This window comes from Papio anubis, chromosome 3 (assembly GCF_008728515.1).
Source record: "Papio anubis isolate 15944 chromosome 3, Panubis1.0, whole genome shotgun sequence".
Lineage (NCBI taxonomy): Eukaryota > Metazoa > Chordata > Mammalia > Primates > Cercopithecidae > Papio > Papio anubis.
The window spans coordinates 179515574-179789135 of NC_044978.1; the positions used below are offsets into that span (position 1 = coordinate 179515574).

The window sequence follows — 273562 nt, forward strand, 5'->3', positions numbered from 1 at the left end:
GACAGGTGTCTCCAAACCCTCCCCTATTCTGGGGGAGCCACGGTGAGAGGGTCTGGCTCTCCATTAAAAAAAATGGTATGGGCCAGGCATGGTGGCTCACACCTATAATTCCAGGACTTTGGGAGACGGAGGTAGGAGGATTGCTTGAGCCTAGGAGTTTGAGACCAGCTTGGGCAACATAGTGAGATCCCGTCTCTAAAAAAAAAAAAAAATATGTAGCTGGGCATGGTGGCATGCACCTGTGGTCCCAGCTACTTGGGAGGCTGAGGTGGGAGGATCACCTGAGCCTGGAGGTTGAGGCTGCAGTGAGCCGTGATGGCACCACTGCACTCCAGCCTGGACAACAGAAAAAAAAACGCTGTGACAAAGGGTGGGAGGCAGGGTAGACCGGTGTGTGTTGACCACTCTTTCTGGAAGCTTGACCGTGTGGGGTTGGAGAGAAGTGGGCGCAGCTGGCAGGCCACTAGGAATAAGCCCTGGAGGGGTTTTCTCCTCCTGGCAGGGGCGGCTGAGTCTGATTCTAGGCTGAAGGCAGGTGCTGGTGATGAGGAGAGGCCTGAGCTTCGGGGGCGGAAGCTGGACGCTGGGCTGGCCGTGAGTGTGAGGAGCCTGCCGTTCCCTCGGCCTCCAGGGAAGGGGCTGGGTGGACCCTGAGGGAGGAGGCGAGGTGAGAGGCGAGGTGAGTGGCTCCTTCTTTCCCTGCCCTGAACCCCAGCCCCACCGTGTTTCCCACCCCAGGCCCACCTGTTCTGGGTTTCCACCTTGCCGGGAGGATGATTCTGCGTTTGCTGGGTGAAGCTGGGATCTTCCAGGAGGGCCAGGCCCCCGGGACTGGGAATGTCTATGGGAGTGTCTGGAGATGAGATCCTGTAACCTGGACCCACCAGCCTCCACCTGTCCTGCGCTCCTTTGTGCCAGGGTGGGCTCACAGTCTAATGGGGGACGCAGAGGGACAGACAGTGCTAGAGGCCATGGAGTGGGACTGGGGGAGGCGAATGTCTAGGGGAGGCGAATCTCTAAGGGCTAGGAGAGGGACACTCTTGGAAAAGTCTGGCGACCGCAGGGCCAGGCCCCGGCCCCACCCACACCTCCAGACAGCACCCTTCATGGTGTGCTCCTTGGCAAATCTCTTGGCCTGTTTTGGAGTTCAAAGGCAGTCCCACCCGCTCCCTGTGGTGTGGGAGGAGGAGGACTGGTCATTCAGCAAACATTTCCTACTGAGACCTTTCCCTGGCCGTGCTGCGCAGGGCTGGGAGCCCCGAACTCTGCTGCTGCCTCCAGCTGCAGAGGAGTCTGGAAACTCTCGAGGGGCCTTGGAGGACCCTCTGGAGGGAGTGGCCGGCTGTGCCAGGCATGGGCAGTCAGGGGAAGGGTGGGGAGGTATGTGGTGGGGGCACGGTCGTTGTGATGGCTGGAGAAGGTAGGAGGAAGGTCCAGGCGGGGGAGCAGGACAGGGGAAGCTTGGACCGGCGCATCCACGACTGATGTGCTTGGAAACTGCACATCCGACGGAGTGAGAGAGTGAAGGATGGGGTTGCAAGGTTACACTGGAGTCAGATTTGGGAGGAGGTACAGGAAGGATCGGGGCTGATGGCCCCACAGAACATCCTGGTGGCCTTGGTGGGTGGAAATGAAGTGGCATTGGAGGTGGATGTGTTTCCATCCACTGTGTTGCCCCAGCCTGCCCCAGAAATACGAGGTCCCTCCTCCTGGGACACTGGGTGGCCCCTGCCTTGCTCCTGTCTGGCCAACTCACCCTCACCCTTCCAGGCCCGTCTTGGGAATTCCCTCCCCTTCACATCCCCTCCCACCACCATTAAAACAAGAACAGATCCTACCCTCCAACCACTCTGTGCATAATGCCTGGCACGGGGGAGGCTTAGAACATCTGTGGGCACATGGGCAGCTGCGGGGGGCGTCTGCTGGCAGGTGATTGTGGCCGAGAAGGAGGTCCCCAGGACTGGGGCTCCAGTGAAGCCCCTGGGGCGGGGATGAGGAAGCTGAGGCTGCTCCTGCCCTGAAGAGGAAGGGCAGCGGCTCTGGAGGGAGACAGGCAAGAAGGCACCCAAGAGTGTTTCCGTGGGCTCTGAGAACAGCCAGCTGCAGTGGGGAGGAAGGACAGGCCGCCGTGGGGTTGCGGGCAGGGAGGTTTCCCTGTGTGAGCCTAAGTGTCCCTTCTGCCCCTCGGGTGGGTATGACGGTGAAGAGGGCTGACGCACGCAGCATGCAGGGCTCAGCAAGGCTTTGCTGCCGCTCCATCCTGTGGGGGCCCTGGGCTGCGTGCCAGGGTCCAGGAACATGAAGGCATTCAAGAACGCGGGGAGGGGCTGCGGGAGCCCCGGGCAGCCAGGGAGTGGGGAGGCAGGTGAGGGTCAGGAATGATTTCCCAAGGGTCAGAGCACCTGGGGGAACCGGCCAAGCACCGAAGGAAGTAGGGGTGAGAGGGGGATGGGGGTCGTGGTGGGGCTGCAGGTCAGGGCACAGCGGGTGCAAATGCAGGGATTCCAGAGAGTTCCAGGAACTTCTGGGGATCCCCGGGTGGTTCTGTGGGCCTGGAGAGACCTCAGGCCTGGTGACAAAGGGCCTCACGTGTGGCGGGGGAGTCCCCTCAGAGGACCAGCAGGAGTGGGAAGGAGCTGGGCCTGCATCCCCTGCCCGCCTCTTCTCTTCAACCCCCACGCAGCTCCACGTGAGCCCTGACTCCTGCCTGCTTCTAAATCGGGCTTTGCTTTGTGATGGTGGCGGCAGCAGGCAACTGGGTGATGCCTTTAAAAATAAGGCTATTTGGAAAATTCCACTTTGGTGTGCTGTCACATGGAGCCCCGTTCCCAAGCGCTTTCTGTTTTCTTAGCACCTAGAGCCTCATGGCCTCCAGCACTGGGTGCCTCTTAGGAATCACTAAGCCATGGCTTCAGGGGATCCCCCAAGTCTCCTCCCCCAACCTCAGGCCATGGGCTGCAGTCTTTGCAGGACCCATTGTTTCATTAAAACTTCTTTCTGGGCCAGCTCGGTGGCTCACGCCTGTAATCCCAGCACTTTGGGAGGCCAAGGCGGGCGGATTACGAGGTCAGGAGATCGAAACCATCCTGGCGAACACGGTGAAACCCGATCTCTACTAAAAATACAGAAAATTAGCCAGGCATGGTGGCAGGCGCCTGTAGTCCCAGCTACTGTGGAGGCTAAGGCAGGAGAATGGTGTGAACCCGGAAGGCAGAGCTTGCAGTGAGCCGAGATCGCGCCACTGCACTCCAGCCTGGGCGACAGTGCGAGACTCCATTTCAGAAACAAACCCAAACAAACAAACAAAAAAACTTCTTTCTAGCCAGGCAGGTGCAGTGGCTCATACCTGTAATCCCAGCACTTTGGGAGGCCGAGGTGGGCGGATCACCTGGAGTCGGGAGTTTGAGACCAGCCTGACCAACGTGGAGAAACCCCGTCTCTACTAAAAGTACAAAATTAGCTGGGCATGGTGGCGCATGCCTGTAATCCCAGCTACTCAGGAGGCTGAGGCAGGAGAATCCCTTGAACCTGGGAGGTAGAGGTTGCGGTGAGCCAAGATTGCGCCATTGCACTCTAGCCCGCACAACAAGAGCGAAACTCTGTCTCATAAAAAACAAAACAAAACAAAAACAAACTGATTTCTTCTAATCAATTACTTGGGGTGCTCTGGGAATGAGTGACCTTAGGTTTTGAGCCAGATCTACCTGGATTCAAGCACCCCCAGTACAATGGAGGCGTCGGGGCTGAGATGCTGCGGAAGAGGGCAGGTCACACAGCCCAGCAGACGCACAGCTGTACTGTCCTCGCTCCCAGTAACGGTGAGGGTTGTTTGGCCCGGTATTGATTCCTTAACCTCCTGGAGCTTGAGTGTTCCCATTCATAAAATGGAAGCAGTACTTGTCTTGCTTCTCTCAGCCTTGGGGAGACGGCTGGGAACCCTTGTCTGATGGCCCCAGGTTCCTGTGCTTCTCTAGGCCTGCTGGTTACCCATCAGTGAGCATAGCATATAGCATAAATACAGCATATGTTTGTTGGGAGCAAATTTAAAAGTAAAAAAATATAAGCAGGCTGGGCACGGTAACTATTGCCTGTAATCCTAGCACTTTGGGAGGCCAAGGTGGGTGGATCACTTAAGTTCAGGAGTTTGAAATTACTCTGAGTAACGCAGCAAAACCCTGTCTCTACAAAAAAAACAAAAACAAAAAATAGGCCGGGTGCGGTGGCTCACGCTTGTAATCCGAATACTTTGGGAGGCTGAAGCAGGTGGATCACCTGAGGTCAGGAGTTCAAGACCAACCTGGTCAACATGATGAAACCCTGTCTCTACTAAAAATATAAAAATTAGCCAGGTGTGGTGGTGCACATCTGTAACCCCACCTACTTGGGAGGCTGAGGCAGGAGAATTGCCTGAACCTGGAGCCAGAGGTTGCAGGGAGCTGAGATCGCACCATTGCACGCCAGCCTGGGTGACAAAGCAAGACTCCATCTGAAACAAAAATAATAACAATAATTAGCCAGGTGTGGCGGGGCACATCTGTAGTCCCAGCTACTTGGGAGGCTGAGGTGGGAGGATCACTTGAGCCTGGGAGGCAGAGGTTGCAGTGAGCACTGCACTCCAGCCTAGGCGACAGAGCAAGACCCTGTCTCAAAAACAACAACAAAAATGGCAAATTCAGCTGTGTCCAAAAAAGAAACTACATTGTACTTGTAACACTGCTTTCTAGAGGTAACCACTGAAATATGGGTACACTTCCCTTCAGCCATTGTTTTCCACGTTACGCACATCATGAGTTGGAGCTTTGGAGCTTCCTGATCTGCGGCTGCTGAGTGGTGCAGCAACCTCTCTGCGCTTCAGTTTTCTCATCTCTGAAAAGGAGCTTAGAAAACATTCCCTAGGCCAGGCACGGTGGCTCATGCCTGCAATCCCAGCACTCTGGGAGGCCGAGGTAGGAGAATGGCTTTAGCTCGGGAGTTTGAGACCAGCCTGGGCAACAAAGGCAGGCCTGATCTTTACAAAAAATAAAACATTAACTAGGCATGGTGGTGTGCCTCTACATGTAGTCTCACCTACTGGCGAGGCTGAGGTGGGAGGATTGTGTGAGCCCCGGAGTTCAAGGCTGCAATGAGCTGTGATTGTGCCACTGCACTCCAGCCTGGGTGACAGAGCCAGACCCTGTCTCAAACACAACAACGGAAAAAGCCCGCAGGCAGCAGATACTTGCCTGAGCTGCGATGCCCATGTTGGTGTTTCTTCTCATCTTATTTGATTGCTGTGAATGGAGTGCATTCATATACTTTGATTACACTCGAGGGTGACTCTTTTAGCTTCTGCATTTCCGCATTTCCTCAGTGTTGTCAATTCCTTTTTTTTTTTTTTTTTTTTGAGATGGAGTCTCACTTTGTTGCCAGGCGCGATCTCGGCTCACTGCAACCTCCGCCTCCCGGTTTCAAGGGATTCTCCTGCCTCAGCCTCCCGAGTAGCTGGGATTACAGGCGCCCACCACCACACCTGGCTAATTTTTGTATTTTTAGTAGAGATAGGGTTTCACCATGTTGGCCAGGTTGGTCTTGAACTCCTGACCTCGTGATCCACCCGCCTCGGCCTCCCAAAGTGCTGGGATTACAAGCATGAGCCACCACGCCCAGCCCAATTCTTTAAAGATTTTTCTGATGGCTCCTTTTGAGTTACTCCATTCCCTTCCCTCATTGCTGGACATGTACATTATGTCCATGTTACTTTTGTAACATGAGACTGCTCCCATTTTATGAATGGTAAAACTGTGGTGAACATTTTTTGACGACAGTCTGCCTCAGTTTGGGGATAATTTTATATAAGGATGGCTCCCTTCAGTTCTGTTATGAGACCGAAGGAATTCTGTGTGTTAGAATGTTTTGTTCGTGCCTCCTTTTGTGGTACCCATGCCTTTGCCCTGTGGTGAATGTGTGGCTACTAGGAGTTCCGGCTCCCTGAATTTGCTGCTCAGAATGGACTGCAAGCTAGGACACAGGTAACTGCCTTTGTTAACTGTGAGACACCAGCGGCTGGGCTCTGGTGTGCGGGCCTGAGTGCTGCTGCTTGCCACCAAGTGCAGAGGTTCTCCGCAGCTCCCCTGCTTACTTGGCACTTTGCCATTTCTGTGGCTCTTGCTGTCTTCTGTGTGCCTGAGGTTGCTGATCTCTAGCCATCTGGGCTATTCCTGCCTTTGCTTTTTTTTCTCATACTGCTCAATTTCCAGAACCAACAAGAGAAACCTTAATTCCAGGCATTGTGTCCTAAAAATGAGAAGTCCTGTCTCCATGGTGAAGGAGATGACACTCCAAGTTATGGAGGCAGAAAGGATCTGCTTCTTCATGGACTCCTGAGAGCCCTTGGGCCAAAGGGAAGCTCTTTGGAAAGAAATTAATGCTTCTCAATCTGCCCCTGCCCCATAGGGATGGGCCCATTGCCCAGTTGAGCTCCTTGTGTGGCATCACAGCTGCTGTTACTTTCATTCATGCTGTCGCCCTTGGTGACTCTGAACAGGAGCCGGGGCAAGGGGATTGGGAAGGAGGATGGAGACTGGGCAGCAGCTTCTGGACGTGGGGGTCGAGCTGGGAGCTCTGGGCTAAATGACCTCACCGCCTGGGGCCTGTTTCCTTGCCTGGAAAAGGAGAATCCAGGTGCCAGCTTGGCAGCTTGTGTGGATCAACTGTGATAACAGAGGTGAATCAGCCAGCACAGCCCAGGGCACCTGGGATGACTCCAGGTGGAGACACAGGTACCAGCAAGAGTCACGCACCCATTCCACAATGGAGCGCACATCTAGGGGCTGAGGAAAAGCTGGGACAAAAATGTGTGTTGGGGAAACCAGATGGATCCCCGGTATCTCATGAGACGCAGGCGGGCTCGGCAGGGCAGGAAGCCTCTGGCCTTATTGTGTGCACACTTCCCACCGCCCCTGAGCTTGGGCCATTCCGCACACCTCTCTGTGGGCCTCAGTTCTCCCTCTGAATAGTCAGAGGGGACCTGATGTTCTCTAAGGGTCCTGCCAGCTCTCACACCTGGTGACGACTTTCCTGAGACATGCCTCTGGTCAGATAACCATTTTCCTTGCAAGGGGACAAGGCTGCATTTTTCTTTTCTTTTTTTTTTTTTTGAGACAGGGTCTCGCTCTGTCACCCAAGCTGGAGTGCAGGTGTGATCTTGGCTCCCTGCAACCTCCGCCTCCTCAGCTCAAGCGATCCTCCTGCCTCAGTCTCCCAAGTAGCTGGGACTACAGGTGTGTGCCACCAAGGCCAGCTAATTTTTTTATTTTTTATTTTTATTTTTTGGCAGATGGGGGGTTTTGCCATGTCACCCAGGCTGGTCTTGAACCCCTGGACTCAAGACATCTGCCCACCCTGGCCTCCCAAAGTGCTGGGATTATAGGCATGAGCCACAGTGCTGGGCCAAGGCTGCATTTTCAAGATGCCACCTCTGTCTGTCCTGGAAGCCCTAAAACAGCAGGAGTTGTGGGCTGTGGGTCACCCTGGTGTCCCTAGCACCCAGCACGAGCAGACACCGAGTGGGTGCTCAGGACTGTCTTCCATGGACACTGAACACCCTGGGAAAGGCATTCCCCTCCCCAACTCCAAGGTGAGCCGGCCCCTCCTGCCTAGCAAGCTTCGGGAGGCTCCGAGGTCAGGCTGGAAAAGGTCCCTCAATGCGGTGTCTGAGGAGAGGGGGGGCGTGCTAAGAGTTCTCCAAACATGCTAGATACTGTCATTTAATTTAGACTTGTTTAAACCTCACTACAACTCAACTTGGGAGGTGGAGACGCCATGTTTCTTGTACATATGGGAGGGTTGGGGTGGAGCAGGGAAGGCTTCCTGGAGACTTGAGGAGTTAGCCAGCCTGGGGGCTCCCATGCGTAGGTCATTTGCCTGGAACGCATGAGGGGGTGCTAAGAGGCCTGGCTTTTGTCCACACTAAGCCATGGCTTTACTTGGGGGAGATAATCCTTCTGGAAACCTCAGGTAGAGTCTGCATGGGGAATGAGATGGCTTCATAGCCAGTTATGATGGGGGTCGACGTCCAAGGACCAGTTTAGCAGCCAGCAGAGCTGAGATCCAGGGCTTACTGCCCTGATCCCGGGATTACCTGCACATCAGAGATGAAGGTGAGGGAGGTGCTAAGAGGTGAAGTGGCCACCCACAGCCACATGGCTAAATCCTGTTCGCCGTGTTCTTAATTTTGTCAGACTCAAGTTGCAATGAAGATGTGTCTAGAGCATGTCTGGGTGCTGAGGGCAACAGGTAAGGCGTGGGTCAAATCACGCTGCGGGTGCAGGTGATGACAGGCTCCGGGAGAGAAGGGGTGGGCACAGCAGGATGGCCAGTGAGGAAAAGGCAGGCAGAGGGCGCCAGGTGCAAATCTGCAGGACCACAGACTTTGGTTCTGGATACAGAACAATGGTTCCTTGTCATTGTAGGGCTTTAGACCCTAAGACTCAGAATTAGGGCTGGAAGGGATTTGGGAGCCCCAAGTAGATCTATTAATCCAACGCATTAAATTGCTAATTAAGTCACGACTGAAGCAGTCTGTACTTTTCCACTAGGGTTTACTTAGAAAAAGCTGGGGAGGCCTTGTTTTAAGAGGTATGAAGGAGGCCTCGTATTATTTTTACTTAAAACCCCCAGAAATTTAAGCATTTATTAAGCTTCTATGATGCAGCACTGCGAGGGATGTTAATGTTTGCTTTCAAGAGATGGACTTTAAAAATCCCTCTTGCTTCTGCGTCATATCTCATAGATGGTGAGGTTTTTTACAGCCACGAGCTAGAGGGGAGACCCAAGTTCGGGGTTCCCTAGCCCATCCCTAAAGACCGCAGCAGAGACAAATCTTCCATTTCATGCTTCCAGATGCTTCCTGTAATGGGAAAACTCCTCCTGCCCCTGACCTTTCTGAGTGGCTGAGTCTTCCGTTAGATTGGGCTGTAGTCAGTCTCTCCCGGGTTTCCTCTCTGGTAATTTATCTGCCAATGACAACCCTCAGGGCTCCCGGTTGGCAGGAGCCAAAGCCAAGTGGAAATCCAGGCCTTCTGGCTCCCAGCGCTGGGTCTCTCCTCTTGCCCTCAAGTCCCCAGAATCTAAGGACAACCCAATAAACAGTCAAATACCTACTATTTGCCACGTCCAGGGAAAATAGCAGTAAACAAGATAATCCCGGCTTTCCTCATGGAACCCACAGTCTAGAAGGGGAATGAAGACCCAGTGCCCGTCAACAGGGGCTTCTGTCTACCAAGTTGTGGAGGGCCCTGGGGCAGGGAACCCGGTTTCTGCCCCTCTCAGCTACTGACCCACCCGGGTCCTTGGGCGGAGGGCTTCATCTCTGAGTTCGTTTCCCGCTTTGTACAACGGCTCTGATCATAGATCCCGTCTCTGGAGTTTGTGCAATGTTGAGGCCAACTAAGCAGATAACGCCAGGCCAGTGGCTTCCAAATCCGCGTGCACATTACATAGCTTCCCAAACTGATGATGCTTCCATCTCATCTTCAGAGACTGTGACTTAATCGGCCTGGGCTTCGGAATATTAAGAGCTCTGCAGGCAATGCTAAAGTGCAGACCAGTTTGGGAACTACAGCGCCAGGCACCGTGTCACAGCGGGATAAGAGAGAACGTTCGGAAAAGCCCTTTATAGATTGAGACTGAGGCCGGCTGGGAGGACGCCACGGCGCCGCTCCCAAGACCACCGCGGCGGGGCCTGAGCCCCGGTGTCACGCAGACCTTCCCTTCCGCGGCGGGGCCTGGGCCGTCTCCCGCACACCGGCCGGGACAGGGGCGCCCCATCGATGCGCTCCGCCGCTCGGCTCCCTACGCCTGAGCCCTGCCCGCTCGAGCCCCTTCCCCCTCCCAGCCGCTTCCCACTTCCAAGATGGCTGCGGGTGCAGCCGACCAGGTAAGGGGGACCCTGTCGGATGTCCGCAGGGGCTCTGCGGGCACAAAGGCCCGCTCAACGCAGTCCCTCGCCACTCCGGTTGGTTCTCGGGAGAAAAAAGGGCTGGCGACGCCGCTCCGGAGGCCCGCGGCGGGCGGCCCCCGGAAGAGGGACAGTCGGGCGAGCGCCGAGCTCTAGACGCGGCGGCACGGGCGGAAGAGCGGGCGCGGGCCGGCAGGGGCGGGGCGCAAGTGCGTGGGGGCGTGTCCAGGGGCGGGCGAGGGGCGGGGCGAAGCGAGGGTGCGCGCCGCTGTTCGCCGCGGGCTGCTCGCGCGCACCTGCCGGCCGGACCCGCTGCCTACCGCGCGCCCGGCGTCTTCGCAGCGCGAGTTGCGGGTCCTGCGGGGCCTGGGCTGCGGGCCCGCGGGTCCCGGGGATGGCGTCGGAGCCGCGCTAACTCCGGTACTGAGAGCCTCCCGCGGGGGACGGGCCGCGGGCCGCGGGCCGCGAGGGAGGGCAGGGCGCGCGGGGCCGCCACCTGCTGCAGCGCCGGCCGAGGCGGGGAGCGGCCGGGGCGAGGCGGGTAGCCGGGTGCGGGTCCTGCTGGGTGTCCCTCGCCGCGCGGCCGCGGCTCCTGCACGCCGGGGCAGCGCGTGCGTGGCGCCCGGGGTGCCGTCGCGGGGCCTCCGGGCTTGGGGCGACACTCGGGACTCGGCGGCCCTCGCGGAGGCGCGCGCTGTGTCCCGCTCCTTTCCCGGAACTTGACGAAAAGTTTTCCTCCTCCGACGCGAGGCTCCCGGCCTGAGGGGAGGCGGCTGGGTGCGCCAGACCCCGACCCCGGAGTCCCCTTCCACCTCGGACGCTCAGCCCCCAGGGCAGCGGACCCTCCTCCTTGGAGCCCCTGACCCCCCTTTCATCTCGGACGCCTCTCCCCCTGGAGTCCCTGATCCGCGGAATCCCCTTTCATCTCGGAGCCCAGACCTCCTTGGACCTCCACCCCACGCGAACCCTATGTCCCTGGGCTAGGGAATCCCCCTGCCTCCGCCTCGGAGACTCCCATTCCCGGGCGGCTGAGACCCTGGCCTGGGGACCCTCTCGGGGCCGGGGTAGCTGCCTTGAGGAGTGAGTCCAGGGACTCCTGGCCCCCTCCCGCCAGGAGTCTCTCTAGGCTGTGGGGCCCGGCCCTGATGGGAACGGCTGGTCAGGAGGATAGGGGAATGACCCTGCGGGTCCCGGAGTGACCGCGCCTGACCAGGCCACGTGAGGTCGTTTCTGTCTTAAAGTTGCATAGGACGCCGTTTTCCCCAGCGTGGAATTGGAAGTTTTGCTTGGAAAGTTTTTATGGGCACCGGTGCATTTTGACCCTACTGGAGGCCCCTGGGCATCACCTTGGTTATTTCACGCAGTGAGGCTAGCTGAGGAGGGTAGTCGTGGTGGGGTCTTGGGGACAAAATGCTCACTGTCTTGCCCCCAGTATTGTAGGATGTTAGCACCTAGTTACTGTCTTGTCTGGCTTTTATAGAGGTGGGTTGCCTGTTGGAAACTGGTAGTCGCTTTGCCTGGACTGGGCTAGTCCTTAGAGCAGTCTTAGAACACTTCCTGTTGCCCAGTTTATCTGGCCAGTACCAAGCCATATCTCAGTTTGGGTATGGCTTCCCCTCTCCGACCAACCCTCTTACTGCTTCTTTGCTGTGTGTTTGACCCCTTGAGATTGTGGGCTCCACAATCCTAATGAGATCTCCAGTCCTACTGAGAACCTGGCATGAACTTGGTGCTCAGGGTCATTGGGTGAAAACACCTTTTGGGAAACATCAAGGGTGTCAGCCGAGACTAAGGGAGACAGAGTAACTGGCTTGGAGCCACCCAGATGGGGAGAGGCAGAGATGGGATTCAAAGTGAGGCAGGCTACTGGGCCAGGCTCTGCTCACCTCGGTGTCCTCCGCTGTCCCAGCGCTTTGCACTGAGCTGGGCTTGGTTCCTGTTTGTACAACTGAGTTTTCACCGTCTGCCCCCAGCCTACCCTCTCACATTCAGCCTGGGCTCTGCCTGGCCTGGCTTCTGCTGTTCCCCTGTATTCCTTTAGCCCCTGCAGTTCCTCAGCATTGGGTGTGCTGTCTCCACCCCACTCCCCGTTTAGTGAGTGAACTCCTGTCTTTCGTGCCTCCACCTTCCCTCCTCTACTCTGGGTTGATTCCTTAGCTGGTGCACTGTAGAAGGCCTCTCTCAGAGTCAGAGCAGCTTGTTTGAATCTCTCTCCCACATTGGTCAGAGCTTCTAACCTTGAGTCCTAGCCTCAGCACAGGATGCCTGCCCTGCAGGTCGGCGGTGGCTTGGGGAGTCTTTGAGACCTTGGAAAAGATTTGTTGTCAGTATAAACATTAATACATAGAGAATACAAGAGGATTTTAGGAAAGTGAGTATGTGTTTGTTAACTTAAAAAAAATTTTTTTTAGAGATGGGGTCATGCTACGTTGTCCAGACTGGATCTGAACTCCTGGGCTCAAGCGATTCTCCTGAGTAGCTGTGGTTACAGGAACACACCACCATGACCAGCTGAACGTGTGTTTTAGGACTGTGTATAAATAAAGTTTTGGCCGGGCGCAGTGGCTAATGCCTGTAATCCCAGCACTTTGGGAGGCTGAGGTGGGTGGATCACAAGGTCAGGAGATTGAGACCATCCTGGCCAACATGGTGAAACCCCGTCTATACTAAAAATACAAAAATTAGCTGGGTGTGGTGGCAATGCGTGCCTGTAATCCTAGCTACTCGGGAGGCTGAGGCAGGAGAATTACTTAAACCCAGGAGATGGAGGTTGCAGTGAGCCAAGATCGTACCACTGCACTCCAGCCTAGTGACAGAACTAGACTCCATCTCAAAAAAAAAGAAAGAAAGTTTCTTGGGCCCGGGTGGTTTAGAATTATTGATTGTCCATCTGGAAGGCTCACAGGGACTGGTCTGCTTGACTAGTCAGTTGAGTTTAAAGATAGGGAAGTTGAGGCCCAGAGCCCCGTCAGTATCACACAGCAGGTGTGAGGAGAGAGACTGGTGACAGGAAGAAGCTGTACTTTGTGGCCTTGTAGACACAGACTGGCTGTGTCTGGCCTTGCTTATGCAAATGGTTGCTAAAATAGTGGGGCTGAGTTGGCTGGCCCTATCCGTGTCCAGGAAAGAATAACACCAGCCAACATTTTCTAAGGCTTACCCTGTGCCAGGCACGATTTTAAGGACTTTATGTGGATTTCTTCCCCTAATCCTGTCAACTGCCTAACCCAATAGGGTCTCTTATTGTCTTCATTTTACTGCAAGGAAAGAAACCAAGGTGCAGGGAAGTTAAGACATGAGTCCACGCTCACACAGCTAGTGAGCAAAGGAGCTGGGACTTGAACCCAGGCAGCCTGCTGCTGGAACCTGCATTATTTTTTCCCTCCTGTTTATTTTGTTTCTTTTTTTATTTTGTTTTGTTCTGTTCTATTCTATTCTATTCTATTTTTTGAGACGGCATTTCGCTCTTGTCAACCAGGCTGTAGTGCAATGGCGTGATCTCAGCTCACTGCAACCTTTGCCTCCCAGGTTCAAGTGATTCTCCTGCCTCAGCCTCTAGAGTAGCTGGGATTACAGGCATGTGCCACCAGGCCTGGCTAATTTTGTATTTTTAGTGGAGATTCGCCATAGTGGGGCTTTGCCGTATTGGCGAGGCTGGTTTTGAACCTCTGACTTCAGGTGATCCACCTGCTTCGGCCTCCCAAAGTGCTAGGATTACAGGCGTGAGCCACTGCGCCTGGCCTATTTTATTTTTAAAACTTCATATGAAGCCTAACATACATACACGGAAGTGTAAGAATGGTTAAGTGTTCAGCTTATGAATGATCAGGGTTATTGGGTGAATACACCTTTTGGCAACATTAAAGGAGCTGAGAGGAAGGGGGATAAAGTTTAGGGACTGTATTCATAAGTATGCCAGCAGGCCATGTATGAACTTTGATGTCCGATCTGGTTTGAACTCAGTTTCTGTTGCTGTGTGACCTTGGGTGCGTAACTTAGCCTCTCTGAATCTCACAGTTTCTTCAGTGCCCTTGGCAGGCTTGTGATTATTAGAGCATGTGATGGCTCCCCGCGTGTTTGGTACATGCTAAATGCTCAGTAAATGATTTCTCTTATTAATAATTAAGATTATAAACTATAGGCCGGGCGCGGTGGCTCAAGCCTGTAATCCCAGCACTTTGGGAGGCCGAGACGGGCGGATCACGAGGTCAGGCGATCGAGACCATCCTGGCTAACACGATGAAACCCCGTCTCTACTAAAAAATACAAAAAACTAGCCGGGCGTGGTGGCGGGCACCTGTAGTCCCAGCTACTCGGGAGGCTGAGGCAGGAGAATGGCGTGAACCCGGGAGGCGGAGCTTGCAGTGAGCCGAGATCCGGCCACTGCAATCCAGCCTGGGCGACAGAGCGAGACTCCGTCTCAAAAAAAAAAAAAAAAAAAAAAAAAGATTATAAACTATACCGGCTTTAAGTAGTCTAAATATCTTCCTAATGTATTATTTGCCTCCCAGTCACTTCACAAGTACTTAGGAAAATTAGTTAATTAGTAATTTACCAAATCACTAAGTGAAGCTGAAACATTTTGCATTGAATGTCTAATTTAAAATGTCTCTGCCAGGCGCCCCTGGCTCATGCCCCTAATCCCAGCAGTTTGGGAGGTTGAGGGGGGTGGATCACTTGAGCTCAGGAGTTCAAGACCAGCCTGGGCAACATGGTGAAACCGTACAAAAAAAAAAAAAAACCAAACAAAAAATTAGTTGGGTGGGTGTGGTGGCATGCGCCTTGTGGTCCCAGCCACTCGGGATGCTGAGGTGGGAGGCTCGCTTGAGCCTGGGAGGCAGAGGTTGCAGTGAACCAAGATCAGACAACTGCACTCCAGCCTGAGTGACAGAGACCCCATCTCAAAAAAAAAAAAAGTTCCACCTGTGCCTTTAATCATAACCAGTGGTCATTGTAAGTTAAGAGCTCCTTAGGGTTGTGAAGGAGCCTTTGAGGACCCTGAACAATAACCCCAGTTTCTGCCTGGTTTGCTGAAACATACGTGGGCTGAAACTTAAACAGCGTTGTGTTAAGTGCCAAGTGTCTGAAAGTTGCCACTCACCCTCTGGAGGAATATGTGAGCTTCTAGGAAATTTTTTTCAGGACTACTTTTATTCTAAAGAATCACCCGTTTAAAAGCCAAACTACTTTTATAATGGCCTTTTCCATTTTACATAATGCAAATCAATCCATTGTTTTAGGCTGTGTGTGTGTGTGTAGCAGTGCAAAGAGTAAGTGCCCCAGCTACCCAGGCTAGCCCAGCACAGCTCTGTTATTACGTAGCACCCTTTAGACCTCAGTCTTCTGTCAGCTCTTTGGATGGTTGTGGAGGTGACAGAACTAGTGGATATAGACGTGGAACGCAGTGCCCGATGTGTCGTCTGCGCTTGGGGAGCGGAGGCAGCTGCTCATGTTCGTGAGCCTGGAGCGTCCAGTCCTTTCTGCCAGAGCCAGGACTTGAATTAAAACAGAGAAAGAGGCCAGGCTCAATGGTTCACATCTGTAATCCCAGCACTTTGGGAGGCTGAGGTGGGTGGATCACTTGAGGTCGAGTTTGAGACCAGCCTGGCCAACATGGTGAAACCCTGGCTCTACTAAAAATACCAAAATTAGCCGGGTGTGATGGCGGGCGCCTGTAATCCCAGGACTCTGGGAGGCCGAGGTGGGCGGATCACTTGAAGTCAGGAGTTCGAAACCAGTCTGGCCAACATGGTGAAACCCCATCTCTACTAAAAAAAATAAAAATGCAAAAAATTAGCCAGGTGTGGTGGTGGGCACCCGTAATCCCAGCTACTCGGGAGGCTAAAGCAGGAGAATTGCATGAACCCGGGTGGCAGAGGTTGCAGTGAGCCGAGATTGTGTCACTGCACTCCAGCCTGGGCAACAAGAGTGAAGCTCCATCTCAGGAAAATAATAATAATAATAATAATATAATCCAGAAGTCGCCAGGCGCAGTGGCTCACGCCTGTAATCCCAGCACTTTGGGAGGCCGAGACGGGCGGATCACGAGGTCAGGAGATCGAGACCATCCTGGCTAACATGGTGAAGCCCTGTCTCTACTAAAAAATACAAAAAAAACAAAAAAAATTAGCCGGCCGTGGTGGTGGGCCCCTGTAGTCCCAGCTACTTGGGAGGCTGAGGCAGGAGAATGGTATAAAGCTGGGAGGCGGAGCTTGCAGTGAGCCGAGATTGCGCCACTGCACTCCAGCCTGGGCGACAGAGTGAGACTCTGTCTCAAAAAAAAAAAAAAAGAAAAAAAAAGAATCCAGTAGTCAGTGGCCAGAGCTGGGATGATGGCAGGCTTGGCAGTAAAGGTGAACACACCGCCCTTTGAGGATCAGATAGGACAGTGCCCCCTTGCCACTGGGGTTTGAAGAGGCAGCTGTCCTGTGGAGCGTCCAGAGAGGAGCCGGGACAGGGAGAGCTTCGTGCTCTATCCCTGGGAAGAGGCTGCCCGTGGATGTCTACACAGACGGCAGCATGACTTCTCCCTGAAGCCACTAAGTGGATGTTTTTACCCCGTGGGAACACACCTAGATCGTTTGGTTTGGCCTTTGTAAACAGTTGCTTTTATTTATGAAGACTTGGGTCAAGACCGTTCCCACTGCTTTTTAAGGAGGAGAAAATCAAGCAGTTGCTTCTAGATGGGATTGTTTTCCAAAGTCCCATGCAGAGTCACTGGCAGAGCTACCCTACGCTTTCTGACTTGTACTGAAGTGAGGATTGTGGCTCTGGTGGAGTGACAGTTGATTGAATCCCTCAGGGGCAGCTGTCCTCTTTGCTTCCTGCGGAACTGAGTCTTGTGACAGGTAAATACAATTCAGATGGCCTTGTTGCATGGAATGGAAACGGTCTTTCTCTTATCCATACTTCATATCTTTCTGTTGGCCGGAAAGTGATGACTCATCACCATTTGACTTGGGTTCAGTGTCTTCCATGGCAGGGTGCTGGGCCAGGCGCTGGGTCCGTTCCTCCTGTGCCTACGTAGGGGTGCGTACTGCAGTGGTCACTGTTGCAGTGGGATGCTGTCACTAGGACGTTAGTGATTGGGACTTTGGAAAACATCTGTCAAGGGAGGAATTTTCACTTTCCTGACCATCATGTGTTGACAGCGTTCCTCACCATCTGGTCTAGCCTCTAACCAGTGTGTAGGCTGGTCACTGCTCAGCTGCTGGTGTGCACTGTCCGGGAACTTGGTGGCAGGGGATTTCTTCCTCGTAGTCTTACCTCCAGCTCTCACCAAGTTCTTGGAACATAATCCAGCTCTCAGCAGATGTTTCTTGGATGGGACTGTCCCTGAAATCTGCCCACTTAAGACCTCAGTTGTTAGTAGTAATTAATTCAGCAAGTAGATTTTTGAAACCTTAATCCATGCCAGGCATTTAACCAGAGAATAGTTCCCAGAAATGATTAGCGCTGTGCCTGCCCGAAGCGTAGAATCCAGTGGGGAGAGCGACCTGAGAACAGCCGTAAGATAGCTGTTTCAGGCAGGGTGTGGCCAAAAGGAGCCTAGGAGGAAGGAGGCCTGGCAGCTTTCTGGGAGAGGCAGGGAAGGCTTTTCAGAGGAGGTGGCTTTTGAAAACACCAATTGAGTGTCTCCTTGTGCCACACCCTACCAGGGCTCTGAGGCCCCTGATGGCCTACCTGAGGAGGGCACCCCAGGTGGTGGTGAGTAGGGCTGAGTGGGCTGGTGGTGGGGGCAGGTAGGTGGCCGGGTGCAAGTGCACAAGGCTAGAGAGGCAGGCAGAGACGGATCAGGAGGGCCCTGTGTGCTGGCTTGGGGAAGTCAGGCTTAGTTTGTCTTCTATAAACGTGGACTTGGAGGCAGGCCATCTGCAGTTGGTCTCCTGGCCAGCGTCCACAGTCCACCCATTAGCCTTGTCTCAGAAGCACACACCTTGTTTGTACAACTTCCCCTATGAAGGGTACTATCAGGTGGCAGGTGGCCTGGAGTGCAGCTTCTGCCCTAGTGGCACCAGGCGGAAGTGCTTGAGGACAGGTGGCCTTGGCCCTTGCAGAGTTTGGTTTTAAAGTGTGTTGCAAGCGGAAGTACATTTTCCCTTTTAGGCTTATTTCCCTGAAGACTGACGCCCTGTTCTGAGGTTTAAGAAACTTAACTGGACTTGGGACCAACAAAGACCTCAAAGTTGGCTCAACTTCTCCATAGGAGAGGCCCTCGGGCTGCTGTCCCTGGCCCCCCGACGGCAGAGGCGAGGAGTAGAGAAAGGTTTTCTTTCTCGACTTAAAGCCAGATGGCTTTGGGCTCTGCCAGACCTTCCTTCCTTCTTCCTGTGCTTTCTTCTTGGTGGCAATTCAGGGAAGGGTCCTTGGATTGCCATGAATGAAATCCTATAGTTTCACCAAAATGGTTTCCAATTCCAGACGTGAGTGATGCCTTCTGTTTACCCAGGCACTGATTTTCCTAGGAAGGATATACTTTTTTGTGTTCCTGTCTACTCTATCATCAGAATTTGCATTCTAACCTGCATCTCTGTTGTGGCTTACATTTGTGTTTTGCTGTACTAGGAAATAAAGGGAAGCGGCACGTTCACTGGGCACCTACTGTGTGTCAGTTAGGGGTTGGGTTTGCCGGTGGCTTCACCAGACCTTTTCATTTCGTTTGTCCTCAGACCAGCCTGTGAGCTATAGGGTATTGTCCCATTTTACTGCCGAGAAAGAGGGAAGTTGAGGCTCAGAAGGGTTAAGCACCTCATTTGAGGTCGCCTTACCTGGCAAGTGGCAGAGCCAGAATTTCAGTGGGGCCTGCGAGAGGCCCTCAGCTCTGTTTAGCATGAGGATTTCCTCTTACATGTGTGGCTTTTTGCCAGTTTGATCTGTTAGAGTGTTGATGGTGTTTTGATAATTCGAATGACCTTGACATGGTCAAAGATGAGCTCTTAGCTGTGTGCTGAAAATGTTTCTTACTCTATTTTCCTTTTAATTAAAGTGTATGTAGAACTTCTAAATTGGTATACATTTGAATCAACCTGGATTATATCTTACTTTTGTGAATTCTGTTGTTTCCTAACATAGAAACTTGAGGGATTCTTCCCGAGCAGGGGACACACAGAGGGTCTGCAGTGGCCCTGCCTTGGAGGGCTCATGGCTCTGGGGAAGAGCAGGGACGGCTGTGAAACACTGAAAACGTGTTCACGTGTGGGGAGGTGATGTCCGGATTCTTTCAGATCATGCCCTGAGTTTTTGCTCTATAGGTTGGAGAAACATTTTATTTTTTGCAGCACCTGGATAATTTCACCTTTTTTTTTTTTTTTTAGACGGAGTTTCGCTCTTGTTGCACAGGCTGGAGTGCAGTGGCATGATTTCAGCTCACTGCAACCTCCACCTTTCAGGTTCGAGCTATTCTCCTGCCTCAGCTTCCCAAGTAGCTAGGATTACAGGCATGCACCACCATGCCTGGCTAATTTTGTATTTTTAGTAGAGATGGGGTTTCACCATGTTGGTCAGGCTGGTCTCGAACTCCTGACCTCAGGTGATCCGCCCGCCTCAACCTCCCAAAGTGCTGGGATTACAGGCATGAGCCACCATGCTGGCCTATAATTTCACTTTTGTATTAAACTCTACTTTTGTCTGTATTTTGGCCTTAGTGTAGTACAGTGTGGTTCTAATTTCTAAGAAAAGTTGATTATCAATTACTGTAACACTGTGATTAAATAATCCTCCCTTACTCACTGGGTCGTATTTCAAGTTTTTATTTTTTATATTTATTTATTTTGAGATGGAGTCTCGCTCTGTCACCCAGGCTGGAGTGCAGTGGTGCTATCTTGGCTCACTGCAACCTCTGCCTCCCGGGTTCAAGCGATTCTCCTGCCTCAGCCTCCTGAGTAGCTGGGATTACAGGTGTGTGCCACCACGCCCAGCTAATTTTGTATTTTTAGTAGGGGGGGGGGTTTCACCATGTTGGTCAGGCTGGTGTCGAACTCCTGACCTCGTGATCTGCCCGCCTTGGCCTCCCAAAGTACTGGGATTACAGGCATGAGCCACCGCACCTGGCCTATTTATTTATTTTGAAACAGGGTCTTGTTGTGTTGCCCAGGCTGGAGTGCCATGGTGCTGTCATAGCTTACTACAGTCTTGAACTCCTGGACTCAAGAGATCTTCCTGCCTCAGCCTTCTCAGTAGCTGAGACTACAGTTGTGCACTACCATGCTTGGCTAATTTTTACTTTTGGTAGAGATGGGGGGTCTCACTGTGTTGCCCAGGCTGAATCAGATATTTATATGTAGTTGAGTCTATTTCTGAATTCTGCATTTCATTTCATTCCTTCACATTTCTATTTTTGCCTCAGCGCTGCACTCTTACTGGCTCCTTCAGTTTCTGGGAAGGAGGGAGATTACTCCCCTCCCTGTCTCTCCTTTGTTTTTCTGGAGACAGGATTGTGCCCTGTTGCCCAGGCTGGAGTGCGATGGTGATCATAGCTCATTGCAGCCTTGAACTCCTGGGCTCCAAGTGGTTCTCCTGCCCCAGCCTCCTGAGTAACTAGGACTACAGACATGAGCCACTGCACCTAGCTCCCCTTTTTCTTCTTTTAATTAATTTGCTTTTGCTGTGTTGACACTGAGAGGCAGGCCAGGCTTCCTAATTAGGAGCATGTAGGCTCCTTACAAAAGCTGACACCCAAGCAGGAGTGGTTATCATTCTTTCTTCTGTGCTTGAAAACCTTCAGCTCCTCTCTGTTTGACGATAGCAGCTACCAACAAAGTGCCTGTTGGGGGCCAGGTGACTATTAAATGCTTTTCTTGTGGTACTTAATTCTCCCAAGGCAATATAGAGCCCAGGAACGTCTGAGTCCAAAGCCCTGTTCTTCATGTTGTTCTCTTGTATGGACCAGATTGAAACGCACCACCTGATTTCTTTTTTACTTTGAGACGGAGTTTTGCTCTTGTTGCCCAGGCTGGAGTGCAGTGGCGCGATCTCTGCTCACTGCAACTCTACCTCCCGAGTTCAAGCAATTCTCCTCCTGAGTAACTGGGATTACAGGCATCTGCCACCACGCGCAGCTAATTTTTTGTATTTTTAGTAGAGACGGGGTTTCACCATGTTGGCCAGGCTAGTCTGGAACTCCTGATCTCAGGTGTTCCACCTGCCTCGGCCTCCCAAAGCGCTGGGATTTCAGGCATGAGCCACTGCCCCTGGCCATTTTAAAGAAAAACAAAGGTAGCCGTTGATGCCAGGGTTCTCATTGTGCTGGGACTGTGCTCTCCAGGCTAGTGTGCCGCATACCCTTCCTTCCTCATTTGTCTTAGGCCAGAGAACTTGATTATTTATTTATTTATTTTTGAGACAGGGTCTCATTCTGTCGTTCAGGCTGGAGTGCAGTGGTGTTATCAGGGTTCACTGCAGTCTTGACCTCTTGGGCGGGCTCAAGTGATCCTCCCACCTCAGCCTTTCAAGTAGCTAGGACCACAGACATGTGCCACCACACTCAGCTAATTTGTAAATTTTTTTAAAGACAAAGTCTCCCATTGTTGCCCAGGCTTGCTCTTGAGTTCCTAGGCCCAAGTGATCCTCCTGCCTTTACCTCCCAAAGTGCTGGGATCACAGGCATGAGCCGCCATGCCTGGTTAGGCCAGAGAACTTTATTTTTTATTTTTTTATTTTTTGAAATGGAACCTCGCCCTGTCGCCCAGGCTGGAGTGCAGTGACATGATCTTGGCCCACTGCAACCTCCACCTCCTGGGTTCAAGTGATTTTCCTGCCTCAGCCTCCCTGAGTAGCTGGGATTATAGGCATGTACCACCACACCTGGCTAATTTTTTTTTTTTTTTTTTTTTTTTGAGACAGAGGCTTGCTCTGTTGCCCGGGCTGGAGTGCAGTGGCATAATCTTGGCTCACTGCAACCTCCGCCTCCTGGGTTCAAGCAATTCTCCTGCCTCAGCCTCCTAGTAGCTGAGATTACAGGCACATGCCAGCAAGCCTGGCTAATTTTTGTATTTTTAGTAGAGATGGGGTTTCGCCATGTTGGCCAGGCTGCTCTCGAACTCCTGACCTCAAGTGATCTGCCCGCCTCAGCCTCCCAAAGTGTTGTGATTACAGGTGTGAGCCACCACGCCTGGCCATGCCAGAGAACTTTAGACATGGCCTTAGATGTGTGCGTGTGATTAACAGATTTTGTTTATTTTAGAGATAGGGTCTTTCTCTGTTACCCAGGCCAGAGTGCAGTGGTGTAATCATGGCTCACCGCAGCCTAAAACTTCCCAGGCTGAAGTGATCCTCTGACCTCAGTCTCCAGAGTAGCTTGCACTACAGGCATGTGCCACCACCCTCAGCTGATTTTTTTTAGTGTTTTGTAGAGACATGGTCTTGTTATGTTGCCCAGGCTGCACTGACGGTTTTGACTCTACTCATTCAAACCTCGGAGGTTGTGGTCTTGACTCTCTTTTATTAATTATCTTCACTGAGCTGGCCTTCTGACCTGGGTTTGTGTAATCCTAAACCAAGCCTTTCTAACCTACGTGTGGTCTCCTTTGGGGTCCTGTAGATCCCAGCTCTGCGGTTAAACAGCAGGGTGATCTTAGACCCGTTTCTTAGTCTGGCCAAGCCTCGGTTTCTTCCGTGGTAAAGGGGATACTGTGCCCAGCCTTGTAGATGCATGTAAGCGTGACTGAAACATTTGTGGAGAGGCCTGGCTGCTGCAGATGGCATGCATAATTTATTTTGTTGTTGTTTTCCATCTTAATGAAGACATCTTAGGATTTTAATGCTGTCTCAGAACAAGTAGATCTTTGACATATGTATGGGTTATGGATTCACACCCCCGTCCCCCAAGTCCAGTTCTCACGCTCCCCGTGCTGTCCTGGGGATGAAGATGTGACTGGTAGGGGCAGTGATGATTATTTTTACCTCGGGTACATCCTTTGTTTGGGTTATCTTCCCGCTGTGTTATATCATGACAATGTATGTTAAAACTCTAGCTTCTGGGCCAGGCGTGGTGGCTCATGCCCATAATCTCAGCACTTTGGGAGGCCGAGGTGGGCAGATTGCTTGAGGTCAGGAGTTTGAGACCAGCCTGGCCAACATAGGGAAACCCTGTCTCTACTAAAAATACAAACATGAGCTGGGCTTGGTAGCGCACGCCTGTAATCCCAGCTACTTGGGAGGCTGAGGCACAAGAATTGCTTGAACCTGGGAGGCAGAGGTTTGCAGTGAGCTGAGATGGCGCCACTGCACTCCAACCTGGGCGACAGAGTGAGACTGTGTCAAAAAACAAAACCAAAAACCACCTCTAGCTTCTGGACTTGAATCAAAACTTGGGTACGTGGAACCTTTTCAAGGCTTTCTCCTTTAAGTGGGAGATGAGACCATTTCAGCTGTGTGTCAGAGGTGTGGCATCTTTGAATTTTATATCCACTTTAATTTCCAGGTTTGTGTTTTTTCTAGTTTCTCCTTGGACCAAGATGACTGATGGAAAACTCTCCACCTCTACAAATGGTGTAGCCTTGATGGGCATTCTGGATGGTCGACCAGGAAACCCCCTTCAGAACCTGCAACACGTCAATCTCAAGGCGCCCCGACTCCTCTCAGCGCCTGAGTACGGGCCCAAGCTGAAACTCAGGGCTTTAGAAGACCGGCACAGCCTCCAGTCCGTGGACTCGGGGATTCCTACCCTGGAGATCGGGAACCCGGAGCCTGTGCCCTGCAGCGCGGTCCACGTGAGGAGGAAGCAGTCCGACTCCGACCTCATCCCCGAGCGGGCCTTCCAGAGCGCCTGCGCACTGCCGTCCTGTGCGCCACCAGCTCCTAGCAGCGCCGAGCGGGAACAGAGCGTGCGCAAATCCTCCACGTTTCCCAGGACAGGCTATGACTCGGTAAAGCTCTACAGCCCGACCTCCAAAGCCCTGACCCGCAGCGATGATGTCTCTGTCTGCAGTGTGTCCAGTCTTGGGACAGAGCTGTCCACCACACTGTCTGTCAGCAATGAGGACATCTTGGACCTTGTGGTCACGAGCAGCTCCAGTGCCATTGTGACCCTGGAGAATGACGATGACCCACAGTTTACCAACGTCACCTTGAGCTCTGTCAAGGAAACCAGTGGCTTACACCAGCAGGACTGTATTCATGAAGCTGAGGAGGGGAGTAAATTGAAAATATTGGGGCCGTTTAGTAGCTTCTTCGCAAGGTAATGCCATCTTTGCCCTCTAGAAGAGCGTGGTGGTTGAGTCCAGACCAGTCTCCTTGTTCCTGTCTCACATGTGTTGTGTGTTCTCTGTGGTGTTAGGCAGGCACTGTCTCACACAGATAACTGGGACTTTTCCCGGAAGCCCGGAGTCCTCTGGGATTGTAAGGACTGGTCTGTTGGAGATTCTGCTCTTCACTGTCCCTGGCTCCTTTGCAGTCTGTTGTCACTTCTCTGCCTCTGACCTGCTGTGGCTGTCTCACAGGTGGCCAGCATTACCAAATCGGCAGCCTGAGCCTCTGCGGGGCCCTGTGCATTCATATGAACGTTTCTTGGGCCAAGCAGACGGCAGTGGTGAGGGTGACGCCTGTGAGTAACTCCCATTTCTAGTGCCAGCCCCCACTGGCGTAGTGCAGTGCTGTCATGCCGGGTGTCCTGGCTGTGTCCCCGTGCTCCTGGATGTCTGTGCTCTTGTGTGCGTGCCCTGGCCCTGGCCCTGCTGTGGAGGTGTGTGCTCCGCTGCACTGCAGCCCCGTGCATTCCCACCGTGCTGAACCCGGCCATGCACCCCGTCCCCGTGGGGCCTTGTCACCCGGGTGCTGGAGTTCCTGTGTCTCCCTGAAGCCCTGTGGGGCCTGCGCCTTCAGCTTCTGCCTCTCATTTGTGCTCTCAGGCTTTTGTTCAACAAGTGCCTATTTCCTAGTCCCTGTTCTAGGCTGGTCATGTGGGGTAATATGGTGAGAGAAACGATGCTGGGTAATGACTTAGGGTGGGCTTATGGCCTGGGGGTGGTGGGAGTGGACGCCTTCGTCACACAAGCATATGTGAACTCCTGAACTGTGGCGTGCTGGGAGGAAGGGCACGGGGGCTGTGGAGAATATGTGGAGAATCGAGATCTGTGGCCAGGTGCGGTGGGACACTCCTGTAATCTCAACACTTTGGGAGGCTGAGGTGAGTGGAACACCTGAGGTCAGGAGTTCAAGACCAGTCTGGCCAACATGGCAAAACCTGGTCTCTATTAAAAATACAAAAATTAGCCAGGCATGGTGGCGCACACCTGTAATCCCAGCTACTGGGGAGGTTGAGGCAGAGGTTGCGGTGAGCCGAGATCGCACCACTGCACTCCAGCCTGGGTGACAGAACAAGACTCCATCTCAAAAGAACAAACAAAAAAAAGAATTGTGATGTGCACCATAGCTGCTTTTTGGAGGGCTCTGGGGCCAGGGCTTGACAGGTGGGAACATTTCTGCAGTTGACCCTGACTGCCCGTGTGTGTGCGTCTCTAGCAGAACCCACGTCAGACACTGCAGTACTGGGTGTCCCTTTGAGATGGTATGGTGTGCCAGCTGGAGTCAGCTGGAGACTCTGACTGTGGCCAACACATTAACTTATCACTGCCTCAGTTGCTTCATCAACTAAAGAGGATCATCTCAGACAAGCCTAAGCCCAGTTCTGAGTGAGATGGTCTGTGGTGTGGCCTGTGGTTTTGTCGGGAAACCTTCTTCTCGAATGTGCTGACAGATAGGTATCTTGGTACCATGAGCACAGTTCCTGGTTTCAGAACACAGTAACTAAGCGATTGCCCTCAGTGGGAGGAACCCGGGAACTTTGGGGAGATCTTGTCACTATCCCTTCTGAGGCTGTAGCCGTATCACGGTGTTGCTGTGGTTAGATTTGTGTGGCGGAACTTCCCTGTGCTCAGACGAGTGTGTTCAACTGTCCCCGCTTATGAACAACACCTGGTACCTGTTCCACGCGGTCCTCACGATCCATCCAGAACATACAGAATCAGAAGCTCAGCGAGAAGGGCCTGAGGATGGGTTTTCAGAATCACCTGGGCTTCTTGGCAAATCTGGGAAACCTGGCTCGAAATGGGGTTGGCCGGGAAACAGCATGGTGGAAGGAGTGTGGCTTTGGAATTCAACTGACCTGCACCGTGTCCAGCTCTGTGGCCTTGGGCAAGTTCCTTCACCTCCCAGTCAGTTTTCTCACTCCTAAAACTGTGAGTGGAGGAGCGTGGCACGTGTGCCCATTATGCTGCGACGAACGCCACACGCTCACCTTTGTCCTCGCGTGTTCTGTCTCCTCTGCCTCACCTAAGAAGTGGGGATAATGAACCCTTCCTTCCGTGGCAGTGGGGATTACATGGGTTAGCATGTGAGAAATTTAACGCAGATCAGACACGTAGTAAACTTTTAAGTGTCAGTTGCTTGTGGCGATCATGGCCACGTTGCTGTGTCTGCCGCTGTTGTGATTCAGCTGACTGAGCTGTGTGTGTTGGATCCTCTTCCCCTTTGAAAGGAAGCATCGTTGGTTATGCAATTTCTAGATCATTTCTAAAGCTACTGTTTCTTGAAAATCATACTCAGCTTTGCGCTGCAGGAAACAAGTGTCTCTTCTTTTATTCCTTGGTTCCTGTCTCCTTATCCTTGTTGTGATGGCTGTGACATTGTTATTGTGAGCCTCTCTGAACTACCTTTGGGAAGATAATGGAATATAATGAAAAATAACTCAAAACAAGTGATGACATGGACAGAGTCTAGGGTTTTTTTTTTGTCCTAGAGTCTTAAAAATGTTAGAGAAGAGTTTCCATCTAGAGTTCCTTTGCGGGGAAAGGGTTTCTGTTCCAGAATCTTTAGAGCTCGCTAAACATTTTATAGGTGAGTAAATGGAGTTACAGCCAATGTTCATCCACTCAGCCCAGGGCCTGGCCCCCAGCAGGTACCCAGAGGACTGTGGTCATTGTGAGTCTTTGTGGAGGGCAGGGCTGGGGCTAGAGCTGGTCCTCTGGGGTTCCCAGCCCTGGCTTCTGAGCCATCCTGTTACCCCACTTTGTCCCCTCACTGTCTTGCTTTCTGGTTTCCTTGTCCTCAGTGAATCAGTCTCTGGGTTAGGGAAGGACATGTGGACAGTGTAGTCTAGGAGAACATGCTCAGAGGGAAGGGTAGAGACAGGCAGGGATGATGACCTTGGCTGCTTGATGAGGTGGCCCGGGTGAGATGGGAGGAGGGGAGTGACAGGAGGGCTGGCCAGGCCTGACCACAGCCTCCCAGAAGCTGCAGGCCCGGCTTGCTTTTGTCCTTCACCCACACTAATGAGCACCTGTGTCCCAGACTCCAGCCTGAGCTTTAGAGAGAGTCGCTGCCTTTATGGAGCTCACAATCTGATGAGGTAGACACACAAGGCATTTCACAGGCTATGGGGGCGGGCACAAGTGCTATTACTTTGGGTGGGGAGGGGGCGGCACTGCAGCCACGAGTGCTGGTTCAGGAGTTCATGCCGCCTGGCTTCATCGTGAGCCCTCCTGTTGAATCGCTGTGGGCCTTGTGCAAGTTACCTCTCTGAGCCTTAAGTAGGGGATAAAACTGCTGTATAAGGTTAGAGATCAAATAGGGCATTTAACTTCTTGGCACTCCGGAAGTAGTAGCTTTCTGTGGTTCTAACAGAAATATTCTCATTTCTAAAAAATAAGTTTTTTTAAAGCTTTCTCTAGTTCTCCCGTATTGTGCTGAATTGTGTCAACCTGTTGCTGAAGAAGTCAGAGCAGGGCCTCTCCCGCTGGCCGATGTTTTGGGGTAGATGCGTCTTTGTTGTGGGCGGCTGTCCTGTGCATTGGAGATGCCTTGCAGTTTCCCTGGCCTCCACCCACGAGATGCCAGCGGCACTCCCCCAGTTGTGACAGCTAAAAATGTCTCCAGACATTGCCAGATACCCCAGGGAGGGGCTGGCAGACTCACCCAGCCTTTGAGAATAAGTGCTGGGATTTGCTTCTTTGAAGGAAATTTACTAAAGTAATTTGAGGACGATTTTCATTTGTATAGAAGAGTGGGACCGTGTTAAGGGATCATATGAGTCCAGTGTAGATTAGGAGTATTTATCTAGAAACCCGGACAGCAAGTGTAAGAGAAAGTCAGTAACATGCTTGGGACGGGTTTATTTTCCACAGGAGATAGGGTTGGGCTCTGTGAAGCCAGGGATTTAATCTCCTAATCCACATTGGTCTGGAAGTTGAGAATTAGCTTTGACCAAGTACATCGTCTCTTGTGTAGCCCCTTTATGGAGCTCCCAGATGATCTGAGTGCCCATTGCTGAGGAGAGGCGTCTGAACTGCATTGAAGGATCAGGAGCTTGCCCAGTGAAGGTGTGGGGCAGAGGGAACAGCTTGTGGCAGGCTGGGAGGTGGGGGCACCTGGCTGTGTTTAAAGAACTGGAATGATGGATTTTTCCAGACCGCTTCCCGACCTGGCTGGGAGCTCCTTGGGGGCCAAGCCTGTGTCTGGTTCACCCTGGCACCAAGGGTAATTCACAGGCAGACAAGAATATTGGTGGTTGAGAGCGGGGGCTACTGTGGCCCAAGTTTGAACCACAGCTCTGCCATTTTTGTACTGTGTGATCTTGAGAAAGTCACTTAGCCTCTGCGATTGCCAGTGTGTACTTGAGTGACATGGGGTTAATGGCACCTCTTGTAAAGAGTTAATGTGAGGGGGCCGAGTGCGGTGACTTACGCCTGTAATCCCAGCACTTCGGGAGGCCGAGGCGGGTGGATCACCTGAAGTCAGGACTTTGAGACCACTCTGGCCAACATGGTGAAACCTCGTTTCTACTAAAAATACAAAAATTAGCCGAGTTTCTGTATCCTGCACCGAAAGCTGACTAATTCAAGTAAGTACCGTGAATTTTCATTTACATGTGAGGAAACTGAGGCAAGGGGTGGTTAAGTGGTTTGCCCAAGGATACAGGGAAACAGGAATAAGTTTATGCTTCTAAGGGTTGTTGGGATTAAATGGGAGGGAGTGTACATAGATGTGACACGCTGGGCACATTGCAGGCACATTAATGTCTAGTCTGTGTTTTTATGTTGCCTGACTGTAATTTATTCCTGATTTGGCTGTCTTAGAATTAGCTCTAGTGAACTGAGATGGAACATTGTAACTATGCCTTTTCTGTGCAAACAGTTTGTTAATATGGCTGGTGACTTTGCCGTGGCATTATGGATATACAGATGGCACCTGCTGTGTGCCTGTGTTGCTGCTGGTGTGTATCAGCTTGTGTGTTGCTGTGATCCTGGGAGGGTGTGCTGGGTGCTGGTCTCTTGATGTCACTGTTTGCTGGTGTGTGGTCTTGGGTAAGGCAGGTAATCAGTCTCTCTGGGGCTCAGTGTCCTTGTTTGCAAAACGAGCTGAGGGGTACGTACTTTACATTAGAGTTGCCACAATGAAAGGACCATTCTGATCAAGGTGTTGGGCTGCAAGTGCCAGGCAGTAGGGAAGCAAGAAGATTCGAAGATGGGCAGACTAGTGCTGGAGGCCACTGGGTCAGTCCCTCTACTGTGTGATGAGGATCTGGAGAGAGATGTGAACAAAGCAGCAAAACCCGTTGACAGCCCAGAAAGAAAGAACAGGGCTGAGATGTCGGCCGGCCTTCGAAAGTGCTGTCCACCCGCATGAGGGTGGAGATGGTGAGGGATCAGCTCGTGCAAAGTCATGGGAGCAGGAGAGAGCCCAGCCTTTCTGGGAAGGTGCCGTAGCATGAGGTGCTCAGGAGGGGCAGGGGTAGGAGAGGAGCCCAGAGAGATGGTGGACGCCCAGATGGGGCAGGACTTTGAGGACGACATTTAGTCTCAAGACTCAAAGCCTGTCACAGCCAGACGGGGTAAGATGAAAGTCTGCACAGGAGCTGATGGGCTGCCTTGATGAGAATGAGTTTAACTGTTAGCTTGATAGGGTCGAGATGAGCAGCTGCCTTTGGAGGAGGCAGTTGCCCTGTTCTGAGCTCAGCTTCTGGGCCAGCCTCTTCAGTCGCTTTCTAAAGCATTTCACAGCTCACTGGAGACAGGCTCAGAAAGGCTAACTGCACAGACTGCAGAGCTGCGATTTGAACATTCACTTGTTGACTCCAAAGTCCGTGCTGTTTCTATAAAAGACACCATCCCGTCTCTTGTAACATGTGTAACATGATCAGAAAGGGGGACACGTGGGGCTGGGAGAGCAAAAGGAGATGAACGGGAAATCAGAGGTTCTGTGGCGATTTTGCAGGGCAGTGATGGAACTGTGATCCTCTGCGAAAGACAGGAAGTGAGCAGAGCTGTAAGCCGGGTCAGGGAGGCTAGCTGGGTGGCATCTGTCAGGGCACTGAAGCTCCTCACTGGGAAGACGGTTGGAGAATTGCTTCTTGAGCCATCGCGGGCCAGCAGGATGAGAATGCCTCTTCCTCCTCCAGTTACTCCAGGCATTTGAAAGTGTGGGAGTGAGGCTGGAGTCAGCTGTTTGTCACGAGGCCTGCTGCTGGGTTGGTGGCCTTTGTGGGCTGGCCATCGACAGGGGAGGGAGATACAGCAGAATCACTGCAGGTGCTTCCTGGAGGCCTTGAGCCCGAGAGAAGCAGAAAGGATTTTAGCAAGCAAGGAACTCGTAGGATGGTTCCGATTATTCCTCACTAAAAATCTGTGAGGGGGCCAGGCGCGGTGGCTCACACCTGTAATCCCAGCGCTTTGGGAGGCTGAGGTGGGCAGATCACTTGAGGTCAGGAGTTGGGTAGACCAGCCAGCCTGGATAACATGACGAAACTCCATCTTTACTAAAAATACAAAAATTAGCTGGGCATCATGGTGGGAGGCTGAGGCAGGAGAATGGCGTGAATCTGAGAGGTGCAGGTTGCAGTGAGCTGAGATAGTGCTACTGCACGCCAGCTTGGGTGACAGAGCGAGATTCCATCTCAAAAAAACAAAAAATAAACAAAAACTGTGAGGGGTCTCAGTGATTTCGGAAACTGGCCTTTAAGTGTTTGCACAGGCACACACTTACTTGGGTCTTCTTTTTTATTTATTTATTTTTAAAATGTTTTTGAGATGGAATCTTGCTCTGTCGCCTAGGCTAGAATGCAGTGGTGTGATCTCGGCTCACTGCAACCTCTGCCTCCCGGGTTCAAGCGATTCTCCTGCCTCAGCCTCCTGAGTAGCTGGGATTACAGCTGCGCACTACCACACCCGGCTAAGTTTTGTATTTTGAGTAGGCACAGGGTTTCACTATGTTAGCCAGGCTGGTCTCGAACTTCTGACCTCGTGATCTGCCCGCCTCAGCCTCCCAAAGTGCTGGGATTACAGGCGTGAGCCACGGCGCCCGGCCTTACTCTGGGTCTTCTGACACTGTTTGGATTCCCCCATCCCAAGGGTTTAAGTTCCCTGGTTGTGCGTTCTTGTACCAGGTGGACGTTCAGCAGCTCGACTACCTCTCGATTGCAGAACGTCTGCACTTCTTTTCCAGCCACTGGTTTACATAGCTGGTTTCTTACCAAGCATTGATTCAGCACCTGGGAGGTCACTGGTAACCTTGACCCGAGACGTTTCTTTAAATCTGGGTGAGCTTCAGTTTGAGGTTGCGGTTCGTGTCTGGAGACGTGCAGCTGATGGTGCCACTGCACACATGGCTGAAAGGAGCCATAGGACGCCATCTGTGTGTTTGTGTGCTGGACACACACAGGAGGTTGTCTGGTTACTGCTGCAGATGCTGTTTGCAGACCTGCCAGTGGTCCAGCCACCTTCAGAAAGAACAGCTGGGCCTGTAAGGGTGTGCCACTTCGCTGTGCTTTGCTGGGCTTTGTTTTCTCTTGGCAGCAAATCACAACCATAACGATCATTTTTTTGCGTGGCTGCTATGTACCAAGCACTGTGCTAGATTCTTAAATATGTTTGTCATTATATATTCTGTAAAAAAAATATCGCCTAAGCACCTGCCATATGCCAAGGCACTGTTCTAGGTGCTTGGGGTTCATTTGTGAACAAAACGAAGCCCCTGTCCTTGCAGAGCTTATGTGTAGCAGAGGGCACTGATGGTAAACACAGTGAGTGGATGGAGGGTATGTGCTGGCAGACTTAAGAGCAACGGAGAAAGCCAGCAAGCAGAGGTGGTACAAGGTCCTGGGAGGAACGGAGAAGGCAGGTTACACAATGAATAGGCTGGTCAGGATAGGCCTGAAGGAGAAGGAGAGATTGAAGCAAAGCCTTGGCCAGGTGGGCGGCTCACACCTGTCTGTAATCCCAGCACTTTGGGAGACCAAGGTGGGCAGATCACCTGACGTTGGGAGTTCAAGACCAGCCTGGCCAACAGGGTGTGAAACCCTGTTTCTACTAAAAATACAAAAATTAGCTGGGCGTGGTGGCGTGCGCCTGTAAACCCAACTACCAGGAAGGCTGAGGTAGCAGAATTGCTTGAATCATTCGGGCTTGAACCATGGCGGAGGTTGCAGCGAGCTGAGGTCGTGCCACTGCACTCTGGCCTGGGCGACAGAGCAAGACTCTGTCTGGAAAGAAAGAAAGAAAAAAACGTGAAGATGTCAGTCACGAAGTTAACCAAGCGCGTGCCTGGGAGGAGAGTGATCCAGCAAGGGAGAAGGATGCAGGCAGGCCTGATGCATTTGAGCACAGAGGCCCTGGCGGGGACTGAGAGAAGGAAGGGCTAGGGTCAGTGGGACCAGATTCCGTATGGGCACACAGGCCATTGTATGGTGGTGGGTTTGACTTAGAGTCAATGGGGAGCCACTGAAGAATTTTTGTCTTTTTGAGATGGGGTCTTGCTGCATTGGCCAGCCAGGAGTGCAGTGGCCATTCACAGGTGCAGCCATAGTGCAATGTGGCCTTGAACTCCTGGGCTCAAACGGTCATCCTGCCTCAGCTTCAGAATAGCTGGGCCTACCATGCCACTGGGCCTGACTCCTCTGCAGAATTTTGAGCGGAGGAGTTGTCCTGGTTTTTTGCTGCTGCCTAACAGCAAATCGCCTAGGCTGGATTTCACTGGTGCCATCATAGCTCACTGCAGCCTCGAATTCCTGGGCTCAAGCCATCCTTGCACCACACATTTGGTGGCTGGAAACAACACGGCTGTCTGTCATGGTGTGGCTGGGTTCCACTCGGGCGCTTATCAGGATGAAACAGCATGTTGGCGGCTGCATCCGTGTCCCAGGCTTGGCTAAGGAATTGTCTGCTTCCAGGCTTACTCAGGCTGTTGCCAGAGCTCATTGTGGCTATAAACTGAGCTCCTCATTTCCCTGATTGCTGTCAGCTGAGGGTCACTTGTAGCTCCTAGAAGTCACCCAAATTCTTTGCTGTGTGGCCCCTCCATATTGAAAACTAGCACGAAGGATTCTCTTTTGTCTCACACTCCACATCTCTTCCCAGAGAGAACACTGATTGCTTTTAAGGGCTCCCTGAAATTGTGTAAGGCTCATTGAGAATCCCCTCCCCTCCCCACCCCTCCCCACCCCTTCCTTCCCCTCCCCACCCCTTCCTTCCCCTCCCCTTTTCTTTTTCTAGAGACAGAGTCTCACTTTGTTCCCCCAGGCTGGATTTCACTGGTGCCATCATAGCTCACTGCAGCCTCAAACTCCCAGGCTCAAGCCATCCTTGCACCTCAGCCTCCAGAACAACTAGGATCACAGACATGCGCCATCACACACAGCTAATGTTTAAAATTTTTTGTAGAAACGTGGTCTCACTTTGTTGCCCAGGCTGGTCTCGAACTCCTAGCCTCAAGGGATCCTCCTGCCTTGGCTTCCCCAAGTGTTGGGATTGAGCCACCATGACCTGCTGTGTTTGGCCTACCTCTCTTTCTTAAAGTCATCTGTGCCGTTTGATGTAACCTGATCACAGATTGACCGTCCCATCATATTCATAGTTTACGCCCATGTTCAAAGGGAGGGATTTTACAGGGTATGAACATCAGGGAAAGGGAATCTCAGAAGTCTGCCTGCCATAGGAGTAGCGATTTCATTGAGTCCTAAACAGAATGCCCTGAGGTGCTGTACCGAGAGAGGCTTCTGGGAAGGGGAAGGGCAGAGCAGGGAGTCCGAGGAGGCTGTTGCAGGAGTCCGGACAAGAAGTGATGATGGCTTCGCCTGGGTGGCAGCTGTGGGGAGGGTGCGATTTGAAGAATGGATGTGGGTGTGGAGAAAAGAAAGGAGTCAAAGATGACTCTAAGACTTTTGGCCTCAGCCAGTGGAAAATAGAACTGCCAAGATGGAGAGAAGATGAGAGGTGGAGTTTGAGACATCTTAGACATTTACAGAAAGGAGGTGGAGTAGGTGACTAGAGAGGATCCTGGCAGGAGTGGGGCTGGATGGGAGGTATACATTGACTTGTTGGCATTGGAGGTGGTTTGAAACCAGGTGAGGTCTCCTTGGAAACCAGCGGACAGAGAAGAGGACCAAGGAGTGACCCTGAGGCCTGCGAGCACCACGAGATCTGGGAGGAGAAGAAGCAGCAGCAAGTGCGAGAAGGCAGGGCTGGTGAGCTGGGAGGGCACGAGTGTGGGGTCTGGAAGCTGGGTCTGGGCCCAGTGAGCATGGGCGTCAACGAGGGGAGGGGCAACTGGGCAGAGGTTGCTGAGAGGGCAGGGCAGATGAGGACTCAGAATTGACTGTTTAAGCACTTAGGGAGGCCGAGGCAAGTCAGGAGTTCGAGACCAGCCTGGCCAACGTGGCAAAACCACGTCTCTACTAAAAATACAAAAATTATTTGGGTGTGGTGGCGGGCGCCTGTAATACCAGCTACTTGGGAGGCTGAGGCTTGAGAATCACAATCACTTGAACCTGGGAGGTGGAGCTTGCAGTGAGCCGAGATTGCGCCATTGCACTCCAGCGTGGACGACAGAGCGAGACTCTGTCTCAAAAAAAAGAAAAAAAAAAAAAAAGGAAAAATGAAAAGAATTGACTGTTTAGTAATGAGGAGGCCATCAGTGACCTTTGACCAGAGCGGTTTTAGTGAAGTGGTGCAAGCAAAAGCGAAACTGGAGTAAATATTTAAGAGAATGGGGCCAGCATGGTGGCCTCACACCTATAATCCCAGCACTTTGGGAGGCCAGGGTGGGTGGATCACTTTAAACTGGGAGTTTGAGATTAGCCTGGGCAAAATGGTGAGACCCCATCTCTACAAAAAATAGAAAACATCATCCAGGTGTGGTGATGTGCACCTGTAATCCCAGCTACTTGGGAGGCTGAGGTGGGAGGATCACTTGACCCAGGAGGTCGAGGCTGCAGTGAGCTGCACATGGTATCACCAGGAGTCTGCTGCATTGGTCCACTGCAGTGATGGTGCCACTGCATTCCAGCCTGGGTGGCAGAGTGAGACCCAAAGAGACTGGGAGAAGAGAAGCTGGAAGCAGTGAGCAGATGATTCTTTTGGTAGGTTTGCCCCAGAGGGGAGCAGAGAAGATAGGGCGATAGCTGGAGGCAGAGTGGTGTGATTTATTTTTCCTTTTTTAAGATTGGAGAAATACAGGGGTTTTTTGTTTGTTTGTTTGTTTTACTTTGAAAACAACCTAGTAGAAGAATAAGAGGTGAACATACCTGGGAGAGGAGAGAATCACTGGAGCATTGTCCCTGAGTTGCATCTGAAGGAGCGGGATCTAGAGTTCAACAGAGAAGTGGCTTCAGCTGGGGAGAGTCCAGCATAGCAGGCGCCTGGGAGAGGATGGGGCACAGGTAGATGGGGAGGAGGGGTCTGGGGGAGGGAGCTTGCTCGCAGGTGCTCTCTCTCGTGTGCTGTCTCCCTCTCCTTCCCTCTCTCTCCCCCTCTCTCCCTTTTCCTCTCCCTCTCTCCCTCTTCCATGCTTGTAGTCTACTTTTGTTTGTAGTGTTGCTTCATTGTTTGTGTGCGAATGTATTTTTTTTTTTTTTGAGATGGAGTCTCATTCTATTGCCCAGGCTGGAGTGCAGTGGTGTGATCTCGGCTCACTGCAATTTCTACCTCCTGGGTTCAAGCGATTCTCCTGCCTCAGCCTCCTGAGTAGCTGGGATTATAGGCACGTGCCGCCACACCCAGCTAATTTTTGTAGTTTTTGTAAAGATGAGGTTTCACCGTGTTGGGCAAGGCTGGTCTTGAATTCATGACCTCAAGTGATCCGCCCGCCTCGGCCTCCCGAAGTGCTGGGATTACAGGCATGAGCCACCGTGCCTGGCCTGAATATAGATTTTTAATTTCAACATATTTACTTTTTAAAAAAATAGACTTTATTTTTTAGAGCAGTTGTAGGTTTACAGCAAAATTAAGCAGAGAGGATAGAATTCCATGTATCTCCTTTTTACCCTCATGTGCACAGCCTCCCCTCTCATCAGCAGCTCACACTGGGGAAGTCCATTTTTTCCATCAATGAGCCCACACTGACTGATACATCATTATCACCAGGAGTCCAGAGTCTACATCAGGGGCCACCCTGGGTGCTGTGCACTCTGTGGGTTTGGATAGATGTATAATGACGTGTATCTACCATGCCCGTATTACACTGAGGAGTTTCACTGCCCCCAAATCCTCTGTGATCCACCTATCCGTCTCTCTTTTTCTCCTAACTCCTGGAAACTGCTGATCTTTTTACTGTCTCCATAGTTTTGCCTTTTCCAGAATGCCATACAGGTGGAAATCATTTTCAGATTGACTTCTTTCCTTAGTAGTGTGAATCTGAGTCTCTTCATGTCTCGATAGCTCATCTCTTTGTAGCACTCAGTGGTACTGCACTGTGTGTATGCACCATGGTTGATCCATTCACTGCTGAAGGACATCTTGGTTGCTTCCAAGTGTTGGCAATTGTGAATGAAACTGCCATAATCATCTGTGTGCAGATTTTTGTGTGGACATAAGTTTTCAGCTCCTTTGGGTAAATATCAAGATGCGCCGTGGCTAGATTATACGGTAAGAGTATGTTTAGTTTTGTGAGAAACCAGCAAACTGTCTTCCAAAGGGTTGGTACCATGCGACTCCCCCCAACAATGAATGAGAGTTTCTGTTGCTCCACATCCTTCCTCCCCCAGCATTTGCTGTTGTTAGTAGAAGTTCCTGTTCGATTGCTCTGGGTTTGTGTTGTGTTTCGTTTTGTTTTTGGTGAAGTAGGAAGCAAGGTCCCGAGGATGGGTGTCTTAGCCCGTTTGAGCTTTTTTTTTTTTTTACTTATTTATTTATTTTTTGAGCCAGAGTTTTGCTCTTGTTGCCCAGGCAAGAGTGCAATGGCGCAATCTCGGCTCGCCGCAACCTCTGCCTTCTGGGTTCAGGCGATTCTCCTGCCTCAGCCTCCCTAGTAGCTGGGATTACAGGCATGTGCCACCACGCCTGGCTAATTTTGTGTTTTTAGTAGAGATGGGGTTTCTCTATATTGGTCGGGCTGGTCTCAAACTCCTGACCTCAGGTGATCTGCCTGCCTGAGCCTCCCAGAGTATTGGGATTACAGGTGTGAGCCACCACACCGGGCCTTCTTAAAATTTTTAAACATAATATTGTAGACGAGGTGGCTTATAAACAACAGAAATTTGTTTCCCACAGTTCTGGAGACTGGGAGGCATAAGATCAAGGTGCCAGCAGGTTCAGTGTCTGGTGAGCTGTTGAACATGTCTTTTATAAGGGCACTAATCCCACTGGGGAGGGCTCCACCCTCATGATCTAGTGACCTCCCAAAGGCTTCACTTCCTAATACTGTCAAACTGAGGGTTAGGATTTCAACATGTGAATTGAGTGGGGGCACAAACCCTGGGGCTATAGCAGTGGGGATGGTGTGCTGGGTTGGAAGCAGTATGAAAGCCATCAAGGTGTGTGGGAGAATGGATGGAGAGGGAAGGAAGCGTTGCCGGGGGGACAGCAAGGGCACTGCCAGGAGATCAAGGATCAGTCAGTGTGCAGCGTGTCTTTCTCCAGCCATGTTTTTTGCACAGGTACACGTGCAGGGCAGGCTTGTCTTTGAGCTAAGTGTGTACAGGGAAGAGAGAGAGAGGCAGGGCTCAGGGACGTGTGAGGGTGATTACAGTGGGGCGTGGATTCTCCAGGCGGTGGAAGGAGGGTGGATTAGAGGAGCGGGATGGAGACCCTGAAGTCTGGAGAGTAGTGGGGTCTTCATCATGTGGGCGGGGAGGCTCCAGTCACACAGCTGGCTGGGAGTGCAGCCTGCAGGGTCAGTGTACACCCCGTTTGACGTAGGCTCCCCCTGGGGCCATCGCATTGCTGTTTGAGCTGCATCTGGTGAGCCTGGCCCAGGAGTGTTGGAGAAAGGAAGTGGAGGTCTTCATTCGACTCCTCCCGTGTGCTGGGTCAGGAGAGGGAGGCAGCAGTGCCGTCCCGGGCGTTGTGGTGGTGGGCGCTGCTTTGCTGGACTGGCCTTGCCGAGACAGAGCTTCTTCCCATGGTATAAGAGCCTCCCCATTTGTGAACAGCACCCCGTCCTCAGGGTAAGCTTGTCTGGGGGAGGACTGTGGGGATCAGCCCTGAATGTTGGCTGCGCAGATCCCTCTTCTGGGGGCTGCCTGGTGGCCCCATTGCTAGGAGCTGCATGAGACAGTGGTGCCATGCTTGGCCACCCTACCCTTGGGTGGACGTAACCTCACATGCTCCTGTGGAGAGGGCCAGGCCAGGATAGCAAGGGGGGAAGTCAATGCCAAGAGGAAACGTCTGGGAGGAACACGGACCGTGGTCATGTGAGCGTGAGGTGCCACTTCCTCTTCTTCAGTCCTTGGCCCTCTCCAGGGGACCCCAGCCTCACTCGCAGCTGGCTGCCCACAGCAGGTGTCCCCTTGGCCTTCCCACCAAGCACCAGCCCGGCAGCTCCCCCTCCCCTGGACCAGGTCTGCAGAGAGGTGGGGCTCGCTCACTCAGGGACACCTTCTCCCTGCTTCTCTGAGGATCCGCATCCCTAGATCATTTCTGCAGATGCTTAGCCACTGCCGGAAAGCCCTCTCCAGCCTCCGTGCAAGGACCAGCCTCGCGTCGAGGACCAGCCTCGCCTCGCAGGCCTTCTGTGTGCCCCGTGGATCCCATATTCCCCGGGGGCCTCAGGAGAGATGCCGGGGCGAGCCTGCATGTCACCACAGCTGTGCAGGGGCTGTGGCCCGGGCTGGCCTCCTGGGGGCCCCATGTTCCATTGTTTCAGGTCTCTGGGTTCCTCCCCTGCAGCCGCACTCTGAAGAGTGTCCATCCTGGCTGCGGGAGTGGAGACCTGATTGTGCAGTAGTGCAGCAGCTGCACCATCGCCTGGGCTCTGTGGGCTGGCCTGAGTGCTGCATGGGAAAGCGCCGTGGACACCACAGGGAAGAGATGCTAGTGAAACCCTCGCCGGCTCAGCCGGTGGCCTCTTCCTCATCAGCAGTGGACGGCGTCCTGGCTCTGCCACCCACTCCCTCTGCATCTGGGGCGAGTCGCTTTGCAGACACAGCTTTCCCACGTGTGAAATGCAGAGTTGCGTCAGGCGGTCTCGGCATCTTCCAGCAGGAAGAACCTTCTGGAATCAGCAGTAGCCCCTGCTGCCCTCCTGCAGGCCTGGAGACCCCTCCTGGAATGGCTTTCCTGCCTGCCTCTTCCTGCTGCGTAAATGAGAAGAACCCACAGGAGCCCCCCAGGAAGAGTGGCCCCCTGTGCTGCGTGTCAGCTCCCAGCTCTGGCCGGGGCGCCTCTCATGCGCAGTGCCACGCGACCCGGTCCCCCCAGCAGCCTGCACACCCCTCGAGGGACTGCCTCTTGCTCATTTTATGCTGGTGCCTGGTTAGAACTCAGTAAGTGCTTGCCACATGGTTGAATTCAGACGTCATCCCTTTCCTTAGAGATTATCTCCCCAAGGACCCAGTCCTGGGGATGTGGTGGTCAGCATACCCGCTTCAGTCCTGGGGATGTAACGGTCAACACACCCACTTCTCCCAAATCAAAGCACCCAGTGGCACGGTAGTCAGCTGAGACCACCACACTGCAGAGACGGGTAAGGGATGCTGTGTGCCAGGCTGTGAGGCCTGTGGTGGAGTTCCTGAGGAGAGGGGTGGGTTGGGGTGTGGGGGGTGGAGGTGGTGTGGGAAAGCTGGGAGAGGCTCCACTTTCCACAGGGCAGTCAGGGAGGACCTTGCTGGGAAAGCAGCGTTTGATCAAAGATTTGAGTGGTGTGTGGGTGAAGCGTGTTCTTCCAAAGGACACAGTGGAGACGAAGGCCCTGAGGCCAGCAGGGACTGGCCTTGCTTTTCAGGCCTCACGGCCTACACGAAGCTTCTTGAGAAATGGGCACCAGCGGCCCGTGCCCCTGGCTTCCACAGCACCTCATGCATGCTCAGCAAAGTCATCCCTTGTGGCTGCCTGGAGTCGTATATTGGGGCACAGTTGGTGCTTTAGTTACTAGAATATCACACTGCCGTCCAACGTGTTAGCCACTAGCCCCATGTAGCTATTTCAGTTGAGTTAAAATTACCTGAAATGGAAAATTCAGTTTCTTAGTCACTCTGGCCAGTCAGGCACTCAGTAGCCACGTGTGGCTTGTGGCCTCCCTGTTGGGCGGCTCAGATTAGTACATTTCCACCATGCAGGAAGTTCTGTTGTTCAGCCCTGGTCTGTGGGTCAATCTGTGACTTGGACCTTTGTTGTTCTCCTTGATGTGTAACAGCAGCACACAGTGGGTGTGAAACGAGCACATCCGCAAATCCATAATGGAGTGTATGTAGCCCAGAGAGGTCTGCAGAGAGAACCACCCTCAGGGCTCCGGGGGAGGGGAAGGAAACCGAGGCCAGGTGGTAGGTGGGGTGCTGGTCAGACAGGTATAGCGGGGAGGGCCCTGCCTGGAGTCAGCCTTGTTGGGGTTGAGGTTCTCGCCTGAGGGCGTGTTTGACCCTTCCCGTGAACTCTCGTGCACATTTAAATATGGGAGATGACAGGGTGGTGGGGGAGGAGCCTACACCCCTCAGAGGCGTATTCTGAAGGTGCCTGTTGTGCCCTCCAGTGAGGGGACAAAGAACCTGGTGGAGATTCAGAGAGTGCAGTCATAGAGCCAAAGATCTGAAGGTCTGCTCTGCCCTGCTGGCTGTGCGGCTGGACATGGTGCTCTATGTTCCTGTGCCTTACCTGTCGCCTTACCTGCCTCCGAGCTGGCGGCCAGGAGGCCGTGCTTGGGAAGTGCCTGTTACAGCAGTCAGTGCAGCACTTAGTAACAAGTGTTAGGGATCGCCACATCCCGGCTTATCGCATGAATGAACGAATGAATGAATGAATGAATGGTAGTGCGGACTAGCCTAAGGGAGGCACTGCAGGAAAGAGAAAATGGAGAAAAAAGATTGAGTCAGTTCTGGAGGGTAAACATGAGCGATTTATCTTGACTATTAATGACCTGATGAAAGCAGGTTGGCTATTCCGTGACCCACCAGTGCTGGAGATGTTTGTTCTGAATCCCACCTGGGTTTGGTGGTCTGTTTCCTTCTGTTGGTGGACTGGGAAACTTGCCTATATCTGAGGAAAGCAGCTTTTCTTTCTTTCTTTCTTTCTTTTTTTTTTTTTTTTGATGCAGTCTCGCTCTGTCGCCCAGGTTGCAGTGCAGTGGCGCAATCTTGACTCACTGCAAGCTCCACCTCTCGGGTTCACGCCATTCTCCTGCCTCAGCCTCCTGGGTAGCTGGGACTACAGGCGCCTGCCACCACGCTCAGCTAATTTTTGCATTTTTAGTAAATACAGGGTTTCACCATGTTAGCCAGGCTGGTCTCAAACTCTGGACCTCAGGTGATCCGCTCTCTTGGCCTCCCAAAGTGCTGGGATTCCTGGCATGAGCCCCTGTGCCCGGCTGAAAACCGCTTTTTAAGTTCTTACCGTTTTATGTTGCTACTGACATCGTCTCCCCGTGGGGAAGGCAGACACTTGCTGTGGAGCTGTGGAGTGTCAGTAACATTCAGGAATGGCATGAACTGAACCAAAAAAGACCTTCCTCAACTTGCGCATCTGTTCCTGTGACTTGTCCCATAGCCAAGGCGGTGTTTCCGCCCCAGTTTCTGGAAGGCGTTGATATCCTTAGAAACTGCACAGAGGGCAAGGTGGTTTTGTGGGCTGGGGGAAAAGGAGAATGAATTTGCTGCAGATACGTCAGACCTCCTGTGTTCATGGAACTCTCTCAGGCTCGCTGGCAGCCTCAGGAAACAGTACGGCCGTCTTCCTGGAGGCTCCACGTGTGTGTTTAGGTCTCTTGCCAGCCCACCTTGCTTCTGCCCTAGGTGAAGTTAGGTTCAGCCTGGGAGGTGGCGATTCAGTATGAAATGCAGGAGAACTGGTGTGGGACCACAGGAATACACAGGCTTTGAGAAACCCATGGGCAGGCCCATTCCTGCAAAGCAGTTCTTCAGCCATCAGCCACTTTCTACTCATAAATTAACTTCCCGTTGCCCAGATGGGTATAGAATCTGTTCTGCTTTTCAGATGTTAGTGGATAGTATCATAGAATAATGCAGTAATTAAACACTTTCCTCCTATTTCCTATCTTAGATAGGAGATTATTTAAAATATTTACACATCTTTTTTATTGTATTCAGTACAAGTGACACTGAATTATTTCATGCCTTCTGTATTTTTCATGCGCACACATCTTACTCGATTGCCACATCAAATCAGTTCCTGTTTATGTTGAGTGAGCTGGGTTTGTAAGTGCGAGCTGTTTCGGCTCTAGTTTTGCTGATTCTTTGTTGTGAATAGCTGTGGTTTATCTCAAGATTCCTGTAAGATTCTATATATGGAAGAATGGTGAGTCATCCAGAGTTGCAGAATAGCCCCTTTGGGCCTCACAGCAGTCCAGTTTTCCTGTTCATTCCCCCTTGCCTCTAGCAAGAGGCTTTTACAACCCAGGCTCTGTGTACCAAGTGTTACAGGTACATGTTTATAGGCGTTTGAAAGTTAGAGGTTAGCTTTAAGTTCTAACATCCTTTTAGGTTTCAGATCTGGGTGTTAAACACATTTTCTATGGGGGGAGGAGTGAGAGGGGAAGGCGGATCAAAAGGAGTGGGCTCTCCTGTCCCCACCCCCACATCCATGCATGAGGAAGAAGGAAAGTGAGGGGCCAGTGGGTGGGATGAGGAACCTTGTCTTCTGGGTCACCCTTGCCCTAATACCTGGCTGTTCATTCACTGTAAGTTTTTGCCTGGAATGGGCCGATTTTATCCCTTTTAGAGGTTCGTTTGAGAGCAGTTATTTTTAAAGCAGAAGAAATTGAGTGGCAGGCAAAATTCCTGGGACAAACACATTAATATCTAGTTAGGTGGATAAATGTTCGCTGCTGTAACAAACTTGAAATACATATAAAGCTTCAAACACAACGGACGTTGATTTCCAGGCCATGCTCCCCCAGGTTCCTTCTGTCCTGTGGCCCCATCATTTTCAGCACAAGCTTGCTGGGTTCTTGGTATCAAAGCAGGGGAGAGCGTGTGTAGGGACCAGTGTGGGAGTTCTGAGGGCCAGCCGTGCCTGAAGCAGCACACACCACTCCACTCAGAGTTAATTGGCTGGAATGCCCCTACCTGTGAGGGAAGCCAGGAAAGAGGACTGCGCCCAGGACAACGAGGAAATGGGTTTGGCGAATAACTGGGAGCTTCAGCTATGATGTCTTTTCCTTCCTCCCTCTGCCCCTCTCCCTTCTTCATGAGAATTAAATGCCTGAAGCCGATTAGTTGAATGCCCCTGTCATTCTCTTGCCCAAGTGGTGGTTCCCACCACCTGGAGGATGAATTCCAGACCACTTGGTGTGGCCTATGGGGCATGCAGGATCTGGCCGCTGCCTACATCTCTGGCCAGCAGTGGTGCCAGTGCTTGGAGTCAGTGACACCCTGCCTCTGCACCTTGCATGTTCCACTGCCTCTCCCGGGCAAATTCCTTTTTTTTTTTTTTTTTTTTTTTTTTTGAGACGGAGTCTCGCTCTGTCTCCCAGGCTGGAGTGCAATGGCTGGATCTCAGCTCACTGCAAGCTCCACTTCCCGTGTTCACGCCATTTTCCTGCCTCCGCCTCCCAAGTAGCTGGGATTACAGGTGCCCGCCACCTCGCCTGGCTAATTTTTTTGTATTTTTAGTAGAGACGGGGTTTCACCATGTTAGCCAGGATGGTCTCTATCTCCTGACCTCGTGATCCGCCCGTCTCGGCCTCCCAAAGTGCTGGGATTGCAGGCTTGAGCCACCGCGCCCGGCCCTCCCGGGCAAATTCTTGTTTGTCCTTTAGGATTCAGCTTAAGTGAAATTCTTGTTTGTCCTTTAGGATTCAGTTGAAGTGGCGCCTCCTCTAGGAAGCCTTCTTTGATCACCTCAACCCCTCCCAGACCTGTCATGTGGATCCCGCAGTCCCTGGACTTCTTTGAAACCGCACTAGCCCGCTCCCCGCCCCCTCCTGGAACCTTGAGCTTCCGGAGAGCCGGGGCCACGCCGTCCTCCTGTGGTTTTCCAAGCTGGTGCAGGTGGTCAGCAGATAACCTTGAGTGAATATTAATCTAAAAAAAGTAATAAAGAGATCTGGCACCCTTAACCTTTAAATCTAAATATGTTTCTTTTAAATTCTATGATTGTTCTGGGTCTTGAGAGCAGACTTCCCCAACAATTCAGTCTCCCATATGGGGTCGCAGCCGCTTGAGTTTCAGATCGCGAGCGCAGCACCCATCTGCAGTGTCTGTGAAGCTGGCGCGTTCGGCTGGGGGTTTGGTGGTTTTTTTTCTTTTTTTTTTTTGGTGATAGATCTTTTTAGCTCAGATATGTTTCTTAAAGCTTCTCTTTGTTTAAAAATACGCAGGAAAACTTTGGCGTCGTTCTATTTTTTGTCCTTTTTAACACCTACCCCTGATTTTTCCTTCTTTTTTTATTTCCTTGCAGACTTTGAATTTTAAACAGATAAAAATGGGTGCTGTTTCTGTCGTTTGGTGTCCTGCTTTTTTACTTAGAGGAAACATTTCTCAGCATAATTAAAACATGTTCGTACACTTATTAATGTCTTTGTAGGATTTCATCCTGTGAATCATTTACTTGCCCAGCAATAAGGAAATGACTTTTTGCGTCTTGTGTTTTGATGATGGAATTCCCTGTGTGCTTCAGAGTGCGGTGCCCGCCTTTCAGATGATTTCCTTAGGACTGAATCCCTGGGGCTTGCTGCTTCATGACCAGCCTCTTGGGCCCCTGTCAGTTCTGGCCTGTCCTCCCTAGGGTGATGGCCCTGCCGGGAGCCCTCTGTCCTTGGCGGATGGAGTTCACTGGTAGTGAGAGCTCAGCCTCTGTTTTACAAACGAGCATGCTCCAAGCAGTGACTGATGGGCGGTTGGAATTCACCGTGGCTCTGGCCTCTGGTTCCTGTAAATTGAGGCATGGGAGGATTCGTCCTCCTCGGGTCCTCTGGTTTATAGAATGCGGGAATGTCCAGGTTTCTCCTGTCCTCCTCATCCCTGCACTGGTTCCATGGGACTGGCTGGGCACAGCATCACTGGTTCCCAGCACAGCTGACACCCTTCTAGGAACCTTCTCACTGTCCCTGGGGCAGAGGTGGCCTTCAGGGCGTGCGTGCTCTCCTGTCTCCTCGGCAGCCTCCTTTTAGTCCAGTGGTGTTTCAGGTGTCTTGCTCTTACTGGAGCTCCTTAAGGACAGGGCCTGGGTCTCAGTCATCCCCAATCCCCAGCTAACCCGAGCTCATGTTCCTGATTGGCCCTGGGACACTAGCAGAATGTGACTTGGTTCTGTCCACTAGTGCCATGTAGAGTCAGGTTCCTGGAGCTGGTGTGAGAGTGGGAGGTTTGAATCCTCATGGGCAGGGGCTACGTTGTGTCAGGCTCTGGGCTTGGCATTTTCCATGTGAAAGGAGACAAGGGTTCCAGGAGAAATGGCCTAGATTTGCTGGGGCGTGGGGCGGGGCACACGCCTCTGAGCTTGAGAAGCCTCCTGGGTTAGGAATCAGCACGCAGCCTGGATCAATGAAAACACAAGAGACGAGAAGATACTAGGAAGGTTTGTGCTGTAAGGCAGGTGTTTATGGCTTGATTTTTCTTGAGTGAGTAGAAATGTTGGAGTAACTCGAAACAAAATCTGAAGTAATTCACTGTTCGTGGAAACTGCTGGAAAGGAGTTATCTTAAATTCCACATAGATTAAAGAAAGCATTAATTAATGAAATGAGATAAGCATGGTAAGGGAAAGACTCATTAAGGCACAAAGTTCTCAGTCCTCGCTGCACAATAGGATTATCTGGGAAACTTAAGAAAAATTAATATGCGCATTCTACGCTCAGAGGTTGATTCTCATTGGTTTGGGGTGAAACCTGGGCCTCAGGAGGCTTTAAAACTCCCTGGGTGACTCTAGCACGCAGCAGGGTTCAGAGCCACCAGTAGGAAGAATGTACTTTCGATTCAGACTTCAGCCCAAATGTAGGCACTTTACTGCATGACCTTAGGCAAGGTTCTGTCTCTGAATTTTCTCTTCTTCAAGACAAGCCCCATTGAGGATGGGGACCTCCGTTTCCGGTCATCAGGGACTATATTCCCAGTACTCGGCATAGTACTTAGAACATAGTTGGTTCTCAGTATGTGTGTGTTGAATGAAAAAAATGACATGGATGAATATGGTTAGGGTTAAATGAGAGGAGATGCTTGGCCCTAAATAATTAACAGACTGCCCTTAGTGTTATTTATTTATTTATTTTTATTATTATTTTTGAGACGGAGTCTCGCTCTGTCTCCCAGGCTGGAGTGTAGTGGTGCAATCTTGGCTTACTGCAACCTCCGCCTCCTGGGTTCAGGCAATTCTCCTGAGTAGCTGAGATTATAGGCACGCGCCACCAGGCCCAGCTAATTTTTGTATTTTTTTTTAGTAGAGATGGGGTTTCACCATGGGATTCCAGGCGTGAGCCACTGTGTCTAGCCCCTTAGTGTTATTTATTTGTAAGCACAGTTAACAGACATAAACCTTGATGGTAACTGACCGATGATATCTCCATTTTACAGATGGAAAAACTGAGGCTAGAGAAGTTCATTTCTTGCCTAAAGTCAGGCAGCTTGTTACGAAGCTGGGATTTGAGCTCCTGACCTGCATGAGTCTAAATCCCACGTACACCCCTCCCACCTTAGGTCAGATCTTACTCCTTAAGATCTCTAATATGGAAGGAACACAGTAATGTCATTCCTTCCCTGAAATGCAATCCCTAGACCCCTCATAATTTGTGATACTTACAGACTTATTGTTAACCCTTCCTTTCCGCTTTTCCTTACTATTCAGGTGGAGATTAAGAATAAATTAGTATTTTTCTTAGTACTGTTTTGTATTAAGTTACATGGGCATTTCTGTTCGGCTGTCTCTCTCTCCTTGTAAAAATCTAAGCTACGCTGGTGCAGTGGTTCACACCTGTAATCCCAGCACTTTGGGAGGCCGAAGCGGGCGGATCACTTGAGTTCAGGAGTTCAAGACCAGCCTGGCCAACAAGGTGAAACCCTGTCGCTACTAAAAATAAAAAAATTAGCTGGGCCTGGTGGTGGTTGCCTGTAATCCTAGCTACTTGGGAGGCTGAGGCAGGAGAATTGCTTGAACCCAGGAGGCAGAAGTTGTAGTGAACCGAGATCGTGCCACTGTGCTCCCGCCTGAGTGACAGAATGAGACTCCGTCTCAAAAAAAAAAAAAAAAAAAAAAAAAGAAGCTGATGTTAGAGAGTGGATCCCTGTTTAGTTTTCCCCTCCTGTGTTTAAATATTAGAGAGTGTTTGAAAGAGATTTCAAGGAGAGTATGACTTCAAGGAGTAAACACTAGGTCTTGCAGTGGGTTCAGTGACTTATCAGTGGAGATGTCTGTGGCGGAGTCATTTCAGGGTTAGTTAATGAATACCTTTTAATGCAGTACTATATCTGGCAGGTTTAATGCCAGACCTTGGGGATACAAAGACCAAGTAGGAAGCCCGCCCGCCTTCAGAATGCAGTGGGAGGTGAGGTGCAAATAACAAAGATTCAGTACTCCCAGCTCTCTGTCAGAGATGAACGTGGATGTGCTTTGGGAGCCCAGAGGAGGGACTGCGTGGGGAGGGGACATGTGAGCCCAGGAAGGCTGCACGGGAGAGTGGTTTGAGCTGAGTTAGCATGTATTGAAATTTTATGTAAAGGAGAGCAAAGCGTGCAGATCTTAAGTGCACGAAGTGAACACACTCGCGTGTCTGCCAGCTCGATCAGTACAGAGACTGTGACTAGAACCCCCAGAAGTCTCCTTCGGGTTCCTTCCCTGTCAGCACCTCGCTCCCCCCGGGTAACCACTGTTCTGCCTCTGTCACTGCACATGAGCTCTGCCTTCTTTTGAACTTTAGATAAATGGACTCATCCATTCTGCATTCTTGTTCCGGCTCTCTTTGCTCAACATTGGCAGGCTGACCCTGGGAGGTTTTGCATAGCAGTAGCATCCATTTCGTGCCGTCTGGTTTTCGGTTGTATGGGTATCCCACTCTCTGTTCTCCTGTATGTGGAGGCTGGATTTGTTCAGGGTCCGATGGTTACAGGTAATGCTCATCACGGTGTTCTCACGGATGTCACTGGCGTGCGTGCACCTGGGGTGGGACAGGCGGGTCTCCTGTGGGTCCCATTCGTGGTGTGTGCTGACGCCGGCTGCTCTTGATCCTTCCAAAAGGTGGTATTGTCCGTTTATTTTTCTTTTTGTTATTCCGGTGACAAGGTAGGGGGTATCTTGGTTTTAATTTGCATCTCCTGGCCGGGCGTGGTGGCTCACACCTGTAATCCCTGCACTCTTGGAGGCCAAGGCGAGTGGATCACCTGGCCAACATGGTGAAACCCCGTCTCTACTAAAAATACAAAAAATTAGCCGGGTGTGGTGGCGCATGCCTGTAATCCAAGCTACTCGGGAGGCTGAGGCAGGAAAATTGCTTGAACCTGGGAGGTGGTGGTTGCGGTGAGCTGAGATCTTGCCACAGCACTCCAGCCAGGGCAACAGAGAGAGACTGTGTCTCAAAAAAAAAAAAATTGCATCTCCCTGATGACTAATGAGATGACGAACCTCTTCATATCTTGTGCATTTGGAATCATCTTTTGTGAAGTGCCTATTTGGGGTTGTCTTACTGATTTGTAGGTGTATTTTACATATTTGGGATAAGAGTCTTTTGTCAGGCATGTGTACTGCAAATATCTTCTGCTTACCCTTCATTCTCTTCATGCTTTTTGTTTGTTTTGTTTTCCGAATGAACAGAATTTCTTAATCTTTTTTATGGTTAGCACTTCTTTGTGTCCTGCTTAAGAAGTACTATGTAACCTTTTAGAAGTTTTATTGTTTTGCCATTACCAACTAGAGCGTTGATTCACCTGGAATGAATCTCACGTATGGTGTGAGGGAGCAGTTAAGGTTTATTTATTGTAAAGGCCATCCTTGCCACCGAACCTCTGAACTACGGCACGTGACCATAGGTATTGCATTGTTCTGTGTACCTACTTACTAATTTCACCCACATTCTTTTAATTATTAGAGCTATGGGGTAGGTCTTGGCGGCTTGAGTAAGCCCTTGTATTTTGTTCTGGAAGATTGTCTTGGTTAGTCATGGTCTTTTTCATTTCCATATAGATTTAAGAATCAGTTTGGCACACTGTACAAAGAAGGGTTTGGTTTGGGATTGCATTGAATTTATAGATCAATGTTTATTACATGAAGACTTCTAATTCTTGGCCAGGCACGGTGGCTCACGCCTATAATCCCAGCACTTTGGGAAGCCGAGGCGGGCGTATCACCTGAGGTCAAGAGTTGGAGACGAGCCTGGCCAACATGGCGAAACCGTCTCTATTAAAAATACAAAAATTACGGCCCGGTAGCGATTGGCTTTCAAGCCTGTAATCCCAGCACTTTGGGGAGGCCGAGGCAGATTGGATCAGAAGGTCAGGAGATCAAGACCATCCCTGGCTAACATGGGTGGAAACCAGTCTGCAAAAATACAAAAAACTAGCGGGGCCGAGGTGCCCGAGGCGTCTGTAGTCAGCTACTTGGGAGGCTGAGACAGGAGAATGGTAAACCGGAGTAGGAGCTTGCAGTGAGCTGAGATCCGGCCACTGCATTCCAACCTGAAGCGACAGAGCAGACTCCGTCTCAAAAAAAAAAAAAAAAAACAAAAAACAAAAAACAAAAATTAGCTGGGCGTGGTATCAGGCGCCTGTAATCCCAGCTACTTGGGAGGCTGAGGCAGGAGAATCACTTGAACCCATGAGGCGGAGCTTGCAGTGAGCTGAGATCATGCTACTGCACTCCAACCTGGGTGACAGAGCAAGTCTCAGAAAAAAAAAAGAAAAAAATTTGAATTCTTGATTATAGTATGTTCTTCCCTCTATGTAGGTTTTCTTTCATTTCTCCACATTTCATAGTTTTTTCTTTTTTTTAATGTAAAGGTCTTATGTTTCTTTCATTAAATTTATTCCTATATACTGTTATTTCGGGATGGTTTTACGAAATGTAGATTTAACTGGTTGGGTAGTGTTTGTTGTAAATGCAGTGAATTTTTTATTTTTTATTTTACTTTAAGTTCTAGGATACATGTGCAGAACATGCAGGTTTGTTAACATAGGTGTGCATGTGCCATGGATGTTTGCTGCACGTATCAACCTGTTATCTAGATTTCAAGCCCCACATGCATTAGGCATTTGTCCTAATGCTCCCTCTCCCCGTGCTCCCCCACTCTAACAGGCCCTGTTGTGTGATGTTCCCCTCCCTGTGTCTATGTGTTTTCATTGTTCAACTCCCCCTTATGAGTGAGAACATGAGGTGTTTGGTTTTCTGTTCCTGCGTTGGTTTGCTGAGAATGATGGATTCCAGCTTCATCCATGTCCCTGCAAAGGACGTGAACTCATTATTTTTTATGGCTAATGCAGTGAATTTTTGTGTATAGGCCTTGCTAACTTCAGTTACTAATTCTAATAGCTTATCTATAGTTCATTTGGATCCTCTCTGTAGAAAATCGTCTTGCCTGTGAACGAGTTTCTTTCTTTCAACTCTTACACCTTTCATTTTGTTTTCTTGTCTTATTGTATGGCCAGGCTCTCCCATTTAGTGCTGAATTGAAGTGGGGCTGGCAGAAATCCTAGTCTGGGTCTTGGTCTCTGGGAAAGCTTTCATTATTTCCTCGTTAAGTGTGATGTTTGCCGTAGGATACCTTTTATTGGATACCGTACTCTTTATTAGATACCTTTATTAGATTAAGGAAGTTTCCTTTTAGTCCTAGTAAAGGTGTTTTAAAAAAATTATGACTGTTGTGTTTTATTAAATGCTTTTTTCTTGCATCTATTGATAGTTATATGTTTTCTCCTTTACATGGTAAATAATGTGTTTTTCTAATGTAAAATTAACTTTGCATTCTTAGAATAATCCCAACTTGTTCATAATATATTATACTTTACATTTATCATTGATTTAATTTGCATATTTTGCTTGGGACTTTATAAGGGTATAGGCTGTAATTTTCCTTTTGATTTTGATATCAAAATTATGCTGGCCTTATAAAACGGGTTGGGAGAGTTCTACTTTCTGTTTTCTCAGACAGTTGCTATGCGATTTTTCTCTGGTGATTATGTGAACCTACCAATGTGTTAAAACTCGTAGAACTGACCGGGCGCAGTGGCTCATGCCTGTAATCCCAGCACTTTGGGAGACCGATGCGGGCAGATCAGCTGAGGTCTGGAGTTTGAGAGCAGCCTGGCCAACGTGGTGCAACACCCCATCTCTACTAAAAATACAAAAATTAGCGGGGCGTAGTGGCAGGCGCCTGTAATCCCAGCTACCCAGGAGGCTGAGGCAGGAGGATCACTTGAACCCAAGAGATGGAGATTGCAGTGAGCCGGGATCATACCATTGCACTCCAGCCTGGGTGGCAGAGCAAGACTCCATCTCAAAAAAAAAAAAAAGCAACAGCAACAACAACAACAAACCTCATAGAACTGTACACAAAAAAGTCCATTTTATTGTATATGAACTGAAACATAATAATAGCTGGTTGTGGTGGCCTGCAATCCCAGCTATTCCGGAGGCTGATGGGGGAGGATTTTTTGAGCCCAGGAGTTGGAGTCCAGCCTGGGCAATGTAGTGAGACCTCATTTTCATTAACAACAACAACAACAACAAAATTAAAAAGATAATAAAACACTTTCACAAGGGAATTTTAAAAAATGTGTTCATGTACTCACTTACATCCCCTCCCTCACAAACTTTATGTCACATGATCCTCAGAGGTACATCAGAAAGTCCTTGTTGAATAAGTCTGTTTCTGAGTAAATGATGCCAATAAATATATTTGTTGAATGATCTAATACATTTCCCCAGAGGGTGGAATAGTGGGGAGAGGGCTAGTGAAAGGTCTGTTCTCTGAGTGTGTGTATTTCTTCCTTAATGTTTGGAAGACTTCACCAGTAAGGCCATGTGGGACCTGGAAGGACTTGTTTGTTTTTTTTTTGAGTTGGAGTCTCAGCTGTAAGCCCAGGCTGGAGTGCAGTGACGTGATCTCGGCTAACTGCAGCTCTGCCTCTACAGGTTCACGCCATTCTCCTGCATGGCCTCCCGAGTAGCTGGGACCACAGGCCGCCGCCATGCCAGCTGGTGCAACATCTTTGGTAGAGACAGGGTTTCACTGTGTTAACCAGGCTGGTCTCGATCTCTGAGCCTCGTGATCCATGACCCTCCCTTGGCCTCCCAAAAGTGCACAGGATTACAGGCGTGAGCCACAGCCCGGCCACCAACCTGGAGTTTTCTTTGTGCGTTTCTAAATTATTGACTTAATTTTGTTGTTGTTGTTGTTGTTGAGGTATAATATATAAAATGTGACTGCTGAGGGTTGAGGAAGAATTTGGAGAGGCATGGGAACACGAGGCTGCAGGGTCTGTATTTGGGAAGGAGACTGGTGATGAGGCAGCAGGGCTGGGAGGAAGGCTTCGGCTGATAGGCTGTCATTGTGGTTATGTCCCTTTGTGGAGTGACTGCTCTGGGCCCCACCCATAGCTGATGTGCTAGACCAGATGTGGTTTGAAACTCCCTGGGTAGTGGGAACTGATGAGAAGTGTTAAGTAGGACAGCAGGAATCACCTTTCTGAGTGCATGCGGCCATTCAGAACAGTGGTTCTCAGATCCAAGTGGGCATTGGAGCCACTGCAGGGCTGGTTGAACCAGAGATTGCTGGGCCCCACCCGGGGTTTATGGTTCCGTAGGTCTGGGTGGGGCTCAATAGTTTGTATTTCTAGCCCGTGGCCAGGCGATGCCGCTGCTGGTCCAGATTCCCCACTTGAGAACCACAGGGTTTGATTGTATTCATTAATTGGCCCCCTCCCCGCATTGAATGTTGGCTGCCCTGGGGCAGAGATTTTGTCAGTTCCATCCCCTCTGGTCCCCCGGGCCAGGCACAGACTAGGTGCTCAGGACCACTCTCTGCCAGGCCAGCTCCTGTACTTGATTGTCCAGGGTTTTTTTAATTGCAAAAGTAATATGTGCTTGTTCGATTTTTTAAATAACAGTGCAGATATCCGTAAAATAAAAGTAAAATTCCCTTTTCTGCTCCTCACCCTGTGCCTCTCAGCAGACTTCTTTGGTGCCTTTGCATACATACAAACACACAGACAGGTGCTTTCTTTTTTAAGCGACAATGGAGCTGACTGTTAGAAAGAGGATGCTGGCTGGGGCTTGAGGAGGATGATTCTACAGGGGCTAGTTGTTGATATAACTGAATGGCATTGGTTCCAAGGGAAACCAACCATAGTGCATGCTTGTGGTTTAGAATAGATCCGGTTTTTTTTTTTTTCTTCTTTTTTTTTGAGATGGATTCTCACTCTGGTGCCCAGGCTGGAGTGCAGTGGTGTGATCTTGGCTCACTGCAATCTCCACCTCCCTGGTGATTCTCCTGCCTCAGCCTCCCAAGTAGCTAGGATTACAGGCACCCACCATCACGCCCAGCTAACTTTTTTTTTTTTTTTTTTGAGACAGAGTCTCACTCGGTTGCCCAGGCTGGAGTACAGTGGCACAATCTCGGCTCACTGCAACCTCTGCCTTCTGGGTTCAGGCAGTTCTCTGCCTCAGCCTCCCAAGTGGTTGGGATTACAGGCACTCACCACGATGCCCAGCTAATTTTTATATTTTTAGTAGAGATGGAGTTTCACCATCTTGACCAGGCTGGTTTTGAACTCCTGACCTCAGGTCCACCCACCTTGGCCTCCCAAAGTACTGGGATTACAGTTGTGAGCCACCACACCCAGCCATAAGAATAGATCAGTTTGGGGGGACATGAGGTGGTTAGTTAGCTCTGGGTTTTCGTTTTTGTCTTCAACAGCATTTGAAGTGAGTGAGGGGAATCCGGAGCGATGGTTCTAGTGTAGGTATTTGGATGAATTTCACGGCTCTGTGCTTGTGACCCACCGGCAGACCTGGCCGCTGCTTCACAAGGCACGGTGCCTGGCACACCGCAGATGCTCAGGAAGCGCTGTGTGCTTGGCGCTTTTCCAGGTTCGAGGTCACGGTGGGTTTTATGCCTGGTAGCTTGCCTTGCCACGGCATGTGGTGCAGAGCCGTGTCCCAGGCCTGAGAACCCCGTCACTCAGGCTTTGCTTCCCAGCCTTTGCGTGCTCTCCTCCCTCCCTGTGACTGGGGAGGCCCGCCCTGCCACCCCCGCCTTTCCACCAGCCTTCTCAGTCCAATTGCCTTCACCTTGCAGACGCGAGGGGTGGGGCTCCAAGTGCACCCATGGTGTTTCCTGGGACTGTGGCTCTGGCGTGCCAGGAATGCGGTGTGGGGAGAGTTCGTGCTTCTGCGGCCAGCCCCTCGGAGCTGCGAGGTCCCAGTAGACATGATGGCCCTCTCTCCTGTGCTCCTGTTCATGGACAGGTTTGTGGCTGCTTTCTTGCCTTTCTTGCTCGTGGAACTGGAGACTGAACTGGAAACTGGGTCTTCCTCTTGTGTGTAGCTTTGATAGCATATGACCCTCGGCCTTGGTTGGGCTGAGGTGTTTCTGTGGGTCTCCCCGGTGTGAAATGCAGGTGATCCTTTCTATCCAGGCAGCATCTCTGAGTGCCGGAGCTCCCTGGGCCAGTGTTTGTGCTCATATGTATCTCATGCCCCCTGCACTCCCTTGACTTGGATATTCTGTTTTTAAGGAGTAGCTTTTTTTTTTGAGACAGAGTCTGGTTCTGTTGCCCAGGCTGGAGTGCAGTGGCATGATCTTGGCTCACTGCAGCCTCCGCCTCCCGGGTTCACACGATTCTCCTGCCTCAGCCTCCCGAGTAGCTGGGACTGCAAACGTGTGCCACTATGCCCGGCTAATTTTTGTATTTTTTTAGTAGAGATGGGGTTTTTGCCATGTTGGCCAGGCTGGTCTTGAACTACTGGCCTCAAGTGATCCGCCCGCCTTGGCCTCCCAAAGTGCTGGGATTTCAGGTGTGAGCAGCCATCCTTGGCCAGGGTTAACTTTTTAGTATCAGATGCTACTTGAGTAGCATTTTCTGAAAGAAGAGTGGCTCCAAGTATTTCCAGCTCTTGGGTACTTTGGATTGTGTGTGGAACTGGGAATTTTGAGCACGGTGATTGATCATGGTAATGGAACCTCACTTTCTTTCTTCATGTTTCCTGTGGAGGAGATGGGATTTTCTTACATCGGAGGTTTGCTTGGAAGGAGGCTGCGTTGTTTTTCCTGTCTCTCTGACCGTTGAGAGGGCCGGCCCTTTCCCCTTGCATTTTCAAAGGAGAGTCAGAGGCCCGTGTGAATATGTGTGGCGATGTCAGTTTTTGGGGGGTGGAGATCTGGAACGTATACCTCGGAAGTGGGATTTCGAGGAAGCATTTAGGTTTTGCCTTCTCTACCCTTGGTGAATAACAGGATTGCTATGTCCCTTCAGGAGGAAGCGTCTTAGCCTCGCCGGGCCTCTGTCCGTACGGTGGGGGCTGTAATACCTTTCTTGTAGGGTTATGGGAGGAGGATGTAAAACACAGGGAAAGTGCCTGGTGCAGCACTAGGCAGGCACCTGATAGTGCCCTGCCCCGGGTAACTAGGATTCAGAAAGTGGTGGCAAAGATGCCCTCCTGGGCCAGGCAGTCTCTGTGGGAGCCGAGTGCTGCGTGGCTCAGCTGGGTTCCGATTGCTTTGGAATCGGAAGTTGCCAGCAGTTTCGGTTGATGAGACAAAGGAGGAAAAGAGCAAGAAGCCCTGAGTGACTGCTGAAGTGCAAACAAGCGTTGAAGTGTACAGTATCTTGAGGGGAGGGAGGGGGACTTTGGGTTTATTTCTTAAGACTTGAGAGGCTTTGAGAAAGCCCTGATGAGTGTCTGCGGCTTGTGGAACCTGCCCCACCAGGTCAGGGAAGATTGCGTCCTGCCTCCCCTGCTGTCCTCTGCCTTCAGGGACAGGTAGCAGCCTCGGACACGTAAGTCCGAGTCGCAGCTCTGTGTTGCTTAGGTGGACGAGTCTGGGCCCGTCTTCCCAGCCTCCTACCTTCCTCTTGGCTAAGTGCGATAATAATTCTCATGTAATCTTTATAAAAATTAATTGAAAAAAGCTTTCATTCAGTAATCTGAGTGTTTTACTCAGTGCCAGGAACTGTCGTAGGTACTAGAGACAGAACGGTAATTAGAAGAGGTGGTACCCACTTCCATGAGCTTTACATTCTGCTGAAGGAGACAGATCATAGCCCCCCGACTTATAGTTTGTGTTCGTAATAAAGTTTTTTTCTTAAAGAGAATCCCCCAAACTGTGTAAGCTTCAAGGCCTTCCAAACCTAGATCCACCCCTGCGAACGGATGATGGAAGTGCTGAAGTAGCAGGTGTGGTGGAGTGTGGCAGAGTGGAGGGGATTGCACAGGACAGACCACCCCTGGCCAGAGGCTCCTGAGCAGCTCTGGCTCACTGTGGCCAGATCTTCTATTCCAAGAGAAGCTGGAAACCCAGGTTTTTCTGTGATGTTTAAAAACATTGAACAAATCAAACTGTAGAACATGGCGTCAACAGAAAACACAGGCTACCAACATGTCATCTCTGCTGAGGGCACCTGCACATGTGCCTACACAGACCTGCCATTGAGCGCCTAGAGTGCGTGGAATGACTGATACGCCTGGTCCCCCTTCACTCTCACCTGGCCCTAGGAGGAAGTTGGCATGATCTCTAATTGCAGATGAAAGGAGACCCAGGGACCAGGCTTGCTTGCCCGGAGCTGCTTCTCTGTGGAAGGGCAGGGCTGGCATAGCCGCTGGCCGGTCTCCCCAAAGCCTCCTGTGCCTCACTGCTTAGCCAATGCAGGTGACACGAGGTCACCTCCCACCTTGTGGCTTTCTAGATGCAGATGGGTGCCTGAGCTGCCTGGGCAGGGAAGGAGCGCTGGGTCTGTGGCCGGGCTCAGGTGTGGGGGCCTTCTCACCAGGAGGGCCACGGTTCCTCACTGCTGCATTTGCTAGAAGTGAACAGAGGTGGCTCCGGGAGTGGGATGGACAGCGAGTAAGCTGCTTCCGGCTACTTGGTTATATTTGCCTTTTTTACCGTTGATTGGCGTCTCGTCCACCACGCCCCACAGCTTTGCCTTTCTTAGGAAGAGTCTGGCAGTGGAGCAGGAGCATGGTTGCACGGTGCTGGGAGCCACATCGCTTGCTGCGTGTTCCTCTTGAGGGTAGCGCCGGCCCGCCGTTCTTCATTTGTACTGGGAGGAAAGTGAAGAAACTTGTGGCCTGCACTGGGAAGGTAGACTCCATGTGTCCACCGGTGCTTGCCTGGGGAGGCCTGGAATGGCCTGAGTTTGAGTCCCAGGTGGGTGACCTTGAGAACTGACCTAACATCTAGGCTATTTTCCTTGGAATGCTATCACCAATCTCACGCTCAAGCAGTGGCTGATGTTTACAGTAAATTCCATGGGAGCAGGTGCTCCATGCCTGGAACAGTGTCTGACTTAGAGTCAACATACATTTGAACAAGTAAATATTTAGGTCAAGAAATACTTGGACAGATGGAGGTGAAAGTTGCTGGCCTGGTATGGCGTCTCCTTGCTGTGGAAAGGTCTTTTGTTTCTGTGTTCTGAAGTCATGGTCACGCTTCCTCTCCTTTACACATGCAGGGCTCGCCTCTTGCTTTTGCTTACTGGTCTCCTCTGGTATTGCCAGCAGAGGAATTTGGGCTGGTGATTGGGCACTTCTTGCTATATTCCTGGGAAGAGAACATGTCTTTTAGGTTTTATCTTAGACAGTTAGAGAGAGAAGGCCAAGGCGGGAGGATGGCTTGAGCCCAGGAGTTCGAGACCAGCCTGGGCCACATGGTGAGACCCTGTCTGTACAAAAATTAGCCGAGTGTAGTGGGATAAGCCTGTAGTCCCAGCTGCTTGAGAGGCTGAGGTGGGAGGACTGCTTGAGCCCAGGAGGTTGAGGCTGCAGTGAGCTGTGTCACACCACTGCATTCCAGCCTGGGTGACAGAGTGAGACTCTCAAAAAAAAAAAAAAGGGGGGGGTGCTAGCTTTTTTTTATGGGCTGGTTTTATCGTCCCCTTGTTGGGATATCCCAACCCTCTTGGGGAGGTTAAGCCCACAGTGCTGCCTAGGAATATAACTCAGCCCTTTAGCCTGGGCCAGGCTCACCCTGCTCCCAGGTTCTCAGCTCCCCAGGGATGGCACTGCTTACTGTGCTCTGTGTCCCACTCAGCAGCTGAACACAGCACCAGGTGCGGGTCAGGGGTGAGTCAAGTCGCTCTCCAGATGACTGCTCCAGGTGGCCAGCCCGCAACACAGACGTGCAGTTACAGCCGGAGTCTGCAGTTGCCTGGCCAGCCACCTTTCCAGCGGCCTTAACTGCTTCATACTGGAGGTCAAGCGGGTTATGGAGCATCCTGACTTCAGTGGGTCTAGGAGGTGGGTGATGGGGTAAGGGTGATACAGGTGATCCCCACCTATACACACACACACACACACACACACAGATATTACTGAACAATCTTTTTATGCTTTATTTTTTGAGAGAGGGTGTCGCTCTGTCACCTAGGCTGGAGTGCAGGGAGCTCACTCAGCTTGTTGTATCTTCTAACTCCTGGGCTCAAGCGATCCCCTCACCTCAACCTCCCAAGTAACTGAGACCATAGGTGTGCACCACCACGCCTGGCTAACTTTTTTTCCCTCATGTTTTGTAGACATGAGGTCTTACTATCTTGCCCAGGCTATTCTCAAACTCCTGGCCTCAAGCGATTCACCCACCTTGGCCTCCCAAAGTGCTGGGATTATAGGCATGAGCCACCGGGCCTAGCTTGAACAGTCTTCTTACTGCCCTTCCCTGGAATGCTCTCACCCTTCAGTCTTCTTTCTCTCACTCTCCAAGGCTGGACACTCCTCTTGGTTCTCACGGTGTCCCTACCCCTGTCTCGTTGGCCAGTTTATTGGTCAGCTTCTTGAGGATGGTAGCCTTATTAACTCACCTGTTTGTTTTATAGTCTGGGCCTTGGAGACAATAGGTACTTACTTAAGAGTGTGTGTCACTGAATGGAATATGCAGGGTTCCAGGCCCCGCAGCAGGTGCTGGGTGCTTTCCTGGCTTGCTTTTTATCGTATTTAATCGTGGGAGGTAGAAATGAGGCTCAGAAGCAGTGCCTGCCAAGAGGTAAAGTTGGGGGCAGACACAGCTCTGCCTGCTTCTCTGAAGCCCTTGGTCCCCGCTGGGCCTTCCCCCTGGGCTGGTGTGAAGGCTGTGGTCCTCCTCCAGGCTCTCAGCTGGCTGCTGCTGTTTCCGGCGGGGCCTTGGCCTCTGGGAAGCACATTGTGGGCAGGGGTTTGTGCAGAGCTGCTGAGTGGGAACAAGGGGGCATCACGGGCTCAGTTCTCCATGCAGTGCCTTCTCTGGAACCCTCTCAGGATCTGTTTTTGAGGCATAGTAGGCATGGCGATTGTACTTAGGCTGTGGAATAAACATTTTCATGTCTCTTCCAAAGGCCTTGTTTTTTGGTACCAGCAGCGCATCACTGAGTACTTGCATTTCTTTGGCCTTTTGCTTGCTGTCACTTCCTACCTAATGCAACAGGAGTGGCCCCATCTTGCCAAGTTGTGTTGCTAGGAGTACAGAAAAATCCTGTACTTTTTTGGGGTGTGATGAAGTCTTACTGATTTGAAGGATGGGGTGGGAGTGGTACAAAGCATTTCATTTTCTAATGGCAGAAATACCTAGTTTTGCAGTGGCTTTTAAATTTTTTATGAACTTTTTTTCCATCAGCAATACGTTTGCATGGCTCAGAAATCAAAAAGTACAAGACAGTATATGGGTGAAAAGTTGACTTTCTAACCTGTGTCTTTTCTTTTTCCTTTTCTTTTCTTTTTTTTTTTTTTTTTTGAGACAGAGTTGGACTCTGTTGCCCAGGCTGGAGTGCAATGGTGCGATCTCAGCTCACTGCAACCTCCGCCTCGTGGGCTCAGCGATCTTCCCACCTTAGTCTACCAAGTAGCTGGGACTGCAGATGCACATCACCACGCCTATTTTTTTTTTTTTTTTTTGTATTTTTTGTAGAGACAAGGTTTTGCCGTGTTGTCCAGGCTGGTCTCAAACTCCTGAGCTCAAGTGATCCGCCCACCCCTGCCTCCCAAAATGCTGGGATAACAGGTGTGAGCCACCGTGCCCGGCCTACCCCGTGCCCTTTGCTACCCAATATCCTGCCCCAGAAGCAATGAATATAAGCAGTTTTTGTGTTCTTCCAGAGAGTCTGTGCCTGTACAGGCAAATGCAGATGCAGGTGTTACTTGGCATGCCTCGTATGATTATGTACCCTGCATTTTTCCCTTCAAAAAAATGCCTGTCGGCCTCCTGAAAGCTGCCTGTGAGTGTATCAGGAACTCTTGGATTGTTTCCAGACTTTATCTGACATGAAAAAATAATATGTTTTATGTCAGCCAGCATCTTTCAGCATGCTGAGCTGCACCTTTGGCGTGTCCAGTGGCTCCCGTATGGGACAGCACAGGCCCCGACCTGTTGTCAGAAGGTAAGGGGTGTTGGAGCCTCCAGGCAGTTTGCTGTTTTCAGCCCTGCTGCCTCTCTTCAGGTGTTGCCCTTCCAGCCTAATCGGGTGCCCTGCACAGGCCTGTGGAAGTCCCTGGTAGCAGAGTGGAGGAGGCCGAGAGAGGCCAGAATCGGTGCCCAGCGCGTACCTGACTACTCTTGTTGGGAAGGGGGCTTCTGAAGGTCCGTTTTATCCCAGTTAAACGTGTGAGCTGTGGACCTCGCTCCTAATTATCAGGACGCGGTGTCCTGGGTTCTGGCACTCCTGGACCTGGGATCTCTGCCTTCACAGAAAAACGGACATGCCATTATTTTTAACATACTTTGTTGGCGTCCCCTGTCTTTTCCTCATTACTTTGCAAGTCATTGGAGAAACGCCCCAGGGAAGCACTGGACCCTTTACCCTGTGCAGAAGGGCTTCTGCCTCTCTCCGGCTTACAGGCAGGCCCTTCCCATGGCCGGGTGTGGCCTGATCCCTGACAGCCCCCAGTGTGTCTCCCAGGCTCTGCCGTATGGCTTTAAAATGACACTGAGCAGCCTGTGTGGACAAATCCTGGTGGGGCCAGCACCTTTCAGGGCACCCTTTGATGGGCACTCCCCATTCTTGTCAACTGTGGCCCCCCAAATCTCTCTGTGCCATGGGGGAGCCGAGCTGGCCCTGCTGAGGAGTTGAGTGAGAAAGAATTTCTCTGCAGTGCCCAGTCCACGAGGAGCTGTGCCTGGTGGCAGGGCTGCGTGTGCATGGCCAAGCTGGACCCCCTCATTTAATCCTGGGTCTTCTCTTGGGGGCACTCGCGGGCAGAGGGAGCAGCCTGTGTGGCAGGCCTGAGGTAGGCAATTGGAGCCACGATGCCATTACCACAAAAACAGGTGCAAGTCCTTGGCGGGATTTGTGGCAGGGCTGGCGTGGTCCACTTGTGCTTACAGAAGATGGCCCTGGTAGAGAGTGTTGCTAGGGTCTAGGGCTTGGTGTGGAACTGCACCTATGGGGTGCCTGAAGGAGGGGCAAGGCAGGCACAGCTGGAGCGCGACTGGCATCTGTCTGTGGGGTGTGTGCAGCCGAAAAAAGGCAGGAGGACAAGGAGGCTGGGCAGTGGGGAGCCCTGGTGTTAACCTGGAAGACTGGAGGGTTTAGAGCACATACGACTCCTGTTTCTGTTGTTCAGTGTCTGAATGAATGTGGCCAAGGGCTGTTGAGAGAGTGTCTTGCTCTGGCCTCCTGACTGCATAGGCACATCTGAGCCAAGGCTGGTTGATGGGGCTTTTAACACGAGATATCAGCCTTTTAGAAAGAAGAAATGGTTCCCTCATCTTTGCGGATGTTCTCAGGTCTCCTCTCCCACCTGCTGCAGGAGGAGGGATCTGAGTCTGCGCCTGGATGAAGGGGCTAGGTAGGAGGTGAGATATGCCAGCACCCAGGTGCTGTGCAGGTACGGACGGTGGCGGGAGAGGCACCACATCCATGCGCTAGCATGTGTACACGTCGGGGTGGTGTGGGGCAGGACTCATGAACTAGAGTCTGGGGCTCTTAGGGAACCCCGCTGCGACAGCACGGGTGACACCGACCGTGTGTGGGTTGGAGGCAGGGCACCTACAGATACCGATTGTTTACTTGCCATGCCCTTGGTGGTGGGGTTGCAGCAGCTGCAGGTGGGTCTCACCAGGGTTAATGAGTGCTCTGTGTCTGCACGGCAGCTGAGACAGCTTGGAGGCCAACAGCTGCTTGTCCTTAATGCTGCTAGTAGAGTGAGTGCTTTTGCTCCATGGGACAAAGGAGTTTCTTCTTCCCACTGAAGGGCCCTTTACTGGGGATGCAAAACAAAAGGAGTCCAGCGTTCTCTCGGGCAGGGTTGGCAAATGGCCCTCACCCCCTGCTGGCTGCCCCCCGGCTCCCAGCCCCCTCCAGGGAGGCTGTGGTGGTCTACACTCCTCACCTGCTCTCTCCCAGCCCCCCACCACCCATTACCCCTTCTTTCCAGGGGGACTCCTTCCTGCTGAGAGGTTACCTCTGTTGAGTTCTCAGTCTCGGGCCTTGATTCATCTGGGTTGCACTCCCCTTACCTGACCCCTGTGCCTTGCATGTCAGTCCTACCTCCTCATCGCCCTACATTTGCCTCCCCTGCACACACACGCGATGGCTGCTCCATTTGCCAGCAGACACCTACTGCGTGCTGGATAGATCCTGGGGATGCAGAGGTGACTCTACCCTGCCCTCCGGGAGACCCCACCGAAGGTGAAGACATGTGGAGGGGAGAGGGGATGGAGTCCATCCCATAAGCACACAAGGAAGGCAATGCCCTGTGCTCTGGAAACAGAAGCAGGGGAGCCCAGGCCTGGGCAGCTGGTCTGGGAGGGCTCTGCAGAATGCCCCGACAGCAAGTGCTAGGACTTCCAATGCTGGGGGGGGGGGGGGGGGGGGGGGGGGGGGGGATGGGACAGGTGCATTTGAAATAGTGAAAAGAGGAAGCTAGGAGCCAGCAGCCCCTCTGTTCTGTCTCCTGTGTCAGAGATGGTGGCTGTAGCCACTGTGTGCTCAGCATCTGAAGGCCAAGGGGTGGGCTGACTCACTGCGCCACACAGCCCATGAAGCAGCAGCTGAGGGACTGCTGGACTCCGGACCAGCAGCACCAGTGTGGGCTCCCTGTCGGGCAGACAGCATAGGTGTTGAAGGGACAGAGCAGACGGGCTCTGCAGTGCCCAGGCTCGCTCCTGCCAGGCTGTGTCCTCTCACTGCACCTGACCTGAGGGCGATGTCCCAGGCTCGCTCCTGCCCGGCTGTGTCCTCTCACTGCACCTGACCTGAGAGTGATGTCCCAGGCTCGCTCCTGCCAGGCTGTGTCCTCTCACTGCACCTGACCTGAGAGCGATGTTTGGTCATGTGATGGGCAGGTGCGGGTCCTTGGCTCCCCCTTGGCCTCCCGGGCCCAGCCGCAGCTATGCCAGGGCTCCCGATGCCTCGCCCACCAGAAAGGAGGACATCCATTCAGCCCAGAGCCCAGGCTGCAGCATCTTTTCACTTGTAGTGACTTGTTTTAGGGTTGCATTTCTGCCTCTTAACCCACAAAAAAAACCAAAAAAAAAAAAAAAAAAAACATGCTTTTTATGAGCTTTTCAAAAGTCATGGCTTCTCATGTGATCCTAAGCTCTTATGTTAAAAATAATCATACAACTTTGATTTTTTTTGAGACTGAGTCTCACTCTGTCACCCAGGCTGGAGTGCAGTAGTGTGATCTCGGCTCACTGCAAGCTCTGCCTCCCAGATTCAAGTGATTCTTCATGCCTCAGCCTCCTGAGTATCTGGGACTACAGGCGCCCGTCACCACACCCGGCTAATTTTTTGTATTTTTAGTAGAGACGAGGTTTCACCGTGTTAGCCAGGATGGTCTCGATCTCCTGACCTCGTGATCCGCCCGCCTCGGCCTCCCAAAGTGCTGGGATTACAGGCGTGAGCAACCATGCCCGGCCTGTATTTTTAATAGAGACGGGTTTCGCCATGTTGCCCAGACTGGTCTCAAACTCCTGGCTCAAGCAATCCACCTCCCCAAGTGCTGGGATTACAGGCGTGAGCCACTGTGCCCGGCCACAACTTTGATTTTTGACATTAATTTTTATCTGCAGAACCTTTGTACAGACTAATAACAGTGTTAGCTGAGACCTGAAAAACCATGGTTTCTGTTCCTCTTAGTCGCCCTCCTGCCAGCCCCTGTTTCAGTGAATAACGCTCCAGCTTGTGCTCAACCTTCCAGACCGTGAATCTGGGAGCCGCTCACCCAGACTTCTCCTTTCTGCACATCCCGACACCCTCCTGCTTCTGTGCAATTCTCCTGTCCATTCCTTAGACCCTCTGCAGCTCCTGTCCCTCCAGAGTAAAGAGGCCTGTCCCGAATCCTGGTGCCTTCCCCTTCCTGACTGCAGTTTTCCCAGAGACAGACAATGCCTCTTCAGCAAAATGCACACCCTTAGTGAACCCAAGTTCTGGATGCCAGGTTCTTAGTATCTTCTACTGCCTGAAGTTTTTTTTTTTTTTTTTTTTTGGAGACGGAGTCTCGCTCTGTCACCAGGGCTGGAGTGCAGTGGCCGAATCTCAGCTCACTGCAAGCTCCGCCTCGCAGGTTTACGCCATTCTCCTGCCTCAGCCTCCCGAGTAGCTGGGACTACAGGCACCCGCCACCTCGCCCGGCTAGTTTTTTGTATTTCTTAGTAGAGACAGGGTTTCACCGTGTTAGCCAGGATGGTCTCGATCTCCTGACCTCGTGATCCGCCCGTCTCGGCCTCCCAAAGTGCTAGGATTACAGGCTTGAGCCACCGCGCCCGGCCTACTGCCTGAAGTTTTAACCTGGTTTAATTGTTTAAGTCCTTCACATGGCGAAATCTTAGATGTTCAATGGATTGGATCTCAGACAGTTCAAAGTTCATTTTCTTTTTCTTTCTTTTTTTGAAACAAGGTCTTGCTCTGTCGCCCAGGCTGGAGTGCAGTGGCGTGATCATAGTGAAAGTCCATTTCTTATAAATAGAAATTGCCTTGAGCTATGAAACTATTTCCGAAATGATTATAACCACCACAGAAAAGGAAGGAAACCGTGAAACTATTTTTTTTCTTTTTTTGAAAGTTTCTGTAACTTTATTTTGATAAAATTTCAAATTTACTGAAAAATTGCAAAAAACCCCCGGAACTCCAATATATTCTTTAGCAGATTTACCGACTATATTCGGCTCTGTTTGTTCTGCTTCTCTTTATATATGATAGTATATATGCATTTTTTCCTGCGCCGTCAGAAGAGTAAGTTTGACATACCATGTCTGTTTACCCTTAAATATATCAGCATATTTCCTAAGAACAAGGGCATTCCCTTATGTAACCACAGAACAGTTGTCAAAGTGAGGAAACTTAGCATTAATCCAATGCTGTTGTCAAATCCACAGTCTGTAATCAGACTTCATCAGTTGTCCCAATAATCTTTTTGTTTGTTTTTTGAGATAGAGTCTCACTCTGTCTCCCAGGCTGGAGTGCAGTGGTGCGATCCTGGCTCACTGCAGCCTCTGCCTCCTGGATTCAAGTGATTCTCCTGCCTCAGCCTCCTGAGTAGCTGGGATTACAGCATGAGTCACCATGCATGGCCCTCTTTCGTGTCCTTTTAATCTGAAACAGTTCTTCAGCCTTCCTTTGTTTTCATGATAGTGACATTTTGAGAGCTTACAGGTCCATTATTGTATAGATTGTCTCAGTCTGGGTGTGTCTGCTTCTCTTCATGATTGGATGCAGGTCGTGCATTCTTGGGCATCAACGCCATCGACTTGGTGTGTTGTTCCCCGTGCATCAGATCAGGTGTCCTGTGCCATCTGTCCTGGCTTTTTTTGAAATAGAGACAAATGTCTTGCTGTGTCGCTCAGATTGGTGGTGTAATCATAGCTCACTGTAACTTTGAACTCCTGGGTTCCAGTGATCTGGCCTTAGCCTCCCCAGTAGCTAGGGCTGCTGATACATGCCACCGTACCCGGCTAATTTAAAAAGATTATTTGTAGAGACAGAGTCTCACTCCGTTGCCCAGGTGGGTCTCAAACTCTTGGCCTCAAGCCGTCCTCCTGCCTTGGCCTCTCAGAGTGCTGAGATTGTAGGTGTGAGCCACCACTCCTGGCTGGTGGTGTTAGCTTTGGTCACTTGGCTGAGGTGGTGTCCCTCAGGTTTCTCCAGCAAAAGGTTATTTTGCTTCATGTAATGAATAAGGAATTTGTAGGAGACACTTTCAAACTGTGTAAAAATCCACTCCTCATGCAGCTTTCCCCACTGGTGTAAGCATCCGTCGATCATTTCCTAGCTCCATCAGTCTTTCTCTCCTTACTAGGCGGCTTCCCAAGAGCTTTCCTCCTCCTCCATTAATTTCTGTGTTTGTTTATTGGTACCTATATGGACTAGTGGATTTCTCTCTTATTCAATGAGTTATAATCCGTTGTTCTCATTATTCGGATGATTAAATTGTTCCAGATTGAGCCTGTGGGAGCCTATTCAGGCTGGCTACTGTTTCTTTTAGACATGTCCCAGTATTTCTTTGAGAACTTTCTTTCTAGTCCAGCAAGATGCTGCAGGCTCACCTTGTACTTTCTGGTAACTCCTGGAAGCCATTTGTTTTCAATGAATGCATTGATACAGTGCATTCCAAACAGTTTATTTTGTATGAATACTACCGGTTGGGATTTATTTGTGTTATTTGGAACTTCTGTTCACATGTTCTTTGGAGAGAAGACCTTGTGACCATCTCATGAGTAATTTTCTTTTTATGGTATGTGAATACTCGTTATAAATAGGTAATACAGATTTACCTTGTACATAATTTAAGCTAGAGGTTACATACTAAAGCAGCTGTTACTCTTAAACACTAATTGTGTACTTGAAATTTTAATTTGTGTAACAACCTTATAGAACATGGGGCAGTGTGCCCTTGTTAAACACAGGAAACAGGCTCAGAGAGGTTAATATACTGGTCCAGTGTCATGTGGCTAATGAATGGTTGAGCCAGGGTTTCAATTCAGTTTAGTCTGACTTCAGAGCTTACTTTTTCTGATACCCTTTGTTATGATATAACACATTTTCTTACTCTAAATTATAGAATTGGTTGAATAACGAAAAGGTTTTTTGTTTGTTTGTTTTTGAGACGGAGTCTTGCTCTGTCACCCAGGCTGGAGTGCAGTGGCGCGATCCCTGCTCACTGCAAGCTCCGCCTCCCGGGTTCATGTCATTCTCCTGCCTCAGCCTCCCTAGTAGCTGGGACTACAGGCCCCTGCCACCATGCCCGGCTGATTCTTTGTATTTTTAGTAGAAACAGGTTTTCACCGTGTTAACCGGGATGGTCTCGATCTCCTGACCTCGTGATCCGCCCACCTCGGCCTCCCGAAGTGCTGGGATTACAGGCCTGAGCCACTGCGCCTAGCCAACAAAAAGTTTATTTCTGGCTTAAGGTCTTTCTCTTGCTGCATAATTCAGTGTCTGTATGAAAATAAAGTCTGAAGAATTAAAGTACATGGTTCTCAGAGGAAAGTTGACTTGTTTTTATTGGAGTGGTTCTGCTGTCCTGCTGTTTCTTTAATTACCCAGAAATGCCCTAACCTTGTTATTTTCTTCCTATAGGAATTTGCTTGCTAGAAAACAAAGTGCAAGACTTGACAAACACAGTGACCTGGGATGGAAGTTATTTGGGAAAGCGCCACTCCGAGAGAATGCTCAGAAGGATTCAAAGAGAATACAGAAGGTACACAAGATCTGAAATCACAGAAATAGGCTGTTGGATGTGTTCAGCATATATTCATGATGCTTGCAAAAATGACCATATTGAGTCCGAAACTGGAAATCGCTTTGTATTATCTGCATGCCACGTTCCTCAAATTTAAGTCTGTATTCAGAATGTGGATGAATTTAACCTTCATTTCTTATAGCTTATAACATGCACATAGGAAAGTCCATGTGACAGAGGTGGGCTCTAGATGTTGATAACGGCATTTAGACAGAGCTGGGTTCTAAATATTTATAACTGTATTTAATCAGTGTTAATAATAGTTGCAAATGTGTTTATCATCAAATTTGTATTGTTTGATATTAAACGTTTCTCCCGTGGGTTTCTTGGAGCTCACATCCTTCCTGTGCTGCTCTGGGACAGGAAGGCGAGGGCCGTCATTCCCCGGCTCTGCTGGGACGCCGCTCCCTTGCTCCCTCTGAGGCTGCCTACTTTTGGGGTGGGGATGGGGTTCACGGTCAGGCCAGGCCTGCATGTCCTCACCACTGGGCTGCTTACGATGGGAGAGATGCCTCTGCTGGATGCTTGCTTGTGCACGGACACAGCAAGTCCACGGCCCAGGCAGCCCTGACTGTTGCCGCCTGCAGCTTCTCCTAGGCCCTGAGTCTCAGCTGGCTCGGCATCCTAAGAGTCTGCTGTCTGTCCCCAGAGCCGTGACATTGCCCCCAGCACCCTCACTCCTCCAACCTGAGTTTTATATTCATTGATATTTGCTCGGTAAACACTCCTGAGGCTCCACTAAGCGCCAGGCCTCATGCTTGGCACTGGGGTTGGAAGGGACACAGTACCCATGTCCAACAGCGTCCCTGTGGAAAGATTCCAGGGCAGGTACAGGAGGAGTGGGGTGGCACGGACAATTGAGGTTAAAGGTGTGACAGGAAATTAATTGCTATGGGGATCATGTACTGAGTGATTACTGTGTGCTAGTTCTGATTCAGCACTCGTGTTTCTAGTTCCTTTAAAACTCGCAACAACCTGGTGAAGAAGATAGTATTATTAAACTCAGTTTACCAAAGAAGCGCTGAGACACAGAGGCTGAGTGACTTGACATGCAGGGTCACATCGCTAGTAAGTAGCAGAGCTGGAAACCGGCCCCAGGCAGTGGGGTTCCAGGACCCCTTTTGCAGGCAGGGCCAGGCAGGCAGTGGGGACAGCACGAGATAAGGACGATGTGCAGCTGAGCCCAGGAGACTGCCAGGAGGAGGCTAGCCATGGGGCCCGTGTGGTGTGCCCGGTAGCCTGCCTCCAACCCCAAGACTTTGCAGAGCCTCTGAGTGTTTTACTTAGGTAAGGAGTGATGGCATCACCCTGGGTAAGAATATGGCTCTTGGGCCAGCCCAGGCAAGAGAAAGTGGGGTCTGGCCCAGTGCTGTGTTGTGGGGTTACAGAGGATGCCCCTTTAAGTGCTAAATGGATGGGGAGTGACTTGCTGGTGACCTGTTAGGTGTGGGGAGCGGTTTGTAGGGGGTGAGGCTGGAGCACAGTGTTGAGGCTCCTGGGCAACAAAGTGGGTTTCCACATGCCACATTCTTCATGCGCCGGCAAGTTGAATTTGGTTTGAGTGTCGTCTGCCATTCTCTGCTTGTTGATTATTACATTTTGAATTTGAATCACTTATTGTGTAGGCTTATTAAAATAGCATACAATTAAAGTGTGATGAGTTTGTATGCAAAGCTCAGCTATAAATTTCTTGGGAAATTAAATAGCCAAGCTGTTATAAAGTTTTTTAGTAAATCACTTTAAAAAAGCAACAATTACATTAAAAAGAAATAGATCTTCCCATGGCACTTAATGTCACTTACGTCATGTTTGAACTTGTCTCTTTAAGACCCTGTTTTTGTTTTTGTTTTTTTTTGAGATGGATTCTTGCTCTGTCGCCCAGGCTGGAGTGCAGTGGTACGATCTTGGCTCACTGCAAGCTCCGCCTCCCGGGTTCCCGCCATTCTCCTGCCTCAGCCTCCCGAGCAGCTGGGACTACAGGCGCCCACCACTGCACCCGGCTAATTTTTTGTATTTTTAGTAGAGACGGGATTCCACCGTGTTACCCAGGATGGTCTCGATCTCCTGACCTTGTGATCCACCTGCCTCGGCCTCCCAAAGTGCTGGGATTACAGGCATGAGCCACCGTGCCCGGCCTGACCCTGTTGTTTTTTAAGGAGAGCATGGATTATGTTCTTGACCTTAGAGGATTTTTTTTTTTTCTGTGAACTGAAATGACTAGGCCAGCTCATTATGTGGTAACACAATACTGCCAAGAGGAGGACCATCTGCTTCCATCATCAATAATGAAGAATGTAACTTACCTGCACGAGTCATTCAGTCCTGCCCGGGACCTGCTTGCTTGTCTCTGGCCCTCTCATCGCTCATCTCCCAACCCAAGGGACTTGGGGAAGCCTGGGAGGGGCTCAGGGTCAGGGACTCAGCACTGTGGGGAGGCCTCTGGGCTGCAGGCTGGGACTGGCTGCTGTCATAGGCGTCGACTCACACAGCCTGCACTGGGGAGAGGCAGGCGCTGGGGCCGTGACAGCCTAGACTTGTGATCCAGGATGGTGACAATAACTCCAGTTAGAGCTGAAGCCTAGAGAAGGTGTTGAGGAAATTCCTTTTCCTTCTCTGGAATTTTTCTTACTACTTGAGAGAGCAGCATCACATGGTGACATAAGAACATGGACTTGGGAGTTAGACTGCCTGGGTGTGTATCCCAGCTCTGCCACAGTTTGGTTGTGTGACTTTGGGCAAGTTATTTAACCTTTCTGAGCCTCATTTTCCTCATCTCTACGCTAGGAAGAACAGTAGCACCTGCCTCCCAGGTGGTGAGGATTAAATGGGTGAATACACACATGCACTCAGAATAGTAGTGAATATAGAAAGTGCTGTGAAAGTGTTTGCTGTTACCGTTGTTTCTTTCTTATGACAAGTCAACCTTGAACAACAGGAAATGGAACGACAGAACACAGTGCGAGAGAATGAGCCTGAGCCCTTCAGGAAATGGAACGACAGAACACGGTGCGAGAGAATGAGCCTGAGCCCTTCACTGCGTTCTTCATCTGCTTGGCCAACAAGTACTGAGCCATGTTGAGGCCAGGTCTTGTGCTGGGCACTGGGCGCCCAAGAGCAGTTGGGCTTGACTCATCAAGGAGCCCAGGCTGAGCTGGGGTCAGGGTAGGTTCACACTGGCCAGGAGCTTTGACCTGCCTCAAGGAGCCTGTGGCTGAGCTGGGGTCAGCGTCACACCTGGCCAGAGCTTGCACCCGCTCTAAGGAGCCTGTGGCTGAGCTGGGGTCAGGTGTTCACACTGGCTGTGTGAGCTTTGACCTGCCTCATGAGCCTGTGGCTGAGCTGGGGTCAGGTGTTCACACTGGCCAGGAGCTTTGGACCTGCCTCAAGGAGCCTGTGGCTGAGCTGGGGTCAGGTGTTCACACTGGCCAGGAGCTTTGGACCTGCCTCAAGGAGCCTGTGGCTGAGCTGGGGTCAGGTGTGCACACTGGCCAGGAGCTTTGGACCTGCCTCAAGGAGCCTGTGGCTGAGCTGGGGTCAGGTGTGCACACTGGCCAGGAGCTTCGTGGACTTGCAGGCTTGGGTTTAGTTTCTGGCTTCACCACTTTTTGTCTCTATTGAGCCAATGACTACTTATCAGTTTCTTCATCTGCTAAATGGGCATTGTGATATCTACTTGCTTAATTGTTCTAAACTAAGGGATAACGCGCATGTGGTATATTTTTGCTCAGGGTTGAACATAATGAGTCGCCCAGTGTTAGTCAAGGAATGGATGTCTTGACTTTTAATCAATAGGTCCGATTTGTGGTGTCGGTCCCATATGTGCTTTGCCCAGAACATTTACCCATTGGATTTTATTCTAACTGGGCTGCATTCTCTTGGCTTGGGCCTTATATATTACTATTTTGGGGAAATATTGAAATGTTAACTTTTAGTTATCTTTTCAAATTTCATAAAAATTTTGAAAATTAGGCCGGGCGCGGTGGCTCAAGCCTGTAATCCCAGCACTTTGGGAGGCCGAGACGGGTGGATCATGAGGTCAGGAGATCGAGACCATCCTGGCTAACACGGTGAAACCCCGTCTCTACTAAAAAATACAAAAATCTAGCCGGGCGTGGTGGTGGGCGCCTGTAGTCCCAGCTACTCGGGAGGCTGAGGCAGGAGAATGGCGTGAACCCGGGAGGCGGAGCTTGCAGTGAGCTGAGATCCGGCCACTGCACTCCAGTCTGGGTGACAGAGCAAGACTCTGTCTCAAAAAAAAAAATTTTTTTTGAAAATTAAGTCGTATTTTTTGTTAACCTCAGTGGTAGTTTGAGAGAGATTTTCTTACTAGGAGAAACAAAAATGGCCACAGGTAGGAGAATAACAATACAACAGTGGCTGTCAAGGTGCGGTCCCCGGAGTAGTCACATCAGCATCACCTGGGCATTTGCTAGAAATACACGTTCTCGGGCCTTAGTCCAGACACATCAAAACAAGTTCTGGGGCTGGGACCCAACAAGTTTTAACAGAAGCTGCAGGTCATTCTAATGCATGCTAGAACTTAAGAACTATTGGTATGCACGAAGAGAATGTCAGCTATTGGAAGGAAATAGCCATCTTTGCCACAGCCGGTTACATAAAGGGCCCAAAACACACCAGCCAGGCAAATTCCAGTAACTGCTGGTGAATCAGAGAAGTTCTTGTGGATAAATATGGGAGCATGTATTTGGAGAGAGCTCCCTTCAGGCCTCTGGTTGCTGGCTTTGTACAGGCTGGGCTCTGACCAGGTCAGCATGGATGGTGATACTGCCTCGGAAGTGCAGTCCTTTGCCTTGTGAATAAAGCGGAACCTGCTTTCTTGGATTCCATGGCCCTTTTGTTTGTTTCACATATTTGAGCCTCTGCGTAGATCCATCCTGAGATTACAATAAAGGGCAAGACTTCTGTGGCTCTTGCCTTCGTTGGAATTTACCATGGGTCAAAGAAAAGACAGATTTAAAAGAATAACTCTACACATAATTACAGTTGTGACGAATGTTGTGAAGAATTGCCGTGATAAGCAGTTCTTATTGCTGAGGTCACCTGTTTCAAGTGACTGCCATCTGCCAGCTGCCAAATGGAAGCGTCTGTTCTCAGCCCTCGTCTTCCTTGGCCCTCTGCAGCATTACCTCGGCTCCTTGAGCAACTTTCTTGCCTCGGCTTCCACGCAGCCCGTTCGCCCACCTTTTTGGTTTCCTTTGCTAGGTCCCTCATCTTCCCCATCCTCTAAATGTTAGAGTGCCTGGAAGGCCATTCCCTGTCCACCGTCACCCTCTAGGGCAAGCTTGTCCAACCCGCCTTATTTTGTTGTTGCTCTGCTTTGTTGAGGCTTTTAGCAGCCCGAAGCCATGTTTTTGGTTTCTGTCTCTAGAAGCGGGAAAAGAGGGATGAGGAAGGGGCTTTACTGGCCCAACCAGAAACAGAAACTAAGAAACCATGACTGTATTCTCTCCCTTGGACACCCCTGGGGAATCTCAACTGGATTCGAAGCTTCAGAGGTCAGGCTGTCACCCTGTTTCCAGTTGGGACGTACCTCCTGCCAAAAATTAGCCAGGTGTGGTGGCACGTGCCGTAGTCCCAGCTACTCACGAGGCTGAGATGGGAAGATCGCTTGAGCCCGGAAGGCAGATGTTGCAGTGAGCTGCCCAAAATTGACTATTTAAAAAGTAAAAGTGATGCTTTGTAATTTGAGCAGGTGTCAGAGGCTCAGGGCTGAAAACGTGGGGATGCTTTAGAACAGACTTGGTAACTCTTTTTGACATAACACTGTGTAAATAGGCTGTAGGAATTGATGTCATTGTTAGAAATGAGGTTGAGCAGAAAGTTAACGTCCTGGTTGGACTCTGAGGGTGCTGCTGATTGTGGGAACGATAGCTGCAGGAAGGATAGGCTTGTAGGTTTCAGGGTCCCGGATGAAACACTGTCATGTGAGCACCGATGAGGACATGGCCTGTTGTCTTTGCGTTTGTATAACCTGGAATGTCTTGGATGGCCTTCTGGAATTTCCTGTTAGCTCTTAGATTTTAAAGCAAGAATCCCAGAAGAGGGCAGATCCAGGATGGTGATATTTTCTTTCCTCACCTCTGAGAAGTCTGGGGTACTCTGAAAGTCTCACAACATTGCAGATTGCAGCAAGGGTAGGTCTTGATGGTCAGTGGAAGTAATTGGCTGCAGGCCTACAGGCAAATTCTAAAATAACAAGAAAAACCTTCCCGTTCATTATCCCTTATGCCTTTGCAAAATGGGTTTAAACAAGCTTACAGAAGTAAACAGGTCCCGGTCCCAGGTTGGACAGAATAAACACATTCCACCCTGTGTCACCCAATGAATGCAGATCTAAAACCTGAACAGAAAGCACAGAGCAGCTATTTGAGATTCTGGAAAGTAAACAGTGGCAGGTGAGTTGGGGAAGATGACCAGAATTTGAAGTAGCACTGAATTAGTACTGAGTTTACCGATTTTGTTTCCCCTTCCAATATTCCTCAGCCTGAACTCAGGCAGCCCCAAACCCAGGAATAGGTCTTAATGTGGATAGAGCACCAGGAGAAGCTCTGTACTTCTGGCGTGGCAAATGGGTCTCTAACACTTAGAATTCTGAAACCCTATTTTTAAGTTTTATTTATTTTTATTTTGAGACAGAGTCTCACTCTGTCACTCAGGCTAGAGTGCAATGGCACAATCTTGGCTCACTGCAACCTCCGCCTCCTGGGTTCAAGTGATTCGCTGCCTCAGCCTCCCAAGTAGCTGGGACTATAGATGCGTGCAACCGGTCCCAGCTCATTTTTGTATTTTTAGTAGAGATGGGGTTTCACCATGTTAGTCAGGCTGGTCTTGAACTCCTGACCTCAGGTGATCCACCTGCCTTGGCCTCCCAGAGTGCTGGGATTACAGGCATGAGCCACTGCACCCGACCCTAGTTTTGTTTTTTTCTCTATTCTCTTGCATCCCAGCCCTCAGACATTCTTATGACAGCAGTAGCTGGTGGGAGCCTGAAACTCCCAGGAAAGGGAAGCTGATTAGAAGAGTTTTGTTTCCAAGGGATAGAGTGGAACCCCCTGATGCTTTATTCTCTCTCCCCATTACCTGGCCCAGATGTGGATGTAGTTGTGGGAAGCGTGTGGCTAGAGAACCAGAAAAAGGGAGACCCAGGAAACTAGAAAGTACTGGGGGGAATGCAGAGAGGTGGAGCTCAGGAAGGTGACCCTTTAAGGTGGTTGATGAACTCCCAGACTCATGTTGTGGGTACATAGGTCTGACTCTTAAGTAGCTTACATAGATTTTGAGAACTGATCTTTGGGATAGACCACTATGCAGTTCCCTAACTGGCCACTGGATGGTGCACATGCAGGATGGATCCAAAAAGCGCTTCAAAGGCTTTGCAAACAGCTGACTTTGGAACCACAGCTCACAGAAGGCTGGCTGGAACTTGTATGCGGAATCCAACTGGGTAAATTGCTTACTAAGATGAAAATGTCAACGTTCTCCCAAGGATTGAGAGAAAATCCAGAGTTTCTTAACACAATATTCAAAATGTCTAGAATGCAGTTCAAAATTAATTGGCTTAAGAAGAACTAGAATCATCTTTAAAAAAATTTCCTCTGAATCAGAATAGGTTCAAGGTCATCTTTTTTTTTTTCTTGTTTGTCTTTTTTTTTTTTTTTTTTTTTTGAGACGGAGTCTCGCTCTGTCACTCAGGCTAGAGTGCAGTGCTGTGATCTCAGCTCACTGCAACCTCTGCCTCCCAGGTTCAAGTGATTCTCCTGCCTCAGCTTCCCAAGTAGCAAGATTACAGGTACCCGTCACCATGCCTGGCTAATTTTTTTGTATTTTTAGTAGAGACAGGGTTTCACCATGTTGGCCAGGCTGGTTTGGAACTCATAACCTCACGAGATCTGCCTGTCTCGGCCTCCCAAAGTGCTAGGATTACAGGCATGAGCCACTGCACCCCGCCTGTTTTTTGTTTTTGAGATAGGGTCTTGCTTTGACACCCGGGCTGGAGTGCAGTGGCACATCTCAGCTCACTGCAACATCTGCCTTCCGGGCTCAAGTGATCTTCCCATCTCAGCCTCGTGAGTAGCTGGTACTACAGGCATGTGCCACCATACCTGGCTAATTTTTTATGTTTTTTGTAGAGACCAGGTTTTGCCATGTTGCCCAGGCTGGTCTTGAATTCCTGGATTCAAGTGATTTCCCAAAGTGCTGGGATTACAGGTGTGAGCCACTGTGCCTGGCCAGGATCATCTTTTGATAATCAAGACACCACTGCCGAGATAACACAGATGTTGGAATTATTCAGTAGACTTTAAAGCAATCATTATAAAAATGTTCCAACAAGTAAGGGTGAACACTTTTGAGATGGGAAAACAGAAAGTATCAGTAAAAGAAAAGAAACTATAAAAAGAATTAAGTGGAAATTTTGTAACTGAAAAATACACTAACTGAAATAAACTAACCAGACAGGCTCAATAGCAGAATGGAGATGATAGAGGAAAGAGTGAGTGAATTTTAAGATCAATGGAAATTATCCAATCCAGGCTGGGCGCAGTGGCTCACGCCTGTAATCCCAGAACTATGTGAGGCTGAGGCAGGTAGATCACCTGAGCTCAGGAGTTTGAGACCAGTCTGACCAACATAGTGAAACCCCATCTCTACTAAAAATACAAAAGTTAGCCAGGTGTGGTGGCAGGTGACCGTAATCCCAGCTACCTGGGAGGCTGAGACAGGAGAATCGCTTGATCCCAGGAGCCGGAGGTTGCAGTAAGCCGAGATCACACCACTGCACTCCATCCTGGGTGACAGAGCATTCTGTCTCAAAACAAAATAAAAACCAGAAATTATCCAATCTGAATAGTACAGAGAAAAAATGAGTTAAAAAAATGAACAGAGCCTTAGGAACATGTGGGGCAGTACTAAAAAGTGTCACACGGTCACTGGAGTGTCAGAAGGAGAGGAGAAACAGTACGATGCAGAAAATCACTGGAGTAAATGATGGCTGAATATCTCTTACATTTAGCAAAAGATAGAAACTTATAAATTCAGGAAATTAGTGGCCATCAGACAAAATCAACCCTAAAAAGTAAGAAGTCCATGCTCAGACACATCATAACCAAATTGTTGAAAATCAAGACAAAAAATCTTATAAGCAACCAGAGAAGAACAATGTCATACTTATTGGGAAATAACAGTTTGACCGAATTTCTCATCAGAAACTGTGGAGGCCAGAAAAAGTAAAACAGTATTGTTAGAGCGCTGAAAAGAACTGTCAACCCAAATTCTGTATCCAGCAAAAATACCCTTCAGGAATGAAAGTGAAATAAAGATATTCTCAGGTGATGAAAAACTAAGAATTTGTTGCCAGCAGACTGTGTAAAAAAAATTGCTAAAAGAAGTTGTTCAGATAGAAGGGTCATTATATGAGGAGACTTGGAACATCAAGAAAGAAGGGGAACAGAAACAGTATCTGGATAAATACAGTAGACTATTTTCTTTCCGTTTTAACTAAGAGCAAGTAGATGTTGCCTTTAAATATACAGTAACAATAACAATCTTACATGCGCTGCAACATGATTAGAGTAGAAAGAGCAATAAACAATTTGCCGTATAATTATAATACAAAGTTGATGAGTTAAAACACCATAAATAGGCCGGGCGCGGTGGCTCAAGCCTGTAATCCCAGCACTTTGGGAGGCCGAGACGGGCGGATCACGAAGTCAGGAGATCGAGACCATCCTGGCTAACCCGGTGAAACCCCGTCTCTACTAAAAAATACAAAAAACTAGCCGGGCGAGGTGGCGGCGCCTGTAGTCCCAGCTACTCGGGAGGCCGAGGCAGGAGAATGGCGTGAACCCGGGAGGCGGAGCTTGCAGTGAGCTGAGATCCGGCCACTGCACTCCAGCCTGGGCGACAGAGCGAGACTCCGTCTCAAAAAACAGAAAACAAAACAAAACAAAACAAACCACCATAAATATAAAGACATTCACAAAACCACAGTTGAATATACATAACTCTCATTTCCTGGGAAACACAATTTTAAATAAATAGTTGAGCTCCCCAGTGGACTATAAATCCTGGGGAGGAAATTAGGGCACATAGTAAGTGATGAAAAGAATCTAGAAAATGAAATGATGTGTGCATGGGGTTCTTATTCCTATTGAGATTGATTTAGGGAACGTTTTCAAATCAATAGAGAGTATTTTCTTAGTGCATTATTTAAAAATACGTTTGAAAGCAAAAATTATAACATCTGGGGTTTACAGTGTATATGGATGGAATATGTAAGACAAGTGATATACAAAAGGGGATAGGGTGTGGTGATAAAGTTTCTGCATTCCACTTGAAGTAGTAAAATAGTGATTCTAAGTAGACTGTGAACAATTAATATGTATATTGTAATCCCTAGACCAACCACTAAACTATACAAAGAGATGGCAAAAAACCACAATAGAGAAATCAAATTGGAGTTCTAAAAAAAGTTCAGAAAACTTGAATCAAGACAGGAAAGAAGACATAGAGGAAGAAAAAAAGAGAAAACAAACGAGATGGTAGACCTAAATTCAAACATATCAACAATTGCATTAAATGTAAATGGTCTGAACACACCAGTTGTGTGTTTCAATACTCAGTTCTGACAGATTGTCAGAATGGGGTAAAAAAAAAAAATGGGCTGGGTGTGGTGGCTTGCACCTGTAATCCCAGCACTTTGGGAGGCTGAGGCAGACAATTACTTGAAGCCAGGAGTTCCAGACCAGCCTGGTCAGCATAGTGAGACCCTGTCTCTATTGAAAAAATTCAGCTGGGCATGGTGATGCACACCTGTAATCCTAGCTGGTCAAGAGACTGAGGTAAGAGGATCACTTGAGCCCAGGAGTTTGAGGTTCCGGTGAACTGATTATACCGCTGCATGCTAGCCTGAGTGACAGAGTGAGACCCTATCTCAAAAAAACACAGACCCATAGACCCAACTATGTATATGTTGTCTGCAAGAAACTCACTTCAAATATAAAATATGTAGGTTAAAATGAAAAGATAGAAAAAGATATACCATGAAAACACAAATCAAAATTAAGATAGGTCTATTAATATCAAAATTAAGATACATCTATTAATATTATAAAAAGTAGACTTCAGAACAAAATTATCAGAGATAAAGTGGGACATTACCTAATGAAGACATAATGATTCTAAATGTATTTGCACTTCATAACAGAGCTGCAAAATAAATGAAGCAAAATCTATCAGATCTGAAACAAATGGGCACGTCCACATTTATAATGGGAGTGTCAACAGTCCTCACTAAACAGTAATTGATAGAACTGTAGACAGAATCAGCCAGGACATAGAAATGAACACCATCAACCAGCCTGATCTAATTCGCAATTTATACAACACAGCACCCTCCAGCGAGAGCAGAATACACAGTTTTTTCAAATGTACATGGAACATTCACCAAGACAGACCATATTCTGGGATAGAAAAGAAGCTTAAAGCTTTTAAAAGGATTAAAATTATACAAAATATGCTCTGACCAGAGTGATATTAGACTAGAAAGCAGTGACAGAAAAATAATTGTCTCCCCAAACTTGCACATTAAACAAGTAGCATACTTCTAAATTAATCATGGGTCCATGAGGAAGTCATAAGGAAAATCAGAAAATATTTTGAAGCAAACGAAAACACAAGATACCAAAATTTGTAGGTTGCAGTTGCTTAGGGGGAAATGTATAGCATGAAAATGCTCACATAGAAAAGAAAAAAGGTCTCAGATCAGTAATCAAAGTTTCTACTTTAAGAAAGTGTAAACAGAGCAAATAAACCCAAAGCAAGCAAAAGGAAGCGAATAATAAATGTGAGAACAGATAACCATACAATTAAAAAGAGAAAAATGATAGTCAAACCGAAGGCGGGTGCTTTGAAATGATCAACAAAATTGATTAAACTCTAGCAAAACTGACACAAAGAGAATAAAATTAGCAAAAGGAATGAAAAAAGGGGATACTATTACAGACTCCACAAAAATAAGACAATAGAATGTTATAAATAACTTGTCTTTTTTTTTTTTTTTTTTTTTTTTTAAAGACAGAGTCTTGCTCTGTTGCTCAGGCTGGAGTGCAGTGGTGCGATCTCAGCTCACTGCAACTGTGCCTCCCGGGTTCAAGTGATTCTCGTGCCTCAGCCACCGGAGTAGCTGGGATTATAGGCATGTGCCACCACGCCCAGCTAATTTTTGAATTTTTAGTAGAGACAGGGTTTTGCCATGTTGGCTAGGCTGGTCTAGAATTCCTGGCCTCAAGTGATCCACCCGCCTCAGCTTCCCAAAGTGCTGAGATTACAGGTGTGAGGTACTGCACCAGCCACATAAATGTGATAATTTAGATGAAATGGTCCATTTTCTTGAAAATTGCAAATCACCAACATTCATCCAAGATGAAATAGATGACCTGAATCATCCTGGAATTTATTAAAGAAGGACCAGATGGTTTCACTGATGAATCCTACTGAACATTTAAAGAAAACACCAATTTGAGAAGAAGAGGGAGTACTTCCTGACTCATTTTAAAGGCCAGTACTACCCTGATATCAAAACCAGATGAATCCAGTACCAAAAAAACTACAGGCAAATATCCCTTATGAAGACACACCAAAAAATTCTCAACACAGTATTAACAAATTGAATCCCATAATGCATTAAAAAGTTATAACCATGACAAAGTGACATTTAGCCCAGGAACACAAAGCTGGGTCAGCATTTGAAAATCGATCAGTGTAAGCTACTATACTACCAATTTAAAGAAAACCACACGATCGTATCGGTTGGTGCAGAAAAAGCATTTGATGGAATTCAGTGTCCATTCCTCATAAAAACTCTCAGCAAAGAAGAAATGGAAGAGAACTTCCCCCACCTGAGAAAGAGCATCTACAGGAAACAGCTACAGCTAACATGCTTAATGGAGAAAGACTGAAGGCCTTCCCTTAACACTGAAAACAAGACAAGGATGTCCACTCTTACTATTCCTGTTCAACATCGTATCGGAAGTTCTAGCTGGTACCTTGCTCATGGGAATGCCCAATGGTACAGCCATTCTGGAAGACCAGTTGGGAGGTTTCTTAGAGGTGAAACATATACTTACAATTAGCCCAGCAATCCCACTCTTAGGTATTTGCCATCGAGAAATGAAAACTTGCGTTTGCACAAAAATCTGTACATGTTTATAGCAGCTCTTTTCATAATCTTCAAGAAATGGAAACAACCCAAATGCCTTTCAATGAATGGATGAATGGTGGTACATCCCATACAATGAAATATGACTCAGTTATAAACTCACCTAACACTTTGGGTGAACCTCGGGCATTCTCTGAAGGTAGAAAGTCAGTCTTGAAAGCTTGCGTGCTGTGATTTCATTTGTATCACATACTTGAAAAGACAAAGTTGTAGTGATGGAGATTCACAGTGCCAGGGGTGGGGTAGGGTGTGACTACCGAGGGCTAACACAGAGGAGGTTTTGGGAGTGATAGAACTGTTTTATTTCTTGATTGTCATAATGGTGGCTAAAGACAACATTTTAGAAGTCATAGGACTACATACACCAAAAAACTAACTGTATGTTTATTCAAAAAGTAAACTAACATGAGTTAATGAATCATTTAGGGTTCTTTTGACCCAGCATTTTCATTTCTGGTAATTTCTTGTACAGATGAATTCGCATATGGGTGAAATGACAGTTGTATAAGGGTATTGATTGCAGCACAAGTGATTGGAAGCTATCTAAATGTTTGGCAGGGAATTGGTGAAATCCTACATGAAATACTGCACTGACCTCACAAAGAAGATGGATCACCATTTGTATAGTGTGCTCTATGTGGATAAAGATACACGCACATCCTTGTAAATGCAGAGACCATATTTGGAAGGATACTTAAAAAATAGCTAATAGTGGAATTTCTTTGGCGAGGAGACAAACCAGGTATGTGGGAGATAGGAGGGAGACCTGCTTCCCACTGGATACACTTTTGTACCTTTTGTATTTCGTTCTATGTACGTCTACTGAAAATAATTTTTTTTTTTTTTTTGAGATGGAGTCTTGTTCTGTTGCCCAGACTGGAGTGCAGTGGCACGATCTCGGCTCACTACAACCTCTGCCTCCTGGGTTCTAGCGATTTCTGGCTAATTTTTGTATTTTTAGTGGAGACAGGGTTTCATCATGTTGGCCAGGCTGGTCTTGAACTCCTGACCTCAAGTGATCCGCCCACCTCAGCCTCCCAGAGTGCTGGGATTACAGGCGTGAGCCACCGTGCCCAGCCTTTAAAATAATTTTTTTAAGTGTGTAGAATGACAGAAAAATTGTTGAGTAAATGATCAAACCAGAGGTCAGTGGATGCCCCAAGACACAACTCACAGAATCTCATGTAACTCCTAGAGGAGTGCTACAAATTTTACACTGAGCTTTCCAGTGGCCAGAGCAAAGAGGGAAACATTATACAGCTGGTGACCCAGAGTTGAAAGCTGAACCTACTCTGGAAGTTTTGGCTTGTCAAGGTGGTAGATACCATGTTTGTATGGTACCGGGATCTTTTGGTGAAGAACAGGTCTATCAGGAGATTATCCCATAAAATGTCTAATCCTCATTCATCCCCATTAATGTTGGGGTTTAGAGAAGCAGCAGGTTCTTCCACATGATGCCAAAAGCGAGAAAGAAGGAAGCGATCTTAAGTTTCTACAGGGGAAATGGCAGCATGGTTGCTTAATTTGCACTTTACTTTTTAAGTCTTCTGTTATCCTGGTAACAGTTTATTTATTCTGAGGAGTATAAATTCTTTATCCCCAGTGCCTTTTAACAATAAAGACTGAAATTCCTATGTAATGCTTAGTGCTTCCTAAGATTTGCTTATTTTTCCTAATGTGGAAGTGATAAGTTTCCCTGTTAGTTGGAGAGGGTAGTGTTCAGAGCACCCTTTCTTTGGTGCAAACACTCTTGTTTCAGATCTTGTGTTTAGTCGTATGGGTGCGTCTCCCCAGAAAGAATAGGAATTCGGGAACAGGAAACACATTTGTTCTTTCACAGCTCTTCACTGGAGCCTTTCACAGTACTGGGGTGAGAGGGGTCTCGGGCCTATGAACGTGGGGTTGAGGCGGGCGGATCACGAGGGCAGGAGATTGAGACCATCCTGGCTAACACGGTGAAACCCCGTCTCTACTAAAAATACCAAAAAAAAAAAAAAATTAGCTGGGCGTGGTGATGGGCGCCTGTAATCCCAGCTACTTGGGAGGCTGAGGCAGGAGAATGGCGTGAACCCGGGAAGTGGAGCTTGCAGTGAGCCGAGATCAAGCCACTGCACTCCAGCCTGGGCGACAGAGCGAGACTCCGTCTCAAAAAAAAAAAAAAAAAAGCTGGAGTGTGCACCTTGGTTCTGTCATTTACACTCAGTCGTGTGGACTTAAGCCCACAGCTTTGCCTCTCTGAGCCTCAGTATCCTCTGCAGAGGCAGTGCTCACATTGCCTGTGCTTGTGAGGGTGAAGTACGATGGAGTGTGGGATCGTGGAGCAGTGGCTGGCATCCTGGCATCCCGTGGGAGCTCCAGAAGCGTGGGGTCGTGGAGCAGTGGCTGGCATCCCACGGGAGCTCAGGAAACGTGGGGTCATGGAGCAGTGGCTGGCATCGCGCATCCCATGGGAGCTCCGGCACGGTCAGGACCCCTCATTGTGGTCTCCTGCCATGGCTAGACCTTCAGTCTTGTGTGCATAGAAAAAAGCCAGCCACAGACGCAAAAACAACCTTGCTGCAGTAATAATTCAGTGTGGTTGGAAATTGCAGTTGGTGAAATCGATTTTTTATGCCATCTGAATTAGCTTAGAAATTATTTTTGAAAACTTTAAATACAATTTATGAAAAAACACTTGTCAAATATTCAAATGATAGATGCAAGATGGGAAAATCCTTTTCCCTGAGACTTCACAGCCCCTGTCACAGGAGTCTCTGATGGTTTCATGTCCTCCCTCCCAGGCCTTTCTCTGAGACAAATTATGTATGTGTAAATTTCATCCACACAAATACATTTACATGATGTAATTGCAGACTGAGTTCTTTGAGCACCTTCTCTCTGGTATGTGTGGGGTGCTTAGGAAGCTTGTTAAACACATAACTTCAAGCTGTAGTAGCCTGTGATTGTAAGGAGGGGACTGTCCGTGTTGTAAGTCTGATTTCTGGCTGACCTTGGACTCAGCAGTGGTGTCTGCAGGCAGGCGGGTGGCCCATTGTGTACTATTGTGAACGCTGAAGAGATGGTGCAGCTTAACTGATGCCGCTTCCCAGAAAGACCAGGAGAGATGCCCCTGGGAGCTTTTCAATGCTTTTGCCCTCGCCTGGGCAATTTAATGTGTTAATGTGCCCCACTTAGATGGAGCAGCTGTTGACAGTTTGCCATATTTACTTTATTGTGCCTTTATTTTTTAAAAAATTGAACCATTTGCAGTATTATGATATCTTACTGCTAAATACTTCAGCACACAGCTCTTAAGAGTAAAGTCATTCTCCTACATAACCATGACTGTTACCACACCCAGGAGAATGATGGGGAGTTCCATAGTAGCATCTGATACCCCAGAGCATGTTCTCATTTCCTCAGTTGTATCAAGCTGTTTTTGAACCAGGATTCAGTCAGGTTTGTGTATTGCCTTAGTTATATGTCCCTTTATTCTCTTCACATAAAACACTCCTTTTTCTCATGACTTTTACCTTTTTAAAAATTAAAATGATCATAGGTCAAAGATTTATGTAACGCCTTGAGGAGACCAGTAAGATGATAAAACTTATGCCAAGAGCATTTGAGGAATTAGGGGTGTGTGTGTTTATACACACATATATGCATAAAACCCAAAAAGAACTAGAGTAAGATGGCTAGGTTAGATTTCAACGAACAAACAAACTGGTGACAATAAAACATAATCTTTGGGGTTATCTTTTCTTTTGGACATTATCTACAAGTTAGTATGTAACTTCACTGTATCTGGGCTTGAATGGAGTAATAAATAGCGCAGGGTCAGTGTCCTAGAGAATTAAATAATCTTTAGGCCGCCATGCTAAAAAGGGCCCAGGAATTAATTGAAAGAATAATGCTTACTCCTGCTTTTGCCTTATTTTCAAATTCTGGATAATCGTCTTAAGGCGTTCCCTAATCTTTCCAGCCAGAATCAGCCTCTTTCCCTTTTATCGTCCTATTCCTTTTTAAAAATGGCTCGAGGCATAAATAATATACCATGAGATCCACTCATTGTAAGTGTCCCACGATTTTAATAAATGTATACAGTTATGCAACTATCATTGCAATCTAGTTTTAAAATATGTTCGACATCCAAAGTTTTATTTTTCATCACCCAAAAAAGTTCCTTCGTGCCTGTTTGCAGTTGATCCCACTCTCACCCTCAGGCAAACATGAATTTGCTTTCTCTCTAGAGATTTACCTTTTTAAGAAGTGTCACATAAATGGAATCATGGGATTTTCTTGTCTGGCATCTTTCCTCTGGCCTAGCGTTTTTGAGGTTCATCCACGTAGGCCCATGTCTCAGCAGTTTCTTTCTTTTCATAGGCGTTTCCCTGCTGCTCATGCCCCCGCGGTTGGTGGACATTCTGGTTGGTGTGAACAATGCTGTTGTGAATGTTTGCACGCAAATCTCTCTGGTCGTATTTCTCTTGGGTGGGTTCCTGGGAGTATGGTAGGTGGATGTTGAATTATAGAAGCTGCACCATTTTACACTCCTACCAAGGATTTAGGAGAATTCCAGCTTCTCTACGTCTTTGCTGTCACTTACCATTGCCCTTTTGATTTTATCCTGGCAGATGTCACAGGCTTCCTCTGATGGCGACGTGTCTGCCGGCGATTTGGTAGTTCTGAATCCCAGGAGATATGCTGGGGGAGCCTTGGGCGAGGCCCTGTCACGGGAGAGCCTCGTGTTGCCGCAGACCAGGCTTGTTCAGCCCTGGGACGTGGGGCCCGCGGCTGACCAGACGTAATTTTGACCCGACATAGTCCCTACGGTGTAGGGTCAAAGTTTAACGACTGTTTTTAAAAACCGGAGGTTTCACCGGTCCCGCCAGCTTCCGTCCCCCTCCGGCAGCCCCGGGGCGCCTGGTCGGCTTCTCCAAGTGTTTTGTGTGCTCCCTGACGTTTTAAACTCAGGTACCTGTTACTACTTTGTGAAAAACCGTAGGAGCCACGGTAGCCAGTAAAAACTGCTCACAGTCACCCCGCCACCCAGAGCTCACCAGTGCGAATAATTTTATGTAATTTCTTTTGGCAACACGTTTCTCAGCTCTCGGGTGATCTTTAAGGCAGAAGCTGGCTCTCTACCTGTCGGCGCGCGTGTTTCCCGGTGCTCACGGCAGGTGGGGCCGTACCATGGGGACGCCGCAGCCCCGCCCCCGTGGGAGGTTCCTGCCAGGCCTGATGCGCCGAGCCGGCAGCACGGATCGCCTCGCTGCGTCTGCGCGCGATTGAGCGGCCTGCCGCCCCGCCCCGCCCCGCCAGCCTGAGGAGCCGCCGCGTCCGCCGGCCCGCCAGCGGTCCGGGAGGGAGGGAGGGAGGCCGGCCCTCCGCTCGCTGGGCATGGAGCCTCCGGCCGCGCGCCTCTAAGGCCCCGGCGTTCATGGTGAGTCGGGGTGCGGGCCGGTGCCTCTGCCTGCGCCCCAGGCCTGACTGGTCCCGGGGGCCTGTCCTGTCCGGGGCCTGCCAGCCCTGCGGCCCCGCGCAGGTGGAGTGTGCGAGTGTGCATGTGTGCGGTTGTGCGGGTGTGCGAGCATCACGTGCATCTGTCCTCAGCAGCCCGAAGCTTGCTGTGCACGCTGCTGATGCGCTCTCCTCCCTGGCACTCTTTGTGTCTGTGCTTCCACATATTTCCTTCTTGGGTTCCCGTTTACTGGGACGACGAGAGACAGCGCGAGCGAGCACGTCCTTTGAGTCCTCCTTACCCTGTTTTCAGAGCCGGGCCAGGCCCAGCAGCCCCCTTAGAGGCCAAAAGGGCTTCGCCTGCGATCCGATGAGCCTTTGTATGGAGATGAGACTGCGCTCCGAGCTCTGGAGCCCAATGAGGTGGTCAGGTTGCAACAGCAACCAGGCGTGTTAAAACCTAGTTCCTTTGAATATGTTTCATTCACCAGTCCGCATGTTAACTTTTGTGTTCTCGGTGCTCTGGGAGGAATATGACTATTAGAAAAGGACTCCTGAGAGTGCTTCCCAGAATGCCAGCATTCCCAGTAACATAGAGGACGCTTTCCAGGAGGGGACTGCAGCTGGTTAAAGAATCCAGGCCAGAGGAACCACTCAGGTGTTCTCAGCGGTTTTACTTACCGTGAGGTCAGGCTTCAGGGGTTACCCGGGGCTACCTTTTGGAAGGTGGGACCTTTGTAAGACCTGTGCAGGCCATTATACCCCCTCAAAATGGCAAAACGGAGCCCCTCCCAGATTCTAAATTAGGCTCCCCACTCCCAGACAATTGCTTTTACAAATGGCCACGTGTGAGACCAGCCGTGTTGCGGACACTTTCAGTCTCGTGCCCTTTTCCACAAGCAGCCCTCTTAGAGTGGAATGTTTTGAAGAGTAATTTCATAGTATATAGTGACACTCATACTCCTGTCATTTTTGGGCACCTGCTTTGGCTCTGCACCTTATGCTCGTTCTCATTTAGTCTTCAGTTGTAACAGAGGAGGAAACAGGCTTGGGGATGGAGGAGGAGCTCAAGGTCACGCTGCTGGTGGTGCTGGCTCAGACCAGGCCTGCTGCTGTCCCCCAGTGCTTCCCCAGGTCCTCAGCCTCTGCAGATGTGGTGGCCGTGCTGTCACGGCATTAGTTCAAGTCTTTTGATAGGTACCACTCGGATGGCCGGCCTGCCTTGGCAGCTTTATTCCAGGTGCACTGCCAGATCCTCAGGTTATTTTCACGGGTTAATCTTGATACTGGAGACAGTGGAGTCGGAGATTTAAGCACAGGATTTGACTGATGACCCTTTCTTCTTCTAGCTAAAATAGATTTCCAGGGAGCCAGAGGCCACGTTCCTGTAAGTCAGGGAGCTTCTTCTAGCAGGTTATTGACATCACTGGCTATATTTTGTAGTGTTCCTCCAGTTCATAAGTAGCATTGATGACCCTTCTTGTCTTTCTACCAGGAATACTTTCTTTTTTTTCTTCTTTTTTTTTTTTTTTTTTTTTTTTGAGACAGGGTCTTGCCCTGTTGCCCTGGTGCGGTCATGGCTTACTACAACCTTGAACTCCTGGGTTCAAGTGATCCTTGTCTCAGCCTCTTGAGTAGTTGGGACCACAGACACAGCACCTCTGTGCCAGGCTCAGGAATACTTTTTCATTGTTTGAGAATCATGATCCTTTCTTTTCCCTCTTAAGACAAATGTGCTTTGAAGCAGGCTTTCCCCCCTCTTTTTAAACTAATGTTAAACCTAATTCAGGAGTCTCGTGCTCTTCTTGTCTTTAGCACTGGGCAGATCACACGTGGAATGTAGACCCTGCCCCTGGATGCGTCTGAGGGGCTCCCCATACCTCACAGTCTCTCATCTGGCTCTCCCCTCTCTCCTGGGGCTTGTCCCAACACCTCTGGGTAGCGTGTTTCTGGAGCAAAACAACTTTGACTCTGCACCATTCCCGGTTCAAATCCTGGTGCTAACATGAAGAAGCCTGCTTGTGGGCGTCTCCTGGCCGCTGCTTCTGCCATCAGAGTGCCTCTTCCTCTTGGCCTCTAGCCCACATCTTACTTGTCTGTCCACTCAAGTGGCTCCTTTGTGGAAGCTTCCCATGTCCCCCTGGCCTCAGGCGTCCTGCCCTTCCTCCCACAGTGTGTGGCTCGCCCCTCCTGGCATGCCTCACGGTCTCACCTGTGTGGGAGCCTCTGCCTGCATCGTATTGCCCCTGTGGAGTGAGCCCTGCTGGGTTTGAGGTTGAGGGTCTCCTAAAGTGCCAGGCCCGCGTGGTCCCTTCCAGATTAGCTTCCTCTTTTCCACATGGCCCCTTCCCTCTTGCCCTGCTTGCTGAGCCTCTTGCACATGGCCTCTGCATGAGACTGGGGCTCTGCTCAGGCACCCTGCCTCCGTGCTTTTTTTCTTCAGCCTTAGCTGGGTCATCAGACCACACCCCACAAGTTGGCTGCTAGTGAGGTGCGCCTGCCATGTTGGTATGGTCTGGTCTTTCCCAGCGTGATTCCTTATAAGCTGCCCAGAGCAGGGACTTGGAGCAACTGTGCTTCTAAACTGGCAGCCTGCAAACTTTTTTGGAATTATCCCCAGTTAGACACTTTAAATTGAGACTCATTGTACTGACATAACTAGGTGTAAAGCTGAAGCAAACTGTCTTTATGTACCGTGTTTTATTGTTTTATTTTTTAAAAAAATGCTGTTATGACCAATCAAACTGATCTGCTGCTAGAACTTTGAAGAACCTTGTTCTAAATTGCTTCTGGGGGCTGGGTGCAGTGGCTCACACCTGTAATCCGAGCACTTTGGGAGGCTGAGGCGGGTGGATCACTTGAGATCAGGAGTACAAGACCAGCCTGGCCAACATGGTGACACCCCGTCTCTACTAAAAATACAAAAATTAGCTGGCCCTGGTGGTGCACGCCTGTAATCCCAGCTACTCGGGGGGGCTGAGGCAGGACAATCACTTGAACCTGGGAGGCAGAGGTTGCAGTAAGCCAAGATTGCGCCACTGCACTTCAGCCTGGGTGACAGAATGAGACTCCTCAAAAATAAATAAATTCCTTCTAGGGTTGTCCAGGGTGGCAGCTGTCACTTAATTGGGCAGTTTATTTAACCTGTTAGGCTGCAGGGCTTCTGACGAGCACAGCAACACAGGCATTATTACTTGGTTTAAACCAAGAGACTTCAAAACTTGGTCCCATGTGGAGACGGAGCTTGGGAATGAAAAGTTGGACCGAGGTGGACCATACCAGTACTTGCCTGGCACCCAGAAAGGGCTTGGCACTTGAGGGAGTGAGTGGCCAGCCATTTTACATATGTTATCTCATTTGACCACCACAGTGGTCTGTACAGTTGCTACTGTTTTATAGCTGAGAGCAGGTTGAGAGACAAGACGACTCACCCAAGCCAGTACCTAGAACTCTGGTTTTCTTTCCAGAGCCTTAACCCTTGCTAGCCCGACCCTAGGGCTGACAATCCACAACTGAGTGTTCTTTCTCCAGGTGCTGTTTCTTCCCCTCCGGGATCCTGGGAGCGAACAGTCCTCTTTCTTGTTTCTAAAGTTGGTTTGTCTGGCCTGGACAGTGAGCTTACTGTTGTCACTTCCAGGTCGCCCTGGGAGGACCGGGTCTAGAGCAGGACCTGTCACCATTTCCAACGCCGTTTCTCTTCTAAAAGGCTGCCTGACGTTTTGGAAAGGGCATTTGTCTGGGATTTCAAGTATGAGCAGGCCAGGCCCCCTCTATCACTTTGTTATTTTAATCATGTCTTGGTCTGTGATTAAAACATAAGCATCTGACCCTACATCTCTGCTAATCTGTGCGCTTAATTCAGTATTTGAGGTTTCGGTCATGGTTGTGAAAACTACTGAGATTGAATCTGAATGATGGATTATTTCTGATGCATGCCTGCGAGAGGCTTTTGTGAATTCTGTGATGAGGAATGTGGCTGCGGAACCCCAGTGCGTGGCCTGTGACCCAGCTTCCTCGCTTGCCCGCTGGGCGAGTCACAGACACCTCTGGGTCCCCACATCCCTTTGGTGCACAGGGAGTGCTGGAGAAACGGCAGCCCTTGTTGGTCTGTGGCACTTGCTTTTTCTTCTCCTCAGACCTGAAACCACTGGAAAAGGCAGAAAACCGTGCCTGCCTCAGGTAGCCTGCATCCCTGCTTTTTTTTTCTTGAACTTTTGTTGGGCCATCTGACCACAGCCACAGCTTCACGCTGGTGAGGTACAGCGTGTCCTTGTGCAGCTGCCTTGTTGGCTTGGTCTGGGGTGGGGCAGCCCCTTCGGGGGACTGGTGTGGAGGGAGATGGAGTTAGCCCAGCATGGTCTGGGGGTGGGGTAGCCCCTTCGGGGGGCTGGTGTGGAGGGAGATGGAGTTAAACCAGCGTGGTCTGGGGGTGGGGTAGCCCCTTCGGGGGGCTGGTGTGGAGGGAGATGGAGTTAAACCAGTATGGTCTGGGGGTGGGGTAGCCCCTTCTGGGGGCTGGTGTGGAGGGAGATGGAGTTAGCCCAGCGTGCGCGCGTAAAGCACTCAGAAGTGCTGGGCTTGTTAGCGTCAGCCGCTGCCGCTGTTTGTTGCCGTTGGTAATAGTAAGAAGCTCTGACTGAAGCGATCTGACGTTTCTGGTCGTGACTCAAGGCTTTTACTTCCTTTTACTCCTACTTTTTGTATCTGTGCCGTTGGCAGCTTGGCAGGGCTCCTGGATTGTTCTTTGGCACTAGAGCGTGGTTTTCTGCCTTTTCCGTGGTTTCAGGTCTGAGGGGAGAGAAAGCTAGTGGCGCAGAGTAACAAGGGCTGCCCTTCTCCGGCAGTCCCTGTGCACCAGAGGCTGTGACGTCGCCTCATTCCTTCCAGCCGCCCTCACGGGGTGGGGCAGGCGGGGTTTCCCATTTTGCAGATGTGGAAAGAAGGCTGAGGGATTTGACGTGAGTACCTTGCCCGAGGTCATCGCTGGTGGTTGGTGGATCTGAATTTGCTTCCAGAGCTGTTTGGCTGCAGAGGCCACACCTAAGCCGTGTAGGACTCAGGCTTTCCCCTCTAAAACTGCACACCTGTGGGTTTGAGTGTATTCACAGATGATGTTGGGCCTGCTCAGGGCGGCAGACTGGAAGGAGTCCTGCAGGCCCAGCCTTGCTGGCTGTATGCGTCAGGCAAGTCACTTCACTTTGAACCTCAGTTACGCTGTCTGTAAAATGGGTGACACTTACCAAGCAGATTGCTATGAAGACAAAATGAGTCCACATGCACAGAGCACACAGAAGCCGATGGGCATGGGCATCCACATCCTGCCACGGCTGATTTTGGGCCCAACATCTCTAGCCTTGGTATGCATTTCACCAGACCAGGCTCAGCAGATAAGTAGCACCTCATGGGGTATGTGTTACTAATTCTTGTTAAAATACAGCATGCCTCAGAATCTTAACACACAGCTTTTGGCTGATTTCCTATGAAATTGGTGACTTTGACATTCAGGTGCTAGACTCGAAGCTTCATGAGGGCCAGTGTTGTGTTAGGTCACGACTGTGTACCCCGTACAGTGTAGATGCTCAGATGCTTGAATCCAGCAGGGAATGAGTCCGTGTTTTCAGTTTCTGGTAAGTGGAAGTAATTTTAGAATTGTAATGAAACCATGTTAAGCCACAGTAGACAGTGTTAAGACATGTGACCATGTACATCCAGGTGTACAGAAACCGCCCCTCCCAACTGCTGCTTGGTGCACATCCTTCTCATATCCTGTGTATTTTGAGGAAATAATCTATTTCTTTTTACTTTTTAGAGGCCTTTCTGGCTAAGAGAATAATTGCTTGCTGCATAATTTCACCGATAACACCCCTCTTGACAGCTAGTGTCCCTGAAATTCTTTTAGCAATTTCTTACCACCTCATGACAAACATGAAATCTTAGGTTAACGCTACCTTTCTTTGTCCTGTCTTCTCAATGAGATTATCTTCCCTTCAGGGGCAGTCCTGAGAGCCTTGTCTGTAATATCTTGTTAGTTTTCTGTAATTATCTTAAATGATTGTGGTTTTGATTTTGCACAGAGCGAAGTACCCACACATTATTTCAGAAGCACCAACTTGTTCGGCTCTCCTGAGTTGTTCTGGCTGGGCGTTTGGAATGTGGGTCACCAGGTGTGACTGAGCTCTTGTGGTTGCAGTGCGTGGGTGAACCGGTGACCCAGTGGTGTGGAGGCTGCTCTTAGATTTCCAGGGCATGGCAAAACTATTTACATAACAATTTGCAGTGGTGGCTTCCCAGTGGCCATGATAATAATCAGTTAAAATTTACAGTGTCCAGAAGACAGAACACATGCCTCTTACCCAGGAGATAGGAGACCTGAGGCAGCGTTTGATGATGAGATCCTTTACTATTTCCCTACCGGCGAGGGAAGCGCACAGTCATGTCATAAAGCAGTGGTCTCAACTTTGGAACTCTAAGACCCCTTTAGGTTGGGCGCAATGGCTCACATCTGTAATCCCACCACTTTGGGAGGCTAAAGCAGGTGGATCACCTGAGGTCAGGAGTTCAAGACTAGCCTGGCCAACATAGTGAAAACCCGTCTGTACTAAAAATACAAAAAATTAGCCAGCCGTTGTGGTGGGCGCCCCTGGTCCCAGCTACTTGGGAAGCTGAGGCAGGAGAATTGCTTGAACCGAGGAGGTGGAGGTTGCAGTGAGCCAAGATCACGCCACTGCACTCCAGCCTGGGTGACAGAGCGAGACTCCATCTCCAAAAAGACCCCTTTAGTCAGCGGCTTTTCCTTCTGAATAGCAGGAAAGATTTTCGGTGAATTGTCCTCGAAATTGGCTTAAAAGAGTTTCATGACAGAACAACTTTCTTGCGTTCTGAGGACTTCATTCTATCTGAATGGACCTGGAGTCATCCTGGTTTCTTTGTCCTAGGAATATGAAGACAAGGCTGGAAGACCTAGCAAGCCACCCTCTCCAAAGCAGAATGTGAGGAAGAATCTTGACTTTGAACCACTTTCCACCACTGCACTCATCCTCGAGGACAGACCAGCGTGAGTTTAAGAAGAATCTCTGTAGAGTGTTTGCTTTAGGAAATAAGTACAGCTTGCTAAGCACCTTTTTGTTAGAGAAGAACTAGGGTCAGAAAGGGAAGACGAATAAGCCAGAATTACTTCTTACTCCCTATATTAACATGTGTTCTGTAATGATAGTAAATGACCAATTTGGAAAACTGTCCTATAGCATAGAAGTTTTGACCAGGATTTTCCACGCAGGTGATTTTTCTTTTTTACTTTAGCATTTAAAAATAAGTTGTCGGCTGGGCGCAGTGGTTTACGCCTGTAATCCTAGCACTTTGGGAGGCCGAGGCGGGTGGATCGCTTGAGGTCTGGAGTTCGAGACCAGCCTGGCCAACATGGTGAAGCCCTGTCTCTACTAAAAATACAAAAAATAGCCAGGTGTGGTGGCGGGCGCCTGTAATCCCAGCTACTCGGGAGGCTGAGGCAGGAGAATCACTTGAACTGGGAGGCAGAGGTTGTGGTGAACCGAGATCCACTCCAGCCTAGGCAGCAAGAGCAAAACTCCATCTCAAAAAAAAAAGAAACAGGGTGTCTTCTACTGTTAATTCTTATCCTTGAAAATTTGTGTTGGGGAGATAAATGGAGGACTGGAAAGTTAGAGGCCATCAGGAAAAGACTCTGCCCTTTGAAGACCAGTCATTTTCATGCTCTGAAAGGTGAACGGGCGGACTCTCCTGCAGCAAGTGATGGTTGTTTAAAATGTCCCAGTGAATGTGGATCCTGTTGTGTGAGGGACACAGGCAGCCAGACACTCCTGCCCTCCCTTTACCCCAGTGCCAGTACAGTCACAAGCACGCTTCTGAAAGAGAGCACGAATTGCATTTTTTTAATGGGTTTTGAAGGTATGCCAAGGTGCTTAGAACTAAGGTGCACATCTGTATATGTAAAAAGACAAATGAACCATGTAGCTAGTACAAAATCTTTTCACTTTAAAAATCTGGTCAGGAAATGTCGTTATACATACATGTAACAAATGCTGTTAGAGCGCCCTGCTTCAAGAATTAAGTGTTGACAGTTATTAGGGTATTGCAGTCAAATCAAAGTTTCTTTGGAGTGTGGGGTGAAAATATACCAAAAGATTAAGTGTTTATTACTGTTGCAGTTGTGGATAATTGTTACTTTCTTCCTGCTAATCTTTATCATTCATTTTTTTTTTCTTTTTTTCTTTTTCTTTTGAGACGGAGTCTCACTCTGTTGCCCAGGCTGGAGTGCAGTGGCGTGATCTTGGCTCACTGCAACCTCTGCTTCCTGGGTTCAAGTGATTATCCTGCCTCAGCCTCCCGAGTAGCTGGGACTAAAGGCACGTGCCACCATGCCCGGCTAATTTTTGTATTTTTCAGTAGAGACAGGGTTTCACTGTGTTAAATCAGGATGGTCTTGATCTCCTGACCTCGTGATACGCCCGCCTCAGCCTCCCAAAGTGCTGGGATCGCAGGCGTGAGCCACTGTGCCTAGCCCATTCATTTGTTTTATAGTGAACTTGTTTTTGTAAGAAAGTATTATAAAAGCTGGTATAAGAACTGTGTAATCTTAAAAAAATGAGTGTTCAGTGTTTGAGCTTTCTATGTTTTAGGAAATTATGTTTCAGGTTTTTTTCTCAAAGACTTTTATGTGGTATTTATAATGGTGAAAACTCATTTCTTTCCTATCAAGAAATCTCCCAGCAAAACCAGCTGAAGAAGCTCAGAAGCACAGACAGCAGTATGAAGAAATGGTGGTTCAGGCCAAAAAGCGAGGTAATGGAGTTCACACTTGCTGGGTTAGATCGGGCAGCACAGGATTTGTGTCCTTCTGGTTATTTTCTTTTTACTATTTAGAGTCATAGAACCTGAACTTCAGGCCTTGAAATTTGTAGTCTTCCAAAAAAAAAAAAAAAATGCATGTGGAAGGCCCCCACAAGTGAAAACGGGGCCGCAGGGTGGCATGGGTGGGCCACAGGGACTCGGGGATGTTGAGGCAGGCAGAGAGGAGAAGCGGTGAGACTGCAGGATTTGCTGGGAGCCTCCCAAGGAGGCCTCTCTCATCCCAGAAGCCCCCCGAGGCTGTCCTGGGTGGGCTGTAAAGCCCCAGGCTTTGGAGCGGGGTGCCTGTGTCTCTCGTGGAAGGTTACTATCCATTCCTGGTAGCTTTATTCAAGAGAAAAGCACTTTGAACTGACATGAGAAAAGTGACTGTGTACGATAGACATACCAGACTACAGAAGGTTTCGGCCATCAGTGATATGTACACTTCTTTCCCTCTCTGGGTTGTTTTGTTAAATTTCCAAGAAGATGTTTTGATAAAATTCCTTGCAACACTTAAACTCTTTTTCTAGGAGATTTTAAAAATATATAACATGGATGTGAGGCCAATTTGGCTGTCATATCTGTCACTCCATTGATCACCAGGGTTGATTTGGCTGATCTGCTAGCTAGCCCGGTGTCCCCTTCCCCACTGGCACTCCATGTGGGTCCCTCCTGAAGCTGTGTGTTTGGTCAAAGAGAATAACCATCCCCGATAGAGGACCGGTCTTCAGTCAGGGTGTATGAGTAGCTGCACTCCCCTGCTGGAGCCTCCAGACAGGCTCCATTTGTAGGAGAATGTACAGTCGTCAGGCTTCCAAGACTCCAGACACATCCAAATGAGGCACTGCATGTGGCAGTCTGCCTTTCTAAAAATAAAAATAAAAAAGACCAGGCACAGTGGCTCACGCCTGTAATTACGGCACTTTGGGAGGCCAAGGAGGGTGGATCACCTGAGGTCGGGAGTTCGAGACCAGCCTGACCAACATGGAGAAACCCTGTCTCTACTAAAAATAAAAAATTAGCCAGGTGTGGTGGAGCATGCCTGTAGTCCCAACTACTCAGGCGGTTGAGGCAGGAGAATCTCTTGAACCCAGAAGGTGGAGGTTGCAGTGAGCCCAGATCATGCCACTCAGCACTCCAGCCTGAGCGACAGAGCGAGACTCTGTCTGAAAAAATAATAAATAAAAATATAGAACAATGTGGTGTATATGTGCAGTGGAATAATATTTGGCCTTAAAAAGGAAGGAAATTCTGGCACATGCGGCCACATGAAGGAATCTTGAAGATACCCTGAGTGAAACCAGTCAATCCAAACAGGACAAATGATGTGTAATCCACCTCTGTGCGGCCCCTAGAGCAGTCCAGCTCACAGACAGAGGGTCGAATGGTGGGTGCCAGGAGCTGGGGAGACAGGGAGTGGGGAGTTAGTGTTTGATGGGGACAGTTTCATTTGGGCCAATGAGAAAGTTCTGGTGATGGGTGGTGGTGTGGTTGTGCAGTCGGAATGTTCTTAATGCCACTGAACTGTACAGTTAAAATGGTAAATTTGACCACACAGAAAAAGAGTATATGTAAACTAAATGCATGGTATTTCTCAAAGTTGCTATTTGTAGATTAAGAGTAATGCTCAAGGCTGGGTGTGGTGGCTCACACCTGTAATCCCAGTACTTTGGGAGGCCAGGGCAGGCGGTCAGGGGTTTGAGACCAGCCTGACCAACATGATAAAACCCCATCTCTACTAAAAATACAAAAATTACCTGGGCGTGGTGGTGGGTGCCTGTAATCCCAGCTACTCAGGAGGCTGAGGCAGGAGAATCACTTGAACCTGGGAGGCGGAGGTTTCAGTGAGCCAAGATTGTGTCACTGCACCGCACCCTGGGTGACAGAACAAGACGTAAAAAAAAAAAAAAAAAACAGTAACGTTCGAGCTGTTGGAGTCAGCATGGAGCCTGCATTTGGAAGGGGATAGGGCTGGGAGCACAGGAGGGGCTTCTAGTAATGTTCGGTTGTTTTGATCAGGATGGTAGTTTCAGGGATTTTTCTGTTTTGTAGTAACTGAATCATGTTCTTTTTTATCTTTTTTTTTTTTTTTTCTTTTTGAGAGAGAGTCTCGCTCTCTTGCCCAGGCTGAAGTGCAATGGTGCTATCTCGCCTCACTGCAACCTCTGTCACCTGGGTTCAAGCAGTTCTCCTACCTCAGCCTCCCAAGTAGCTGGGACTACAGGCCCCTGCCATCACGCCCAGCTAATGTTTGCATTTTTAGTAGAGATGGGATTTTACCACTTTGGCCAGGCTGGTCTCGAACTCCTGACCTCAGGTGACCCGCCCTTCTTGGCTTCCCAAAGTGCTGGGATTACAGACGTGAGCCCCCGCACCTGGTCAGCTGAATCATATTACTCTTTGTGTACTTTCCTGTATAGATGTTACACTTTGCAAGCTTATTAAAGGGTGGATAATGCCTAACCTTCTGGAGTCCATCTGGTGCAAAGTGAGCCCTGGAGCTGATGCTCGCTCTGCTTCATGGCCGTTTCCTGGTGTGTTTGCAGTGTGACAGGAAAATCACCTTGCCTGGAAATGGTCCATATCAGTTAGTAGATCGTTGTTTTTCTAAATTGTGATTTCTAGAGCTGAAAGAAGCCCAGCGGAGGAAGAAGCAGCTGGAAGAAAGATGTAGAGTCGAGGAAAGCATTGGAAACGCTGTGCTCACCTGGAATAATGAGATCTTACCTAACTGGGAAACAATGTAAGACATGGCTGTGGGTGCGACTGAACTGCAGGGCATTTCTGTCTAGAATCTGTGGGCCACAGCCTTGGTCGTCATAGCCAGCAGTGACACCCTGGATGCAGCGCGTTGAAGTTGCGTCATCTTCCTTCCCTCTACGCTGGAGGGGTAGAGACTGTGATAATCTCTTCTCCTCCCTTCCAGTTCACCTTCTTCTCATCTCCTGAGCCAGCTTCTAAAGCATGAGTTGTTGTCACCTCCCTTAACCTAGAATTTCAGTAACTTCCTGTGACTCTCAGTACACAGTTTGAACCCTTAGCTTAGCGGGCAACACCCTTACTGAGGTGGCCTTCCTTCCTCGGCAGCCTCACCCTCGGATGCCTCTCCTCCACTTGGACAGAGCCCTCTCCCTAGGGAGCCCTCCATAGGTGTTGCTGCTTTTAAACCTGGGGCCTCACATGTTCCAGGCCCTGTGCCCAGAATGCTCTTGTCCTGTACCTCCTCAGCCAGCTAACTCCTGTGTGCTCTCCAAAGCTCAGGGAAGACTTTGCTGCACCTACCCTGACTGTAGGGCCCTGTGGTTCTCTGTCCTCACAGCCGTCTGTTTAGGCCTCTGTGTTCCTCTCTTTGAGGATAGTGACCCCAGTGTCCAGTAGAGTGCACCTGGCAGTCTGGCAGCTGCTGCCGTCTTTACATCTGAGGGGCAGCTGTGGATCTTGTTTTTATTCTCGTGTTCAGAACGGTGGGGGCCAGTGTGCAGGCGGAAGTCCCAGGGCTGCACACAGAGGCATTTGGGGAGCTTGGATGCCAGCTTCTCTTCTACTGTCATCCCACATGTCAGCACTGCAGGGGTCACACGGCCCTTCTCAGGGTCTCCACTAGGAAAATATGCTCAGAGCATTCTTTTTAAGGCAGTGTCCTCAAAAGGGTTGATGCTGTCAGGAAATGCTTTATACCCGTTCTCACAGGGGATCTAGTAACAAGAACAGAGGTTCTCAGAATGCTTACTGCTCCCACCGAGGAAGACCACTCTGGTCCATCCTACAGGGCTCTGGGTTGGATGTGGTCTGAATGCATTGCATACAGACCCGCAGCAGCTCCCGTTGACTGCACACAGACGCTGCCTGGCACTGTTCTGGGTGCTTTTGTACTTTATCTCACTTCATCCTCACAGTAGCCCTTGGGTGTAGGTTTCATCATCTTGACTTTCGAGAGGACAGTGTAGGTTTAGAGAGGACAGATGATTTGTCCAGATTCCACAGGTAAGAATGGAGTTAGGATGCAGCCTGCTTTCTGCAGCTTCATGCCTGTGCTCCCCACGATGCTGCGTTCAGAGGCACCACGTGGGCCTGGTTTGCCCAGGCTGTTGGCAGTGTGTGTTCCTTGTCCCAGCAGAGCTGAAGGACTCTGTACAGTCCAGAATGTTCTGAGTCAGCAGTTCTTCTCTGCAGTTAGAGCGTGCCAGCTCACATCTGGGCGCTGGGCCTGTATTGGCGGTGCGGCAGCCGTCTGCTGACTCTGCTGGGGTCTGCTTCTGTCTCCAGTGCTGCCGCAGTGCCACCTGGCACTCCTCACCCACTCTCAGCTACGTGCTGTTCCTGCAGGAGGCCAGGCCATTGCTCTTTCCTGTGTTTTCTGCTCAGAAAGTCCTTCCCATCCTTCATGTGCCCAGGTCAGTCAGAACTTGGCTCCAGAGTGTGCCTGGGCCTCCGGTTCGTGGTGTCCTGTGCTGTGCTGTGCTCTTCCATACCTGCCACGGCAGCTGCCCAGCAGAAGGAGACTGTTGATTTGATCTTTACAGAGCCCTAAACTCTAAGCTGTCTGAGGGCAGGGGCTGTGCCTGCTAACAACGGTGCATCCCAGCTCTTGGTGGTTCGGGGCTAGGCACGCAGGTAGGCAAATGTCTGTGTAGAACAAACTCAAACTCTTGCTTCCATTTTTGTCCAGGTGGTGCTCTAGAAAAGTTCGAGATTTATGGTGGCAGGGAATCCCTCCAAGTGTGAGAGGCAAAGTCTGGAGCTTAGCCATTGGCAACGAGTTAAATATCACCCATGGTGAGTGGCCTGCATGATCCTGGGAGTCCACCCCAGACCCTGTGTCTTCTCTCCCTTTTGCCCTGTTGGAAAGAAAGGCAACCATTGCCATGAATCTGTGTCTTTTGAGAGACCAGGAGACTGTATTCTTCGGGAGAGAGGGGCAGGCGGGAGGCCTGCGTTTAGTGCTGTGCCCTCCAGTTACCTGACAGCTCAGTGCAGGAGCCCTTGAGTAGAGGGAGCGTGGAAGACGGGGCTCAGGGCATTGGGGAGGTGCCTGAGCTTCACGGATCCAAGTCCTAGGAAGGCAAGGCTTGACTGGGAAGTGAGTGTGGAAGGGGCAGGTGGTTCTTGCTGTGAGGGTGTTTGTTGTACTGGGGTGTCTGTTGGTATTTTGTGGGATTTATTTCAGGCAGCCTTGGAGGGGACAACATACTATTCTGGGACTGGGGTCCTTGGGGCTCTGGGGGTTTGTCAGCTGGGTGAAAACCATGCTCAGTGATCTCTCGCTGTATTGCATCTACGCGGTTTGCATGTACACCTCCTCCCTCAGACTGAATTCGCTTCCCCACATGTCCCGAGCACTCTGCAGCGTGTCCAGTGTGTAATAGGTGCCGTGAGCCCACAGTCTTCAAATCAAGTGATTAATACTGGCAGCCATTCTTTTCACTTCTGCCTCCCTGCCTGCATTCTGAGTTGTGGAAAGACGGGGCTGCCTTCATGCTCTTTCTGGGGCCTCGGACCTGCCTGGGGAGTTGATGATGTGGTTTTTATGCTCATGAAGGCCTCGAGTTTAAACAGTTGGTTGGTATCTTCGCTCTCTAGTTGGGATTTTGATTGTTGTTCTTATCTTGACAGGTCAGCTTAGCCTCATCCCAGGCAGGGTCTCCCCTCGCGGAGCATCAGCCGGCTGGCTGGTGACTGGCTTCTGTGCGGTGCAGTCCTACAGAGGAACGTGGGGGCCCAGAACTCCCTCTTTTGGCTAAATCCATACCTACCAAAACTTTGTTTTAACTTGTCTGTGTGAGAAGATGAGTAACATTTAACTTGTGGAAATGGTTTTTTAAAAGCATCCTCAGAAGTTGAGGTTTGGAGAAATTACTGAGCATTTGTTTCTAAACTCTGTCTCTGCAGATTGGATGGAATGCACAGTCCTTTGTGTGTGCGTTTAATTTGTGCTTTTCACGGATGCCTGGGTGGATTTTATTTAAATTAAAACCTATGGACCATATTGTTTTGGATTGGGCAAAACCGCTGATGAATCAATTACATGTTTAGACACGAGTCTTAGACATTTGTCCGAACCTTGGTATTGGCCCGATTTGTGTTCATTGTGTCCGTCTTGTATTGTGAGCCGGGCAGTGTCAGTGGCCCCCACTAGCACTGGTGCTCAGGAAGCTGGGCCCTCACCTGCTGTGCTCTCTGCCTTTTCACCCTCACCCAGCCTAGGTCTCCGCATGTGGCAGGCCCTTAAGAAATGCCTGCCGTGTGAATGAATGCCGCCTTATTGGGTCCTGCTTAATCTCGGTTTTACCACATCTCCCAGCCAGTGTAAGAACACAAACTTGATTGTTGAGTACCAAGCATCATATTAGGTTCTTTATTTATGGATCTTATTTAATATCAACAGTGCGACCTTGACCTCATTTTCCTCTAGAGAAGGCTCAGCATCCTGGAAAGGCTGGGACTGTGCCCAGGTCTCTGGCTCTTGTGTGTGGGGCCAGGACTCTGATCCTAGCCCAGGCTAATCCTAAAGCCCGTGTTCTGACTTGGAGAGCCCCAAAGTTTTGCTCTTGTGGTTGTACAATTGGAAACTTAGTGAAAGTCAACCTAATAGTACTATTAAAACTTCACTTTTAAGGCCTCAGTCAGTCTTGTGCTTTGACATTGGAGCAGGGGGTCTGGGAATAGGGTGTGGTAGCCGTCCGGCCTCCAGCATTCCCCAGATACACACCAGTAAAACCATGGGGGAGAATCCTAAAACTCTTGACACTTTGACCATTGAATCCCGAGGCTGGTAGCCTGTGTGACTTAACTGTCAAATGTCTCACTTGGAAAGTGATTCCCTGGTGGCCATGGCCACACAATGGTATTCATCCACCTTTGGCCAAAATGACCAAAGCTTGGCCTGCCTCCTAGAGGCCGACAGCAGGTGGAAGTGCCCCCAGGTGCATGAGGCACCAGTGCAAAGCAGTGTGGGATTGTCCTGGGAGCATGTGTGCTGACTTACTGCTTTAGACACTGATACTATAATAGTGAAACTAGAATTTGGATTACATTTTAATAAAACAATGTACACTGCCCAGAAGGCAGATATGCTCTGCTCTATTTTCCAAAAGTAATCATGGGAAAAATAAAGTGCTCAAAATTCCATGGGTAGCTGCAATTAAAGTCTCAGTGATAGACTAGTGATTGCGTGTAACCCGAGACATCTGGGAGCTGATCAGGACCATCAGAGCCAGAGTGGTGGCAGGTGCAGCGGCTCACGCTTGTCATCCCATCACTTGGGGAGGTTGCGGTGGGGGAAATCACCTGAGGTCAGGAGTTTGAGACCAGCCTGGCCAACATGGCCAAATCCCATCTCTACTAAAGAAAAAAAAAAAAAAAGTCACCGGTCGCGGTGGCGTGCACCTGTAATCCCACCTATTCAGGAGGCTGAGTCAAGAAAATCGCTTGAATCCAGGAGGCAGAGGTTGCAGTGAGCCGAGATCGCGCCACTGCACTCCAGCCTGGGTGACAGAGCAAGACTCCATCTCGGAAAAAAAAAGAAAAAGCCAGACAACCAGGGAGCACCTGAGACTGGGCTGTGTCGGGGAACAGGGCGCTGAGAAGGAGCTCTGTGGGTTCAGCCTTCACACTTGTCCTTGAAAGAAGAAGGGGGCATGGATATACCCATGGAGGTCTGTGTATGCTAGTGAAGTCGCCTTGTTTAACTATTACCAAACCACCCAAAGAGGCTGTCACAAAAATAAGTTGTAAATATGGGGATTTGGAGGCTGTCGTGAGCCTTCTCTGCCAGCAAGAGTCCTGTGTTTTGCAGCTTCTGTATATTCCTGGGATCTCCCCCACCCCTGCTCCACTGCCAGGCAGCAAGACGAGGAGGCCTGTGCCAGGTGGGGGCAATTGCATCATGTCCTTACTTGAAACCTGATGCTTCTCTGCTGGTCCCTCCTTCCCTCCCTTGGTCAGTGAGACATTCATTGATTGGGTTGCTCTGTGTCAGTTCCAGTGCTGTGTGTTTTGGATACAGAGGGAGGGAGAGAGCTTCACCGTCTTGCCCCAGGGATCTTGCGGTCTGGGAGAGGCAGCAGACAAGTCACAAAGACCAAAACAAGGCAGTTTTGTGGTTGGGTTGTGTCGTAGAAGTAAACAGTGGTGATGTGTGTAATCTTTCTCTGTTTAAGGCTGTGTCTTTAAACAAAATTACTTTCAGGCCACGTTGGGGGGAATTGTTTAAGTAGCCTATGAAGTGTGCATTAAGCCTATTATAGTTGAACTTAAGTATTTGAAGGAAATAGTACTGTGTTCTGTGGTGTTTTGACGAAAAATACTCACATGTGCACATAACACTTACCCAGAGGCTTTTCTTCCAGAGCTCTTTGACATCTGTCTTGCCCGAGCCAAGGAGAGGTGGCGGTCCCTTAGCACGGGAGGCTCTGAAGTGGAGAATGAAGGTAGAGTCTCTTCCAAAACCAGCGGGCTGCTGTGCTCAATTGTGTCTGTCATTCTTTATTACATAGTGAAGAAAATGGACTTAACCACGGTTGAGAGTGATGTGGATTCATGAAAAGCTCCACGAGAAAAGGGTTTTTGTTGTTTTTTTTTTTTAAGCAAAAATTAAAGGTAAAAAGCTTTTATAAGAATTGGCCGAGTGCGGTGGCTCACGCCTGTAATCTCAGCACTTTGGGAGGCCAAGGTGGATGGATCACCTGAGGTCAGGAGTTCGAGACCAGCCTGGCCAACATGGCGAAACCCTGTCTGTACTAAAAATACAAAAATTAGGCTGGGTGCAAGGGCTCACGCCTGTAATCCCAGCACTTTGGGAGGCTGAGGTGGGTGGATCACGAGGTCAGGAGTTCATGACCAGCCTGGTCAACATGGCGAGACCTCGTCTCTACTAAAAATATAAAAATTAGCCAGGCGTGGTGGTGGGTGCCTGTAATTCCAGCTACTCTGGAGGCTGAGGCAGGAGAATCACTTGAACCCGGGAGGTGAAGGTTGCAGTGAGCCAAGATCACGCCACTGCATTCCAGCCTGGGTGATAAGAGTGAGACTCTGTCTCAAGAAAAAACAGAAATTAGCTGGGCTTGGTGGTGTGCACCTGTAATCCCAGCTACTTGGGAGGCTGAGGCAGGAGAATCGCTTGAACGCTGGAGGTGGAGGTTGCAGTGAGCCAAGATCTCACCACTGCACTCCAGCCTAGGTGACAGAGCAAGACTCCCTCTTAAAAAAAAAAAAAAAAAAAAGAAAGAATGAATTAGAACATCCCAGTTCCTGAGAGGTATTTGTGTCCTAACATGCTGGAGGGCTGGTCATAACCAGTGTCACTCCCTTTAAAGTTGTTCATGTGACTTCCAGTAGCCTGGTGTCTGGGATTAGTTGAACACTGCATGTTTGCTAGATTATGCCTTTAGCATTTTCCATAACACACAAGAATGATTACTTCTGTTGGTTATTCTATTGGTTACGAAGTACATGATTTTACTGATCATTTTTACAGTCTATGTGGTATTAGAATTCAAAAAAGTATAAAACAAATTATGATTACTTGTTAGAAATATTATACACTGGCTGGGCACAGTGACTCGTGCCTATAATCCTAGCACTTTGGGAGGCTGAGGTGGGCAAATCAGTTAAGGCCAGGAGTTCAAAACCAGCCTGGGCAACAAAGAAAGACGCTGTCTCTACAAAAAGATAAAAGAAAAAAGAAATATCACACAAGTATAATACCGCAATCGTTTCTACATCTAGTGATTTCCACTGAAGATGTTAAAGATGTGTGACGTGTGTGTGTGTGTTTATGCTTGGAGTTTCTTTGTGTTTATTCTCCTACTTGTCCTTCCTTTCCACTGATTGTTATTGGTGAGAGGTATTATGTCAGATTTTGATATCAGATGCTAGAAAATACCTAATGAATATCTGATATCTAATCTAGAATTAGCTGGTGCTATGTTCTCTAAGAAACCCTGCAATCTGTTAAATACTCTGAAGCTGCACTGTGAGTCAAGATGTGATTACGTCAGTGTGCTTCTGAAGAACTCTTTTGCGTCTTTCGTTCTTGTAAAACTTCAGAGGCTCATAATTGTCCTACATTCGTGCCCTTGAGGAATGTAATGATTTTTGGCATCTTTTGACAGATGCTGGTTTTTCAGCAGCAGACAGAGAAGCCAGTCTGGAGCTTATTAAACTGGACATTTCTAGAACGTTTCCTAATCTCTGCATTTTCCAGCAAGTAAGTAGGTGGTGACTTGTTGCTTTCAAGTATGTTTTGTCTAAAATTCATAGATGCTGAACTGTGTATATTTGTTGTCAAGTTTGAAAGGTACTTGGGTTTTTGTGGGTGTTAGGAAGTAGGGTGGATGTTACTGTTAAATACATTTAGAGTTTTTAAAATAAGTAAGTGATCCTTTCCAACAAATATTTGCTATGTCCATACTTGTGCTCCAAAAGACGATTCTGTCTTCCTCTTGAGATACATGTCTCGGGGCCCTCTGGTCTGAGAGGGTGGCCGTGGGTGGCTCTGGCTCTGTCTCCTGGCACTTTCCTGGACACTCCTCTGCTCTCAGGACTGTGTGTAGCAGTCTGCACTCAGCAAGGCCATGGCGGTGTGATGGGCTTCGGCTCAGATGAGCCCAGTGCAGTGAGCCCATGTGAGGAAGGGAAATCCCTGGCAACCAAGGTGGGTGGTCAAGCCAGGGTGACAGGTTTCTGAGCAGGTGGACCAGGAGAACGGTACAGCTGAGGGACAGAAGCCGGCTGTGGGAGATAGGACAGGCTCCTTGGATGGCAGGAAGAGCAGAGTGGAACCTCCTTGTGGGCATCTGAGCGCAGGACAGGGCTGCCAGCGGTAGGTTGTGGGGTTATCTGAGCTGAACTCTTTAGAGACCTTCTATTCTTTGAGCCGGCAGACATTGATCTGGGGGTCTTTTGACCCATTTCTTGTCTATAACGGGTTTTTGCGGCAGGGGGGCAGTTCTTGCAGAATACCTCTGCACCTGTCCCTCATCTGTTCTCACTGCCTTTACTCAGTCAGTTTCTCGTCTTTGTGGATTTCCATGTGGGTCTTCAGAAATTTTTTCAGAAGAGGAAAGAGAGGGAATCTACAAAGCTACCAGCAGCCTTGGTCCTGGTGTCTGGTGCGTGAGCCTGATGAGCACCCCACTGGCTTGCAGTAGGCAGTTGACTTAGCTGGGAGCCTGTTTCCTGGAACCCTGCTTCTCCCACAGGGCAGATTTCAGCTTCTCTGTCCTTTTCCCCCAGTTCGTCTCCATAGGCCTCAGTGCACTCCATGCTTTGCAGCCCCTGCATCGCTCTCTTGGAGCTGCTCCCGTTTCTTGCCCTTGGAGGGGAAAGACTTTCTTCCCCCAAGCCCAAAAGGCCCTTCCCCACCCTCCACCCACGGTTCACGTGCCCCTCACCCCGCTGTCCAGGAGAGGTGGCTTTCTAGAAAGGAGTTTCACCTTTGATTTCAAACAATTTGGGCTTTAATCACAGAATGCCTTCTCACTAGCTTTGGGCAGATCCGTCTTTTTGAGCCTTAGTTTGTTCATCTGTAACATAGGATGATCATACCAGCCTAACAGGGCCGTTGACAGTACTTGGCAAATAACAGTGCTTTTTGTCATTAAATCTCTTGAACGTAATTTGAAACTAAGAGAACTAAATCCAACCAGAGGTCAAAGAGCCATATCCTACCAGGTGGCGGCAGAAGTGTGTGATGGAAGAGGTGGTGGGTAGAGGCCAAAGAAGTTTCTTTCCAGGTCCAGTGTAGGGACCTCTCAGCCCTGGTAGAAGGTAGCTTAGTAACCTTTCTAATGAGCAGAAATCGAGTTTGCTAAAAAGAAAGCAAAGAACAGTTGAGGGGAAGAGTGGGGGAACTGAGATGTCCAAAAGCAGTTAAGGTCATTTATTATTTTTTCTTTTTTGAGACGGAGTTTCGCTCGTTGCCCAGGCTGGGGTGGAGTGGCACGATCTCGGCTCACTGCAACCTCCACCTCCTGGGTTCAAGCGATTCTCTTGCCTCAGCCTCCCAAGTAGCTGGGATTACAGGTTGCCCACCACCATGCCTGACCAATTTTTGTATTTTGGGGAGAGAAGGGGTTTCACCATGTTGGCCAGGCTGGTCTCGAACTCCTGACCTCATGATCAGCCTTAGTTTGTTCATCTGTAACATAGGATGATCATACCAGCCTCCCAAAGTGCTGGAAATACTTAGGTGTGAGCCACGGCGCCCGGCTGCATCATTTTTTTCATTTAAGAAATGACATTTAGCACCAAAGTGAGATGGAAGGATCGAAATTACAATGGTAGAAAACCTTTGAAGTTAAAAACATTTAGATTTAAGAGAAGTTCAGTGTGATGCTCTTATTTTCTTATTTAGCCTTGGCCTGGATAAAACTTTATTACAGTCACACTAGTCCTTAGACTGGCATTTGGTGCCACTGCAGACCCTCACCCCCACCCTAGCCCTGGATGTTGTCATTTTCACCCTCTCATTGCTGTTTTTCCTTTTGTCCCTCTGTGATGTGGAACTGTCTCTTCTTTTACTTAGCTCTTTTCACATGCTAGAATATGGTGGTCTGGGCCATGGCATTCTTTTGTAAGCCACCTGTGGTCACCTGTGGAGTGACTTCTTATCTCTCACTGTGTGTGATTTTTATTCCTTGTGTTAAATGTAGGTGCCTGGTAGACATAGACCGTAAGTGTTTGGGACTGAACCTGTCCTTTTGTAGTATCTTCTTACATGCTAACTTCAGCATGAGGCATCTCTGCACTTTCTTATGTGCTCCATTGGGAAAAAAATTCCAACACTTTAATTTTTGGAAGCAGTTATAAGAGCAAGTGGAAATGTTAGAGGGATGGAAGAGCTGGGAGAATGTTTAAACAAAATGGTAGCCACCAGGACTTAGAAGAGTATATTTCCTCAACTTGCCATTCAGAAAACCAACAGAAACAAGGAGAGTGATAAGCCTGGGAAGAGAGGCAGAAAGGATAGTCAGGATGTGGGGCACAGTGGGAGACGACCTGAGTGACACTGAGCAGTCACCTGCCTTGAAGAGCCCCTGTATACCTGGCTCTCCTGGTGGACTTTGAAAGGGAACACAGTTATACAGCAGGAGCCAAATAAAGGATATTTGTCTGGGGTGGTGCTCCTGCCTGGCCCTCCAGCTTCTTTTCAGTGCAGTTTCATAGCGTGAGCTGCAGACTTCCCTAGCTGTGAATGGGTAATTTGTTAAATTCCATATGCATATAGAGCTGCTGGCATCATGCTTGGCGTATTTCATAATGCTGAAAATAGCAGGAGTGGCAGTGGCAGCAGCAGTAGTATCGGAGGTTCTTGTGAGCACTAACAGTCCTTATGCATGTGTTGTTTTTGCTGTGTTGATCCTTTTAGGGTGGTCCATATCATGACATGTTGCACAGTATTTTGGGCGCTTATACTTGTTACCGACCAGATGTGGGTTATGTAAGTGAAGTTTCTCAGTATTTTATAATATTACTATCTAAAAGGAAAGTCAGATATTGTCCAGCGCATGTTAGCTGCAAATGTCAACCCAGTGCCTTCGTTTTTGCCAAGGAGTATGAAAAGTCTCGTGGTAAGTGAGTTGACTCAGTTTCCTCTTAAAGAAATTGAGTTGTCATGGCTGCTCTGGGGCATTAACCACATTTTAATCGAATGCAATTTTTATTTTTGGCATGTGGACTTTTTTCCAACATTAAATCAAAGAAGACTTAACCATGTTAAAAGCAGCAACCATTAAAACACTGCTGATACTTCTGTGGCTTCGCGGATGTGTGTGCGCACGCATGGTTTGGTCTTAAGCTTACTGAGATAGATACACATGTGTACAGCAGCGGGACACTGGACACAGGAAAGGGCAGTATTTCAGATGCTGTGGGCCTAAGAGGGCAGGTTTAGGGTTTTCTATTTGGGGGATAGGAGCAAGGGTGGGGACTGAAGGAGAGCAGGCCAGGTGGCTGGGGTGGCAGGGTGGTGGTTCTGAGTGAGGGCAGTTCAGCGCTGGGTGGCCGGGGAGTGGGGCGGCTCTGGGGACCCTTCTAGTATGAGGGTGGTAGGTTTGTCTTTGCTAAAATGAGCGTGCTGCGGTGCCCCTGTGGCCACTGTGATTTTAACGTGCCTTTCCTTTCTCAGGTCCAGGGCATGTCCTTCATAGCGGCAGTGTTGATCTTGAACTTAGATACTGCAGATGCCTTTATTGCTTTTTCTAACCTTTTGAATAAACCCTGTCAAATGGCGTTTTTCAGAGTGGACCATGGCCTTGTGAGTATCCTCTGTGTTCGGGCCCTGGGTACTGTGTGTGTTTCAATGTCAAGAGTTGCTTACTCGTCTGTGTTTTCAGTGGAAAAACAGAATATATTTTCCCTCTGTGGAGAGATGTTTAGAGTAAGCAGCACTGCAAGGTGGAGGGTGAGTTTGAGCAGTGTATTGCATGGAAGCTTAAAAAGACCTGGTTAGTAGCCATATGTCTGGGTTTCTCAATACATTCTCTCAGAAAAACAGTACCTGGATTTTGGAACATGTGTTCTTTCAATGAAGGAAGAAGTGTGGCTCCTGCTTAAGCACACACACTTGGTGTCAAAGTCACAGCTTGCTGGCAGTGCCCATGTTTGGACCTGTGGGGTAGAACACGTTGTAACCGAGCTGTGTTGCTGCTCATCGTCACCCTGCTTTGTGAAGCGTGCCCACACTCAGGAGAAAGGAGACACGTTGAAGACCATACTCCTTTAGTTTTTGAAAGGCAGCCATTTGTTTAGTGGACTGTTCTAGTCTTTATGACACTGCATAAGTGGGAGGTGGTGACAGTGGGGGGTGGGGCTTACGTGCCTCCCAGATAAGCCTCTGCACCGTTCCGGTGAGGAGATGAAGCTCAGAGTGAAGGGACTCGTTCAAGGCATGCATCTGGTAAATGGAGGAGCTGAGATGTGAATCCGTTCTGGTTCCTAAGTCTTTGTTCTTTCTGTAGCATAGACGTCACCAATTTGACAAGCCCATCAGCTTTTTTTTTTTTTTTTTTTTTTGGGCAGAGTCTTGCTCTGTCGCCCAGGCTGGAGTGCAGTGGTGCAACCTCCGCTTTCTGGGTTCAAGCGATTCTCATGTCTCACCCTCCCTAGTAGCTGGGATTACAGGTGTCTGTCACCATGCCCAGCTAATTTTTTGTATTTTTAGTAGAGATGGGGTTTTGCCATGTTGGCCAGGCTGGTCTTGAACTCCTGACCTCAAGTGATCCATCCACCTTGGCCTCCCAAAGTGCTGGGATTACAGGCGTGAGCCACCACGCCCATCCATCATTGTCGTGATTTGCTGATAATTATTACCAGTACTTCAAGACTAAAATGATCTAATAGTTTAGATCATCTAGAGAGTATTTCTTCCTTGATATCTTAAGGTTTACTGAGTATGTCTTGCTCAGATACTACATACATAAAGTATTTAGAAGCTGTTGGTAAATTTGGTAGCTGTTACTGGAACTATAAATTGGCAGAGTCCTTTTGAAAGACAACTTGGTATTAAGTATCAATAGCTGTAAATAGCATTGGTGTGCAGTTCTGCTCATAAGAATCACTTCTAAGAAAGTCATAAATGTGGACAAAGCATGCACAAAGATAGTCATGACACACTTATTTACGATTGTAAATGTGAGAATCGCTGAAAATGGGGTTAGGAGAATGTAGAATGGTCAATTAAATTTGGTAAGTGATCAGTAGTGATGCTTGCAAAGAACTGCATTGTGAGAAAGTGTTCAAGATGTTAATTTCTTCATTATCAATTCTTACATAATGTATGTAAGATAAAACATAAACTATAGTGACTATTGTATTTGACAATAAAAGGAAATAGGCCACAGAATTACTAGTGTTTATGGATTGTTGAATGATAGATTAATAGTGTTTATGTGTTTCCTAAGTTTTCTACAGTGAGTGTTTACAGATATGACTTTCATAATCAGGTAAAAACTTACCTTTCCACGAAAAGTAATGGTCAGAAACGGAAAATAAATCTTGAGGAAGCGTTTTTACTCTTGAAATAACTCATTGACACAGTATATACTGGCCTTATGTTGCTTGTGATACTAATTCCTGGAAATTAAAATTCCTGCATGTAAATTTAATTTCATCTTTTTATAAATAAATGATTCCCATCTAAATTTCTGCTGATTTTGAAAATAAGACCCCAGCTTTCTCTTTGGAAACATGATAGAAATTGTGCTTAGGAATCGTGGCTTGTATTTTTAAGGAGAAACCATGGAGTCATAATGTTGAGTGGGGTCTTCATGACAGCAGCAGGTTTTCTCCCTGGCAGCCCTGCTGAGCTTAGGGCTGTGAAACTCTGCCGGGGGATGTCCTGTGCGCTGGAGGATGCTGAGCAGCTTCCCAGCCTCCACATCCCCGTGCCAGCAGCACCTGCTCCCAGTTGTGATGACCAGAAGTATCTCCAGACATTGACCAATGTTCCCTTAGAGGCAAAACCACTCCCTTTTGGGATCCACTGTCTACAGTACAGCCCCTCCTTCAGATGCACAGACACCAGAGTTGTGATCTGCCCCCAGGCGCCCAGCTGGCGAGCACTGGAGCAGAACTGGGCCACCATCGGATGGATGCTGCCCCTAGTCCAGTTGGAGTTCTTTCTGCTGTCAGCACTGCTTCCCAGCTTTGTATGTTTCGTTTCCTTAAAAAACTGTCAACTGTTGAAAAGCAAGTTCCATAAACTACGGGCTATAACGCCCTCCTTTCCTCCTTTCCCTGTAGTGTTTCTCCCTCGTTGCATTCAAAGGTGTGCATCTGTCCGCTGGAGCGGTGCTACCCTTGACTCAGACATGAGTCGTGTAGCCCCCTGGAAGTGCTAGGGGTTGGACAAGGCGTGCATGCTTTTCCAGATACTTTTCCACAGTTCATACATTCCTGGTTTTTAGGATAGAGTGAGTCTGTACAGGCTCCACCTTTGCAGCAGGGCAGGCACAAATTCATTCCCAGTTTTACCATGAACGAAGCCTGTGCCCTTATTTGGCAAGTTCCGTAACTGCTTTGGGTTTCAGTTCCCTTTTCTATGAATTGAAGATGAGGTGTAGCCATTGATGCCATTGTGAAGATTAGAAATAGTACTTGTTTATCAGTAAGTTGCCATTCAAAATGTGTTAGTAGTTACGTAAGAAGGTAATTGTTGGAATCTAAAGATATACGTGTATTGACTGTTTTTGTAAACTGGAAACTTGTGCAGATAGTTTCTGAGTAAATTTCATATTATCTCCCTAGATGTTGACTTATTTTGCTGCATTTGAGGTATTCTTTGAAGAAAATTTGCCGAAACTGTTTGCCCATTTCAAGAAGAACAACCTAACTCCAGATATCTACCTAATTGATTGGTAAGACTGGCTTTTCCCTGTGTTTTCACAGCATTTCTCAACCCTTGCCTGTTCTTCACTCTCTTCTCTGCCAACTTCTTCATGGCCCGGCTGAGTCCTCATGTCCTGCTCTCCAGCCTTCCCTGATGTCCCTGCCCCTGAGTTTTATTTCCGTCAGTGCCTCCGCCTGGCCCTCCTGAATTCCCTCAAGGGGAGAGATGGTATCTTGGGCCTGTTTGTGTCCATTCCTTAAAGGACCAAGCACCAGGTCTGTGCAGGCTCTTGCCGGGTATAGAGGTGGCCTGAGGAACAAGGCCAGCGCTTGCCTGTCAGGAGCTCCTGGCTTGTGGGAGACACGTGTGTCTGTGGGCACTGTCCACGTGAGATGAGTGCTGTCTTGGAAGGCAGGAGGTCCTGGACCCAGTGCAGGGGTCGGAGTACACGGAGCGAAGGTGACCAGCGCATGTGCCATTCCAGAGTCACCGGGTACTAGCCAGGTCCAGTGGGGTAGAGGCTGAAAGTAAAGGGCAGAGGACCGCAGGCGTGAGGTTGGGAGGCCAGGTCACGGTGGCTCTTAGACCTGAGCTCTGGAGCTTGGGCAGGATTGCGGGGCCGGGGGAGTGGCAGAGGCTGCTGCTTATGATGAGGGTGGGGCAGATCCAGCTGTGAGTTTTAAGTTACCTGGGAGGCAGGAGAGCCTGGGAACAGAGAGACAAATTAAGGGGGAAAAAGCCAAAGTAGGTGGAGAGAAGGCCCCATGGAAATATTGTGGGTATGTCGAGAATCTGGTCAGTTCCTGACTGCGGGTTGGGAAAGGGGTTTGCTGATGCCTTCAGCTGAGACCAAAGACAAATGGAGAAGATTTGGCCAGGGCAGTTAGTGGATTTGTCTTCAGACGGGTGATTTTGAGATGCCTGTGGGACATGTAAGTAGAGGCGTCCTGAGACAGACAGATACGAGGATCCTGAGAGGTCTACGCAGCAGCAGTAGGCCAGGCAGGTCTTCATGCCGTGGTGAAAGGGGCTGCTGAGGATGGGGTGTGGCTGTCAGCCCAGAGAGCACCATGTTTGAGGGCCAGGTAAGAGGGCTGGGAGACCTGTGCATGGAAGGGAGCAGCCTCTCAGGTCACGTAGTGGGAAGAGGGTGCCTCCGGGATCCAGCAGCCCCAGCCCAAACCCAGCTTCTCCCATTATTGCCTTGTGGCCGTGGGGAAGGCTGTGAAGCCCTTCTGAGCTCCCGGTTCCTTATCTGCAGACTGCAGTGATTCACCCCACACGGTGCTGCCGGGTGACCGTGCGGCGCCACCCGACTCAGAAGGGGCTCCGCAGAAGCAAAGAAGGTACTGTTCGACCAGAAAGGCATGTTCCACTAAATTGTATGGTAAATGTACAGCCACTGTGGACAGAGAGCCGGCTGGTCTGGTTTTGTCGTTGCCCACTTTCTTCAGCAGAAGGGAAGGTAAAATTCAAGTATCATTTGAAAGGAAGCTGACCCCTTAGCTGAAGCAGACTTGTCTGTGCCTGTAAGAGTACGCCTTTGGGATTCTTGGTGTGTTGCTTCCGTCCTAAACCCTGGACAGTTCTCACTCTGCTGACCTTTGCCGTGAAGGCTGAGGGGTTTGGAGGTTAAATCTTTTTTTTTTTTTTTTTTTTTTTTTTTTTGAGACGGAGTCTCACGCTGTCGCCCAGGCTGGAGTGCAGTGGCGCGATCTCGGCTCACTGCAAGCTCCGCCTCCCGGGTTCACGCCATTCTTCTGCCTCAGCCTCCCGAGTAGCTGGGACTACAGGCGCCCGCCACTGCGCCCGGCTAATTTTTTGTATTTTTAGTAGAGACGGGGTTTCACTGTGGTCTCGATCTCCTGACCTTGTGATCCGCCTGCCTCGGCCTCCCAAAGTGCTGGGATTACAGGCGTGAGCCACCGCGCCCGGCAGAGGTTAAATCTTGTAGCTGACGCCACAAGGCGCTGGTGACTGAGGACAGGGAACATGGGGCCGTGAGCAGCCCTGGCAGGGATGCTGGATAGAAGTGTTGAGGGCCCGCTTCAAAGGCACCTTTATTCAGCAAATGGTGATTTTCTTCACACCTGTGAACACAAAGCTCCTGCACAGGCTGCCCCACTGTGTTCGTTTGACTGTGAGCCCTGCCCCTCAGATTCCTGGCCAGAGCCTGCGGTACTGGAGGACGGAAGAGCATCCAGGCAGGACCTGAGCCTTCAGCTTCTCCCTTATCTGTTTTAGGGTTTCTGATTAGCTTCTTAGGATTCTAGGCCGAAAATCAGTAGTGTCTTTCAAACTTTTCCCACTTTTACTCGCAAAAGGAAATGCGTTTTAAATTGTGACCCAATGTGTGCAGAAACTTAACATGTATATGTGCTGGGAACAGTGGTTTCATGACCCAGTACCTAACCCTGCCTGTGTGAAGCCTTCCGAAATACTGTACTCTGTTCTATTTATTCCAAAAAATGCTAGGGATAATCTGCTTTCGTTGCCTCCACAATCCACTGGCTGTTGGCTGGGTCATGCCTGGCAGTGTGAAAAGTACAGGCCTGGAGAATATTGCTGTCTGCTTCTGTCCCAGCCTGAAGATGGTTGTAATCCATGTAGGGGCAAAGACAAAGGGCACCCGCATTTATTGACTGGAGTGCTTCTCACACATGCTGTCTGAACCCTTGGAACCACCTCTCCAAGCGCAGTGTAACACTTGTGTTTTATAGATGAAAAAAACTGAGGCTCAGGGCCGGGTGCCCTGGCTCATGCCTGTAATCCTAGCACTTTGGGAGGCTGAGGCGGGCAGATCACTTGAGGTCAGGAGTTCAAGACCAGCCTGACCAACAGGGCAAAACCCCGTCTCTAATAAAATACAATAATTGGCCGGGCATGGTGGTGCGTGCCTATAATCCCAGCTACTCAGGAGGCAGAGGCACAAGAAGCATTTCAACCCAGGAGGCAGAAGTTGCAGTGAACCGAGATCACACCATTGCACTCCAGCGTGGGCGACAGAGTGAGCTTCTCTCTCCAAAACAAAAAAACAAATAAAACAGGCTCAGAGAGGCAGAGTGCCTTGGCCAAGGTCCTGATGCCAGCCAAATGCAGAGCTGGAGTTCAGACTTAGGTCTACCCGGCTCTAGAGCTGTGCACTTTCCCTTAGAGTCCTTTCTAAGGGGATTTGTGTAAGGCAGTGTCACCCATAAGATGGGTCCCATAGTTCAGGTTCCAGAGACAAGACCATCATGTTGAGTGTAGAACACGGGTTGGACTGTCTAATGAGCAGTGAGGCAGAGTAAATGAAAAGGAAGCGGTAAGGGTTCTTCGCTGCTGAGGCTTTTGTGCTGTGAGCTGGTTGGTGCCCAGGGCGTTGTGAATGCTGTCCACTGTGCTTTGATGAAACCTCCACAGGCCTTATTCTAAAAGTGCTGACTGTGTGCTAGGATACAGTCTGTATTTGCAGTTCCAGTACAGGGCTAGGCGTATAGAAAGGCCTTAGTAAATATTTAAGTTGAGCTAAGCACAGGAAAGCCATGTATTCATGATTTATTCCCTGAGTCAGCATTTATTGGTGGTCCGCAGTGACTCAGGCTCCTTGTTGGGTGCTGACAGTTAGGTGAAAGGTCAGATCAGAAATAGGGTGGGCAGTGGGGAGGAAGCAAAGGGGAAGAACAGACTTTACGTAGGACCTGTCCTAGAAGCTGCCATTTCAGAAGCACTCGTCACTGTGGTCTTCAGTGTTCAGGAGCAGATGTACCTGTTTCTGGGCACAGAAGAAGTCACTGAGACCCACTTCTCAATGTCACAGCCATGGTGTGAGGTCCAGGTCGGTCTGCCTTCAGGCCTTTGCTTTTTCTGCTGCATCAGGCCGCCTTTCCCAGAGCCACGTCCACACCCATCCCAGCCGGGCCTGCCTCCACATTGTGGGGCTGCACCGTGCCTGGCGGGGTATAAAGCATGCTAAGTTCCAGGGCTCAGCAGCTAACTGCCTGAGCAAGAGAGCCTTCCTCCTGCTCGCAGTAGGGACTGAGGGGCCTGTGGGTGTGGCCAGCTCAGCCTCCTGGGTGGGCTGAGTGGGTACATTAAAATGGCTACACCTGGGCTCAGAAAAATCTCCTGTCTTGCCCCACTGTCTGCAAACCAAGCCTGCTTCCCACCACCCCAGCTCCACCCACACTCTGAGGGTGCCCACTGTTGGCTGCTGTCCCTGTGGTAAAGCTTCAAGAGTGATCTCTGTGTTCCCAGTGCCTGGCGCCATGCCCGGCTCAGTGTCCTAGGTCAAAGAATGTGTCTGTGCCTGAGGGTCGCCTTCCTGGGCTTAAAGTCAGGTGCCTGTCCCTCCTCCGGTGTACCCTGTACGCTGCCTAACCAGTAGCTCGTGAGGAGTCAGGGCTGAGGATTCGCTTTCCTTGCCAACACCACCTTCCTGGCCCTTCTTTAGTTGTGGCTTGCCACTCCCCACGGTGAGGCACGCGGTCAGAGCAGGGGCCCTCAGCTATCTCGTCTTCCTACAGAGTTTTCAGTGTTTTGACTGTCAAGGATCTACGTTTTGTAGGAGGACTGACTTTAGGTCATTTCACTTCTGAAAATACTTCCTATTGCTGTCCAGCGGCAGAATTAGCTAGAGGGGTGAGTGGGCTTTATAATAAACAATCTCGAGCTAGCAGAAGAACCAGGGACTGCATTCCACGTTCCGGTTAGCACCTCTGAAATGATGTTTAATGATCCTTGGAGATCCTGTCATTGCCTCGAGTTTCTACCTGAAAGGAAAGGTTCAAAAGGGAGTGACTGTTGGGAGGTTTCCGTTTCCACTGCTTCTTGCACTTGGGTCATCTCTGGCTCTTCACTTCTGGGGTACAGGTTGCCCCAAGAGCGCCTTAGGAGCCGGGAGCATCTTGCTGAGCACGTCTGGCGTAGGCTGGGTCTTTATGGGCCTCTGGAGGAGGGAGGAGCATCACCTGCCTACGCTGGGGACCTGAAGGGAGGGGCATAACGTGTGTGTGGGCACACCCTGGCCTGGCTGAAGTGGGAGCCCGCATTCTCAACATGGTGCTCACGATATTTACTTCACGTCTGCTGGCCCCTGCCAAGTGCTGGGACAGAAACAGTGGAACACCTCTGGGCTCAGCGTGTGGAGGACTCTGGGACACAGAGGTGGATAGTGAACCCCGCTGGGCTCAGCGTGGGGAGGACTCCGGGACACAGGGGTGGATAGTGAACCCCGGCTGAGGCTCCCTGGGTGGGGGGAGACTCGGGACACAGGGGTGGATAGTGAACCCCTCTGGGGTCAGGGTGGGGAGGACTCGGGACACAGAGGTGGGTATGTGAGCAGCTGGGCTCAGGGGGTGGGGACTCGGGCACAGAAGGTGGGTATGTGAACCCCACTGGGCTCAGGGTGGGGAGGACTCCAGGACACAGGGTGGATAGTGAACCCCGCTGGGCTCAGGGTGGGGAGGACTCTGGGACACAGGTGGATGAGTAGACCTGAGACTCAGGGTGGGTGGGACTGTGGGACACAGAGGGTGGATAGTGAACCCGCTGGGCTCAGGGTGGGCCAGGACTGTGGGACACAGAGGTGGATAGTGAACCCGGACTCGGGGTGGGTAGGACTGTGGGACACAGAGGTGGATAGTAGACACGCTGGGCTCAGGGTGGGCCAGGACTGTGGGACACAGAGGTGGATGAAGTGAACCCCCACTGGACTCGGGGGTGGGGAGAGGACTGTGGAACACAGAGGTGGATGGTGAGCCGCTGGGGCTCAGGAGTAGGTAGGACTGTGGGACACAGAGGTGGATGAAAGTGAACGCTGGGCTCAGGGGTGGGGAGGGACTGTGGGACACAGAGGTGGATAGTGAACCCTGCTGGGCTCAGGGTGGGGAGGACTGTGGGACACAGAGGAGGGTATGTGAACCCCGCTGGGCTCAGGGTGGGGAGGACTGTGGGACACAGAAGAGGAGGGTATGTAGGCTCAGGGTGGGGAGGACTGTGAGACACAGGGTGGATAGTGAACCCGCTGGGCTCCAGGGGTGGGGAGGACTGTGGGACACAGAGGTGGATAGTGAACCCCGCTGGGCTCAGGGTGGGGAGGACTCTGGAAAAGACGATTGTACCTCCTCTTGGGGTTGTAACAAGGATTCAGTTGAATAGTCCCTGTAAAAACATATGAAGCGAGCACTTGCTGTTGTGTGCAGCCCGGGGCCCTCATTAGTAGACAGGGCAGAGGATAGTGCTGTTCCGTGGATGCTGTCTTCCTCCTTCACAACAGTCCTGAACTGCCCTCTTCCTTACCCCATGGCGCTTCCTTGCCTCTAGCAAGCTCAGACAAGCGGGTGGAACAGACCCGGCTAGGTAAGAAGTTTCTGGAAGTTGTGAAGACACATCAGCAAAAACTGCCCCTTTCCTCCCACGCGTATCATGAGGGAAATAGATATACAGCTTTTGTCTGGGGTCTTTTCTAAGCTGAGAGACGCTTCAGACGCTTCATTTGTTTAGTAACATAGAAATATATCATTTTGGGCTGGGTGTGGTGGCTGATGCCTTAGTCCTAGCACTTTGAGAGGCTGAGGTGACAGGATCATTTTAGCCCAGGAGTTCAAGACTAGTCTGGGCAACATAGCAAGACCCTATCTCTACAAATAAATTAAAAATTAGCCAGTGTGGTGGTGTGTGCCTGTAGTCCCAGCTACTCAGGAGGCTGAGGTGGGAGGATCACCTGAGCTAGGTTGCAGTGAGCCGTGATTGTGCAACTGCACTCTGGCCTGGGCGACACAGTGAGACCCTATCTTAACAAAAAAAGGAGAAGAATTATGTTATTTTGCATTAGTTGAAGTTGTACTTGAAATTACTTTTTTTTTTTAACTTTTAAAAACCTACTTTTATTTTTTACTTTAAAAAAAAATACCATTTTTGATCTACACGATAATATGCAGCGGTTGGAGGGAAAACATAAACATCTTTTGGGAGAGAAAAACCCTTGAATTCTCTCTTCCCACCGTGGGAGGAGCACTGAACTGTCTCTGGGAAGGCCAAGGGGCCCTTCCCGTCCTGCTTCTGTGAGCCTGAGGGCAGCAGGGGAAGGTGGACCTTGAACCAGGAGGGCTTGAACCAGGAGGGCTGTGTGGACAGTAGACCCCTTGTTCCAAGCGGTTCTGATCCCGTGGCAGGGCTTCTGTGGGGCCAGAACAGAGCCTGGTGTCCCCCTTCAGTGGCCTGTTCATGACTGGCTTTCAAATCTAAATTTAAATACAGCCCGTATTTGGAAGCTCCTGGTTTAAAATACAGCCCACATTTGGAAGCTCCTGGTAATGATGAGGGAGCACCTCTGAGCAGTGGGAGGAGAGAATGGGAGAAGAGGAGCCTCAGTTCAAGACTGGGGCGGAGTCTCTGCCCTTGAGGCACTTGCAGCCTGGAGCAGGGGACAAAAGTGGCTGAGGACAGTCTGGAGCTCTTGGAATGGAGCCCAGGGGCTGGAAAGGCCATGGGGCAGCTCTGACTGGGGCAGAGGGTCTGGGAGCTGCCTGCTGAGACGCCGGCCAGAGCCTGCAAGGCCCAGAAGATGCAAGAGGGTGTGTGAGGCAGAGTAGAGTGTCCAGGAGTGTCCCTTCACTGGCTCAGTGTAAAGGAAGATGAAGAATGCCAGGGCCTCATGAAGGGGGGTGCGTGCAGTGCAGCGAGAATGTTTCAAGGAAACTTGGTCCAGCCTGAGGGTCAGGAAACGACCTTCCAAGAAATAGTGACACACAGCATGTGGGAAGAGCCTGCAGGGGACAGAGGCTGCAGCGAGGAGCCAAGCATGGTCGCAGCAGGACGTCAGCAGTGAGCGTCGCCAGGAGGTGGAAGCTCATAGGGTTGGAAATGGATTTGTCTCATGGAAATGCAGAGCAGAGGGCATCGTGGGCGTCGTGAATGGCATTCTGGGTCATTCCGGTGGTGACTTAATTTTATAAAGCTCATTACCTGTCTAGAGTAATTTATGGAGACTCACACATAAATCTCAGCTTAAGAATATTATGTTAAATAAAAAAAGAACAATTTGGGCTTGGGCGGGGGGGAAAGAATATTACGTTGTAGAAATTTATTTCGTTCTTTTTGTTCTCTTCTTTGCTATAAAAACTATCTGACTATATATATATATAAAATATGTATGTGTATAAACTATATGAAAACCATCATTTTGGCCGGGCGTGGTGGCTCACGTCTGTAATTCCAGCACTTTGGGAGGCCAAGGTGGGTGGATCACGAGGTCAGGAGTTCAAGACCAGCCTGGCCAAGACTGTGAAACCCCGTCTCTACTAAAAATACAAAAATTAGCCAGGTGTGGTGGTGGGTGCCTGTAATCCCAGCTACTTGGGAGGCTGAGGCAGAGAATTGCTTGAACCTTGGGAGGTGGAGGTTGCAGTGAGCCGAAATCACGCCACCACTGCACTCCAGCCAGGGCGACAGAGCGAGACCCTGTCTCAAGGAAAAAAAAACAAAACACAAAACATTGTCGTCTTTCCCCATCCGTTTTTTTCTCAGGACTCTGCTTTTTTGCAGATGTAGGGGGAGTCTGGTTTCCGTGTGTGAGCGGGCACACGGAGATAGCCGTGCAGGCCGGGTGGGCTCCCCTGCACTTTCCCATAGTGTTAGCAAGCCTGCTCTCCAGGTACAATTGAGAATATCCTCTAGACTAAGGAAACAAAAGGTCTCTTTGCTCTTTCTTGAACTGCACCTTCTAGCCCAGGTGGTGAAATGGTTTTCTGGTTTTGAAAATCGCAAGAAGCTCGGGCTGAAGGCTTGTGATTTTAGAATGAAGCTTCCTACCAAGTCCGTGACAGTGTTGCTTCCTTACGGTATGTGCTGAGGCTCAGACATCAGAACGTGGGCGTTGGAGTCAGGTTCAGAGTCTGGCTCTGGACTTACTGGTGGTGAGACCTGGGTCCGTTTAGCTGTTGTCCTGAGGTGTGGTTCCCTCAGGTGTGGTGAGGTGAGACAGCCCCTCTCCCGGGCATTTCCTGGCGCGCATGGGGTGTCCTTCTGAAGGGGCGCGCATAGCACACAGCACCTGGTGCGCCCCCAGCTTCTGTTGTTCCTCTGGGTACGAGTTTTCCCTGGCGTCCGGCTCTCCGTTCCCTCCTCTCAGTTGAATGAAGTCTAGATTTTTAGGCCTTCCTAGACTCTTACTGTTAGAAGGTTCTGACGAGGGACAGCCCAGAACATTCCTGTTCTCATCTAAGAGCTGCAGGCTCTGTGCAATGCACGTCCACAACTGCAGGTCCTTGGGACCTGGAGGACAGGCTGCGTCTAGCGGAGCACCCCCTCGGGCAGAGTCCACTGTGGACAGAAACCCATGCCCCTGAGACTTGGGAGCAGGTTGACCAGTGTGCGGGGTTTTCTGTGGAATCTGCTATGGGAAAGTCAGCGTCACGCCGCGGAAGCTTTAGTGGCCTGACCTCCTGACCGAGTCAGCCCCTCAGGCCGAGTCCAGTGCCTGCAGTTCAGGGGCTGCGTGTTGCCCAGCACTGTCTCTGTGCCAGCACAGGAACTACTGAACCCTGGGAGAGGGGTCCTCCGGGAGGAGTGGAGATGGCCCCCACCCAGCTGGGGATCCCCACCTGTACCGAGCACCGTCAGTGTTGGGCAGGTTTTGAGAGCCAGGAACGTCTGGGAAGTCCTGCCACCGACAGGACATTGGAATTCAGCAGCGATTGCCAGACAGGGCACTAGATGTGGAGTTGAGGTGTGCCGTGGTGAGCACCAGGCTGGGGACCAGGAGCCTGTGGGCGCCCAGAGGAGGAAGGAGCCTCGTACCTGCTCCCAGGGCGAGGGGAACCTGTGCAGTGGTGCCTGAGTTGAGCCCCATAGCCAGGAGGAGCACCTGTCGGACGTTTGCTCTGTGGGTGGCATGGGGTACAGTGGTCCCTAAGACAGGATGCCTGCCCCACAGCGTGAGCACACAGTAGGGGCTCAGCACATATTCCTCGCAGGCAGGAGTCAGTGCTGCCAGTCATTGGGAAGCTGTGTGCTGCATGATTCTGTGTGGAAGCTGATGGTGCTGTGTCGTGTGCGATGTCAGAATTGCCCTTCAGTGTGAGTGCAGGCCTGGCCCCGGCCCCAGCTGTTGCCTGAAAGTGACTAGGGGAGTGTTTTTCATGGAATCCGACTGGAATTCAGTGTTCTTTCTTTGTTAAGATTCAAAATCTGAAAAATTCCAAATTTTCCCCCTAGGATCTTTACCTTATATAGTAAATCTCTGCCCCTCGACCTGGCCTGTCGTATCTGGGACGTGTTCTGTCGCGATGGGGAAGAGTTCCTGTTCCGCACGGCCCTGGGCATCCTGAAGCTGTTCGAGGACATCCTGACCAAGATGGACTTCATCCACATGGCCCAGTTCCTGACCCGGCTGCCCGAGGACCTGCCTGCCGAGGAACTGTTTGCCTCCATCGCCACGATCCAGATGCAAAGCCGAAACAAGAAGTGGGCTCAGGTCAGCGGGCATTGTGTTCTTGGCTTCCCACAGCGTAGCTGGCAAGTGGCACGCTCAGGGAGGACCCTACATAAAGTGCTGTCTGAGGATGGAGCCCCTTTGAAGGAGGTCCCGGGCTGGAAGTGAGCGGGGCCGGGTGGAGACGTGGCTGTGCCACAGGGCATCTTGGCAGGTCACCTCCTCTTCAGGTTTCTGTCAACTGGATGGGGTGTGGATAATGAAAGCCTTCCCACCTCTTCTGCAGTGGTGTTGGGAGGGTCAGCACTTTTACCATTATGGCGCTCTTTACATGTTAGAAAGTATTTTATAAGCCACGTCTCCCACTTTTTAAGAAAATAATGCCAGAGACAGAAAGCAAATTGGACCCACTTACTGAGCCCTGTGGCCATGCCCTGTGGCAGGCTTTTGTGTGCGCCCTCGAGAGGGAAGTGGGGTTATGCCCCTCTTACAACAAAGGGAGGCCCAGAGCGGAGGGCACGGGTCCCTCCTGGGCCTTCCCATGCACTGCTGTGCCCTCTCTGGACTGCGTGCCCTGAGCAGCGGTGCAGACAGTCCATATCCCTCGGCTGCCCTCCAGGCATCCCTCCTATGTCCTGTCCCCAGTGGGATTGCCCTGCATTTTCTGTTCCAAGTCTTCGTCATACTAAAAAGGAAAAAAAAACCAGTCTGGGTTCTTGATCCTGCATGTGCTCAGCATTGGTTTGAAGTCCTTGCTGATTGACGTCTATGGAGACTTTGACTTTTCTGTATGTGTTACACCATGCCTGGGGGGTTTCTTTGTTTTGAGACAGGGTCTCGCTGTGTCATCCAGGCTGGAGTGCAGCCTCTGCCTCCCAGGCTCAAGTGACCATCCCACCTCAGCCCCCCAAAATGTCTATTCTTGATTTAACTTTTTTTTTTAATTAATGGAAGATTTAAAATATTTACAAAAATAGAACAGCATAAAATAATGCAACCCACACGCCTGCCCTCCAGCGTCAGTGACTGTGGAGGTGCAGCCGCTGTTGGAGCTGCTTCCCGCCTCTCCCCTTCCCACCCTGTTAAAGTGAGTCCCAGGCACCATGTCACCTGTTGGTGTCAGCGATCGCTGAACCATACGGGCTCTTTTAACATAACTGCAATAGCGTTACCGCTCAGCTCCTAACTCCTTCCTGTCATCCGATATCCAGTTGTCAAATTCAGATGTCATAAACGGCTTTATAGTTTGCTGGAATCAAGATCTAAATAAGTCCATGCCTTGTGATTGGTTGAAAGCTCTGTTAAGCCTCTGTAATATCTATGCCACGCCACTTCTCACTTTTTAGCCCTCTCTTGTTTGCCTTTATTTGTCAAAGAAAACAGGTCATTTAGGCTGGGCACAGTGGCTCACACCTGTAATCCCAGCACTTTGGGAGGCCAAGGTTGGGGGATCACTGGAGCCTAGGAGTTTGAGACCATCCTGGGCAACATAGTGAGACCCCGTCTCTACAAAAACTACAAAAATTAGCTGGGCATGGTGGCATATATCTGTACTTCCAGCTACTAGGGGGCTGAGATGGGAGGACCATTTGAGCCCGGGAGGTCAAGGCTGCAGTGGGCTGTGATCACACCACTGCACTCCAGCCTAGGCAACAGAGCAAGACCCTGTCTTTAAAAAAAAAAAAAAAAAAAGGTCGGCCAGGTGCAGTGGCTCACGCCTGTAATCCCAACACTTTGGGAGGCTGAGGCAGGTGGATCACAAGGTCAGGAGTTGAAGATGAGCCTGGCCAAGATGGTGAAACCCCGTCTCTACTAAAAGTACAAAAATTAGCTGGGCATGGTGGCAGGCTTTGTAACTTCAGCTATCCATGGCTTGACGAGGAGAATTGCTTGAATCTGGGCAGTGAGGTTGTAGTGTGAGCCGGTGACTACCACTGAGACTCCAGCTGCATTAGAGTGAGACTCCACTCAAAAAAACAAAAAAAAACACAACAGGTCATTTGTCCTGTAACATTTTCCACCTGTAGAGCCTATGCTGATAATACATCCTCTCCCCTACACACATCACACCTATACATACACAATCACCCCGCACATACATACAGATCACCTCCATGCACACATCCCACACCCAGTCACCACCCACACCTCACCCACACACAATCACCCCACACACACATCCCACACCCAGTCACCACCCATACCTCACCCACACACACAATCACTCCCCCACACACATCACATACCCCCACATACACACAATCACCCCCACACACACAATTTGATCACCTCTGACGCATACATATCCCCTTTCAATATGCTAACTGCACACACCGTTACCACTCAGCTACTAACTCCTTCCTGTCATCAGATACCCAGTTGTCAAATTCAGATGTCATAAATGGCTTTATAGTTTGTCACAGTCACTCCCCACACCTCACACACCCAGTCACCCCGCACACATCGCAGACTCACACATAATCACACACCACACACACATTCACCCCACGCAATCACAGTCACACCCATAGTCACTTCACACACATCACACAATCACCCCACACGCATCACACCCACACACAATGACCCCACACACATCACACCCGGTCACCCCACACATATCACACACCCACACACAATCATCCCACATTACCACATTACACCCCCGCACACAATCACCCCACACACCTGTACACAATCACCCCACACATCACACACCCAGTCACCCCACACACATCATACACCCACACCCAATCACCCACACATCATACACCCACACACAACCACCCCACACACATCATACCCCCACAGTCACCCTTGCATACACACATTTCCCACACACCTGCCACAATCACTCTTACACATCACACCTCAGACACATCACTCCTACACAGTCACACTCTCACAGCATACCCTACACACATTTCATACTCTACAGACACTACCTCCCATTACTATTATCATAATCTCTACACTTCTTTCCTACATACATTACATACCTCCATAATTGCCTTAATTCCCCCCTACCACACCACATCACACACCCAATCACCCCACACACATCACACACCCACACCCAATCACCCCACACACATCACACTCCCACACACACCCCACACACATCACACACCCACACACCACCCCACGCATCACACACCCACAATCACTCCCCCACACATCACACACCCACACAGTCACACACCCGTAAATACACAGTCACCCCACACAGTCATACCCGCACAGATTACCCCCACGCACACACATTGCCCAACGCAGTCACCCACAGTCACACACATACACAGACGTATTCTACTACACACATATTGCTCAATTTAAATACATATAGGATTCAACCTTACACATCACACATCACCCCACACACACACCCACACATACATGCACACGTCACACACCTACACATTGCATACCCACACACACACACCTACAGGTCACCTTTCACATGCACCTATCACACACACGCCACCCTCACACCCACACGCACACATCACACCCACAATATCACAATTCCCACACACACGCCAATTCTCACATCACACTCCACAATTTCACATCACACTTTCACTGCCAGCTCCTCACATCACACCCAGATGCACATCACACCCCCACACACACGCCCACCCTTACATCACACCCACACACATCACCCCATATGCACATCCACACCCATGTACAGGTGCAGGTCACTCCCTGCACATCCACACACTGCACACCCACATGCACAGGAAAGGATTAAACCCAGATCAGCCATTTTGATCTTTGCATTTTAGGGACTAGGTAAAAACTATTGGTTAAAACTGGGTCAGATTATTTGACCGTAGGACATTGTTATTAATGGGATGATGATAGGAGTTAGTCTGATGATGGATGTGGGGTGGCCGTTTTGGGCATCAGTAACGTGCTTTTTTTTTGTTTGTTTTTTGAGACGGAGTCTCGCCCTATTGCCCAGGCTAGAGTGCAGTGGTGCGATCTCAGCTCACTGCAACCTCCGCCTCCCAGGTTCAAGGGATTCTCTTGCCTCAGCCTCCTGAGTAGCTGAGATTACAGGTGCATGCCTCCATGCCCAGCTAATTTTTGTATTTTTAGTAGAGACAGGGTTTCACCATGTTGGCCAGGCTGGTCTCGAACTCCTGACCTCGTGATCCACCTGCCTTAGCCTCCCAAAGTATTGGGATTACAGGCGTGAGCCTCTGCACCCAGCCCAGGCATCAGTGACTTTTATACCGTTCCAGGTCTCGTGGGACTTGTGGTCCATGCACATTTCTGTCAAATCCTGTGCTTAAGATTAAGATGCTGGTGAGCTTTCTTTTTCTTTTTCCTTTTTTTTTTTTTTTTTGAGACAATCTCAATCCCATTGCCGAGACTGGAGTGCAGTCGTGCAATCACAGCTCACTGCAGCCTCAACCTCCGGGTCTCAAGCAATTTTTCCACCTCAGTCTCCCAAGTAGCTGGGACTGCAGGCATGTACCATAACACCCGGCCAATGTTTGTGTATTTGTTTTTGTAGAGATTTGTTTGCTTTTTTGTTGCTGAGGTTGGTCTCAAACTCCTGGGCCCAGGTGATCTTCCTGGCTTGGCCTCCCAAAGTGCTGGGATTGCAGGCATGAGCCACCATGCCCAGCCATGAGCGTTTTCAAAATGACTAAATGTTTATGTTGAGCCAGCAACCCCATTTACTTCGAGATGCAGGGGGACTTAATCTGCCATTATTCCTTTTCTGCCCCTTACTTGAAACCAAAATGTTTTACTTTTAAATTTGTGACTCAAAGTGGCATAGTTCCTGGCCCCAGGCAGGTAGCACTGTGTTCCCAAGATTCTCTTGGTTTCACCCTTGGACTTTGAGCACATCACTTCTGTACATGTCCGTTGTTCAGGCCCCTTACGTCGGGGCATTAGCCTTCCGGCGTTTGTTGCGTGGGCTAAGCGGGCGCTGTGTGTGAAGCGCTGGCAGAGTGCTCTGCTTGGCGTGGAGCCTGTTAGTGTTGCTGTAATTGCTAGGCAGCCACGATGGCGTGGAATATTTTTTGAAAGAAGGGTGTTGGCTGGGCGTGGTGGCTCAAGTCTGTAATCCCAGCACTTTGGGAGTCCAAGGCGGGTGGATCATGAGGTCAGGAGTTGAAGACCACTCTGGCCAATACGGTGAAACCCTGTCTCTACTGAAAATACAAAAGTTAGCCGGGCGTGGTGGCACACCTCTGTAGTCCTAGCTACTCAGGAGGCTGAGGCAGAAGAATCTCTTGAACCCGGGGGTCAGAGATTACAGTAAGCCGAGATCGCGCCACTCTACTCCAGCCTGGGTGACAGAGCGAGACTCCATCTCAAAAAAAAAGAAAAAGAAGGATGTTGACCAAGAACAAGAACTGTGAGAACAGAGGAGGGAGCAGGCTGTGGGCCAGCTCAGGAAGGCAGGCAAGAGGAGCCAGCGCCTTGAGGCCTTCACAGGAGGGAGGCTTCCTGGTAGAGGAGGAACAGGGTGGCAGGAGTGCAGCGGGATGGGCACGGGGCTCATTAGCATCCTAGCGTTCAGGCCTGGGCTTCCTGGGTGGCCACTGCAAGACCCCAGTGAGGCCCACAGCTCTGCGTTGACGTGGATTCTGTGGCTGGCTGGAAGGAGTGTAGCTAGCTCACTAGGCCAGAGGGCATGGTCAGGTGTCCATGTTGGAAAGACCACGCCAGACACAGGTGTGGAAGACCCCAGAGGGCTGGAGGCCGTGGAAGTGGGGAGCCGGGGGACCCTGTTAGGAGGCTGCTGCTGTCTCTGCACCACTGCCATCAGGATCTGTGTGTGTGGTCAGTTAACCTCAGCTGTCTTCCCTGTGAATCCTAGGTACTGACTGCATTGCAGAAAGACAGCCGGGAAATGGAGAAGGGAAGTCCGTCCCTCCGACACTGAGGCTGCAGCGGGAACTCGCACTCGGCACCAAGCAGAGCCCCACGCCGCCGCCCCTCTGTTGTTTCAGACTGACACCCGGGCAGCCGAGAAGAGCGGGCACTCTCTAAGTTTGATTCCTAACACTGGAGTTGGCCTTAAACAAAACAAACACAAAAACTTTTAAAGAATTAAACCAAGGCTTAGCCTTAAGCAGCTCAGTGGAAGGATGAACTACTGTGGACCACAGCCAGCCACTGCATCTGCTGCACGGTTGAGCGATGGGCAGTGGCTCACCCCCACTCCTTTATTTTAGCAAAAGCTAATTAAATTGTAATGCTTCTATTCAACTACTGGGAAGTATGTTACAGTCTTAGCCAGGATGCATGAGATATGTTATTTGAGAGACTTGCTTTGGCTCGTATTTACATGTTTTCGATAGAAAGGGATCACTGATTGAGTTATTGAGATAATCTTTCCAGAGCTGGGGGTCACGTTTCTAAAACTCACCTACCAAAGATAGCATTAAAGGAACAGGGGCTCTCTGAGGATAGCCACTGATGTGTGCTCGTGGATACCTGGGCATCGACCCAGCCTGCAGGTGAGCACTAGGCCATGTTGCCTTGAGACAGTCACAGTGCACAGGCTGCAGGTGCACACGTGGCTCCAGTGGGGCTGCGCTCCGGGAGACCGCTCCCGGGCATCTGTCCCGCAGAGGTGGAAAGTTCGAGAGGAGGAAGCCCTGTGGCAATAGAGACAGGCTTAAAAGCGGAGAGAACACCGAGTGGAATCGGCCCCCTGTAAGTAAAAGGGGAGAGAGAGAGATGTGTGGCTGGCCCCTCTCCCACCGGCCTGTTGAGTGGAGGCCGGGGCAGCAGCCCAGAACAGCACATGTGGGGGAGGTGGCCCCTTGTGCCAGCAGTGGCTCCTCTCTGCCTTTGAGCCCTGCACAGCTGGACCTATCCTAAGTGCCAGTGAGTCCCTCACACTTTGACTTTAGAACGTGTGCTTCATGACCCGTTGTACAGACGGAGAAGCGAGCGAACACGTCTAACAGCCCAGACAATCTCGTCAGATGCTCATACTGTACCATCAGCCTCCCCATGTTAGCTGACTTTCCCAGGGTCGTTGGCAAAGTTTTTGTTCTGTCTTTTCCTTGACTAATTGTAAAACTTTGTGTGAGGACTTTGGTGATCCAAAATCACAGAAGTGAACCGTTTTGCAGCTGCGCAGTCTAAAGGCCAGACCAGTGTCTGGAAGCAGGGCCCACGTGGCGGTCTGCTGGCAGGCTGGTCCTGGGGAGCATCTGCGGACCCCGTCACAGGCTTGGTTAGTCATGCGTACCTGTGTGGTGCCTTCGGTTGGCCTGCACTCCACGGCCCTTCTCAGCCACACTTCCCACCCCAGGGGATGCCCCAGGCTGATCTCATTTCTGATGTTGAGGGCTCTTTGGCTCTGTCTGTATAGCTTGTAACAGGAGCCTTGGGCCGGGGGCTGGGGAAGGAAAGCCGAGCTGGCATTCGTTTTCTGGACTTTCTGTGTCTGCCATACCCGCTAACGCTCCTCTACGTGCAGGAGCAAGTTGCTGAGCCAGTGGCTGTCCCGTGCCCTCCTTCCCAGCACTACCACGTGTCCCGTTTCCTGGACTCTGCCCTTACATCTCAGCTGAATCTCCAGGGAGGCTGCAGAGCATCATGGAGACCACTTCCTGCCTCAGCCTTTAAATGCTGACTCACCTCCTCTCGGAGGAGGCTTCCTGTCTTCACGGGGGTCCCGGTGGCCTCCAGACAGAGCCATTTCCTGACATCAAGATGTTGAATGTAATCTGGACTGAGCTGGGCCTGTGGGAGAGGCCGCCTGAGGCCTGCGTGCTGTCGTCCTCGCAGATGTACTTATTTTTGTTCCATGATAGGGGCGTTCCGTTCCTTAAAGATGTATATATTTTCTTACTGTACATAAACATGTTCCTTAAGTCGTACAGAAGGTGACGCGGCAAAGGGCCTTGTGCAGTGTGTTCAGATTGCCACTGGGGAATCTTCCTGTGTCTTCAGCGCCCAGCCCTTTGTGTTCCTGGTGGAGCAGTTTCATGTGAATCTCTCCGGATAGCACTACCATGCATTCCGCTTCTGAACAGGATCCCATGCCAGTGTGGAGCACCTTCCCCATCTTAGTTCAGAAGAGGCTTGTATGACCTGTTCAGGGGTCATGTGAGGTCTCGCCAGTTTCGTGAGTCCTTCAGAGGCCAGAAAGTTCTAAAGTTCTGAGTCCCCAACCAGGGTCACTTAGCACCTTGCCACAGAGGCTGCTGGCGAGTATAGAGGCTGCTTCTGTGTGTGGTTTAGGTAAACTGGAAACGAGATACTGACATGCTGCCCTCCAGAGGTCTGCATGCTCCGCTTCACATGCTGTTCACTCTCAGTCTAAGACTTCCAGGCGGGGACCTTTGTCCAGCCTGCCCGGTACAGTGAGGCTGCCTCTCCCACCAGGCCTTGGGATCCCATTTAGAAACGGCGTTCACTTCAGAAGGTACTTTTTAACTGCTCAATTTTTGACTATTTTCAATAGTTTGCTGAAAACTCCTGATAACACTTGCTACTACATATCATGTTTTAATTGCTTGTACAGTTAACCTTTAATTTTATTTAGTAAAGTGTATCAAAGTAGGACTTTTTTGAATTGTAAATATGTGGTTTTATTAAATAAAAGTCAATGTAAAATTGTTACTTACGTTCACCATCGTGTGTTTAAAGTTGAAGTTCTCACTTCGAGCACGATGCTGCTTGAATATCCTAAGCTCCACTTGCCAGGCTGGTTAGCAACAGGATGGTGCAGTGGTCGCTGAGTGAGGTGATTAGAGAGTTGAGTGTGCCCCTTGCAGGTTGGAGGGAGCCGCACCCTTGCACCCCATCTCGAGCCAGCCCCTACCCACTGCTCCTTCCTGGTCCTGCAGCACCCTTCCTGGCATGCAGCTGGTGCTTACTCTGTGCCAGCCACAGGACCAGGGGCTCTCCATGTTCCCTTCACAACCTTCTCAGAAGCCTGTGAACCAGGCACTGAGGTCTGTCTCCCCAGCAGGCAGTGGGGTGGCATGAGGTGCGGGTCAGTGGTGGAGTCTCAGGCGGCCGTGGCTGTGCGGTGGAAGGCTCCATGAAGCCGCTGAGAACTGGGCAGTGCAGGGCCCGCCGTGTGGGTGGGCATCGCTCCGCTTCCTGAGGCAGGAGGCTCCCGGCTGGCGCGGCAGAGGCTAGGGCAGCTTTCTCTTCTGGCCCCTTGCTCCCAGGAGAATCCTTACATGTGCTCCACAGCACTCTCCCCGGAGAAGATGCGGCTGCTTACTCTCCAGCCTCTCCCTCAGTGGCTGCTCTCCTCCACTGTTATCTCCTCTGCGTTCTCTGCAGGCCGTGGTGCGAGGACAGGCCACAGGCGTGATGGTGGCAGCAGTCACAGCCACGCCAGGCGCTGGGCCGCCGAGTGCCGCCTGTGAGTGAGCTCATCCCGCAGCTGCTCTGTGGAAGAGAGGGCTACTGCCCCATTTCAAAGATGAGACACGGCCGGGCGCGGGGGCTCACGCCTGTCATCCCAGCACTTTGGGAGGCCGAGGCGGGTGGATCACGAGGTCAGGAGATCGAGACCATCCTGGCTAACGCGGTGAAACCCTGTCTCTACTAAAACAACAACAACAACAAAAAATTAGCCGGGCGTGGTGGTGGGCGCCTGTAATCCCAGCTACTCGGGAGGCTGAGGCAGGAGAATGCCGTGAACCCGGGAGGCGGAGCTTGCAGCGAGCCGAGACCCGGCCACTGCACTCCAGCCTGGGCGACAGAGCGAGACTCTAGCTCAAAAAAAAAAAAAAATTAGCCGGGCGTAGTGACGCATGCCTGTAATCCCAGCTACTTGCAAGGCTGAGGCAGGAGAATCGCCTGAACCCAGGAGGCAGAGGTTGGAGATCGTGCCACTGCACTCCAGCCTGGCAACAGAGCAATGCTCCGTCTCAAGAAAAAAAAAAAAAGATGAGACGCAGGGAAGGATGTGCGTAGACCGGGACAGCAGTCAGAACTGGGTTTCACACTCCAGCCTTGTGACTCCCAAGCCCTTTTCAGGAACACCGTCTAGGGGAAGGGGCCTTTGAGAGCCTTGTTCTTGTAGGGCTGACCTCAACTCCAAGTGCAAGGTCTGGGGTGGGGCTTGGACTTACTTATTTGAGCACCTCCAGTGTGCAGTCACCACCTGCAGAGGAAGAGATGGGGTCAACAGGGCTCATGGGCCAAGCATGGGCTGTGGTGGCAGGAGCTGGGGGACGTCTGGCCCGGAGGTGGCAGAGGTGCCTCATGTGTGCAAACATGAAAGGGGCCGGGATGCTCTCCTGAGTGCTACAGCCCAGGGGAGAGGGGGCTGATAGTTTAAAAACCACCCCTGAGATGTGGAGCCTGCCAGGCAAGAAGGCACGAAGAGAACGGAACGCTGCAGCAGTGCGGTGTGAAGAGGCAGTGTGGACCTTGAGACCAGCTGTGGGTCACCAGGGAGCCAAGGGAAGGGCCCGGCCAGCAGATGGAAGCCTCAGAGCCAAGGGCCATCCTCAGATGGGCCCATGTTAGGACATGGAGGGGCTTGTCGGGTTCCCAGGGAAACCAGTGGATCTGCTTTGCATGGTACAAACGTGCTCAAATATTTGCTGATGTGACTCAGGCCCTTGCCTGCCTACCCAGGAACCTGGCCATGAACTAGAGTGGCCAGATAGGTCTTTCAGGCCCAGAGTGCTGGCCTGCCCACATGGGCTCCTGTGAGCATCGCCTGCAGCCAGCCGCCTCTGGCTGCACCGGCCAGGGCCACGCCAAGGCACTGTTTTCCAGGACTCACTGCCAAAGCCCCATTTTCCAGGATGCCTGAGCTGCCTGGGGTTCTGTGTGGAGTGAGGGGAACTGCCTTCTCCCCAAGCATTATAACAAAATAAGTTACTTGTAAACTTGGAAGCATCACTCTGGACTCCAGAACCTCACAAAGTTTATCCTCAAACATTGTTCCTCCAGCTTCTTGCCCGGCTCTGGAGCTGCTGGTAGATACTGCTCCAACCAAAATAAACCCAAGTTTAAGGTGCAGTCTGGCCAGAGGTTAAGACAGAGCCCTGGAGATAAATCTTGTAGCCAATCATTACCATTTAGGAACTCTGACCTTGGGGAATTTTCTTAAATTCTCTAAGCCTGATTTTTCTTTTCTGTTACCAAAGGTTAAAAAGGGTACCCAGCCCTGTCCACTGGCTTGTGAAGATTAAACAAAAATAAGCTGAACTACTAATTATATTTTTAAAAAACACGCACAGAAACGTTGCCATGGGTTGGCAGACTCATGCCTTTCACATGATAACCGTTAGTATCTTATACTCTTGGGATTTTCCTCCTAAATTAAGTACATGTTTATTGTATAAAATTTGGAAATTCAGAAAAGCATGAAGACAGTTGTTTTTAATTGTACCACCTAGAGAAAAGATACTGTTTTTAAGTTCTGATCTTTTTTTCCTATAAGTAAAATTTTCCCATTTTACAAGTGAGTACATTGAGGCTTAGAAAGCTGAAGTATTTTGTCCCAGGTCCCAGTCAGAAGAGAACTGAATCCAGCCTGATTCCAAGGTCTTAGGAACAAGCCGTGTCTTCTAGCTAGATCCTCATATTCACCCTTGGCATCCTGTGGGTGAAATGTTAGAATACATCATCAATTTAAAAATTAGGGAGGGTGTAATTTTATTCATTAAAGTATGTACATATTTAGCTGGGCACAGTGGCTCACGCCTATAATCCCAGCACTCTGGGAGGCCAAGGTGGGCGGATCACCTGAGGTCAGGAGTTCGACACCAACCTGCCTGACATGGTGAAACACCATCTCAACTAAAAATAAAAACAAAAATTAGCCAGGCTTGGTGGTGAGTACCTGTAATCCCAGCTGCTTGGGAGACTGAGGCAGGAGAATTGCTTGAACCCGGGAGGCAGAGGTTGCAGTGAGCGGAGATCGCGCCAGTGCACTCCAGCCTGGGTGACAGAGTAAGACTCTGTCTCAAAAAAAAAAAATTCAATGTAAAATTTAATTTGTACATATTTAATCATTGGTGATTTAAAACTAGACAATCCTCTGGAGGGAATATTGCATGGAGGTAGAAGGCATGCAGTCAGCTGAAATGGCCTGCTTTAGCCCTTTCCATTCATAGCATTTGTACGATTCATCACTCTGACATTAAGACTATCTGAAAGTTCAAAGCACGAAAAGCACCAAATTTAGGTGCATTAACTCTGATATTTTATGGACAGAGGCACTCCATGCCAGTGGAGAACAAAATCTAAATTATGGCTACAGATGAACTTATAAAAGAAGAAAGCATATCTCTCTACTTAGATAAGTTTTAAATCTCAAATGTGTTAAGTCGGCAAAAATGATTTTCATTTACCGATGAAAGTGTCTTCTTTTCAGATGCCTCAGGCTCTGTTGAGTTAGGTGTCTGGTTTACTCTTGCTACTGCTGCTAAAAAACAAAGCTTCCGGTGACACGGAAGGGGACAGACCTCAGTGTCTCAGTTTTGATTCATAGCTATTTTTTCAAGAAAGGTCTAATTTTATATAACATCTCACCAAAATGTATTCAGTGCCAGCGTTTTCTGGGTCCTGTACTTTTTGATGGGAGATGACAGTCTTTTAAAAAATCATCATGTCTTAGAGGTTTCTAGCCCAGCTGCTGCATTTAGAGCAGCTGCATTCCCTGCTGGCGAGAACAACTCTCTTTACCCATAGTGTCTTCCTACTTTGACTACAAGTCTGCCATTCTGCTACTTTCCCTAATTGGTTCTATGTCTTCTGAGATCCTCTTTTTGCCTAGAATTATTTTTTAATCCAACACAGGACTTACCAGTGCCCGACACATGATAGGCATTCAAGTAATACTTATTTTCAGAAAATGAGTGAGATGGGCATTATATTAATGTATTAATCCAACACGTTTACTGAGTACCATTTATATGCCAGGTACTGTGCTGGCCACTAGGGAGGGTGATGAACCAACAGTCTTTGCCTTCCAGGGACTTTGTCTCGCTGGGGAACAGGTACCTAAGTACACCATCACTAAGCAGGAGATCAAAGGCTGAGCTGGGGCTGCACACAGGCTGCTGTGGAGGCACTAATAGCTCTTCAAGGAGACTTTGGGGATAAGCTGTGTTAGAGTCTGTAGAATTCTTCAGTCATTATCAATTTGTCAGTGTGTTGCTATTTCATGATTAAGCACTCTCCTATAATTGGAAAGAACTGCGGTGGGAGATAATTAGCAGAAGATTATCTTCTAATTAACTGTAACATCTCCAGCATAAAGTACTATAATTTGAGAGAACATTGGTAACTCACTATGCAGTCACTTCAGACAGGTTCGCTTTGCAGCTTAAAGCAATGGCAAACTCCTTTGTATCTTTGTGCTCTGAGATCTGCTTGTTACTGGGTTCAAGGCTGGTGAGGGAGTGTTTGCTTGGATCTGGATAATTGCTGGTGGGTCAAAACCAGCTGAAAATACTTATTCTCCCCGTAGCAAACCAGAGAGAATGGACATCATTATCACAAAAACCACATGCTTGGTCAGGTCTCGGAGCATCATTGCCAGTTCCACTTGAGGCCTCCCCAACTACAGAAGAACCCAGTGGACCTATCCTGCTTTTAGTTTGAGGCACACAGGAAGTTCTGTTCGCCAGTGATTTGCTTTGGCTTTGAAGAAAAGCGAAGAGGGAAGACTAAAGTGTTAGTGAGTAAGTGAGTGACAATGGGAGCAGAAATCAAAGCTTTTGGAGACAGGGTCTCACTGTGTTACCCAGTCTGGAGTACAGTGGCATGACCACTACTCACAGCAGCCTCCACCCCCTGGGCTCAGTTGATCCTCCCACCTCAGCCTCAGCCTCCTGAGGAGCTGGGACCACAGGCATGTGCCACAACACCTGGCTAATCTTTTTGTATTTTTATAGAGACGGGGTTTTGCGATGTTTCTTGGGCTGGTTTCAAACTCCTGGGCTCAAGTAGTCCACCTGCCTCGACCTCCCAACATGTTAGAATTACAGGTGTGAGCCATGGCAACCAGCCTAAAGCTTTTTTATTTAACTCATTACTACTTTTGAGTGGTTTGATATAAAAAAGTGTATTTGAGTCATGAAAGTTAGAAAAGGAATTTTAATCAACCTTCATTGGCTTGCAAGGGAGCAGGCTTTAGAAAACAAAATCATGGACAAGGCGCGGTGGCTCATGCCTGTAAATTCCAGCACTTTGGGAGGCCGAGGCGGCCAGATCATGAGGTCAGGAGTTTGAGACGACTAGCCTGGCAATATGGTGAAACCCCATTTCTACTAAAAAATACAAAAAATTAGTCAGGTGAGGTGGCGGGCGCCTGTAATCCCAGCCACTCAGGAGGCTAAGCCAAGAGAATCGCTTGAACCCGAGAGGTGGAGGTGGCAGTGAGCTGAGATCACGCCACTGCACTCCAGCCTGGGCGATAGAGTCAGACTCTGTCTCAAAAAAAAAAAGAGAAAATTCAAAATCATGGCATCCAGATAAAGTTCACGACTAAGTCCCCTGCCCAGGGTTCCCACTGTTCTTCAGCGGTATCCAGCACCAAAAATCGTGTTGCATTTTTTTATGATTCACTTAAGTTTAGGAGTGGGAGAATATGTTTAACCCCAAATCTGCACATCTCAAAATTCAATCTAGGATTAAGAAAAAATGAAAACAAGCCCCTAGCTCCAAGATAATCACTGATATTGCATTAAGGAAATAGACCTATCAGGTATTTTTAACACAAGGAATAAGAGGCATTTTACTATTTGATACTCAGTGAACTCGTGTATAGCAAGGGTCCGGTTGTCGAGATCTGAAATACCAGCTGATACAGAAGGTTCTGTCTCCTGTGATGCCAGCGGCCACTGTGTCATATATTTTACACCTTGCAAAGCATGCAATACAACTGTCATTTTGTTTTCACTGGAAAACAAAATTTCATTTTTTGGTGCAGATTAATGCATTTCTTCAGAGGATCCAAGAACATGTTTCATTCGAATTGAAGACTGTCAGGCTGGGCACGGTGGCTCATGCCTGTAATACTAGCACTTTGGGAGGCCGAGGCGGGTGTATCACTTGAGGCCAGGAGTTCGAGACCAGCCCGGCCAACACGGTGAAACCTCATCTCTACTAAAAATACAAAAATGAGCTGGGTGTGTGGCCCATGCCTGTAATCCCTGCTACTTGGGAGGTTAAGGTGGGAGAATCGCTTGAACCTGGGAGGCGGAGGTTGCAGTGAGCTGAGATCCTGTCACTGCACTCCAGCCTGGGCAACAGAGACCCTGTCTCAAGGAAAATAATAATAATAATAATTGAAGGCTGTCATTGAAGCAGAAACAAACATCAACAGTGAGTAAACTGAACTCCCTTTCATTGAAAAAAGGACGATGAGGAAACACCAACTTCTCTCCTGTTTATCATTTCTCCTATTTCCTAGATATATGTATTGCCCCCTAAGCTCGTGCTAGTCACATATAAAACAATTTACAATTAATCTAAGGGGATTAGTGAGCTTCTAACTGAAACAGTGTCTCGGGACTACACAGTTTAATACATCCAAATAATTTAATAATTAGCTTAATGCACAGGGTTTTTGTGTACCTTGCCCATTCCCTGAACTTTTAAACCCTCCTACATACGAAAGAGGAACAGGACTCCTTAGTATTAAGTCATTGAAATTATGGAATTGCTCAGACTTGAGACTTTCCTCAGTTTTTCATGAGAAGTCAGTTACATTCAATCACGCTTTGTTTGCTTTTCTGGGCCTATTTTTGCTCAATCCCAAATAAAACTCCTAACCCAGTTTTGGGCTCAGCACTGATTTGGAAGCTAAAACGTTTTGAGATAAATACAAAATATAGTCCCGTCCCAAAGGACACAGGCCTTTTTAAGAATAGCAACAAAGGTAAATAAAGCAGGACAGCATGTCCTGAGGATGAAGTGTTTTGCAGACTCTTCTCATCGATCTGGTCAAGAGGGGAGAAAGGCTTTGGCCTCCCTGATCTTTTGCCTCACGCCTCTGCAGGACAAAGTGAGCCCAGCGTGGTGGCGCTTCAGGGATTCCAGGCGCTGGTGGAGTAGTTGGGTCTTGTCCACTTTTTCTTCCAAGTCCCGAAGAAGTGAGTCCTTGCCTAGAAGCCCGCACTTCTGATTCAGCCTGACGTTGTCTGTCCGCAGCCCCTCTCGGGCTTGCTTCGTCTTGGTCAGGATGTCTCTTCCTTGGGCGACCTGGGCCTCGATTTCTGCCAGCTGTGTCTTTTTGCACGCGTTCTCCGTGTCCATGAAGTGCAGCTTTTCCTTCATGTGGGTTATTACTTGCACACTGTTGGTCACCTTGTTGCGAAGTTTTAAAAGTTCCTCATTTCGTTCCTCAATTTTCTCATTGAAGGTCTGGTTCTCAATCTTCAACTGTTCAAAGTCAATAAGAAGCAGACCCTGGGTCAGGTCCTCCTGGGTCCTCATCCTGGTTTCAAAATGCACCAGGCTCTGCTTCAGCTGCACGTTCTCCAGCCGCACGGCGCTCATCTCCTTCTCTTTTTTATCCTCCAACGCCAGGATCTGCTCCACCTCTCGCAGAGCAGCCTGGCGCCCGCCCCTCATCCGACAGCTGCCCATGGCCTGCATCACCACCTGCTTCTTGAGTGCCTGGAAGCGCCGCCACTCCTTCTCCACTCTTGAGAGCTTCTCCTGGCACTGCTGCTTCAACTGGCCCAGCTCCTGGTGGTACCACTGCAGGTCGTCTGCCTGCTGCTTCTTCAGGTCCTCCAGCATGCCCAGATGGCGCAGGTACGCTTGCTCTTTCTCGGGGGCCTCTGCCTCTGCGCCCCGGTCAGGCACCTCCGCGGCCTCCAGGCCCTTCTTTTTGCGCAGCGCCTCGAAGATCTTGTGCTGCAGGTACAGGTTGTAGCGCTGGGAGCGGTTCCGCTCCACCAGCAGGGAACGGTACTGGTCCAGGAGGTCGCTGCGCAGCTGCTGCTCCTGTAGCTTCTGGACCTCCTCGGACCACTCCAGGTCCTCAAACTCGTCCCTTCCACCGAGGGGCTTCCCCTCTTCCTGGCTTTTGGCCGGGCGTCCTTCCCCAGCCCTCCCCTCGCTCTCCGCGCCGTCTCTCCGTGTCTCCTCCTCGTCCTCCTCCTCCCCCTTCACCCGCTCTGTCTCAGCCTCCGGGGCTGCAGCAGCCTCTTCCTCGCCGATCCTGGTCAGCGGCAGAGAGGCCTGGGACCGGATTTCCTTGCCCTCCGCCGCCTGCTCCAGCTCCTCCGCCCTCGCCTCCGCATCTAGTTCCTCGGGCCCGGCTCCGGACTTCGGCTGGACGGGCTCCTCAGCCCCGGCCTCGGCCGGCTCTTCGGGTTCGGACTGGGGCTTGGCCGGCCTCCCCGGCTCTCCAGGCCCCTCCTCGCCCGCAGCCTCGGCTGCCGTTAGCTCTTTCGGGGCCTTGGCCTGCTCGTCCGCGGCTGTGCCTCCCTGCGAAGCCTCCTCTTCCTCCTCCTCCTCCTCCTCCTCCTCCTCCGGCTCCGACTCCAGCTCCCCGGGTTCGGGAGGGGTCGGAGGGCCAGAGCTGGCCTTGATCTTGGACGGCCGCGCGGCCAGGCTTTCCCCGTCTCCGCCTTCCCCGCCCGGGTCCTTAGTGTGCTCAGACCCGCCCTCCATCTCCGCCCGGCTCTGCCAGCGCAGCGGACCCCGGCAGCAAGCTGTTAGGTTTCCCGGGGCAACCGAGGGCGCGCGCGCTGGGCCCGGCGATTGGCCAGGCGACAGGCCGTCGTCCAGCCTCTTCTCCCCGGAGAGCAAGCCAATGGGAGGCCGCGAGCTGGCGATAGGCGAGATTGATTGGAAGCGGCCGCGGGCTCTCGCCGCGAGGGGCGTGGCGTCCCCGCCGGGCTTTCTGCCTGCCCATTTCCCACCGCTGGGCCTGGGGCGGGGCGTTCAGGAGGCTCTGGGAAAGGCGGCGGCGGCCGGCGCGGGGTGCGCGCAGGCGCAGAGCGGTGGGCCGGCGTCTGCAAGGTGGCCTGCGGGCGCCTGCTGCGCGATGCGGCGGCGCGACAGCGGCTGCGGCGGTGGCTTTCGCCGGGCTGGCCGGATGGCGCCTGCAGTATCAAGGCGGGACGCGGCCCGGCTGGCTGGCTCCCGGCGGCTGCTGGCTGGGGGCTGCGGTGGCGGCAGCCGGGCGGCGACGGGCGGCGGTTGCCAGGCGCGGCGGCGGCGGGTCCTGCGGGCGGCGGGGCGCTGACGGTCAGGCGCGGCGGCTGCGGCGGGCCGGGCGGTGGCGGGCGGCGAGCGGGGAAGATGGCGGATAAAGAAGTACTGCGTGTACTGCCTGGCCGAGGTGAGCCTGCTGCGCCTGCCAGCACCGATATTGCGGACATCGAGCTGTGCCCCGAGTGCTTTTCGGCCGGCGCCGAGATCGGCCACCACCGCCGCTACCACGGCTACCAGCTGGTGGACGGCGGGCGCTTCACGCTCTGGGGGCCCGAGGCCGAGGGCGGCTGGACCAGTCGCGAGGAGCAGCTGCTGCTGGACGCCATCGAGCAGTTCGGCTTCGGAAACTGGGTGAGCAGCGCGACAGGGGCCGGGTCCCGGCTAGGGCACAGGAAGGCCCGCGCCTCTCCTGTATCGGGCGCGCAGGCAGCACTGGACCTGCTCGCTCCGCTCGGCACCCCGGAAGGCCCCGGAGGTGGGGAGGGCGACGCTGCCGGTTTATAGTCGGGCACCTGTCGGAACCTATGCTCAGAGAGGCTGTGACGCGCCCAAGGTCACATAGCCGAGACGGGGCCAAGTGGGGCTTTGAACGCTGGTTTCTGACAGCAGAGCCATTTCCCTCACCTTCAGGGACGCCTCCACAACGTTTGCGGAGTGCAGACGTTGGGCAAGACGCGGTGCCTTACCTGAGTTCGTGGAGTCAGGCAGGCCCACAGACTCGATAGAAAGCGGTGGGAGCACCAGGGAGGGAGAACGGTGGGCACCCTGCGGCTTGTCGGGGTCTCTGGGGCGGCCCAGTTTGCTTTCTGTCATTGTATGCATGTGCCCTGTGTGGTGTGCCAGTGCACAGATTCTTTGTGGGTAGCGTGCCTGGTTAATGCTTGGGTCTCCACAACCCACGACATTGTGCGAGTGGTCAGTAAAGAATGAACAAAGAGGCCTGGCCAGGGAGGCCTGGGGCTTGGGTTTTGCTCTCTTTACGTTTGAGGTTTTTGTAGAGACAGCTCTGTGTGGGGAGCGGTGAGAGCTGGACTGGATCCACTTACGCTAGCAACATCGTGTGCTAGGTTCTGTCCTTGAGAGAGGAACATGGTTGTTCTCTCTGGGCGGTTTCTCAGCTCTCCTTTCACTCTGGAAGCTTGCATCCGTGTTAGAAAGGAGAAAATCTCTAGCCGTATTCCCACTCCTAACCACCAAAGGCATGTGGCCATCCCCAGGCACCCTGAGAAGGAGGGGAGTGAGACACCCCAGCGCCCTTAGCTTTGCAGAGTCTTCCCCTGCTACACCAGGTGCCTGCTTCTCGGAACAGCGTCCATCTGCTGCCACGTCTCCAGCAGTCCTGCCTGGGCTGCTTTGATTGCCTTTTGCTTTCCTTTCCTGAAAGAGTCTCAGGACCGCCTCATATACCCATTCTGAAGCCCTGGAATCTTGATTCTCCTCCCAGCTCCTTAGAGAAGATGGTCCTTTACAAATCCTTACCTAATGGCCACCAGCATTGGGATCGCCATTTTTCAGAAACTCTGGCCCATCTTGTCCTTCCATGCAGTTTGTGGATATGCACTGAGCTTGTGTTCCGTGCAGATTCTACAGTGGCGGAGGACTCTGAAGGAAAGAGAAGCCTTTATCCCTCCATTCAGGAAGCTTAAAGTGTGGTACTGACTTGGTCCTGGGCCCAGAGCTCCTCCCTAGCAACAGCCATCCATGTCCAGCCACCTCCCTGTCCTATCTGCCTCTCAGTGTCCTCTTGACTTACTCCTTAGTTCCTTGTTCCACTAAGTTCCTGATCCAGTTTATCAGCTGTCTCCTCACAGTACATCCAGAACAAACTACTTCTTACAGCCGTAGTCCCGGCTGATGTTTACTTCTTGCCTTGACCACTTTGGAAGCCTCCTTGTTCGTTATTCCCCCTGCACCCCATTCCCCCATTCCACACACCATAACCAGAGCGAGCTTTGGAAGCACAGAGCGCCTCACACCGGCCTCAGTGGCTTTTACTTCAGTTAAGGCGGCCTTAGAAGTGTTGAGCAATGAGATCTCATCTGTTACCTCCCTTGATCGTTTTATATTTCTTCTACCTAGAGTGCTCTCCCCCAAAATCATGGCCCAGGATCGATCTTTCCACTTACATATCAGTGCCTCAAAGGGCTCTTCCCTTCACCATCCCAGCAATTATCTCTATGTTAGCAGCTAAGGAGGCACAGAGCCTTGCTGGCATATCTGTGCGTATCTCAGGACATTTTCCCGACAGCCCTTGGCAGTTGGCTTTGGATGGACCAGTTTGACTTCAGAGCCTGTACTCTTAACTACACTGTCTGCACTGCCTTCCCTGCGGCACTGTGGAAAATACACAGAACACAATACCTGGGGAACAAAAACATTTATTTGGTTTTGGAAGAAACCAGGCTAGAAGTGGAGAGGCCTGTCTTCTAAAACAATACTTTCCGAACTAATGTGCACACAGACCACCTGGGGAGCTGGTGAAAATGCAGATGCTGACTCAGCTGTTAGAGGAGACAGAGCCAGGAGAGGAAGGGCATGGGGCTTGGGCTTGGGCTTGGTGCACAGGGGGCCTGGCCAGGCTGCGGTCAGGGCGCTCTCCCACGGCACCAGCGCCAGGCCACGGCGAGGCCTGAGAGCCTGCATTGCAGCCAGGGCACAGGGGGTGTGCTGGCCCGTGACCCCGCCCCCTCCCCCGGAGTGGTGAGGTACCAGTATTCAGTCATGCTGCCATCTCCCTGGCAGAGCCTCGTTGTGCTAACCCCTGGGACTTTATTTTTCTTCCTCTGAGGCTGTTCTGCAGCTCTGAGATGGGCGGTGCTCTTCTGAGCATGTATCCAGCTATGTGCACAGAGCTGGCGTGTCCCACTGCCTCCGTCCGCTCTGGGCCAGGCTCTTCCCATACGTGTCTTGTGGGATCTTCCTAGCAGCCCTGGGGGTTGGGTTCTTATTCTTACAGTTGAAGAACAGCAGCTCTAAGAAACTAAGCGCCTTGTCAGGGATTCCATGGCATTCATGTGATAGAGCCACGAATGAATGCCGGCCTGTGTGATTCCAAAGCCTGGGCCCTAACCCATGGGTGAGAGCATTAGGCAATGTGGGTCACAGGCTGGGAGGCTGTCGGTGCCACCGCAGGAGTGGATGGAGTGGAAGGGCTTGACCTGATTCACTGGAGATTAGTGTGGGGGCAGGGCCTGGGCTCCTGGGCTGCGACTGTGAGTGTGGAAGGAGATGGTGTCGGGGCTGGAGACAGTGATGTAAAGAAAGTTGAGGCTTGTTGAGTTCTACTTTCAGATGTCAATTGGTGACACCTGGCCTGGGGGTTGTACTACTGCATGTGGGATTCATGGGAGAGGGTGAGTTGTGGCCAAACCTGGCAGCTTTGTGGTCACACTTTGTACCAGGGCTGGGGGCTGGGGCCTGAAGGGGACAGGATGTAGCTGAGCAGGGTTTACAGTGACAGCTGGGGGCTTAGGGACAACCTGTGTGCTGCCGTGTGTGTTTCATAGTGAGGGGCAGAGAGAACAGGTTAAAGGACCTTGGCGACAATGGGAAAGAGTTGGCAAGCAGTGACCCAGAGTGAGATCAGCGGGGTTTGGCGTCTCTAGATGGTTCTGTGCAGGATTCCAAGAGTTAGAGGGTGCAGGCCCTGCTGGAGGAACACAGACACAAACACAGGTGACAGCTGAGGGCAGGTCGCAGCTATGGCAGAGGAGCCGAAGCTGTTGATTGGTTGCCAAAGAAATTGGACTGACACTGAGGAGCTTGAGGAGGGCCAGTGCACCTCTGCAGGTGGTGGTCAGGAGGGCTTTGGTGGCGAAGTGGGGTTCAAGCTGGCCCTTGTGGTTTTGAATCACATGAGTGTGTGAAGTTCTCTGTGAACCATGGAAGGCCTCGCGCACACACGTCAACACTCAGGCTCCTTCCCGGAGCCAGGTGGGGTGTCCTGAGTAGAGCTGCACCCTTTGAGATGATGATGGACACCCAGGAGGCGGGAGAAGGCCAGACACATCGATGATCACTGCCTTGTGCGTGCATTCATTCTCTCACTCATTCATTCAGTTAGCACTGCCTCGGGGCCTGGTACAGACCAGCCCCTGTGGTGAGAACAGGCTAGGAGGAAGACGGCTGCCTCACCTGGCAGGTGCTGTGTGGGCAAGTGGGCCTCAGGATGTCCTGCGGAGGGAAGCACATAAGATGGCTGTGCAGTTAGAGGAGAGTGTGGTTGAAGGAAGGGTTTTGTGTTTTAAGAATCTGGTGTATTCAGGGCCAGGCAAAAGCCAGCTTGGGGTGATGGAGGAAGCTGGTGAAAAGCCCTGGGTGCCAGGTGCGAGAGCGTTACTGGGGTTTGAAGCCGGCTCAGGCTCTGTGATCACCCAGTGGCTGCTTGCCAGTGCCAGGCCCTGAGCAGGTGCTTTGACACACACCCCTCACCATCTCCCCGTCCCGTAATCCCCAAGACAGGTGCTCCCCGCTTTTACAAACGAGGAAACAACTGTGGGTGATGTGGGAACATGGAATTTCAACCCAAGGCTTCTGACTGCATGCCTAGAACCATCCGTTTCATTGTTCACCAGCTGTGCTGCAGGATCCACTAGGATTCCCAGGGATCCCCCTAGATCTGCGGGATTGTCACCTCTGAGGCCGAGGTCTAGAAATTTGGATGGATGAAAAGAACCCCAGGGAGCTGTGAGGTGCGGTTGGGAACCATGGGAAGGGGGACCTTACCTTCCCCTACAGGGCAGAAGGCTCCACTGTGCGTCAGCCCCAGCCTGAGCGTCCTGCTGGGGTTCCAGGGATCGCCATTAAGGATGGCGGGAGCGGGAGGGAGAGCCCGGATGGGAGAGTGGCTGGGAGGGGCAGGGTGCGCAGAGGGGGTCTCCAACTCCAGCCCGCAGCGGGACACCCAGGAGGCCTGGCTCACATGAGTCACCCCCACCTCCCAAGCTGCTGAGTCAGGGGTGGGGCTTAGAATCTGCATTTCTAACAACCTTGTAGGTGCTGCTGATGCGGCCACTGTGGGACCTCACTTTAAGAACCACTGGGGTAGAGTGGTAAGACATGTCACTTTATAAAACTTCAAAATTATTTAAAAATATATTGATTTTTATTGTGGTACAATATGTGTAACATAAAATTTACCATTTTAACCCTTTTTAAGTGTTCAGGTCTGGAAGCATTAAGTCCACTCACAGTGTTGTGCAGCCATCACCACCAGCCACCTCCAGAACTTTCTCATCTTGCCAGACTCAAACTCTGTCCCCATTCAACACTCACTCCCCCTCCCCCTTCCCCAGCCCCTGGCACCCCCATTCTACTTCCCGTCTGTGGCACTAGGGACCTCACATAAGTGGATCCTGCAGGATTTGTCCTTTTCCGACTGGCATATTTCACTTTGCCTCATGTCCTCAAGGATCATCTGTGTTGTGGCATGTATTGGCATGGCCTTGCTCTCATGGCTGAACAATCCATTGTCATCTCTGTGGCATATTGTGTTTATCTACGTATCTGTGATGGACATTCGGTTGCCTCCACCTCTTGGCGAATGTGAATAAGGCTGCTATGAACATGGTGTTCAGGGATCTCTTCAAGATCCTGTTCTCAGTTCTTCTGGGTAAATAAAAGTGGAATTGCTAGATTAGGTTCTGTGTGTAATTTTTTTTTTTTGTTTAGGGTTTCGCTCTATCACCCAGGCTGGAGTGCAGTGGCACAATCATGGCTCACTGTAGCCTCCATCTCCTGGGCTCAAGCGATCCTCCTACCTCAGCCTCTCAAGTAGCTGGGACTACAGTCATGTATCACCACACCCTCCTAATTTTTAAATTATTTGTAGAGACAGGGTCTTGCCATGTTTTTCAGGCTGGTCATGAACTTCTGGGTTCAAGTGATCCTCCTGCCTCAGCCCCCCAAAGTGCTGGGGTTAGGCTAAGCCCCCACGCCTGGCCTTGTGTGTGCTCTTTGAGGAACCACCCTGCTGTTTTCCACAGTGAGGAATGCCACTTTCGAAATCTCTGTCACAGGTAGCCTTATCTGACCTGAAGGTGTCAGTCACCTTGAGGGCCAAAGACAACTCTAAGTCACTGAGGTCTCTGAGTTCAGAGAGACCTAGAACTGAGGCTTACAGGGCTTCCCACTGGAACAGGCTGGGGGCAGTGGCCAGGGACAGTGGGGTCTCCGAAAGGTCTGACACCTGGAAGCACAGGCTGCAAAGCCAGTGAGTCCCCCGCCTCTGGCATCAGAGGGATGCTTGTGCTGAGAGTTGAGCTGCTGGAGCAGGGAGGAGGGAAGGGGAAGAGACAGGGGGACCCGGTGTCCTCAAGTCATCTCTCTAAATGTGACAGACAAGGCTAGAAGAGGGAGGAGCCAGGGGCCACCACATGGCTGTGACTGAGTTGGTGTGCCAGCCCCAAGGGCTGTTGGCATCCACGCCTACCTTTGCCCGGCCGCTCTGTCCTGCCGCCAGCTGCAGGTGGCCCTAGTCGTCGGCCCAGTGTCTGAGGCTGAGCTGAGACTGGAGGTGCTGGAGTGACTTTGCTGTGGAAGGTGATGAGGACAGCCTAGTCAGCCTGGAGCCCGTGGGGCATGGAGCTCCTAAGAGGGGCTGATGGCCCGGGTGGCAGGTGGGGCCCTCCCATGTCTGCACGCTTCTGTGGAATGGCCAGGCAGGTGACATGTCAGGGCTGTCTGACTTGTGCAGATGGGAAATGCATGCATGGGCTTGGCTTGGAGCCCTCCTGCGCTGCCACCTGCGGCCTGTGGCTGGTGTGTTTCTTACCTTGCTCTGTTCCCTCCTGTCCTTTAGGACATGGTTCAGTCCCCTGTCCCACGGATTCCATTTCCTCCTGGCCCTGCAGGGGCCACCAGTGTACCCAGCTGCTCCTTAAGAGCTCTGCCCACAGAATGCAATGCCCTTCCCTGGTGGGACCCGCTCCCTTACACCCAGCTCCCTGGGGAACTGAGCCTTCCTGGCTTTTTGAGCTTCTTCATTTGGAGCAAAAGGAGCTGGAGCTGCGCCTCCCTTTGGAGACAACGCCTGGCCCTAAACCACCGGGGGAAGCCCAGCCTGGGGCAGGGATGAGCTGTCCTCTGCCTCGTCCTTCACAGACCAGATGGGGGTGAGGAAAGGACAGCAGTGGGGCCACCAAGGGACAGTAGGGCCACAGGGCTTCGCAGCATCGCCTGGGACAGGAGATGCTCCGGAGCCTGCAGGGCTGGCAGCCTCGGGCACGACGCCGGGTGCAAAGGCCTGAGCTTCATTGCACATCACGGGGGCAGGGTCAGCCTGAGCTGTGGCACCTCTCCAGCATGCTTGTTCCAGAAAGAAGAGCAGAAGCCCAGTGGTCCGGCTTTGCTCTGCCTCTTACCACAACATCAGGAAGCGGCTAGGAGCCCCTTGTGGTGTGCGCTGCATCGCGGGATGGTGGGGGGCGCGTGGTGACGGGTGTATGCTCCCAGCCACATTGCCTGGTGTTGAAGTGGCTCAGCGTTCACTGGCCTCGTGCCCTTGGCGGGGGCTCACCCTCAGGTTTACTTTCCTTATCTGCAAACCATAGGGCAGTAACAACACTTCTCCTCTGTGGGAAACGCAGGACTGAGTGGGATGATGGGCGTAGATGTAGTTATCTGTTGTGGTTTTGAATTGTATTGGTAAAACCTGCAAAAGGAGGGATGGCAGGTCAGGAAACAAGCTGAGAGGGACCGCAAGCGATGGAACAGTTGAGCCTGGCCCTGGGGGTCACTGAAGGCTTCCTGGACCCGGCGGCCTGGTCTTGAGGGATAAAGGGAAGTTGTGGGAGGGAAGCTGACAGCATCCAGTGCTGGGGAAAGCTGCTGAGATGGAGCACACGCTGTGGCCGCACCTGCCTCCTCACCGCCCTACCAGGTGGGCCCCGGCCCTGAGTCTGGGCACGAGGAGCAAAGGACACCTCCAGCAGGGTGGGCGCTGCCAGGCCTGCAATGTCTGGCTGGGTGCTGGGAAGCTCCTGAGAGGTGGGAGGCAGGAGCCAGGGACAGCTGCAGACCCCGCGGGGCACACTCAGGAGTCCGGCTGACGCTGATGGGTTTGTGCTCCCAGACTTCCAGATTTCTGAAGGATTTTGGAGGCTGACCTAGTGTTGCTAACTTGAAAATTTGCCAAGTAAGTAAGATATTTTACAAACATCTCTGCAAGTGAGAAGTCTGCAGGCCTCTTCCTGCTGGTCTCACTGGCTGGAGAGACCAGGGCCAATGCCAGGGGGCCCCACTGGCTCACCCTGTGACCTTGGGTAAGCAGCCTGGCACCACAGAGCCTCTGGGGCAAGGGGACACCCAGCCTCACGTGCCTGGGAACCTGGTGCAGCAGCCATCGGAGCCTCCTGGAAACTGGCGTCTTGACTTGGCTGTGTACGCAGCAGCCCCTCCGCAGCCTGGGACAGGAGCTGGTGCTGAGGGCTGGAGAAGCTGCACAGGCCAAGGTCGGCTCTGCCCCTGCTGCCTGCCTGGGGGGGTGGAAGCACAGACGTGAGGCGTTGGGATGGAAATTCCCACCCTACAGGCACCCCAGGATGTTCACCCAGGGTTTCCACCCAACAGGACCCTTTCCTTCCTAAAGGGCGGGCATTAGGGATTGTTTTTCCATTAGGTGGACATGGCTGGTAGTTACCTGTTTCAGAGGCCACTGCGGATCCTGGGGCTCCCTGGCCCCAAGGTTGTGGGGGAAGAGCACGAGCTCCCAGTGGCCTCTGCCCCGGCTGCTCCATGAGAGGGGACTGGCGCTCGCCACGTGGGGCCCACTCTGGCCCCGAAGCCTTTTCTCACCCATGTGAGGTGCGTGGGGCTGCACATGTCCCCTCTTCTGGCAGTGACACACCTGGAGCTCAGAGATGGGCAGTGACCAGCCTGGGTCCCACAGAGTGGCAGCAGGTGCTGGAGATAGTTGTGACTTGGTTTTGTGTTTTGTTTTAGGCCAAATGCCTCCTGGGGAAAGAAAGTGAACAGATTTGCTGCAAACAGTGATGTTTCTAAAAGAAGCAGTCAGTGCCCTCTAAGAGCACAATCAACATTTAGCTTGAATATTTTTACTTTATGATTCTCAAAGAGGCCCCACAGTTGAGTTTTGGCATTGCCTTCTGTAGTCACAGTCCTGGGCATTCCTGGCCCCAGGGTGGCAGGGGAGGTCTCCAGGCACGTGTGCCAGAGGAAGCCCCAGCTGTGGGGTCCGTTCCTGGAGCCCAGAGCACTTCTCTCCCTGACTCCAGCTCATAGTCATCAGCCTGGTGGGGCGCGGGTCCCTCTGGTTCCAGCTGGGCCTCTGGCTGTGCTGCAGGCAGCGCTACAGCGCTGGTTCCACACCCAGGCGGGCAGAGGCAGGTGGGGGCTGGGTGGCTGAGAGGCGGTGGCCAGGGAATGAGTGCGCATTTTGGGCAGTTACTTTCTGAAGTGGCTTTAGCGGTTGACTTTGAGGAAGAGGCCTCTCGGCAGAAGGAAAAGATTGAGGGAGTTATACAGTTTCCTCCCATTAAACCTTATATTTATGGGTTACCCTCTTGTAGGAATGATGAATGCTTTCAGCCGGTGGCAGACTCCCAGCCAGCTGCTAACTGTGGAAGGTGCTAGAAATGAAGGCCTGCTCCCTTGAGGAGCCACAGGCCCATCATCTACAGTCACTGCCTAGGAAAGGGCCATGCCAGCCCCCCGGGCATGAAGGCCAGGATGGGTGTGCGGCCAGGACAAGTGTCACGGAAGTGTCCTGGCCCTTTCTATTCCAGGAGGCGGCAACATGGTAGAACTGGGTCCCCTCCTGCAGTGCCGTGGACTTGGCCTGGCCTCACACCCTGGGACAAGCCCGTTTTCTAGTCTGAATGAGGCGAGTTCAGCATTCCCTGGCCTGCCCAGCTGTGTCCTGGGACATTCAGATCCACAGCCCCTGAGTCCAGGGTTTACGGGGGTGCAAAATGGCAGCACCAGGTGTGCTCCTCTGGTCCCAGGTGGGGAATGAGAACAAAGTCCAGACCTCAGCCAGGGGTTCTGGCCTCAGCTCTGCCACCAGCTCACCCCAAGACCTTGTGCCAGCTTGTGCCTCTCTGGGTCTTCACTTCTTCATGTGTAGAAACAACGTGTGTTGCTTCCAACATTGTCATCTCTCCCCTGAGCCCAGCTCATGAGAGTGTGTGTGACCAAATGCCTTTGGGGAGGGTGGGTAACGGTGCTGTAGGAAGTACTCTAGGTCAACCTTTGTAAAAACGTGAAGAGAATCTGTGCAGAACCTAAATCTGACACCCTGACGCTGGGAGTAACCTCTGCCCTTTGTCATCGTAGGAAGATATGGCTGCACACGTCGGTGCTTCCCGGACTCCCCAAGAGGTGATGGAGCATTACGTGAGCATGTACATCCACGGGAACCTGGGGAAGGCCTGCATCCCTGACACCATCCCCAACCGTGTGACAGACCACACCTGTCCCAGCGGAGGCCCCCTCTCACCCAGCCTCACCACCCCGCTGCCGCCACTGGACATCTCTGTGGCCGAGCAGCAGCAGCTGGGCTACATGCCGCTGCGGGACGACTACGAGATCGAATATGACCAGGATGCCGAGACGCTCATTAGTGGGCTCTCTGTTAACTATGACGACGACGACGTGGAGATCGAGCTGAAGCGCGCCCACGTGGACATGTACGTGCGGAAGCTGAAAGAGAGACAGCGGCGGAAGAACATCGCCCGTGACTACAATCTAGTGCCAGCCTTCCTGGGGAAGGACAAGAAGGAGAAGGAGAAGGCGCTGAAGCGCAAGATCACCAAGGAGGAGAAGGAGCTGCGCCTGAAGCTGAGGCCGCTGTACCAGTTCATGTCATGCAAGGAGTTTGATGACCTTTTCGAAAACATGCACAAAGAAAAAATGCTCCGGGCCAAGATCCGAGAACTGCAGCGGTACCGGCGAAACGGGATCACCAAGATGGAAGAGTCGGCAGAGTACGAGGCAGCGCGGCATAAACGGGAGAAGAGGAAGGAGAACAAAAACCTAGCGGGCTCCAAACGGGGAAAGGAGGACGGCAAAGACGGCGAGTTCGCCGCCATTGAGAACCTTCCGGGCTTCGAGCTCCTGTCGGATCGCGAGAAGGTGCTCTGCAGCTCTTTAAACTTGAGTCCGGCCCGCTACGTGACTGTGAAGACTATTATAATTAAAGACCACCTCCAGAAGCGGCAAGGAATCCCCTCGAAAAGCCGCCTTCCTAGCTACCTGGACAAAGTCCTAAAGAAAAGGATTTTGAACTTCCTCACAGAAAGCGGCTGGATCTCCAGGGACGCGTCTTGAAGCTGAGACGCTTTGAAAGCCAGAGTGATGCTCAGACGGCGCACCAGCCAAAAGACTTGGTGGAGGGGAGCCGCTTCCCCATTGTTGCTCTTTTTTAAACAAATGGAGTTCCTTTTTTTAAGACAAATTCTTTTCATGGTCCTCTGAAAGCAGCAATAGTAACAATCTTATATTGGATCATGGGGGAGGCAAACGTGTCTATTTTAACTTAGTTCTGCAAGTCGTACACTGAGATGATGCTCTGCCTTTACCTGTTCAGTTCGGAGCTTATTGTGAGATTGGATAATTTCCTTTTGAGTGTTCTTCCCTTTGGTACAAAAGCTATTGTGGGTGACAGGATCAGTGTTTTCCTGCTGGACCGACAAGCCACCAGCTATTTCCTGGTGATGCAAGCTCTTCTCAGGCGGGGCTGCCTGCAGGCTCCTCTTTTCTGAGCCCTCGCTGCCCACAGCTGACCCCAGCGCAGCCCCGGGCACGCGGCACTTTACATGGGGCAGCTTGGGCCCAGACTCCTCCGCCTTGTAGCAGATGAGGAAAATCAGGCCAGAGGACAATAGGCTGGCATTTTGTTGGGAACTGAAGAGGAATCTGTTGAACACAGCAACCAGATGACCTTCCATTTCACCCGCGGCAGCAGTTTCAGCCTGCAGTTCCCAAACCCCACAGCTGACCCTGCACCTCATTCGAATACGGCCAGAGCCTGCTGGTTCACTTTGGGTAGAGCCGTGCCCCTTGGGCAGGCTCCCATAGTGGCCACGTCCCCACGAATGGGAAAGCACGTTAGTGGGAGGGACGTGGGACACGTGTGGACCGCCAGGCCCTCTCAACCCTTTTCCTGGGGCTGCTCGGTGCTGCTGTTAGATGTGCAGTGCATTTCACTTGGAAGAACCCATTGTAAAAAGTTCAAGGCTGAGAGTTCTGAATTCTGGCGTCAGCTTCCTCAGGATTTTCTTCAGTTGCAGATACCTTTCCACTGAAAATGTGAGCATGCCCGCCTGGCTAGGCATCTTTAAGAGTGTCGCCAGGCCCGTGCCAGCTGAGGCCTCAGACTAGCCAGGCTAGAGCCGTCTGACCGGTTGGTTGGCGGTGGTTCTGGCTGAGCACGAGGGAGCCCGGGTGGTGTCCCTGAGCTTCAAGCTGCTCCCTGTTCACTGTCTTGAATCAGACTCAGCAATGGCTTCTTCACAGCCCTGCCTACAAGTTTTTCTCTGGGGCCCTCTTTCAAGGATGTCCACGGTACCTTCCTCCGGAAACTTGAGGAAGTCTTTTGTCTTCCAGCTGCTCAGGGTTCTCCGGTCCAAGACCCTGCTTTAAAAAGAGTCTGTGGAGTGCTCAGACTCCAGCGCTCCATTCTTCAAGGAGGTTGACTTGCCTCTCGGGCCCCATAGGTACCAAGAGACTGTTTACCTCCCAGAATGTTTGGGCTTGAAGTTACATTAAAGTGAAGTTATTTGAAAGAAAGAAAACCTCATCATTTCTAAGGATGACTTAATTACTGTGCCTTTTCCTTTCTTTTTACACATCCTTCTGTCCCTTAGGGTAAAATTTTCAGCATTAAATAAAACATTTCAAATATATTGTATATGGCTTTAGTTGTAAACTATACTGCATGCTGACAGAGAAGTGCTCTTTTAGCTAAGCCCAGAACTTCTCTTTTGACAATAAAGTACTGAGCAGTGGTATCATGAGGGCCACCTCCACACTGTCCCCTGCAGAATAAATGCGGATGACAGAAAGCTGATGCTGTCTACCACTGAACAGTGATGGAGATGGTGCTAAGTTTTTACGGTTGTCTTAGCCCCAGTGGTCCTCAAAGTGGGGTTCCTGGCCCAGCAGCAGCATCCCCTAGGAATCTGTTAGAATGCAGATGCACAGGCCCCACCTGGCCTCCTGCATCAAAGTGGTGTGCGGCGGGGTGCAGCAAGCGGTTTTCACAAGCCCTCCAGGTGACTGGATGGAAGCTTGCTTGGGAACCATGGGTTTTAGCTATTCTGGTGTCTCCCTGATTTTCTACAACGCCAGGATCCTAGTTTGGTGAGGTTTTAAATTTAATCTTATTTTTATATAAAATGATTGCCAGACTTATTATATTAAGCTTGAAGAAGCAGAAGATCCCTGTTAATGTGTATGGCCCAGCCCAAGAGCTGTCAAATGAAAAACTTTGTGCTTAAGCAGGTTTTTAGTATGTATATCTTTTTGATGGTATGAAGAATTTATTTAGGCTTGACTGTTTTAAAACACCATAATGAATGTATAATTAATTTATGTTAAAGTGATAACCCTTTGTCACAAGGGAATGGTAATGTTGTGATTAGGCTGCCTCTTAGCCCATCGACTGTTCCCATCATGGTAGTCCTTACCTCTGTTGGCAGCTCAGAGCCTCCACATTTTTATATTTAATTCTCATGATACATTAGCCAGCATAATCTCATGGAATTAGGCCTTGTTAAAATCTAGGCCAGGCGCGGTGGCTCACACCTGTAATCCCAGCACTTTGGGAGGCCGAGGCGAGCTGATCACAAGGTGAAGAGATCAAGACCATCCTGGCCAACATGGTGAAATCCTGTCTCTACTAAAAATACAAAAATTAGCTGGGTGTGGTGGTGCACGCCTGTAGTCCAAGCTACTTGGGAGGCTGAGGTAGGAGAATTGCTTGAACCCAGGAGGCAGAGGTTGCAGTGAGCTGAGATCGCACCACTTACACTCCAGCCTGGTGACAGCGAGACTCTGTCTCCAAAAAAAAAAAAAAAAAAATTTTAAGCAAACTATCTTTGAGTCAAAAAAGTTGGATAACTCACCTATTTTAAATAATGCTGTCTGAATGGCCAACATCCCAAGAATGTATTAAAAACAGCAACCCTGCCTACCGTTTTGATGACCTTTTTCCATATTAAACACGTTGAGAACAAAAGAGTGTCACCGCTTGCTTCTTACCTCTGGTTCTGAAGTCAGATGTCTTCTCTGAGCCACACACAGCTAGGGGTGAGCCACAGTTCAAACAGATACAGATTGTCACATGACATACTTCAAAGTTTGGTACTTTGTATCAAACCAGTTTTTCCTCCAGAAGATTAAAGTTGCTTTGTCTTTTTTCTTTTTTTGAGACAGAGTGTCGTGCTTGTTGTTCAGGCTGGAGTTCAATGGCACAATCTTGGCTCACTGCAACCTCTGCCTCCTGGATTCAAGCAATTCTTCTTGCCTCAGCCTCCCAAGTAGCTGGGATTAACAGGCACCCACCACCACGCCCAGCTAATTTTTTGTATTTTTAGTAGAGATGGTTTTTCACCATGTTGGCCAGGCTGGTCTTAAACTCCCGACCTCAGGCGATTCACCCACCTCGGCCTCCCAATGTGCTGGGATTACAGGCGTGAGCCACTGCACCCGACCTAAAATTGCTTTCTCTTAAGCAGAAACTCCTTCGTGCCAGTTGCTCTCCTCCCTCAAAGCAGCAGTACAGCCAGAGAAAGCCAAATGGGTCCGAGTCGTTCAGGAATCCAGACTGACTTGCAGATGCCTCTGAGACTTCCAGTTCTGGTTTTGACTGTCCACACACACACTTGACTCATGCTGCAGTTATGCTAAATCCAGTAACTACTAGAATGTAGCTGAACAAATCTAATTTCTACTGTAAATATATACAAAATTAAAAGACATTTTCCTGTTACAGGGTGAGTATCCCTGAATCTGAAACGCTGCAGAATCGGAAACTTTCTGAGTGCCTACGTGACACTCAAAGGAGATGCTCATTTCGAGCATTTTGGATTTCGGGATTGGGGACACTTAACTAGCAAGTATAATGCAAGTAGTCAAGCAGAGAATCTCGTTTCAGTCAGTGAGGGGCCACATATTACAACACTGTTCTCACGGTACCTTTAGTATGTTATGTTCAGATACACAGATTCCATTGTGTTAACAGATGCCTACAGTATCAGTACAGTAACTGCTTTCCAATTTAGGAGCAACAGGCTACACCATATAGCCTAGGTGTGAAGTAGGCTACACCACCTGTGTTTTTTAGGTACATGTAGGTACACATGGTGTTCACAGGAAGAAACTGCCTGATGACTTATTTCTCAGAACACATCCCTGTGGTTAAGCCATGCTTGACTATATTCCAAAATCCAAAACCCCCCAAGTTTGAAACAGTTCTGGTTCTAAGCATTTCAGATGATACCCAACTTACCGTTTGACTGTGGATGCCTGAAGGTTACTATAAAAAATATTTTACCATATGAAGCTATATTGCCTCTAGGTTATGAGTTAAGTGCTTTTTAGCAACTGCAGCTCTAGCTGAGAAGGGAGGAGACTGCAAATATTCACAGAAATGAGTTGATAATTACTTTTCTTAGCCTCCATTTTACTCTGGAGCTCCAGGGGTGATGATGCACTCACAACCCCACAGCGTGCACACAGGCAGCGCTGGAGCTCCCAGTCATGTTTTCTCCAATATACATGCTGCCTTTAGTTGTTTCTGACCACATTAATTGAAGGCATCTTAAAGGTGGAACATGTTGGGAATGGTATCCCAGGCTGAAGTATTATGGGACCATTACCTGCATCTTTTAAAATTAGAAGTGAAATAAACTGTGCCCCATCTTTTCTAGGCAGCAAATGGCTTTCACCAGTGTCTTCAATTCTAGAAGCAAAGGCAGTGAAAGGTTCTTTTCTTTTTCATAAGAGACTCCAATCATTCAGCCTTTTTCTAAGCCCTAGATGACCATGCAAATGAGGAACACAGTCCTTTCGCAAGACGATTTTGCAAATCCTGTGCCCTTGCTGTGGCTCCTAGGTGTTTCATATTCTTACCATGCCAGGCTGCAGCTGCACTGGGCGAGTGTGGCTCTCCCTTTCCGTGCAGAAGTGTGTGCATGTGTGTACGTGAGTGTGCACGCACGTACATGTCAGGCTGACAGCTTCAGGGCTGGAGCAGAGAATGGGAAGGCTAAGCCATGCTTGCCTCAGTGGCAAGGATCTCCACAAGTGGACACAAAATTGTTATCAGAAAGTAGGAAAATAAACATTAGGGCTTTAATCCTCTTAAATAAAATTTTTAAATTAAACATTAACATTTAAAGTACACCAAGCGTGCAGTCCTATTTTGAGAAAGTCCATTTTGCCAGGGAATATACCTTGAGGTCGTTAGTAACTAGTTGAATATGATTTAAATATGTCTGCATTTAGATGAACAGAACAGGGTAAAAGGACCTTTGCCAAGCCAAACTCAATTCCTGGCCAAATAATGGTGCTGAGAATTGTCAGTGCCCACGCCCATTTCTCAGTGGTCAGTTTCAGCCGCTGTTGACTGATGACAAACGAACTCACTATGTTCTTCATAAAGATCATTTTTTGTATGGAAAATGTTTCAACTCTTGCCTTTCCTTCAGCGAATGAAATGTGATGGGCTAAATATGCCAGTCACTCATGCGCCGCAGTGAGCTGCAGGGACACATGGTGCAGACTGGCGCGTCCAGGTAGCCAAACAGAATTCCCCAAGACCTTTTATTTGTTTAAAATACTTTGGTGTCAGCAGAGTCTGAGCAGACACATTACTCATGATGCTCAGGAGACCTGGCAGAGCCCGCTGAGCTCTTCTAAGTATGTGGAACTATTCAACGCGTGGCACTAAAAGGCAACAGACTCCCGAATTACAGTTCATTAACGCAGTTATGCAACCCGCTTCATTTTCTGTTTAGCCACTGGTTACTTAAGGTTTCCAACAAGGTTTGGGAAAAGGTCACATGTACTCAAAGATGAGACACAATGAACCAGCCTTAAGAGTTACAGCAAGTGAGTTTAAAAACACCCACCCCATCAATAGCAGCTAAGCTTCCTTCACCACCCCCACCAGGGCGGGTCTCAGAGTGCGCCCATGCAGCTTGTACCCCACTTTGCTAACTAGGGCCACTGTGCCCGGCTCCTTCCCCTCAACGGGCGTGTGGAACAAGGCCTCATGTTCATAAGGGTCGAACTTGGCTCCGACAGGGTTCAACTTGAGCAAGCCGTGCTTTGTGAACACCTTCTGGATCTGGACTTCAGTCATGACCAGCCCCTCATAGAGGTTCTTCAGGTGAGGGTTATCGTCTTTAATTTCTTCTTTAGGAACACACTGTGTTGCCTTCTCCAGAACGTCTGCCACCTCCAACAAGTCCTTGCAGAAGGCTTGAATGCCTGAAGTTAAAGAAGATCATTTGCACTCCACACCAACTGCACAGGGCAATTCCAACCTGAGCACTGCTGACCTGATGTGGAGGCTATTTTTTTTTTTTTTTTTTTTTGAGGCGGAGTCTCCCTCTGTCGCCCAGGCTGGAGTGCAGTGGCCGGATCTCAGCTCACTGCAAGCTCCGCCTCCCAGGTTCACGCCATTCTCCTGCCTCAGCCTCCCAAGTAGCTGGGACTACAGGCGCCCGCCACCTCGCCCGGCTAGATTTTTGTATTTTTTAGTAGAGACGGGGTTTCACCGTGTTAGCCAGGATGGTCTCGATCTCCTGACCTCGTGATCCGCCCATCTCGGCCTCCCAAAGTGCTGGGATTACAGGCTTGAGCCACCGCGCCCGGCCAAGGCTATTTAATAACTTGTCAAATCAGTTGCCTCAGAATTCCAATAGCTCAGTAACTTCAACAACACAAAACCCTCAAAAGCTATTTGTGGGATGAGACCCAGAATTTACTAAATTTAGAATTTACTAAAATGTGAAGAAAGGGGGGAAAATACCCTTGAGACATCCAAGCCCAGATGTCAAGTAAGCAGTAAGATATAGAGGACTGGAACTCAGAAGATCCGAGTTTGAAGCTGAGACTTGTGTGTGGATGCCATTAAGCCCATAAGAGTGTGTAAGTCACCCAGGGAGCACAGCAAGGGGAGAGAACCTAGGCCTGGTACTGAGTCCCAAGAGCCCAGATATTTACAGGTCAGAAAGGGTAAGAACCAACAAAGCACATTACCACAAAGAGAGGCAGAATACCAAGAAACAGGCCACAGCATCCAGGAAAAAAGTGTTTCAAGGAGCGCTTCAATCTCTGTGAACGCGGCACAGACTCTGGTTCTTAGTTTCCACGTAGCCTCTCACCCTGTCTGACCCGGGGCAGGCCTTTTACCCTCCACTGAGCCTTAGGTTCTGCACCTCTAATACCCACTGTCTGTCACGCAGAGACCCGCAGCCAGCACTCAAACACCAGCCTGTGGAGTTGGGAGCCTGGGTTATGTACCAGCTTTGTGATGTGGGGCAGGTGACTAAACCGCAATGATCTCAACTGTAAAAATGGGAAGAACAGTGACAAAAACATCCAAAGGTGGCAATGCATATAGCATGCTGGGAGTTCTGAAGTGATGCCAGTGTTACTTCCGGAGGGCTAAGGGGATGGGCATCAGAGGCTGACCTACTGCAGGTTCCCACCGAGGTCTCTGTGTGGGGCAGGACACACCTATTTACAATTCTTCATGCTAGTCTCAGCTACTTATTTCTGCTCCTCCAGACACCTTTGCTGTTGGGCCATCATAAAAAAAAAAAATGCAGGGGATGCAACTGCTGGGCCCCCCGCCCCACAGCCTTGCTCTCTGACACTTCCATATGCATGGCCTTCCCCTTCCCCACCCCATTATCTTCTTTTCAGAATCAACACCATGTTATGTTGAACGTACCATATAATTTTGCCTCCTCCACCAATTTCTGGCTCCTCTGCCGCAAGTTCTCAGTGTCTGCCAAAGCTCGTTTATATTTTTCCTAAAATAAAAAAAATATTTTTAAATATTTTTAAATTTTTTTTTGAGACGGAGTCTTGCTGTCTGTCGCCCAGGTTGGAGTGCAGTGGTGTGATCTCGGCTCACTGCAAGCTCCGCTTCCCAGGTTCATGCCATTCTCCTGCCTCAGCCTCCCAAGTAGCTGGGACTACAGGTGCCCGCCACCATGCCCGGCTAATTTTTTGTATTTTTAGTAAAGACGGGGTTTCACCGTGTTAGCCAGGATGGTTTTCATCTCCTGACCTTGTGATCTGCCCGACTCAGCCTCCCAAAGTGCTGGGATTACAGGTGTGAGCCACCACGCCCGGCTGGGAGATTTATATTAATATGGAACAAAGTCATAGGAAAGCGAGCTTGATTGGAAAATGGCTGTGTAACTAACTGCAAGTCAAAACAGAAGTAATATCACTGCCTTTGAAATATGACTAAGAAGGGTAGCTTAACGAAAGCTTAATAAAAGCTGCACTCAGGATCTTTTGCTATGTTCAATGTTACCCAGAGGTGGCTCAGTTCAAACACTCTTTGTGTAATCATCATCTGAGTTCTAGTATATTCCTCATGTCTCACCATCTTCCTGTAAGCTCACTCATCTGAGCTTTTCTCTCTTTTTTTTTTTTTTTTTTTGAGACAGGGTATTGTGCTATTGCCCAGGCTGGAGTGAAGTGGTGTAATCTCGGCTCACTGCAGCCTCAACCTCCTGGGCTCAAGCAATTCTCCCACCTCAGCCACCTGGGTTGCTGGGACTACAGGAGTGCACTACCACGCCCAGCTAATTTTTATTTTATTTTTTTAGAGATGGAGTCTCACTATGTTGCCCAGGCTGGTCTTGAACACCTGGGCTCAAGCAATCCTCTTGCCTCAGCCTTCCAAAGTGCTATCAGAGGGGTAAGCCACTGCGCCCAGCTAGCTTTTCTCTTTTTAACATTTACTAAATTGCTCTGTGGGGGCCTCTAGACTGCATCCATTTTCAGTCTTCAGGTAATCACTGTGCAGTGGCAAGGAGTAAGAGCTCCAAGTCTAGATGGTCCTGGTTCAAGTCCCGGCTCTGCACCTGGCAGCCAGGATTAACATATGTAACGGGTTTGGAATGGTGCCAGCACTCAGGGTTTGTCATCATTCTCAAATCCTTAAAGAACTTGATTTGTGCCACCCATGTGTTTTCACATGGAGTAATAATTCATGTTCCTAGTTCACAAACCTACCTGCCTATGAGAGCATGACATAAAACCATACTCCAGCTTCCAACTCCGGTACTTGAAATTTTCTGCTTCCTCTCCTAAGTCCCAACCTAAACAACCATACTGAGCATTCCTCATTTGTAAAGATGATTTTAAGTTTTAATTCAATGACAAATGATAGCATGTAAAGTTCATTCTCTTGCCAGAACCACAGCCACATAGGATTTGGGTTCTAGTCTTTGCTTTGGCAGTAACTTGCCACCTGGGCCCACTGCAGGCCATGGACAACGGCTTAACTCTGGCTTTAGTCTGTCACCAATGAAGCCTGGAACCCTTTATGTGGCCCAGGAGAGAAACAGTTCAGCCAAGCCCACTCCCACAGGAGCCTGACAGTCCTCACCACAGTCTCCTTCAGCTGCTCCTCCAACTTAACCTTCTCTTCCAGGAGGCTCTTCTCTGTAGCAGGAGGATCTGCCTTCTGTTCACTCTGACCCATGTCCTCTTCCAGGTTCTGGCCACTGTTCTTTTGTTTCGTGGCTGTGCACAACAAGCGGGGAGATGGCCTGCAGGGAAGTCCACACACGAGAAACGAACACTTTGTTTCTGTGTTTATTGAGGTCAGACGTATGATTTTAGAAACTTAAAATAGCTTCAAACTCTTTACTATTACTTGGGGAGAAAACATTTCTCTTAGATCTAATAAAGGCACACTATACTTGACATATAGAAGCTATACTAGTAAATAGTAAATATAAAAGCTATAAGTCATATACAGTGTGCCTTTATTAGATCTAAGATAAACATATATATATATATTTTAGAGACAGGGTTGCTGTCTCTCTCTCTCTCTCTATATATATATATTTTTTTTTTTTGGAGAGAGAGAGTCTTGCTCTGTCATCCAGACTGCAACCTCTGTCTCTTGGGTTCAAGGGATACTCCTACCTCAACCGCCTGAGTAGCTGGGACTATAGTCGCTCGTCACCACACCCGGCTAATTTTTTGTATTTTTAGTAGAGATGGGGTTTCACTATGTTGGCCAGGCTGGTCTTGTACTCCTGACCTTAAGTGATCTGCCCGCCTTGTCCTCCCAAAGTGCTAGGATTACAGGAGTGAGCCCCCGCGCCTGGCCTCTCTTATGTATTTTTAGAGACAGGGTCTCGCTGTCACCCAAGCTAGAGTACGGTGGTACAATCATAACTCACTGTAACCCTGAACTCCTGGGCTCAAGTGATCCTCCCCCCTCAGTCTCCCAGAGTGCTGGGATTACAGGCATGAGCCACTGTGCCTGTCTTTTTTTATTTTTATAAGATCTTCTGTAGTACATGCCTAAACTTACATGTCAATGTGCCAAGTTACAGTAGTTGGTACACAATAGTACTAACCTCCTTCTCTTTCCATTCTAAGGTGACTGAGACAGTCTGCCCAGACCTAACCACCTACTTATGGAATAGCTACTACTAGAGTGAGGCCGGCCTATTGCTGATCCTGGTAACAAAGATAGACCCAGCAGTGATCTTGCAAAAAAGAAGGTATCTAAACACAAAGAACTGTAATTTGGGATTTAAAAGTGATTAAGACAGGCTCGGTGGCTCACGCCTGTAATCCCAGCACTTTGGGAGGCCAAAGCAGGTGGATCACCTGAGGTCAGGAGTTCGAGACCAGCCTGACCAACATGGAGAAACCCCGTCTCTACTAAAAATACAAAATTAGCCGGGCATAGTGGTGCATGCCTGTAATCCCAGCTACTTGGGAGGCTGAAGCAGGAGAATCGTTTGAAGCCGGGAGGCGGAGGTTGCGGTGAGCCGAGATCTCGTCACTGCACTCCAGTCTGGGCAACAAGAGGAAAATTCCGTCTAAGAGTTACACAAAAGGGATCAGAGGTGGAATGACAGGATAGATGCAGCTTCAGAAAGAATAAACTGCTTGGACAAAGGCATGAAGACAGGAAAGTATGGGGTACGTACGGTGAACTAGACCAAGACCAAGTGATAAGCCCAGGTCACAAAGCCATTAACAAATGATAAAATAAAGTCTTAAAACCTAGATTTCTTCACCAGGACCAGAGAACCTTTTTTTTTTGAGACAGAGTCTCACTCAGTTGCCCAGGCTGGAGTGCAGTGGTGCCATCTTGGTTCACTGCAAGCTCTGCCTCCCGGGTTCACGCCATTCTCCTGCCTCAGCCTCCTGAGTAGCTGGGACTACAGGCGCCTGCCACCATACCCGGCTAATTTTGTGTATGTATTTTTAGTAGAGATGGGGTTTCACCGTGTTAGCCAGGATGACCTCAATCTCCTCCCCTCGTGATCTGCCCACCTCAACCCCACGTTCGCAAGCCCGAGACCCCTCTCACCCCAGTACTGGGAGTAGCTGGGACTACAGGCATCCACCAACACGCCTGGCTAATTTTATTATTATTTTTTTTTAGTAGAGACAGGGTTTCACCATGTTAGCCCGGATGGTCTATGATCTCCTGACCTCGTGATCTGCCCACCTCAGCCTCCCAAAGTGCTGGGATTACAGGTGTGAGCCACCACACCCGGCCAGAACCTCTTTTTAAATTAGGCCAGTCCAATCTGAGAATAAGCTACATTCAATTTTCTTCCCAGATTAAAACTGCTTCAACGAATAGGAAGGCTGCCAGCACACAGAACTTACAGTCAAGGTTGTTTATTGCAGCACTGCAGAGCGACAAGTTGGAAACAATATTTGCCAGTGAGGAAATGGTTGAATAAACTTGCTAACACAATCTGGAATATTATGCAGCTCCTAAAAATGGGTTAAACTGCCATTTATTGGATACACTTTGGGTGTTCTGTTAAGGAATGCAACTTACAGAAAAATACACAAAACAGGATCCTATTTTTGTAAAGACAAACTAGAAATCCTGTGTACTTACTATTATCTCAGATCTGTGGAAAGAAGTGGAGTGGAAGCATCTTACAGTCTTGCCATGGGGGTGGAGAGCGATGACCATTTTACATTTTTACTCTTGTGAATTTAAAAAACTAAGAATTTAAATAAAAACTCAGTGTACTGTTGTGAAGCCCACCTCCCTCTCCAGCTGTTCTGCCTGGGGGTGTGACAGCCACCAGCCTTTCTGCAGGTCAGCTCTGCACTGACCCCTTTCCAAAGCACAGCCAACACAAAGTGTGGCCAGGAATGCAACAGGACCCACACCCAGGGCCATCTCATTCTGCAGAGGGAAACTGAGTCTCAGAAAGCCCAGTAACTACTCTGAGAGCTATGACTACCAGTCAGCTCTCCTCCCTTTCCCTAGTTAAGCATCTTTCCACAAAACTACCATTCTAGAGACAGAAATGATGATGACTCGGTGGTCGCTTTCCTGGCAATTAATTCCAATACAAAACCACCAATTACTTTACCAAATTCTTTTTACTCAAGTATTCCACGTGGGTCGCTGCTCTTGGCTCCTATGTTTTTAAGATATAATCTATTAAGCTCGCACTTACCCCTTAATCACCTCGACTGAAAGTGATCTTCACCTCACCTACCTGCTCTCTTTCAGGGAAAAACCGCTTCTCACTGCCCAGCTTTTGGCCAATTTGGCCCTCAGTGGCTTCTCTAATCAATAACTTGGTTCTAGGCAGCTCCTCCAGCAAGTACTTGCCATACTAACTTCTGAGGTAGAACTTTTAAAAAGCAGAAGCAGCAGGTTTGAAAAAAAAAGGGCACTGACTCTCGTGGCCCTCAGGCCCGAAATGTGCGCCTGTCTCAACAAACTCTTCGTCCAGCAGCGGCACAGGCTCGACTGCTCTTTTGATCTCACACGCTGCAGAAGGTGGAGTGAAGGAATTCGAGGCCGAGTGGAAAAAGCCCGTGAACGGGCAACACGCACCTTGCGACACGAAGTTTCCCGATCACCGCTGTGGCCCCGGCCTCGAGCCGCCGCACGGAAATGAGTAACAGCTCCTGCCTAGGGCACACCCGGCCGGGCTCGGCCTCGCTGCGTGACCTTGGACAAGTCTCGGGCTTCTTTGGTCGCTTTTTCAACCGCACAAGTTGCGGCTGCCTCTGCGCCCGTGAGCGCCGAGGTCGTGAACGCGCGCGAGGCGTCGCCGCTGGCCCTGGACCACACGCGCACGTGGACCACCGTACCTTCCGAGCCAGACGCCCCAGTGCTGCGGTACTCTCCTGACACGGCGCGCGCCCACTCCACCCTTCCCGCCCAGGCGGCCATGCTTGGCCTCTCCAGAACCCCGAACGGAGAGCCTGGCCGCAGAGCAGGCCCCAGCGGGGCGATCCGCGTCCCGCAGCGGGGAACCGCGAGCCTGGGGATGCCCAGCTCCGGGGCCGGGGAGGAGGCCCCGGGGCCAGGAAAGGTCCCCATCGGAGCGGGAGGTCGCGCTCCCACCTCAGCTTAGGGAGGCCAAGTGCCCCTTACCTGAGAGACAACGCCAAAGCCGGAAGACTGCGCCGCGCCAGCCTCACGCACTGAGCCGCCATGACTGCCACTGCCTGCCGCCGCCGTCGCCGCGCACGCACCAAGCGTGCGTGCAGGCAGCTATACCCACTTTTCCGCCCTACTACTTCGCCTCAGCCAATCCGTAACCGCTTTTCCTGTTATGGACAGGCAATAGTCACCAATAATTGTGGGTCACGGAAGAGCATTTCCACCCCCCCGGTGGGCGGGGCCTGAGGCTTACCGGCGGCCGCGAAGAGGTGAAAGGTGAAGTGAGCATTGGGAGGAGCCTCCAGTAGGCGTGGCGATGCCGGGAGGAGCCAATGAGGAGGCAGCGTGAGGGGGTGGGCCCAGAGCCCGGGTTGGGGCGTGCGCGTTGCGAGCCGGCAGGGACTTCGGAGCCGGGGTTTGGGTAGGAGCCCAGTGCCAGTTTCCCGTTTCCCGGCCTGCACCCGCCAGTGCGCTGACACTCCGGGCCTCCCTTTGCTGTGGGAACGAGCGTGGGGAGCACTGTTCACCCTCACACCCTGGCTCCAGATCGGCGCGGAGCACTCCATGTTTGCTAAATGAAACTGAAGCCTCGGCGCGAGCGCCACCCAAACGGCGGCGCAGGTGCTTGAGAAATAACCGCGGAGGCAACCGCTTGGGAAGGCGCCCCCACCCCGACGCTGCTTCTCCGGGCGCCCGAGGCGGAGAGGAGAAGGCGCTGGGGTCTCCGTCTCAACCAGTGAGTTCTGGTGAAACGGGAAACAAAACCCAGGAAGCAAATGGGACAAAATGTTGGCGGTTTTGATGCTGGATGATGGGCATATGGGCGTGTGTTTTGTACCTTTCTGTTATCTTCAGTTTTCTCAAAACAGGAAAAACAGACTAAGAACAGCGTATAGAAAACATCGGGGCACAACTAAAGCTCATAAATGCACACGTCTTCATAACCTGACCTAGGTCCGTGCTGCTGTAGCGCATACCCCCAAGAGCAGAGGTGCTGGAAGAGCAGGGGCGGCGTGTTCTCATGGTCCCGGTGCCGGCCCCCAAGCGGGATTCCCGTGGGTGATAGGGCCTGGCTCCCGCTTTAGCACAGCGTGGCCTGGAGTGCAGTTCTGACTGCCAAGATCTGAGGACTGGAGCCCGTGCCCTCCCCAGGATCCCAGACTTAAGAGTCCCTGCCCTCCCCGGGATCCCAGGGCTCGATCCTGTGCCCTTCCCGGGATCCCGCGGGGGAGCCCATGCTCTCCCCAGGATCCCAGACTTAGAGCCCATGCCTCCCAGGATCCCAGACTTAGAACCCATGCCCTCCCCAGGATCCCAGGGCGCGAGTTGGTGGCTTCTCAAGTGGTGTGTTGCCTGCTTGTTACATTAGTGAAAGTAGGACCATTTGAGTAAAGGACCAAACTTTTATTCTTTTGCTTTTCTCTCATTGAAACCATTCAACCCATGCTGATTAACACCTACTGTTTGTCAGGTAATATGCCCCTTGCAGAAAGACGCAAAAATAAACCCCAAATGTGGGATGTTGTACAGGACAAATGACCTTGTCAATTAATACCAGTAATTAAGATAATAGTATAATTATGATGATGATATAATTAATTGGAGCCTGGAGGAAAAAAAAGAAAGTGGAACTGAACTATTAGAGAATAAACGAGCTTAAAAGATGCCATTGAATTGAATGCGTGGAACTTATTTGGATCATGACACAACAAACCAGCTTAAACGAGGCATTTGAGAGATAGGTGGGGGAAATTGGAATATAAACCGGGTATTAGATGAAAACTGGGAGTTATCGATACTTTTGGTAGGGAGCAGTAATGGCTGGTGGGTAAAATGTCCTAACCTTTAGAGATACAAACGGAAGTATTTACAGTAAATTGCCCCTATGTCTGGTATTCACTTTGTAAATTCTCCGTGAAAAAAAATTCAAGGACAGGTGAAACACAAGTGGCAACTGTTAGTAATGGTTGAAGCTGGGTGATGAATGCCACAGGAGTTATGACGATTTTCTTTTGCATGTGTTTGTAGTTTTCTGCGATACAATTTATTTTATTTTATATATATATTTTTTGAGACAGAGTCTCATTCTGTTGCCCAGGCTGGAGTGCAGTGGCGCGATCTCGGCTCACTGCAAACTCTGCCTCCCGGTTCAAGTGATTCTCATGCCTCAGCCTCCCTAATAGCTGGCACTACAGGTGTATGCTACCACGCTTGGCTAATTTTTTGTCTTTTTGGTAGAGATGGGGTTTCACCATGTTGCCTAGGCTGATCTCGAACTCCTGAGTTCAAGCAGTCTGGCGTTGTCAGCCTCCCAAAGTGCTAGGATTACAGGCATGAGCCACCACGGCCAGCCTTTCTGCAATAAAATTTAAAACAGTGTCTCGGCCGGGCCTGGTGGCTCACTCCTGTCATCCTGGCACTTTGGGAGGCCGAGGCAGGTGGATCATCAGAGGTCAGGAATTCGAGACCAGCCTGGCCAACATGGTGAAACCCCATTTCTACTAAAAAACAAAACAAAACAAAACAAAATAGCTGGGCATGGTGGCAGGCACCTGTAATCCCAGCTACTGGGGAGGCTGAGGCAGGAGAATCGCTTGAACCCGGGAGGCGGAGGTTGCAGTCAGCTGAGATCTCACCACTGCACTCCAGCCTGGATGACAGCAAGACTCTATCTCAAAAAACAAACAAAACCAAAACAGTATCTCATGTTTCTTATTGGCTGTGACCAAGTAACTTCATTGCTTTCAACCTTGATCTGCTCACCTGTAAAACTGAGACCTTATTATTTGTTGTGAGATTTAAAAGAGAAACATGTTCATTTCCTTCCTCTTTGGGGCTCAGAAGGAATCCGATGGGCGTCTTGCAGCTCCGAGCCTGATGAAGAATTGTAGCTGCTGTGCCTCAAGACAGATAAGCACAGGTCGTCCCAGTGGGGATGCCACCTTGGGGACTGTGAACCTCCGCTGAGGCCAGGCCATGCCCTATGTCTGTATCCCGAACTGCGGGATTTCTCTGATCCGCCAGGGAAAGGCCTGCCACCTCGTGGCCGCTTCAGGAACTGCTCCAAAGGCAGTCTGCTCTTGGGAACCTACCTGCTTAGGTAGCTCACTGAGATCTGGAACCGCAGCACACTGCAAGTTATCTTCACGTGGAGGTGAAGCTGCCTGTATGGAAGACTCTTGGATCAGTCGTCTGAGCACATGTCCAGCAATGGGCATGAGTGGCCTAGCCAGGGACTTGGGGTGCCGGAAGAGCCGACTGTACAGCACGTGGTGCCCCTAGCAAGGATTGGGTGGTGTTTAAAAAGAAAAAAAGGTCGTGCAGATGGTCTGACAGCCTGTCGACCGTGGGCGTGGTGCTCATAGCAGCTGAGCACTGCCGGGGTACCAGGCTGTGTGCTGGGTGCTTCAAAGATGTCCTCTTGTGGATCAGCCCATCTGTGGCGAGGAGGGGACCGGGCTCAGCCAGGTTAGATGTGACTTGCACAAGGTCATGTGAGTGAAAGGAAGGCAGAACTCTTGTGTATTTCTCCTGACTGATCCCAGATTTTGCGTCAGGACTGAAGACAGAACCCACATGTGTCCAGCACTGGGTGATTGCTGCCATGAGCTGCATTGCTGTGATCCCTCGGTGAGGGCATGGATTTTCATCCTTGTATTCAACTTTGAAAGAAGCAAATTTAGAAAGATACGAATATGATGGGCGTGGCAGACAGAATTTTAAAGGTGGGCCCACTGACTCGTACCCCTGGCTGTTCAGTTAAACACTAGCCTAGATGCTGCTGTGCAGGGACTTTGACGAAGGAATGAAAATCCCAAGCCATCTGACTTTGAGATCAGAGATGATCTGGTGGGCTTGACCTCCTGAGCTTAATGAAAGCAGGGAGCTTTTCCAGCTGTCAGCAGAGAGGAAGGTGTGAGAAAGACTGGAATTAACATTGCTGGTTTGAAGGAGGAAGGAGTTGTGTGAGAAGGTGTGTGGGTGACTTATAGGAGCAGGGAGTGGCCCCCAGCCATGGAATGAGGACCCCAGGCCTGCAGCCACCAGGAGCTGGACTTTCAGGGCCACCTGAATGCACCTGGAAGCGGATTCTCCCCCAGAGCCTCCAGGTAAGAGCTCATCCCTGCCACCACCTTGATTTAGACCTTGTAAGACCTGGAGTGGAGAACCCAGTTTAAATCACTTAAGCCATATGATAACCCTGTGGGGCAGGCATTACTTTTTTTCCCTCCCCATTTTATCTTTATTTTGGACTTTGGTACCCAGAATAGATTCATCATAAACCTTTGGTTCCCATTCTCACCTTCATGCCTGCCCTGTTCTTGGCCTGCTTCTGTTTGTTTCGTTGCTATAATCAACGTCCCTGGACCCATCACGCAGAAGCCGCCGAGGCTCCCAGGTTAAGAGACTTGCCTGGAAAAGCGTTAACTGACAGCTTGGCAGCAGAGCCACCGCTCCTTCCCCCTTGCGTGCTGGTTCCAAACCAAAAATGATGTTCTGGGTAAGAAAAATAGCAGCATAAGGGGCCACAGACGTTCGAGTTGAAATAATTAGAAATAACTTTCTGCAAAAAGAGCCAGACTTCACGAGAGGTAGTTTAATTGGGATAATGAGTTGCACGGGGAATGAGCAAATGCAAAGTTAATTAACAGTCATTTCCTTGAGACTAATCAAAGGAGAAAGATGGCCGTCTGGACCTTGTGGAACCCAGGTGTGACTCAGGTGCCTGCCGCTGGCATGGTCATTTCTTCCCTGTTGCAGCCAGGGCAGCCACAGAGGTGGGCGTGAGGGGGGCCTGGGCTGGCCTGAAGGACAGGGAAGGAAGGAGGAGGCAAACTTCATGGAGCTGGAGGAGATCTTAAAAGCCCATGGACGTGAGAGCTAAGTGGAATCAAAAGCTGATTAAGTCGTTCCTTAGAAGCCTACTGTGATTTGAGCCCTCCTGTGTGTGGGTCGAATCAGTCATTAGGCAGGAAAAAAGTCAGCACTGTGAAAAGCACTGTGGGTGAGGATTGGTGGGAGGCAGCGTTTCTCATTATCGAAATAATAGATGCTTATAGAAAGGTTGGAAACTGAATGATAAGATCATTTAAGAACATTAGCCCTTCTCCCCTGTGGTTCCCTTCTCCCCCCTGGTTCCTCTCTCTTGTCCCTGTTTAGGAAGTGGGGGGTGGGGCACTCGCTGCCTTCCCTTGCCCTTGCCCTTGCCCTTGGATTGATCGCAAACCCACAACTGGAGCCAACGGCATCATGAGGGGACAGCTCTGACCGTGTGGGCTGCCGGTGGGCAGAGATGAAGGGAGCCCCTCTGAATCCTGGTCTCTTCATTGGTACAGTGGGCCAGTACACGCGTGTTATTGTCGCACTTTTTCCAGATGCTTACCACTGTCAGTGACGTCGATCACCACCATTGCTGGTGTTCAGGGAGTGGGTGCTATGGCAAGTTTGCAGTGTGTGGCACTTTCTCAGGAGCTGTGCTTGAGGGCAGAGGGGCTCCCTGGGGCCGAGGCTGGGGGTGCTCATAGGCCTCCTGACCCTCTGCCCCTTCCCTTGCCACTGGAGGCCTGGGGGTGGCTGTCAGGAATCTTGGACGCTGATGCAGGGCCCCACAGGACGACATGGGAGCAGCAGGCACGCCTGCTGCTACTCTAGTTCCTAAGCCCCTCTGGATAGGGAACCACATCAACAGTAGCTTCAGCCAGAGATGTTTATTTCTCTAATGTGCAAAAGTCCGGGGGTCGGCAGTCCATGGCTCCCGTGATGGCTCTGTGGCCTCAGGTCATCAGGGACCCAGGCTCCTTCCAGCCTTCAGCTCTGTCCTCCTCAGGGTGTGGCCTGCACCTCACTGTGAGAGGGGAGCTCCAGGAACATCCCAGACAGAAGGGGGCAGAAGGGCAGGGATGCACTGCAGCTGTCTCCTTATATCCTATTGGCCAAAATGTGGTCACATGCCACACCTGGCTGCAAAGGATGCTGGGAAATGTAGTCTTTATTCCCAAGGGTCCACTTCCTGCTGACAATTCTGTTCCTGCGGATGACGGGAGAAAGAATGCTTGGGGACACTAGCATCAGCTCCTCCCTAAGCCTCTATGGCCCTTCTACCCTCACTTCCCTGGGCCCCTCCACTATTGGGATCTCATTGCCTTCCCTCAGCAGCCCATGAGACTGGGAGATCTGTTCACTTATCTGACATCCCCATAGTCTAGGGGGCCCGGTGCTTATTTTCCCCACCTCACTGTCAGTAAACTGAGGTGCAGAAAGGTGACCTGAGCCATTGTCGTCCACAGCCAGCAAGTGCTGGAGCCAGGGTTCGAACCCAAGTCTGTGCCAGCCCCGCCTGCAGCATCCACAGTGCAGAGACGCGGCCACATGGGAGCCTCCATGGCTGCCATAACAGATGAGCACACTGAGGCTCAGAGCAATAAACATTCTATCCTCGCGTGGTTCCGCAGGTCAGAGTCTGAAATCGGCCTCACTGGGCTAACGTCAAGGTGTTGGCAGGGCTGGCTTCTTCTGGAGGCTTCAGGGGAGAATCTGTTGCCTTGCCTTTTGCAATTTCTAGGTGGTGTGGTGCCCATCTGCTGTGGCTCATAGCCCCTTCCTCCATCGCTCCAGTCTCTCTCTCCATCCTCATGTGGCCTTCTCCCTGCCCCTCCTGCCCCATCTCAGTAGGACTTGCCCACAGGATTGGGACAGACTCCGCCTCTCAGGAGCCCTCATGCAATTGCCTTTGCACGGTGCCTTTGCCAGATAGAGTGACATTCACAGGTGCCAGGGATTAGGACGTGGGCATAACTGATGCCCTGAGTCAGCCTTGAGGCAGGAAGGGCCTGCTGACCAAGCCCTGAAGAGAAGTCCTGCCCCACGCTGCTTGGGTGTCAGGGAGGACGGTTTACACCTTGCCCAGGGCCAGGGAAGGCCAGGATGGGTGTGGCCAGGGCCTTTCTTAGACCTGCCCTGCCCCACCTCTCTCCCTTGGCCCTGCAGGGGCAGCTCTTCTGGGCGGAGGCCCAAGTCCTTTCTGTCCCTGGAAGACCCCAGCCTCTCTGACCCCCCAGGCATTCCTCTGTCACCCAAGGCTCAGGCAGGGGTGGAATGGGGTGGGAGCCTCCAAGACTCAGCACTGTGGTCAACCTTTTTGACTCCCACCCAAATTCCCCCACTCCTACTGTCCCGAGCACGGGTTTCATCCCTGTGCCCTGATTCTGGGGGAAATTGAAACCTATCATTTTGCCCAGCTCTTAAACAATTTACTTAACAGACTTACTTACTTTTCTTTCCTTTTTTTTTTTTTTTAAATGGAGTCTCACTCTGTTGCCCAGGCTGGAGTGCAATGGCACGATCTCTGCTCACTGCAACCTCTGCTTCCTGGGCTCAAGCGATTCTCCTGCCTCAGCCTCCCAAGTAGCTGGGATTACAGGCGCCCACCACCATGCCAGGCTAATTTTTGTATGGTTTTGAACTCCTGACCTCAAATGATCTGCCCGCCCCGGCCTCCCAAAGTGCTGGGATTACAGGTGTGAGCCACCATGCCTGGCCCTGTTTCTTTTTCTTAAAGCATCTTTGTGTGTCTTGGATTGGCAAAAGTGTATTTGAATGAAGGGGTGGCCCCTCCACGACTGTGGGTGTTTCTTGTTAGGTGGAATGAGAGACTTGAGAAAAGAAATGAGACACAGAGACAAAGTATAGAGAGAGAAAAAGTGGGCCCAGTGGACCAGCGCTCAGCATACAGAGGACCCACACCAGCACTGGTCTCTGAGTTCCCTCAGTATTTATTGATCATTATCTTTACCATCTTAGAAAAAGGGAAGTGGCAGGATAATAGGATCATCGCAGGGAGAAGGTCAGCAGTAAGACGTATGAATAAAGATCTCTGTGACATGAATAAGTTTAAGGAAAAGTGCTGTGACTTGATATGCATATGCAGGCATCTCCATAAACCTTTTTAGTGCGTAAAGAGCAGCATTGTGCTAGCAAGTCCCACCTTTTGCCCTAAGGCGGTTTCCTTCTTTCTCAGTAAACAGAACATACAATCAGGTTTTACACCGAGATGTTCCATTGCCCAGGGACAGGCAGGAGACAGATGCTTTTCTCTATCTCAACTGCCAAGAGGCCTTTCCTCTTATACTAGTCCTCCTCAGCACAGACCCTTCACGGGTGTCAGGCTGGGGGACGATCAGGTCTTTCCCTTCCCACGAGGCCATATTTCAGACTATCACATGGGGAGAAACCTTGGATAATACCTAGCTTTCCTAGGCAGAGGTCCCTGCGACCTTTGGCAGTGTATGACTTTCGGCAGTGTACGTGTCCCTGGGTACTTGAGATTAAGAGAATGGTGATGACTTTTCACAAGCATACTGCTTTCAGGCACTTGTTTAACAAAGCACACCCTGCACAGCCCAACATCTGTTAAACCTTGAGTCACCACAGCACATGTCTCTTACAAGGACAAGGTTGGGGGTAGGGTCACAGATTAACAGCATCTCAAATACAGAACAAAATGGAGTCTCTTATGTCTACTTCTTTCTATATAGACACAGTAACAGTGTGATCTCTCTTTCTTTTCCCCACATTTGAATGGAGCGGGATGAGAACAGGCTTCCTCGTTACCACAGCACCTGCCCCCTGCTACGGTGGCGTGGACCCTGGGCCATGTCTTCCAGACCCTCGTTTCTGTGCATCCCCAAGCTGGGGAGTCTTCTGGGCTCAGGGAAGTTTAGATGCCATCTCTGTGCTGGAGGATTTTGTGGCCAGGGTGTGTGATGGGCACCTCCCCCCAGGCTGTGCCCACAACGCGGCCCTTTCTCCACCTGCCATTCCTCTCCATGGTGGAGAGTGTCACTGTGGATGATCTCCCCAGCGGCTGGTGTCTGGAGGCCTCCTTGGTGGAGGATCAGCAGCACAGGGCAGGGGTCCGCTCTGTCCTCCACTGTCTCAGTGGCTCCGCCTGCCAATGAGCAAGCACGTGAGGGCGGGCCTCTGGGGGTCTGTGCAGATGACAGCCAAGCTTCGCCCCTCACCGCCCTGGTTTCCGGTGATAGCTGTGTCCCGGATTTGACTGCTTCCTCTTAGGCAACCTGGAAAACACACCCTCTAAGGGAATTTTCTGAATGAAAGGTTTCCCTTGCAACAGAAGCAAAGCCAGACACCCCACAGAGAGGCAAATTGGAAGTTGACCCCGGCCTCCAGGGAGAAGCCCCTCCACCCACCCTGTGGCTGACCTTCAGCCCTGTCGCTCATCCAAGAAGCCCAGAGCCTGACTCTGCTCCTGCGCTGTGTGCTCCCCTGCCCCCCGTGTGCTGCCCCACTGTGTGCTGGCCCCCATGCGCTGCCCCACTGTGTGCTGGGGGCACCCTGTGTGCTGCCTTACTGTGCACTGACCCTTGTGTGCTGCCCCACCATGCGCTGCCCCACTGTGTGCTGGCCTCTGTGCGCTGTGCTGTGTCTTGGCCCATGTGCTGCCCCACTGTGTGCTGGTCCCTGTGTGCTGCCCCACTGTGTGCTGCACGGTGGGCAGCTCCAAACCCCACATGTGCGAGCGGAAGCACCTGGAGCGTGCAGCACACACTCATGGCCCAAATACTGTTTCTCAAAAGTTGGGTTGGAAAACATGACTAATGTTTTAAAGCATTTTTGAGGACAATTTACTGCTGGTGAGTGTTGACGGTGGTGGCAGTGGGGGCGGGGAGGAAGAGAACCCCATTTGCCAGTTCTCTATCACAACGCCGGTCTGCACTGTTGAGACCTACTGCGTGCCCGGGCCTCTTCCAGGCATCACATGCCCTGGTGCAGTGGGTCTTGCAGCCAGCGTGGTCGTTTTCTGTCGTTAGTCATTGTTTTGCTTGGTTTTGTTAGCGTGCTTTCACTCCCCAGCATGTGCTTCGATTCCCTTCCTCTTGTGACAGGCTGTGCCCGCCTCCGCTGAGGGCTGTGCCTGGGACCCAGGCCTTTTAGGGAAGCCCAGCCTTTGGTGACAGTGATTGACACCAGGTCTGCGCACGTGACCTGGGCAGGGCCAGTTGGGTCCTTCCCTGGAAAGGCTATGTGGAGGCTGGGAAGAGCAGCTGTCCCTGCCATGGTCCTCTGGGTGGGAAGGGCACCCCCAACACCCGCCCCCCCGTATTCTCTGCCCCCTCCCCCACAGAGGGAGCCTGGCTGCTGCTGAAAGGCAGGGGAGACAAGACAAAGGGTCCTGCAGACTCACCCTGGAAGTCTCAGTGCCGGTTCCAGTACCAAGCCCTGGGCTCTGCCAGCCTCTGCTCCACTCCTGCAAGGCGCCTCCAGCTCCGCCCCAGCACTGAAAAACAAACTACAAATTGGCTTCATTTGCTTCCCTTGGTTTGAGTTGAGCTTCTGTCACTTACAGCTGATGGCCTTCACCAAAATAAGTCTTAACAGCCACCCCTACGGCAGGCATCGTAACCCCAGTTGACAGACTAAGGTGGGTGGTGGGGTCAGGCCCCAGGCTCTTTCCAGTACTGACTTTCCTGTCCCTCGTGTCATCGCAGCATGCTGCCACCCACAGTAGGCCTATTGCACTGGGTCCCTGCAAGGGTTTTCTAGACGAGGGGGTGAACCAGAGCTGTGGCCAGAGGATGCACAGCTGTGGACGGCCGGGCTGGGCTGGCCCCACACCCGGTACCACCCACCACGCAGGCTGCAGGCACCGAGGAGGATCCAGCTCACCTGTGTGCAGGAGGGCACACGGGCAGATGAATGAGCTGCCGAGCATCAATGGGCGGTGACAGAGATCGGGCACCCACAAACACTACACTGCCTGTGGACTGCAGCCCCTCGAATCTCACAATTACCTTGCGTGAGGTGACGGTGGTAACTTCAGCAACAGTGGCCCAAGTGAGAGGAGCAGTCTCTGCGAGTGGAGCTGGGTTTGCTTGCTGGGCCCTGGGCTGAGCCCTCCAGGTTCCTGCTCTCAGCCCTGCAGCAGCTCTGCAAGCGGGTGGTGGGACTGGGGTGTGAGGTGGGGCTTCATCACCCTCTGCAGACATGGATGGGTGGAGTGTCAGCCAGGTATGTCACCGAGGTGTCAGCGAGATGAGGGGAGCGGTTATGGTCCCACTGCATAGAGTGGAAAGAGATGGGAAGAAAACGTTGTGTGTCTTGCCCTCCTGCCGTGGCTGGGCAGGTCTGTTAGAAAGACCAGCCATATTAGGGCCAGGCCAGAATCTTCTGCATTATTCAGAAAGACGGTTCTAATTGTACAAGTAATAAAAATGGCTTTCTGTTATTTCAGTGCTCTACAGTTGCTGTCTATAAAACTTATTTCCATATACATTCTTTTTTTTTTTTTTTTTTTTAAGAGACAGGATCTTGCTCTGTTGCCCAGGCTGGAATGTAGTGGTGTGATCTTGGCTCACTGCAGCCTTGACCTCCTGGGCTCAAGGGATCCTCCCACAACAGCCTCCTGAGTAGCTGGGACCACAGATGTGCGCCACCATGCCTGGCTAATTTTAAGTATATTTTTTATTTTAAGAATTTTAATTTTTTTTTAATTAAAAAAATTTCTTTTCTCTTTTCGAGACAGAATCTTGCTCTGTCACCCAGGCTGGAGTGCAGTGGCGTGATCATGGCTCACTGCAACCTCTGCTTTCTGGGTTTAAGCGATTCTCCTGCCTCAGCCTCCTGAGTAGCTAGGACTACAGGCATGTGCCACCACACCCAGCTAATTTTTTTTGTATTTTTAGTAGAGACAGGGTTTCACTATGTTGGCCAGGCTGGGATCGAACTCCTGACCTCAGGTGGTCCACCCACCTCGGCCTCCCAAAGTGCTGGGATTACAGGCCTGAGCCACCGTGCCCCGCCAATTTTTTTTTTTTTTTTTCAGACAGAGTCTTGCTGTGTCAGCCAGACTGGAGTGTAGTGGCATGATCTTTGCTTACTGTAGTCTCCCAGGTTCAAGCAGTTCTCCTGCCTCAGCCTTCGGGTAGCTGGAATTGCAGGCGTGTGCCACCACACCTGTCTAATTTTTGTATTTTTAGTAGAGACAGGGTGAGGTTTTGCCATGTTGGCCAGGCTGGTCTCGAGTTCCAGGTACTTAGCAATCTGCACTCCTTGGCCTCCCAAAGTGCTGGGATTACAGACATGAGCCACCTGACCCAGCCATAGTTTTCTTTTCTTTTTTGAAAGTTTTTAGTTTCATTTGATAGTTTTTTTTCAAATTGCTTAGGAAGTAATTAGCTGCTGTCGTTTTTTCCTTCAACTTTTACTTTAAGTTCCATGGTACATGTGTAAGAAGTACAGGTTTGTTACATATGAAAATGTCTACCATGGTGGCTTGCTGCATAGATCAACCCATCACCTAAGTATTAAGCCCAGCATCCATTAGCTATTGTTCCTGATGCTGTCCCTTCCTTTGCTCCCCCGCCCCGACAGGCCCCAGTGTGTGTTGTTCCCCTCCCTGTGTCCATATGTTTTCATCATTCAGCTCCCACTTATAAGTGAGAATGTGTGGTGTTTGGTTTTCTGTTTCTGTGTTAGTTTGCTGAGGATAATGGCTTCCAGCTCCATCTATGTTCCTGCAAAGGACATGGTATTGTTCCTTTTTATGGCTGCATAGTATTCCATGGTATATATGTACTACATTATCTTTACCCAGCCTATCATTGATGGGCATTTGGGTTGATCCCATGTCTTTGCTATTGTGAATAGTGCTGCAGTGAACATACACGTGCATGTATCTGTATAATAGAATGATTTATATTCCTTTGGGTATATACCCAGTAATAGGATTGCTGGGACAAATGGCATTTCTGGTTCTAGATCTCTGAGGAATCACCACACTGTCTTCCACAATGGTTGATGTAATCCACACTCCCACCAACAGTGTAAAAGTGTTCCTTCTTCTCTGCAGCCTCACCAGCATCTGTTGTTTCTTGACTTTTTAACAATTGCCATTCTGACTGGCATGAGATGGTAGTTTGTGTGGTTTTCATTTGCATTTCTCTAATGATCAGTGATGTTGAGCTGTTTTTTCATATGTTTGTTGGCTGCATGAATGTTTTCTTTTGAAAAGTATCTGTTCGTGTCCTTTGCCCACTTTTTGATGGGGTTGTTTTTTTCTTATAAATTGTTTAAGTTCCTCGTAGACTCTGGATATTAGACCTCTGTCAGATGGATAGATTGTAAAAATTTTCTCCCATTCTATAGGCTGCCTTTCACTCTGATGATAGTTTCTTTTGCTGTGCAGAAGCTCTTTAATTTAATTAGATCTCATTTGTCATTTTTTGTTTTTGTTGCAATTGTTTTTGGCATTTTCATCATAAAATCTTTGCCCATGCCTATGTGCTGAATGGTATTCCCTAGATATTCTTCTAGAGTGTTTATAGTTTCAGGTTTTACATTTAAGTCTTTAATCCATCTTAAGTTAATTTTTGTATAAGGTGTAAGGAAAAGATCTAGTTTCAATTTTCTGATACGACTAGCCAGTTGTCTCACCACCATTTATTCAATAGGGAATCCTTTCCCTATTACTTGTTTTTGTCAGGTTTGTTGAAGGTAAGATGATTGTAGATGTATGGTCTTATTTCTGAGTTCTCTATTCTGTTCCATAGGTCTATGTGTCTGTTTTGGTTACCACTACCATGCTGTTTTGGTTACTGTAGCCTTGTAGTATAGTTTGAAGTTACTGTAGCCTTGTAGTATAGTTTGGTTACTGTAGCCTTGTAGTATAGTTTGAAGTCAGATAGCGTAATGCCTCCAGCTTTGTTCTTTTTGCTTAGTCTTGGCTATTTGGGCTCTTTTTTTGGTTCCATATGAATTTTAGAATAGTTTTTTTCCTAATTCTGTGAAGAATGTCAATGGCAGTTTAATGAAAATGGCATTGAATCTATAAATTATTTTTGGCAGTATGGGCATTTTCACGATATTGATTCTTCCTATCCATGAGCATGATCCATGAGCATGGAATATTTTTCCATTTGTGTCCTCTCTGATGTCCTTGAGGGGTGGTTTGTAGTTCTCCTTGAAGAGGTCATTCACATCCCTAGTTAGCTGTATTCCTAGGTATTTTATTCTCTTTGTAGCAATTGTGAATGGAAGTTCATTCATGATTTGGCTCTCTGCTTCCAGCCATAGTTTTTAAATTTTTTGAAAAGAAGGGGTCTTGTTCTGTTGCTCAGGCTGATCTTGAACTCCTAGGCTCGAGGGATCCTCCAGCCTTGGCCTTACAGAGTGCTGGGATTAAGGTGTGGGCCACCGTGCCTGGTGAATACTTTCTTTAATGGCAAGCTGTTAATTTAACCATTTCCCTATTGATGAACTTATCTGGGTTGTTTCCTTTTTTGTCATTAAAACCAAGTTTCTTGGTTCTGTTTACTTGTCTTCTCTCTTTTTTTTTCTGCCTTGAACAAATCTTTTTTGTTTTTTTTTGAGATGGAGTCTTGCTCTGTCGCCCAGGCTGGTGTGCAGTGGCACAATTTTGACTCACTGCAAGCTCCGCCTCCCGGGTTCACGCCATTCTCCTGCCTCAGCCTCCCGAGTAGCTGGGACTACAGGCGCCCGCCACCATGCCTGGCTAATTTTTTGTATTTTTAGTGGAGACGGGGTTTCACCATGTTAGCCAGGATGGTCTCAATCTCCTGACTTCGTGATCCGCCCACCTCAGCCTCCCGAAGTGCTAGGATTACAGGTGTGAGCTACCGTGTCCCCCCACTTGAACAAATCTTAAACTCCTTTTTCTCTTTTGGGTGAACTTTAGGGTTGGCTTCTTACTACCATGAACATCGGTTGGAATTTTGACTGTGATAGGATTAAACGTATAGATTAATGGGGGAGCATTAGCACCTTTATAATATCAAATCATCTCTTCCAGAAAAGTGACATCATTTCCTTTCATTCCTGTCTTCTGAGAAGGTTTTTAGAAAAGGCTTTGCTGTCTTCTTGCACATAGTTTTCTTTAGAGTTATCCCGGCTATTCTGTGCGTTTTGTGGCTTTGGTGAATGGGATGCTCCATTACGTTTCAAGCTGGCCATTGCTTGGGTGTCGGAACCCTTTTGGTATTTATATGCTGACTTTATACCTAGTCACCTTCCGTTACATCCAAGGGGTAAAGTGGGTCCTGCATATTGGCCCCATGTTTTCACTTCTTCACAGACTGGGGCCGTTAGCTCAAAGCCAGCCAGCACCAAACTCAAATTTTCACACATCCATTTGCATTAAATATAGTCCAGAGAAGCATATCGTTAGCCACTTAGAGCCTGCCTGCTTTGTACAGTCTGCCCCACTCCACCAAACTGCACCCAACGTCTGTCAGCCACAGATAAGATGAACCCTGGGACTACAGAGAGGTCAAGACTTCAAATGGCTGCTGCCCTTTGGAGGTTTCTGACCCAGAGGTTCACCTAGATAGGTAAGCCCCTCACAGAGTCTCTTCTCCCCGAGTCCCCTTGCCCTCCCTCCCTTCTGGGTGTGGCCCAGTGCTGTCTTCTCTGGAAAGTGTCCCAGCTGTCAAAAAGTAGCCCACGGGAAGCTCACGGTGTGCCGGCGCCACCTGGTGGTCATACCTCTTCCTTAATCAGCCCTGAAATTCCCAGTCTTGCCAGACCTTGCCGAATTCTCTTCTTATTTCAAATTGTGTTCAATCAACATAATGTTATTTTTCAGGGACTGCACAGTCAGTTGTGGCTTCTCTGCATCTTCTTTTCTGTTATTCACATTTCATTTTCTTGTCTTGTTGCATTTGCCTTGACTTAGTGTTGAATTTTAGCAGTGATGGTGGCCCTTGTTGCCTTGTTCCTGTCTTTATTTATTTTTATTTTATTTATTTATTCATTTTTTTGAGATGGAGTCTCCCTCTGTTGCCCAGGCTGGAGTGCAGTGGCACGATCTCAGCTCACTGCAACCGCCGCCTCCCGGGTTCAAGCAATTCTCTTGCCTCAGCTTCCCGAGTATCTGGGATTACAGGTGCCCACCACCACCCCCGGCTAATTTTTGTATTTTTAATAGAGACAGGGTTTCACCATGTTGCCAGCTTGTCTCGAACTCCTGACCTCAAGTGATCCACCCGCCTCGGCCTCCCAAAGTGCTGGGATTACTGGTGTGAGCCACTGAGCCCAGCCCCTTGTTCCTGTCTTTAATGAGGTTGACTTGAAAGTTTTGGTATTTAGTATGTTGCTTGCAGCAGGCTCCCAGTATTTAAGGGCACTCTGCTCAAAATATATCCAATACACCTCATTTCCTGTCATATCGATATCTACTACCTTACTCCACACCACCAATACATCTCACTTGGGTGAGTACACTAAGCTCTTATCTCTTCCCCCTACTTCCACCCTTGAACTTTCTCTACCTCCCAATTGATTCTCTACAAAGCAGCTCAAGTTGTCTTACAAAATAATAAATCAGATCATGGCTCTTTTTTTTGCCCAAAGCCTGCTAGTGGCTTTGCATCACACCAAGAATAAAACCCAAATTCGCTTTACAGAAGACTTCAACAGTATGTGCTGCAGGGTGGGTTCCCCAAGGGTGGCTGCCGAGATGGGGCTTGGGTTGCAAGCTGTTACCGCAGATTATCCATTGCGGAGGGAAGGGAAGCGAAGCAGGCTTGGGCAGGGGAAGAGATTCATGTCTCTGCCAGCCTAGGGGCAGGGTGGAATCTGGAGTGAAGACCCATCAGAGCGTCCCCATGGAACTGAGAGGGCTGGGCTTCTGTCCCCCACCTCCCTCAGTCACCAGATGCAGGCGGCTTTGGAAGGGGGATGCTGAGCTTGCAGCTGAGGTGGGTGATTATGTGGTCCCCGTTATACTTCACATTTTACTATTTCCTCCTGGCTTTAACGTGCTTGCTGACGTGCAGCAGCAATGTCTTCAGTGAGATCTGTGGGGAGTACACTGCTTGGACATCTGAAAATAACATTCTTTCACCCTTACCCTTGAATGCTAATTTAGCTACATACACTCTAGATCAGGGGTCAGCAAATGTCCCTGGCCAGAGAGTAAATAGTTTAGTTTTTTTCAGTCCTTATGATCTGTGTTACCACTCCGCTGTTATAACACCAAAGCAGCTGTGGACAATATATAAATGAATGGCTGTGGCTATGTGCCAATAAAGCTGTATTTATAAACACAAATGGTGGGCCTGTTTGACCAGTGGGCTGTATTTTGCTGCCCTTCCTGCTCCAGAATTTTTTTTTTCAGATTTTTTATGATCATCCTTAATATTTTTTTTTATAGACTGGGTCTTGCTCTGTCACCCAGGCTGGAGTGCACTGGTGTGATCACAGCTCACTGCAGCCTGAACTCCTTAGCTCAATCGATCCTCCCACCTCAGCTTCCTGAGTAGCTGGGATTACAGCTTTCTCAGAGTTTTATGTCTGCTTCTAGGCTGAGTCCCCAGGTCCCAGGTGGGGCTGCTCCTCTTGACTAAAGTAGCTTAGCTTGTGCCCCATTGTGCACGTTAGCAGCAGGAGTGTGCTTCCTGCGCTGCTCCACAGGTCAGCTTTCTGGGAAGTCCCACTGGTCATGTCTCTCCTAGTATGGCTGGGGCAGAGAACAAGGGGGTGCACATGCCGCCTGAGTGTGTCATCAGAGGAGATTCTGTCTGGCGGCAGTGCAGATTGGTGTGACTTTTGTGAAGGGAAACCTGCCAGCGTGCACACAGGACCTTAACAACGTACACTTCCACCTCCTGAAGTGTACACTGAGGAAATGCTCAGACAGGACACAAACACTCTTCAGAGTGTTACAGGAAGGGGGTCCTGATCCAGACCCCAAGAAAGGGTTCTTGGATCTCACGCAAGAAAGAATTCAGGGCAAGTCCATGGAGTAAGGTGAAAGCAAGCTTATTAGAGAAGTAAAGGAAGAAAAGAATGGCTACCCACAGAGCAGCCCCGAGGGCTGTTGGTTATCCATTTTTATGGTTATTTCTGATGATATGCTAAACAAGGGGTGGATTATTCATGCCTCCCCTTTTTGCACCATATAGGGTAACTTCCTGACGTTGCCATGGCATTTGTAACTGTCATGGCGCTGGTGGGAGTGTAGCAGTGAGGACGACCAGAGGTCACTCCTGGCTGGGTTTTGGTTGGCTCCTTTACTGCAACCTGTTTTATCAGCAAGGTCTTTCTGATCTGTATTTTGTGCTGACCTATCTCATCCCATGACTTAGACTACCTAACATCTGGAAATGCAGCCCAGTAGGTCTCAGCCTCATTTTACCCAGCTCATATTCAAGATGGAGTTGCTCTGGTTCACAGGCCTCTGACATTTCCCCCGTCCCATTTATAAGAGAACCTTTAATCCTAAGGGTTGCAGAGGGATGAAGGTCCATCTTCTGTAACTTCTTCAGGCTGAATAGGGGTAATGATGTTCCTGCCTAACTCTGAGGGTCTCTTGCATTCAGGGTAGAGAAGAGCTCAGTCGGAAAGCTTTGGTATGGTAGGGTACATTCACAACTCTTGAGTTTTGACAAAAGGTGATAGCTGGAAGATTAATAAGTGTTTAAGAAAACATTCAGTAAGCTTGTCCTGTATTCCTACACAAAGAGTATAACAACAATATATTCCATAAGAGTAAAGCAAAATAAGTCAAGTTATTCCAAGTAAACTAAATTAGAAGGCTTTTCATGAACTGGGCAACTGTTGGAACTAAGCTGACATGGGGTTGTTAGCTGAGTGTAATGTGTCCAGAATTGGAATACTGATCCAGATTTTTACATTACCCATCCCTCTTGTTTCTTCTGAGCAGCAGACAGAGATCACTGGTTGGTTTACAGGAATAAGCAGGGTTAGCCTAAATTGCAGAAACAAACTTAAAAACAACTAATGAGACTAGAATTTCATAACAAGTGTACCATAGTTCTTGAAATTTCTCTCTCGTTTCTCATTTTTACTAAAGACAAATCATGGTAAGACTGATTTGCTTTGTTATACTTGGCCTGATTATTTGTATAAAGTGCAGAATAATTATTTTTCACATAGGCTTTTTTAAAATTGGCTTTGCTGGAACTCTGTTCCATAGAAGGAATTTTAGATAAGACTTTTTAAAGCCAAGCTCAGCCATAGGTTTGTACCCTCAAATACCTAGGAGTTGAGTAAATTCTCCTCTTGGGGTCCCAAGATAACTTGGGGCTCCTGGACCTATCAGAAAGTGACATTCTTTACTTACCACGGGTCAGAAACCTTATACAGGGACTATTGCAGACAAGGTCAGACCAATTCTCCAAGGGGCTTTTATTGGCTTTACAAGTTAAGTTTGATTCCTTAAATGAAAGCACAACATGCCAGTTATAACCTTGGCAAAATTTCTCTAATTGTGTCCTGTTACAAAAGAAAACAGATTCTCACCCCCTACCCCTGTTTTTTTTTTTTTTTTTTTTGAGATGGAGTCTTGCGCTGTTGCACAGGCTGGAATGCAGTGGCTCGATCTCAGCTCACTGCAACCTCCGCCCCCTGGGTTCAAGTAATTCTCCTGCCTCAGCCTCCCTAGTAGTTGAGATTACAGGTGTGTGCTGCCACACCTGGCTAATTTTTATATTTTTAGTAGAGATGGGGTTTTGCCTTTTTGGCCAGGCTTGTCTCGAACTCCTGACCTCAAGTGATCTGCCCACCTCGGTTTCTCCAAGTGCTGGGATTACAGAAATGAGCCACTGAGCCCAGCCCAGAAAATAGATTCTTTTTTTTTTTTTTTTTTTTTTTGAGACGGAGTCTCGCGCTGTGTCACCCAGACTGGAGTGCAGTGGCGCGATCTCGGCTCACTGCAAGCTCCGCCTCCCAGGTTCAGGCCATTCTCCTGCCTCAGCCTCCGAGTAGCTGGGACTACAGGCGCCCGCCACCATGCCCGGCTAGTTTTTTGTATTTTTAGTAGAGACGGGGTTTCACCATGTTAGCCAGGATGGTCTCGATCTCCTGACCTCGTGATCCGCCCGCCTCGGCCTCCCAAAGTGCTGGGATTACAGGCTTGAGCCACCGCGCCCGGCCGAAAATAGATTCTTATTGCACTTATGCAAAAACCTATATTGCCATAATTTAAGAGTACTCACAAATAGTTTCTAAATTTTGGAGAAATCAGGTAGAGAGAAACAAATATGCTCCAAATTTTGTTCACAGGAGTATAGTTTACTCAATTGCTAAAAGCTGTAAATAGCTCAGAAGTTTCCTTCACTCTGAAAAGCAAAACAAGGAATCAGCAGCATTTTAAGCAAAGTTAAAAAGATTACTTCAGTTTTCTGTTGGTTCAGTTAATTCAGTTAACTCCTGTTCTATTTGATATTCATGAACATTCCAGCTTTTCATGAGAGTTCTGAAAGTTGTTTCCTTTATTCTAATATTACGATTTCCAAAGTTATTAGAAACCTGCATTTAAGAACACCTGTTAGAGTTTTATAGTTGGTTATAAGCCACCTTCTAAAGAGGATTAAAATAAGACAATGATTATCTGTGGATGATAAAAAGTTTTAGGACAGTGGCTATTAAAGCCACAGTTAATAAGGAAATCTGGTTACTTCTGTGGCACAAAAATGTTTACGTAACAATAACTACACTAAGTCATATTATAATTATAGGAGTTTCCCATAACTTTGGAACATATACCAGTTATACCAGATCTTACAGACTTTCACCAAAAACACATTTTCAACTTTTATTTTTGGCAAAAACCTTGGTAAGTTTGAGATTTTAATTATGTACTAGGTGTGGAGCCTGCCTAGGACATACCAGGCAGAAGCGCAGATTTAGAGCTGACTCTACCTTAGTTAGGGGGCGTGGCTAACTCCACATGTCCCCAGGCCTTACCTAGCTGTAAAGCAGGCAAGTTGTACAGTAAGAGTCATAGTGACATTTTATGAAGCGTTTAGAAGGCCTAACAACCCTTGATTGTACAACATTTCTTGCATAAATTCCTGAGACATTCTTGGACTTTCTGACTTGCCCTAAACATTTCTCCTTTTAAACAACCAGTCATTTTACTTTAGGACAATTTTTTTTTTTTTTTTTTTTTAGATGGAGTCTTGCTCTGTTGCTCAGGCTGGAGTGCAGTGGCACAATCTCAGCTCACTGCAACCTCCACCTCCCAGGTTCAAGCAATTCTCCTGCCTCAGCCTCCTGAGTAGCTGGGATTACAGGCTCATGCCACCATGCCCCACTAATTTTTGTAATTTTTAGTAGAGATGGGGTTTCACCATGTTGGTCAGGTTGGTCTCAAACTCCTGACCTCAGGGTTATCTGCCCACCTTGGCCTTCCAAAGTGCTGGGATTACAGGCATGAGCTACCACACCCGGCCTACGACAAGAATTTACCATACAAGATAATTTCTTTTCTTTCTTTCTTTCTTTTTTTTTTTTTTTGAGATGGAGTTTCACTCCTGTTGCCCAGGCTGGATTGGAATGGTGGGATCTCGGCTTTCTGCAACCTCTACCTTTTGGGTTCAAGCAATTCTCCTGCCTCAGCTCCCAAGTAGCTGGGATCATAGGCATATGCTAGTTGATTATGTATTTTCTAGTAGAGATGGGGTTTCACCATGTTGGTCAGGCTGGTCTCAAACTCCTGACCTTAGGTGAGCCACCTGCCTCGGCCTCCCAAAGTGCTAGGATTATAGGCGTGAGCCACCAGGCCCGGCCCAAGATCCTTTCTTTTTTTTTTTTTTTGAGACGGAGTCTTGCTCAGTCGCCCAGGCTGGAGTGCAGTGGCTGGATCTCAGCTGACTGCAAGCTCCGCCTCCCGGGTTTATGCCATTCTCCTGCCTCAGCCTCCCGAGTAGCTGGGACTACAGGCGCCCGCCACCTCATCCAGCTGGTTTTTTGTATTTTTTAGTAGAGACAGGGTTTCATCGTGTTAGCCAGGATGGTCTTGATCTCCCTACCTCGTGATCCGCCGGTCTCAGCCTCCCAAAGTGCTGGGATTACAGGCTTGAGCCACCGCACCCGGCCCCAAGATCATTAGGATTACAGGCTTGAGCCATCGCGCCTGGCCCCAAGATCATTAGGATTACAGGCTTGAGCCATCGTGCCTGGCCCCAAGATCATTAGGATTACAGGCTTGAGCCACCGCGCCCGGCCCCAAGATCCTTTCTTATAGAAAATCTCTTTCTTTATAATCTTTGTATAGCTAGGAAGCATGGCTAATTCCACATGTCCCCAGGCCTATCTAGAACCTAACAGCTTTAAGGTAGGTAAATTGAACAAGTTTTTAAAGTTAAAGAAGCAGTTTATGACCTTAAAGCATTTAGCAAACTTAATATCTGACCTGCATAATTTAGACTAAATGTTTTTATCAATAATTTTTAAAGCTGTTTTTATTTCCCAAAGATTACTAAAGTTACATGAACTAAAAGGCATTGCAGTTTTCATTTTGCCTTCAAAATATTTAAGTGCTTATTTTTGTTTAAGCCAATTAATTAGAGCCTTTTATATAAACATTACACAGAACACATATATAGCTACACAGAAAGACAGAAGAAGATTACTGCAGTAGTTGTAAGATTTTTCATTTGCCAGTTTTTAAGTTTCTTAATTGGATGACTGGCTTTTTGGGGGAGCCCTTGGAAGAACAGGGTCAGGAAAGGGGTCTCTGGTACCTCTTGTTTTTCTCAAGGAGTCCAGGCTGTTAGAGCTTGAATATCCACTTTTAATTAAACTGGTTTTAACCATAGTACTCTTTAATAAAGTCCTTTTAGAATTTCTAATGCCAAACAGCCAATATTTCTGGCCTTTGAACTTTACTGAAGGTAACCTCCCAGGGGCTTAGAGAAAGGAAAATTTAAGACAGTCCACAGAGGAGGAGAAAATAGACAAGGCCACGCAGGTATTGAACCAGAAAGGACTTACTTCCTAGGTGGGGAATTGAACCAGGACCGTGACTGTGAAAGTGCAAAACCTTAGCTACTGAGCTCTAGCATGGGGCAGCCTCCATTTCCCTTCCCAGAAGGAGTCTAGAATAGTTAATTTTGAACTTGCAAAGGCTTTTTATTTAATATGATTTTGAGAGCTAACTATGGCATGAACCCTAAAATTCCTTTTCCTTGGAAGGCGGAGACCAAAAGTACTGCCATATGGTTACAAGGTCAAGCTCCCAAGGACATAAAACAAGGTGGAGACTTCATCCAGTTTTTTGTTTGTTTCAGGGACCTGCAGCCAAGTTTGTTACTGACCAGCTTGTGGGGCTGTCTTGAAAAGTGGGCTTACCGGTGTTTTAAGGTCATGTTTTATCCATGAAGTACCCCTCAACACAGAAAAATGAATTCATAGCACAAAATACAACAGCTTAAGGCTAACCTTAGAATTCTTCTTTAGTTAGTTTTTTTTTTTTTTTTGAGATGGAATCTCGCTCTGTTGCCCAGACTGGAATGCAGTGGCTTGATCTCGGCTCACTGCAAGCTCCACCTCCCGGGTTCACGTCATTCTCCTGCCTCAGCCTCCTGAGTAGCTGGGACTACAGGCGCCCGCCACCATGCCTTGCTAATTTTTTGTATTTTGAGTAGAGACAGGGTTTCACTGTGTTAGCCAGAATGGTCTTGATCTCCTGACCTGGTGATCCGCCTGCCTCGGCCTCCCAAAGTGCTGGGATTATAGGCATGAGCCACCACGCCTGGCCTGGCCTTAGAATTCTTTTTCTCATTAATCAAAACTTGACAGATGAGATAAACACTGTTTTTTTATTTGTTTGTTTCTCTCCCCATTCATTCAACCATTTGCGCAGAGAGAGAAGCCAGAAATCTGACTGGTAAGAAATTCTTCCCCTTTTGCCGATGTGCCAGACTTCTGGCTCCCCTTTCCCTGAGCAGCCCTAGTGATCTGGCTTGTGGCACCATTGCCCTGGCGGCCAAGCCACATTATAAAGGACATTATTATTTTTTGTTCTGGCCAGAGCAGAATACATGTGATCAAACATAGACATTAGCCACTCTGCTTAGCACACAATATCAAACTGGCAAGGCTTAAACTTGCCCCCAGATGGGCCCCGTCATCTTTAGTCCAACTTCCAACTTGGAGTTTCAACACGTGGTCTCTGGGCAAGACGGTTGCCCTGAGTAACAGAAAAAATAGGAAAGGAAAAGTAGAGAGGGAAAGTATTGCCTGAGGCTGGGCAGGGAAGGGGAAGAGCTTAGGGAGGCCAGAAAAGACCCACTCGTTGCAGCCGACAATGAAAAATTCAGGCGGCAGCTTGTCGCTAGCAAAGGAATCTTTTCCAGCCGTCCCGTAGCGCTCCAGTTTCCCTGTTTAGGGAGGCAAAAGCTCCCTACGTCCCAGGATCCTGTACACACCTAACCCTGTCACCCACAGCCAGCAACAAAGTGCAAGGCAGATCAATCCAAAGAGAACAGCTTTTAACATCTCATAGTGCCAAACCTGTTCTTAGCTGAGAGGGACTTTACTGAGAGTCTTTAATCCCCCAAATCTTAGAAGGGACTGTAACCCTCCAACCTCCTAAATCTTAGAAGGGACTCTAATCCTCTTAATTTGGGCCTCTAACCCCATCCCATTCTTTCCCTAGGTACCCACCACTTACCCAAAGTCATCCAATCAGTGCTGCAGTGTATTTCCTTTGGGTCAGGGGTCTCCTCCGTGTTGTCCCTTTTGTGGTTGGTGAGAAAGATGTTACTGGACCCCACCACTTACCCAGAGTTAGCTTTTGGATCAGGAGTTTCTGCAGTATAGTCCCTTCGTGGTCATTAGAAAGATGTTACAGGAAAGGGGACCCGATGCAGACCAAGAGAGGGTTCTTGGAGCTCGCACAAGAAAGAATCCCAGGCAAGTCCACAGTGCAAAGTGAAAGCAAGTTTATTAGTGAAGGAATAAAAGAATGGCTACTCCATGGACAGAGCAGTCCTGAGGGCTGCTGGTTGCCCATTTTTATGGCTATTTCTTGATGATACGTGAAACAAGGGTGGGGGGATTATTCATGCCTCCCCTTCCTGACGTTGCCATGGCATCTGTAAACTGTCATGGTGCTGGTGGAGTACAGCAGTGAGGACGACCAGAGGTCACTGTCATTGCCATTTTGGTTTTGGTGGGCTTTGGCCGGCTGCTTTACTGCAAACGGTTTTATCAGCAAGGTCTTTATGACCTGTATTTTGTGCCAACTTCCTATCTCATCCTGTGACTTAGAATGCCTTGGTCATCTGGGAATGCAGCCCAGTAGGTTTCAGCCTCATTTCACCCAGCTCCTATTCAAGATGGAGTTGCTCTGGTTCACACGCCTCTGACAAGCGCATTATCACTTATAGCAAGGACTTGAAACAGCCGGCATTACAGAGCCTGCTGGGGCAGGAGGTTTAATGACACAGAAAATCTTTGGTACGGGTTTGTGAAAGTTGTGGGATACAAGAGTGTTCCTACACCACAATTTCAATGATGTACAAGAACCTGGGAGAACAGACACTGAAAGGTTGCTAGTGGTCACTTGTGGGGATTGGGATCTGGGCTAATTTTATTTTCTTCTTTGTGCTTTACTTATTTTGTCCAACTTTTGTTTTTTTTAATAACGGGCATACGTTAACTTTTTTAAAAAAGTTTATCTGACTTTATCTTTAATGAAAAGGTATTTTAAGGTATAATATATTAAATGTATGTGTGCATTAATATATAATATGTACATTACATACATAAATATGTACATTAGTACATAAAAATCTGAAATACATGCACCTGGGAAAAAAGAATTGAAACCATATAAAAATACATCTGGCTGGGCGCGGTGGCTCATGCCTGTAATCCCAGCACTTTGGGAGGCTGAGGTGGGCAGATCACGAGGTCAGCAGATTGAGACCACCGAGCTCACACAGTGAAACCCCGTCTCTACTAAAAATACACAAAAATTAGCCGGGCGAGGTGACGGGCACCTGTAGTCCCAGCTACTCGGGAGGCTGAGGCAGGAGAATGGCGTGAACCCAGGAGGCGGAGCTTTCAGTGAGCCGACATCTCGCCACTGCACTCCAGCCTGGGCGACAGAGCGAGACTCCATCTCAAAATAATAATAATAATAATAATAATAATAATAATCATAATATAAAAATAAAAATACATCTGCAGGACAGTTTCCCTCCTGTGCCTGTCTCTAAATTTCTTTCCAGGGCAACTGTCACTATCATTTCCTGTGGGTGCCTGTGGAGATATTTTATATAACAGTCATGAATATGTATACAACACCCACGTTTTTTCCCAAATGTTGCCTTTTATTCAGGCTCTTCTGCTCCTCATTTTCTGTCCCTTTTATTTTTTCTACATGAGAACTTAGCTCTATTTTTAATTTTTATTTATTTATTTATTTATTTTTATTTTTTTCGTTTTTTTTGAGATGGAGTTTCACTGTTGTTTACCAGGCTGGAGTGCAATGGTGCAATCTCGGCTCACTGCAACCTCTGCCTCCTGCGTTCAAGCCATTCTCCTGCCTCAGCCTCCTGAGTAGCTGGGATTACAGGCACCTACCACCATGCCCAGCTAATTTTTTTGTATTTAGTAGAGACGGTGTTTAACCGTGTTGGTCAGGCTGGTCCGAAACTCCTGACCTCAGGTGATCCACCTGCCTCGGCTTCCCAAAGTGCTAGAATTACAGGCGTGAGCCACTGCACTTGGCCTATTTTTACTTTATTATTATTTTTGAGATGGAGTTTCACTATTGTTGCCCAGGCTAGAGTGCAGTGGGGCAATCTTGGCTCACTGCAACCTCAGCCTCCCAGGTTCAAGCAATTCTTCTGCCTCAGCCTCCTGAGTAGCTGGGATTACAGGCATGCGCCACCATGCCTGGCTCATTTTGGTATTTTTAGTAGAGACAAGGTTTCACCATGTTGGCCAGGCTGGTCTCAAACTCTTGACCTAAAGTGATCCACCTGCCTAGGCCTCCCAAAGTGCTGGGATTACAGGTGTGAACCACCACACCCGGCCCAACCCTATTTTTAAAATGTGACTAATACAACCCAAGACTGTTCATATCTATGCGCACAGATCTACTCAGGCTTCTCAATGGCTTCATGGTGGTCTGTTATCGCAATGTAATCATAATTTCATCTGACTCCGTATGTGGACATTTAAATGTTTCTAATCTTTGGCACACGTCTTAATAAGTGTAGATGTGTAAACATGTGTCAATCACTAAAGGGATGTCAGATTGTTGTAATCACTTCTAGTAATCCAAAATCCCCTTCTAGCAACAACAAAAGTAACAGGAAGCCTGTCTCATGGGGGGAAGTGGGGAATGGTCTTTTTGATAAATAATTCTGGGTGAACTAGAGATTTGTATGGGAAAGGCTTGTCTTGATCCACCTCCCACCATACCAAAAAACCCATTCCATATGGACTGCAGAGCTAAGTGTGAAAAGTGAAAACAAATCAAGCTTTTAGAGGAAAATATAGGAGGACGTCTTTGTATCCTTGGAGGAAATAAAGATTTCTTTTTCTTTTTTTTTTTTTTGAGACGGAGTCTCACTCTGCCACCAGGCTGGCGTGTAATGGTGTGGTCTTGGCTTATGGCAACCTCTGCACTCCCGGGTTCAAGCGATTCTCTGGTCTCAGCCTCCCAAGTAGCTGGGATTACAGGCGCCCGCCACCACCCCCAGCTAATTTTTTGTATTTTTAGTAGAGACGGGGTTTCACCATGTTGGCCAGGCTGGTCTCAAACTCCTGACCTTGTGGTCTGCCTGCCTTGGCCTCCCAAAGTGCTGGGATTACAGGCGTGAGCCATCATGCCCGGCCTAAAAGATTTCTTAAAATAGTGCTCAAAAGTGCTAACCGAGAAATTGATACATTGAACTGTATTGAAAGCAAGAAGTTCTGTTCATCAGCAGACACTGTCAAGAGAGTGGGAAGGGTAGTTGCAATATATATGCATATCCCAAACAGGACTTGTATTCAGCCAATACAGAGAACTAGAGCTTATGAAGGAAAAGAGAGACAACCCCATGGGGATACTTCACAGAAGAGGATAGCTAAATTGTCAGCCATCATGGAAGAAGTGTTCACTTGTGCTGGTCATTAGGAAGATGCAAATTAAAACAGCAAGGTGAAATCACTACACCCCCGCCCCGCCCAAGCCTGAAATGAAAAAGACAGCAAATATCAAAAGTTGGTGAGGACGTTTATTGTTGTTTTGAGCTGTTAGGTTTTGGGGTAATTTGTTATGTGGCAGTAGCTAGCTAATGCATCTGGTCATTTGGAGAGGGTTTTAGGAGTCATTGAGAAGATGAAATGATTACATTTTGGGACTCATTTTAAAGTAGCTTGGTCCTTTCTATCAATATGCAATGAAAAATGAAAGTAATTATCTAGGTAATTTGACCAAGGTAATATTAGTTGCATTTGGAGTTTTCCAGTCAAAGTTTATGATGTGCCTTTTATTTTAATTGAATTTCTTCGTAATGGTCCTGATTCCCATTTCACTTGGCTGAGGCCAACTCAGCCTTGATCTCCAAATTTCCTTCCAGCGCTGGAAACCTCTGTGGCAATTCGGGGTAATCACCCTCTGATGTTGCTGCATCCAAGTGTAAGAGAGGAAAGACATTTTATCTGGGAAAAAGCTTGCACGCCGGAGAATGCAGCACCTCACTAGCATGTCATGAAGACTCAGGCCTGACCTTTAAGACCAATTACCAGGATATCCACACCAAGCTAAACAGAACAACGATCGGGGGACAGAGCTGAACAGGCTTTGGAAACCCCACACCAAGTGGTTTCACTTTGCGCTTTCTATAAGACTGTTCCCCCTTAAAACGCAGCATAATGTCCAAGGGGGCTTCTACCTGGAAAAACTGCCCCGGCCTTAAACCTCGTCAACATAACGACACAGTCATCTTTCAGAGGAAAATTCCAAAGGCAAGGGCAAGCGCTCGCCCTTGAGTTCGGCTTCCTTTTACAGAATCTCTTGCTCGGCAGCAGCCACATGACTGCAAGCTGTTGGGAAGTGCAAGCCCTGACTGGGGCAGTGGCTCACGCTTGTAATCCCAGCACTTTGGGAGGCTGAGGCAGGTGGATCACCTGAGGTCAGGAGTTTGAGACCAGCCTGGCCAACATGGTGAAACCCCGTCTCTACTAAAAATACAACAACAACAAAAAATTAGCCGGACGTGGTGGCGGGCACCTGTAATCCCAGCTACTCAGGAGGTTGAGGCAGGAGAATTGCTTGAACTTGGGAGGTGGAGGTTGCAGTGAGCTGAGAAGCTGAGATCGTGCCATTGTGCTCCAGCCTGGGTGACAACAGCGAAACTCTATCTCAAAAAAAAAAAAAAGAAAAAGAAAAAGAGAAAGTGCAAGTACATCCCCACCCATGATGACAGTGCATCCCGGCCACACGGAGGGGCAGTCCTCGCGCAGCTGGCAGGCTCTCGGAGGAGTTTTCTAGCCTCCCACGGTGTGTGGTCTCGGGGGCAGGAAGGGGAGTGCCATGACGCCGGCTGTGGCCATGGTCACCCCTTTGTCCCCACATCGTCATGAGGATTTTCACCCCCACTTGCAAACATGGGAGATGCTCCTGGAGGTGAGACAGTGCCCGGTGTGCCAGGGAGGACCATTGGGGCTCGTTGCCACTTTAGGCAGGGTACAGCGTCTTCACAGCTCACTCCCACTGCAGTTTATTTATTTATTTTATTTTTTATTTTTTATTTTTTTGTGTTGCAAGATTCCTATATTTCATTTAAAAATACAATGTTAATTAGATTGTTATAAGTTAAATTAATTCACAGTAATCCCTTGAGGCAATCAATGGAATGATAATGCAAAGAAGTATAGCTAAATGACAATTGGGAAATCTAACTCAGCGTTGCCAAAATGTCTCTCTTCATCATTTATAAGTAGAAAAAAGAATCTAGACAAATTGGGGGAATTTTTCAAGCCCTAGAGGTAACTTCATACTTCCAAGTATGGATAAATGTTTTTAAAGTGTTATAAATTCAGGCACCGTGATAACTAAAAATTTTTCTAGTTTCCAGGATTTAGGATGCACAGCCTCTAAATTAGAGTCAGAACATGTATATTCCTTCAAACAACTTTATGCTACAAAATAATGAAAAGATAAAACTGACTGGCCTAGCTTAATAATGTTGGTAACTTATTTTTTTTTGTTTGTTTGTTTGTTTTTTGTTTTTTTTTTTTTTGTTTAACATTTGGTCTGGCATGTAGCAGTTGCTCAACACGTCTTATTTATTAACAACAACTACAATGATAATAATGAAGTAATAGTGAATTTATATAATATTATTGTGAAAGTTCAAATGAGTTTTTTTTTTTTTTTTTTTTGGATTGGCTAAAATTTTTTTTTTTTTTTAAGTTGTAGGGTACATGTGCATAACGTGCAGGTTTGTTACATATGTATACTTGTGCCATGTTGGTGTGCTGTACCCTTCAACTCGTCATTTACATCAGGTATAACTCCCAATGCAATCCCTCCCCCCTCCCCCCTCCCCATGATAGGCCCCGGTGTGTGATGTTCCCCTTCCTGAGTCCAAGTGATCTCATTGTTCAGTTCCCACCTATGAGTGAGAACATGCGGTGTTTGGTTTTCTGTTCTTGTGATAGTTTGCTAAGAATGATGGTTTCCAGCTGCATCCATGTCCCTACAAAGGATGCAAACTCATCCTTTTTTATGGCTGCATAGTATTCCATGGTGTATATGTGCCACATTTTCTTAATCCAATCTGTCACTGATGGACATTTGGGTTGATTCCAAGTCTTTGCTATTGTGAATAGTGCTGCAATAAACATACGTGTGCATGTGTCTTTATAGCAGCATAATTTATAATCCTTTGGGTATATCCCCAGTAATGGGATGGCTGGGTCATATGGTACATCTAGTTCTAGATCCTTGAGGAATCGCCATACTGTTTTCCATAATGGTTGAACTAGTTTACAATCCCACCAACAGTGTAAAAGTGTTCCTATTTCTCCACATCCTCTCCAGCACCTGTTGTTTCCTGACTTTTTAATGATCGCCATTCTAACTGGTGTGAGATGGTATCTCATTGTGGTTTTGATTTGCATTTCTCTGATGGCCAGTGATGATGAGCATTTTTTCATATGTCTGTTGGCTGTATGAATGTCTTCTTTTGAGAAATGTCTGTTCATATCCTTTGCCCACTTTTTGATGGGGTTGTTTGTTTTTTTCTTGTAAATTTGTTTGAGTTCTTTGTAGGTTCTGGATATTAGCCCTTTGTCAGATGAGTAGATTGCAAAAATTTTCTCCCATTCTGTAGGTTGCCTGTTCACTCTGATGGTAGTTTCTTTTGCTGTGCAGAAGCTCTTTAGTTTAATTAGATCCCATTTGTCAATTTTAGCTTTTGCTGCCGTTGCTTTTGGTGTTTTAGACATGAAGTCTTTGCCCATGCCTATGTCCTGAATGGTACTACCTAGGTTTTCCTCTAGGATTTTTATGGTATTAGGTCTAACATTTAAGTCTCTAATCCATCTTGAATTAATTTTCGTATAAGGAGTAAGGAAAGGATCCAGTTTCAGCTTTCTACTTATGGCTAGCCAATTTTCCCAGCACCATTTATTAAATAGGGAATCCTTTCCCCATTTCTTGTTTTTCTCAGGTTTGTCAAAGATCAGATGGCTGTAGATGTGTGGTATTATTTCTGAGGACTCTGTTCTGTTCCATTGGTCTATATCTCTGTTTTGGTACCAGTACCATGCTGTTTTGGTTACTGTAGCCTTGTAGTATAGTTTGAAGTCAGGTAGCGTGATGCCTCCAGCTTTGTTCTTTTGACTTAGGATTGTCTTGGAGATGCGGGCTCTTTTTTGGTTCCATATGAACTTTAAAGCAGTTTTTTCCAATTCTGTGAAGAAACTCATTGGTAGCTTGATGGGGATGGCATTGAATCTATAAATTACCTTGGGCAGTATGGCCATTTTCACGATATTGATTCTTCCTATCCATGAGCATGGTATGTTCTTCCATTTGTTTGTGTCCTCTTTTATTTCACTGAGCAGTGGTTTGTAGTTCTCCTTGAAGAGGTCCTTTACATCCCTTGTAAGTTGGATTCCTAGGTATTTTATTCTCTTTGAAGCAATTGTGAATGGAAGTTCATTCATGATTTGGCTCTGTGTTTGTCTGTTATTGGTGTATAAGAATGCTTGTGATTTTTGCACATTAATTTTGTATCCTGAGACTTTGCTGAAGTTGCTTATCAGCTTAAGGAGATTTTGGGCTGAGACAATGGGGTTTTCTAAATATACAATCATGTCATCTGCAAACAGGGACAATTTGACTTCTTCTTTTCCTAACTGAATACCCCTGATTTCTTTCTCTTGCCTAATTGCCCTAGCCAGAACTTCCAACACTATGTTGAATAGGAGTGGTGAGAGAGGGCATCCCTGTCTTGTGCCAGTTTTCAAAGGGAATTTTTCCAGTTTTTGCCCATTCAGTATGATATTGGCTGTGGGTTTGTCATAAATAGCTCTTATTATTTTGAGGTACGTTCCATCAATACCGAATTTATTGAGCGTTTTTAGCATGAAGGGCTGTTGAATTTTGTCAAAAGCCTTTTCTGCATCTATTGAGATAATCATGTGGTTCTTGTCTTTGGTTCTGTTTATATGCTGGATTATGTTTATTGATTTGCGAATGTTGAACCAGCCTTGCATCCCAGGGATGAAGCCCACTTGATCATGGTGGATAAGCTTTTTGATGTGTTGTTGAATCCGGTTTGCCAGTATTTTATTGAGGATTTTTGCATCGATGTTCATCAGGGATATTGGTCTAAAATTCTCTTTTTTTGTTGTGTCTCTGCCAGGCTTTGGTATCAGGATGATGTTGGCCTCATAAAATGAGTTAGGGAGGATTCCCTCTTTTTCTATTGATTGGAATAGTTTCAGAAGGAATGGTACCAACTCCTCCTTATACCTCTGGTAGAATTCAGCTGTGAATCCATCTGGTCCTGGACTTTTTTTGGTTGGTAGGCTATTAATTATTGCCTCAATTTCAGAGCCTACTATTGGTCTATTCAGGGATTCAACTTCTTCCTGGTTTAGTCTTGGAAGAGTGTAAGTGTCCAGGAAATTATCCATTTCTTCTAGGTTTTCCAGTTTATTTGCGTAGAGGTGTTTATAGTATTCTCTGATGGTAGTTTGTATTTCTGTGGGGTCGGTGGTGATATCCCCTTTATCATTTTTAATTGCGTCGATTTGATTCTTCTCTCTTTTCTTCTTTATTAGTCTTGCTAGTGGTCTGTCAATTTTGTTGATCTTTTCAAAAAACCAACTCCTGGATTCATTGATTTTTTGGAGGGTTTTTTGTGTCTCTATCTCCTTCAGTTCTGCTCTGATCTTAGTTATTTCTTGCCTTCTGCTAGCTTTGGAATGTGTTTCCTCTTGCTTCTCTAGTTCTTTTAATTGCGATGTTAGAGTGTCAATTTTAGATCTTTCCTGCTTTCTCTTGTGGGCATTTAGTGCTATAAATTTCCCTCTACACACTGCTTTAAATGTGTCCCAGAGATTCTGGTATGTTGTATCTTTGTTCTCATTGGTTTCAAAGAACATCTTTATTTCTGCCTTCATTTCGTTATGTACCCAGTAGTCATTCAGGAGCAGGTTGTTCAGTTTCCATGTAGTTGAGCGGTTTTGATTGAGTTTCTTAGTCCTGAGTTCTAGTTTGATTGCACTGTGGTCTGAGAGAGAGTTTGTTATAATTTCTGTTCTTGTACATTTGCTGAGGAGTGCTTTACTTCCAATTATATGGTCAATTTTGGAGTAAGTACGATGTGGTGCTGAGAAGAATGTATATTCTGTTGATTTGGGGTGGAGAGTTCTATAGATGTCTATTAGGTCTGCTTGCTGCAGAGATGAGTTCAATTCCTGGATATCCTTGTTAACTTTCTGTCTTGTTGATCTGTCTAATGTTGACAGTGGAGTGTTGAAGTCTCCCATTATTATTGTATGGGAGTCTAAGTCTCTTTGTAAGTCTCTAAGGACTTGCTTTATGAATCTGGGTGCTCCTGTATTGGGTGCATATATATTTAGGATAGTTAGCTCTTCCTGTTGAATTGATCCCTTGACCATTATGTAATGGCCTTCTTTGTCTCTTTTGATCTTTGATGGTTTAAAGTCTGTTTTATCAGAGACTAGGATTGCAACCCCCGCTTTTTTTTGTTCTCCATTTGCTTGGTAAATCTTCCTCCATCCCTTTATTTTGAGCCTATGTATGTCTCTGCGTGTGAGATGGGTCTCCTGAATACAGCAGACTGATGGGTCTTGACTCTTTATCCAGTTTGCCAGTCTGTGTCTTTTCATTGGAGCATTTAGTCCATTTACATTTAAGGTTAAGATTGTTATGTGTGAACTTGATCCTGCCATTATGATATTAACTGGTTATTTTGCTCGTTAGTTGATGCAGTTTCTTCCTAGCCTCGATGGTCTTTACATTTTGGCATGTTTTTGCAATGGCTGGTACCGGTTGTTCCTTTCCATGTTGAGTGCTTCCTTCAGGGTCTCTTGTAAGGCAGGCCTGGTGGTGACAAAATCTCTAAGCATTTGCTTATCTGTAAAGGATTTTATTTCTCCTTCACTTATGAAACTTAGTTTGGCTGGATATGAAATTCTGGGTTTAAAATTCTTTTCTTTAAGAATGTTGAATATTGGCCCCCACTCTCTTCTGGCTTGTAGAGTTTCTGCCGAGAGATCTGCTGTGAGTCTGATGGGCTTCCCTTTGTGGGTAACCCGACCTTTCTCTCTGGCTGCCCTTAAGATTTTTTCCTTCATTTCAACTTTGGTGAATCTGGCAATTATGTGTCTTGGAGTTGCTCTTCTCGAGGAGTATCTTTGTGGTGTTCTCTGTATTTCCTGGATTTGAATGTTGGCCTGCCCTACTAGGTTGAGGAAGTTCTCCTGGATGATATCCTGAAGAGTGTTTTCCAACTTGGTTCCATTTTCCCCCTCACTTTCAGGCACCCCAATCAGACGTAGATTTGGTCTTTTTACATAATCCCATACTTCTTGCAGGCTTTGTTCATTTCTTTTTCTTCTTTTTTCTTTTGGTTTCTCTTCTCGCTTCATTTCATTCATTTGATCCTCAATCGCTGATACTCTTTCTTCCAGTTGATCGAGGCGGTTACTGAAGCTTGTGCATTTGTCACGTATTTCTCGTGTCATGGTTTTCATCTCTTTCATTTCGTTTAGGACCTTCTCTGCATTAATTACTCTAGCCGTCAATTCTTCCACTTTTTTTTCAAGATTTTTAGTTTCTTTGCGCTGGGTACGTAATTCCTCCTTTAGCTCTGAGAAATTTGATGGACTGAAGCCTTCTCCTCTCATCTCGTCAAAGTCATTCTCCGTCCAGCTTTGATCCGTTGCTGGCGATGAGCTGCGCTCCTTTGCCGGGGGAGATGTGCTCTTATTTTTTGAATTTCCAGCTTTTCTGCCCTGCTTTTTCCCCATCTTTGTGGTTTTATCTGCCTCTGGTCTTTGATGATGGTGATGTACTGATGGGGTTTTGGTGTAGGTGTCCTTCCTGTTTGATAGTTTTCCTTCTAACAGTCAGGACCCTCAGCTGTAGGTCTGTTGGAGATTGCTTGAGGTCCACTCCAGACCCTGTTTGCCTGGGTATCAGCAGCAGAGGCTGCAGAAGATAGAATATTTCTGAACAGCGAGTGTACCTGTCTGATTCTTGCTTTGGAAGCTTCCTCTCAGGGGTGTACTCCACCCTGTGAGGTGTGGGGTGTCAGACTGCCCCTAGTGGGGGATGTCTCCCAGTTAGGCTACTCAGGGGTCAGGGACCCACTTGAGCAGGCAGTCTGTCCCTTCTCAGATCTCAACCTCCGTGTTGGGAGATCCACTGCTCTCTTCAAAGCTGTCAGACAGAGTCGTTTGCGTCTGCATATGTTTCTGCCACTTTTGTTGTTATCTGTGCCCTGTCCCCAGAGGTGGAGTCTACAGAGACAGGCAGGTTTCCTTGAGCTGCTGTGAGCTCCACCCAGTTGGAGCTTCCCAGCAGCTTTGTTTACCTACTTAAGCCTCAGCAATGGCGGGCGCCCCTCCCCCAGCCTCGCTGCTGCCTTGCCGGTAGATCACAGACTGCTGTGCTAGCAATGAGGGAGTCTCCGTGGGCGTGGGACCCTCCCGGCCAGGTGTGGGATATGATCTCCTGGTGTGCCTGTTTGCTTAAAGCGCAATATTGGGGTGGGAGTTACCCGATTTTCCAGGTGTTGTGTGTCTCAGTTCCCCTGGCTAGGAAAAGGGATTCCCTTCCCCCTTGCGCTTCCCAGGTGAGGCGATGCCTCGCCCTGCTTCAGCTCTCGCTGGTCAGGCTGCAGCAGCTGACCAGCACCGATCCTCCGGCACTCCCCAGTGAGATGAACCCAGTACCTCAGTTGAAAATGCAGAAATCACCGGTCTTCTGTGTCGCTCGCGCTGGGAGTTGGAGACTGGAGCTGTTCCTATTCGGCCATCTTGCTCCGCCCCCCCACTGCAGTTTATTTGTTGCCACTGTTTGTGTCTGTGGCGGTGGTCACCCAGGACCCAGTAGACAGGGTGGCCATTGCAGCAGGTGCCTCTGAGGAGAGGACACTCTCATAGAAGGAGCACATGTTGCCAGCACTCAAGGCCCACTGGCCAGAGCTGGCCACAGCCCCCGCACTGCTGGGGGAGCCCAATGGCTGTCTCAGCCACAGCCAGGCATGGTGGTGGCCTTGCCACCCAGCGGCATCCCCGGTGCTAGACACTAAGCTCTGTCTCAGCCACAGCCAGGCATGGTGATGGCCTTGCCACCCGGCGGCGTCCCCGGTGCTAGACACTAAGCTCCCAGAGGGCAGAGAACACGATGCTTTTGCTCCTCCTGCTCCATGGTTCAGCCCTCATCTTCACTCCCATGAGGAGCCCTTTCCTCTGTGTGCACGTGTGTGTCTCTGTGTATGTGTGTCTCTGCATGTGTGTGTGTGTGTGCACGCATGTGTGTGCATGCCTTGGCACTGGGAGCCTCAATCCTGGTGTTATTTTTCAAATATAAGCGACATCTGATTTCCCTTCATGATTTTTCGACTGCTGGTTTTTAACCCCAGGATTCTTTTCTCAATAGCACTCTAGCAGAGCTTTTATCCCCGCTGAACACAGTCTGCACGCAGGAAGTGTGAGCTGGTTGTGATATTGGTGAAACAGCTGGATTGTAAACCTGCAGCGTGGGAGTCCTCAGGAGCTGCCTCATTTAGAAGCATCCAGGCTGTCGTCGTTTTGACCTTGTGCCTCCCTAACTGAGAAATGACAGAGCCGAGCAAAGCCGGGAAAGATGCAGGAGCGAGGCCTGGCAGCCCTGAATCAGTTTCTCCAAGAAACAGGCCTGAGGTTTGAAGAGACTCAGGTTAGAAATCAATGAGGAGATTTTTTTGGTCTGCACTAATTTATTAGATAATCAGGTGAAATCCAAGTGTACCATGCTAAAGATGTCTGAACGTTAAAATTGCTGTTTCGTTTTTGATGGGCCATTGTACTCCTGGGCATCTACCCAAAGGAGCTGAAAGTAAGGACTTGAGCAGACACGTCTTTGCCAGTGTTCACGACAGCACGGGTCACACTGTCCAGGAGGTGAAAACAACCCCGATGGCCAGCAGTGATGAACGGACACGCAAAACGTGGTCTAGACATACAATGGAATATTATTCAGCCTTAAAAAAGAACGAAATTCTGACACGTTCTGCAACATGGATGAGCCTTGAGGAGATTACACTCAGTGAAATAAGCCCGACACAAAAGGGCAACGATTGTGTGGTTCCGCTGGTATGAAATATCCAGACTAGGCAGGTCTTACATAGAGACAGAAAGTAGAATGGTGGGTGTCGGGGCTGGGGGAGGGCGGCCGGGAGTTAGTGTTTAATGGGGACAGAGTTCCTGTTTGGGAAGACGAGAACGTTCTGGAGATGGATAGCAATGTGAATGTGCTTAATGCCCCTGCACTGTGCACCTAAAAGTGGCTAAGATGGCAAATTTTATGTTAGATATAGTTTGCTGCAATTAAAAAAGTTAATACTGTAAAAACATACCTGGGATGGGTTTGCAAAAGTTCTGCCAGAAACAGGAATGGATGTGTTTAGGAGAATCTGGGCAGAGAGCCAGGAATGGAAGCCAATTAAACCTCTTTGAGAACTCGTACTTAGGCAATTTTAATTTCTTGTAAGTAGTAAAATATATAAGACCAACAAATTAAATGCTTCTCCCCAAAACAAAATTGGCACAATTTATGGCTCATTTACATTGTAAATCTACAATTAAGATGGGAAATAAACCAATTCTGGCCACCTGAACTGGGGAGACAAGTTGAATTTTGTCCCCCCAAATTCATACGTTGAAATTCAAACTCCCAGCATCCCAGAATGTGACCTGATTTGGAGATGGGGCCTTTGCTGAGACAGTCAACTGAAAATGAAATCATTAGGGTGGGCCTTAATCCAGCAGGACTGGTGTCCTTATAAAGAGGAGCGATTTGGAGAGACACACGCCGGGAGAGCGCCACATGAAGATGAAGGCAGAAACTGGGGAGATGCTTTCACAAGCCAAAGACTGCCCAGGCTTGTGAGCAAAAACCGCCTCCAGAAGCTGGAAGAGAAGCCTCGCAACAGATTTCCTCCCGGCGCCCCTAGAAGGAACCCCCGCTGCCAGCATCTTGATTTGGAACTTGCAGCCTCCAAAACTGTGAGATGATAAATTTCTGTTGTTGAAGCCACCCAGTTGGTGGTACTTTGTTAACAGCAGCCTTAGAAGCCAATACAAGTAAATAAAACACCAGAAAGATTTTCCCTTTCCCTGTATTGTGTTCGGATTTCCCTCTGCTCATAACGACACCCCTCGTATTGGCTTAGGGCCTACCATGATCTCCAGTGTGATCTCATCTTAACTCATGACGTCTACACAGCCCCATTCCCAAATACAGTCAGAAGGACAGGTAGCGAGGGTTAGGACTTTAACATCGTTTTTGAGGATCCTGGTCAACCCATAACAGTCCACACTCGGGTTCCTCCAAATTCATGTCCTTCCCCTACGCGAAATGCCTTCACCCCATCCTAACATTCCCCAAGGTCTTAAGTCTTCTAGGGTCAACTCTAAGTCCAAAATCTCATCTAACTCCCATTTTAACTCAAAGTCCCAAATCTCTGTCCTCCTCTGTTGTTTCAGGCCTTGCACAGAGGAGTGCTTGGTGAACATTTGGTGGAGGATACAGAAACCCACGTGGATTCCAGGTGGTGACTTTTGTGTCATTACAGAAGTCTAGTGCACATTAGGAAGACAGTGCCAACCACCACCATCTGTTGACTTTCTCAACGTTTAGTGCACACCTACTGGGTGCATGGGTCCTGGGGACCCCACAGATGAAAACATAAGCACATGATCAGAATACAGTGTAAAGCTGGGCTTCATCTATTACAGTGGGTACCATACAGTTTTACACTCGCGTACCTAAAACAACCCGGACAAGGCACAGGATTGATTTTCAATTTTGTAAAACAGAGCAAAAGTGCTTTTATTGATGTTTCGTTTCTTTTTCCTGAGATCTTACCTCCCTAGACAGAACTAAAAACTGTTTTTATATTAAAGGTCTGTGCCTCAGACTTTAAAAATATCTGTAGAATCTGTAATAAAGTTATCCATTTCATTTATGATAATGGTCATTCTTATTTTCTCTTTTGTTCCTGATCAATCTAACTAGAATTTATAAATTTAACAATTTTCTCAAGAACTAACATTCCCTTTCATTGATGTTCTCTATTATTTTCTGTTCTGTTTCATTGATTTCAACTCTGATTTTTATTATTTCTTTTCTCCTTTTTGTTTCAGGTTTCATTTGGTCTTATTTTTCTAGTTTGTTAAGGTGAAAGCTGAGGTCAATAATTTGCCTTTCTTCTTTTCCTTAAAAATTTGTTCGCCAGGTGCGGTGGCTCATGGCTGTAATCCCAGCACTTAGGGAGGCTGAGGCAGGCTGATCACTTGAGGTGAGGTGTTTGAGACCAGCCTGGCCAACATAGTGAAACCCTGTCTCTACTAAAAATACTAAATTAGCCGGGCGTAGTGGTGGGTGCCTGTAGTCCCAGCTGCTTGGGAGGCTGAGGTGGAAGAATCACTTGAACCTGGGAGGTGGAGTTTGCAGTGAGCCAAGATTGTGCCATTGCACTCCAGCCTGGGCAACAATAATGAAACTCTGTCTCAAAAAAAAAAAAAAAAAAAAATATTTTAGCTGAGTGTGATGGCTCACACCTGTAATCCCAGCACTTTGGGAGGCTGAGGCAGGCAGATCACTTGAGGTCAGGAGTTCCGGGAACCAGCCCGATTAAGCATGGTGAAACCCCATCTCACAAAATACAAAAAATTAGCTGGGCGTGGTGGTGCACCTCTAATCTGAGCTACTCAGGAGGCTGAGGCAGGAGAATCGCTTGAACCCAGGAGGTAGAGGTTGCAGTGAGCTGAGATTGCACCACTGCACTCCAGCCTGGGTGACAGAATGAGACTCCATCTTAAAAAAAAATTGTTTTAAAAACAGCTTTATATACTTCACATACAATTCACCCTTTTAAAGTATGTAAGTCACTGGTAGTATATTCTTAGACAAGTTCAACCACCACTAAAATTAATTTTAGAACATTTTCTTCACCCCAAAAAGAAACCTATATTCATGACTTCAAATTTCTCCTTCCCCCAGCTCCTGGCAACCTATAGTCGACTTTCTGTGTCTGTAGTTGACCCTGTTCTGGACATTTCCTGTAAGTGGAATCGTATATGATCTTTTGTGTGTAGCTTCCTTCACTGAGCATAATGTTTTCAAGGTTCGTTCATGCTGTGTCAGGGCCTCCTTGCTTTCATGGCCAAATAATGCTCCATTGTGTGGGTAGACCACGCCGTGTTTATCCATTCACCATTGGATGGACGTCTGGGTTGTTTCTCCCTTTCAGCTATTATGAATAATGCTGCCATGAACATTTACATGTACATTTTGTATGGACGTATGTTTCCTTTTTTTTTTTTTTTTTTTTGGAGATGGAGTTTTGCCCTTTTGCCCAGGCTGGAGTGCAGTGGCATGATCTTAGCTCACTGCAACCTCCACCTCTGGGGTTCAAATGATTCTCCTACCTCAGCCTCCTGAGTAGCTGATATTACAGGTGCCCGGCACCATGTGCAGCTACTTTTTGTATTTTTAGTAGAGACAGGGGTTCACCATGTTGGCCAGGCTGGTCTCGAACTCCTGACCTCATGATCTGCCCACCTCGGCCTCCCAGAGTGCTGGGATTACAGGTGTGAGCCGCCATGCCCAGCCTGCTTTCATGTGTCTTGGGTGTGTACCTAGAGAAGGAATTGTGGGGTTCTATAGTAGCTCTGTGTTTCACCTGTGAAGAACCACCAGACTGTTTTCCAGAGCAGCTACAGCATTTACCTTCCCACCAGCGGTGTATCAGATTCTTATTTCTGCACACCTTCACCCACACTTATCTGCCTCTTTTTCCCCCTGACTTTGATTCTAGCCATTCAATGAATGTGAAATGACATTTCATTGTGGTCTTGATTTGCATTTCCCTGGTGACTAATAATGTCTAGGGTGTCTTCATGTGTTTGGTGGCCATCTGTATATTTTCTTTGGAAGAACGTCTGCTTAGATCCTTTGCCATTTTTAAATTGGGTTGTCTTTTTATTGTCGAGTTACCTGAGTTCTTTACATATTCTGGATACAAAGCCCTTCTTAGAAATAAGATTTGAAAATACTCTCTCCCATCTGGTTGGTTATCTTTTTACTAACTTACTTTTTTTTTTTTTTTTTTTTGAGACAGGATCTCACTCTTTTGCCCAGGCTGGAGTGCAATGGCACAATCTTGGCTCACTGCAACCTCTACCTCCCAGGTTCAAGCAGTCCTTGCACCCCAGCCTCCTGAGTAGCTGGGACTACAGGCACGCACCATCACACCTGGCTAATTTTTATATTTTTTTGTAGAGGCAGGGTTTTGCCATGTTGGTCAGGCTGATCTCAAACTCCTGGCCTCAAGTGATTGAACTGCCTTGGCCTCCCCAAGTGCTGGGATGACAGGCGTGAGCCACTGCACCCAGCCTACTTTCTTGATAGTGTCCTTGGGAGCACAGCTGTTTTGAATCTGCTGAAATCCAATTTCTTTCTTCTTCCTTTTGTTGCTCATGCTTTGGTGTCAAGGCTAAGAGGCCGTTGCCTCCATGAGGTCCTGGAGACGCAGCCCTCTGTTGCTTCTAAGAGCTTCATCATTCTAGCGCTTGCCTTTAGTTCTTTGTTTTTGAGGGAACAGAGGCCATTTAGCTTGGAGAAGGAGGGAGGGGTATGGTAGCTACTGGCAGACTTAGAGGGGCTGTCCTGGGATAGTGTCCAGAGGGCATTGGGACCCTGAGGACAGCTGGAGCCAATGTGTGTGTGTGTGTGTGTGTGTGTGTTGGGGGCAGGGGTGAGTGGAGGGGTAGGGGAGTGGGATTTAGTTAGGCAGACCCTGTGTCAGCTCTAACGATCTGGGGATGAAACAGGCTGGGCAGGGAGGGGTCCTTTGGAGCTCTCGCCTCTCAGAAGCAGGACCCAAACCAACTCCCTAGCTCCCCCAGCATGTCCCCTCCAGCTTGAGGCAGGGCTGATGTGGGGTAGGATGGGGGAAGGAGCCCTGGTGAGTCAGATGGAGAACAAAGGGCCCACCTTGGTGGGAGGAGGGAGAGAGGAGGCCGAGGAGGGTGAACTGTGCAGACAGGTGGCCTGCGAGGGGTGTTGTGCTGCCCTCGGGCTCTGGGTGAGGCCTCTGTCCCACCGAGGAAGACCCTCCTTGCAGAGAACTCATCTTCCACCTTCCAAAACTTCAGGGCGCCGCCCAGGCACCTCACAGGATAACAGCTTGGATAGCAGCAGCACTGGCTGTTCACAAGCATCTTGTGGTTTTTCAGAGCCCTGTCCCGCCCCTTGGGGCAACACTTCCTCCTGCCAGTCCCTCTCTCCAGAAGCCTGGTCCTCACATGGGCACCTTTCCTTTCCTCACCCTCCAGGTCGCCCAAATCCCATAGCCCTTATTATCACGTGCTGTGGATGCCAGTACACAGCCAGGCCACTGTCTCTGGGGAGCAACCAGGAGCTCGGACAGCCCGGGTAAAGGCTGCCATCCCAGAGCTGTGGGAAGGGAGGCTACAGGACAAGAAGGAAAGGAAGGAAAAGCCTGCGGAACCTGTAGTGCGATTGTTGGGGGAAGCCGGTGAGAATTTAGGCTTGGAGAGGGCAAATACCTGTTTCTGCCTCCGCAGGACGCTGCTCTCAGAAGGCAAAGAGCTCTTGGGCTGGGCATAGCGGCTTACGCTGGTAACCGCAACACTTTGGGAAGCTAAGGAAGGTGGATTACTTGAGGTCAAGAGCTCGAGACCAGCCTGGCCAACATGGTGAAACCTCTTCTCTACTAAAAATACAAAAATTAGCTGGGTGTGGTGGCACATGCCTGTAATCCCAACCACTTGCGAAGCTGAGGCATGAGAATCACTTAAATCCGGGAGGTGGAGGTTGCAGTGAGCTGAGATTGCACCACTGCACTCCAGCCTGAGCGACAGAGCAAGGCCCCGTCTCAAAAAACAAAAACAAAAAATAAAAATGATTTAAAAAAAAAAAAAGGGGGAAGAGCTCTTGGTGGAAGGAAGCCCAGCTTCCAGTATTACCCAGGTCTCAGGGAAGCACTCTCTTGACTCTCTGGGACTCAGTTTCCCTATCTCCTGCTGTGAGGTGACCGTTGCTGTGGTCGATCCATTCAACCTCACCCTGAGCAATTTTGGGGGCTGGGCCCTGAGCCCTGTCCAGGGGCTCAGAGGCAGGGGCGTGATCCAGGGGCGTCTCCGCAGCGGCGGCGAGACAGGTCATGATAGTCCAATCTGTCAGTCTTCCAGATGGGGGCAGTGAGGCCCGGAAAGAGGAGAGGACTAAATCGTCAGCGGGACTGTGAGCTCCTGGAGGAAGGGCTGAGTCTTTTATTTTTCTTTTCATGTCTGTATCACCAGCACCCAGCAAATGGCGGGGCACACACGAGGTCTTCGGAAGCTGCCTGGTTGCTTTGGGTGCAGTGTTTTGTGATAGAATCAGAGTTAGAACCTGGACCTCTGCTTCCTGGCCCGCTTTCCACTGCACCAGGTTCCGAGTTAATGGCAGGGAGGGCGGGGAGGTCCTGGGCCCCGCCCACCTGGGCTCCGCCCACCAGGCTCCCAATCACCAGGGCCCTGGCCCCGCCCTGCCCCGCCCTTGCCCTGAACCCCGCCCTTCCTTGGCTCTGCCCCTTCCCCGCCTTCGTCGCGGAGCCCGGCTCTAGCCTGGGACATCTCTCTGGACTCAGCCTCCCACAGTAGTGAGCCACCGTGCCCGGTCCCTCCTATACTCTTTTGAGGATTCAGGAGTACAGGGATGCTCTTTGTGCTGAGAACTCGCTCGTCAGGCTGCTTGGCCTCTTACCCCATCTGTAGAGTGGGCTCAGGCCTGATGGTGGTCGTGTCTTGTTTGTCACGCTGGAATTCGTGTCTCTGGTGACATTTTTGCAGCACTTGGTCACGCAGATGACTGTGGACAGCTGCCAGGAGCACTGACCGTGTGCACCAGACTCAGCGTGAGGAAGTCCTCGGGGGCAAAGTGTAAGTGGAAAACGCTGTGAGGGAAGAAGCTGTGGGGCAGGGAGTCAGGAGCCCAGGGCCTGGGTCCAGTCCTGTCCCTGACTTGCTAGTCCACAAAAGCCTGTCCCCCGGCGTTAGTTTTCTATGCCTGGATTACATGGCAGTTGAGTCCTAAACACTGTGGGACACACGCTGCCTCTAGTTCTTGCATCTGGCTCAGTCCTTACAGAGGAGCTCTCTGGAGGACTGGCGGGGCTCTGGGCTTCTGTACTCCCAAGCTCCTCCATCCAGCCTGTGGGCTCTGCCAGGAGCTAGCGCCTGACGACCCCCTCCTGATGTTCCCTTCCACTGGGGAGGGCCTCCTCCAGCCTCTCCCGGGCGCCCTCCTCCTACTCAGAGGGAGAGTTTGTAGATGAGGTCGGCCGACAGGGGCCTACCATCTTCCCTCTGCCCCATGATGACAGATACCTGCCCAGGCTGTGGAGGCCCATGGTCAGTCAGTTTGTCCAACGCTGGAGCTCATGTTAGGCCTCTCGCTGGCCTGCAGACAGAAGCCATATTCTCCAAAATCCCTTTCCTTAGCAATAAGGGGGTATCTTGGTTTCCCAGCTGCCGAGTCCTGTGTGTGGTTTCTCCCCTGGCTTGGGACACAGGAGAGGTGCTGTTGGCTGGCCACTCCATGTGTGGAATCACCGTCCTGGGTGGTTCCCTGCTGCCAATGGGATGAAGTTCACATCCCTAGGATAGCTGGCCCCATGCACCCCTGCCCACCCCAGCGTCAACCTTCTGCCTGCACCCCAGCCCTCTGCCACATTGAGCTCCTGCAGACCCTCTACTTTGCTGCACTGGCCTTTGACGATTCTGCTGACTTACCTGGAGTGTTCCTTCCTCCCCTCCTGAACACCCCAACCCAAGCTCATTGCCTAGCTAATAGCTATCTTTTGACTCAGGTCCCAACCTGGTTGTCACCTCCCCCAGGAAGCATTCCTGGATTGCCCAAGCTGCTTTAGGCATCGCCTCTGTGCCTTTCTCCATCAGTGTCCTGGCCACAGTGGGAGGTCTTTGCCTCTTGGGCTGAGGACAAGGGCCTGTCAGGGCTGTTGGGCAGAACGGTGACCCAGAGCTAGCAGGTGCCTCGGGAGGTCTGAGGGAACTCTTTTTCTCCTTTCCTCCCCCGTCACTGCCCCTGCCTGTCCCTCGTTGTCTTCATTCACCTCCTATACTCTTTTTTTTGAGACAAGGTCTCACTCTGTTGTCCAGGCTGGGTGGAGCACAGTGGTGTGATCTTGGCTCACTGCAACCTCCGCCTCCCGGGTTCAAGTGATTCTCCTGCCTCACCTTCCCAAGTAGCTGGGATTACAGGCGCATGCCAACAGGCCCTGCTAATTTTTGTATTTTTAGTAGAGATGGGGTTTCACCATATTGGCCAGGCTGGTCTCCAACTCCCGATCTCAAGTGATCTGCCTGCCTCGGCCTCCCAAAGTGTTGGGATTACAGGCATGAACCACCGCGCCCGGCCACCCTCCTATACTCTTTTTTTTTTGAGACAGAGTCTGGCTGTGTTGCCCAGGCTGGAGTGCAGTGGTGCAGTCTTGGCTCACTGCAAGCTCCGCCTCCCGGCTTCACGCCATTCTCCTGCCTCAGCCTCCCAAGTAGCTGGGACTACAGGCACTGCCACCACGCCTGGCTAATTTGTTGTATTTTTAGTAGAGATGGGGTTTCACCATGTTGCTAACAGGATGGTCTTGATCTCCTGAGCTCGTGATCCGCCCACCTTAACCTCCTAAAGTGCTGGGATTACAGGCGTGAGCCACCGCGCCCGGCCCCTCCTATACTCTTTTGATTCCTGACACACTGGGGTTAATGACCCAGCGGCAGAGGGGCCTCCTCCAAGCCCCTGACCCCCTTGGAGTCCAGCCTTCTCTCCGGGCCCTCCTTGTCTTCACTTCCTCCACGCCAGCCTTGAATTATGGGATGCGTCGGGCCCATTTGCCAGGTGTCTGGCCCCGTCTGGAAGCAAGTGGTTTGCTTTGAGGTGATGAACGAGGCTTGCTGGGCTTGGCCCTGAGCCAGCACACGTTGTTTGGCTATGAGCCACCATGCGCCTTCCCCTGACTCTGCAAAGAGTTCAGCCAAGACAGAGGACTGAGATACGTTCCCCCCATTTTGTCTTTGTTTTTGGAAATATCTTGCATCATGCTATTTATGTTTTTGAAAAAAATCAGTGCAACAAACTGTGTGCAATATGCTCCTTAGCTAGAGAAGGTGGAATTATTCTTGTCCCTGCTTTTTTATTCCCACTGTCAAAGAAGACACCGTGTGGTAGCCACATCCTCCCTGTGTGGCTGGTGGCCTTGGGAGATTTGTCTTCAGAAAGCCCAGGCAGAGCGGGAATTTTGACTTTTTTTTTTTTTTAAAATAAGGAGTCTTACCTTGTCGCCCAGGCTAGGGTGCAGTGGCGTGATCTTGGCTCACTGCAACCTCCACCTCCCGGGTTCAAGCGATTCTCTTGCCTCAGCCTCCTGAGTAGCTGGGACTACAGGTGCCCGCCACCACGCCCGGCTAATTTTTGTATTTTTTAGTAGAGACGGGGTTTCACCACGTTGGCCAGGCTGGTCTGGAACTCCTCTGTGTTGATCCACCCGCCTCGGCCTCCCAAAGTGTTGGGATTACAGGCCTGAGCCATCGCGCCTGGCCAAGTTTTGACTGTTTTGTGCCACTGGGCAAACACATTTGCACTCGCTGGCCCATGAGTGTTTTGAGGGAACTATGTGAATATGTGTGCCCTGAATTACCTGCTCTCTGGGGCTCTGCATTCAGCCAGGGCTGGTGGGGAACCCCGCCATCTCTGAGGCTGGTGGAGCAGCCATGGGGCAGGGTGAGGTAGAAATGCCCCTTCCTGGCCTGGTGAGGTGGCTCACCCCTATAATCTCAGCACTTTGGGAGGCCAAGGTGGGCAGGTTGCTTCTGTCCAGGGGTTCCAGACCAGCCTGGGCAACATGGTGAAACCCCATCTCTACTAAAGATATGAAAGTTACCTGAATGTGATGGCATGCGCCTCTAGTCCCAACTGCTCAGTAGGCTGAGGTGGGAGAATCAGCTGAGCCCTGGAGGTCAAGGCTGCAGTGAGCCAAGACTGCGTCACTGCACTCCAGCCTGGGCAACAGAGTGAGACCCTGTCTCAAAAACAAACAAACAAACAAACAAACAAAAACTGTTGTTGGCTTGGCGCGGTGGCTCACTCCTGTAATCCCAGCACTTTGGGAGGTCAAGGCAGGTCGATCACTTGAGGTCAGGAGTTCGAGACCAGCCTGACCAACATGGTAAAACCCCGTGTCTACTAAAAAATACAAAATTAGCTGGGTGTGGTGGCGCCTGCCTGTAATCCCAGCTACTTAGGAGGCTGAGGGAGGAGAAATGTTTGAACCTGGGAGGCAGAGGCTGCAGTGAGCCGAGATTGCACCATTGTACTCCTGGGCAACAAGAACGAAACACTGTCTCCAAAAAAAAAAAAAAAAAAAATCCCCCTTCACACACTCCCCTATCCCTGGGCTTGGCAACGGCACCTGGAGACCTTGTGTTGTGACTCGGACAAGACCCCTCACTCTGGGCCTCAGCACTCCACGCTGTTAGAGCACTGTAGTTCCCAGGAGCTAGAGAAGGTGATGATCAAATGCACACCCCCATATATGATCCCCCAGGGCCCCATCCGGATTCCTGCTGGCCCTGGCTCTTCCGGAACCCATCATCTAGACTCTGAGCTGAGAGCATTCACTGGCCTCCTCTGGCCAGACCTCTTCTGGGCTTGTGGGCATTAAGGCAGATATGAGGGCTGGACAGCTGACCCTCCAGGACAGTGCCCAGCCTGGGCTCCCTGCGTGGGGTGAGCAGCTGCCCCTGCTTTCGTTTTATAGCTCAGGGCTGGTTTCCTTTCCTCTTAAATGCCGCTCTGGTCCCCTAGAAGGCCCTGAGAAGACGACCTCCCCTGTGTGCAGGGTCCTTCCAGCTTTCTGAGACACTGGTGACTCAATGGATCTGGCGCGGGCTCTGGTGGGTGCCTAGAGACAAGGGGGCATCCTGTGATGGGAGCCCGAGAGGGGCAAGCACAGGCTCCAGGGGAGGCGGGCAGAGGGGCCTCATGGGGAGTGCCATGGAGAGGTCACCTATGGCCCTGGGCTTTGGGGACTCCTGGGGCCTGGTGTCCCAGGATAGCAAGTGGCTTCCCGGAACTCCCCACCAGCCCTCATTCCTTTTCCCAGCCAAACTCCCTTTTCTCTGTCTTGGCTTTCAATCCACAGGGAAGTCAGAGACTAACTCAGACCATCTCCCCAGTGGAGACACCTTCGTGGCCACTTGGTGGCTGAAGCTACTGTTTCTCTGGTTTAGAGTGTGTGTGTGGTGTGAGTGTGTGTGTCTGTATGTGAGTGTGTGTATGCACATGTGTGGTCGTATCAGAGTCTCCTCTGAATCCCCGTGGACGTGCCAGGGTTCCACTCAGGACTCGCCAATCTGATGGGGAGAGGTGGGCGTGCCTCTTTGGACCACGGGGCGGAGACAGCTCACGTAGGCTGCCCTCATGCCTCCAAGCCTAGGAGGCAGGGGTTGCCCTGATCGGCTCGAGGGTGGGCTGAGGTTGGGTCCTGGGTCTGTGACTCACAAACCACAACTTGGACAAGTTATTTAAGTAGCCTGGGCCTCAGTTTCCTCATCTGTAAACGGGGGAGGAATGGCTCCTCCCTGGCAGAGTGGAAGAGAGGATGACATGCATCGCGCAGTGTGGAGTGAGAACAGCGCCTGTCCTGTTGACAGCGAGGATGAGTATGGCACCATTGCTGGGGTTCCCAGGTCACAGGAAGGGCATTTCCTGTCCAGCCTCGGACTCCCCTGCCCTCCTCCCTGACACGCAGGGCAGCACCTGAGAGGCACGTGGTTCTTACTGCCGGACCCACTGGGCTCCGCTCCAGCCACCCCTACCACGCCGCGGCCCTTGTCCTCCCCTCTTTAAGCCGGTGTGACCCCTGTGGACACCCCCTCCCCAGGACTGACTGTGACTGTGTGCAGATCTCCCGTCTCCTAACACAGGGTCATGCGCATTTCAGCCCCTTATTTAAAGCAGCATGGAATCCACCAAGCAGAGGCAATCATGTTCCTGTTTCCCCCCACCAGATCCTTATTCTTTGGTGAATTTTTCTGCTCAAAACCCTGACCTTTGACACGAGGTTTGCCAGGGGCTGTCCCCCAGGCAGCAGCGGTGGGTGGTGTCTGACTTCGAGGGCCAGCTCACTGCCTGCTCCCTGGTGTGGGTGTGCAGCAGCGCCTGCCAGTCACCTGGCCCTGGCTGCTTCCTCCACCCACCCCTCCTGTCTGCCCCCCGAGCTGCCAGGGCCAGCCCACCAGCCTCTCTCCCTGGGTTATTACAGCCGCCTCCTGCCTGGTCTTGGCACCTCCCTCCAATATGCCTCTGTCCACCCCTTCCAGAGAAGGCTTTTAGATCGCAGGTGGAACTGGCTCTCTCTCATTTCCAGCCATCCCCGCCTGCGCTTCCTCCAGGGCCAGTCCAAACCCTGCAGGTGTTAGATGATTTCTGGGATCGGGGCCTGCTTTTCTCTGTCTTCATCAGCGGCTGAATTTTATATCTGGCACAGGCTTATTGTCTCCTCCTCCCTCACTGGAGCATCAGCTCGTGAGGGTGGGGACTTGGCCACTGTTGTGTCCCCAGCACCTAGACAGAACCTGGCTGGTGTAGGCGCCACTCACCCGGTGAGGGAGGGAATGAATGAATGAATGAATGAATGAATGAGTGACTCTCTCTCCAGGTGCTCCTTGCCAGGCCCCAATCCCTACCCTACTCTAGGCTGTTGCTGATACCCCGAGCCTGCTCCTGTCTCCCCACGCTGGGGGTTCCTCCCCATAAAGACAGAAGCCCTAGGCTGGCAGCAGAGAGGTTTTACGGAAGCAGGTGCACCCACCCATGCCACTGGCTGAGCAGAATCCAGGCCAGAGGGGCTGCTGCCTCCTTAATTTAGTAATCTGAGCTCTCCATCCTCTGAGCAGGGTTAGGTGGAAGGTGGAGGCAGCTATCGGGGGGACTGAGACCCTTGCTGTGTGCCCTGGGAGGGGACCCTCTCCCTCCTAGTCCTCAGAGCCCTTGGCAGATACAAATTGTTTGCGTCTGCTCTAGACTCCAAGGGAGCACGCCTTGCTGCCAGCTTGCCTTGGGCCCCAGGCCTCTCCCTGAATCTCTTCACTCCTTCCATTAATTGGGGATGGGGGTGGGGGGCAGGAGGTCAGCCACAGGGCTCCTGTCACTGAATGGGGACACACAAGGCAGGAGCTGGACACTGCGGATCCCAGAGCAGCTCAGCCTTCAGGGCACTAAGCTTAGGTGGGGGCCAGGATGCTTCTCCATGCCTTGAGGCCATCTCAACAGGAGAAACAAAACAAAACAAAACACCTGCCGTGGTTCGGCTGTGTCCTCACTCAAATCTCATCTTGAATTGTAACTCCCACAGTTCCCATGTGTCGTGGGAGGAACCCGGTGGGAGGTGATTGAATTTATGGGGGCGGGCGTTTCCTGTGCTGTTTTTGTGATAGTGAATGAGTCTCAAGAGATCTGATGGTCTTCAAAATGGGAGTTTCCCTGCACAAGTTCTCTCTCTTGCTGCTGCCATGCAAGAAGTGACTTTCACCTTCCATCATGATTGTGAGGCCTCCCCAGCCTTGTGAAACTGTGAGTCCATTAACCCCCTTTCTTTTGTAAATTGCCCAGTCTCGGGTATGTCTTTATCAACAGCGTGAAAATGGACGAATACGACACCTGGACACTGGCCAGAGAGAAGCAGCTAAGTGCATCCTGCAACCCTGGGTGGGAACATTCTAAATCGGACAGAACACATCATGGGTTTTACTTTCCAAAAAGGCAAAATATGAGATGTTTATACAGCAAAATTCTAATTTTGTAGAAAATCAAGGAACGAGATGGAGGGACTGTCTCAGGGCATGGAGCAGAGGGCTCTGTACACAAGTCCTCGGGTCTCCTGGCCAGCACCTGAGTCTCTTCTGGGGCCACGCCGGGGCTTCCAGAGCCCTGTTGTCCATGTGCACAGCGGCCGCCAGTGCCTGGAATGAGTGCACGCTGGGGGCAGCTCTTAGCCAGTGCTGAGCCTAGGATGGGGGCCACCCTGGGCTGGGCACCGCCGTGAAGGGGCCTGGAGGGGGCAGGAGGATGAGCCTGCCCCTGCCCTCATGGTGCTTACTGTCCATGGTTAGACAGGCACTTTCTAAGCCAATCTCCTCTGCAGAGTGGCCCATCACATGCCATGCCTGCCCCTTTCCATGGGTTCATTCCAACCCTGACCGTCAGACTACAGGGTCCTTAAGGCTGAGGACTCTGTTGCCCTGTGTATCCCTAGCATTGATGCACGGTCTGGCACCTAGCAGCTGCTGGACTAATGAGAGTTCAGCTGGATTCGCTTGATGAAAGCTGGCTTCTGATCGGGGAGGGATGCGTGCCAAGCTGCCTGATGAGAGTGTGGCTATGGCCTGATTCTGGGGACCCTGCAGAGGAGGGAACAAGGGGGCTGGACGTGGGGTGGGGCAAAGACAGAGAAGGATGGCAGCCCTGGGGGATGGTGTGGCCAAGGGAGACATCGGAGAAGGTGATCTCTGAGGGGACAGGCTGTCACGAGGCTTGTCATAGGTGTGGCAGTGGATGCCTCGACTTCCCAGGCTCCTGCAGAACCTGCAGCAAAGTCCCTGGTGCCAGGCCATGTTCTGTGGCTGGGGAGCTCAAGGCTGGTGGGCCAGCTGCCATCGGGCCATTTTTGCACAAAGCAAGAGAGAGGTGAGGATGCCAAGATGTCATTTTGCTGGACATTGGGATGGCAGGTGATTTTAATTCTGTTCATTTCTGCATTTTCTAAATTTTCCGCAATGAACCTTTCTTTGCTGCTTTGCTTTTCTAATAATGACGGAATGATAAACAGTATTAGCACCATGGGTCTGTCTACCGTGGTGTGGTTCAGGCCTCCCCCCAGCGGTGAGGGAACCATGACCTTGGCAATGCCTCGGCCTTCTGAGGCAGGGCCAGTGGACTGAGACAGAGTGGCTCGAATGGCCGTCTGTGATGCATGACTGCTGTGGAATCACCGAGCGGTGGCCAGTATGGCAGCAGTGGTGAAGGGGGATGCCCTCCTGGCCTTCTGTCCCCGCATCTTCGGGGACCAAGAGTGGCTTTGCTCCAGCTGTGCCAGCCCTGGGGCTGGCCATGAAGGTGCTGAGTGGACACCCTCCCTTTCCTGGGCCACAATGGGCCTTGGACCACATATCCTGACAGAATGGGGAGGACAAGGGGCTCACGGAAGCAGAGACTCAGCCAAGGCCCCAAAGTACAGGCACAGAGGGGCTGGGATGAGGGCCGAGGTCTCCCGACCTCCAGGGTAGCCACAAAAGACAGCTCGTGGCTTCCAGCTGGAGGTTGCAGCTGTAATGGTTGAAGTCTCTGCCCCATCCCACGGGAGGCCATAGCTTATGGGTTGCACTGGGCACCCCAAATTCCTGTGTTGAAACCCTAATCCCCACTGTCATTTGGACCTTGAGAGCTTGTTTGGAGGTTCTAGCAGGGGAGTGCAGCTACTCATATACCCTTGACTGAAGACTGGTCCTCCTCTGTCAGGATGGTCAACGCAGCATGCAGCTTTGGGAGGGACGCACGTGGAGCAGTGAGGGAGGAGGGGGACACCCGTCTGGCCAGCAAGATCAGCCGAATCGACCCTAGCAATCAATGGCGTGACAGGCGTCGCAGCCAGATCGCCCTCACAGCCCCCCAGGATCATTTGGAATGAGGGTCTTGAAGGAGATAATTAAGGCAAAGTGAGGTCATTTGGGTGGGCCTCAGTTCAATCTGACTGGTGTCTTTATAGGAAGAGGAGATTAGGACAGACACCCACAGAGGGAAGACCCTGTGAGGACGGAGGCCAAGGAGCGAGGCCTCAGAAGGAACCAGCCCTGCCGGCACGCTGACCTTGGACCCCCAGCCTCCAGAAGCGTGAGGAAACCATTTCTGTTGTTTGTGCCCCGTGGTCTGCAGGGCTTTGTTATGGCTGCGCAGGAGGACCGGTCCCCCTCCCGCCTGGCTTGCCCATCCCAGGAACAGGGAGCTCCTTGCCTGACCAGGAGGCCTCTGTGGACAACTCCGAGAGCAAGCTCTCCCCGAGACTGAGCCAACCACCCCCTCCCACAGCTCCGGCCACTGGCCCTTGTTCTACCCGATCCCACCTGAATGGAGGGCGTCATGCCAGGGTCCTCAACAAGCATAAGTCACGGCCTGCACAGCCACCCTGGACCCCACCGCGGGAAGCTGTCAGAGGCTGCGGATCAGAGGAGGAGGGAGAATTTTGAGCAGGTGCGTATCATGGAAGGCTTCTCCGAGGAGGTGGCATTAGATGTGGGCCTGAAATAGGAGTTTTTTTTTTTTTTTGAAGGTTTCATTTTATTTAATTAATTAATTGTATTTATTTTTCTTAGAGTTGGAGTCTTCCTCTGTTACTCAGGCCGGAGTGCAGTGGTGCCATCACAGCTCACTGCAACCTCGACCTCCTGGGCTCCAGCCATCCTCCTGCCTCAGCCCCCTGAGTGGCTGGGACCACAGGCGTGCACCACCACACCTGGCTAATTAAACAATTTTTTCAAGAGACGGGGTGTCACTATGTTGCCCAGGCTGGTCTTGAACTTCTGACCTAAGGGATCCTCCTGCCTCGGCCTCCTGAGTTGCTGGGATTATAGGCCTGAGCCACTGCATCTGGCTTATTTATTTACTTCTTATGTTGGTTGTTTATTTTGCAAAAACATCATTACAGAGACTCAATTTTTTTTTTTGAGACAGGGTCTCATTCTGTCACCCACGCTGGAGTGCAGTGGTGCCATCATGGTTCAATGCAACTTCTAACTCCTGGGCTCAAGGGATCCTCCCACCTCAGCCTCCTGAGTAGCTGTGACCACAGGTGTACACTGCCACTTTACCTGGCTAATTCTTTTTATTATTTATAGAGATGGGGTCTCATTATGTTGCCCAGGCTGGTCTCAAAACTCCTGGCCTCAAGCTTTGGCCTCCCAAAGTGCTGGGGTTACAGGTGAGAGCCCCCACACCTGGCCAAGATGAACTTTTTAAATTGATAGAAAAGAAGGCTCACTTATTAATTGATTAAAAAAAGAAAAGAAAAGAGCCATAGACGGGAAGTGAACTTTCCCATGGGGAGAGGAGAGCTGGGGATTCTTGCCCCCTTCCGCTGCTCACCAAGTGCAGAGCCACGTCCACCTGCCCGTTCCCTGAGACATCGGCAGGGCTAGCCCTGCACTTTCAGCCTCCTCTGGCTGTTCTGCCAGGTCTGGGTGATGTTCCAGTTGCCACGGCAAATATGCATTGTCTATTATGGAGCACAATGATTAATGACCAATTATCTAATTATTAATGTCATTTCTTGGTGGAGGCCCCATGCCCTCTTGGGCCCTGAGCCCTTGGGCGAGGCAATGACATGAACAAAGGCGCCGAGGAATCCCCGCAAGGGAGGAGCTAAAGGTCCAAGGGGTGACGATGATATTTGGGGGACTTAGTGCGATCAGAAAAAATGAAGCCAGAAAAATGGAAAGAATTATTAGGCCAAGGCGAGTTCGGCCAAACTCTTCACCTGAGCTCAGGAGTTCGAGACCAGCCTGGCCAACATGGTGAAACCCCATCTCTACTAAAAATACAGAAATTAGCTGGGTGTGGTGGTGCACACCTGTAGTCCCAGCTACTAGGAGGCTAAGGCAGGAGAATTGCTTGAACCTAGGAGGTGGAGGTTGCAGCGAGCTAAGATTGTGCCATTGCACTCCAGCCTGGGCAACACAGTGAGATTCTGTGTCAAAAAAAGAAAAAAAAAAAAAAGAATTATTAAACACGAAACGAAAAAACGATGGAAAGAAGATGTAAGCCAGAGAGGGCAATATTGATGGCAATGTGGAGGTGCTGTGGAGTAAAGCTCAGGCGATGTGCAGGTGTTACGGAGGTGAGGGGGAGGGACGTGGAGCTGCTGTGGAGTAAAGCTCAGGCGATGTGGAGGTGTTACGGAGGTGAGGAGGAGGGACGTGGAGCTGCTGTGGAGGGGATGTGGAGATACCGTGGTGGTGACGTACAGGTGATGTGATGGTGTTATGGAGGTGAGGGGATGTCACTGTGACACTGTGGAGGTGATATGGAGGTGACATGAAGGCACTGGATAGGGGATGTGGAGATGACGACGTGCAGATACCGGGGAGGTGATATGAGGGCAGTGTGGAGGTGATGTGGAGAGGATGAGGAAGAGCCATGGGGGCATATCGTGGTCCCAGCCCTGCTTCCACCACCTTCTGCCATGTGACTCGGGCCTATATTCCTCCTAGGAGATGGGGCTCACCAGGCTTCCTTCCGGGCTGTGGGAGAATCCACCGAGCTGGCAAGCCGAGCTCCAGGGTCATCGTAGCGGCCGAATCACTTCTGAGAGGAGCAGGTGAGTGTGATGTCACCTGGGACTTCCCCATCTATCCTGCTCCTTCGCTCTGCATGGCAGGTGACCCCAGTGGCTTCTTGGCCCCTTGCTGCTGTCACAGGCTGCACCTTGGGCTCTGTTACCTGAAGACTTCTCTGGGGATGTCTGGGGCAGGGGGCACCAGTGTTGGAGTTTGATGGACCCAGGTTTTAACCCCCACTGGGCTGTGTGGCCAGGGGCAAGTCACTTCCCCACACCTCTTAGCCTCCACTTCCTCACCTAAAAACAATGGGGGACACCACAGGCCCCCAGGACATTGCGTGGGTTCAGGGAGCTACAGCCCTGCACGGGGCTCATAGTGCACACTCAGTGATAGTGGGCGCGGTTGCCAGTATTGCCCCTGAAAGGGCACCGTACTGGGCTGAAGATGTGGACACCTGTTCCAGGAACGTGCACACACTGAGAGGCTGGTGTGTAGTTTGTGCCAAGGACACGTGTTGCTGGTGTCAGCCATCCTCTTATCTGGACCCCGCAGCTTGTGGTCTAGGGGACATTGGCCACTGATGTGGCTTCTCTGGGCTCTGTAAGATGAAGTATTAAGAACCCAAACACGTCATCTGCCAGGTGTAAGACGACAGGGTGTCATGGGGACTGTGGCCAACTGGGTGGAGCCTGCAGACCCCGTTCAAAGGCAGGACTGATACACGGCCTGCATGCACTGACATGGCCACACCAGCTGTCAAGATGATCAAATGCTTCTGCACTGGGTGGTCAGAAGCTGTGGCCCTTCACCCCTGATTACACTTCTGCTGCCCTGGACCCCCAGGAACCCCTCTGGACTCAGCAGCTAAAGGGCCAGCCCCTGGCCAGCAGGGCCTTTTGGAACCTGCTCCAGTACCAAGGCTCGAGTCCACTGTGATCGGTTGGTGCTGGGCTGTTGCAGTTATTAACGATTTCTGATTTCGCTCCTGACTAAAGACATTTAGATTAACGTTTTTAAAAAGATGGGGCTGACTCAGTGAAACACATCCAAGTCTTGGTTTGTCCTTGGTTGGGACCTCCAGTGGTGGGGTAAGGAGACACTAATGATGGGGGTCTTGGAGTTCCAGCCCTCACCTGGCCGTGGCTAGAAACACAAGCCCTGCTCTTTCTTCCCAGCTAGGGGTGGGCGGCCTTCATGCCTCTCCCGCGTCTTTGGTGGCTGTGGCTCTAAGCTCCTCTCTCTGGTCTTCTTCACTAAGGGCCACACTGGTTGCCCCTGGTGCTTATCTCCCCAAAGTTGGGGACCACGTTTTCCCCAGATTTCAGTTCTACATCAAGATTCTCAAAGGGGAGCTTAACTCCCCATCACAGCCCTCTTCTTCAACCCTCTCTCTCCCCATCCCTGCACAGATGCCCTTCCCTGCAGCCCACATGGACCCACCTTTAGTCCCTCGAACACAACAAGCAGTTTTGCAGTGCCCTGTTTTTCCTCTTGGTGTGAAATGCCCATTTTCTTTTGCTTGGGTTCCGTATTCATCCTCTGAGATTTGGATCTGGTGATACCCCCTCCAGGAAGCCTTCCTAGACAATCCTTGTGTGGGCTGGGTGCCTCCCAGGTCTCCTCAGACCTCAGTGCTTCTTTCTGTCACAGCCCTATTAACTTTTACCAAGGTTGTTTCTGTGCTTCTATTTTATTGGACTGACTTTCTTGAGGGTGGTGCCCAACACAGAGGAAGTAAATGCTTGTTGAGAGGATGGACAGACAAAAGTACAGAGGGATGGATGGATATTGGATGGATAGATGGATACGTGGATAGATGATGGATGAATGGATGTATGGAGGATAGATGGGTGATGGATGGGTGGGTTGGTGGGTGGGCGGATGGAAGAATGGATGGATGAGGAATGGAGAGATGGACGGGAGACAGATGGATGATGGGTGGGTGAGTTGATTGGTGGGTAGATGGAAGGATGGATGGATGAAGGAATGTTTAGATGGATGGTGGATGGATGGATGGAGGGATGGGGGATATTGGATGGATAAATGCATGGATGATGGATGAGTGGATGGATGAGTGGATGGATGGATGGATGATGAATGGGTTGGTGAGTGGGTGGATGGATGGATGATGGAGGAATGGACTGAGGAATGGTGGATGGAGGGATGGAAGGATGCATGGATGCACGGTTATATGGATGGATGGAAGGTTGCTTGAGTTCAGCATATTTTGTTGGCAAGTCTCTGGGGGAATGTGCTCTCTCTAGTCTCAGGTTTACACTTCATTTAGCAGAGTCATCCTACCCTTCTTTCACTTCTGCCCTTCCCTTTCTTTGAATGTCTAAGTCCTGGTCTCTTGAGGGTTTTTTGGTTGCCCCAAGTCCCCTCCACCATCTTCCACAGGAGGCCTTGGGATTTGATGCCAGCGTGGCTCCTCTGGTCCCAGGTTTCAGGGTGAGCATGCAGTCTTGTGCTAGACTCCTGCTGCACTTCCAGTTCCTAAATCTGGCAACTTCCTGAGCCTGGGGCAGGCAATACAGACGGCAAGGAGAAGGCTGGCTTGGTTGCTTTACTTGAAACAGGCTCTACTTAACTGTGTGGCCTTGGAGAGATTGCTTATTTGCTCTGAGCCTCAGTTTCCTCATCTGCAGAATCGTGTGGTTCTGTGGGAGAAAGAGGCCAAGAATAAAGTGCAGTCATGTGAAGTTGCCGTCCCCCTGGCAGAGGACGCGGGGTAAAGCTGGGGTCTTCTTCAGAAAGCTCACCTTCCCTCTTCCTCCCAGGGCTGCAGCTGATTAGCTCCCAGGATGCAGCGCAAGTCGGGTGTTTTGCTTCAGTAACGGAGAGGAAAATTGCAGTGGTGATGGTTTGAGTTGTGCTATCACTTAGCCTTCACACTCTGAGGGTCAGCAGTTTCTGAGGGTTTATAACCCAGGCACATTTTATAAATCAAAATATTATCAGAGCACAGTCAGGGCTGCACCCTTCAGCACCGAGAGGAAGTCAGCGAAGCAAGAAGCGCACACTGGGATCAGCCGTTTGCAGAGCCGAGGTCCTGCCCAGCCTCGCAGATGGCTCCTGGCCGCCTTGGGGAAGATGCCGAGGGACCAGGGGAGGCCTGGCGTCCAGAGCATGTGTGGTGATCCATCAGCGGGGTGGTTGCCCCTCCTGCACCCTTGTCCCTGTTGTGAGCAAATGGCGTGCCCGCCACATTTTGGGGACTGTAGGATTAATTGTGTGGAGTCTGCAGAAACACTGCTCCCCCTTGATGTGGTTGGGGTGGGGACCTGGTGTGCAGCCCCTGAAATCTGCCTCAGGTCTGAGGGATGAGTGGGAGCTCTGGGAACAGGAGGGAGGCTGGGTACAGGCATTGGGTAGCTGTGGGAAGTCAGAGAGGCCTGGGAGGAGGAAAGAGGGAAGAATGAAGACGTGGGACAGGAAAACAGGCTGTGTATCTAGAGCCCCCTCCTTGTGGTTCTGGCTTCTGGGTGCACGGGGGTGGGGGTGGTTATAGTCACTGGGTCTGAGCTGACCATTTATAGGTAACGTAGAAAATGACTTTAGCTGCAAGTAACAGAAAACCCGCCTGCTAGGTTTGAACCCACAGGAATTCGTTTCTCCCGCAACAGTAAGTCTGGAGGGTTGGGCTGCTGCATTATGCCACCAGGGCTGAGGCTGCTGTGTCTCCGGACATCACATCCACGTCCCAGGCAGGAAGATGGAGGACAGGAAAAGGCCGTTTTCCTCTTGAGGTCTTTGCTTTTGCCTTCAGGAAGGAAAGCTCCTCCCAGCAGATTTCCCTTACACCTCATTGGTTACAACTGGGTCATATGCCTGCCTTTTGACCAATCATGGACGATGAGCAGTTACCAGGGCTGATGTGGACCAATCAGGATTCACCCCCTTTTACTGGGGGTGGACCTTACCTTCCTTGCGATCTGGAAATCTCTGGGGGTTTCCTGAAAGTTTGGGGTTTGGAAAGCAGGATGGATGGTGGCTACTGGGGGGCGAAGGACAGCGCCTGCCACTCTACCCACCCTGGGCAAAGCATGTGACACACACGACCTGATTTAGGCCTCCAACCCTGTTTTCATTACCCCCATTAAACCCTCTCTGTGGGTGGGCACCCTTGCTTGCATACCTCCAGTGACGGGGAACTCTCCATCTGCCCAGGCCTGGAGGCTCGGGCCTGTCAGAAAGTTTTTCTTTGGACTGAACTGAATTCTGGCTCCATAGGGTCCACCTGTCAGTGATGGGCCCTCCCTGGCCATTCTCCTCACCATGGTGGCTTTTCATGTGGTGGCCATTCTCCTCACCACGGTGGCCTTTCACATGGCAGAAGGCTGCTCCCACCATCCTTACGAGTCAGGTCTCCTTCAGGAAAGGCCCTGGCTGGTCCCACTGCTCCCTGTAGGCCACAGTCCCAGGCCCTGCAGATTCCTCCTGGCAGAGTGGGGAGTGAGTGGGGCGGGAGCCGAGGCTGGAATGGCCAGGCCAGGGAAGAGCTGGGGCCTGGAGCAAGGGTGCGTGGCTCCCAGCTCAGCTCTGTTCCTCACTCGCCTGCACCAGGCATGGTGGGTACCGGGAGGCCCTGCCCACCTTGGAGGACCTCACAGTCCCTGGGGCCACTGGAAAGCAACCACAATGGAAATTCAGACTGGAGAGTGTTGAGTGCACTTCAGGCTGTGGTCCAGGCGCAGAGAGAAAGAGCTCAGAGGAATGAGGCCTGCCAGCCATGGCCACAGTCAGGGCTGGCTGGTCCAGCCCCTGCCCCTCATGCTGTCCAGTTGTGGACAGGGCCTCCTGCTGGGCACACGGGCAGAGCAGGAGCCTCTGCAGCCTCCCTGAGCCCCCCAGGCTTGGAGCAAGGAGTGAATAGGACCATAGAGGTCTTCAGAAGGTGTGTCTCTCTCTCCCTGCCGTCTCCTCTCTTTTCTCTCTCTCTCATTTCTCTCTCTCAAGCTATATGAGATTCTGAAAAAAAAAAAAAAAAAAACAAAAACAAACCCCAAAGCCACGTTGTGAATTTCCAGGGCCTGTGCTGAGCTGCCAGGGAAACCACAGCCTCTGAAAAGCAAACCCCAAGCCAGTGGCGAGGCTCCTTCAGCCCACCCAAGGGAGTGTCCCAGCAAAGATCCAGGCCTCCACCTCCCTCCCGACCCCCCACAGACAGAGCCCCGTCCCCAGGAAGGCCTGAGGAGGGGGCGCCAAGGCTATCCTCAGCGGGGTGCCTGCATGCAGAGGGCAGCCCGCTTTCTCCTGAGACACCTGAGAAGGGGGTGCTGCTGTGCTGGAGACTCTGAGCATCACCGTTTCTCCTAGACCCTGCCAAGGTGAGGGCTGTGTCCCCAGCTCTGATGGATGGCAGGGGCAAGAAATGAAGGCAAGCAGAGGCCCGAGGACACGGAGGGGCTGGGCAGGCTTGTGTGCCCTTGGCTGGCTCATGGTGCAGCCAGAGCCCCCACCACAGGCCACGGCCTGGTCCCTGCTGTGAGGCACAAGCTGCAGGGAGCCTTTAAGGTTGGGGGAGGTCTCCTTTCTCCCTCCATGTTCTGTCCTCCCTCCCTCCCTCCTTGCTGCAGCGGACTAGGTGGTTAAGAGCTTGTGCTCAGAGTGAGACAGCTCCGAGGGCCATCCCAGCCTGCCATTTCCCAGCCTGTGGCCTCAGGCGACCTATTCTGCCTCCCTGGGCCATGATGCCCTCACCTCCGAATGAGGCTCCTAACCCCTAGCTCCACAAGTCATGCTGCTGCCACAGGTGACGCCAACCTCCAACCAGGGGCTTGAAGCAAAGGCCTATTTCTTGCTCAACTTCAGTGCCCCTCATGGGCCCGGAGAGGCCTGGCTTTTTGTCTTTGGGTTCCCAAAAGCCAACCTTGAGATAAAGCTTTGCGTGCAAGTAGGTTACTTGGGAGACGATCCCAGGAAGTGCCAGTAGGAAAGTGGAGGAATGAGAGAGGGAGAGGAAGGAAGTCAAGCAGGGACGCCTTCTCTGGGGCAGGTGACCACCGTGGGTCACCGGGGAGAGGGAGGGGAAGGAGCCAAGCAGGGGCGCCTTCTCCGGGGCAGGTGACCACCGTGGGTCACTGGACTCACTCCCACTATGTGGAACCTGCCTTGGAGCTGCACTGCCCAGGGGCAAGAAAGCTGGGAATAGCCCTGCCCATCACAGCCTGGGGGCTGGTCCCAGAGGTGGTAACTCCCCGGCATGCCCAGCCTGCCCTGCACAAAGACACAGGTGGCAGGCTCTGGGCAGAGAGAACTCTTTTTTTTCTTTTTCTTTTTCCTTTTTTTATTTTTTTTGAGATGGAGTCTTGCTCTGTCGCCCAGGCTGGAGTGCAGTGGCATGATCTTGGCTCACTGCAACCTCTGCCTCCCTGGTTCAAGCAATTCTCCTGCCTCAGCCTCCTGAGTAGCTGGGATTACAGGCGCCCGCCATGCCCGGCTATTTTTTTGTATTTTTATTAGAGACAGGGTTTCACAGTGTTGGCCAGGGTGGTCTCAAACTCCTGAGCTCAGGTGATCTGCCTGCCTCGGCCTCCCAAAATGCTGGGATTACAGGTGTGAGCCACCACTCTCCGCGGAGAGAACTCTTATCTAATCTTCAACCTTGGCTGCTTTGTGGGTGTGTGGTTCACAGACAATTGTTTTACTGATACTATCCTGGATGCTTCTGGAATAGCTACAATACAAATTCACAAGAGATTCATGGAAAAGACAGTACCCCTGCTGGGACTCTCCAGCCCAGTAGTCTCCCTTTGGTCGATATGCCAACAATTGTCCCCCAGTCTCCTTTCTTCTCTTCCTTCCTCCCTCCCCGTTTCTTCCCTCTGCTCCTTCAGTATGTTTTTAAGCCCCTGGTTTTAGCGTCAGGTGCTCAGGGTTCAGAGGTGAATGGATCACCACCCTGCCTTTATGTAGTAGGTCATTCCAATTCCAAAGCAGGGCGCCAGAGGTGTGTGATGACCTGGGTGTGAAAGGAGCCTGGAGGGGGAGAGGCCGCCAGGTGGGAGGAAGAGTTCCTGGCTCACATAATTAGGAGGCGCAGCTGCAGAGCTCTGGGCTCTGCTGAATCTGGAAGGTGGAAGCCCCGGGTTCATGCCAGATTTATTACTTTTTAGTTGGACAGTGAAGTAAATCTCATCCGTACTCCATCCCCATCTCCAAAATGGGCCACTATGTACCTGCCAGGTTGTTCTGAAGACGAAATAAGACAGCTGCTAAGATCCTTGTAAATAACAAAAACCTGTACTGAATGTTGCCTTGTTGACTCCTACCTCCTTGTGTAAATGGATGTTTCTGTTGAAACGTTTTTTTTTTTTTTTTAGATTGCAAAACTGAAACACATGCATTGAAAAAACTGGAACCAACACAGGGCAGGCAAGCCCCAAAGTGGAGCCTGGCCTGCGAGTGTTCCTGGCTTGGATCAGGAAATACTTCAAGGACAGCCAGAGGTGGTAGAAAACAGCTTTACTGAAGTGGCAGTATTACAGCTCCGTGACTGCTCCCGCAGAGCAGGGCTACCCGTGGCAGTGTTACAGCTCCGTGACTGCTTCCGCAGAGCAGGGCTACCCGTGGGCAGAGAGTAGCAGCCATATTTATACCTACTTTTTTTTTTTTTTCAGCCTGGTGTCACCCAGGCTGGAGTGCGGTGGCGCGATCTCGGCTCACTGCAACCTCTGCCTCCCGGGTTCAAGCGATTCTCCTGCCTCAGCCTCCTGAGTAGCTGGGATTATAGGCACCCACAACCACGCCCGGCTAATTTTTGTATTTTTAGTGGAGATGGTGGGGGGGGGGGTTTCACCATCTTGGCCAGGCTGATCTTGAACTCCTGACCTCATGATCCACCTCTCAAAGTGTTGGGACTACAGGCCTGAGCCACTGTGCCCCACCTATACCCACTTTTAATTGCTAAGATCTTTGTAAATAATAAAAACCTGTACTGAATGTTGCCTTGTTGAATCCTACCTCCTTGTGTAAATGGATGTTTCTGTTGAAACGTTTTTTTTTTTTTTAGATTGCAAAACTGAAACACATGCATTGAAAAAACTGGAACCAACACAGGGCAGGCGATTAAGGGAACTGATTAAGGGGCAGTTCATGCAGAAACTTCTAGGGAAGGGGTAGTAATCGTTGGGTCACTGCTGTGAAAAGGGGTGGTAATGTCTGGGTGTTGCCATGGCAACGGTAAATCGATATAGCCTACCGGTGGGGGTGCCTCATTGAAAGCTGCTTTGGCCCAGTGTATTTCAGCCAGTCCTCAATCTGGTCTGGTGCCCAAACCCCTCTGGAGTCGAGTCCCGTCTCCTACCTCCGAACCACGTATAAGCTGATAAAATATAACGTGGAAGGGCTCGCTCTGAACCTCGAAGACTGCTGCTGTTAACTCTGTAACCTCTGCAAATGCAGAAACAGCTAAAAGGCAAGGAGGCTCGGCTGGGGTGGCTGGGCCGGTCCTGGCCTGCCTCTACTCACCGGCTGTGCGTTCTTGGCAAGTCACGGGAGCGATTGAGGCCTCACCGGTGTCACCCTTATGGTCGGGAGGAGAACGGCCCCACCTCACTGCCTTCGTGAAGGTTGAGCGATCTCGTCGCCTGGCTCGGTGAGGGTGAGTACTCAGGCAGTGCCGCTGGGCCCACAGCTGTGGTTTCAAAGTGAGGGAGATATTTTGCTGAGCCGACTTCAGTCATGACTATAATTTTTGCAAAGGCCAAAGGATTCCTGTCATGATTCCAAGAGCAATTTCCACAGCAAATAAGCCGGGCGTGTTGGGCTTCACAGTTTTGTTTGCTGAAGTCGCCTGATGTTTCCCGCGCCATATATTTCAAGTTTATGCTTTCCAGGTTTTTGTTTTAAATTGTGGTAAAACACCTAACATAAAATTTACCATCTTAACCATTTGTAAGTGTATAGTTCAGTGAAATTAAATACATTCATGATGTTATGCAGTGATCAGCACCATTTTTCTCGAACTCTGTCCATCTTCCCAAACTGAAATCTGTCCCTATTGAATAACAACTCCCCAGGCCAGGTGCCGTGGCTCACGCCTGTAATCCCAGCACTTTGGGAGGCCGAGGCGGGTAGATCACCTGAGGTCAGGAGTTCGAGACCAGCCTGGCCAACATGGTGAAACCCCATCTCTACTAAAAATACAAAAATTAGCTGGGCGTGGTGGCACGTGCCTGTAATCCCAGCTACTCAGGAGGCTGAGGCAGGAGGAATCACTTGAACCTGGGAGGCAGAGGTTGCAGTGAGCCGAGATCGCGCCACTGCACTCCAGGCTGGGTGGCACAGCCAGACTCCATCTCAAAACAAACTAACACCCCGAACAACCCAACAACTCCCCATCCCCCTCCTAGCCCCTGGCACTCACCATTCCTCTTTCTGCTCTGTGAGTGTGACTGCCCTAGAGGCCTCATGTCAGTGGGATCACAGAGCACGTGTCCTTTGGTGACAGCGGAGTTTTCGAAGGGGAATGTCCTTTAATGTTACGGACATGTTCCATTGTATAGGCCAGAATTTCATTTTTTTTTGGAGGTGAGGTCTCACTTTGTCACCCAGGCTGGGGAGTGCAGTGGCGTGATCTCAACTTACCTCCAGCCTCCCCGGTTCACGCTTATTCTCCTGCCTAGCCTCCTGAGTAGCTGGGACTACAGGTGCCCGCCACCACGCCTCTGGCTTTTGAATTTTTTTGTATTTTAGGCAGAGACGGTGTTTCACTGTGTTAGCCAGGATGGTCTCATCTCCTGACCTTGTGATCTGCCCGCCTCAGCCTCCTCCCAAAGTGCTGCTGCTGGATTACAGGCATCAGCCAATGTACCCGGCTTTTTTTAGACAGAGTCTCACTCTGTCATCACTGGCTGGAGGCAGTGGCGCAATCTCGCTCACTGCAACCTCCGCCTCCTGGGTTCAAGCAATTCTCCTCTGCCTCAGGCCCTCCTAAGTGAGCTGGGATTACAGTACACGCCTACTCATGCCCGCCACTTTTGTATTTTAGTAGAACTGGGTTTCACTATGTTGGTCAGGCTGGTCTCGAACTCCTGACCTCATGATCCACCCTCCTCGGCCTCTCAAAGTGCTGGGATTACAGGCGTGAACCACCTCACCCTGCCTTGCCGCCACCTCTTGGCTATTGTGAAGAATCCTGCGATGTGCACAGGTGTGCACGTTTCTGTGAGACCACCTTTCAATCATTTGGAGTTTACATCCATCCAGAATTCTTTTAAAGCACTCTGTGAGGGCCAGGTCTGGTGTTAGGTGTTGAGCGTAAGGAGGTGAGGACGAGGTTCCTCTTCCTAAGAAGCCTTGGTCTGGAGGGAGAGACCCTGGGGTGTGGAGACACCAATGCATCCATCTGCACAGCGCTTTTGACTTCAATGTGCTCTCACCTGTTATTTAATCCGTTTTATAGTGGGGAAACTGAGTCACAAGAAGATGCAATGCCCTGGCTAAGCTCCCCTGGGCAGTTAGTTATAAAACTAGTGCCAGAATTCAGGTCAATGGAGCCCAACCACGGAAGTATTCTCAAGTAAGCCCTGCAGGCAGCTGGTTTTTGGACATTTTTGGCAGAGGCTGCAAATGCAGGTCACTGACAGCAGCTCATGCCAGCTCCAGCAGAGACGGACAGACGCTCAGGTGATTGGGACATCCAGGGGTCGGGCTGGCTGTGGGCTCTGCCGGATCTGGGGCCCGGGGCTGTTTACTTGCGTCTCTTTCCACCTCCTGGGTCTGCTATCCCCTCTGCCTTGGCTTCAGTTTGCAATTCTTCCATGCAGCTGGGGAAGCTGACTGCCAGCAAGTTGGGTCTCTGCGGCCCTTAGGACTCAGATCCCAGAGCAGAGCAAGCCCCCCCGCACCTGCCCCACCCCTTCCCGGGCCTGTGCAGCAGATTCTAAGAGACACTCTTTCAGACCCAGGTTGGTGGCCAGGCTCACGAACCAGTCAAGGAGCTGAGCAGATGTGGGTTAGTTGGGAGGCACTGGGCAGGCCCCAGGGTCAGGGCGGAGAAGCGGCCTGGCAAGAAAGGCATGGCTTTCCCCACAGGGTGAGGAGAGCTGGGGCACGGAGCCCAGACGAGAATGGAACAGGAGCAAAGAGTCTATTACGGGCAGCAGAGCCCCACACGCTTTTCATCTTCTTTGTGTGCGAACCCACTCTGCAAATTGATTGAAGTCAACATAGCTGCCTTTTCAAGTACCTCGTGAAAGTTTAGCATCCAAAGGGATTTCTGTATGAAAACCTTTCATGTTTTTTGGTTCAATATTTTAACTTTGTCTTTTATTGTGGATGCTGTCGTCTGCCAACTATTCAGAGCAGGCAGCTCTCCTGTTCTCTTCCTCCGTATCACCCGCTGGCCCTGCCCACAATGTGCGTCCCAGTGGATGTGCTGCTGGGGGAGGGTGCCCGGGACCTGCAGCCGGAACGCGGGGGCTGCTGGCCTGTGGTTTGTGAGTGGCCTCCACACCAGTGACATGGGAATAGTCCTGCCCAGCTCACTGTGGTGAGGCTGAAATAAAAATAACGCCCACGAGAGCGCTTTACAACCCGAGAGACGGAGTCAATGTGGGAGGATCAATCACCCTTTTTCCTCTGGCCCACCCTTCTAGAGGGTGGCTCGGGCCCCAGCAGCCCCTCCCTCCAGGGACTTTTGCAGAGTTACTGGCTGCTGGGGGCTTTCCTTGGCTTCTGCAAAAACCTCAAGTCTTTGGGAAGCCGATGCTCTGCGGCCCGGGCCTGCAGCAAGGGAGGGAAGAGGGTAGGAAACCTGGCTTGGAGATGCCGTGTCAGGGTGGGCAAGGGAGGACTCGGGGGGTGCAGAGGGTTCCGCTCCAGAACCAGCGAGGGCTGTGGTGCTCCTCACTGATCTGGGTGGGATCACGGGAGGAATAAGGCTGTGGTGCTCCTCTTTCACTGGTCTGGGTGGGTAATCAAAGGGAGGGAACGAGGGCTGTGGTGCTCCCTACTGATCTGGGGTGAGGACTGCAAGTGGGAGGGAACGAGGCTGTGGTGGCCCCTCACTGATCTGGCAGGTGGGAATCGTGGTGGGAGGGAACGCAGGCTGTGGTGTGCCCCTACTGGTCTGGGTGGGGACTGTGCAGGGAGGGAGCCAGACTTCCGTTTCTGCTGTGCGTGTGCCTGTGGGAGTCGAGGGGAGCCATCAGCCTGACCTTCAGATCCACAGCACCTGTTTTGTTCATGGCACTTTCTGAGGCTGCTAGTCATGGCCCCTCTTCTGTCGGGGGGTCAGGAACCTGCTTTCCATTCCCGCCAACCCACCCCACGTGTCTCCATCTCCCAAATAGGTTTTAAGCTCTGGCGAGGTGCTGGCCCTGTTTTAGGTGCTGGGGATACAGCTGAAAACAAAACAGCCAGAAGCCCCGCCCTTATGATGTGTAGTGTGTGTGTGTGTGTGTGTGTGTGTGTGTCGGGGGGTGGGGAGTGACAGCAAACAATAAACAAGCTCATCGCCTCCTATGCCAGGGGATACAGTGGTGCGGAGAGGAAGAGGAGGGCAGGGGAATGGGGCCCCGGTGCTGGGGCTTCAGGTAGGGACCAGCCTCCTCAGAGAGGTATGAGAGCCAAGGGAGGAGGAGAGAGCGAGGTAACCGAGGGGTTCCTGGGGGAAGGGAGTCCAAGAGGAGGGAGGGGTAGCGGGAGAGCCCATGCTCTTCCTGGCGGGCAGCCACGGTCACAGTTTCGGGCTTCACCTCATCCTACGGTCACCAGCCCAGTGCCTCTTGACTTTGTTAGGAAATAGGGTTGCCAGGTAAAATGCAGGATGCCCAGTTATATTTGAATTCCAGACAAACAATGAATATTTTAAATATAAGTATATCCCAAATAATGCATGAGACACACTTAGACTAAAAAATTATTTGTTTACCTGAAATTCAGATTTAACTGGGCATCCTGTGTTTTTATGAAATCAGCAACTCTGCCAAGGAGAGGAGGAGGCCCACGGGAGAGAGTCAGCTTCGAGAACAGAAAGTGAATCTCGCACAGGGCTGGGGTTGCCGGCGCCTCTGGGCTGCCACTGTGTCTCTGATGATCTGTATCTGAGTTACTTTATTCATATCCAGCAAATTGTTTCTACAAAGCTTACCTTAGTTTCCACTTGTTTCTTTATTGATTCAACTTTATTGATTCAATTGTCTCTTTATTGAAGCACCTACTCTGTGCCTGCCATGGTGGAGGCAGGAGCCGGGCCCTTCCCAGGTTGTTGGGAGGAGACATCCACCAGGAGTGCCCTCCCCAGTGCACCGTCATGGTTCCCCCTCGCACGGCAGCCCCATGAGACCTGGGCCCGTGGGCTTCGCCGCTGCCGCGGGGCTGCTACCTGGAGCACGGTCCTGGACATGGCAGGCTTTTGAGAAACATTTGTTACGTGCGTGGCTGAAAATGTGCACCAAGCGCTAACAGTCTCAGGAGACTCAGCCGGAGCTGGGCAGGGTCAAGGAGTCAGAGCATCCCTTGCTTGGGTAATTTTTTAGGAGATATTTTTGGGGAGATGTGTTTATGCGAGATTGCACCTTTCAGCTATTGCCCCGACAGCCACTGGGGTTCCCTTGTTTCATCAGTGATCACTGTCTGCTGTACCCCATGGGTTCTGGGGTGGCTTCCTGCAAATGTGTCACTGGGGCTGCTGTAAGCTTCACACCCCGGGCTCCCCCTCCCTCCCTGGAATCAGGGGTCTCAAGGTGGCTTCAGCCTTGCCCAGTGCCACTTACAATAGACTGCATGTGCCTATTATCGTTGGACCATTTGGCAAATATGAGGAGGACTGTGTTGGAAGAAGCATCTGTTTGTATCTTGTGGGCTCCATGAAGCAGGGACCAGGATCTCAAACGCCTGGTTTCTATTTGGTGTCCACAGCACCTGCCAGCGCCTGGAATGTGGTGGGCGCTGGTTAGTGAATGTGGTGGGTGCTGGTGAGTGTGGTGGGTGCTGGTTAGGAGTGGTGGTGCTACAAGAGTGTGGTGGGTGCTGGTTATTGAGTAGGTCAGTGAGTATTTCCCAGAGTCACCCTTGATTCGACTTAACCTGCCCAGGGTGGGACCAGAAGGCAGCTGTGAGTCCCTATGTGGTGTCTGGGCTGTGGGCAGGGGTGCAGTTGGCACCTGGCTGCCTTTGGAACTGCAGTGCCTGGACCTCTGGCATGTGGGCACAAAACCAGCCCCTACCTGGTTCATGTCCCCTTTCTCCTGTAGCCTTCAGATGCCTCCTGGGCTGGGACTGCTGCCTTCAGGGTGGTCCCTGGTTCTGCCCCCACCTCCCTGCTCTTCTGGGGCCCACTGACCTGCCTGTAGCCAAGTCCCTCAAAGACATGACCCAGGACATGGTGGGGTTGCTCTGATCCGGGGCAGGTCTCCTGGGCCCCCCTCCTGCTCGGCTATCTGGTGGCCCGGTATGGTGCTGTGAGACTTGGCAGGGCCTCTGGCTGCCCTTGGGAGGGGCCAGCAGGTCATGTGTCGCTATAATCGTCTCTCCGCGTGGCACCTCCTTCCCAGGCGCCAGCGCTTTCTTTATGGCCGACTCGGGGGCAGGCTGAACCTTTTCTGGGTTTGCTCCATTTGTCAGTCCCTCCTGACAGTGCCGATCATGGCCTCATGACTCTCCTGTGCTCCCAGCTTCCAAATGCGCTCCTCCCTGCTTTTCTTTATCAGCCTTTAGAGGGAGGAAGGGGACGCCGAGGGGAAGGGGAGTTATTTTTATTCAAATCTGCATGAGGGCCCACACTGCACCTCCTAAGTGTTGCCTGCTTCACCTGCCAGCAGTTCTGCAGGGAGGCAGGAGCACAACCATCCTCACTTACACAGCAGAAACAGAGAGGCTGAGGGAGTATCCAATGTCACACAGCAAGGAGGGGCGCAGCTGGCATCTGAACCCAGGCAGGTGCCTGTCTATGCTCCTCAGCTTCTCATCACTGGTCAGCAATGGCCTTATTACCAGAGAGAGTCTACATGAGGGGGCCAGAGGGACAAAGTCCTTTGTCCAGGCAGCCATCTATTCAGCAAGCAATTCTGAGACCCTGGACACTGGAAATAGAGATGGGAACAGCATTTTTTTTTTGTATGAATTCATTTAATCTTCCATAGTTAACACATATAAGGTGCTTTTATTAACTTCATTTTCCAAATGAGGAAACAGGCACACAGGTGTTGAGTGACTTGCTTAAGGTCACACAGCAAGTCAGTGGGGAAGGAAGACAGGATCTGGCCCCAGCTGTGTCTTGTCTTGGAGACATTCAAAGCTAGCGGGGAAGACATGAGGAGTGCACCCGTCACCACGCAGGGCTGTAAGATCCCAGGGGAGCACTGGAAACCCAGGTAGGAGCCTGACTGGGCAGCCTCCCAGGAGGTGGGGGCAGGAAGCCTCCATGTGCCGAGGCCTGAGGGTGCCCACTTTCCCTGGAGCCCCACTCACCCTGCACCTGAGTCCTGTGGCTGCTGTGCGCCAGCCTGCGTGCAGTGCTGGGGACACAGTGAGTGTGGGCATGGCCCCTATTCTCTGGGGCTCTTCCAGGATGAGGGACTAGCAGGGCTGGCCCAGCTGCTGAGGACCTGGTACCAAGGCCCCAGAGAGCACTGGGCACAGAGTCCTTCATTCTGCTGGGGGCTGCCTCATCCCGGGTGGGGTGGGTCGGCAGCCAGGCACCCCTTCTGTTGGGAACATGAATGCTTTAGTGGTAGAGGCTGGCATTGCGGACACCCGGTGGCCAAGTCTCCAGCAGACCAGACCGTTTCCCTCTCACTCACCCCACTGCCATCCCTCGCTACTGTCCATGACCTCATCTGATAGAAAGCAGCTTTGCAATTGGAGGCCTCATTTCACGGAAGCACTAGGGGTCCTTTTTCAGTACTCGTGTGATGTCCACACTTGAGGTCCCTCACTGTCCTCTGCACACTTCTGGGCCTCCAGCTTGAAGGGAAAGGCCGGGAAGAAGAGTCCACGGTCAGGAGGAAGTGACTGCGACGGGCAGATTGAGGGGCAGTGCTGGGACTTCTGCCGCTCATGGGCTGTGTGACTCCTAACCGCTCTGTACATCAGGTCTCAGGGTCAGAGAAACCCGCGGGGTGGGGGGGGCTATGGCTCCGCTGTACAGAACGTCCAACTCCTTCATGCCTGAAAACCTTAGTTTTAACCAGAGTCACATTAGTGGAAGGTCTCCCATCTGACCTGTGCCTGTCACCACTGACCCAGCCCTGGTTCAGCCCCTTGGAGCAGGACAGAATTTTCTGTGTATCGTACACATTCCACTGGGTACATAGGATGTTTGCCACAGGTGACAGCTTCAGGGCAAACCTTTTGGGCCAATGGAAATGTTCCTTATCCTGATCATGGTGGCTCCATGACTATATGGATTTGTTAAAACTCATAAAACTATACACTAAAAAAGGTGAACTTCACTGTGTATGTATTATACCTCCATTAAAAAATTCTTCATAAAAGTTTTACATATATTTCTTAGATTTTTTTATTTTGTTTTCTCTTTCTTTCTCTCTCTCTTTCTTTCTTTTTTTTTTTTTTTGAGATGGAGTCTCACTCTGTTGCTCAGGCTGGAGTGCAATGGCGTGATATCAATCACTCTACCTCCCAGGTTCAAGTGATTCTTCTGTCTCAACCTCCCAAGTAGCTGGGATTACAGGCGCGCACCACCACACTCAGCTATATACTTTTTTTTTTTTTGATTTTTAGTAGAGATGGGAATTTGCCATGTTGCCCAGGCCGATCTCGAACTCTTGACCTCAAGTGATCCACCCGCCTCAGCTTCCCAAAGTGTTAGGATTATAGGCATGAGCCACCGTGCCTGACCCCTTATGAGAAACTATTGGTTTGCATATCTTGTTTTAAATAGTGGAGTTCTTCAAATTTTTAATTTCTTTGAGTCAGTTCAGTTATTATGGTTATTTTTAGAAAAATGCCTATTTCATTTTACATTTAAAATGTATTAAGACGCTTATCATATTATTAGTATTTTAATCTCTAGTAAATCTGTACTCATGTTCATATTTTTACTCCAAATATAGTTTATTTTTGCATTCTCTAATTTTTTCTTGATGGCTCTTGCCAGAGATTAGTATATGTATTTATCAGTCTCCCCAAATAACAAACATTGGCGTTGATTTTTCCTATTGTTTCTTTGTTTTCTGTTTCATTTATATGTCATCTTCTTTCTACTTTCTTTGGGTTTCTGTAGTTGTTATTTTTATTTTATTGGATACTTGGCTCGTTAGTTTTCAGCCTTTCTTTTCTAATATAAAATATTAAGACGGCCGGGTGTGGTATCTCATGCCTGTAATCCCAGCACTTTGAGAGGCCGAGGCGGGCAGAGTCAGAGGCCATCCTGGCCAACATGGTGAAACCCCGTCTCTACCAACATAAAAAATTAGCCGGGTGTGGTGGCAGGTGCTTGTAGTCCCAGCTACTCGGGAGGCTGAGGCAGGGGAATCGATTGAACCCGGGAGGCGGAGATTGCAGTGAGCCAAGATCACGCCATTGCACTCCAGCCTAGCGACAGAGCGAGACTCTGTCTCAAGCAAACAAAATATTAAGGCTACAAATTTCCCCCTTAGAACAACTTCTGTTGTACTCTGCAAGTTTTGATATGTAGCATTTTCCCCCTTACCATATGATTCAAAGAATTAGGAAACATCCATGTATTCCCTTGAACCATGATGAACTTTGTTTTCTGGAAGAGAGAAACAGTGGGGAAGTGAAGCTTCTGGTGCAGGTGACTCACAGGTCCTGTCGGGGCTGTTAAGAGGCCTCGGAGAAGGCATTTTTTGTTCTGTTTGCTTTGTTATTTAGCTTGGATTAATGCAATGTTGAGAGAAGGAGCAAATTGCGGAGTTATGATTTAAGTCATTTAAGTGCATTTTTAAAACACAACATAATTCTCTATTTTCTTTATGGACACATAAGTAGCAAAAGTAAAAACAGTGAAACACTGATGGCTGTGTACCAGCTTCCTGCCATCGTTGTCTGGGAAGAGGGAGGAAGGACAGTGCCCTCGGAGGAGCACGGAGCAGGTCTGTTGTAGCCATGTTTTATTCCTTATAACGAAAAGATCTCTCCTCCGAGAGGCTGGAGACAAAAATAAAACATAAAATACAATAAAAAGTTAAAAAAAAAAATCTCAAACAACTGTAAGTAGCCAGGTGTGTGCCGCGTTGCTCTGCCCGTCTGGGGCGGTTTTCAACACTGCTGCTGTGTGGGAGTTGAGTAAGGGAAAATAGAGCCAAAATAAAGCCAAGGCTGATAGTAGCCCCCAGAAGCGCCCACTGTGGAGTCTGTGTCCCGGCACCCATGCCTGAGCCTGGTGCTGAGTGGGGGCCCAGCATGGGGGAACGATGGATGAGGGTAACACCCCTGAGATCTACTCCCTGCAAGGATGTCCCCTCAGGCTCTCACAGCCCTGGGGCTCCCTTCTAATGGACACCAATGGCTGTCAGCAGGAACATGAGCCCATGTACCCACCATGTCCACGTGGAGGGAATCCTGGTGAAGCAGGGTCATATTCGGCACTCAGAAACACAGGGCTCCCAGCTCAACCTGAATTTCAGATTTACAATTAACAATTTTTCAGTGTATGTCTCATGCAACATTTGGGATATACTGAAAAATTATTTGTTGCTTATCTGAAACTCAAGTTTAGCTGGGCATCCTGGTTGTATCTGGCAACCCTATGCTGGACTGACATCCAGTGCCCACCCCGCCGTGCCTCCCTCCCCAGCCCTTTTTCACCGTCCTTGGGAAGCAGGAGGGACTCCCAGATAGTGAGTCTGGCAGGGAGGATGGCATGCTCAGCCCCTTCCCTGCTTTCCTGCTGAAAGGCAGTCTGCAAGGTTGGGGGCGAGTGCCTGACCATCTGGGTCCAAATCCTGGCTGCGACCTTGGGCAACTTACCTCACCTCCCCACCTTGGTTTACTTATCTATGAAATGGGCGTTGCACTATTGAGAGGCTTCTGAGAATTATTACTTACCGGACTTAGAACGGTGCCTGGCATAGAGTAGGTATTTGTTATTAAGGTTCTCCGGGATCTGCCTGGAGAGAGGGAGAGAGAAAGAGGGTGAGCTTTGGACTGCCCTCAGCTGCTGGGGTGAATGGAGGAGGTCCGTGGTGGTTCAGCCCTGCTGAGTGAGTTTCATTCTGGGGTAGAGCAACAAGGAGCCCCTTCTTTCATCCTGGCCTAATTGTAACAAAGCGCACACTCTGAGCTAGGAGAGTGTGAACCCTGTGTCGGGCTCTCGGCTGGACAGGAGCATGGGCTGAGAGGAGAGGGGCTGTTTATCCTCCTGCACACCTCACTGTGGGCTCCTGAGGGTGGTACTGTGTCCTCTGAACCACATCCCCCCACCAGGCGGGGCACACAGGAGCCCCTAAGGACAAATATGCCCTCGATGGTTAATGGAATGTGTCAGCTTGGCGGGGCCACGCTACCCAGACATGTAGTCAAACACCCATCTGGGTATTGCTATGGAGGTAATTTTTTAAGACAAGAGTAATATTTAAATCACTGGGCTCTGAGTAACGTTGAGGACCCTCCACATGTGGGTGGGCCTCATACAATCTGTTGATGACTTTAAGAGGAAAAGCCTGACCACCTCAAGGGGGAGAGAATTCTGTCCGTGGGCGGCTCAGGACTCAAGCTGTGACATCTGCTCCATCAGCTCTTCTCTGGGTCTCCAGCCTGCCCTGCAGATTTTGGACTGGCCAGGCACTACAGTCAGGTGAGCCAATTTCTTAAAAATAACCAGCCCCTCTACTCCCTGTTCTCATTCTGTTCCGTTCCTCTGGAGAGCCCTGACTACTACAGGCACATTTGAGGGCCAGGTCACAGGACCATCAGCCCGTCTGTCAGTAGCAGAGTCCTGCATCCCCCACTGTACGTGCCAGTTCTGGGCACCAAGGGCCTGGCTTCCCACACGTGGGCAGGCCCCGTGTTAATTGTCATCCTGGGCCTGGGGCTGCCTGTCTCTGCTTCTCATGGGGCATTTCTCTGCTACCTGGCAGGCAATCCCTTCTAGACATTAAAAAGTCATTTCTTACAGACTGCTTGTTCATTTGTCACCTTTTCTCCTGGTGTCACCCGATGGATCAGCCCCGCAGTGGAATTTCTCGGAGCCAGTGTTCCTCCCCTCCGCGCACCTCCGTTCTGACAGTTTCCTCCTCTGGCTATCCAGCTTTGGTTTCTTGAATCTCCCCTCATCAATCACACCCCCGGCTATTCATCATGTTCGTGTCTCGGAGCCATCGTTCTATGTCTCCCGTGGGTAACAACGCTTATCCCCCTTTCCTGCCCCAAATAGAGATTGATTATCTTCACTTGTGCACACAGATGAGAACTGTTATCCTGTGAGTTCAGACTGTGAGAGGGTCTGGAAGCTCAGTGGGTGCAGGGATCTACCTCCCAACACACAACTCCCACGTCTCCTTGGCGCTCAGTGGCCTCGTGCATGGGCGGCCCGAGTGCTCCACAGGGCGAAAGTTGAGCCTCCAGATGGCCGTGGATGGCGAAAGATGGCGTGGACACTTCCACGCCACCCTTGGCCTCATCCCGCCTGCTGCAACAGGTGCCGGTTCTTGTTTCTCCCTTCTAAAGAGCTCTCACCTCTGTGGCATCTCCCTTGTCCCTGCCCAAGCCTGGGGCCCCCATCACATACTTGGATCTCCAGAGCCGCCTCCTTCGTCGCTGGCCTCTGTGTGCCCTTCACACTTTAGTGGGAGTGAGTCCATCACAGGCAAGCCTGATCCTGTAGCTCGGCGGGTCCGGAAGGCCCAGGTCTGTAGCCTGGCTCTGCAGGGCTGTCTTGGCCACGCTCACCCAGGCTCCCCGGCACCCCGGCTCCAGCCCTTCGGCTCCTGCGATCTGGGTGTGTTGCTGCCCTCCTCGCCTCTGTGCCTGAGCACAGGACACTGCCTTTCCTGGTGCAGGTTTCAGGTTTCAGCTTATGGCAAAACAATAGCAATAGTGACAATGATTGCCCGTGTTCATTGCTCTCTTCCACTGGGCCGGGAGAGGAGCTAAGTAAACTCTTGCCATTCATTGTCTCAATCCACAACACCACCTGTGGGATTGCTGTGACTTTGGGCCCCAATTCACTTGTGGGAAAACAGGCTCAGAAGGTTTAAGGGAATGGCCTAGGTCTCATAGCTAGCACAAGGTGGAGCTGAGATTTGAAACCAGGCCTGTCTGAAGCCAGCATCTGCCTGTTTAACCAGGATACTCGGGGCTTCCTTTGTCCCAGGTTCCTGGTCAGTGCCCCTCCCGGGCTTCCCTGTCTCCCCTGTGTCACGAGTCAGTTTGATTCTCACCCTGGGACTCAGCTGCAGAGCCTGGCATGCTGGTGCCCAGGAGACCTTTGTTTGGAGCACGGGAGAGGATTGTGTGAGTTGGTGAATGGCTGCTGCTGGCATTGCCGTGGGGTGATGAGCGATTGTTTGGCCCATGGGAATGTGAGGGACACAGGATGTGCTGCGGTAACAAATAACCCGAGAGCTCAGGGTCTGGCACCGAGGAGCCCGGCGTGGGAGCTCCTGGCACTGGCCCTCCTGGCAACTCTCTCCAAGCACTGGCCCTGGACTGAGGCGCCCTCCCTCACAGCTTCCATGGGGAGTGGAGGTAGACCGGGGAGCGGGGGTCACCCCTGGGATGTTCTGGCTGGATCCCAGAGTGGTGCACCTCACATCTCCCCACACTGGGGGAGGGGGTAGACCCAGGCCCACGGCCCTACCCAGCCGCAAGGAGGGCTGGGAGGTGCCGCTGTCTTGGCCTGGAAAGGGGAGGGGAGAAGGAAACAATGGACCTGGATGAACTCTGCCACCAGGAGAATGTTCTGAGCTTCACAGCTTCTGTCAAAGGAACCCCCAAGAAATACCTGGGGGTTCTCACTCTGCTGAGTGAATGGAGATGCTCAGTGCTGTGGACTGACTTGTGTCCCCCACAGATTCCGGTACTGAAGCCCTAACTCCCAGGACCTCAGAATGAGACTGCATTTGGAGACAGAGCCTTTAAAGAGGTCATTAAGTCCAGGACAGGCGCGGCGGCTCACGCCTGTGATCCCAGCACTTTGGGAGACCGAGGCGGGAGAATCACTTGAGGTCAGGAGTTTGAGACCAGCCTGGCCAACATAGTGAAACCCTGTCTCCACTATAAATACAAAAATTAGCCCGGTGTGGTGGTGCGCACCTGTAATCCCAGCTACTCTGGAGGCTGAGGCAGGAGAATTGCTTGAACCTGGGAGGTGGAGGTCGTGGTGAGCCAAGATGGCACCACTGTGTTCCAGCCTGGGTAACAGAGTGAGACTTTGTCTCAAAGAAAATAAAAAATAAAAAAATAGAGGTCATTAAGGTTGAATGAGGTTTTTAGGGTGGAGCCTGATCCAATAGGACTGGCGTCCTTATGGAAAGCGATTAGGACACACGATTAGGTTACGTTTCCTGACTTGGCACAGGAGGTGGCTTTTCTGGGTGGGTCGGAGCCTCACAGAACACATCCGACATCTGTGGGGGAGGCCCTGGTTGGCATTGGGGGAACTTGGTGTCTGTGTCCAGGGGCCTCAAGCCACCTTCCCCTGCTGCTGTTTCACATGGGCCTGGCTCTCTGCACGCACTGGGGTCCCCAGGCTTCATGTCAACCCGTCAGGTGAAGTCTTGCTGGGGAAGGCCAGTACACATTGGGAGCGCACATTTGTTAAGGGGCGTGAGAGTGAACGCCTCTCGGCCCTGCTGCCTGCTCGTGCTCTGGTCTGCTTGGGGGTTCCAGCTGAGCTGAACTAAGCATGAAAATTCAGCTTCACCACAGAGGCCCCGGTGTGCCCTGGGCCGGTGCCCAGCCAGGTTAGGGCTGAGATTCTTACTGGGGTGAACCTTGGGGAAGGAGGAGGCTGTCTGTTGGAAGAGCCTGTCTTTGGCAGGGACTACTGCCCTTGAGCAAATGAAGACAAAAGATGAACCCCGTGAAGCCTTGGGATTAGCTAAACACAGAGGACAGCGGGGCTCAGGAGCAGACCCACGGAGAGAAGAAGAAAGACAAGGACACCACACTGGCTGAACCGAGGACACTTCTGCCATTTTTCCTCCTGAGAAGAAAGACCCCTGGTGAACGTTTGCTTTTGCCACATGTGTGTGTCCAGAAGCAGCATCATGCAGTTCTGAGCAGCTAAAGGCCAGTGGGAAAACTGGGGTTGCCAAGATTTACGTCTTGGCACGAGGCCTGGGGAATCCGCCCTAAGCTCTGGCCACACTGATGTTTCTGAGAGCTGCGAGGAGAAGCTGCTTGGAACCCGGCAGGGTGGGGCTGACGCGCCACAGGATGACCCCTTCAGAAACAAGGGTTGGTGGGACTCGCCCCTGGCCTGGGCCACGGGCTTCCGACAGCCTCTTTCCAAGGTGGCTCCAGCAGGGCGGTGACGGAGGACGTGGTCTCGTCACATACCATGTGAAGTGCGGACGTTCATGGGAGGCAGATTTGCAGGTCCCCTGGCTTCTCCCCCTTGTGCCGCGGCTTTGTCCTTAGAGACGGGTTCCACTGGGTGGGCGTCTGCCATCCACGCTCCAGTGGAGCAGCTCGGGGAAAACAAGGTGGCTGCTGAACGATGCTGGGCTTCTCCCAGGATGGGGGACTCAGGGCAGGGGAGGCCATCAGCTGTCAACCTTGCTCCCCTAGCCCTACGGTCGCCCGGGCCCCAGAGGGGAGCAGACAGCCCATGAGGGGGAGCTTCTGTCTCCTAAGGTGGGAGAGCCAAGTCACCATAAACTGGCTGCCCTCAAATGACAGTTCTCATAGTTCTGGAAACCAGGAGTCCAAAGTCCAGGTGTGGGCAGGGTTGGCCCTGCCCGGGACTGAGGGCGGGTCTGATTCACGACTCTTGCCAGCCTTCTGGTGGCTGTGGGCCATCCTCCACACTGCTTGGCTTGCGGCTACTGCACTCCAGCCTCTGCCTCCGTCTTCGCATGGCCTCCCTCTGTGTCTCTGTCTCTCTCCTGTCTCCTCTTTCTGAGAAGAGCACCAGTCATTGTGGGTTTAGGGTCTACCTCAGCTAGGACGATCTCATCCAGAGAACCTGAGCTATATCTGCAAAGACCCTATTTCCAGATAAGGTCACAATCACAGGTTCCGGGGATTAGGGACCCCTTCCAGAGGGGCTCGATGGAAAAGGGACTAATGAAAGACCGTGGAGGCGTGGTGAGGCTGAGGGGCCCCACCAGGTGTGGAGGAGGCACTGGCCTGAGGAGGCCGAGGATGGGAGGCTGTGACCCGAGCAGTGAGGCTGTGGGCAGAAGAGGAGCACAGTGGCTGCAGATCCCAGCGCCAGCGCCGGAAGTGGGGAAAGTTGTGGGGAGCAAATTCTCTACCCCACCTTCCTGCCTCCAGTCTCCCATTTGCTGAGCCCACCTGGAAGCCAGAGGGCAGGGGAGGTGGGGGTGGGGTCCTCGAAGGTCAGAAAGGTGGGGTATCCACAGGGCAAACAGGGTCTAACCAGTGGAGGCCCTGAGAGAAGTGGGAGAGAAGTGGTCGTGGCATTCAGGCAACTCCCTCCCTTCCTCCCATAACCATATCTGAGCTACCTGGGTGATGGGGTGATCTGTGCAGCAAACCACCACGGCACACGTTTACCTATGTAACAAACCTGTGTATTCTGCACATGTGCCTTGAACTTAAAAGTTGAAGGATAAAAAAAGAGATGAGTTGACACCTTTGCAAACCTCAGTGGCCCCCGGACCTGTGGGTGTAACTGACAAGTAACTTGCTAATGACAAGACAGATGACTAAGAGCCGGAGGGATGGTCTGGTGGTGACGGGCTCCCACCTCCAGCCCCATGGCATCTCAGCTCCGTTCTGAAGGGTGACAAGAAGCCATCTGGGAGGGAAGGAGCAGCAGCTGGGGCTGAGGTATGTTCTTCACCCCAAGGGGAGCTGTGAGGGCAAAGGTTAGAGCAGGAATCTAAGAAGCCCTGTCATCCCAGCTCAGCAGGCCACACTGAGTGCTGGATCTCGTTCAGCCTTCGCTGCACTCTCGGAGGTCACGGCCCTCCAGCGGGTGATGAAACCACAGTCTTTCTGGGGCTGGGCTGCAGGTTATGAGGGCCAGGTGCAGGGGCTGAGCTGAGGAGGTGTCCGGGAGAGGGGATGGCTGCTAGAACAAGATTCTGGAGGGGAAGTTGAAAATGATCTTGTCCGGCTCCTTGAACTGCAATCTGCTAGCAAACCTGAGACCCAGGGCCCGGTTCGTTCCTCCGGGACTGGGAACTGACCCTCCCGCTCCCAGCTTGCAAACTTTCTCAATGTGCAAACAGAACTGATGGTCATGAAGGGTTTTACCCTGTTGCATCTCATGATAGGGAATTGAAATAGAGCTTTAGACTAACTCTGTCCCAACAGATGTAAACCATATGGGAGGATCTTTTATACCCAGATTTCATTAAAAAATTGCAGAAATGGTGTGTGCCTTCCGTAGAGAATGTAAACGTTAGACGGGTATAAAAAGAAAACCCCTGGCCGCCTAACTCCACTCCAGCAGTGACCACTCTTCAGAGTTTGGTGGAGTCCTTGAGATGTGCTGTGAATGCATGAGGTATTAAATCATAATTCTACGTTCCAGAGACAGGAGGGTGTGGGGCTTGTGGTTTGGCACCTGGCTCTCCCGCTCACTCTGTCAATGGCTTTTCCACTGTAAGTTTGCACAAAGCCGCCTCATTCTTTAGTGGCTGTGGGGTCCATCTCCATCGGATCGACCCTCCACTTATTTCACAAGTCTGATGTGGAGAGACGCTTTCGTGTTTTCCAGTTTTCTGGCTAGCACACACATCGCCGCCTCACCGTCGGGGGACATCACGCTTGTGTGTGCCTGCAAGTCTTCAAGTATTTTTCTAGAAGCAGAATTTCTGGGTCAACGAAGTCACATATTTGAAGCTTCCATAGGGATTGTCGAAATGACTGCAAAGGGCCATTCCAATTAGAGTCCCATTGCACAAGGCACAAAAGTCCCCATTTTCCCACACTTTTGTGGTGCTGAATGCTGGCAACCTTTTAAATTCCCACCTATCTGACAAGGGAAGGCACTGGCTCTTTTTGTAACCCATTCTGGCCACCATGGCCTGGGGGCTGCTTCTGCCCTGTTGTGTCCCTTTCACCTCACCCCCTTGATTCCCATTCTGTCATCAGTGGCCAACTGTTGAGTCTGTCGTCCACCTTGGTTCATGGCACACACTTCCCACGGGCCTCTCGCACATCACGTCTACCTGGGCGTTCACCTTTATTTTACCCCTCTCTCCATTCACTTTTCTTCATGTTGTTTAATGTGCATTTTTGCTTATGTACGGTGTGCATGTGTATAAATCTATATGCATGTATTTTTGGGACAGAGTCTTGTTCTGTCACCCAGCTGGAGTGCACTAGTGCAATCTCAGTTCACTGCAGCCTCAACCTCCTGGACTCAAGTGATCCTCCCGCTGAGGCCTCCCAAAGTGCTGGGATTACAGGCATGAGCCACTGCGCCCGGTTGTAAAGTGTATGTTGATCTCTAATAATGTGCATATATTTTGAGTGAACTTTTAATTGAAGAATAATGTACATATAGAGAATACGTATGGAAAAGTGCACAGGTCATGTGCACAGCTGGAAGGATTTTCACGAAATGGACTAGGCTGTGTGATCAGCACCCAGTTGGAAAAACAGAACTTCACCAGCATCTGTGAAGACCCCCCTTGCTCCTCCTTCCCCAAACTATTTGTTCTACAGAGGATGGGTACTGGTGGTTTCTGGTTTCAGGCTATCAGGCACGGTGCTGCTGTACCTGATATGTATATGTGGCTCTTGGTAAACACCTGCATAGGCATGTAAGTTATATCCATGTCAGTGGCATTGTACTGTACAGCTCCCAGTTACTTGCTTTCACTGCGTTCGGGTTTTAAAGCTGCATCCCTATTAACTTCAGGGACATCTCTGCTGCCTCCAGAGACCGCAGCATACCCTGTGGTCTAACCTACCTTGCATGCCAGGAAAGGATCCCAGGCCATCTCCAACTCCTACCACCCTGAATAACGCTGCAGAGTTACAGGGTCCTCACCCAGTCCCCTCCCCATCCAGTGTGTGGTTTTCTCCGGTACGTACGACCAGCGCTGAGCAGGTCTCAGGGTAGCTGCCTTGGCTGCTTCACTCCGGTTCTGGTGGCTTCAGCAGTGAGCAGCCTTCTCTGTGTCCCTACATTGGGGGATGATGATTGGGGTCCAGCCACACCATAGGTGCTGGACGGAGCTTCTCCTGTTAAGCGGAAGTCGAAGCCACATACTAGAGGGAGGTGTGGATGGCGAGGCTGGAGGTAAGGAGCCCCTGGTGCAGCAGCAGTGCTGATCCGTCCTGCGTGCTCATCTCATGCCCAGGTCTGTTCACACTCGCCTTACACCCGTATCCAGCTCTATCTGGTATCTAGCTTGGCCTTCATGCTTATTTTAGCAGCGGTCACAGCAGGAGTCTGCTATGCCAATGATGGTGAGTTTTCTGTGTCCCTGTCCCTGTCACAGAAGGTGGCTGGGCTTGAGCCACCTCTCAGGTTCCCTTTCCAAGGCAGTTGGACAGCAGGCAAGGATGCCACCAGCAGTGACCCCGGGAGCTGGGGGTTGGGGCAGGGACCCACCCCTGTGTAAAATGGCACACAGGCCCCAGAGAGCCAGTGACAGCAGCAGAGACTGGAAGGACGAGAATCCCAGCTGAGGCCATGGTGGGTCTGGGGTCCCTAAGAGGCTCAGGAGGGAGCAGAGCACAGAGCAGAGGGTGGGCAAAGTCAGATGTGAGGTGGGCAGAGCCGCAGGGCCTCAGGGGTGCACCTTGACTTCCTTGAGCTGGGGTTTTCCTCGAGGCTTCCCACTCCTTGCTCTGTCCCTGACTCCCCTCCAGGGATGGGGCGGTTACCTGCAAGTTGGCTGGTTCTCTTGGCTCCACATTTCTGGATACCAAAGGTCCAGGGCGTGGGGTAGGGGGATCTTTGGATCTGCTCTCCTTTCTGCTCTACCTGGTCCAGTGTTGCAGGAAGCAGAGCCGAGGGTGCAGAAGCAAACTGTTCAGGGGCAGGCTGCTTTGGTCTAGGCTGGGTATGACGCTTAATCCCCATTCCTTCCGGCCCCAGTGTCGCCCATCTTCAAGGTGACTTTTTGTTCCCATCTGCTGGCTCCTTCGTTCTGTGTCTCAGCTGGTTCAGAATCAGGGCAGGAAAGTGGCGGCAGCTTATTGGATCCCTTCCAACACCCAGCTGCTCCCAGAGCAGGCTCTGAGTCTTGACTTGATCCTGAGAGGCAGGGAAAGGGGTCAGACAGCCCCTGCCCTGTATTTTTATTTTGCAACATGGAAAATCTAGAGAAAGTTTGACAACATAGAATCATGTTCATCTGTATGCTTTTCCCTCGGTCTAGCAACTTCAGCATTTAACCGTGGTTGTTCCCGCTCTCTCTAGTACATATATACATAGAAAAAAATGCAGAATATATACACACATATACATAGGATATACATGCACACATGTTCTATGTATATGTGTGTGTATATATTCTATATTCCATGGGCATATGCACATGGAATAGTATCTATAATACATGCACACACGCCCACACGTGTGCACACACATGCACACACACACAGTTTGGTTTGCTGAGCCATTTGAAAGTGAGTTGCAGACATCATGATGTTTAACCCCCAAATGCTGCAGCCTGCACCTCAGGAGCAAGGGTGTTCTCCTGTCCAGTCACAACACAATTGTGTTAGTCAGGTTCTTAGAGAAACACAACCAGTAGGATGTGTAGATACGTAGAAACAGATTTATTATAAGGCATTGGCTCACATGAGTATGGAGCCTGCAGGTCTGAGATCTGCAGTGCGGGCCACAGGCAGAGACCCAGGAGAGCCGATGGTGCGGGTGGAGTCTGAGGGCGTTTCCGGGAGAATTCCCTCTTGCTCAGGGAGGCCGGGGTGGTTTTGTGTGAGCCAAGTTTTCTGAAGACTCATGGGAAGAACAATTCTTCCTCTAAGGTGGCTTGAACTGACCTTGTTTCTGAGTTCCAGGACCGCTGACTTGCTTGAGCTGGAGAAAGCATTTGAAAGGGAAAGAACTGGCGGGGAGGGGGGCAGGATGTGACTTGAGGAGCCCGGGCTCTGCAGCGCACGTGCTGTGTGGTCCTGCTCAGTTTCTCCTGAGTTCGAGTTCTTAGGCACAGTGTCACGCAGGTGAAGGCTGCAGGGTCAGAAGCGCTCCAAACCGTGGCTCTGCCGCTCGCTGGCTGTGCCGCCCTGGCGGCCTACCCAAGCTCGTCGAGCCTCAGTTTCTCCATTTCAGGGTGATGATGATGGTCTTGACACCACAGGCTTAGTGTAAGAGTTAAAAGAGAGAATAACTGGGAAAGGGCCTGCCCGGACTCTGTCACATATTTTTGTAATTAATAAATAATGGCTCTAAGTATTACCAAATGGGGTAATGATTATCAGCCCTAAAGTGGCTATCATTACGATGAGTTGTTGATTTTTAAATTAAAACCATGGGGACTAACAGGAGTCTACTGTCAATGCTGGCACATAGAAAACCTAATGGTCAGTCCTGGGAGGCTCTCACTCGGGACCCAACTCCCGCCCGCGGCCACTTCAGCACAGAAAGAGTAAGATGCGCTTCTGTTTCCTGTTGGAGTGGGATGGACCCTCCCTCCAAGGACAGCTAGAGAATGCAACAGCGATAACAACGGGGACCTCTGTGTGGGGGTGTTGGAGAAGTAACGAGACAGTGAGGAAATGGTGTGGCAGGATCCAGGGAGGAGAGAGGCTCGGGGGGTCGGGGCAGCATTTGGGGTACTGTGATTCTAGAGCACGCTTTCTGAGACCCTGGCGGGGGGCTTTGACAGCATCGTATGGCTAAGGGATGGGAGTTCAGGGCTGTGGTAGGCTGGACCCTAACTATATCAGGTCCTGGTCTTTGGAAACTAGACTGTTAGCTCACAAGGCAGGAGGGACTTTGCAGCTGTGATGAGGGGTCTTGAGATGGAAGAACATCTCGATCAGCTGTGTGAGCCCCGTATGTGGTGACAGGCCCCTTGTGAGAGGGTCAGAGGGAGACTGGACCCTCCAGGGGGAAGCCACGTGACCACCGCAGTAGGATGCAGTGCTGCTGGCTTTGAAGGTGGAGGGAGGGCCACGAGCCAAGGAATGTGGCCGTCTCTGGAAGCTGAGAAAGGCAAGGAGACAGATTCTCCCTGGGGCCTCCCGAGGAAGTGCAGCCCTGCCCACTCCTTGGCTTTGGCCCAGTGAAAGGGATGTTGGATTTCTAGCTTCCAGAACTATAGGAAAGTGAATATGTATTGCTTTAAGCTGCCAAGTGTGCAGTGGTTTGTTAGAGCAGCCACGGGAAGCCAATGCAAGGACCCTTTCTGGGAAACTGTCCTGGGAAACCTGCCATGAGCTGGAACCCCAAGGGGCTGGACCACACCGGTGAGAGTGAGCCAGAAGTGGCCAGATCCTTGCAGATATTGCACTGTGGCAAATCATCTTAATTGGTGAAGTTGTAGTGAGGCCATCCTGGATAGCCAGTGCCCCAGGCCACCAGCAGACAGAGATGACATCAGACCACTTGCTTGGAGCAAAGGCCTTGGAGTCATCCTGGAATGGCATCTTGCTCCCATGCCCCACAGTCAGAATGTCAGCACAGGGGGCTGTCCAAATGTACCCTCTTCTAGTCTCTCTTTTCTTGTTAATTCCACCCTGATTTAAGCCCCTGCCCTCTGATAGCTGGATTACTGAGACAGCCTCCCTGGCCTCCGTGCCTCCACCATCACTGTCCTCTAGTCTGTTTTCAAGTCAGCAGCCAGAGTGATCTTTTTAAAACTGAAGTCAGACCACATCATTCCACTGCTGAAGACCTCAAAATGTGGGGTATGGACAAGGACATCTGCCTAGAATCTGCCTGGAAACGGCTTCCCACTGCACTCAGACCAAAAGCCCAAGTCCATGATGGTTTCCAAGGCCCTACGTGGCTCCCTCTCCAGCCTCCTCTTGATAGCGTCTCCTATTCCCCTCCTCCTCGCTCACTTGCTCCAGCCACGGTGGCCTCCTTGCTGTTCTTAGGAACCAAGCAATGTTCCCATCTCAGGGCCTTTGTACCTGCTGCCTCCTCTGCTGTAGTGGATGAAAGTTTGTGTCTTCCCCAAATTCAGGTGTTGAAATCCTAGGCCCAAGGTGGTGGTTTTAGGAGCGGGGCCTTTGGGAGGGAGGAGGTCGTGAGGATGGAGCTCTCACTGATGGGATCAGTGTCCTTATAAAAACAGCCTGAGGGGGTGCACTGGCCCTTTCCACTGTGAACGGAAAATATCTTGGGCCCCTCAAATCACTAAGAAAAGTCAAGCTGGAAAGCGCTTAGGGCAAACCTGCCTCCCATCTACTCAAAGTGATTCCTCTGCTCACTCAGACAGATGCATATCTGATTGCCTCCTTCGGAAAGGCTAATAACAAGCTCAAAAGAACCCAACCCTTTGTGTCTCGCCTACCTGTGACCTGGAAGCCCCTCCCAGCTTGGAGTCTTCCTGTCTTTACTTCAAGTTGTCCCACCTTTCCTGACCGAACCAATGGACTTCTTACATATATTGATTGATGTCTCCTGTCTCCCTAAAATGTATAAAACCACGCTGTGCCCGACCCCCTTGGGCACATGTCGTCAGGACCTCCTGAAGTTGTATCACAGGTGTGTCTCAACCATGGCAAAATAAACTTTCTAAATTAACTGAGACCTGTCTCAGATGTTCTGGGTTCGCACCACCATGCAGGGGACACAGTGAGAAGTCAGCAGTCTGCAGCCTGGGAGAGGGGTCCTCATAAGAACGAGACCCGGTGGCTCAAGCCTGTAATCCCAGCACTTTGGGAGGCCGAGACGGGCGGATCACGAGGTCAGGAGATTGAGACCATCCTGGCTAACACGGTGAAACCCCGTCTCTACTAAAAATACAAAAAAACTAGCCGGGCGAGGTGGCGGGCGCCTGTAGTCCCAGCTACTCGGGAGGCTGAGGCAGGAGAATGGCATAAACCTGGGAGACAGAGCTTGCAGTAAGCTGAGATCCGGCCACTGTACTCCAGCCCGGGTGACAGAGCGAGACTCCGTCTCAAAAAAAAAAAAAAAAAAAAAAAAAAGAACGAGACCATGCCGGCACCCTGATCTTACACTTCCCAGCCTCCAGCACTGTAAAGAATAAGTGTATCTTGTTTATAAGCTGCCCACTTTATGGTATTTTGTTGTAACAGCCTGAAGAGACTAAGACATCTGTCTAAAACACTCTTTCTCCAAATAGCCACATGGTTTCTTCTCTCTACTCTTTGGGGTCTTTGCCAAATGCCCTTTCTTCACGGGGTTGCTGCCTTCTTGGAATGTTTATAATGACTTCTTGTTGGAGCTCCTCCAGAAAGCAGAGTCTGAGGCTGGGATTGGGGTGTTAATGCTTCATTTGGGAGGTGCAAGCCCCGGGTGGTGAGGATGACGAGGAGGGGACCCACATGTTCCCAGTTCTATAATGAACCTCGATGGCCATCCCCAAAGCACTCGGCCGCCGGGTCTGCAGCACGCAGGAATCCTGCAGGGGTTCACAGGCAGGGATCACATTTGGGAGGCGTCCACAGGTGACAGCACACGGCAGGGGATGCCTCTGTCCAGCTCTGTCATCTCCTGTTTCTCACTGCTCAAGTTTCACCTGCAGGGAGCACATTCACCCGCAGGCCGGGGTCTTTTTCTCCAGCTCCTGGCTGGCCCTTCGGCAGGCAGTGGGTGTGATGTTTTATCCAAGTGTGCAAGTGCAGGGCGACACAGGTGGGTGTCAACTGAGAGAGAGGGAGGAGACAGGTCAGGGAATTAGAGACCCAGCCTCCTTCACCCCACTCCCACCCTGCCCCCCACCACCTTCCTTACCCGCTTTTCGGCTTAGAACCTGGGGTCTGACATGCTTAGGGTTTTACTGATTCTCCATTGATTGTCCCTCTCCCCACACTGCTCAGTGTCTGCTGTATTCACGGCCTCATTCCCTGTGGTTATGACCGTGCTTGACATGTCCCCGGCACTCGAGAAATACCTGCTCAGTGAAAAAATGGAAGAGGACTCTTTGCGATGGACGCTTCGACACTCCTTTTTTGGGACGGCAGTGTCAGTGCTGTAGGATTACGTGTTTTTCTCTATGAGTCTAATGCTCTTTCTTTTTCTATTTCAGAGACAGGGTCTTGCTCTGTCTCCCAGGCTGGAGTACAGTGGTGCAATCGTAGCTCACTGCAGCCTCGAACTACCGTGCTCGATTCATCCTCCCGCCTCAGCCTTCAGAGTAGCTGGGACTATGGGTACACACTACCATGACTGACTAATTAAGTTTTTTTCTTTTTTTGGTAGAGATGAGGTCTTGCTATGTTGCCTAGGCTGGTCTTGAACTCTTGGCCTCAAGTGATCTTCCTGCCTTGGTCTCCCAAAGTTTATAGGTGTGAGCCAACACACCTGGCTGCCATTTCTGGGTTCCGTGCACTGCAGAACATTAATTTAACCATATCCTGATGAGCGCCATGTGCTGGGTTCCATGGCTTAGAATCTCCTCCTAGACAAAGTACACAAGACTTCATTGGAATTAGAAGGCAGAGTGTGAGTGTTTAACCGAGAGGTTGTAAAATAAATCAGTGTGTCTGTGTGTGCGTGGGGGGGTTAAACGTCTGGGAGGATCAACACTCACAGGTTCACAGTGGCTGGACTGGGGAGTGGGGGCGCTTTAAGTTTTTACTTCACACGTTTCTTTATATACCTCTATATTGTCAGGGTTCTTTTCTAACAAGCATGCATTCCTTTTACATTAAGTATTTTGTTTTTAAATAGAAAAAGAAAAGCCCAATTTGAAGATCTGGAAGAGTCAGTGTCAGTTCTGAGGCCAATCCAGGCCCTGGAGTCAGAGGCTGCAGAGAAGCCCAGGGCAGAGTGGCCTGACCAGGCCTGCCTTGGGGCTGCTGCATCTCAGGCGCTGGGAGTGCTGCCCCAGAGGGAGGCTGGCTGGAGCCAGAGCTTGCTTTCCAGTCAGCACAGGTGGCTCACTGCCAGCCTCACCACTCCATAGCTGCTCCTGCTGAAAGATGACAGTGTTGCAGGCTGGCACGAGGCTGGATGTAGAGAATCGAGGACGCCTGTTCCCAGGGAACTGGCACACATCTCTAGAGTGGCTGCTGCCAGGGAGGTGATGTGCCCTTGCAGTCAGAAGTACTGGGGCTGTTAACTATGTGTATGATCCTGGACGAGTCACTGCATGCCTTTGTTCATTCATTCATTCTTCGATCCCTGAAGACCTACTTTGCACCGAGCCCTGTAATGGGCACCATGAGTGAGGGATGCATAAGACGTGGCCCCTGCTCTCAGGGGACTCCCAGGCTAGTGGGGGAGACAGACTTGCAAATGGGAAGTGCCCAGAGCCATTCAGTGGGTGCCAGTCTCCCACCTGGTGGCAATGCCCAGGCCAGCTGTTCTAGAGGGCAGGGGCTCAGCGATCTCTGTCTGCACTCAGGACAGGGAATCAAGACTCAGGAATCAGGGTGGACTTCCTGGAGGAGGTGGCAGCTGAACTGAGTCTTTATGGAGTCAGAGAGTCCAATGTGGGAGGAGGGGTGTGAGCAGGGAGATGAGGAGGCAGCTCAGAGGAGGGGAAGCTGTGCCCAGGAGCGGATTTGTCACTGGTCTGGGTGGTGGAGGTGGTAAATGAGATGAGGCGTGGAAAGGCCAGCCCAGGGCGGTGCTTGGTGCATGGGTTAGCCCTGCCCCAGCAAAGCGCCTGTACTTCCAGCTACTCGGGAGGCTGAGGTAGGAGGATCGCCTGAGCCTGGGAGGTCAAGGATGCAGTGAGCCCCAGCAGTAGGGCCGTGAGCTTTGCCACCAGTCCCAGCTATAAGAATTTTTTTTTTTTTTTGTATTTTTATAGAGATGGGGTCTCACTGTGTTATCCAGACTGGTCTCAAACTCCTGGGCTCAAGTGATCCTCCCACCTCGGCCTTCCAAAGTGCTGGGATTACAGGCCTGAGCTACCACACCCGGCCACCTGGGTGTTTTAAAGGGAGAATGATGGGATGGGAGAGGGGGAGCTGAGCTCAGATAGTGACACATTACAGAAAGCAGAAGGGGTCAGTCCCTGTGAAACCCACCTGAGTCTGCAAGCTGGTGCCCATTGAAGTCAGGCTCCTGCCCTCTCAAGGGGCCGGGGGATGGGGCTGTATCTCTGGGCATGGCAGGAGCCAGCAGCAGATTCTTCTGGCAGCTTCGAGTTTCTCAGGCAGGCACTTTCAGGGAGCTGGCGCCATCCTAGGAATATGGCCTTGAGCTGTCAGAAACCACGTGGGAGGTTATGTTGTCGTTGGCCAAGGTTGAAGGCTGCTTGAGAAGAGGCTTTGGAGGGCCTGGCTGGAGTGTGGTTAGGGAGAGAGCCTTTTCCAGGCTTCTCTCCTGGCTGTTCGTGGTTGCTGGCAATCCCTGGCGCTCTGTGGCTTCTGTCTCCCTGACCCCTGCCTTGCTCTTCACACGGCGCTCTCCCTGTGTGTGTATCTGTGTCCAGCTATCCCCTTTTTATCGGGGCACCTGTCCTGCCGGATTAGGGGCCACCCTCCTCCAGGGTGACCTCACCTTAACTCATTACATCTGCCACAATTCTATTTCCAGGTAAGGTTCCATGCTGCAGTACCAGGGGTTAGCACTTTAGCATATGGATTTTGGGGGTACACAGTTCAACCCACAACAGGCAATTATTATTATTATTTTGAGATAGGATCTAGCTTTGTCACCCAGGCCAGAGTGCAGTGGTGTAATCTTGGTTCACTGCAACTTCTGACTCCCAGGCTCAAGCGATCCTCTTGCCTCAGCCTCCCAAGTAGCTGGGTCTACAGGCGTGTGCCGCTATGCCTGGCTAACTTTTGTATTTTTAGTAGAGACAGGGTTTCGCCACGTTTCTTGGCCACGCAGGTCGCGAACTCCTGAGCTCAAGCGATTGGCTACGTTGGCTTCCCAAAGTGCTGGGATTACAGGCATGAGCCACTGCGGCTGGCTGGCTGGTTATTATTTTTAACCTCACTGCTTCATTAGCATTTCCATCCCACCATGCCGACCGTCTGTGAAGACTGGGAAGGAAGGATATCCTTGGTGCCATGCTGAGGCCTCTCAGGGAGTAGAGGAAGAAGGGTGGGCCGAGGGCCCCAGCTCAGGCCTGTTTTTAGCTCCGTGCCCAGGGAAGGCTTGGCCTCCCTGACACTCCTTTTTCTCACTGGGAGCATGGAGCCCACAGCAATTCCTGCTGTCCTCTCCCCTGTGACAGCCCCAAGCATCCACACGATCGTGGATGGGCTTTGTGACCTGCACAGCACTGATTCTGGGTTGACGGCCACCACAGCCTCGTAAGGGGAGGCCCCAGTTGCGAGGAAGGGGAAGTGCTTAGTTTGTGTTCATGGTTTTACCAGGGTACTAATGGCTGGTGCTGAAGGCTCTCCCCGGGGGACTCTGTTTTGGATTAAACATCAGCACAGTTTTGTCTCTGAGAACAGTTGTAAGAATGACTGCAGGAGAGATGATCAGGAAACCAGGTGGGCAAAGCCCACATTCTGCCTAAGAATAAATTCTCTGAGCTGTCTCTGGTGAGAACAGATCCTCAAAGGTTTCCAGAACAGAGAGGTGTGGTCCACTTGCTGTATAGACCAGAAGTAACTCACACCACTGTTCCCGTGTTACTGTGCCTGCTGTAGTTGCATGACTGGGCTCCTTAGGGGCCTCATCTATAACTCATGGCACACGAAACACACTAAAGTGGTCCTGAGGGTTTCCCATACCTGAGGCAGTGTGCTGGAGTCAGAACACGGATTCCCTGCTGGGAAAACTGGATATTCACATGCAGAAACACAAAATGACACCCCGATCGCTCACCGTACGCAAAAATCAACTCACAACGGATTAAAGACTTACATGTAAGACTTGAAACTACAACTAGAAGAAACTACTAGAAGAAAACAGGGGAAATGCTTCATGACATTGGTCTGGGCAAGGGTTTTTCTGGATAAGAACTAGAAAGCACAGGCTGCAAAAGCAAAAATAGACAAGCAGGGTGACATCAAACTAAAAAGCTGCACAGCAGAGGAAACAATCAACAGAGTGATGGGATAACCTACAGAATGAGAGAGAATACTCGTAAACTGTACATCTGATAAAAGGTTAATATCCAAATACATAAGGTGACGGCTGGGCGTTGTGGCTCATGCCTGTAATCCCAGCACTTTTGGAGGCCAAAGTGGGTGGATAACTTGAGGTCGGGAGTTCAAGACCAGCCTGGTCAACATGGGGAAACCCTGTCTCTACTAAAAATACAAAAATAAGCTGGGCCTGGTGATGAGTGCCTATAATCCCAGCTACTCGGGAGGCTGAGGCAGGAGAATTGGTTGAACCTGGGAGGCGGAGGTTTCAGTGAGCCGAGAAGGCTCACTGCACTCCAGCCTGGGCCACAGAGCGAGACTGTCTCAAAACAAAACCAAAACCAAAAACCCCAAATACATAAGGTGTCTGACAACTCAATTGCAAGAAAAACAAATAATTTGATTAAAAAATGAGTGAAGGAGAATAGGTACTTCTCAAAAGAAAACATACACATGGCCAAAAGTACGTGGAAAAATGCTTGACATCATTAACCATCAGGGAAAAGCAAATAAAAAGCAGAATGAAATACCACTGAATCCCAGTTAGACCGGCTAAGATCAAAAAGACCAACACATAAAGGCTGGCATGGATGTGGGTGAGAGGGAGCACTCATACTCTGTTGGTGAGAAGGTAAATTATAGAAAGAAGTATGGAGGTTCTTTAAAAAATTAAAAGTAGAGCCGGGCGCAGTGGCTCAAGCCTGTAATCCCAGCACTTTGGGAGGCCGAGACGGGTGGATCACGAGGTCAGGAGATCGAAACCATCCTGGCTAACACGGTGAAACCCTGTCTCTACTAAAAAAAAAATACAAAAAAAACTAGCCGGGTGTGGTGGCGGGCGCCTATAGTGCCAGCTACTCGCGAGGCTGAGGCAGGAAAGGGGCGTAAACCCGGGAGGCGGAGCTTGCAGTGAGCTGAGATCCGGCCACTGCACTCCAGCCTGGGCGACAGAGCGAGACTCTATCTCAAAAAAAAAAAAAAAATTAAAAGTAGAACTATCACATGATCCAGCAATTCCACTACTGGCTGTTTCTGCCAAGACAATGAAATCAGTATGTTGAAGACAGGTCTGCACTTCCATGCCCATGGCAGCATTCTGAACAACAGCCAAGATATGCAACTAACCCGAGTGCCCATCAACAGATGAATGGACAAAGGACTTGTGGTCTAATACACAATGGAATATTAGCCATGAAAAAGAATAAAATCTTGATACTTTTGGTAACAGATGAAGGACATTATGTGCTGGAGGACATGTGAAGTGAAATAGGTCAGGCACAGAAAGACAAGTGCTGCATGACGCCACTCATATGTGGGAGCTAAACAAGTGGAAGGCTGGGTGTGGTGGCTCACGCCTGTAATCCCAGCACTTTCAGAGGCCGAGGCGGGTGGATCACAAGGTCAGGAGTTCGAGACCAGCCTGACCAACAGGGCGCAATCCCATCTCTATTAAAAATACAAAAATTAGCCAGGTGTGGTGGCATGTGCCTGTAATCCCAGCTACTCAGGAGGCTGAGGCAGGAGAATTGCTTGAACCCAGGAGGCAGAGGTTGCAGTGAGCCAAGATCACACCACTGTACTCCAGCCTGGGCAACAGAGTGAGACTCTGTCTCGAAAAACAAAAACAGGCAAAACAAAACAAAAAACAAGCTGAAGTAGCAGAAAAGTGGTCACTAGAGGTAGGGGAGAGGGTGATGGGAAGAGATTTGTTAATGGGTACAAAATTCCAGTTAGGAGGAATACGTTCTGATGTTCCTTTTTTCTTTTTCTTTTTGTTGGGGACAGGGTCTTGCTCTGTCGCCCAGGCTGGAGTGCAGTCCACCTCAGCCTCCCGAGTAGCTTGGGACTACAAGTGCACACCACCATGCTTAGCTAATTGTTGCATTTTTGTAGAGATGGGATTTTGCCGTGTTACCCAGGCTGGTCTGGAACTCCTGGGCTCAAGCCATCTGGCTGCCTCAGCCTCTCTAAGTGTTGGGATTCAGGTGTGAGCCACCACATCCAGCCAAGTTCTGGTGTTCCGCAGCACGGTAGGGTGACTGTAGCTGGCAATATTACAATCATATTTCAAAATAATGGAAAGAGGGTTATGACTATTCTCACCACAAAGAAATGGATAAACATATGAGGTGCTGGATATGATATATCCCCTGATTTGATCATCATGTATTGTGTATGTGTAGCAAAACATCCCTCCATACCCCATACAAATGTATAACTACTATGTGCCAATTAAATACAATGGAAAAGGAACATTGATTCCCTACTGCCCAGGGGCCAAGAGTGCGAGGGCTTCTGGGTGAGGAGGAAGGAGGCAATGCTTTGCCTGCTTGGAGCATGTTTCCTTCCTGGGCTGCTGTCCAGTATTTCCTTCCTGGTTTTCTCCTGGGACAAGAGGGCTGGATTGGAAAGCTTCTCACTGCCTGTTGGCCTTCTGTGCATTTCTTTCATATTTGGATGTGGTTTGGAGTGGAACAGGTCTGAGCTCCAATCTCGGACCTGCTGTGTGACTTGATGGGCAAGTCACTGAATGTCCTCACTTCGCACCTGTGAGGTGGGGACCTTGGACAACAGCTGATTAGGGCTGTGAGGAGGTGACTCCAGGTGAGGGTGATGTGAGGACTGTGAGGAGGTGACTCTGGGTGAGGGTGACATGAGGGCTGTGAGAAGGTGACTCCGGGTGAGGGTGACCTGAGGACTGTCAGAGAGGTGATTCCAGGTGAGGGTGACGTGAGGACTGTGAGGAGGTGACTCCAGGTGAGGGTGACCTGAGGGCTGTGAGGAGGTGACTCCGGCGAAGTTTGGCTAATAGGTGCCTCAGGGACGGCATCCGGAGACAGCCGGCCATCCCTCTGACGCTGAAAGCACGCCCTTGAGAAGAGAGCTTTAACTTCGCTTCCTCTGTCTGAAACGTGCCTTCTGTGGCTACTGCCAGCTGGAAAACAATGTGCCCTTCTGCAGGAACGTCCCGAGTGCAACTCTTGGCCGCTGCGATCCAGCCGTCTCGCCCGATGCCCTCCTCCTTCTTGGGCAGAGACACAGGCTTGCAAGGCCGGCTCTGGAGGCCCTGGCTGCCCCGCCTGTAATGGCTCCAGCAGGAGACCCCCCACACCTGTCCCCTGTAGCACAGTCTGTGCTCATACAGGGCAAATGGATGCCAACTGAGCTGTGCAGGGTGGTGGGACCCTAGCTCCCAGTGGGATGTTGAGTGAGAACCTCCATGGTGACAGGCCCAGCTGAGCTCTGGGCTCAGGTGCACACTGGGGTGTAAAACTACAAGGCACAGCAAGGCAGTCACAGCATCACAGCCTGGGGCCGGTCCCCTCTGGGGCTGAGGAACAGGAGGCGCATCTGGGGCTCTGGGGCGGGGGGGGCTGTTTCTGGACCTGGCTGGTGGTCCCAGCTGTGTGGGCCAATGCTTCACGGTCATTGGGAAGCTGGGCATGTCTGTCTCGTGCATTTTTGTGTGTGTATTATATCGTGTTGTGGGTTCAGATGTCGTCTCCTCACCCCCAGATTCATGTGTTGAAGTCCTGTCACCCAGGACCTCAGCATGTGACCTTATCTGGAGACACAGTCTTTACAGATGATCAAGTTAAAGTCATTAGGGCAGGCTTAATCCAGTATGCCTGGCGTCCTTAGAAAAAGGCAGACTTTGCACACAGAGGCACACACGGAGAATGCCGTGTGCAGGTGAAGGCAGAGGTGGGCTGAGGCTTCCACAAGCCAAGGAACTCCAAGGGCGGCCCCCAAAGCACCTGAAGCCAGGGGAGAGGCCTGGAACAGAGTCCCCTTGCAGCCTCAGATGGAGTCAGCCCTGCCCACACCTGGATCTCGGACTTCTGGCCTCTGGAGCTGTGAGAGAGTACGTTTCTGATGTTGAAGCCACCAAGGCTGTGGGACTTTGTTACAGTGGCTTCAGGATACATAAAATGTCTTGTATTCAAGTCTTAGGCCGGGTACTTTGATTTAAATCAGGGTGGACAACGGAACCCAGGCCCCAAACCCAAATGCCCTGGGTCATTCTCTCAACCACCTCTTTTGTTCTGTGAAGCTCCGAAAAGAAGCTTTGCTCCTGAGGGAAAGGCCACGAGGGAGTGTAAGGGACCCTCACTGGTGAGTCCTGGCTCAGGCTTACCCCGTGCCCTGGAGTTCTGATCTGGGGAATTTGAGGCTGCTGTCTCAGCAGCCCCCAGTGACACAAGGGGTGGCACAGACTGTGTCTCGCAAGGCATTAAGCAAAGTTCTTAATAAGGGCCTTTTATGGAGCAGTGGGAATGAGACTTGCCCGGTCTGGCTGGGAGTCCATCAGGCCCTCAACATGGGCTGTGCCGGTGGCAGCCACCTCATAGTGTGCACAGCGGTCTATTACCTTGTAGCGTTCAGGCATTGCTGGCTCAGCCTGGATATCCCCACACTCGTCGGCTGGGGCAGCAGCATGGCTGGTGGCCCGGCCTGGATGCAGGTCCTGAACGGAGAAGGACCTGGCTTCTGTCCCAGCTCACCCTTGCTGACTATGCTGCTCCTGACAAGTTCCTTCGTGTCAGTTTCCTGCGGCTGCCACACAAAGCCCCACAGATCCGGGGTCTAGAACAAGAGGAATTTATCTTCCTGCAGTTTTGGAAGCCAGAAGCCTCAAGTCGTGGTGACGGCAAGGTTGGTCCCTGTGGAGGGCTGCGAGGAAGGCTTCCCTCCTGGCTTGCACTTCTCCTTCCTGGCCTGCAGCTCCTGTCCAGCGGCCCCTCCTATAGCAACAGATTACCCTATTTTCCACGAACAGGCCCCTCCCTTTGTTCCTTCAGGCCTGGAAGAGGTGACATCTCCTGCTGACCTGGGCAGCTTCACCTGCCTCTGAGGCTTCGTGGAAGCCAGCCCACGTGGGTCAAAAGTCCATCCCTTAAACCCTCTCCATTGCCCCTCTGAGTGAGGCACACAGGCAGCCTTGCAGGTTTTTCCTCAGTGCGCGATGATTCTGGAATTACCCAGTGCCCAGCTTGGTGCTTGGCTTAGAGCGAAAGTATGCAGCCAATGTTCCCTGAATCCAATTCCAGATTTTCAAAGGGCCTGAGGTCCTTTGGATTAGAGCATTTAAAAAGTGCAAAGGTATGTGATTCACTTGGGGAGTCGGAGTTGCAGCTGGCATTGCCTCCCTGGCTTTCTGGAGTCTTGTTTGTTTTCTGTAATGAGAGCAAATGCCCTCTCACGGCCTGGCCTGAGCTTTCTTTACCGGCGCTTTTCTGTATGATCATCATTACATGAGTAGGGTTGAGGCAAAATCTACCTGAGGATAAAAATGCCTGGAAACCCAAGGGAAAAGAGCGAGAATGGGTTTGGCTTCCCAGAATGTTGCAGGGTTGGGGTGGATTGCAGGCAGCTACTCCTGGCATTGGCCTAGGAGGTGACACTTCTTGGAGAGAAGAGGAATGAGGTGGTGATGGAGGCTGCGAGGGCACAGAGTCACCCACCAATGTGCCAGGTGAGCAGCCACCAGAGACCCTTTCTGAAGGCCACTGGGGGCGAGCCTCTCCCTGCCTCAAGAACCCGCTGTGGCTCCCCACTGCCTTTAGAGTAAGGCTTGAAGCCCTCAGAACCCTCCCAGCCCATCTCGCCAGCCTCACGCCCACTGTGCCACTCCCTGCCCACTGCACAGCAAACCCCTCCCTAAATTATTTATGCTTTCCTAAATTTATTGTGCCGTTCCACCCCTGTGCCTTTGTCTGTGCTGTGGGCTCAGCTTGTGATGCTGCCTCTTGCAATTAAACTAATCTCAACATAAAGAAAAATGTCAAGGGTAAAAGAAAGAACAGCTCACTCATTTGTGAGTGAGTGACCAAGAGCTTCCACAGGGAAGACACTGGCTCTGGGACCTGACTTCTGGAATCAGGGACGATGCCTGGCTCTCTGTGGCTGCCCAATGCCCCTACTCATCCGACTGCCTTCTTGGTGGGCCAGACCCTGGTGAGAACCCCTAGATTTGGAGTCAGGCAGGCGTGGGATCCAACCCCAGCTCTGCCACTTGAGAGCAATGGGGCCCTGAGTCAGTCCCTCTTGGAACTTCAGTCTCTTCATCTGTGAAATGGTGGTGCTGATGCCTGTCACACAAGACCCAAGGAGGTCACTGGTGTTAAGAGCTGGCTTGAAGGCCAGCACACAGGACTTGCTCAATCAATGGTTGTTGTTGTGATTTTAGGGCTGGTGTTTGGCGATAGAGTGCGACTCCTGTGTCTGTCTTGGGGCAGATTTTAGGGTGGGGACTTGCTTTGCAAAGTCATGGTAGTAAGATCCTTGAACTGGAGGTTGGGCTATGAACTAATGATAATGTGCTTAGCTAGATTTCAGTCTCCTCCAGTCCCCCTGGACTTAAGAGATGGTCTGTTCCTACCTGTTCCCAGAGCCTATGATGAGGCTGAACTTGCAGGTGGCAGCCAGAGACCCCCATGCTGAACTCAGTTCCATAAGCATCTATGAAGGCTATTCTGTGTGGTTATGAAGCGGCATCACTCCCAGGCTGTGCCCTGGAGCAGCTCATGGTCCAGTGGGAGAGACAGACGTGCAAACAGACAGTGACAACATAGAGAGATGGGAACTGCAGGAAGGCTGCAGGAAGTGGTGGTGGTGGGGAGAAGGGTGAACCTGGTCGGGATGTGGGTGGTCAGGGCAGACTTCCTGGAGGAAGTGATGTCGAATGGGCATCACTTTTAAAAGGAGAGTAGGGAGGAATTAAACAGGGCAAAAGAACAGGGCAATGTGAGTAAAATAAAACAGGACGTGGAGGCAGTGGGAGGCGAATGGTGGGAACCTCAGCACTTTGGTGTTGGACAAGTCACTTCTTTTTACCTGTACGACTTTCAGGTGAGCAGATCAGAGAACGGGTAATGTTCTCCAGTTGAGAAAGAAAGCATCCTGGCCGGGCGCGGTGGCTCACGCCTGTAATCCCAGCACTTTGGGAGGCCGAGGCGGGCGGATCACAAGGTCAGGAGATCGAGACCATCCTGGCTAACATGGTGAAACCCCGTCTCTACTAAAAATACAAAAACAAAATTAGCTGGGCGTGGTGGAGGGTGCCTGTAGTCCCAGCTACTGGGGAGGCTGAGGTGACAGAATGGCATGAATCCGGGAGGCTGAGCTTGCAGTGAATTGAGATGGTGCCACTGCACTCCAGCCTGGGTGACAGAGTGAGAGTCTGTCCCAAAAAAAAAAAAAAAAAAGCGTCCTGAGGCCACCCATGGTTAGGTTAGGACAGGATTGAGACTGGAAGCCACCTCTCCAGTTGCCTCTATGGCAGGCTGAGCAAACAGCCCCAGACTCAAGCTTTGGATTGTCTTAGTCTCCCACGGCTGCCATAAGAAAACCCACTGATGGAGTGGCTTAAACAACAGACATGTATTTATTACAGTTCTGGGGGCTGGAAGTATGAGATCAGGGCACCAGCATGGTCAGGTTCCGGTGAGGGCTCACTTCCTGTGTTGCAGACAGCTACCTTCTTGCTGCATCTTCACATGGTAGAGAGAGAGAGAGAGAGACAGAAAGTGAGAGAGCATGAGCAAGCTCTCTGGAGTCTTCATATAAGGCAGCAATCCCATCAGATCAGGACCTCACCCTCACGACCTCTTCTAACCCTAATCACCTCCTAAAGGCTCCATTTCCAAACACCATCCCCTTGGGTATTTGGGTTAGGATTTCAGTATATGAACTTTAGGGGCCACAAATATTCAGTCTATAATGGAAGGGAAGACCCAGCTTCTGGCCCATTTGCCTCTAGGTCTTTCAGAGCACCATGAAATCAGCTTTCTCGTGTATTTGAAATTTGCTGATTTTACCAAATGTGATCAGCCACAGACTCCGTCCTCTCCCTCCTTCCCTGTCATGCTGGTCTCCAGCATGGATGAGGGGAATTGCACACTGCAAAAGATCTGTGCTTTGGAGAGGATAAAACACCTTCTAAATGCATATTATTGTTATTTTTATTATGGGCACCCGAGCAAAACTATCTGTTCATAAGAGTTAATTTAGTTAGATCAGGAATAAGTGCTACTTGAGATGAAAACTCATTCTCCTTTGCAATATTTTCTTTTGGGTATAAATCAAGAGAAGGGCTTTAAAAATATTTTTAGTATAAATGTATTTCAATCATATGGTCACTCACCTCTTGGCACAGTTATCTAACAGATCTCCATGTGATTACTGAAATTGAACTTGCCTTGACAGCTCAGCAATCCTTTTCTCCATTCAAACCATATTTGATTTCATCGATTTGGAAAGGGAGCAGGGAAAATTACCTGTGATTCTGCATGGAAAATCAGATGTCCTGCAGGCTGATGGAGGATTCCATTGCAGACCTGACCTCTATGTGGAATTGGAAATCAGCATTGTAGTTTCAGGTGGGGGCTCCGTAAAAGTTCTGTCTCCTCTCTCCTCCTGTCCCTCCCCAAAATAACTCTGTCTGTTACATACAGTGCTAGAAATTTACCCACCCGGCATGCAACCCCCAAGCCTTCCACTAAAGTCAAATGTCTCTGAGAGGCTGAACACCTTAAACCAGGACTGTGAATGTGCCATACAGATGCTGACATTTCCAAGCCCAGGGCAGACATTGCTAATTGATCAGGCACAGTTTTCCACAAAGGCTTATTTTTGACAGGGAGCTCCAGGCAGACATTCCCAATGGATCAGAGTCACTACATGGGTGGAAACTATTAGCCATCTAGGCCTGAAACCATGGTGGAGATGGAGATGATGAAGAGGAAAGTATTCAGCTTCCAAAAGCCCTGCTTTCTCTCTTTTGTTGTTTCTTCTTCTTCTTCTTTTTCTTTTCTTTTTTTTTTTTTGACAGAGTCTTGCTGTGCCACCCAGGCTGGAGTGCAGTGGTGAGATCACAGCTCACTGCAACCTCTGCCTCTTGGGATTGAGCTATTCTCCCACCTCAGCCGCCTGAGTAGCTGGGACTATAGGTACACACCACTACACCCAGCTAATTTTTGTATATTTTGCAGAGACAGGTTTTGCCAAGTTGCCCAGGTTGGTCTAGAACTCCTGGGCTCAAGTGATTTGCCTGCCTCAGCCTCCCAAAGTGCTGAGATTATAGGCATGAGCCATAGTGCCAAGTTTGTTGTTTCTTCTTTCTTTCTTTCTTTCTTTCTTTCTTTCTTTCTTTCTTTCTTTCTTTCTTTCTTTCTTTCTTTCTTTCTTTCTTTCTTTCTTTCTTTCTTTCTCTTTCTTTCTTTCTTTCCTTTTTTCTTTTCTTTTCTTTCTTTCCTTTTTTCTTTTCTTTTCTTTCTTTTCTTTCTTTCTTTTTCTCTTTCTTTTCTTTCCTTTCTTTTCTTTCTTTTCTTTCTCTTTCTTTCTTTCCTTTCTAAGTTTTTTCCCAGTGTGGCTGTGCTGTTGTACATTCCCACCAGCCACATATGAACTTCTAGTTTCTCTGTATCTTTTTCACGTCTGTCTTTTTCATTGTAGTCACCTTAGTGGATGTATGATAGCAACTTATTTTGGTTTTAACTTGCGTTTCCCTAATGACCAACAACGTTGAGGATCTTTTCCTGTGCTTAGTAGTCATTTACATAGGTCTACTTCAGGGAGAGATCTTCTCAAGTTCTAAGAGTTCTTTATATATTCTGGATACAGGTGTATCCTTTTCCCATTGAATTGTTTTGGCACTTTTTTCGAAAACTAATTACCCATAATGTTTGTAATTCTGTTACAATTCTGTTCTGCCCATCTATACATCTATCCTTCCATGAATGCTCCGCTGTCTTGATTATTAAGGCATAATATTAAGATTGAAATCAGGGAATATAACTCTTCCATGTCCTTTGCCTTTCCATATAAAATTTAGGATCAGCGTATCAGCTTCTACAAAAAGGTTCCATAGTATTTTGATAGGGATCACACTGAATTTATAGGTCATTTTGTGGAGAATTTGCTATCTAGATGATATTGAATATTCCAATCCATGAACATGGAATGTTCTTCCATTTATTTATGTCATCTTTAATTTCTCACAACAATGTTTGGTAGATTTCAATGAAGATCTTGCACTTTTGTTAAATTTATTCCTAAGCATTTTATTCTTTCTGATGCTATTGTGAATGGAATTGTTGTCTTAACTTTATTTTTGGATTGTTTGTTGCTAGTATATAGAAATACAATTGGTTTTTGCATATTGATCTTGTATTGTAGAATCTTGCTAAACTTGTTTATCCTATGAGTTTTTAAATGAATCTCTTGGGATTTTGTATGTTAAGGATCATGTCATCTATGAGTTAAAATAGTTTATTTCTTCACTTTGAATCTTGATACTTTTTATTATTTTGCCAGATTGCCCTAGTTAAACCTCTAGTAGTTTGTTGAATAAAAGTGGTGAGAGTGGACATCCTCGCTTTGTCCCCGGTCATGTGGGGAAAGCTTTGTGTTTTTTTCATCATTGAGTGTGATCTTAGCCGTGGGTTTTTTGTAAATGCCCTTTTCCAGGCTGAGAAAGTTCCCTTCTATTTCTAGTTTGTTGAGAGTTTTAAAAAATCAGTAGGTACTGAATTTTAAAATTCAGTAAAATTTTAAAAAATACATTTTCTTTGAGATAATCGTGTTTTTTTCCCCGCTTGTTCTATTAATATGATGTATTAGATTAATTGATATTTGGATGTTAAACTAGGCTTGCATTTCCAGGGTAAATCCCACTTGGTCCTAGTGTCTAGTGCTTTTTATATGTTGCTGGATTCAGCTTGCTAATAGTTTGTTAAGAATTTTAGCATTTGTTTAATGATGAACATTGGTCTGTGGTTTTCTTCTCATGTTTTCGTCTGGCTTTGGTTAGGACAATACTAGCTTCATACAATGAGTGAGAAGTGTTTCCTCCTCCTCTATTTTCTAAAAGAATCTGTGAGGGATTGGTATTATTTCATCTTTAAACATTTGTTAGGATTCACCAGTGAAGCTATGTGGATCTGGCTTTTCATTGTGGAGAGATTTTTAATTATTAACTCAATTCCTTTATATTGTTGCAAGTCTGTTCAGATTTTGTATTTTATCTTGAGTCAGTTTTTGTAATCTGTGCATTTTCAGGAATGTGTTCATTTATCTAAGTTGTTTCATGTGTTGGTATTGCATTGTTTACAGTATTCTCTTATAAACTATTAATTTCATATGATTGGCAATGATGTACCTTTTTTCATGCCTGATTTTGGCCATTTGTATCTTTTTTCCTCCTTTTTTTTTGGCTCATCTGCTAAAAGTTTATCAATTTTGTTATCTCTTTAAAGACCCACCTTTGGGTTTCATTGATTTTCTCTTTTGCTTTTCTGTTTTCTGTTTTGCTGATTTTATTCTAATCTTTCCTATTTCTCTTCTTCTGCTTGCTTTTTGTTTAGTTTGCTCTTCTTTTTCTAGCTCCTTTAGATAGATGCTTAAGCTATTTAAGACCTTTCTTTTTTTCTGACATAGGTGTTAAAAGGTATAAATTCCCCTCTACGTACTGCTTAGCTGTGTGCCATGCATTTTCATATATTGTTAGCATTTTTCATCCACTTCAAAATATTTTGTAATTTCTCGGGTAATTTCTTCTTTGACCCTGGAGTTATTTAGAAATGTGCTGCTCATTTTTGAAATATTTGGGCTTTCATAGACTTTTGTTAATATGTGATTTAATTTCATTGTAGCTAGGGACCATGCTTTGTATGATTTCAGTCTGTTGACATTAACGAGGCTCATTTTAAGGCCTAGCAATGTTCTCTCCTGGAGAATGGTCTATGTGTGCTTGAAAAAAAAAAGTCTATCCTGCAGTCATTAGGCTAGTTACGTTGGTTTGGTCAAGAATGTGTTTAAGTCTTCTATATCTTTGCTGATTCTTAGCCTACTGGTTCCATTGGTGATTGAGAATGGGATTTGAAATCTCCAACTATTGTCCTTTTAATATCATTAGTTTTTTGTGTCACATATTTTGAAGCACTGTTATTTGGGGTGTATACATTTATAATTTTTATATCTTCCTGATGTGTTAACTCTTTTACCATTATGAAATGTTCTTCTTTGTCTCTAGCAATATTTCTTGTCTACAAGTTTCTTTTGTTTAATATTAAAATGATCACTCCCAGCTCTCTTACGGTTTATTTTTTCATGGTATATTATTGTCCAGTCCTTTTACTTTCATCCTATTTTCATTTTTGAATCTAAGATATGTCTCTTGTAGATAGTATATAGTCACATCACTTGTTTATGCAGTCTGGCAATCTCTGCTTTTGATTGGCCTGTGTAGACTATTCACTCACATTTAATGTACACTTAATGTACTTTATATTACCTTATGCTTACATTTACCATTTTGGGTTTTCTATACATCTCTTTGTTATTGTTGTTACCTTTTTCCTTTGTTCCTTCTTCATTACTTTTGTTTCTTTTATATAAATATTTTTAGTATCCCATTTTAATTCCTGTTTTTTTTTTTTTTTTTTTAAAAACTTGTATTTTGAGTTATTTTCTTAATGGTTGCTTTAAGGACTACAAAATATGTTTAACTTGTCATAATCTACTTCAGATTAATACTAACTTACTTCTGACCAAATACAGGAAGTTTGCTTCAATACAGCTTCACTCTTTTCCCCTTGTACTATTACTGTCATGCATATATTACATATATATTATCTAAATATCTGTATCTATATATTTTTCTTATAAACCCAACAGTGTAGTGTTATAATTATTACTCAAGTCTTTTAAAGAATTTAAGAGAAAAACATATTTACAGAGTATTTTATATTAACTGTAATATTTACCTTTTTTTTTTGAGACAGGGTTTCACCCTGTCGCCCAGGCTGGAGTGCAGTGGCACAATCTTGGCTCACTGCAACCTTCACCTCCCAGGTTCAAGCGATTCTCATGCCTCAGCCTCCCAAGTAGCTGGGACTATAGGCACATGCCGCCACGCCCAGCTCATTTTTGTACTTTTAGTAGAGACGGGTTTTCACCATATTGGCCAGGGTGGTCTCAAACTCCTGGCCTCAAGTGATCTGTTCACTTTGGCCTCTCAAAGTGCTGGGATTACAGGTATGAGCCACTGCGACTGGTCTAATATTTACCATTTCTAATGCTTTTAATTTATTCTTGTGAATTTAAGTTTCCATCCATCTGCTATCATTTCCTTTCAGCCTCATGGGCTTCCTTTGATATTTCTTGAAAGGCAAACCTGCTAGCAATGAATTCCAATATTTATTTATCTGAGAATGTCTTTATTTCACTTTCATTTTTGGAGGATAGTTTTGCTGGATATAGAATTATTGGATGACTTTTTTTTTTCATTTTGAATATGTCATTCTACTGCCTTCTGCCCTCTGTTTTCCTCTGTGATGAGAAGTCAGCTGCTTGTCACATTGTTTTCCCCTAATACATGATGAATTGTTTTTATCTTGCTTCTTTCACAATTTTCTCTTTGTCTTTTAGCCATGTGATTATGATGTGTCTAGGTATATATCTCTATGTATTTAACCTACTTGGAGTTGTTAAGTTTTTCAAATGTTTGGATTAAAGTTTTTTATCAGTTTTGGAAACATTTTGGCCATTATTCCTTCAAGCATTTTTTGTAGCCCCTTTCTCTCTCTCCTCTCCTCTGGAACTCCTATTAAATGCATATTGATGTGCTTGATGTGCTATAGGCTGATGAGGCTCTATTCATTTTTCTTCACTCTTTTGTTCTCTTTGTTCTTCATATTGGTTAATTTTTATTGCTCTGTTATCATGCGCACTGATTCTTCTACTATCTCAAATCTGCCATGGAGCCCTTCTGGTGAATTTTTCCCGTTCGTGTACTCTTCAACTCTGGAATTTTCATTTGGTTTAAAAATATTATTTCTGCCGGGCGCGGTGGCTCATGCCTGTAATCCCAGCACTTTGGGAGGCTGAGGCGGGCGGATCACAAGGTCAGGAGATCGAGACCACGGTGAAACCCCATCTCTACTAAAAATACAAAAAATTAGCCGGGCGCGGTGGCGGGCGCCTGTAGTCCCAGCTACTCAGGAGGCTGAGGCAGGAGAATGGCGGGAACCCGGGAGGCGGAGCTTGCGGTGAGCCGAGATCGCGCCACTGCACTCCAGCCTGGGCCACAGAGCGAGACTCCGCCTCAAAAAAAAAAATATAATAAAAATAAAATAAAAATAAAAATAAAAATACACACACACACACACACACACACGCAAAGATGTAGAGAAATCAGAACCTTCACACTACTAGTAGGGATAGAAAAGGATGTAGCCACTTTGAAAAACAGTCTGGCAGTCCTGCAAAT

At 50.0% G+C, this 273562-nt stretch overlaps 4 protein-coding genes and 3 long non-coding RNA genes across 17 annotated transcripts; 3 read left to right on the forward strand and 4 right to left on the reverse strand.

Annotated features, from left to right (window-relative positions):
* The first annotated feature begins 9860 nt into the window (after positions 1 to 9860).
* On the forward strand, positions 9861 to 131984 carry TBC1D14 (TBC1 domain family member 14). 6 transcript variants are annotated; one of them, XM_031664745.1, is made up of 14 exons: positions 9861 to 9916; positions 23375 to 24113; positions 67928 to 68048; positions 93702 to 93820; positions 95501 to 95583; positions 98257 to 98374; positions 100301 to 100407; positions 103980 to 104060; positions 105744 to 105838; positions 109001 to 109072; positions 109760 to 109888; positions 112879 to 112988; positions 123158 to 123416; positions 129220 to 131982. In XM_031664745.1, the coding sequence occupies exons 2-14, from the start codon at positions 23392 to 23394 to the stop codon at positions 129283 to 129285; spliced, it is 2082 nt and encodes a 693-aa protein (XP_031520605.1). In that variant the 5' UTR covers positions 9861 to 9916; positions 23375 to 23391; the 3' UTR covers positions 129286 to 131982. The 6 variants fall into 6 exon arrangements, with proteins under 6 accessions (XP_031520605.1, XP_021793945.1, XP_021793946.1 ...); XM_021938253.2 differs by lacking the exon at positions 9861 to 9916 and adding an exon at positions 10182 to 10357; XM_031664746.1 differs by lacking the exons at positions 9861 to 9916; positions 23375 to 24113 and adding an exon at positions 54527 to 54692.
* LOC108585827 lies at positions 85369 to 86511 on the reverse strand. Its single transcript, XR_004182857.1, has 2 exons — positions 85913 to 86511; positions 85369 to 85805 (listed from the first exon to the last, which is right to left on the reverse strand). It is a non-coding gene; the product is annotated as an uncharacterized LOC108585827 (long non-coding RNA).
* A 6887-nt stretch (positions 131985 to 138871) lies between the features above and the next one.
* Positions 138872 to 141278, reverse strand: CCDC96 (coiled-coil domain containing 96). The gene has a single exon (XM_003919546.5). It carries the CDS (start codon positions 140973 to 140975, stop codon positions 139296 to 139298), a length of 1680 nt encoding a protein of 559 aa, XP_003919595.4. The 5' UTR covers positions 140976 to 141278; the 3' UTR covers positions 138872 to 139295.
* Positions 141279 to 141406: 128 nt separating this feature from the next.
* TADA2B (transcriptional adaptor 2B) lies at positions 141407 to 155718 on the forward strand. Its single transcript, XM_003898441.4, has 2 exons — positions 141407 to 141872; positions 151815 to 155718. Exons 1-2 carry the CDS (start codon positions 141609 to 141611, stop codon positions 152805 to 152807), a joined length of 1257 nt encoding a protein of 418 aa, XP_003898490.2. The 5' UTR covers positions 141407 to 141608; the 3' UTR covers positions 152808 to 155718.
* LOC116274221 lies at positions 146607 to 151819 on the reverse strand. 3 transcript variants are annotated; one of them, XR_004182860.1, is made up of 3 exons: positions 148883 to 151819; positions 147952 to 148052; positions 146607 to 147128 (listed from the first exon to the last, which is right to left on the reverse strand). It is a non-coding gene; the product is annotated as an uncharacterized LOC116274221 (long non-coding RNA). The 3 variants fall into 3 exon arrangements; XR_004182859.1 differs by having other exon boundaries at positions 146607 to 147125; positions 147952 to 151819; XR_004182858.1 differs by having other exon boundaries at positions 147952 to 151819.
* Positions 155719 to 157813: 2095 nt separating the features above from the next.
* On the reverse strand, positions 157814 to 166364 carry GRPEL1 (GrpE like 1, mitochondrial). Of its 2 annotated transcripts, none has more exons than XM_003898440.2 (4): positions 166129 to 166364; positions 162124 to 162286; positions 160447 to 160528; positions 157814 to 158975 (listed from the first exon to the last, which is right to left on the reverse strand). In XM_003898440.2, exons 1-4 carry the CDS (start codon positions 166188 to 166190, stop codon positions 158629 to 158631), a joined length of 654 nt encoding a protein of 217 aa, XP_003898489.1. In that variant the 5' UTR covers positions 166191 to 166364; the 3' UTR covers positions 157814 to 158628. The 2 variants fall into 2 exon arrangements, with proteins under 2 accessions (XP_003898489.1, XP_031520607.1); XM_031664747.1 differs by lacking the exon at positions 166129 to 166364 and adding an exon at positions 165239 to 165324.
* LOC103884185 lies at positions 162939 to 229767 on the forward strand. Of its 3 annotated transcripts, none has more exons than XR_004182861.1 (6): positions 162939 to 163255; positions 164333 to 166873; positions 168979 to 170246; positions 219531 to 220012; positions 222028 to 222134; positions 229422 to 229767. It is a non-coding gene; the product is annotated as an uncharacterized LOC103884185 (long non-coding RNA). The 3 variants fall into 3 exon arrangements; XR_004182862.1 differs by lacking the exon at positions 162939 to 163255 and having other exon boundaries at positions 166384 to 166873; positions 219531 to 219655; positions 219851 to 220012; XR_002521919.2 differs by lacking the exon at positions 162939 to 163255 and having other exon boundaries at positions 166384 to 166873; positions 168982 to 170246.
* The last annotated feature ends 43795 nt before the right edge of the window (positions 229768 to 273562 follow it).

Excerpts from the sequence above, each read along its gene's own strand:
- GRPEL1 (XM_003898440.2), bottom strand. The coding sequence starts at position 166,190 with ATGGCGGCTCAGTGCGTGAGGCTGGCGCGGCGCAGTCTTCCGGCTTTG. Across the intron at positions 162,287-166,128 it reads GCTTTGGCGTTGTCTCTCAG|GCCATCTCCCCGCTTGTTGT; the intron begins GTAAGGGGCACT and ends ACTTCCCTGCAG. Across the intron at positions 160,529-162,123 it reads AGCAGCTGAAGGAGACTGTG|GAAAAATATAAACGAGCTTT; the intron begins GTGAGGACTGTC and ends TTTTTATTTTAG.
- TADA2B (XM_003898441.4), top strand. The coding sequence starts at position 141,609 with ATGGCGGATAAAGAAGTACTGCGTGTACTGCCTGGCCGAGGTGAGCCT. Across the intron at positions 141,873-151,814 it reads AGTTCGGCTTCGGAAACTGG|GAAGATATGGCTGCACACGT; the intron begins GTGAGCAGCGCG and ends TTGTCATCGTAG.
- CCDC96 (XM_003919546.5), bottom strand. The coding sequence starts at position 140,975 with ATGGAGGGCGGGTCTGAGCACACTAAGGACCCGGGCGGGGAAGGCGGA.
- TBC1D14 (XM_031664745.1), top strand. The coding sequence starts at position 23,392 with ATGACTGATGGAAAACTCTCCACCTCTACAAATGGTGTAGCCTTGATG. Across the intron at positions 93,821-95,500 it reads ATCCTCGAGGACAGACCAGC|AAATCTCCCAGCAAAACCAG; the intron begins GTGAGTTTAAGA and ends TTTCCTATCAAG. Across the intron at positions 104,061-105,743 it reads CTCTGAAGTGGAGAATGAAG|ATGCTGGTTTTTCAGCAGCA; the intron begins GTAGAGTCTCTT and ends ATCTTTTGACAG.